Genomic DNA, 288,358 nt, shown 5'->3' on the forward strand with positions numbered 1-288,358 from the left:
GTGACATCTTGTGACACCAAGAAGGCATGTGGTCATGCAGCAACATGTGGTCATGCATTTTCTTGCTGAAAAATGGTGTCTGGGGTATTGTGCAAAAAGGGTACGGCTACAGATTGCAAGGTATCATTCACATAGGTCACGTTTGTCACTGTGCCCTGGACACACATCGGCTGTGATTTGTGGTTGTACTGAATAGCACCCCGCACCGTAAGGCCTGGAGTCGGTGCTGTATGTCTAGTGTCAATGCAGTCACTGTGATGCCGCTCACCCTGCCTGCGGTGAACCAAAATTTGGCCATCATTTTCAAACAAACAGAACCTGGATTTGTCTGAAAACACTATCTGATGCATTTTCTGTTCCCAGTGACATCATTCCACACACCATTGTCCTCTAGATTGTGGATGATGCATACATAACTCATGCCACAATAAGTGGCAACAGACTATCACCCTGATAGTGTCTGATGTGTTTCACTGTTCCACTGTTGTGCCAGAACCGAGTAGAATGCTGATCTGCCCTATAAATGTCAGTCATTTAAAGTGCTGATCCTTTGGGGGGAAGGGGGGGGGGGAGTACAGCCTTCCATGAACCGTTCAGCATACACCTGTTGCGCTAGCTAAACACCTCGCCCCATATGAGCAGCAATTTCTAAGATGGATGTATGACATTCTCTGATGCCAGTTATGTACCCTCCTTCAAACTCACTGATTTTATGGTACAGTTCATGCATTCATCTGTGAAGCATCCTGCACATATGTTCAAGTCACACTGATCCATTACTTTCGGTTTATGGTGACAAGAGCCACAGGCATAATTTACTGTGTTCCACATTGATATCAATATTGACCTTGAACCCACACACTGACATGATTCAAATGCTAATCATTTCTGCAGAAAATACTAATGTACATGTCCTGTGAATATGAATGTCCTATCTCGAGTCATTCAAGGTGTTCAGTTTATTTTATTTTATTTTTTTTTTTAACTTGAGTGTAATTACCATTTTTCACACTTTCTCAGAAGACAAGTAAAATAATGAAATATGTGTCTGCGTATTTACTATCAAACTAGTTCTCAATTAATGTCCAAAAATTGCTAATTAATTTCCTAACCAGTACTGACCATGTCAGAAAACATGTCTGTGCTCCATGACTACCGATCTTGAAAGTCTTTTTGTTGTGCCTGTCTGTGACTCAGCATCTCTGATATATGGTGAGCAGCAACATTCCTCCTCATAATATTGTTACATTCCATCATGTATTTTCCATTGTTTGATTATTGTCTTCATTAGTCTTTTATGAAGATATGAGAGGAGTGAAGATTACAATAAACTTTCTAGTTTACTTAGCTTATCATGTAGAGCTGGCTCCAGTTCTCCTTGTCTAGGTATCTGATTCTTGATGCTGAAAATGTCACATTTTAGGTCCTCATGGTTGAATTGATCTGAATAAATTTGAAGATCGTTGCTGCAGAATTTTGGTTTTACGTAAATATGTTTTCTCTCATTTTAGTATCTCACGCAGTCTTTTGGTTTTTTCTCATTAACAAAGCCAAAATTACATTATTTGCAAAAAATATAAAAATATGTCTGATCACATCAGAGGTATGCCTATGGCTCTCTCACTGTGTGGAAATAACCATATGCCAAAGAGTTACAAATGAATTTCTATTAATTTTGATTATTATGTCATAAACGAATACAGAAATAAATATAGTAACCAGTGCAGTATTGTGTAATTAATAACAGAAATTTTAAGTGTGCCAATAGTTCATAATTTCAAATGTTTAAAAAAAAATTAACTGTACATTCAGAACTAGTACTTATCAGTTATAATATCAAAACTAAAACATTTTATAAATTAATTCATTTTCATAAATTTTAGCTTGAAATATAACTTACTATGTATAAAATTGTATGAAAGTTTTCAGAAAAGCATCTGAGATAATATTCACTTGTCCAAAATTAGAAAAATAATACTGGTTTCGACAACTACTGTTGTTGTTGTGGTCTTCAGTCCTGAGACTGGTTTGATGCAGCTCTCCATGCTACTCTATCCTGTGCAAGCTTCTTCATCTCCCAGTACCTACTACAACCTACATCCTACTGAATCTGCTCAGTGTGTTCATCTCTTGGTCTCCCTCTACGATTTTTACCCTCCATGCTGCCCTCCAATACTAAATTGGTGATCCCTCGATGTCTCAGAACATGTCCTACCAACCGATCCCTTCTTCTAGTCAAGTTATGCCACAAGCTCCTCTTCTCCCCAATTCTATTCAATACCTCCTCATTAGTTATGTGATCTACCCATCTAATCTTCAGCACTCTTCTGTAGCACCACATTTCGAAAGCTTCTATTCTCTTCTTGCCCAAACTATTTATCGTCCATGTTTCACTTCCATACATGACTACACTCCATACAAATACTTTCAGAAATGACTTACTGACACTTAAATCTATACTCGCTGTTAACAAATTTCTCTTCTTCGGAAACGCTTTCCTTGCCATTGCCAGTCTACATTTTATATCCTCTCTACTTTGACCATCATCAGTTACCTTTCATAACACAACAAGTATCTCATCCGTAATAAATTTCCTACCAAATCATACAAAGCATGTCTTGATATATGGAGGCGCCTGCATGTGTTATCCATTGTCACAACTTGTCAATGTTTCCTGTAAGCAGAGGAACAAACACTCTGTTTTTGATTTAACCCTATAAGAAGTTAACTGGGATTAAATCAGGTGATCATGATAGGCAGGATATTGTTCCACCATCTCCAGTCCAAGTCAGCATGTTACTATGGAGATACACAACAGCTTCACAGTGATAATGTGGTGGTGTGCCACCTTGCTGGAAAATAAATTTTGCACCCAAGTCTTGTTGTAACTTAGGTAACTAAAGTTGCTTTACATAATGTTCAACTGTGTCCAGGTATGATATGCCAGTTACAATTGACTCACCAAAAATGAAAGGATTCTAAATCTTGTTTCAACTTACAGAGCGAGAAACATTTATCCTAGGCAAGTCCAGCACATGTTTGATTATTAACACAGTTTCTGCTCGTCCCATATCCAATAATTATGCTGATTCAGTTTACCATAGCTATGTAAGATGGCTTCATCACTGAATACAGTTTTATTAAGAAAATCACCTTAAGTGCATTTTGTTAAATAAACACAGAACTCAGCCTGTTTTTCTTTGTCATTTTCTCTTAAAGCTTGCAACAGTTCCAGTTTGTAGGGTTTTAATGACAGGAATTTCCATAATACCTTCCACACTGTAACCCTAAGCTGACTCTCATTGATTTACCCGGACTACTGATGTTGTTGTTGTTGTTGTGGTCTTCAGTCCTGAGACTGGTTTGATGCAGCTCTCCATGCTACTCTATCCTGTGCAAGCTTCTTCATCTCCCAGTACCTACTGCAACCTACATTCTTCTGAATCTGCTTAGTGTATTGATCTCTTGGTCTCCCTCTACGATTTTTACCCTCCACGCTGCCCTCCAATGCTAAATTTGTGATCCCTCGATGCCTCAGAACATGTCCTACCAACCGATCCCTTCTTCTAGTCAAGTTGTGCCACAAACTTCTCTTCTCCCCAATCCTATTCAATACCTCCTCATTAGTTACGTGATCTACCCACCTTATCTTCAGCATTCTTCTGTAGCACCACATTTCGAAAGCTTCTATTCTCTTCTTGTCCAAACTAGTTATCGTCCATGTCTCACTTCCATACATGGCTACACTCCATACAAATACTTTCAGAAACGACTTCCTGACACCTAAATCTATATTCGATGTTAACAAATTTCTCTTCTTGAGAAACGCTTTCCTTGCCATTGCCAGTCTACATTTTATATCCTCTCTACTTCGACCATCATCGGTTATTTTACTCCCTAAATAGCAAAACTCCTTTACTACTTTAAGTGTCTCATTTCCTAATCTAATTCCCTCAGCATCACCCGACTTAATTTGACTACATTCCATTATCCTCGTTTTGCTTTTGTTGATGTTCATCTTATATCCTCCTTTCAAGACTGCCAAACTTGTCCAATTGCTGCATCAGAGACAGCTGCCCGACACTGACCTGGTGCCCTATATGATACACTTCCAGTTTCAGTGACATGATTGTAACAATTAATAATAGTTTGTTTTTGAGGTGGTAGCTTGTGACGTTTGGTCCTGAATTTTCTCTCAACTATAGTAGTGGATTTGTGTTCATGAAACCATAAATAACACTGCTTATGCTGTGCACTGTTATATGACTCTGTGATGACTGTTGAAATAACTCATTCATGTATTCAGTCTAGCAGGAATGCCAGGAACTAACAGTGACAGGAGAGAATAAAATTGTAGATATATTGCATTCAGTGCTACATAAAACATTTCTGTAAGTTGTTTACACTTTTCCCCATTAAAGATTACTTTTGTATAACTAATTTATAAATCCCTGCATTTAATTATCCTTATACATTTCTGTTTATGTAATATATTTCACTTGTATGTTAACAAAGAAGTTTCTTTCACTACCTTACACTGTAGTAATAATGTTGTAAAACTATTGGATGGTAACCTGATGACGATGCACTGTCTGATGGCATCATGGGGTACAACACGAGCTATAATGACAAGACCTTCCTGTCCACTGTGCATCAACCTCTGTCTGGATTCTGACTACAGAGACAGGTCCCAAAGATGATTGATAATGCCACCTACAATGTCTCCTTTGGTCCGTCACTCACTGTCAGCCCAGCAAAACTACTGAACCATCACCACCATCCAGAATCCCCTGATTTTTACACGTACTGTAATGAAACACAAACCATAATTGTTATTTCACTGCACCTATCCAATGTTTCTATGTTGCTTGTATGATGCTATCTGCAAGAAACAATGGAAAAGAAAAAATAATAATGAGCAAAATTATCTATCTGTTTAATGTGTATATTTGTTGATTGCATCATATGAAAGTTTTTATGATGAATTTGAGACATACAAACTGAAACTGTAAAATATACTAAATGATAATTTTACTGAGCACTACATCTACATTATAATACTCTGTCTTATCAAGAACCATACTCAACAGAGTTAGTATCTACTCTGTACCGTTCTCACTGTTAAATGCTGCATTACATCTCTAACTCTGTAAAGTGTTAACATATGAAAGCACTGTCACAGCTTTTCCAGATTTACTGTTGACTACAAATATTCACCTAAACAGTCTTGAGCATTGCTGTAGCGTAAGGTTGTGTTAGTCGTACCACAACCCAAGTCACACTACAGTAATATCTGATCCCATATTTATAAATGTAACAGCAAGTAATCAGAAAGAAGTGAATAGACCACTGGCTGTCATGACAGAAAAATAATTACCAAGTATAATTTTTGGCTGTTTTTATTACGCTCTCTTACTCGATTGTACCATTTTCAGAGAAGAATATGATGATGAAGTAATTGCTTTATATCATATCTATTTTTGCGCTGCTCTGTGACTCATTTAAGCATAATCAGATGGTAGAAAACTTTGAAGTTATGATTGTAGTTCTGGTTTGAAATGGTAGAGGTTTCACTCCCTTAGTCATGCCCGTGATGCATTCATTAATCATACTGGTATGGCTTAGGCACTGGTGGAAATTACATACCAAATAAAAATTGTTTATTTCAGTTGATTACTGTGATAAGAGAGTCTACAAGTGGAATCAGGAATATATGGATGAAGCTTTACTGAAACATCGGATTGGTGAAATCGTTTTTAGTGAAGCACATAGAAGATATAATATACCAAAGCCTACACTGCATCATCATTTTAAGGGTTTGTACAACGTCAAAATTTGGAAGACCTAATGATATGACAGCCGAGATGGAAGACAAATGAGCATAGCATATAATAAATTTAGAATCTAGTTTCTTTTAAGTAACTATTACTGAATTAAGAAAACGTGTCTACCAATTCATTGAGAAATATCATGTACTGCATTGCTTCGATAAAGAAAGAAAGATAGCCAGTAAAATGTAGTTTTACAGGTCTATGAAAGATCATCCCACTTTGTCTTTGTGAGTTCCCAAAACAATATCGATGGCACAAAGGAAGGAGTTTAATAAAGAGCATGTTCATGAGGTTTTTGATAAATATGAAGAATTACTAGATGCCTGAAAAGGCAGACGCCAGGTGGGCACAATCACAAGTGGAGAAATGAGTCTTACAGAGACGTGGATCTGCAATGAATGTAGCAGGCAAATTCATACCTCTAATGTTAACATTGAAGTGCAGCGGAATGAATAATGTCTTAAAAAGGGTAGCTCCACCAAACACAGCATTCAGATGCTTAACAAATGGATGGATAACATCAGACGTGTTTGTCCAATGACTATCACATTTCATAAAATATACAAAAATAGAAAAACGGGATCAGAAACAAATTTTGCTGTTACTGGATGGACACAGCACATATACCCAAAATGTAGAGGCAATTCTGTTGACTTGCAATTATGGTAAATTTACCTATCATTTCCTGCTCACACGAATCGCCACCTGCATTCAGTCAGGGTAACTTTTACCACTTTATACCACTTACTACATTTGTTTCAAATAGCTTCAGCTCCATCTACTTGTATTATCTTGTACTGAAAGTAATTGTTTTATTACCCCTGTGATTTCCAGTTAGTATTTCAGCTGCCTTTCCAACTAGCTACAAGCTCTTAGGCTTATGATTATCCTTTAATTGAGTTGGTTGTGAAGAGAGCTTCTGATGACTGTGATTTAAGTTGAAAAATCACAGGTCGATAGAAATATCTTGATATTTCAAAGTAAACCTGCAGTACGAGTACTGAATTAACTCTGTTTGTTTTTACTTTTTACTCTCATCTGATTTCCTTCTGGCATCATCCAAATTTGCCCAGAGCATTAAAAACACGAAAAATTCTTTGTCTTTTAAGACGTTTAAAGTTATGCTGAAATGAAATTTTACTCTAACAGGTCATAATTAGTATACATTTTCACTTTTCCAAGCACTCAGTAACCAAAGATGTAAAATTTTACAATGTCTGCTGTGATGTTTAATTTATTTTGTGTCCCGTATTTTCAAAAAAAAAAAAAAAAAAAAAAAAAAAAAAAAAAAAAAAAAAAAAAAAAAAAAAAAAAAAAGATTAAAAAAATAGTACAAAGTTACTCCAACTGACTGTACAGCAATTGAGCATATCATCATTCAAAACACTAAAAACCAACTAAAATGAACCAACAAATCCTGGCAGCATCATAAAATAAACTAACACTGCAGAACTCCTGGGTTATGCGTAACCCACATCAGTCCGCACCACACAAACAAGGGAACATGCTTGTGGCCATGTATAGAAATGTTGTTGAAGAAGAGAATTTTGTAGCTACTACTGTTGATCAATTAGACCAAGAATTAGCAGATGGAATTGAAGCAACAACACTAAAATCTGGAAGGCCACCTAATGTTACAACACCACTCAATGATCAGTTTGGACCTTGTACAATGTCTCAGGGATTTGAATCTGATTAACAATATTGCAACAGTTGCCAAAATTAAAATTTATCTTGTATCCCACATATAACAACACTTATCAAGAAAAATATGAAACAACCTAAACCAACAATGGAATTATCATCAAGTCCTTATAGGAAGGAAACAGAAACCAAAGAAGAGGCTAATAAAAGAAGAAACCCATACACAAACCTATAAAAAAGTGACAGATAAATGTAAATTTCAATAAGAATAAAAAAATAAAGGACAGAGTGACTTGGTTATGGATGTCATCTCTGCAACGGAGGTCAGAAGAAGACATGATTCAGTGTATGAAATGTTAAGATTGGGTACATGACCTATGTGCTGGCATGGAAAGTAAAACTAAGAAATATTTCTGTGATATCTGTGTTCAACCAACTGATTTTCAATATTCCAATCTAAGCAGTTTAATTTGTTAAGAACTTAAATTATGTTTTCTATGTGTATTTATTTATTTGTAACTGTGGATGTAACATTATGTTTACTGTTTGCAATTTGTTATTGTGACATTTTGTTACATTATCCCATATATTTATTATGCTGTTGCTGACTTCATATCCCAATTGCAAATTAGGTTATAGGGAGTATGGATTAGAAACATTAGGCCCCTTAATGCTACCGAAGGGAAAGATTCAAAAAAAAAATGCTGAAAACCCATTTTGAGAAAAGAGTTTTATATTTTGTGTGGAAGCTGGCTGACAACTTAAAAATAAAGATTCAGTATACACAAAACAAAATGTTTTATTTAAATAACCCTATCAAATACTGTAACTCTCTCTTAAGGGATGTGATCTGAGCAAGCTTATCTTAATTCCTGACTTTAACACTAAGTCATGACATTTAATATTTCATTATCAAAACTTGAAGCAATCTGTTACGACCACCTTCCCTAAATGTCATGACACAAATCAGTTCTTTCATATTAATCAGCTGTAACTGCTTACTGTGAATCATTCTTTATCTCAAACAAACCACTATCTAGTGAATCTGTTTTATATTCAATTAACTGCAACTACACTATTTGATCAAAAGTATCCAGACACCCTTAGAAACATATGTTTTTCATATTAGGTGCATTGTGCTGCCACCTTCTGCGAGGTACTCCATATCAGTGACCTCAGTAGTCATTAGAAATCATGAGAGAGCAGAATAGGTTCACTCCACAGAACTCACGGACTTCGAACGTGGTCAGGTGATTGGGTGTCACTTGTGTCACACATCTGTATGCAAGAGATACACACTCCTAAACATCCCTAGGTCCACTGTTTCTAATCTGATAGTGAAGTGAAATGTGAAGGGACACATACAGCACAAAAGTGTACAGGCCGACCTCATCTTTTGACTGACAGAGACTGCCAATAGTTGAAGAGGGTCATAATATGTAATAGTCAGATATCTATCCAAATTGTAACACAGGAATTCCAAACTGCATCAGGATCCACTGCAAGTACTATGACAGTTAGGCAGGAGGTGAGAAAACTTGGATTTCATGGTCAAGTGGCTGCTCCTAAGCCACAAATCACACCGTTAAATGCCAAAGGACGCCTCACTTGGTGTTAGGAGCATAAACATTGGATGATTGAACAGGAGAAAAACGTTGTGTGGAGTGACAAATCATGATCCACACTGTGGCAATCCAATGGTGGGATGTGGGTATGGCAAATGCCAGGTGACCGTCATCTACCAGCTTGTGTAGTGCCAACAGTAAAATTTGCAGCAAGTGGTGTTATTGTGTAGTCATGTTTTTCATGGAAGAAGCTTGCTCCCCTTGTTGTTTTGTGTGGCACTATCACAGCACAGGCCTACATTGATGTTTTAAGCACCTTCTTGCTTCCCACTATTGAAGAGCAATTTGGGGATGGCGATTTCCTCTGTCAACATGATCAAGCACCTGTTCATAATGTACAGCCTGTGTCGGAGAGGTTACATGACAATAGCATCCCTGTAATGGACTGGCCCACACAGAGTCCTGACATGAATCCTATGGAACACCTTTGGAATGTTTTGGAATGCTGACTTCATGCCAGGCCTCACCAACTGACATTGATACCTCTCCTCAGTGCAGAATGGACTGCCATTCCCCAAGAAACCTTCCAGCATCTGGTTGAATGTAGGCCTGTGAGAGTGGAAGCTGTCATCAAGGCTAAAGGTGGGCCAGCACCATATGGAATTCCAGCATTACCGATGGAGAGCACCACGAACTTGTAAGTAATTTTCAGCCAGGTGTCCAGGCACTTTTGATCACACAGTGCATGTAATTTTTTATATTGTTACACTGAGTCAAACACTGAGCCCCTAAATGCTGTAATGTTGAATGGTGCTCCCAAAAACATTGTCTTTACTGTTCAAGGGGACAGTATAGTGAATCATTATATTTTGCTGCCTCAGAGATGACATGAACCAGAATTTATTTCCACATTATGAATTGATACCCTCTTCTGATGATTTTTTTTTTAAGAAAAATCAAAATTTAATAAGTCGTCTTCTTCTTGCTAACCCCTATTGTTCAGCCAAGCTATAAGGTTACGTATCTTCTATATGCAGTAATCTTACTTTAATACTATAAAATCTGAGCTTAACTATGTTTTTATTTTTTTAGTAATCTGAATGATTCTCTTAACTAATAATGCATAAAGCTTGCATTAATGTTTCAGCCTGTTAAATTCATTGGAAGTGGCTGGTTTGGTCATGCAATGATTTCTGTTGTTCATGCATTTTCATTTCTGCAAGTCGAACCTGCAATCTAATGCTCTTCATGAAATCTGATTATCACTGATATTATCAAGCAAATCATTTCATTGCTTTAAAGTCAGTACTGCCAATAGACCATTTTTTTTTTGTTTGTTTAAAGAAATATATTATGACTGTGGCCCCACACTATGAAAAAAAATCATTTCATTGCATTGAAACTAAACATTAATATGATCTTGTGTCACCAATTGTTTCAACTATTCAACAATGACTTCTGGATTTGATGAGTCATTTTCTTAAAGACAACAGGTATTTAATCAGTTCAAGGAATTGGATGAAGCATGAGAATTTGATTCTAGATCATTAACTCCAAAACTTGGGTTTTCATGACTTATCAATGTGATGTGGTCTTTTTTTGCAAACATTTCATTTCTAATTTCAAAACACTTCCTAAATTCCACACCAGTCAAAACAAATCTGGCATTACACATTCTCCCTTTTCTTGACACTCTGATGAAACATAAACCTGATGAAAAGCTGGAGCACAGTGTATTGAGAAAGTTTACATAGACTTGCCTGTATTAACATACCTCAAGTAGTCACATCAACTTCCAGTGTAAAGGCATTTTACCCACACTTGATCACTGGGTGGATTTTCATGTGCATCACAGACAGTCTTCCAACTGAACTGAAGCACACAGTGATAACATTCTTAAGATATGGGTATAGCAACAGGCAGATAAGACATGCATTTAGGCAAGTTATACATAGATAACAGCAGGAAGAAAAAGAGAAGCACAAATCATTAGCATACATCTCAATTGTAGGCAACACCTCCAGAGAAGTCAGTGCAGTAACACAATGTCAGATGTGTATTTTGCCCACAATATAAGATGTTGACTCTACTAGGTTAAGTAAGGCCTATGAAAACCAGGGGTTTATCAAATGCAAGCCATATATAGAGGAAACTGTAGTCGTGATAGAAGAGAGGTGTCAGTAGCAGAGACATCACACTGTATTATGCCAGGCTACCAAATCAGCAATGGCCAAACATAGAGAAAAAACTGGCTATGCTATAGACTGCAACAAGACTACAATTCATAGGCATTCTTCTCTCTCAGGAATGCTTGATTAAAGAGGCCACTGAAATTACAATCCAAGATGGCCCAATTAACAAAGATAGTGGCCTACAGCTGAGTCAGATGTGGAAAGCCAACTGAGCAGAAAAAAGGAAAAACATTTATGTGCAGTGAGATCTGCACCTGGTGGCCATTCCTGTATGGCCAGCTACAGAACAGCTATAGAACAAAGACTGAAGACCCCAATCTGCAACCAGGCTTTACCACCTTCACCACCCAACAAGGCAGCTGCAGAGGTAGTGACAGGAACGGAATGGTTGAGAGCATAACACCCAACATATATAGGACACTGACCCGGGTAGAACAGCAGTCATCAGGACCCACCTCGAAAGTGGTAACAAGTCTTTTTGCCAAAATGTCATGGAAAACTTAGTATGTGACCCTGTCAGGCACCTGAGGATTTTACAATTTTGTGTTAATACATTAAACTGATGCTTTGGTAATATCCACATCTGTCAGCAACTGCTTTCCTTGGAATTGGGATTATCATATTCTTCATGAGGGCTAAGGGCATTTCTTCTGCCTTATGTATCTTGCACACAAAGTGGAATAGTTTGGTTATCTAAAAGATATTAACAGTTCTGATTCAATGACATCTATTCCAGGTATTTTGTTTTGTGGTATACTGAGATACCATACAAGAAGAGATTCTGCCAGTTGGTATCATAAGTACCATGAACGTCTGTCTGCAGCAGGAACAATACTGCACGTTAACCAATAATGCTGTCCACAAGAACCACATCCCCTGGAGCAGCAGCACCACCAAGAAGAGAGATACAAGCTTAAGTAAACATGCACAAGCAGACATTGTCAGTCCAAGTCTTGCTATTGCTTTCCTGCAGAACATTCATTGTGTCTTCAAGTTGTAAAGTGAGACAGAAGCTGTGGCTGACAGGTAGACAGTAAAAACAGAACAGTTAACAGAATCATCATGTATGGACAGAGACTGCCTCCTTAGAGATTTAAGTGAGTACTGTTACATTTGTTTTGTAAATAAAAAATGCCTTCCTTTGCATCACTGCAGCAAAAAAAGGCATTTTTCTTTACAAAACAAATATTTCTGTGCTTGCTGTGGAGGATGGCCATACAAACAAACTTGTTGAGTACTGTTAGTTTGGAACAGTTCTTTGAACATTATATGAAGACAGAAGATTAGTTTTCTTCCAATTTTAGTTCAGAGAACATCATTTACTTGTGTTCATGGAACTGTAGTCAACACAGGATAGATGGGCTAAACTTGCATTCCACAACTGCTGTAACCAGAGTTACCAAAGTTGAGTAAAATATTCTATTATTCATTATTTTGCATTACTTTCATTGTGTGTGTGTGTGTGTGTGTGCACTGCCCTAGAACCCATGTTTCCATCCTACCAGGACAGTTTTAATAGTCTTTTTCAGCAGCAGCAAGATTTCCATCAAAGTCTATATCCTCAATCCACAAAATGTTTTGACTCATGTCTGCAGCACTCTGCCAAATTCCTCAAGAAGTATAACATTTCCTGTCTCGTCTTCATCAACATCTTCTTCCATTTCCATAATAATGTCAAGCTACCTTCTTTTGTACAACTCTCTTGCATGTTACTTGCACATTTCAGCATTCCCTTGTTTGCTTTGTACAGATGAGCCATCTGAGCTTTTGATTTTAATACAACTATTTCTATATTCTTCAAATGTTTCTTTAATTTTGCTATACACAGAACCTCTGTTTCTTATAGTCATGCAAGTCTCTACATCACTGCGCTTACCCTCTAGCCATTGACTCTTTCCAGTTTTGCTCATTCTGCCAAACTCATTTTTTAGATGTCTGCTTGAAACTATGCCGCATCATGTAAAACAGAAGGCAAATCAGAACAAACTGTTTTGTTACATTTTGTCATCATGATAGGAGACAGCCAGTTACAATATAGTATACAGTTTTTTGTAGTTCACTAGCCCACTACACACTTGTGAGGCCTGGAGTGGAAGGCATGAGTAATAGACTTCTGTCCTCCAAAGACATTTGACAAAATTATTTCATCTTGTTTCAGTGGCCAGAAGGAGAAACATCATGACTAGGTGATTGGTTTCCTTGATCATAGCTTGTAGTCCATCAACCTTATTGACTCTACCTCACACTAACACCTGATCCTGTCCCATGACAATGTGAAGACAGCACTTAATAGGACAAAAAATTATTCCACAGTGTTCCCCATCCATTTATATGGTTTTGCTTAATTGTAGAACAAGCAATGCAATGAAACTACAGTGAGCAAGGGGTTAACAATCATGATACTTTTTTCTTATTTGTGCCCATCAGAACTTTGGTAGTGACATCAAACAAATATTTATTTGTAGAGATGCCAATACAAAAATCAAACAGAGAAGCCAAACAAGTTACTACGTTCAGTCTTGATTAATACTTCCTCATTTTGCCTGAAAATCCTGGAAGGGATACAGTAAGTCCATAATTATAAATTATTTGTTTTTCTCTTCCTTTACAGTTAAGAAATTTTACTGCATGCTTCAGGTTTTCAAGAAATTAACCTTTAATAATTGATTAACTATAAATATACATGAAAATCTCAGTATTTTTCTGGATACATCTCTGGATTATCATATTTGGATAATCATGTCATTGACTGTATGGTTTTTGTAAGCTGTTCAGCAGCTGTCTTGTGATAAATGACTCTTAGTAGTGTATTGGTAATAACTTGAGTAAATATACAGGACATATACAGGGGTTATGATGGTTTTAGAAAAGTAATGAGGCTGGGAACAGTGTGCATGAACTGACAATGCTGTTGCCTTATTGCTCATATGATAGATAGGTTGCATTGAGCATTTGACTCAGTACAAATTTGAACTTCCTACAGAAGAAGATTCACATCTTGCAAGTGTGAGAAGCAAAATTATGTTCGTTAAATGTGTTGCTAACATGAATTGAACTGACAAAAATATGAAACACATTGTGTAATCAAATTTTGTGTAAATCTTGGTGATATTGCTGTTTGTGGAGAACATTCTCTATCCAGGATACAAGTTTTCAGACTGCATAAGTAATTTTTTGCAGACTGACAATTAATAGAAGACAAAGGTCATCTGGGAAGAAATTCAAATTCAATAACATATGGGTAGAGTGAAGTATTTTATGAGGTATTTATTGATGGTGAGAACAATCAGTAGTAAGTTAAATTTGAATGTGTTAAGTGTCCATCAATTTTCAGTACAGTATTTCGACATGCACAACGAGTGCACAAACATGGATCCAAAAAACATAATGACAGAGAGAAGAAAAGTTGGTAGAATGCATGTGTTCATCTTCAGACCACCTTCAGAGGGAGTCAGATTTCTTTAGTAGCATTGCCATGATATATGGTGGTACAGATTCTCAAATTCCAAAGTCAGATATGACACATGTACACTTTCCCTATCCCATGAAAATGAATGTGAAAGAACCTAAATTGAAATGGATTTTTTTACTTTCTTTTACAGTCATGGAATCATATTCAAATACTGCGACACCAGGATTCACACAAACAGTTTATCATAACATACTTGAAAGGCTCAGGAAAAAGGTAGCATGGGTGTGCCCACTGTCCAGGCATTGCATGTACTGGGGTGCTGCACCTCAACAATGCTCTTTGTAACACAACAATCCCTATTAATAATTAATAAATGAGTGACAAGGAATGTCATTCTTGGAGTTACTCAACACCTCCCTCCCACAGCTAATCATTGAATCTCAATCCCTGTTACTTCTCTTTATTCTCTAACTCAAAATAGTCTCAAAATGTCATCCCTTAAAAATGTTATGACAAAAGCCTGCTGGAACAGCTACACAGACAATGTCTTCAACACTGTAGAACTGGTGAGGGAAGCTATTTTGAAGGGGATAACCTTGATGCGTAAAAATAATTAAAAAACACTAGAAAATTAGTGAATTACTTTTCTAAAAGAACCTCCTTCATTTGACTGGCAGTTTTTTAAGAACCTAAAACTTCAGTCAGTGTTGGTAAGAAATCCAACCAATGAAAAATCCAGAATGGAATGTAACCATACTATGAAAAGGAAAATTGCTACTCACCATTTAGAGGAGATGCTGAGTCACAAATAGGCACAACAAAAAGACTGTCACAAATAAAGCTTTTAGCCAATAAGGCCTTTGTCAACAGTAGACGACACACACACACACACACACACACACACACACACACACACACACACACACACCCCTCACACACTCGACTGCAGTCTCAGGCAACTGAAACCACACTTAGTGTGTGTGTGTGTGTGTGTGTGTGTGTGTGTGTGTGTGTGTCTATTTGGTGCCTATTGTTGACAAAGGTCTTAATGTCCAAAAATTTTATTTGTGACAGTCTTTTTGTTGTGCCTATCTGCGACTCAGCATCTCTGCTATATGGTGATTAGCAACTTTCCTTTTCATAATATTGGTAAGAAATCACACACTTTGTGGCCAGTTATTTCAGTTTATATGTGTTATAACTAATATTAACATATTGCCCACTTGTCCCACAGTTATATATATATATATATATATAGTACCAGATAGGCACAACAAAAAGACTGTCACAAATAAAGTTTTTGAACATTAAGGCCTTTGTCAATATATATATATATATATATATATGCGGATATGCGGATGGATATGTGTGTGCGTGCGAGTGTATACCTGTCCTTTTTTCCCCCTAAGGTAAGTCTTTCCACTCCCAGGATTGGAATGACTCCTTACCCTCTCCCTTAAAACCCACATCCTTTCGTCTTTCCCTCTCCTTCCCTCTTTCCTGACGAAGCAACCGTTTGTTGCGAAAGCTTGAATTTTGTGTGTATGTTTGTGTTTGTTTGTGTGTCTATCGACCTGCCAGTGCTTTTGTTTGGTAAGTCTCATCATCTTTTTGTTAAAACCCACATCCTTTCGTCTTTCCCTCTCCTTCCCTCTTTCCTGACGAAGCAACCGCTGGTTGCGAAAGCTAGAATTTTGGGTGTATGTTTGTGTTTGTTTGTGTGTCTATTGACGTGCCTGCGCTTTCGTTTGGTAAGTCACATCATCTTTGTTTTTAGATATATTTTTCCCACGTGGAATGTTTCACTCTATTATATTCATATCATTAATTTGAACCCAACAATTACGTTTGTTATTGTCACTGTTGCATTTCGAAATCTTTTCTGTCGTCTTATTTTCTCTTTTTGTTTTTGCCAGTAGTTTCACTTTGTATTCACCTTCTCCTTTTTACCGTAATGTGCTATACAATTTTATCCCGCCTATATATACTCAATAATACGTCACCCACTTCCAAACCGTAACCAAAAAACTTTTTTTCCGCTTTCAACACTACCGCTGCTATAAAATCCACCGTTTCTAGTTCACAAACAGTTCCTTTCACCTATTAAACAACCATTTCGGCTAGTCCTGATAACTTTCGCTTTATTTCCATTTCCGTTTTTCTCACATCACTGATAATTTTTAGTCACTTCCCACAGGCTTTAACGTCATTATTTCTTCGCCAGACAATTGTTAGCCTCATTTTCATAATCTGCCGCCACAAAACCACTCTTTTTAATACATTTACACGCAGTTTTTTCGAAATTTTCCCGAATTTCTCCATCCTTTAACGTGTTTTGGCGGCAACACAACCACCTAACCTTTGTGCACATCGTTGCCTACCAACCCAAGTTCACCACAGGATCAACACAACCAACACTTTTTCACCTTTTATCACAACAGATCTCCAGTTACTTTCAGTTCACCTTTATCTCTCCCCATATATTTTTATTTTCATTTTCATTTCAACCTCATGTTACACTTTCCACCTTCTAACACCATGTCACCCTCACAACATCCCCACAACGACCCCATTAAGTTTTATTTACATTCCCTCCGCAAACATGCCTTCACCCTAGCCAGATTACGCTCGCATATTTTATTTTCTCAGGCTTGTCTGACATTTGGCATTACCCCCAAAGGCCTCACACTTGAAGTTCCCATCTCTGGCTGCAACCCTTCTTTCCATCATTCCCTATATCAGTTGCAAACTGAACAATCCATTGCCCTCACCCACCTAATCTTTCACCTACACATCAACTCAGCCAATGAACACACCCGTCAACTCCTATCCTTAATAAAAGTCCTCAATCTTTCCTCTCCCACATCCACACCGGCTGTTCAGAGCATCCTCCTACAGGCCAACCGCAAATTAGAACAGCATGCCACCCTTCACCTCAAAAAACTATCCAATCTCCTGGTTTCCCACCTCCAGAAAGGCAACTCACTCACCCTTCACAACCTTTCCAGCAAACCTCAACCTCCTCTCATTGCACACAAACCCAGTCTCTCCCATCTACTCAATCTCCCACTTCCAGCTCCACTCCCTCCAAAACCTCAAAATTCCAATCAACACAATCTGGAACCACAACACCCTAATTCAGTAGTTCCGAAACCTCTGTCCTATCCAAAGGCCTCACCTTCAGCCCCACTCCCAGATTCAACCAAACAGCCCTCGTCAAAGATTTACAGTCCTACACTCGTACTCTCTGCTGAAAATATCACTCTGCCACGAAGAAAAATCATCCTAATCCTACTCCTAATGATCCAGCTCCCCAAGACACTATCCAAATTGAACCCTGCCTGGAACAGTCCCATCCTCCGTCACAGCGGGACCCACCTCCTCTTCCTCAAAATCACCCTCTCCAAACCTTCCAGGAATTTCTGACTTCCAGTCTTGCCTCTCAATCCTTCTTAAAAAACCTTAATCCTACTCCCAACATCACCACTGCTGAAGCCCAGGCTATCCATGATCTGAAGGCTGACCGATCCATCGTCATCCTTCCGGCTGACAAGGGTTCCACGACTGTGGTACTTGATCGTCGGGAGTATGTGGCTGAGGGACTGCGTCAGCTTTCAGACAACACCACATACAAAGTTTGCCAAGGTAATCCCATTCCTGATGTCCAGGCGGAGCTTCAAGGAATCCTCAGAACCTTAGGCCCACTACAAAACCTTTCACCTGACTCCATCAACCTCCTGACCCCACCGACACCCCGCACCCCTACCTTCTACCTTCTTCCTAAAATTCACAAACCCAATCATCCCGGCCGCCCCATTGTAGCTGGTTACCAAGCCCCCACAGAACATATCTCTGCCTACATAGATCAACACCTTCAACCCATTACATGCAGTCTCCCATCCTTCATCAAAGACGCCAACCACTTTCTCGAACGCCTGGAATCCTTACCCAATCTGTTATCCCCGGAAACCATCCTTGTAACCATTGATGCCACTTCCTTATACACAAATATCCCGCACGTCCAGGGCCTTGTTGCAGTGGAGCACTTCCTTTCATGCCGATCACCTGCCACCCTACCTAAAACCTCTTTCCTCATTACCTTAGCCAGCTTCATCCTGACTCACAACTTCTTCACTTTCGAAGACCAGACATACCAACAATTAAAGGGAACAGCCATGGGTACCAGGATGGCCCCCTCATACGCCAACCTATTCATGGGTCACTTAAAGGAAGCCTTCTTGGTTACCCAGGCCTGCCAACCCAAAGTTTGGTACAGATTTATTGATGACATCTTCATGATCTGAATTCACAGTGAAGAAGAACTCCAGAATTTCCTCTCCAACCTCAACTCCTTTGGCTCCATCAGATTCACCTGGTCCTACTCCAAATCCCATGCCACTTTCCTTGATGTTGACCTCCACCTGTCCAATGGCCACCTTCACATGTCTGTCCACATCAAACCTACCAACAAGCAACAGTACCTCCATTATGACAACTGCCACCCATTCCACATCAAACAGTCCCTTCCCTACAGCCTAGGTCTTCGTGGCAAATGAATCTGTTCCAGTCCGGAATCCCTGAACCATTACACCAACAACCTGAAAACAGCTTTTGCATCCCGCAACTACCCTCCCGACCTGGTACAGAAGCAAATAACCAGAGCCACTTCCTCGTCCCTTCAAACCCAGAACCTCCCACAGAAGAGCCCCAAAAGTGCCCTACTTGTGACAGGATTCCTTCCGGGACTGGATCAGACTCTGAATGTGGCTCTCCAGCAGGGATACGACTTCCTCAAATCCTGCCCTGAAATGAGATCCATCCTTCACGAAATCCTCCCCACTCCACCAAGAGTGTCTTTCCGCCGTCCACCTAACCTTCGTAACCTCTTAGTTCATCCCTATGAAATCCCCAAACCACCTTCCCTACCCTCTGGCTCCTACCCTTGTAACCGCCCCCGGTGTAAAACCTGTCCCATGCACCCTCCCACCACCACCTACTCCAGTCCTGTAACCCGGAAGGTGTACACAATCAAAGGCAGAGCCACGTGTGAAAGCACCCACGTGATTTACCAACTGACCTGCCTACACTGTGATGCATTCTAAGTGGGAATGACCAGCAACAAACTGTCCATTCGCATGAATGGACACAGGCAGACAGTGTTTGTTGGTAATGAGGATCACCCTGTGGCTAAACATGCCTTGGTGCACGACCAGCACATCTTGGCGCAGTGTTACACCATCCGGGTTATCTGGATACTTCCTACTAACACCAACCTATCCGAACTCCGGAGATGGGAACTTGCTCTTCAATATATCCTCTCTTCCCATTATCCACCAGGCCTCAATCTCCGCTAATTTCAAATTTCCGCCACTCATACCTCACCTGTCATTCATCAACATCTTTGCCTCTGCACTTCTGCCTCGACTGACATCACTGCCCAAACTCTTTGTCTTTAAATATGTCTGCTTGTGTCTGTATATGTGTGGATGGATATGTGTGTGTGTGCGAGTGTATACCCGTCCTTTTTTCCCCCTAAGGTAAGTCTTTCCGCTCCCAGGACTGAAATGACTCCTTACCCTCTCCCTTAAAACCCACATCCTTTCGTCTTTCCCTCTGCTTCCCTCTTTCCTGATGAGGCAACAGTTTGTTGCGAAAGCTTGAATTTTGTGTGTATGTTTGTGTTCGTTTGTGTGTCTGTCAACCTGTCAAATTAATGATATGGTTATAATAGAAGGAAACATTCCATGAAGGAAAAATATACCTAAAAACAAAGATGATGTGACTTACCAAATGAAAGTGCTGGCAGGTCAACAGACACACAAACGAACACAAACATATACACAAAATTCAAGCTTTCGCAACAAACTGTTGACTCATCAGGAAAGAGGGAAGGAGAGGGAAAGACAAAAGGATGTGGGTTTTAAGGGAGAGGGTAAGGAGTCATTCCAGTCCCGGGAGCGGAAAGACTTACCTTATGGGGAAAAAAGGGCGGGTATACACTCGCACACACACACATATCCATCCACACATATACAGACACAAGCCAAAGGGGAAGGTGAATACAAAGTGAAACTACTGGTAAAAACAGAAAGAGAAAATAAAGAGAAAAAAGAGAAATAAGACGACAGGAAAGATTTCGAAATGCAAAGGCGACAATAACAAACGTTCTATTATAACCATATCATTAATTTGAACCCAACAATTATGTTTGTTATTGTCGCCTTTGCATTTCGAAATCTTTCCTGTCGTCTTATTTCTCTTTTTTCTCTTTATTTTCTCTTTCTGTTTTTACCAGTAGTTTCACTTTGTATTCACCTTCCCCTTTGGCTTGTGTCTGTATATGTGTGGATGGATATGTGTGTGTGTGCGAGTGTATACCCGTCCTTTTTTCCCCATAAGGTAAGTCTTTCCGCTCCCGGGACTGGAATGACTCCTTACCCTCTCCCTTAAAACCCACATCCTTTTGTCTTTCCCTCTCCTTCCCTCTTTCCTGATGAGGCAACAGTTTGTTGCGAAAGCTTGAATTTTGTGTGTATGTTTGTGTTCGCTTGTGTGTCTGTCGACCTGCCAGCACTTTCATTTGGTAAGTCACATCATCTTTGTTTTTAGGTATATGTTTCCTTCATGGAATGTTTCCTTCTATTATAACCATATCATTAATTTGAACCCAACAATTACGTTTGTTATTGTCGCCTTTGCATTTCGAAATCTTTCCTGTCGTCTTATTTCTCTTTTTTCTCTTTATTTTCTCTTTCTGTTTTTACCAGTAGTTTCACTTTGTATTCACCTTCCCCTTTGGCTTGTGTCTGTATATGTGTGGATGGATATGTGTGTGTGTGCGAGTGTATACCCGCCCTTTTTTCCCCATAAGGTAAGTCTTTCCGCTCCCGGGACTGGAATGACTCCTTACCCTCTCCCTTAAAACCCACATCCTTTTGTCTTTCCCTCTCCTTCCCTCTTTCCTGATGAGGCAACAGTTTGTTGCGAAAGATTGAATTTTGTGTGTATGTTTGTGTTCGTTTGTGTGTCTGTCGACCTGCCAGCACTTTCATTTGGTAAGTCACATCATCTTTGTTTTTAGGTATATTTTTCCTTCATGGAATGTTTCCTTCTATTATAACCATATCATTAATTTGAACCCAACAATTACGTTTGTTATTGTCGCCTTTGCATTTCGAAATCTTTCCTGTCGTCTCATTTCTCTTTTTTCTCTTTATTTTCTCTTTCTGTTTTTACCAGTAGTTTCACTTTGTATTCACCTTCCCCTTTGGCTTGTGTCTGTATATGTGTGGATGGATATGTGTGTGTGTGCGAGTGTATACCCGTCCTTTTTTCCCCATAAGGTAAGTCTTTCCGCTCCCGGGACTGGAATGACTCCTTACCCTCTCCCTTAAAACCCACATCCTTTTGTCTTTCCCTCTCCTTCCCTCTTTCCTGATGAGGCAACAGTTTGTTGCGAAAGCTTGAATTTTGTGTGTATGTTTGTGTTCGTTTGTGTGTCTGTCGACCTGCCAGCACTTTCATTTGGTAAGTCACATCATCTTTGTTTTTAGGTATATTTTTCCTTCATGGAATGTTTCCTTCTACTGTAACCATATCATTAATTTGAACCCAACAATTACGTTTGTTATTGTCGCCTTTGCATTTCGAAATCTTTCCTGTCGTCTTATTTCTCTTTTTTCTCTTTATTTTCTCTTTCTGTTTTTACCAGTAGTTTCACTTTGTATTCACCTTCCCCTTTGGCTTGTGTCTGTATATGTGTGGATGGATATGTGTGTGTGTGCGAGTGTATACCCGTCCTTTTTTCCCCATAAGGTAAGTCTTTCCGCTCCCGGGACTGGAATGACTCCTTACCCTCTCCCTTAAAACCCACATCCTTTTGTCTTTCCCTCTCCTTCCCTCTTTCCTGATGAGGCAACAGTTTGTTGCGAAAGCTTGAATTTTGTGTGTATGTTTGTGTTCGTTTGTGTGTCTGTCGACCTGCCAGCACTTTCATTTGGTAAGTCACATCATCTTTGTTTTTAGGTATATTTTTCCTTCATGGAATGTTTCCTTCTATTATAACCATATCATTAATTTGAACCCAACAATTACGTTTGTTATTGTCGCCTTTGCATTTCGAAATCTTTCCTGTCGTCTTATTTCTCTTTTTTCTCTTTATTTTCTCTTTCTGTTTTTACCAGTAGTTTCACTTTGTATCCACCTTCCCCTTTGGCTTGTGTCTGTATATGTGTGGATGTTTATGTGTGTGTGTGCGAGTGTATACCCGTCCTTTTTTCCCCATAAGGTAAGTCTTTCCGCTCCCGGGACTGGAATGACTCCTTACCCTCTCCCTTAAAACCCACATCCTTTTGTCTTTCCCTCTCCTTCCCTCTTTCCTGATGAGGCAACAGTTTGTTGCGAAAGCTTGAATTTTGTGTGTATGTTTGTGTTCGTTTGTGGGTCTGTCGACCTGCCAGCACTTTCATTTGGTAAGTCACATCATCTTTGTTTTTAGGTATATTTTTCCTTCATGGAATGTTTCCTTCTATTATGACCATATCATTAATTTGAACCCAACAATTACATTTGTTATTGTCGCCTTTGCATTTCGAAATCTTTCCTGTCGTCTTATTTCTCTCTTTTTTCTCTTTATTTTCTCTTTCTGTATTTACCAGTAGTTTCACTTTGTATTCACCTTCCCCTTTGGCTTGTGTCTGTATATGTGTGGATGGATATGTGTGTGTGTGCGAGGGTATACCCGTCCTTTTTTCCCCATAAGGTAAGTCTTTCCGCTCCCGGGACTGGAATGACTCCTTACCCTCTCCCTTAAAACCCACATCCTTTTGTCTTTCCCTCTCCTTCCCTCTTTCCTGATGAGGCAACAGTTTGTTGCGAAAGCTTGAATTTTGTGTGTATGTTTGTGTTCGTTTGTGTGTCTGTCGACCTGCCAGCACTTTCATTTGGTAAGTCACATCATCTTTGTTTTTAGGTATATTTTTCCTTCATGGAATGTTTCCTTCTATTATAACCATATCATTAATTTGAACCCGACAATTACGTTTGTTATTGTCGCCTTTGCATTTCGAAATCTTTCCTGTCGTCTTATTTCACTTTTTTCTCTTTATTTTCTCTTTCTGTTTTTACCAGTAGCTTCACTTTGTATTCACCTTCCCCTTTGGCTGGTGTCTGTATATGTGTGGATGGATATGTGTGTGTGTGCGAGTGTATACCTGTCCTTTTTTCCCCATAAGGTAAGTCTTTCCGCTCCCGGGACGGGAATGACTCCTGACCCTCTCCCTTAAAACCCACATCCTTTTGTCTTTCCCTCTCCTTCCCTCTTTCCTGATGAGGCAACAGTTTGTTGCGAAAGCTTGAATTTTGTGTGTATGTTTGTGTTCGTTTGTGTGTCTGTCGACCTGCCAGCACTTTCATTTGGTAAGTCACATCATCTTTGTTTTTAGGTATATTTTTCCTTCATGGAATGTTTCCTTCTATTATAACCATATCATTAATTTGAACCCAACAATTACGTTTGTTATTGTCGCCTTTGCATTTCGAAATCTTTCCTGTCGTCTTATTTCTCTTTTTTCTCTTTATTTTCTCTTTCTGTTTTTACCAGTAGTTTCACTTTGTATTCACCTTCCCCTTTGGCTTGTGTCTGTATATGTGTGGATGGATATGTGTGTGTGTGCGCGAGTGTATACCCGTCCTTTTTTCCCCATAAGGTAAGTCTTTCCGCTCCCGGGACTGGAATGACTCCTTACCCTCTCCCTTAAAACCCACATCCTTTTGTCTTTCCCTCTCCTTCCCTCTTTCCTGATGAGGCAACAGTTTGTTGCGAAAGCTTGAATTTTGTGTGTATGTTTGTGTTCGTTTGTGTGTCTGTCGACCTGCCAGCACTTTCATTTGGTAAGTCACATCATCTTTGTTTTTAGGTATATATATATATATATATATATATATATATATATATATATATATATATATATATATATATATATATATATATAGAGGGAAACATTCCACATGGGAAAAATATATCTAAAAAGAAAGATGATGAGACTTACCAAACAAAAGCGCATGCAGGTCGATAGACACACAAACATACACACAAAATTCAAGCTTTCGCAACAAATGGTTGCTTCGTCAGGAAAGAGGGAAGGAGAGGGAAAGACGAAAGGATGTGGGTTTTAAGGGAGAGGGTAAGGAGTCATTCCAATCCCGGGAACGGAAAGACTTACCTTTACAAATGTCTGCTTGCGTCTGTGTATATGCGGATGGATATGTGTGTGTGTACGAGTGTATACCTGTCCTTTTTTCCCCCAAGGTAAGTCTTTCCGTTCCCGGGACTGGAATGACTCCTTACCCTCTCCCTTAAAACCCACATCCTTTTGTCTTTCCCTCTGCTTCCCTCTTTCCTGACGAAGCAACAGTTTGTTGCAAAAGCTTGAATTTTGTGTGTATGTTTGTGTGTCTATCTACCTGCCAGCGCTATATACCTAAAAACAAAGATGATGTGACTTACCAAATGAAAGTGCTGGCAGGTCGACAGACACACAAACATACACACAAAATTCAAGCTTTCGCAACAAACTGTTGCCTCATCAGGAAAGAGGGAAGGAGAGGGAAAGACGAAAGGATGTGGGTTTTAAGGGAGAGGGTAAGGAGTCATTCCAGTCCCGGGAGCAGAAAGACTTACCTTAGGGGGAAAAAAGGACGGGTATACACTCGCATACACACACATATCCATCCACACATATACAGACACAAGCAGACATAAGACCAATATGTCTGCTTGTGTCTGTATATGTGTGGATGGATATGTGTGTGTGTGCGAGTGTATACCCGTCCTTTTTTCCCCCTAAGGTAAGTCTTTCCGCTCCTGGGACTGGGACTTGGTTATCAATGAATTTCAGACTCTTCTTTTTGTGTAATTGAATGAATTTTTACTTTAATCCACACCATGTTTGGCTTATTTATAATTTAAAGTCTCTCCAGTGGGAAGTTATACAGCTGCTACTTGGTTAATGTGTTTACGTGTTGCAATTAGCCACACCATACTGACTATGCTATGCTTCATACCAAGAGACACATAGAAATTACAGTTCTGTTCTCAAAATAATGGATTTGAAAATAAACCATTATGCAGTAATTACAAATTGTTGCTTTGTTTTTCATTTACTGACAGTGTCCTCCTCTGTCAAAAATTTACAGATGAATATTTTCATAATATGTACAACATGCATGTCCTTTCTTACTGAAAATTATAAGGCTACCATTATTAATTTCACAGTATGTTGCTGAAGAAATGGTATACAATCTGTTATATTTGTCATTGGAAGGGCATTATTTTTTAATTTAAATTGATGTCTTGTTTTTCAGACATTTTTATTCAAAACTCACACAAAAAAAATTCTTAAATAGTTTAAAGTGAAACAAACTGTTATTCAGTTTGGTCCCTTGATTTATTAAGAACCATGAGGTATATTAAACATCACAAAGGTTTAAATATGCCATCTTTTACATCTTTTATGTGAAAAAGAATGTTTGTTTCATAATAAGGAACAGCAAAATAAAATTAGCAAAGAAATCTTGTCACAAGATAGCAGCTGACTGAAACAACATGCAAATGTTGGAAGATACACCAGATTTCAGAACACTTCATTCCGTCATTACTATTAGAAAGAAAAAATATTGGGACAAAACCATTCTTAAGTATTAGGCAAGATAGGCACCAAAATCCTTAGGACAATGAAGACCAGACACTTGAGTTTTCTGTTCTTCAGATATGGAATTTGACAGAGGATTACTACAAAGTCATTTTAATTTCAGAGTTTCAGTTTACTGCAATCTCATTAATAGACATTTTATTTTTTATTTACATTTATTTTAATTTTTGGTTGTTCTTTACTTAATACAAAAACATTTAAAAATTACCCTAGAACAAAATTTCTTCAAAACTGAGTATCCAAAGAACACATAAATAATGTTTTGCACATCAAAAAACTATTTGTTGTCTAAGAGCTGACCACATTACTTGCTAGCACTTTTCTTCTTATTAGCAGAAAAGACCATAGTTACACGCATAAAAATGAAGTGGTACCTTGAACTTTACAGAGGATAAATGTGCTGAGATTTATAACTTTAATTTAAAAAAAGTCATTTATTAATTAAAAAACACAGAAAACTGTCAATAGGAGAAAAGTTCTTCAGTATGGAACAAGCTGAGGAACATATAAGCAATATTTGGCAAATCAAGAAAGTCATTTGGTTTTTATGAGCTGTCCACATTATTGGCAGAGCACTTTTCCACACGTACATGTCACACCTGTGTACCCTGCACTGCACAACTTGTTCTCCTTGTAGTTTCAGGGAAGAACTTCCAGTTAGGACGTTCCAATCTCTGTGCATCACTATGAGCTCGATCTGAAAACAAGAAAAGATATAGCACTCATTTTTTCTGCTTTTGTGGCATTGATCTACTATTTAATAAAATAAATAGTATTGTTGTTGAATTTTGTCACATTCAACCACAGCCTAACGTCCTTGTAGTGAAAATCAATAACAATGCGAATGTTAGTCATTAAAGGCAGAAGTTTGTTTGATAAAAAATATATTGTTTGTATTTAAAAATGCTAAAAATTAAGAGAGAAACATAGTAACGTAAAATAAAATTTATATGCATCAAGCTATTGTGGGAACTCTGCCACAGTGATAAATTTTATGGTTGAAGACAACTGTATTACAATGGAAATAAGGTAATGGTTGTAATCTTCAAGTATTTGTCACATAGAAAGCATTTATCATTTTCTTCAAACTTAATACATTGATTGTGCAGAATTGTACTGATCACAGTTTGCAACTACATTGGATGTACATTTACCTCTAAATTTCATCAGCTGTGGAGATTCCAAAATGTCAGAGTTACATTCTGTGGCAGTCCTTGTACGGTGAGGTAACTGAGTGTGCCTGAATGATGCTATTGATGTTAGTACTGAACGGGCACTGGAAACAGTCTGTGTTGGATTTCTTTCAGGGAGACGGAGTCTATCATGTGGTTCAGAACCTGTAAAATAGATAATGTATTATTAAATTTAATAGATATTGAAAATTTCCAAAGTAATTACTACTACAGAGGAAAATTCTGTAGTGCTTGTTTTAGCCATGTTAATTTTGTGTAAATTAAATTAGTCATGAGCTAAAAGTGACATAACCCTCTCTTTCCATTGAGAAGCATCATAAGTAAGGTATATCAGGTAAACAAAACAATGTCTGTAAGTGATGAGAACTTGTTGTGATGTAGTTTATAGCAATATCAATAAAGAAACTAAATCAGATATTCATATCTGAAAGTTAGAGAGATAGGACAATCCAAGAGCACAGAAGAGAAGACTGGAAAAGAAGAAGTCACTCAGAACACTGACAAGCAATCTAGACCTGATTCAAAGGCAGCAAACCCTTATCTTTTGTCTTCTTGTAAAGAGAAATATACACTGGTGTCCAAAATTAAAGCAACAAATGGAAATTTTGCAAGGTTGCATTTATTTTTCCACAAGACAGTATGAATAGGTGATAGTAAAGTAGAAACAATGTAAAGAATACAGAATGCAAACAAGTGCAACCTGTGTAATGTGTTCATTTTTTCCAACTTAATGGATTTGGTCACACATTCTGACAACTGGTTAATGTGCTCAGTATGGGATGTGACCACCTCTGGCAGCAGTACGGGCCTGACAACAATGGGGCATGTTGTAAATGATATCATCAGTCTTATGATGAAGCAATAATGCCCTTTCTTCCCGCAGAGCTGCTAGCTTCTTGGAGAGTGATTGGTGGATGCTGAGGTGATGCAAGATGTCTCCCTAGTGCATCCCAGACATGCTCTATGGGATTCAAATCGGGAGAGTGAACAGACCACGTCATGCTTGCAGTATCTTCTCTTTTCAAGAAAAGATCAACCACATGTGCTCTATGATGTCGAACGTAAATCGTAAGTCTAGGCCCACGGCACCTTGCAACAATGACAAATGAGGTCCCATGATCTCTTCACAATACCAGACAGCAGTTAAACCTTGCCAATTCACCTGTACAATTTTATGAAGAGGGACATGAGTGGTACACATAATCCCTGTCCACACTATTAGGGATCCTCCTTGATATCAGTCTCTTTCCACAACATTTGGGTCCCAAAATCATGTTCCCCATTCCCTCGAATGCGAATCCGTTGAGAACCACTCTCCAGACTAAATCAGGATTCATCAGTGAAAACAAGACTGACCTGCTGTTTGACCATCGCAGGTGGCATGTTGATGTGTCCATAGACAGTCCATTCAGTGTAGATATGTCAGGGTTAGACACACAGCAGGGCACTGCTGAAGCCTTCTGCACACCATTTGCCTCCATACAACACATCCAGTGGATGCTGCTAGCTCAAATGCTAGTAGCTATGCAATGCAAGGTGGTAGTGTCATGCCCTTAAACCAAATAATGGTCCTCTATTCTGAAATCAAACAAAGGGAAATCCAGAATGGAATGTAACAATATCAGAGAAGGAAAGTTGCAACTCACCATATAGAGGAGATGCTGAGACGCGATAGGCACAACAAAAAGATTCACACAATTATAGGTTTTGGCCATTAAGACCTTTGTCTGCAATAGACATACATACACATACACACACACACACACACTCACACAAACGCAACTTGCACACACATATGCAGTCTCAGACACCTGAAACCAGTAGTCTGAGACTGCAGACGTGTGTGCAAGTTGCATTTGTGTGAGTGTGTGTGTGCTTGTGTGTATGTGTGTCTATTGCTGACAAAGGCCTTAATGGCTGAAAGCCATAATTGTGTGAATCTTTTTGTTGTGCCTATCGCGACTCAGCATCTCCGCTATATGGTGAGTGGCAACTTTCCTTCTGTAATATTGTTACATGCCTCTCTTCTGAAGTCACATTTCAGCCCTACCCTGGTCTTCAGGATACAATTTCGGTCTGTGTAAACGATTGCCACATCTGAGAAGCAACAGAACAATTCACATTAAGCCATCAGGCCAAATCAGTTTGCGACTGTACGGCTTCTTTTCTTTCTATGGCCCTCCACTGTAGAGAGTCTGGTAGGTATCTTCTCTGTGCCATACTGCACCACATATGACTGTGTACACAGTGATTGTGGATGTCAGACTACCCGGCAAACACTCCTCATTTTGTAGATGCCCTGATGCCATTGTCAGCATGGTTGTCCACTGACTGGAATGCCATCTTCTGTGCAGAACATGATTGTACAGACAACTGGTTGACAGTTTGTATGATTATATTGTGAATTAGACACAAAATAGGGAAATAGCCAAATATTTGGACACCAATATAGTAAAAATCTTGAGCAGCTACCTTATTTTACATTTCTCATCGTGCTCCTGTATCATACAGGATTGTTTAAGATTTTTCTTTAAGAACTACCATCGCCTACATTGCATGTGACAGAATAATTATAAATGAAAAAGGCCTTCTGTAGCTTCTGCAGGCACATGCTGTATTTATTTTCTCCTTTATCTCTACAGTTTTATATCAGATGAGTTTACCATTTTTTACTCGATGCCAATGTCAAGGCCCTTCCACTTCTGGCCATATTAACAGATTTTAACACTTTTCACATACTTTGAAATGTATTGTATGCAATAAAATATATTTACCTGAAGACATGAAGAACACATCACTGTTGAGACGATAGCTTGTAGGTCTGCCCCTGAAGGTCGAAGCAACTGATGGAGGATTTTCCGATTGTATGTCACAGCTATTGATGTCAATATCTGTTAACACTGGAAAAAAAAATCTGGTTTTATTTGTGTGCAAGTAGCGTTACACATGTAATAAATTCTTGTTCCTGCATCTCAGACCTATATTTCATATGAATGTTTAAAACTGATGACTGTTTCAAATGACATGAAAGGGTACAGACAACTCATTGGAAAATTTAATGGTAGAGGATAATGCTCAAATCACTTACATGAAAGTCTATTTTCCCTGTCAAAGTGCTTACGTAGGAACCATCTTTCATCATCGTCTGTGTCTGCACACTCTGTTCTTCGGCGTTCTTCAGTTCGGAGATGCTGGTGACGATGATGTTGTGCCAGATCAGGAACACTGTCTGATAGCTGTTGCTGAAGGTGACCTGCACAAAAATTAATGTTTGAGTTAAAAATGTATACAGTAGTTTATTGTACCTACTTTATCCAGCATGTATTAATACAATTGATCTACAAGAACTGATTCATACTCAATATGAGAATACTTCCCAGAAGAAGATGTGATTTCATATGAGCTGTTTATTTTTTAGATTTCTTTAGTGTAAATCACTTTCAGCCTAGTGGCACTCAATCTGGAGATGGCAGATATAAACTCTACTGCTATAATATTTGCTCATCACCAGTATTTGAGGATCAAATACTCAAGAGACAGTTGGTTACAATTCTCGATCACAGGACTGCCCATCAAACCTCTCCACAAACTCTTGTGGAGGGAGAGCATGTGCTGTTGACAGCAATCTGTCTGATTAGAGCTGTAAACTTGGGACTAACTGAGAGGAGTAGGGTGTGTATTGATCCTGAGTTTCATCCTCTCCCTTCCTTTACTTCCATGCTAATCCACAACAACACGAACTCAGATCTATACTGTACATGCACTAAACAATCATCCACAGTGTTAAGAAATGCCTGTGAGATATGACCCTACAGAAAAGGATTGAAACCATATCTTAGTGTACATAAACCCTTCAGATGAATGGCTAGGTGGGTCAGCTGAGAAGGTTGTCCAAGTTGATTGTGAATCATTGTGTAGAAACCAGATTTGCCCTACCCCTCCAACTCAGTCCAAGACACAGTGGCTGTACAACTTCTCACTTTTAGGGGTTTAATGATGTAGCATGAATCTGAAGAAGTAACGACAATTATCTGTGCTTACCAGAGTTCCTGGTTAACAACCAGTCTTGCAAAGGTGTTCCACGGTGAGGAGTTGGCGATGGCCAGCCTGGGTTATGAGATCGTCGTAGAGCACGACGCCGCTCCTTGCTTGCCACTGTACATTCCTGAAATTACAGACAAACACCAGTCAGTTGGTTACATTGCAGTACTGTAAATGAATTGCCTGCAATAAATTAAAAACAGTGAGCACTCCTGAATTAAGGCACCTGTCTTCAGTTCTGACAGATTTGTCTGAGTTATCAAGGTTAGTCAGTGCTGTTACCTCACAACATTCTATCATATGATGGGAAGTATGTTTAAATATAAGCTTGTAAGCTTCTAAAATTGTATTTCATCACATCAATAACATTAAAAATTCAACTTATGTGAACACTAATGTCTACTTTCCTGTCAGTATAGAGGTCACTGGGGATACATTACAACCACACTCCAGAGTGAAAATTGCATAGTAAGGTACTGTGTTAAAGATCGTAAAGGATAAGTTCAAGTGCAATCTACTTCTGAATAGCCATTTTTGACCAACCCACTTGATCTTCCAACCTTGGTTATGTATCACACAGATCTGAGTCTGTTACTCCATTTCCAACTGAAGTACAATTGTGCAGGTTCCCCACAACGAATTTCTTTTGTTTATGTTACTATTGGGCGTTAATATGCGGAAATTTTCCAGGAATTCCACTTTGTTTGAATTGACATGAACGTGTTGGGGAGAGATGATTGAACAGTTGATGTGAATGTCAACTGTAATTTGAATGACTATAAAAAATCAAATAAAATCATACTGAGATTGGCATGTATACTATCTGATCAAAAGTATCCAACCACCTCAAGTAATGGGGAATCGACTTCTAGACGCCACAAGAGGCCAGTATAAAAGATATTTTACTTTGGCTGGGGGGGGGGGGGGGGTTACTGTGTCGTCAGCAGTGAAGCAAAGAGCAGAATGGGCTGGTCAGGAGAGATCAATGATTTAGAATGGGAACTGGTCATTGGATGTCACCTGAGCAACAAACTCATAAGAAGGACATTAAATTGGGCCCAAATTTGTAACGTTCAAGTCGATTGCTGGAGATGTGACTGTGGATTGGAAACACAAAGGAACAACCACAGCTAAACCAAGACCACACAGACCACAGAAATGGTGTATATAACTGTTAAATGGAATTGAACGAAATCAATCGAAAAGTTTGACAGAAAATTGTATCATGCTTCAAGTCTAAATATTTGTTAATCTTCGTGCATAGTTCAGTAGTTCTAATTGTCAAAGAGGTTTACTAAATTGTAATTTGCCATGACTAAACTCAGACCAGCAAACCATGAGTTTCTTCGCCCTCGATTTGTATATTATTAGCGTACTTGCTGCCTGGGAGCTGTTTAGGTTGCTGCGGCTCCCGTAGTAGCAGTCGATGCACGCTCCAGTTGTTGTGCAGTTGCGTGCAGCTCCTGCTGTTACGGCCTGATTCCGGCCCTACCCTAAATTGTTCCGCGGAAATTTGTTTCCAGTTAAAGATATTTGACGTTCAAACACACTATTCCTACGAAAAATAATAATTAACCGTAATCCTCTTAAAGTTATTTTCATCTCTTTTCGCTGCAAGTGTCTCCTGCCTGGTGTTTGGTTTCCTGTACAATAATAGGTCTACTAACGTTTGTCGTTACTCTCCAGCTTAATTAGACAGGTAGCACACAGGAAACGTTGTCTTGAAATGCTCGGTCTGTGCTGCAAACATCTCGTATTTATTTGTTTCTGCTACCGACGAGTGATTTTTTTATTTTTATTTTTTTATTTTATTTATTTATTTATTTATATATTTTTTTTCAATCTACCTTATGCTGTAACACTTTGCTTTTCGCTCAGGTCTTTGTCAAATGTGGGTTGGTCTGTGAGCGCGTGTAGATGGCTCAGCGTTATCGTGAAGCTGAAAGACCCGGATTCTATTCCCAGTCTGACACATACGTACTTATTATCCATTCCAGTACAAACGTGTCGGCATATGTGAAATAACCTACCTTTAACCGTTGCAAATTTGGCCCCAACTTAATGTCCTTCTACAGCGAAATACTGATAACGAGGACGTGGATGACAGACGAAATTTGACAGCACCTTTCTTTTTATTCTTGGTAAATGCTCATAGTTCCAATAGCGTGCTCAAAAGCTTCTAGTATGTCTACATGTGTGCGTCCAAAACGTTTGGGGCTCCAGTGATAGCGACTTTTGTTCATACTCTTATTTCCGATCCAAACAAAAGAATCTGAATGAGTCAGCAAAAATTTCTTATAATAACAAGCAGACTTCATTGAAGGTCACAGATAAACGTGATCGAAAACTATTAAATTAGCTCCATAAATATGACTGGAAAGATTTGCGTCCCAGCCAGAGGCTCCATGATAATATACCTACTTTCTACACCAGTGTTCTTAATGACACTTGCGTCAAATATGTATATATAGACGCCGAAAGCTCTTATAGACTTTGCTGATAACTAACCTACGTAATCCTGAGAGACATTTTTTGCCTCAGTAAACGTTCTCCTTCATGTGGAGTTTTCCTTTTAAGATTACGGAATAGATCGGGTGGGCTTCCTGTATGCTTCATAAATAAACAAAATGATTTTTGTCACTGATGGAGGCATTATATGATGCAGAGGATCGTTTAAAATGCTGGCAGGAAATACAATTTGAATATAATGCTTTCAATCCGCAGTCAAGCGCGTCATATTTCGTCTGTAAAGAAGACGTTATGTTCCAGGTCTCTATTCTTTCCTGCTCTTCGATGGATGATGTCTGCGTGTGTGATGTATCATAACGCTTTTGACCACGAACTTCAATTTACTTTTAATTAGTAATTTATTCCCTGGGTGTGAAGGTAGCTGAAAATACAGACCTGTTTACGACTGTTTACAGACAGCTGCAAACGACTATTACGCACGTCGCATCGGTAATTTATTGCCATCTTTTTTTCGAGGTGAAAACCGCGGTTTATAAAATTTTAATGCAAAGCACATAAATAGTCACACACGTTAATGCTAGCGTGTTTTCTAAGTAAATGCCGTATCCGACAGGGCCATAAATCTGCGACTTTCGCTAAATAAAGCTATCTGTAGTTTACGCTTTTAGATTCTGCTTTACGACATACACAGAACATGTTCCTTCCACTCGTTTCTGTTCTGTGAAATTTTCTTTGTTATAGGTTTCACATCTAATTTTGCTCTTATGTACACGTTCCTGATTTTATCTGCTCTGCTACACATTTTTACTGGTCTGAGTAGCATCGTTTCTAATGTTTCCGATTGTCTAAGACCCTTAATTCTTGGAGCGCAAGTCTGATCCATACAACGAGGTGGAAACTATCATTAGTTCATAAACTGTCTTCTGCTACTATCGGGGTTCTTGCAGTTGTCATTGCGTTCTTTTGAATGTTACACGGACAACGGTACATCATCGTACCAAACATTTGGCCCAACTAAGTGAAAATTCTGACTGATTAATGAACAGTGATGCTGTGTGCTAAATGCAATTGGGATACATATAGGTCATCGCCCTTGATTACGCAATACAAATTACAGTCATAACGAATCTTGTCCAACCAATCAACTTATACAATGAAAGACTCGTTTTACAGAGCTCATTGGTCTTGTGCGGGATAGATACTTACGTATAGTATCAGCCTCGTCACAGCAGCAAGTTTTTTATGGTTTTTTTATGATTTTTCATTCCACCTCTGAAGGAGATAGTGGGTTGCAGGAGAACAGAGCACTGTCAGCCAGTAGTTGTAATCTACGCTGTTGTGTCACCATTTACCTACGACAGTTGGGTGTTTATTTAATTTTTTTAGAATTTTTAATTGCATGCAGATGAGTAGTTGAGAGGAAGATGTTGCTCATTAAATTTCATTCATTCCAGATCCCTGAATTTGCCTTACAGCTGGGGGAAAAAATTCTAAGTCGAAAAACACTCCAGCTGGGATTGGTTGCATGTTGTTCAGCTTATATATTTTCATATTTTCTCAGTGATATTGATAATGTTATATCGTGATCTTGGAATTCTGTTGATGTAGAAAATTTCCGTTTAATTCTGTAAAAGATGACAAACTTGAAAATCTAGTCGATGTAGATAATATTGCCTTCTTCTACAAGAATTGATTGAAGTAATTTTCGTCAACAACTTGTTCTTTCTACACACTTGACAAAAGTTTAGAATATCGTAGAATTACTGCAATTACTTCTTACAGTACATCCTTTGAGATTTGTACAATACCTTATTGACAAAATAACGTAATTCCTCCTGAAAACAAAATCGATTTTGGTTAGCTATAAAAATCATTACAAAACAAAGCAGACTCTTTCCGAAATGTAAATCTTGAAAACAAAAACAGTGAAAATCCTTATCTCATGGTGGCGATTATCAGTGTTTGGTAGTGAGTATATCCTCCGCGCGCACGGATGAGTTCTTCAACTCCGCGAGCCATGCTCTGGACGAGACCCTCAAGTTTATCTTGGGTCATGAGGTCCACTGCTCTGTGGCAGCTTGAGCGAGGTCCCGAAGATTGTCTGGTGGATTCGGACGCTGCGCAATGGCCACCTTCAACAGGTCCCATGCATGCTCAGTTGCACTTACGTCAGGGGAGTGTGCTGGCCAACGCATTCGGTTGATGTCGCGTCTTTGAAGATACCGAGACACTGCTAGAGTATGGCGCGGTCTTGCACTGTCATCGACTAGCATGAATCACCGACTTCACAATATCTGTAGTAGCGCCTTACAATCGTTTGTAGAGCTTCTTGAATGTATCGGGGACCGGTCAAACTGCCATAAATGGGAATTAGAGGGCTCCGCCGTGCCACCATTATTGCCGCCCAGAACAATTACACTTCCACTTGCAAGCGGATGGATTTCCGGAACGTATCTGCGTTCCTGGTGTCGTATAGCACATTTTGAAACCCTAACACGCCTAGTGTCTGGTCGCAAACCAATCCTGGTCTCTTCAACAAACATGATATAACTCCATTCTGCAATGGTCCAACGTTGATGCGCAAGAGCCCAGGTCCTTCGACTGCGCCGTTTCCGTTGGTTCAGAGCAAAACTTCTCAATGGTCGTCTGGAATGAATAACACTCTGATGCAATCTTCTCTACACTATTTGGTCTGAGGTACGAATCCGTATTGCCCAGGAGAAGTCATATCCAATATTTCTGGCAGCTGATGTTGGATGTTGGGCACCTGCGAGCCGGCAGTTGGAGGAAATGATCCTGCATTGGTGTTGTCATACGAGGACGACCACTGCGAAGTCTGTCGTTTACATTCCCCGTCTCTCTGTACTTTATCCACACCTTAGATACACCACTATGGGTGACATGTAACCGATCGCTGCCATCTTGCTGTGTATGACCTACTGAATGTAAAGCCACTATCATGACTATCAAAGTGTTGCATGCCTCTACGTGGCATGTTACTGCAGTGCGGAACACAACCGAATGAGGTTGTTGTTGATACTGGACTGCTCTTGGTGTGCTGCTGTGGCAGTGGTATGTTTACATGACTGGGAAACGGCCACAAAGCATGCCGGCAGTAAACACCATCCAGTATATGGGCTCTAACTGGATAACGCATGAAGTGCCTTGGTCAATCAGACATCTAGTATCGTTGACTACTTTTTACGATAGTATTCCAAACTTTTGTTTATCAGTGTATATCAGGCTGCTGCATCATCCCAAATCCTTGTCAGAGTTCTTGGTCTGTTCACGGTTCATTGATTTCTTCGTTTTCCAGAGGATTCTGTTGGAGTGAATTCGATACTGCTTCAAGAACAGTGTACGGAGGAAATGAATATTTGAATTTCGGAAAATTAAACGTTGCTGCAAGAGTGATTTTGTAAGTCCATTGTTTTGTAGTCTGTTGGACCCGAATCTGGTGATTTATTCTGTTCTTCTGTATATCATGTTCTTGGTTTCAAGTGTTTTGTGAAGGGAGTTTGTTGGGAACTCATAGTGTAGATCTCTAGCTACTCGAAGCATCGTCCAGTCAGCAGGTAGAATTTGTTTCGTTTGGTTAGATGACACAATCGATGCTTGAGATCCACATTCGAGAATAGGTCGGACAAATATTTTATATGTACGAAGGGCAACTGGTTGCTCCACTCCACTTGTTAGTTATTTCATGAGATGTACTAAATTAAGTAGGCTTTCAGCTTCTTTAATAATTTCAAACATGTTTTTCTGCCAATTTAAGAGTTCATCTAGATATTTGAAGTTTGGCTGCGAAGTAATTTCTTGTCCCAGAAGTTTAATGTTGAGTTTGTGGGGTCCTGTTGTTGGTGATCAGTAAGGTTTCTATGCCTGAATAGTAAAAGTTGACTTTTGATTGGATTAGGTCAGATTCTCCATTTACTGAGCGAAGTTTCGAGTCTGATGATGTAGTTGTTGGCTTTGTTTGTATTAAGGTTTCTGGAGTAGTCGATGAAAGTTTTCTCTTGTGGTTATTGTTTTTGACAAGGGTAATAGCCGTTGTTTTTATGATAGTGGGCAGGTGGTCGCTGGAAACGCTATCCCATATTTCTACTTCTCTGCAGTTACTAGCAATTAGCGGCGTGCAAATAATGCGATCAACTATGGAGGTTCCAGTTGATTGATGAAAGTAGGTGAATTATTTTCTAAGAGGATCAGATTTCAGTTTAGCGTCGCAAATGGAAGATCGCCATTTTTATTGTTGATTTTGTCACCAAGAACAATGGATCTGGCATTAAGGTCCCCTAAGATGACTGCTGGGCCATGTGTAGAGATATAATCATAGAGATTTATTGGTAGTTCCTCAGTGGGAGGCACATATACAGTTGCGAAGAAGATCGGTTTCCTATATTTTCCTACTATTTTTAGGATAATAGCTTGATGGGTGTTCAGTTTTTCTGATAAATTAAGTCATATAGCGGCAAGTTGTTTTATATGAAAGATGGCGACCCCTCCTTGCGAACGTCTTTCTCTGCCTGTTTTGGGTTTGTCTAACCTGTGACTGAGAAGCCTTACATCTTTGCCGAAGCATTTGGTTTCGGCAATTCCAATACTTCTAATGCTTTCTTCTCTTTTGATACAGAAACCATTTTCGTTGACAAAACATATAGCTGCAGTGTCTTTTCTGGACGTGAGTGTGAGAAGACTGTCAGATTTGCAGAGCGTAGCAATAGATTAGGCTTGGAAATATGAGTCAAGTGGGTTGCTGATAAAGATGTGTTTTTTGTTCCGGGCGTGTGTAATTTCCATAGCCCGCCAGAGGAACTTTCTGGAAACCATTTTCATCGTTTCGGTAATAAGGGATCTAGGTACCGGAAGAATGAAGAGTAGTGCAGTGGTGAATGCATGCAGAAAGTTTAAGTTTGTGAACGTTCCTGCACTGAGTAAGTTGGTTCATCAATGCACTTGATCTTCTCCATTCTGTCGGCGGAGATGGGTTGCTTCGGTCTTTCTGAGCAATTTTAATCGGTATCGCTCCATTAAAGTGTTTCCTTTTTTAGAATATAAGAGGGTCACTCCAAAAGAAATGCACACTATTTTTTTTAAAATCCATCTTTTATTCTAAATGTTTGAAAGTTTTACAGTGTGTAGATACATCCTTCAGGAACAATATTTTCATTTCTCCACATAATTTCCATCCCTCTCAACTGCCTTACGCCATCTTGGAACCAGCGCCTGTATACCCGCATGGTAAAATTCTGGACAAGCCTGTTGGAGCCACTGTTTGGCAGTGTGCACAAGGGAGTTATCATCTTCAAACCTAGTTCCACAAAGAGTCTTTCAATTTCCCAAAGAGATAATAGTCACATGGAGCCAGGTCAGGACTGTAAGGCGGGTGTTTCAGTGTTGTCCATCTGAGTTTTGTGATCGCTTCCATGATTTTTTTTGACTGACATGTAGCCGTGCATTGTCGTGCAACAGCAAAACATCCTGCTTTTTCCGATGTGGTCGAACACAACTTAGTCGTGCTTGAAGTTTCTTCAGTGTCGGCACATATGCATCAGAATTTATGGTGGTTCCACTTGGCATGATGTCCACAAGTAAGAGGCCTTCGGAATCGAAAAACACCGTAGCCATAACTTTTCCAGCAGAAGGTGTGGTTTTGAGTTTTTTTTTTTTTTCTTGGGTGAATTTGCATGATGCCTCTCCACTGATTGCCTCTTTGTCTCTGGTGAAAAATGATGGAGCCATGTTTCATTACCTGTCACAATTCTTCCAAGAAATTCATCTCCACCATTCTCGTACTGTTCCAAAAGTTCGCTGCATACCGTTTTTCTTGTTTCTTTGTGAGCCACTGTCAATATCCTGGGAACCCACCTGGCACAAACCTTTTTTAACGCCAACACTTTCAGATTCTGCAAACACTTCCTTCCTCTATCCCAACGTAGCGTGACAGTTCGTTCACTGTGATGCGTCTGTCAGCAGTCACCAGTTCGTTAACTCTCTGCACATTGTCTGGAGTGTGTGCAGTACGAGGCCTGCCGCTGCAAGGACAATCTTCGCTTTCGTCACGTAACGTGCTTGCCCACCAACTAACTGTACTGCGATCGGCAGCAGCAGCTCCATACACCTTTTTCAACCTATTGTGGATGTTTCCCACTGTCTCGTTTTCACAGCACAGGAATTTTATGACAGCACGTTGCTCCTGACGAACGTCAAGTGTAGCAGCCATCTTGAAGACATGCTGTGATGGCGCCACTCACGGGAACAGGTTGAACTAAGTTTGAAAACAAGCGGGCAGGATGTATCTACACACTGTAAAACTTTCACACATGCAGAATGAAAACTGTATTTTTACAAAAATAGTGTGCATTTCTTTTGGAGTGACCCTCGTAGTTTGCAGCTGAAAATCAGTTTAGGTCCGCTACATTTCCATATTTGATTCTCCGCGACAGTTTTCGGAGGTAATCCGCTTCATACTTAAGATATTTTAATCGAGTAGCTCGCAACTGACATCAGGTACTCTATGAGCCTCAGGGAGCACCTGGTGAAGACTGCGAGTTACTCAATCGAAATATCGTGCAAGTACGACACGGAATATCGGCAGAAACCCGATTTTCAAAGATAGCAACACAATAACTCTTTTTCAGGCGATTTCAGTGTCACAACAATAATCTAAAACAGGCTTTAACTATCAGTACTTGTGGCCGGCGGCAGACTTGTCGCGCCATTACTACACCTGGTCTATTGGTGGCACATATCATACTAACTTATGTAGGCTACCAAATTATAACATCGGTACATACGCTACTGGCCATTAAAATTGCTACACCTCGAGGATGACGTGCTACAGACGCGACACCTACAACGTGCTGACATGAGGAAAGTTTCCAACCGATTTCACAAACACAAACAACAGTTGACAGGCGTTGCCTGGTGAAACGTTGTTGTGATGCCTCGTGTAAGGAGGAGAAATGCGTACCATCACGTTTCCCACTTTGATAAAAGTCGGATTGTAGCCGATCGCGATTGCGGCTTATCGTATCGCGACATTGCTGCTCGCGTTGGTCGAGATCCAATGACTGTTAGCAGAATATGGAATCGGTGGGTTCAGGAGGGTAATACGGTACGCCGTGCTGGATCCCAACGGCCTCTTATCACTAGCAGTCGAGATGACAGGCATCTTATCCGCATGGCTGTAACGGATCATGCAGCCACGTCTCGATCCCTGAGTCAACCATCTGCACGAACAGTTCGATGACGCTTGCAGCAGCATGGACTATCAGCTCGGAGACCATGGCTGCGGTTACCCTTGACGCTGCATCACAGACAGGAGCGCCTGCGATGGTGTACTCAACGACGAACCTGGGTGCACGAATGGTAAAACGTCATTTTTTCGGATGAATCAAGGTTGTGTTTACAACGTCATGATGGTCGCTTCCGTGTTTGGCGACAGCGCGGTGAACGCACATTGGAAGCGTGTATTCGCTATCGCCATACTGGCGTATCACCCGGCGTGATGGTATGGGGTGCCATTGGTTACACGTCTCTGTCACCTCTTGTTCGCACTGACGGCACTTTGAACAGTGGACGTTACATTTCAGATGTGTTACGACTTGTGGCTCTACCTTTCATTCGATCCCTGCGAAACCCTACATTTCAGCAGGATAATGCACTACCGCTTGTTGCAGGTCCTGTACGGGCCTTTCTGGATACAGAAAATGTTCGACTGCTGCCCTGCCAGCACATTCTCCAGATCTCTCACCAACTGAAAACGTCTGGTCAATGGTGGCCGAGCAACTGGCTCGTTGCAATACGCCAGTCACTACTCTTGATGAACTGTGGTATCGTGTTGAAGCTGCATGGGCAGCTGTACCTGTACATGCCATCCAAGCTCTGTTTGACTCAATGCCCGGGCGTATCAAGGCCGTTATTACGGTCAGAGGTGGTTGTTCTGGGTACTGATTTCTCAGGATCTATGCACCCAAATTGTGTGAAAATGCAAGCACATGTCAGTTCTAGTATAATATATTTGTCCAATGAATGCCCGTTTATCATCCGCATTTCTTCTTGGTGTAGCAATTTTAATGGCCAGTAGTGTATGTGGCCCGAGCTGCCGCCCCACAACGTAGTATTGTCTCTTGATGAAAAAAGCTTAGCGACCGCCGCCCTAGTCTGTTTCTGGCGCCCAGAGTGGTTTGATGGCAGGGAGCAGCAGGGTGATTAATCGCCGCGACGGCGGAAGCAGTGCGGCCCGGCGGCTCCACGCAGTCTGGCGCGCCGGCAGCGGCGGACGTCCGCCCGTCCACAGCCGAGATAGAGAAGCGCGACAGCTCAGCACGACGCGACACCGTTTGCGCAGGGGCGACCTCGTTCTCGCTTTGCGTGACAAACGGGACAGATCTGCAGCGGCCTTCGCCGCCGTCTCGGCGGTAGAGAAAAAGTCTTTGCAGCAGCAGCCGTCGGACAATCGGGGCACCATTCGAAGGTATCCTCCGCGTTGCCGATTTGTGCTGGTTGCTTTTTGTACAAAACGTACTTTCTCCAACTATTGTGTTTTTTTGGTTGGACAATACGAGCTTTAGAGTTGTAGCTTGTCACAAGGCTACAAATGACTGGGCAATTACTACAAATAATTCGACCTTCAGAAGCGGGAAGGGGTTCAAATATTACACAATCTTCTTCCGAAAATGGAGACTTGATAGAAATCTGAATTATATGTTTGCACATAGCCAACAGAATACCTGTTTTACTACTTCTAGGCCTGAAAATGATTCATAGGACCAAATTAACGAATAACTAAAATACTGAAATGGAAACTGTGGAAATTTTCAATAGAGTCAGAAAACCTATTGGGTCTGGGATGCTTTAGGTAACTGAAATTGTGGTTTCAAAAGTAAACTTCCGATAGGGCTCAAACAGACAGTTCACAGTTACTATACCTGGTGATCAAAAAGTCAGTATAAATTTGAAAACTGAATAAATCACGGAATAATGTCGAACCTGCGACCGTAGCGGCAGCCCGGTTCCAGACTGAAATGCCTAGAACCGCTCTGCCACTCCGGCCGGCTTGGATTAAAAGTTTCGTCTCATTGCCCCAAGCCGAAACTGGTGACATACCAGGTGATCAAAAAGTCAGTATAAATTTGAAAACTTAATAAACCACGGAATAATGTAGATAGAGAGGTACAAATTGACACACATGCTTGGAATGACATGGGGTTTTATTAGAACCAAAAAATGCAAAAGTTCAAAAAAGTCCGACAGATGGCGCTTCATCTGATCAGAATAGCAATAATTAGCATAACAAAGTAAGACAAAGCAAATATGGTATTCTTTACAGGAAATGCTCAAGATGTCCACCATCATTCCTCAACAATAGCTGTAGTCGAGGAATCATGTTGTGAACAGCACTGTAAAGCATGTCCGGAGTTATGGTGAGGCATTGGCGTAGGATGTTGTCTTTTAGCATCCCTAGAGATGTCGGTCGATCACGATACACTTGCGACTTCAGGTAACCCCAAAGCCAATAATAGCACGGACTGAGGTCTGGGGACCTGGGAGGCCAAGCATGACGAAAGGGCGGCTGAGCACACGATCATCACCAAACAACGCGCGCAAGAGATCTTTCACGCGTCTAGCAATACTTTTTTTTGTTCTAATAAAACCCCATGTCATTCCAAGCAGGTGTGTCAATTTGTACCTCTCTATCTACATTATTCCGTGGTTTATTAAGTTTTCAAATTTATACTGACTTTTTGATCACCCGGTATGTCACCAGTTTCGGCTTGGGGCAATGAGACGAAACTTTTAATCAAAACCGGCCGGAGTGGCAGAGCGGTTCCAGGTGCTACAGTCTGGAACCGCGCGACCGCTACGGTCGCAGATTCGAATCCTGCCTCGGGCATCGATGTGTGTGATGTCGTTAGGTTATTTAGGTTTAAGTAGTTCTAAGTTCTGGGGGACTGATGACCTCAGATGTTAAGTCCCATAGTGCTCACAGCCAATTAAACCATTTTTAATCCAAAAACAAAATGGTTAAAATGGCTCTGAGCACTATGGGACTTAACATCTGAGGTCATCAGTCCCCTAGAACATGGAACTACTTAAACCTAACTAACCTAAGGACATCACACACATCCAAGCCCGAGGCAGGATTCGAACGTGCGACCGTAGCGGACGCGCGGTTCCAGACTGAACCGCCTAGAAACGCTCGGCCACACCGGCCGACTTTGGACGGAATTACCTGACAATGTCAGCGGGATATCGATCTCTGAATTTGAATAATGTAATCTTCTTTCTAGTTTCGGGAAGTTAAACTACCATCTTCAGATCTTCTACATACATAGACCATTGTGGCACACGGTCATTTAGCCATTCATCAATGACTTGTTCCCAGGTATGTCCGTTACTAAATGACGGTGCACTACATAGAATGGCACAGTGATGTATGTACGTAGACGATCTGAAGATGCCAATTTAACTTGCCGAAAGTAGTTGGCTATATGTGTATCTGTTGCGATCTGGGCAAATAAACTTCTCTAGTTAGAAGATTACACTATTCAAATTTATGTTACAGGGACCTAGGATTTTTTCCGGCGACCTGACGAAGGATGAGTAGACAACAGTAGCAAACATCTAGTAGTAAGGTAGATGAGTCTAGCTGAAGACAGTAACTAGCAGCAGACTTGTCGTGAGCTATCGGTTCCGCAGAGGCCCTGAATGTCATCTCCTTAGGTTTATGATGTATTATACATGGGTGAGTTTGCTAAATGTGAACAAACTGTAGGACACGATCTCTGAGAGAAATAAGTAGCAAAACACACCATATGAACATGTCGCCAGAAATGCGTTCCACAGGAGGTATATCCATTTGAAGGTGCAGACAATAGAAAGCACACAGAGCAGACCAGGCAAGTGGGAATGTTCTGTCTGTACTAGCGTTTTAGTCCAGGCTCCATCGGGCAGAGTGCTGGAGCACCGTCATGTAGTGGCCACACTAACCTTCGCACCCACAAATCGGCCCCCCATAATCCCCAACCAAATACTGTGGCTGAAACGGTGTTGATGGTTTGTTGTAACTCTACCATGGGTATTATCCGTATCCCGCAAGTGGGTGTTGTGACGATTGGCAATCTCTGTGGAATCCTCCTGCATCATGGTGGACTATGTGACGAACCAGCGACAAAACAATAGCCGCTGAGTCAGGTCCTTAAGTAATGAGGCTTGCACGCCTTGCAGGTGATACGAATAGTGGCAGCTGTTCTGCTAAGTGTTCCACACGGTCGTCTGGCTTAACCCCCCCCCCCCCCCCCGGCCACCCGCGGGCCACCTGCCTTGTGCTGATACCGTAGTCACTGTTTTTATCTCTTTTTATCTCCAAATACAGGTCTGTGTACCTCCCATGAAACGCATTTCGGGCCATATATCCATATGACCGTTTTTGCTCACTATCCCCTTAGAGAACGTTCCATACATTTTGTTCCCATTCAAGAAAACCACCCTGCATAAGAGGCCTTTTTGTCACCCTTCCATCCTTCTCCTCCTTTATTCCTTCAAAGGAGGTAAGGTAGAATAGGTCTTAACGACAATAAGGTCATTAATAACAGAGGAAAAGGTCCGTGTCTTTTCCAAATGGAGCATCCCAGAGTTCGCCTTTATTTTAGTTAATTTTGCGTTGTAGTTTCGATGAGTACACGGCGAATTTTGCCTCATCTCCACTTTCAGTAATGAATGCTATGTCATCTTCAGATCTCGTTAATTGATACATTCATACAGGTCTTAACAAGTCCATTCTCAGAATACAAAAGATTCCATATCCGCATCTCCTGGGCCTTTATAGTAAATAGTTGTCAACTTCGGCATTCTTTTTTAAACCATTAGTGATAAAATTTGTTTTACGTTCCAGTATATGTTATTGCAAAATCGTGTTTCGTGAACAAGCTTCCAAGCTTTTTCTTCGTTTCCGCACGGATGGAAAAAACATCCGGCTTCGCACCTGATAGCTTTCATTTCGTAGTATCTGCAACCCCGCTGCGTATAACGAACAGGAACCGGACCGTAGTTTGCAAAACATCCGGGCCAGTACCTCAGCAGTGGCCGGGCACAGCTGACCCGCACGCGCGGCAGCGCCTGAAATCACGAATCGTACAGGAAGGTGCGGTAGGATGTGTGACGTAGAATTCCTGAGATAGTGAGTCACAGACTCGCACAGGAAAGAGCTTCTGGCAGCTTGATTCTTTCTACGGCTTTTCTATCTAACAGCACGCGAAAGGTTTTAGTTGGTCACACTTGATTTAGTCCCCTCCCACAAAAAAAATTAATTCTTCACCTTCAAGTAAACATGTTCTTCGAATGCATATTGCTGGTTAAGCGAGCGAATTTTTTGTGATCTTTTGGTCTTAAGCTCTCGAATTATGAGTTTTGCGCATAAGCTCTCGAATTGTGAAAGATAATCGAGTGAACATGCAAAGTTTCAGTTAAAATACGTACATATTATAAAAATGTGTGTGTGTGTGTGTGTGTGTGTGTGTGTGTGTGTGTGTGCGCTCCACTTCTCCTCCTAAACCACTGGACTGATTTCAGTCAAACTTGATACATATATGCTTTACTGTCAGCCAACAACGCGTGTGGGGGTAAGAAGAAACTACGTAACATAGTTCACGAGTTACGACGTCATAAAAATGAGATGCGCGAAAAATTGCCGCGTCATGCATAACGTTTAAATCTATTACTTCTGTGTTACTAACTATATTCTCAACAAATTTTGCAGACAGTATCCACACATCCCGGCAAATGCGGAAATGCACCTGCAGAAGTACGAGTATATCATCGTACCAGACAGTTCAGGAGATATGACGTCATAAACACCGAAATGCATCAAAAACTGCCGCATTATGCACGATGTTTAAATTTATTACTTCCTTTCTACCAAATCTATTCTCAAGACATTTTGCAGAGAGTATCCACATATGCCGCAGGATGTACCTACACAGTTATATCATTGTATGATACATAGATCAGGAGATATGATGTCATAAACACTGAGATGTGTGAACAACTATCGCATGATGTTGGGCGTATAAATTTGTTACTTCTCTGGAGACAGCATACACTTATGCCGCTGAGTGTACCTGCAGAAATGCATCATTGTAAGACACACAGTTCAAGAGATATGACGTTATAGACACTGAGATGCGCGAAAAATTGCCGCAGCGTGAGTGAAGCTTTAATCATTTGTTCTTTATTACTAAGACACTCGTGCAGTCGAGTCAAATTAAGGAAAATTCTTGACATCTGACACCTCTTTCGACACCTAGCGCCTGAAAGGAAGTGGTGGGAGAGGAGGCGAAGAGAAAAACATTAAAAGTGAAAATAAGATGTCGACATTATATGAATGACGAGATCATTATAGGCAGAGCGTACGCACGGAAAAAACCCGGGGAAGATAAGAAATCTGAACTGTCCTGGCATTGCCATTCGTGATATATGGAAACGATAGAAAATCTAAATTTGGACGCTTAGGCACAGATAACTCATTCTTAAAAAACGAAAAAATGTTTTGATTATGTGCACACAGCTGAAAATGGGAGTACGTAGAAAACTACAAGGTGTACAACTTTGCCTCCGCTGTTTGCCGACAGGTGGCGACAACGGTAAGTAGCGGTCGAAAGAAACAGATTGCAGACGCCAGGCAGTTAGTTTCGACCTCGGTCAACATAACCTCATTCAAACATTAGTCGATTTGTGTCTGCATCATAAAGTTGTTCTTGATTGAAAATGTTAGTTTACGAGCCCAATTCTCGTCATTTGCGGGAGGTGTTACCGTTTTGTTTCAATATGAAGAAAACAGCGGCTGAGTCTCATCGAACACTCTCAAGTACTTATGGTAAGGACGCTATTAGTGAAAGAACGTGTCGTGAGTGGTTTCAACGCTTCAAGAACGGTGATTTTAACACCGTAGACCGGCATAGTGGTGGAAGAGAGAATGTTTTCGAAGAAGCGGAATTGGAGACATTTCTGAGTGAAGACTCGCGTCAAACTCAAGAAGAATTGACACGATTAGTGGGAGTGATACAGCAAGCCATTTCAAAACGTCTCAAGGCTATGGGCATGATTCAGAAAGAAGGAACTTGGGTCCCGTGTGAGCTGAAACCAAGAGACATTGAACGGCGTTTGTGTGTTTGTGAACAGCTGCTTCAGAGGCAAAAACGGAAGTGATTTCTACATCGCATTGTGACCGGGGACGAAAAATGGTTCATTACGATAGCCCTAAACGAAAAAAATCATGGGGATATCCTGGCCATGCTACCACATCGACGGCCAAACAGAATACTCACGGCTCCAAGATCATGCTCTGCATTTGGTGGGACCAGCTCGGCGTCATGTACTATAAGGTGTTAAAATCAAGTGAAACAATCACAGGTGCTCGTTATCGAACGCAATTAACGCGTTTGAGTAGAGCATTAAAAGACGAACGGCCGCAATACAGCGAGAGGCACGATAAAGTGCTTTTGCAGCACGACCATACTCGACCCCACGTTGCAAAAGAGGTCAAAATGTACTTGGAAAGGTTAAAATGGGAAGTCCTACCCCACACGCCGTATTCTACAGACATTGCTCCTTCTCATTATCACATGTTTAGATCAATGGCGCATGACCTGGCTGACCAACACTTCCGATCTCATGAAGAAGTCACAAATGGCTCGATTCGTTGATCACTTGAAAAGATGAACAATTTTTTCGACGCGGGATTCGTACACTGCCCGAACGATGGGAAAAAGTAGTGGCCAGCGATGGAAACTACTTTGAATGATACATGTGTAACCAATTTGTTTCATTAAAGCCTTAAATGTTGAGGAAAAAACGGCGGAAGCAAAGTTGTACACCTCGTAAGAAAAATTTTTACTTAAAAATTTTGTCCTTCGGTGTCAGACCAAGTAGTTTCTTGATGACAAAAATGATTCTGGGTGTCGTACGGCGTCATTGTATAAAATACACTACTGGCCATTAAAATTGCTACACCTCGAAGATGACCTGCTACAGACGCGAAATTTAACCGACAGGAAGAAGATGCTGTGATATGCAAATGATTAGCTTTTCAGAGCATTCACACAAGGTTGGCGCCGGTGGCGACACTTACAACGTGCTGACATGAGGAAAGTTTCCAACCGATTTCACATATACAAACAACAGTTGACGGTGTTGCCTCGTGAAACGTTGTTGTGATGCCTCGTGTAAGGAGGAGAAAAGCGTACCATCACGTTCCAGACTTTGATAAAGGTCAGATTGTAGCCTATCGCGATTGCGGTTTATCGTATCCCGACATTGCTGCTCGCGTTGGTCGAGATCCAATGACTGTTAGCAGAATATGGAATCGGTGGGTTCAGGAGGGTAATAGGGAACGCCGTGCTGGATCCCAACGGCCTCTTATCACTAGCAGTCGAGATGACAGGCATCTTATCCGCATGGCAGCAAAGGATCGTGCAGCCACGTCTCGATCCCTGAGTCAACAGATGGGGACGTTTGCAAGACAACAACCATCTGCACGAACAGTTCGACGACGTTTTCAGCAGCATGGACTATCAGCTCGGAGACCATGGCTGCGGTTACCATTGACGCTGCATCACAGACAGGAGCGCCTGCGATGGTGTACTCAACGACAAACCTGGGTGCACGAATGGTAAAACGTCATTTTTTCGGATGAATCCAGATTGTGTTTATAGCTTCATGATGGTCGCATCAGTGTTTGGCTAGATCGCGGTGAACGCACATTGGAAGCGTGTACTCGTCATCGCCATACTTGCGTATCACCCGGCGTGATAGTATGGGGTACCATGGTTACAAGTCTTGGTCACCTCTTGTTCGCATTGACGGCACTTTGAACAGTGGACGTTACATTTCAGATGTGTTACGACCCGTGGCTCTACCCTTCATCCGATCCCTGCGGAACCCTATATTTCAGCAGGATAATGCACGACCGCATGTTACAGATCCTGTACGGGCCTTTCTGGATACAGAAAATGTTCGACTGCTGCCCTGGCCAGCACATTCTCCAGATCTCTCATTAATTGAAAACGTCTGGTCAATGGAGGCCGAGAAACAGACTCGTCACAATACGCCAGTCACTACTCTTGATGAACTGTGGTATCGTGTTGAAGCTGTATGGGCAGCAACCTGTACACGCCATCCAAGCTCTGTTTGACTCAATGCCCATCAAGACCGTTATTACGGCCAGAGGTGGTTGTTCTGGGTACTGATTTCTCAGGATCGATGTACCCAAATTGCGTGAAAATGTAATCACATGTCAGTTCTAGTATAATATATTTGTTCAATGAATACCCGTTTATCATCTGCATTTCTTCTTGGTGTAGCAATTTTAAGGGCCAGTAGTGTACTTTAATTATAAACTTAGCCTTATTGCAACAGCCTTCCTCTCTCCCTGAGGAAGGCCATTGCAATAAGGTCGAAACGTTGGTTTTAAGTTTACAATTAAAGTATTTTATACGATGACGTGGTACAACACCCAGAAGAATTTTAATCATCATGAGACCGGTCGCAGAAACCTATGTCGTTTTGACAAAAGAGCTTCTTGTTATGCACCTAGTTTCAGTGTGCAGACGTAGACGTAGCGTAACCTGGTGACAGAGCACCGGCAAGTAGGCAGCAGGGGCGGCGCGTCGCGCTCTGCTTACGTCACGAGGCCGACGAGGGCCAGTGCCCAGCCGGGCGCCACCTTCCCACCAGCAGCTCCCAGACAGACTCACCGTACACCGCCAGGTGTCGCGTGCTTGCTGACCAATAGTAATCACAAGCACAAGGTTACGCTTTCGCGGCTTATCATCCGTTCATAACTGTCTCAAAATGCTGCAGCTTTCTTGCATCGACTGAGAGTAGAGGGGAATTTCCAACCTCCTGAGGTAGTGATCACTATAACTAAGTTGTCATTCAAAAAGTCGAAACATTAATCGGGGTGCTAATAAAATCGGTAGTAGTTTACAGCCATGGCTACTTGACCGTAGATCTAGTTTAGCCCACAAATCGTGCCCAACAAGGGGCCAGAAAGCGGGCAGAAATTGAGTCGTCTGCTTAATGAAATGGAACGGGCGCTAGCTGATAGCTATAAACACACAAACAAAATGGACACTAAGGAAAAGGTACGTGCAGGAGGTAGACATGCAGGATGGCGAAATGTTGAACAGAAGAGTGTAGAAGAAGTGCATGGATTTCACCATCTGGAAGATAGAGTAATTAGGAAGGAAAAGTATAGTAACAAGGACTGCATGAGGAGAATGGGCTTTCAGAAAAAGAAACAGCTAACAACATCCAGACATATAAGCCCTGACAGCAGAAAAACATTTAAGAAAAGCTTAACTAGGAGCACAGCTCTATGTGATTGCGAAACATGGGCAATGCGGAAGGCGGTAATGAAAAGCTGAAGTTTTCAAAATATGGTGTTAAAGAAGACTAGTGAAGGTTCAATGGACTGATCCGGACGTCCTGCAACTAAAAAAAAATAATTATAAATAACATAATGATTCGAAGATAGAGATAGGCTGGACACAAAAAAAAAGGTTCAAATGGCTCTGAGCACTATGGGACTTAACATCTGTGATCATCAGTCCCCTAGAACTTAGAACTACTTAAACCTAACTAACCTAAGGACATCACACACATCCATGCCCGAGGCAGGATTCGAACCTGCGACCGTAGCAGTCCCGGTTCCGGACTGAGCGCCTAGAACCGCTAGACCACCGCGGCCGGCGGCTGGACACAAATTAAGATACGGACTGAGCGCCTAGAACCGCTAGACCACCGCGGCCGGCGGCTGGACACAAATTAAGATATGAGTCGTCACTGAAAACTGCAAATGAAGGGATTGTGGAAGGAAAGAACTGCAGCGGCAGGCCTATATGTGAGTTCGAACAGCAGATCGTCCATGATCTGGCATGCAGCAGTCACGTGAGAACGAAGAAGAGGAACGGGGAGCGACAGAAATGGAGAACTGAATCTAACCAATCTTAAACATCTGCGTTAAATATCAGACGTAGTTCAGGGAACGCTGTTTCTAGTTAACGATTCACCTCGCGGTAAAACTTCCAAGGAACTCGGTCGTTCTGAAAGCAAAGTCCTCGTCAGGTAGCGAAAGAAGCCTCTTCCAACAATAGACCAAAACAAATTCGAACTAATCGTAGGTCTTAGAAACTGTTTAGTACAAAACAGGCAGAATTAACTCACCACCTATCACAACGCACCATACATTTTTGGAACTTGGAGATGCACTGACAGCGCGGGATCAGCCGAACGGTCTAGGGCGCTGCAGTCATGGACTGTGCGGCTGGTCCCGGCGGAGGTTCGAGTCCTCCCTCGGGCATGAGTGTGTTTGTTTGTCCTTAGGGTAATTGAGGTTAAGTAGTGTGTAAGCTTAGGGACTGATGACCTTAGCAGTTAAGTCCCATAAGATCTCACACACATCTGAACATTTGAGATGCTCTGCAACAATAGTTTGTGGATTACTGCGGAATTGCAGAAGTGAATTAAGATGCTGCAGGTACTGGCGCAAACTAAAGCAATTTCAGCTGTCAAAAATACACTCCCCCCTCCCCCCCGCTCAAAAAAAAGGATGCACCACAGAGGAATTATCCTAATGGGGCGAAAATCGTTAGATGTGATGTACAAGTACAGAAAAACACATCACAATTTCAGAAAAAGTGGATAATTTAATCACGAGAAACAACTTCACAAACTGAACAAGTCAATAACGCGCTGGTTCACCTCTGGCCCCTGTGCAAGCAGCTATTCAGCTTGATACTGATTAGTAGAATTGTTGGATGTCCTCCTGAGGGCCATTGTGCCAAATTCTGTCCAACTGGAGCTTTCGACCGTCAAAGTTTCGAATTGGAGTGCCCTGTCTATAATGCTCCAAGCGGGGACCTTGCTGGCCAAGACAGGGTTTGGCAATAACAGAGACAAGCAGTAGAAACTCTCGTTGTGTGTGGGCGGACATTGCCTTGTTCAAATGTAGGCCCACGATGGCTTGTCTTGAAGGTCAACGAATCGGGGTGTAGAATATTGTCTACGTACTGCTGAGCTGTAAGGGTGCCGCGATGACAACCAAAGAGGTCCTGGTTCGAAATGAAATGGCAACCTGGACCATAACTTCTGGATGCGGGCCATACGGCGGGTGACAGTCATACTGGTATACCGCTGCCCTTCTTCGCTGGTCATTGGGGCTCAGTTTGAAGCGGGACTCATCACTGAAGACAACTCTACTCCGTTCAATGAGATTCCAGCCGAATGTGCGCGGCGCCACTGTAAACAGGCTTATTGGTGTACAGAGGTCAACGGTATCATGACAAGGGCCGCCATTATGTCAGCTACCTATCTTTGAGCCGCCTATTAATGGTCCCTGTGGTCACCTATGCACTAGTTGCACGCCGGATCAATCATAATGACGAATCTCAAGCTATGAGTGCCTCTCTGACGATTGCTCTGTCCTAGGTCGACCGCTTCCTTCTTGACGCCGTTTTCGGCCATGGTTCAAGAATTCCTGCCGACATCGTCGAATAGTGGCATGGCCCCTGTTCAAATGCGGAACGATTCACCGATTACTCCGACTGGCTTCTTTGAGCCCAACTATACGTCCTCTCCCGAATGCTGTGTATATTCTTCAAGTGTCTGTCTTCGACGCACAATTACTGTCCGAGTACACGGAATGAAATTAGCAGAGACTTTATGCTCCGGTTTCGACATGTCGTCTGTTCGCTATAAGTGTCAAATGATTCAAATGCGTCTGAGCACTATGAGACTTAACATCTGAGGTAATCAGTCCCCTAGAACTTAGAACTACTTGAACCTAACTAACCTAAAGATATCAGATACATCCATGTCTGAGGTAGGACTCGAACCTGCTACCGTAGCGGTCGCGCGGTTCCAGAGTGAAGCGCCTAGAACCGCTCGGCCACAGCGGTCGACCGCTATAAGTGTCAGCTGCGCTGTGAAATTTTCTTACAGCGCCACACGTTCATCCATCGGCCACCAAAGTTTACAGTTTTTCATTTTTCGGCGACACCTGTACGAATAGCAGTTTGCGATCAATTTGCATAATTCCTTCGTGGTGCGTCGTTCTCCGTATTAACATAAATAATAAGCAGTTAACGATAACCGATTCCAAAATAGGAATTATCTACGTTCATTTCGACTTGTACTTGGTGATAAAAACAAATGACTTTTCACTTGAAATCGTTATGGTACAATATTCACAAACATTAGCATGTCCCCTGTAAATGTGGTAAAATATTCACAAACATTAGCATGTCCCCTGTAAATGTAAGGTTGATTCGTACAGAAAAATACCGACGTGCCACTTGTTAATAACGTTGTTTATAAGGGACAAATAGCGGCGTTAGCAGTCTCAGGTTCACTATCAGACTGCTGTTGCTGTTGTCGTTTATTTTTACATTTAAATTACCCTGCACACGAAATGGCTGTTTTTTTTTTTATTCTGGTGAAAATTTCTAGCGGTAGTGGTGCTCTACAGCAACAACCCTATCAGAAAAAGGACTACTCTACTTTAACCAGTCCTAGTAATGAGCTGAAAGAAGAGGAATACTGTGCCTATAATAAAACCCAAGGCACTGGCTAGCGAAAAAAAAATAGTAAACTATAGTAGGGAGGCTGCTACGAAGCAGGACGTTACATATGGAATCTGGCAAGGACTTCCGAACGGGGCGTTAACGATCGTCAGTAGGAGATGTGGTAAACTCCCGACTGTACACAGAGCCTACGCGTCCCCAATTCGATTCTTTTGAAATGCAGCCGGACGGAAGCAGCTAGCTGAGGTGCAGGAACCACAGCTGCAGGGACCGTCGCTTTCATGTAAGGATAACCGCAGCGGAAGCCTGACTCACCAGAAGCGTTGGCGGACATTGCGGGAATCGTTGCACCACGACTATCCGCCGCGAAATCTGAACGGAAGACCTAGCCAGCTGCATTCCTAAGCTCACAGGTGGCAGCATTTCGTGGCTCGTCTCTCGAAAGCTTGCACTGAAGTTCGTCGAATGATGTACTCTAGTTACATAATTCGTATTCACCATGAGTGTGGTTCAAGTTCCCATTCGTCCATGATGACCTTTGTTTCCGTTTCACCAACTATCTTTAGGCGAATACTAGGACGGTTCTTCCGACAAAGTCACAGCCGGTTCTTCTCTCCGTTCTCGTGCCACTTAGCTTCTGCTTCATCTCTAAGATCTTCGATGTTAACAAGACGTTAATTTCTTAGTTTAATTTCATACTGCTCACTGCAGGCTTGTTTTTAACCCGCCACATCGTGTAATACGTAAATACAGCGCAAAAATCCGCGTTCTTATTCGACGAATGTTCCTGCGGCTGATACGTGAGCGCTGTGGTAATCCCCATCTTTGAAATTTTTGCTCCAGCTGAAAGCGCTAAACCTGAGCTATACCGTAAAGTGGTGTTGCTAGTGAGGAACGAATCTCCAAAGTATTCTTCGCGCAGACTGTAACGGTACGGATATCACAAGGCATATACAGAGTGTTTATTGACTAACATCACATCTTTTGACATTTTTCAGTAAACGTTACCCATAACTTGACAACCGCACTAGTCAACTATTACATAATTCAGCGCTGTGTCACTGCATACAGCTGTCACGTGATGTTCCAATATGGTGTGCTTCGTTTTACCTAGTTATAAAATTCTGTACAGTTACAATAAAAAAAATGGAATATTATCATCTTCGTAGAAGAATTTCATGTATCTGAATGCGATGCCAGGTACTAACTACAGTGTTACTTCGACTCGAAACACTAATAAAATTTTTCTTCGTAACAAAAATACAGTAGCAGTCCTTTCCAAAAGCTCCACGAATTTCTATTGTTAAATCCACATTAAAGAAGGAAAGAAAAGCGAATTCTGAAACGAGTTGTGAGAAAAATGGTGATATCGAAGGGTGTCAAGGACTGGGATCCACAAAAAAGCCAGCAGCAAGCTGTAAGTGTACTTGAACTCTCCATTTAAGTCGAATAATTGTTTTCAACTGATTTAAGGAGTAAAAAGAATATACGTCCGCTTTTAAAGTGTAGAGAAATTGGACAGGAAGAAGCTGCTGTGTTCAGTAGATAGCGCTCAAGCGAATGAAATGGTTCGGTGTGACACATGGTTAAGGTCCCGTCAACATCCTTACTGATCGTCTGAGTGAAAAACGCGACATCTAGGCTGGACAACAGAGGGAATCTCCACTTGTCTCTCTTCATTGACGAGAAGGGAAGAGACAAAGCGAGCGCTAAACCTATCGTTAAATCGCAGCTGATACTGTGGTTAACACCACCTGGATGACAGGTGTCAACATCGGTTATACAGCGAGTTGCATATGCCACAAACATATCGTCAACTAAATAAATAAAAAAAACAATATTTTAGCACCCATAACATCCAGAAATATTTCCTTGCTAAGTCGTACTGAATCCTCTTCCTCCAGTAGTAGTTTTACCAGCCGCACGTCACAGGTCATAGAAATTAGGACTGGTGCACGAATACCACTATTGAACACCAGACGCATGTAAGAAGGTCTCTTCGGCTGATGAGGTGAGTTACAATTTGGTACTCGCCCATGGGAGAATTCATTTCAGGCCGGTAATAACAGCTAGTTGTGGGGAATTCTTACGTTCTTCGTCTGTCATTGTCACTCCCTCAAAATTCATAAAAGGGTTCGTGGGCAAATATTTGTTAGCGCACATGGGCTCGGAAGAGACCTGCAGTTTCGATTCACATGGATATTATACGGCCTCATCGCTCCCATAGAGGGTCAGAATGGTTCAGTGAACATTATACGTGCCCCAAGAGCCATACTGAGCATCGATAACACACTTAATCTTCAAAGCTGCTGAAAACATGTCAGAGTAGCATGTGTCGCTGGAATCTTTCGAGTTCTGCTCAGTTCTGTCTCAATATGACTCTTCTACCACCTCAAAAAGATGGGATGAGGGGAGGTAAAGAGGGAGTGAGCGTCTAAATCAAGTTACTTATCTGAAATGACAGATTCTTGTCGTGAAGTGGAAAACAAGTATCGTAGTCACTGAGTTACACAGGGTAGTCAAAAATAGTCTGAAAAGCATGTAACTGTGTTGCAGGACAGGTTGTGCTCAGAAATAATTTTTTGAGAAACAAAGTTCGATACGTTGCGCCGTTTCCGAGTAATTTAGCATTGAAATTAGCCAATCAGATCGTCGCGCTCGTAAATTCACGCAACTGCACCCGCTAAAATGAGACCGTGCACAGACACTTTTTGGTCTGTGAGTTATCACTTGTTGAAATGCTCATTACCAGTTAAAACGTGCCTTTTTCGGGAGTGATAAATTTAAGCTAGGTGAGCAAAAGGTACATTTGTTCTGTTTGAGGAAACCAAAACAGGAACAATTTTGGGGGCACTGTCTCTGACAGGCTGCTTGAATTTCCACGCGCAACTACCTCACTAGCTAACTTCAATGATAAGCAAACCGGAAATGGCGCAACATACCAGTGTTTTTCTTAATAACAATTTCTCAGCAAAGCCTCGCCTGCAACGCCTTTACAAGCTTTTCAGACTGTTTCTGATCATCAACGGAGGAAGAGTAAGCTGTGTGTACGAGGCATAGAGTGCACAGTATCGCCGACTCCGAACTAGAGAGCAGCACGGAATACGTACCTCTAGGAGTTCGAACCAGTCCTCGAGTCCGTCGGGGGCCCGTAGCAGCAGACGGCCGTCCCTGGGACCCAACTCGAGGGCCACCGTGCTGTAACTCTTGCGGTTGATCCACTCCACGCGCTCCACGTCTACCAGCTTCAGCTGTAAAAAGAGATACGGCAGTAGATTATCACATATGTCACTTCGCCCATCTACAGTTTTATATATTTGCTAGAGGAGAAACCCGCCGTTGTGTAGGCATCTGTTTACAGCTGTGCTTTCACACCCTGCACCACGCAACGTCTGGCCTTGTGCTTAGTGTTTATAACGTCGTACCTACTGAATTATGTGTCGTACAATGATATAATTTTGTAGCTAGATTCAGCAGCATTTGTCGATACCGTTGCGAAATTTATTGTGAACACACTTAGCACCAAAGAAGTAGTAAACTTAAAGATCAGGCATGACGCAACAGTTTCCCGCATTTCATTGTTTATGACGTCATATCTCCTAAAGTATGCGTCGTAAAATGATATAATTTTCCATTTTCATTCAGTGGTTCATGTCCATACTGTTTTCAAAATATGTCGTAAATACAGTTAGCAGCCGATAATATAATTTTGTAGCTACATTCAGCAGCTTATTTCGATACCGTCGCGAAATTTATCGCGAACAGACTTAGCGCCAAAGAAGCAGTAAATTTAAACGTCATGCATGACGGCAGTTTTCGGGCATTTCATTGTTTATGATGTCATATCTCCTAAAGTATGTGCTGTATAATGATATAATTTTCCATTTACATTTAGTGGTATATGGCCATACTGTTTGCAAAATATGTCGTGAATACAGTTAGCAGCCGGCCGGGCACAAAAACGTGCAGTAAGAATTATATCTCGTGTGAACTCAAGAACATCTTGCAGAATCCTGTTTAGGGAACTAGGGGTACTAACTACTGCTTCCCAATATATTTATTCCTTAATGAAATTTGTCATTAAAAATATATCAGTTTTTCAAACCAACAGCTCAATTCATGGAAGCAATATTAGAAATGAGAATAATCCTCACAAGGATCTAAAGTCACTTAGTCTTGTACAAAAAGGTGTGCATTATTCACGAACACACATTTTCAATAACCTGCCAGCAGCCATAAAAAGCTTAATAATCAATGAAATTCAGTTTAAGACAAGGCTAAAGGATTTATTGGTGGCCAACTCCTCCTACTCAAAAATGGTTCAAATAGCTCTGAGCACTATGCGACTCAACTTCTGAGGTCATTAGTCGCCTAGAACTTAGAACTAATTAAACTTAACTAACCTAAGGACATCACACACATCCATGCCCGAGGCAGGATTCGAACCTGCGACCGTAGCGGTCGCTCGGCTCCAGACTGTAGCGCTCAGAACCGCACGGCCACTCCGGCCGGCTCCTCCTACTTCATTGATGAATTTCTCAGTAGAACCAACTGATATAACTTCTGCACAATTTCAGTGCAGTAATGTGTTCATTGTAAATAAGTGTGTGTGTACGTGTGTGTGTGTGTGTGTGTGTTTAAGTACAATCTAACTTCTGCAACAGTTCAGTGCAGTAATGTGTTCATTGTAAATAAGTATTTAGTAGATGTATTACGCGTTTATTACATTATAAATAAATAAAAAAACTTTTTTATTTTAAATTGAGTGCATTAGTATTTGTAAAATGATTCTTTCATATAGCTTTCATTAAAAAATGGCAACCATGCCACTTGGGACCTGTGGAATGGTACATTAGCTTATTTGTTTGAGTTGTAAATATTTGTCATGTATTGTTTTTCTGACATGTTCTACATCCTGGAGGACCTCCTCACTACGGATCAATTGGAATGAAAGTAAATCTCATCTACTCTAATCAAGGCAATACATGAACTTCAGACTGTGTGACTGGATTGAAGAGTTCCCAGCAGACAGACACAGCGTCTCATTCTCAATGGAGAGACGTCTTCAGACGTAAAAGTGACTTCGGGCGGACCCCAATGGAGTGTTCTAGGTTCATTGCTTTGCATGTATAAATGATATAATAGGAAGTTCCATGAGGCTTTGCGCGGATAAAGGTGTTGTATACAGAGAAGTCGCAATGCTGGAAAATTGTAGCGATATGCAAGAAGACCTGTAGAGGAGTGATACTCGGTGCAGAGAGTGGCAGTTGCCCCTCAGCATAAACAAATGAAAAGTATTGCGAATGTAAAGACAGAAAGACACATTACTGTATGACTACACGATTGCAGAATAATCACTGTACGCAGTTACTTCGATAAAATATCTAGGAGTATGCCTACGGGTCGGTTTAAAGTGGAATGACCATGCAAACCCTATTGCAGGAAAAGCAGTTCTTGGATGGGCAAGTTCTTTCGTGCGCTGTTGGCAAGCGGGGTGCACTCTGCTCGGGTCACGAAAACTGAAAACTCACAATGGCCGGGAGAGCGGTGTGCTGACCACATGCATATGGTAACGCCATCGGCGGAGGATGATGCGGCGGTCGGTCGGTACCATTTGGCCCTTCGAGGCCTGTTCGAACGGAGTTAGTTCTTCAGTTTTAGGTAGTGTAATTTAATCTGTAAACGCACGATTTCTCCAGACTAGGCGGTAGACAATTGACAGAAACTTAGTGTCACTAATAACACAACATTGTATGCTCTTCATATCACAGAAATAGTTCTGCTATGTCATTTTTTTCCCCTCGTTTGCTATGATGAACAAGTTCTTTCTGGTCACATTCGCATGGATCTGATTCCCGCCTGTTGACAATCGGTAGGCATCATGGCACTCGCGAGGTAAGAGGCTTGTGCTGGTTTCCAGGTAATGTCAGGGTTCTTTTGGTAAGACGACTATCGGCAATAGGTGCCTTCTAAGAGTGTGCACTTCCTCCGCCTTGAGTCATAGGGTGTCTGTCGTTTAGGACCTGTTGTTTAACGACTTAGCCGAGTGTTTGCCAGTGACGCAATTATTTACGACAAAGTGTTGTCACAGGAAAAATGTACGATGTCCGGCTTGCTGCTGATAAGATTGTGACCTGGGAGCGGCCGCTGGAGGCTCGCAGTTGACTCACAATTCTACTGATGTTGAGGCTTCGCAGTAACAACTTGATACGCCGTGCCTATGATTTAGTACGGAGTCGCACAGAAATGTAATCAGATAGCGACTTGCTTATCCCGAAACTGAAATTGGCACTATTTACTTACGAAGCATTGAAAAGCAATAGCATGTGATTAGTATTGATTAGTCGGCTATGAGATGAAGTGATCCTCTTGGGTCAGGCAGGTGGACGAAGCAGTGAAAGAAACTGAAAAAGGTGATATATACGAAACATATTCATAATAAAATATTGACGCGTCCTGTAATGAATATAGTCTTCTCAGAACTTTCATACTTCAGTTGAAATGTTCGATTCCGTATAAATTTAGACCTAACTTGAGTTAATTTTTATATTTAAATTATATATTCCACATCTAAAAATAATTCTTCATATATTGGATCACAAAAGCATCATTTTTCTGATAATATAATTTTATTTTTCGTATCGATCCATTTAGCAACATCGATCTTGAGCCATGAAAATTAGTTATCACAATTGTTAACTTAAGTGAGTCAAAAACTACATTACAGCGAAGCTAATATTTTTATGCTTTAGTTTTCATGCACATAAATTTCTGTTTTCAATTTTAATTTTACTAGTTTTATTATTGATAGTTCAATCAGCAATTATAGAAAGACAGGAAGCTGATACTTTTTATATATACTGCCACAATTTGCAACCTCCATTTTTATTAGGGGCATAAAGCTTTATGTAAATTATTATTTCCAGGAAACGTTATGTAAATTATACCTGTAAATTAATTTCAGTAAAGACAGATTCATTTGAAGTACGTCCTGTTCTATAAGGATCCGGAAACTAGGTATGTATTACTTATACAAATTTTAGGCTTCAAACACTCCATAATACAGTAGTTTCAATTGTCGAGATTCGTCAATGTAACTCTCAAGTTTTTTATGTTACGTTGAAATGCTGCACAATGCATGTGCTTAACAATTGGTGTTGTAGAAAGTGTCAAGAATTTATGAAAAAATACTGATAGTATCAAAAGGAACTATATTCCAGTGACTTTTACTGAAAGAAAAAACCTTGGACCTATTCGTTGGAAAGCATAAACAGAAACCGACATCCTAGACAACGAGACAGCCACAGATAAGTAACATTTACATAAGTAACATTTACCTGCTAAAAGAATGCTTCTACCCTTATGAAATTATATGAGCGTTGACAATGCTAGAATAGTTTGTCCGACGTAGGCTATTTACTTTATGTACATCTACGAACAGCCGGCCGGGGTGGCCGAGCGGTTCTAGGCGCTACAGTCTGGAACCGCGGGACCGCTACGGTCGCAGGCTCGAATCCTGCCTCGGGCATGGACGTGTGTGATGTCCTTAGATTAGTTAGGTTTAAGTAGGTCTAAGTTCTAGTGGACTGATGACCTCAGAAGTTAAGTCCCATAGTGCTCAGAGCCATTTGAACCATCTACGAACATTTTGATACGAGGGGATATGTAACATTAGAGCCCTATACTGCACGAGAATCCGAGGCAGCGCATCAGACCACACTGAGTACGACTGGCGTGAACTCTTCTCGACTGGTACAGGCTGCGTGAGAACGTTACAGTAACAAAGAACCGTACAAACTGACTGCTACAGTCGCTCACATGCAGCTTTCGTGGGAGTTGCGAAGAAATAACTGGATCAAGTTACATTGAGCGCCGAGGCACATCACCTGTTCCCGGGAGCAGTATATACGAGGGCGTGCTGAAAAGTAATGTCAACGAATTTTTTATGTGAAAACTCGAAATGGTTTTTAAATAAGACAAAACCTCATTAACGTTCCACATCTTTATTCTTCATTCCTACAGATTTGCTGCACTCTAGAGGGCTCCAAATGGTGGCCTGTTACATGCCGGCGTGTAACGCAACTACGTTGATGCTTGACGAACAGCATTCTGTATTCGAGTTTCGAATTCGAAAAGTTCGTCCACACATGGAACACCCATTCCTGCAGCACGACAATGCCAGACCACATACGACCGCTGTGACATATGCAACAATCTGACGCCTTCGGTTCACTGTCACGATCATCCTATATAGAGTTCCCATTTCGCCCATCCGATTTGCATCTGTTTCCAAAACTTAAAGAACACCTTCGGGCACATCAATTTGATAGCGATGGAGTACCGCATGCAGATATTGTGGCTCCACCAACAAAGTCAAACATTCTTCAGTGACGGTATCATCAAACTGGTCTGTTTAGAAACAGTTATGTAGACATGAAGAATAAAGGTGTTTTATTTCAAAAGTTTTAAGAGTTTTCCCATAAGAAGGCAGTACTTTTCAGCACGCCCTCGACTCTCCTATCAGGTACATGATAATCATTATCAAGTAAGTACAGATTCAAATTGCCCTGTAAAACTGATTTTACTGTTTATTGCGGAAGAAGTGGTACTGAAATCCCAAGCCTTTTGCGTTTAACATGGACTTATGAGAACTTCGGTACGGTTGTCGCAACGAGAACGACCGATTCCTCCGCCCACGCTTATCCTTCTGAAGTTCTCTGTGTGTAATAATTACATAAATAGTGCTCCATCTCCAGCGACCTCGCTACAGACCACACGTAAAATTACTTTCTTACAGTGGGGGTGATATCAACTAGACGTTCATTAGTGACGAAAGATGAATGCTGACAACAGAAGGATTCTGCAAATCAGTATTCCCGACCCAAGCAACTTTTAATGACATGGTTAACCACTGTGTAGTCCATTTCTCTCCCGTACTCCCCCTTCACCTGTCTCCAAAGCAAAGAGAGAGAAAAACGAATAGATACAGAAGACAATTTCAGTCTTTTTTTCTCTCGTTACTATTGTTCTACACTGTCCTCCGACACAAATACACGGTTGAATAGCTGCTCTAATTGTCTTGCTCTGGCGATGGCGAGTACCTGGTATCTCTATAGAGGCCTATTGATAAGAAGCAAGAAACGGCAGGGCATAAAGTCTCTTCGACAGCGACGTCATTAAGAGGCGGGGTAACATCTCGGGCGAGAGAATTGGCCGTGGCGTTATCGCAATAATTGTCCCGATATCCACCTCTACGGCATTAACGGGTGCGTCACAAAGTAGTATAGAGCCAGGAGGAGAGAGAAGGAAGGGAAAAGAAGAAGGATTAGGGCTTAACTTACCGTCGACGACGAGGTCGTTAGAGGTGGAGTACAGTTCAGATTAGATATAAAGGGGGACGGAAATCGGCAGTGTGCTTTCCTCAGTAGGTAAAGGTAGTGCCCACGGAAGGCAAGGTTCCGAGTTCCAGTCCCTGTCCGGCATACAGTTTTAATATGTCAAGAAGTTTCAAAATTTTCCTTTTATTTTTTTCAGCAAAGAAATATTCTTGCAGTTGCGTGTTTCGTCATCTTGGTGTGTACCAGTTGAAAGAATGGTTTCAGTGTATCATAGAAGTCGTAAAATTGATTCAACGACATACGAGAGAAATGGAAAAAATTTCTCGAGTTCTGGTGAAGCGTCTCGTGAGAGTAGTGGAAAACTCTTAAACGTAATCTATGACTAGTTGCTGAGAGGCATCGGTTCTTTGATTCTCGTATTTCGTGTTTCTTATTAACGATTATACTTGTAGCAATCACAACTAACTCCTCTGTCACAAGCATTTTTACTATCCCTCGGTAGCTGAATGGTCAGCGTGACGGATAGTCAATCATCTGGGCCCGGGTTCGATTCCCGGCTCGGTCGCCGGCAGCAGTGGCCGTGCGGTTCTAGGCGCTACAGTCTGGAACCGAGCGACCGCTACGGTCGCAAGTACAAATCTGCCTCGGGCATGGATGTGTGTGATGTCCTTAGGTTAGTTAGGTTTAATGAGTTCTAAGTTCTAGGCGACTGATGACCTCAGAAGTTAAGTCGCATAGTGCTCAGAGCCATTTTGAACCGGCTGGGTCGGGGAATTTTCTCCGCCCAGGGACTGGATGTTGTGCTGTCCTCGTCATCATCCTATCATCCTCAGGTTGCCGAAGTGGCGTCAAATTGAAAGACCGGCACCTGGCGAACGGTTTGCCCGACGGGGGACCCGAGCCATACAATTAAATAAATAAATTTTTACTATTCGACAAAGCGAACCGCAGACCCAGCCGTAACAAAAACTAACTTCATCACATGACTTGGTTTAGCCACGTCGCAGTTCAGAGTAGTGCACATTGTTACCTCGCAGTACGAGCGCGGAGGGAGGTCGCGGAAAATGTCTTTTGAGGCCGTCGCGACGGCTTGCTCTAAACTTCTTTAAACTTACTGATGATGGTCAAAAAGGAGTGACAGTACTGACCAGAAAAGATGACGGACGTGCAAGCAAACTGTGTAAGTTGAGTAAGTCGATAAGGAGCAAGTTACGGAAGGGGGAGAGGATGTCGAGTGAACTGGGATTCAAGTATGTACCACAAAAAAGGTGAAACAAGGCGAACACAATAAATACCCGATTGACGATAGGTATAAAGATGGCATTAGCAGCAGTTTCGGCGACATTATGAACGATACAAACGCTAACTTCGCGAACCGATGTAGTTTTAAAAGAGACATCGTACATGGGCTTTTCACGAAAAAAAAAAAAATAAAATCTGTGTGGGCACTGCGGTTCCGTGTCGTAGAGTTTTCTTGAAAGCGTCGGGATAAAATCGTAACATGTGTTTCGAATCAACGTATAATTTAGTTATCTATCTTTAGTACAAAGGTAACACACAATAGTTGTTTGTTGTGGTCTTCAGTCCTGAGACTGGTTTGATGCAGCTTTCCATGCTACTCTATCCTGTGCAAGCTTCATCTCCCAGTACCTACTGCAACCTACATCGTTCTGAATCTGCTTAGTGTATTCATCTCTTGGTCTCCCTCTACGATTTTTACCCTCCACGCTGCCCTCCAATACTAACCTGGTGATTCCTTGATGACTTAGAACATGTCCTACCAACCGATCCCTTCTTCTAGTCAAGTTGTGCCACAAACTTCTCTTCTCCCTAATCCTATTCAATACTTCCTCATTAGTTATGTGATCTACCCATCTAATCTTCAGCATTCTTCTGTAGCACCACATTTCGAAAGCTTCTATTCTCTTCTTGTCTAAACTATTTATCGTCCATGTTTCACTTCCATACATGGCTACACTCCATACAAATACTTTCAGAAACGACTTCCTGACACTTAAATCTATACTCGATGTTAACAAATTTTTCTTTTTCAGAAACGCTTTCCTTGCCATTGCCATTATATCCTCTCTACTTCGACCACCGTCAGTTATTTTGCTCCCCAAATAACAAAACTCTTTTACTACTTTAAGTCTCTCATTTCCTAATCTATTACCCTCAGCATCTCCCGACTTAATTCGACTACATTCCATTATCCTCGTTTTGCTTTTGTTGATGTTCATCTTGTACCCTCCTTTCAAAACACTGTCCATTCCGTTCAGCTGCTCTTCCAAGTCCTTTGCTGTCTCTGACAGAATTACAATGCCATCGGCGAACCTCAAAGTTTTTATTTCTTCTCCATGGATTTTAATACCTACTCCAAATTTTTCTTTTGTTTCCTTCACTGCTTGCTCAATATAGAGATTGAATAACATCGGGGAGAGGCTACAACCCTGACTCACTCCCTTCCCAACCACTGCTTCCCTTTCATGTCCCTCGACTCTTGTAACTGCCATCTGGTTTCTATACAAATTGTAAATAGCTTTTCGCTCCCTGTATTTTAACCCTGCCACCTTCAAAATTTGAAAGAGAGTATTCCAGTCTGAAAGAGAGTATTGCAGTACAATAGTATAACAGTAAAAAAGAATAGATAGATCACAAATTTTTCATGTGTGGGAAGGATCTGTGGGCTTATGAAGACAAACGAGTGTGTCGAGGGATGTTTTAAGGTGTGCGTAGTATCATAATAGAGGAAGTCAGCATGACAACGAGTGGCATATTTCATAAAATAGACAACGGCCTGAAGCAGATCAAACCCGTACGTCACGTGAGCTGCGATGAGCTCTATGTAATAATGTGAGTGATATGCTCGATGAGTCAGCTTTGCGCCGAGTTTTCATTTCCTTTTCGGCGCTGCCGTAGCTGCTGCATTCACCAGGCACTGCACTTTTTAGGCGTTTTGGATTCCTTTCGACTCGAACTTTTCTCTGACGTGGCGTTTCCGACTGTTTTGTAGCTGCCTCTTCACTCGCGACCAACCAGTTTTGCACCGAGGTATTTCCGACGAATGCCTCCCCCACTCTTTCGGCTTCCTTCGACGCGGCAACACAGACCTGTACCTTCATTGCTACTCGTTCCGTTAGCAGCTTGCCTGACCACACCTTCGGAAATAGCAAAATAATCGAAAACAAAGTCACGTAATTGAGACCAGCAAGAATATCATTATCAATAGTAAGATACGCTATAGTTGTAATATTTACTTATTTCTAATAAGGAAAGCACTACTTTGCTTCAGGAGATATGTTCCATCTTCAGGTGCATCTGCAAAATTTTTAAATCAGTAATAATACCTATCCTCTTCATTAAGATAATCAAAGCTAAATAGAACCAACAGTAATTCTTAGCAGAATAGTTACATTAAAATGTGAGTCCACAAAGGATGCATAGCTATGGTTAAAATAGGTTGAATATGTTAAAACAGTGCCTCCCTGGTACAGGACAAGCAAGAGAAATCCTCCTCTTCAATTCTAGGTCTGCCAGAGAACCTTTCGCAGAGGATGACCTACGTAAAAGGATAAAGGTCCTTGATTAGAAAAGCGAAAACCACCGTCAAATGAAATAAAACACATAAAAAATTAAAGTGCAAACATCCCTAATGCCCCATCACGAAACTTAAAACGGTCCAGGTTTAGGGGCGCGCCACACACGGATCTGCATTAGACAGAAGGGTAGTCTCCCGAACACTGAAACGACCAAAACAGGGATTACTACTCACATGCAGGTATGTGGGGAAACGAATGTAACCCCCCCAGCATGCGACTTACCAGTGCTTCAAAGATCAGTACGAAGCACAACCCCAAAGTTGAAATGCTGGTGGGAGCGGCTGTGTACCCGTGAAGTTAGCGAGAGGATTGCTCATGCCATCCGACGGTCAGAATTCACATTAATGTAGCCGCCAACGACAGGTCTAACAAACCACAAACTGTCATCCACTGCAGTGAAAGCTGCTCTCGTGTACCAACGAGGCACTAATTACAAGTTTACCGCGTCCGTACGTGAATACATTGCAAATCCACCAATAGAGTAACCTGAAGATGGGACATACGTCCTGAAACCGGGCAGTGTTTTCCTTTTTAGAAACAAATAATTTTACAACTGTAGCTGATTTTACCATTAATCATTTGCCGTGAAGGGAGACAATATCAATGTCACTGATCTTCGTTTCACTCTCAGCAATTTAAACTGTACTCTTAACGTTCCTGAAACACATCATCGGAAATCTAAACATATTCGGAGAAAAACAGCAAGAATACGAGTGCCAATTCTGCTGGTTTCATTCGCACGTATCTGGTTCCACTCGCAGAAATTCAATCTTCCATTTTTTACTCAGACTAAAAATTAAAAAATAAAAACATTTTATGTTTCTGATCTCGCTTTCCGTTCTTCTTCAGAGATTTGGATTGGTCCTTTGGTTTTCATTTTGACTTTGAACCTACCTTTCTTATCTTTACGTGTGTTTTTTTTAATTTTTGTCTATGAGCATTTTCTATGATTTGGAGTTCTCTTAAGTCATTTCCCGTTTCCTTAAACCAATTTGGTCGGGTCTTTTGTTGTGGAACTGACCAAACCTTTTTTGTTAATCTATTTGGGCTGATTCTGAGGAAGTGACCCTAAAAACTAATTCTCCTTTTCCTCATTGGATCTGAAAGTTTTTCGGTAGTTCGGTAAAGGGTTGCATTTTTTTATGTGAATTAGTTCGTTGTTGAGGAATCTGGAGCCAAGGATATTTCTTAATATCTTCCTTTCTTTGATCTTCAGTCTTTCAAAAGGACCATGGTTGGTGATGGACAATATTTCAATACAGTGTATTTTTTTCCTGCGTTTAATAACCAATTTACTTTATTTGCTTAAAGAAAGTGGCAACCTTAGTCTTGAGAACGACTAAAACGTGAACGGATGTTCTTATTGACAAAAGGACAGGAAACGCCACGGGTGAATATAAACCAGTTTTACAGTGATTGTGCTAAAGAACTTGCCCCCTTTCTATCAGCAATTTATCGTAGATCGCTGGAAGAACGTAAAGTACCTAGCGACTGGAAGAAAGCGCAGGTCGTTCCCATTTTCAAGAAGGGTCATAAATCAGATGCGAATAATTATAGGCCTATTTCGCTTACGTCAATCTGTTGTAGAATAATGGAACATGTTTTGTGTTCTCGTATTATGACGTTCTTAGATAATACAAATCTCCTTCATCATAACCAACATGGATTCCGCAAACAGAGATCATGTGAAACTCAGCTCGCCCTATTTGCCCAAGAAATTCACAGTGCCGTAGACACTGGCGAGCAGATTGATGCCGTATTCCTGGACTTCAGGAAGGCATTTGATACGGTTCCGCACTTACGTTTAATGAAAAAAAATACGAGCTTACGGAATATCGGACCAGGTTTGTGATTGGATTCAGGATTTCCTAGAAGAAAGAACTCAACATGTCATTCTTAACGGTTCAAAATCTGCAGATGTAGAGGTAATTTCGGGAGTACCGCAAGGAAGCGTGATAGGACCTTTATTGTTTACAATATACATAAATGACTTAGTTGACAACATCGGTAGCTCCGTGAGGCTATTTGCAGATGACACGGTTGTCTACAAGAAAGTAGCAACATCAGAAGACTCGTACGTACTCCAGGAAGACCTGCAGAGGATTAATGCATGGTGCGACAGCTGGCAGCTTTCCCTAAACGTAGATAAATGTAATATAATGCGCATACATAGGGGCAGAAATCCATTCCAGTACGATTATGCCATAGGTGGTAAATCATTGGAAGCGGTAACGACCGTAAAATACTTAGGAGTTACTATCCGGAGCGATCTGAAGTGGAATGATCACATAAAACAAATAGTGGGAAAAGCAGGCGCCAGGTTGAGATTCATAGGAAGAATTCTAAGAAAATGTGACTCATCGACGAAAGAAGTAGCTTACAAAACGCTTGTTCGTCCGATTCTTGAGTATTGCTCATCAGTATGGGACCCTTACCAGGTTGGATTAATAGAAGAGATAGACATGATCCAGCGAAAAGCAGCGCGATTCGTCATGGGGACATTTAGTCAGCGCGAGAGCGTTACGGAGATGCTGAACAAGCTCCAGTGGCGGACACTTCAAGAAAGGCGTTACGCAATACGGAGAGGTTTATTATCGAAATTACGAGAGAGCACATTCCGGGAAGAGATGGGCAACATATTACTACCGCCCACATATATCTCGCGTAATGATCACAACGAAAAGATCCGAGAAATTAGAGCAAATACGGAGACTTACAAGCAGTCGTTCTTCCCACGCACAATTCGTGAATGGAACAGGGAAGGGGGGATCAGATAGTGGTACAATAAGTACCCTCCGCCACACACCGTAAGGTGGCTCGCGGAGTATAGATGTAGATGTGTAGATGTTTACACAGTGGTATTTCAGATCAGAGTTCTCCGCCCCCCTCCCCTCCATCTACCCCCCCCCCCCCCACCCAAAACATTTACGGCTTGTTGGACTGTCGGAAAGGCCATGGCTAAAATATTTCTGGTCGGACACACCACGTTGACATCACGGGTCGCACAAGTCCACGACACCCAATGTTGTATAGACGTCTAGTGTGTGTCGGGGCAGCGCTCCACTTGAGTGTACGTTGTTACTAATACAGTGTCCCGCCCCCCGTTTTTCGAGCGTAAACACGACAGTGCTGCCACCCTGGTCAGGTCTTAAATTTACTTTGCCGGGTAATAACTGCCTAGTACTACAAACAACACACCGACAGGCGGCAGCTCGGCCGCCACGTGGCATCTAAACTACGGCGAGAGAGACTTCCGCTCTGTGTGCCGCAGACCGGCTGCTGTTAGTGGATCACACCATCCAGAAGCACGACCTGCCGTGTGAAAGGGGGCTTTGCCAGCCGGTGCCCCCCGGTGGGGTTTTGCGTATCACAGACCGCTGTGTGCGAACTCCTGCCTTCCGGTGCGGCGGAGCTAGCTCCGTCCCAGCTAACTGGAGCCCATTTCCTCTGTGAAAGTCCCATTCACCCCGAGCTCGCGCTGACTTAGCATTCGCAGCAGCCGTGAGCTCCCCTTCCTTCTCCTCTGGCGATGCCGCACTCGTTTGTACAGCAGTGATTCCAGATGCACACACTTTCTGGGACACCCGCAGCTCCGTTCTCATGCGGCAATATTCACTGTGACGACGTAACTCGCGGCATTGCGTCAACGTGCCACTAAGTACACAACCAGGTTTCTCAGGAGAAGAATTGTACAGTGCTCGTAGGTCTGTGGCCTCTGCGAGCTACGTTAACATTTATGAATGCTTCCGGTATAGGGGCGAAGGGTGTCTGCAGGGAGGGAAGAGGGCTTAGCGTTTAGCGACAGTTGCAGCCGATATGTCGTTGTTGTGGTCTTCAGTCCTGAGACTGGTTTGATGCAGCTCTCCAAGCTACTCTATCCTGTGCAAGCTTCTTCATCTCCCAGTACCTATTGTAACCTACATCCTTCTGAATCTGCTTAGTGTGTTCATCTCTTGGTTTCCCTCTACGATTTTTACCCTCCATGCTGCCCTCCAATACTAAATTGGTGATCCCTCGATGTCTCAGAACATGTCCTACCAACCGATCCCTTCTTCTAGTCAAGTTGTGCCACAAGCTCCTCTTCTCCCCAATTCTATTCAAAACCTCCTCATTAGTTATGTGATCTACCCATCTAATCTTCAGCATTCTTCTGTAGCACCACATTTCGAAAGCTTCTATTCTCTTCTTGTCTAAACTATTTATCGTCCATGTTTCACTTCCATACATGGCTACACTTCATACAAATACTTTCAGAAACGACTTCCTGACACTTAAATCTTAACAAATTTCTCTTCTTCAGAAACGCTTTCCTTGCCATTGCCAGTCTACATTTTATATCCTCTCTACTTCGACCATCGTCAGTTATTTTGCTCCCCAAATAGCAAAATGGTTCAAATGGCTCTGAGCACTATGGGACTTAACTTCTAAGGTCATCAGTCCCCTAGAACTTAGAACTACTTAAACCTAACTAACCTAAAGACATCACACACATCCATGCCCGAGGCAGGATTCGAACCTGCGACCGTAGCGGCCTCGCGGTTCCAGACTGTAGCGCCTTTAACCGCTTGGCCACCACGGCCGGCCCCCAAATAGCAAAACTCCTTTACTACTTTAAGTCTCTCATTTCCTAATCTAATACCCTCAGCATCTCCCGACTTAATTCGACTACATTCCATTATCCTCGTTTTGCTTTTGTTGATGTTCATCTTGTACCCTCCTTTCAAGACACTGTCCATTCCGTTCAACTGCTCTTCCAAGTCCTATGCTGTCTCTGACTGAATTACAATGTCATCGGCGAACCTCAAAGTTTTTATTTCTTCTCCATGGATTTTAATACCTACTCCGAACTTTTCTTTTGTTTCCTTTATTGCTTGCTCAATATAGAGATTGAATAACATCAGGGAGAGGCTACAACCCTGTCTCACTCCCTTCCCAACCACTGCTTCCCTTTCATACCCCTCGACTCTTATAACTGCCATCTGCTTTCTGTACAAATTGTAAATAGCCTTTCGCTCCCTGCAGCCGACATAGAAACTCAAAATTCGTTTCCTCTTGGTAAGCTCTACTCTTACAGATTAATAAATGTTTTTGGTGATGAAAGCATGAGAAATTTGACTAACTTTGTGTGCCGCATTTCATTAACTTCATATGAAATACTTTCTGCAAAAATTCCACATATACATGCTGCATCGCAATTAATAGCGAAAACTGTCTCGGGAGAAAGTACAGGGGTTTGACAAAACGTAGAAACACAGCGAGAAATCCATGCTTGAAGATAAACAGATGCTCGTCAAGCTTGTAAGCTGCGCTGTTGTATCTGACCAAGAATACGTCACCTCTGCAATATCCTCGATACGTTGCAAGTGTCTGCCGTGGTAAAAACAGTGTAGTTGTGTGTGCACTACATCGGAGATAAGTGAATTAGGATGTGAGAAAATTGTTCCATATTGAAGATTTATACAGCACACAGGGGAAGCGGAAAAAAAGAGCCATTAACCCACAATGCAGACAAAAGTGCGTGTTTCGTGATCCTGTTCCGGTCTCCGAAGAGAATCTTGCCGAAAAATAAGAGGACGACAGCTGCAAAGTCACTAAATGTTGCACTCGCGAACCTTATCAACTCCGAAACAGCAATGGAACTTCGTGGGCTGGGGATTGCAGAGCGAGGTGGAATTCCAAAACCACTCATCAATGATTCAAATGCTCGTATCAGGAAAACGTGGTGCCGAAACCATAAAACCTGGAGTATAGAACAATGGAAGAATGTCATTTGGTCCGATGAGTCTCGTTTAACACAGCTTCTGAGTTTTGGAAGAATTTACGTCCCAAGAGTGAAAATGGCGGGGGTTCAGTGATCTGGGCAACCATATTGTGGTATACCATGGGCATTCTGCAAAGTCGATCTACAGCCAAGGATTATGTGGCCATATTGGCTGATCAGGTCCATCCCATGGTACAAAGTTTGTCCCCAAGTGGTGATTCTGTGTTTCAAGGCGACAGGACCCCTGTTTACAGAGATCTCATTGTTCAGGACAGTTTTTTGAGCACGAGAATCAACTGTTGCATCATCGCGAGCCATCACAGTCGCCAGGTCTCATTATTATTGAGCCTTTGTAGACTACTTTGGAGAGTATCCACCAACATCATCATTACCTAAACTTGCCACTGTTTTGTCGGAGGAGCGGTATACGATGCCCTTGAAAACCAAACAAGGCCCGTATTTACTGACTGCAAGACGCCTGGAAACCCTTTTGAATATCAACGGTTTTCCTAGACCGTATTAGGCATGGTGATGTGTTCTTGGTGTTTCCATTTTTTGTCCATTTCCTGTGTACGATAATATGTATTAAAAATGGAAACTTCTCGATTAAGGCCCCATATAACTGGGGTCATGGTTGGCGAATGTTGTAGATGCGTATTGGGGCGCCTGATCATTTTCATGCTGATGTAAGACCACACGTAACACGCCAACTTTGCGCAAGATGGGTAGGGTGAGCCTTCAGCATCACCGGCATCAACCCACTCGATTTTTCTGTGATCATCTCAGAAGTAAAATTGGAAATTTGTGGTAATATCTTATGGGACCAAACTGCTAAGATCATCGGCCCCTAAGCTTACACACTACTTAATCTAACTTAAACTAATTTACACTAAGGACAACACACACACCAATGCCCGAGGGAGGACTCGAACCTCCGACGGAGGGAGCCGTGCGGACCGTGACAAGACGCCCTAGACCACGCGACCTTCTCAGAAGTAAAGTATACAGCAATCCCATTTATGTGATTGAAGGATTGCAACAGGGAACTGTACAGTCTTTTCAAGACTTTCGTCATGATTCAGGGATGTTTGAAAGAATTTTTGTCAGGGTTTCCGTGATGATCCAGGGATCTCACTCACTGCATGGGTGAGTGGAGTATCGCATACAATAGCGAGAAAGACAAGTCGAACGGCTCCTTCAACCGGCACGAGTATTCAGTACACTGCAGCGCTTAACACGATGAAGCAGTGTTGTATTTCTTGTTAAGGTAAGTAATGGGAGATGTTTCACACAAATTAGATGGGAACTTAATCGATAAGTCAACACACCAAATACTTTTGTACTACCTAGAACAATATGTCCTGCTGAAGTCAGTGATGCCTTCTAACTAAACATTCGTGATTATCTTGTTAATGTCACGTTCGCGGGTCTATGTTTACTGAAACGTTTTTGTTTCTATAATCGTAAACTTTCACCCGCGACTGTGTTCGGTATTCACTATGTACATCCTCTAGATACACAGTGTTAACTGCAACTGGAGGTATAGTAAGGATAATATGGTGTCCACCGTCGATTTTCATGCAGGCAAGTATTTAAAATACTGGGTGTACTGACTACAGCTTCACAAAACATTTACTCTCTTACGAAGTATATGTGTCGAAAATACGCAAGTACTCCAGTTATTGAGACGTGTTCAGCTCTTATATTATTGCTGGTTGCTTGTGAGAGAAGGTGGCACTTCTATACGCTACAACCATTTCGTTCCCGGAAACAGGGCAGCTACCTTTCGTCATCTAATATATCAGTGGTCTGTCTAAATAAATCAGTACAACCCGTTCAGAAAACACCATTATTTTTCAACATACGTCCTCAGCGAAGCCAGCGTCAGAGACGAGAAGCAAGACTGACGAGAAATGAGCGGTAAAACTGTATTTAACGTTGATACTCCAGCACGAGCAACGGACTGAAGCGAAAACAAGCTTGGTGTGGAAAAGCTAACCGCGCCTTCCGCTTATGTAGGCCCGCGTTGAGGATGTGTATTGTGGGTTGCCTGTTTCGCACGCAATGCTTTCAAGGGCAATCTTTTGAGAGGTCTGCAGCAGTTGGGCAGAGGCTTGGAATACGCATCCTAGAAACATGAAGTTAATAAAGGAATAAAAAGAAGGAAAAAGCTACACAAGCTACAGCAGCCCATTTTCTGGCTTATTTAAATATACTATTGTCCTTGTATTCTTGTTAATTCAGGGAACTATAATTAATCACAAGAATGCGAAAATGTGACGAAAAGTTATTTAACACTTCATTGCCAAATACAGATTATTGTTACTTGTCTCACTAAGAATTTTGTGTTAAAAATACAATAGGAGGATGGATCGCAGCTCGAAATAATTTGTTAACGAAACGAAGTGGTTGACTTGTAGGGGAAAAAAAGAAAAGCACGAAAAAATGTGTTACTGACTCGTAAATAACGCATTCAGTTTTCAACACGTGATTAATATTAAATTACGCATGTGTGTCAGCAATCAAAGAACCATATCATTCGTTTAGAAAATAATTTAAATTAGTTTTCACTGATGCTCTAGCTCGGAATCTCTTTCAATCTGGAAACGAGTCAAAATAACTAGACGCTAAATTCACTGACAAAGAAGCACTGTCTCTTCTAATTTAAGCTTCGCAAGGCCATCCGTGTTAGCGCTATTGCATTATTATTTCGTCGGCTTTCTCAACAAACTGTACACGTTGTTTCTTGTTTTACGTGTTTCAGTTTTCCCACAAATAAATTCTTAAATATTTTTTCCACCGTTTTCTTCGACTATAGAATCAATTTACTCTGTAAATCTTGTAATAGGTTTTACCCATCCTTAATGTCCCTAACTCCATCAGCTGAATACTGATCGTACTTTAGTTTTTAAAACTATGTTAAATGTCAAGTATTACAAGTATTAGCGTGATAAAGAGTTTTGTGGCTGTGACAGTTGTAACAGAAATAACTAACAAAAAGAAAATCGAACCATAGTTCGCATAAGGGGGGGGGGGCGGGGGGGGGGAAATACGCGAGACAACAGCAGGTGCTGTTCAATATATTGTTTTGTATTCTACTTGAGTTTTGCGACGCCGGCCGGAGTGGCCGTGCGGTTCTAGGCGCTACGGTCTGGAGCCGCGTGACCGCTACGGTCGCAGGTTCGAATCCTGCCTCGGGCATGGGTGTGTGTGATGTCCTTAGTTTGGTTAGGTTTAAGTAGTTCTAAGTTCTAGGGGACTGATGACCACAGCAGTTAAGTCCCATAGTGCTCAGAGCCATTTGAACCAAGTTTTGCGACGTTCTTCGATCAACACTGTGATACGTGTCATAAAAAGTCCGTCTATTTCGTCATAAGAATGTCACAATATGCTGCAGCTGCTGCTTCCGGCTGCACGCATCTATTCTCATCGCTTCTTCCTGTTTCCAGTCGTCGTCGTGTGCAAGAGTGTCGAGGCACTCGCAGCAGGGTATCACGGTACTGAATAGTGAGCTGTCATTTAGTGCTATGGCATATCCCATGTTTCAAGACTAATATCAAGTACCGAAAAAAGCAAATGTAAACGAAAATGGGGATTGTGACAGGTGTGATCCAGGCACTACTAATACATCTTTACGTTTGCCTAAGTGCCGTGTAACAAAACTTGCGTACATGTGAAATTATTAGTATATTATTATGACTTCTTCGTTACAAAATGTACCTGGGTTTTCTTTCTTCACTAAGGTCACTATATGCTATGTAGTTCTACAACTAACTGTGGTATAAACGTTCGATACCACACTCGTTAGGGGTTGAAGTTATCGACCGCGGTCCGTGTTAATGTCGTTGGACTCGCGAGTCGCGACCAGCGCCGCTCCGCGGCTTGTATCAGGTTTCTAGCGAGATCTCGTCCATCTTACTCGGGAAGTCAAGTAGTAAAGTAACATAGCCTTCAGCTGATAGGAAGCCACCTCTAACAAGGCTCTTAGTAACGTATGGCCTAAGTGAGGCCTCAATAGCTATCTATTTATAATTATATGTATGCCGCCAAGAACAATCCTGTACAACCAGTTAAGTACAATATATAATATTTTTTACCAACGACTTCTAATTATTTTAGTTGTTGCAGATTCAGACCATGCAGCCAGCACCTTATCGACGTTACTGACAAACCTGCTGTGATTTATATGTTTCTGTTTAGCATTGGCCACCAGCCAACATTGGCGACGACTCGTTCGTTGTCATCATAACAAAAATGGTTGGCTCTGAGCACTATGGGACTTAACTTCTGTGGTCATCAGTCCCATAGAACTTAGAACTACTTAAACCTAACTAACCTAAGGACATCACACACATCCATGCCCGAGGCAGAATTCGAACCTGCGACCGTAGCAGTAGCGCGGTTCCGGACTTAGCGCCTAGAACCGCTCGGCCACATCGGCCGGCGACCACAGCAACACAACAACCTTAATCTGGCGCATCTGTCTATAACGAGCGCTTCGAGAGCACGTATGAGGAGACGTTTTAGCCACTGTAGTATTCAATGCGGGTAACAAAGAGATTGCAACAAGTATTAGCTGCGCGATAATATTCTGACACAAAAATGTTTTCAAGAAAGGGGCAGAAACGGAACAGTATTCTGCGTCTCTCTCAGCGCAGAAAGCATCACGCATTCGCCTTCTGATTTGGTCACCACTGTACAGGGCGAAGCTAACGAAAGTAATAATCAACGATAAATGACTATCTACTGCTGAGATCCTCAGTCAGGAGCTTTAAAGACTCTGTTGACGAAATGAGCCTCTTTAAGTTGTAACGACCGCAGTTTTTCTTACGAATCTCCGCTACTGGAACACGTTCATTTTTATTTATTTTTTTAAACTATACGAGCGAACACTAGCAGACGGTGCCCAGGGAGTGAGTTGGCCACTTTCCGCCGGACCTTTCTCCCAGCGCTGCTAGTTCTGCTTGTTAATCAGGACGGACAGCTTTCGTTGGAGGATAGAAAAGCAAGTAAGAGGAGCTGTCTGGCAGCGGTAGAAGCAGCTTCCCCGTACAATTTGCTGGTATAGCTGAGACGTTCCGTCATCTCATTCTCTGTGATGCGTGGCGTCGCGCGAAGATGTGTCCCCGGCCAAAAGCCATGTAGTCAGAGACATGCAGGACAAACCATGCGACGTATTACACCACTGAACCGCAATGAAACCTTTATCGGCGGGCCCGGATCGATCATCGTCACTTCTACACTTGGCGCGCCAGCCTTGATGGAACCCGTGAGACAGGATTTAAACTGTAACAACTTCAACACTAATAAAAAAATTCCGGTAGTAATTTAACTCCTGCGGATCTCGGCGGTTAGCGTGTCTGGTTGCGGTGCGGAGCACCCGGATTCGATTCTTGATGGTGCCAAAGCGTTTTCGTTGGTGGGAGGACTGGAACAGGACAACTGATGAACTGCTTGTAAAAGAATGGCTCCAAGGTGCGAGAAGCTGACAACAGTGATATGCCGTATCAAAGTGTAGGGACGGTCAAAAGGCTTCCGTCTTTAGGGCGATGCTGTAACATGCATATATGCAACGTAGCGTGACTCCGATGCAGGTATACGAGCACCGATATGGAGGCAAGGGTTAGTGTGACATTCGTGTCTTTCCAATGCGTCTACGGTAAATAAGGCATCATGAACAAGGCGACGTTATTACCAATGTGTATGAAGATGGTATCTGAAACTTCCTGGCAGATTAAAACTGTGTGCCGGACCGAGACTCGAACTCGGGGAGACGAGGTAGTTGGTAGAGCACTTGTCCGCGAAAGGCAAAGGTTCCGCTATCGAGTCTCGGTCCGGCACACAGTTTTCATCTGCCAGGAAGTTTCATATCACCGCACACTCCGCTGCAGAGTGAAAATCTCAGGAAGAGGATGTGCAGCAGGCAGTTCCGGACTTCTTCAGGCAACAAGACATAGTGTTTTACCAAACGGGTATCTTCATACTAGTGCGACGATGGAATGATTGGCTCGATGATCACGGCATTTTGCCTGATTGGCAAGCCGATTCTGGACTGTACGCCATTCGAATGGTAACTTCGTGATCGTCCCTTAAAACACCATACGTCAGAAGATGACACGGAGGCAGAACCTTACCGAGGAGAATCTATACTGTTCTGGACAACACACATTGCCATCAACTAGATCGTTGCTACATTGATAGAACTGTTTACAGCGACTAAACAACACAGCAGTTTAAAACCATGTAGGTCGAGAGTCAGGTTGAAATCGAAACACTTGCAGTTTCCACGACAGCAAAAGGTTTTTATTAGCTTCAATGTATGCTCACCAATCATCTCTCTTATCATCAAGCACCACCTCCAGATCGCCATTGGCTCGATGTTTTTATGTGAAACTTGTTCTGATAAATCTCGTGTGGCCACACTAAGACGCAACGCTCGCTTATGAATTCGGAAATGACCGATCACAATTTCATGCCCAGAAAGGGGAACGCACGAGCAATCTGTTTTAAGCTCCCAGTACTAGCAGAATATCGTTACTGGTCATTGAGGATCACTAACTCCCAATTCAGCGGGACTTGCCTAGAGCTGCGCGCCGACTCACAAATCTTGCTTCAGCCATCTTGCAGAAACTGCATAAAAATTCAGCCCTACCAGCCAATCAGACATGAGGAGCAGAATACAGACATTCGGACTGGAGATCCCTTACTCCCACTTATAACACCGCTTTTGTGCGTTCCGCTGCCAAAACTTCTTGTAATATCGTTAATGATGCTCCTTGAGTACCTGGAGGTAACGGAAACCCAAGGAGAAGCCGGCTACCTCTAAGCTAGCCTAATAGTTCCCGGCCACAACAGTCAGCATATACTGCGTCCTCCCCTTCAGCATAATTTATATGAATTAGAGATACCCAACGCACAAGCTACGGGCCTCAGAGAGAGAGAGCTTTCTAGCTGATTAGGCTCGGGGGAAACTCCGTACAACGCCAGCCCTTGCACAATTAACAGTTAAGATCACGTTCTCCAGCCGCAGCAGTCCGTCGGGACAGATAAAAAACGTAGTTAAATCCCTGGTTGGAAGGTCATAGTGCGGTGTCTCTGATGTTGTAGAAACGGCACAGTATTTCAACGAGACAGCTTGTTCACCATCTTCAGGCGTCACTGTGCAGTAGGCTGCACAGTTACGCTCCTTAGGTTACTTAGGTTTAAGTAGTTCTAAGTCTAGGGGACTGATGACCACAGATGTTAAGTCCCATAGTGCTCAGAGCCATTTGAACTACACACCCAGATGGATACACAACATTCTCTCATGCCAATAATGCTCCTATCAAACTCACTGATCTGACGGTAAGGTTCGTGTGTACGTCGGCGAGGGATCCTGTACTTCTGCTCGAGTCACACTGATCCATTACGTTCTGTTTATAGCGACAAACGAGAGCCAAAGAGACATTTTACCGGTAGGCGGTGTTGCGCCGCAATATCGATGTTGACCTTGAACCCGCGGGCTTACATGGTTCAAACGCTAATCTGCTGAACATAGTAATGTATATGTCCCGCGAGTATGAACGTCCTATCTCTAGTCGTTCAAGTGTTATGTTTCTTCTAAAAATGAGTGTCTGTAGATGTAGATTTTTCTGCCTGTTAAAACACTGTGCAGCTCCCACTACAGCATCCGATGCAACCTGAGAACCCTCCAAGCAATTAGTACGTCGGAAATCTTCAAACACCGAAATAAAATCCATGCTCCAATTAAAATCTGAATCGGATAACTCTGCTTCCGAGTTCTTGTCCCATCCCGCTCCAGAATGATTTGTTTGTTGCAAAACGCTGACTGCGAAAGGGTGAAACGTCAGTATTCTTGCAACTCGAGACCACTGCTTTACTCGATCCAGAGAGGTGAAACGAACGATACAGCTACTGGCTACCTATAGCAAACAAAGAGTGTGTGCGAGCGGCGGACCCACCTTGAAGATGAACTGCCCCATGTCGGAGATGCGGCCCGGCGTGGAGGCCCTCTTGAAGCAGTGCAGGTAGTCCCTGGTGAGGACGAAGTAGCGCTCCTTCCAGCGCGAGAACAGCCGGTCCCGCTGCTGCCACAGCACGCCTCGCTTCAGCGCCGGCGAGTCGTAGCCGGAGCCCGCGATCAGCGACTGGAAACACACCAACAAGCACACAGAGTTAGTCATCAGTCAAGAGGGCACATTGCTAAACGTACATGACACCTCGAATGAAAGCTCTCTAAGTGCCTGAGGTGCGAGGTGCAGGGATGGAGAAGAGTTTGTACCTCTTTAATTCAGACGAATTTTGCATGAGAATGAGACATGCACTCGACCCCCTCCTTATCTACCAGCTAATTAATTATGAGCACAATGGTAACGGAAGGAAATGACGATGGACCCTGCTAGTTGGTAAAATAAGGAGTGCACAATCACAATAATTTATTAGAAATTGTAATCTACTCAAAAAAAGAGAACTTTATTGTGGTGTGCGTACTGTAAGACCTTCGGTACACACACCATCAGATTATTGGACTTGACGGTCTAACGAAGTAGGCGAGTGTCAGCAATATGTCTCGTGGTCTTATCGTGGCGTGTTTATCTTCTGCTGTAAGGTCAGACGATAGAAATGCCACTTGCACTCTTAGAGTAGCAGATTGACGGTGAGCCACTTTAAACAGAACTTGATTAAATTTCACACACATTTATGAAAATAATAAAAACAGATATTACGTAACTTGATTCTGGATGCTGTTTACAATTGACAATCTGAAGTTCCTTTGGTGTTGGTACGTTAATCTTATTCTCACATATCACTGATACTTGACAAAGTGTCTATTCATTTACCTTCATGGCTATGTACAGGAATATGGTAATCTTATTAGGTGCAGACTAATGCAGACTGACTAATCGGAGGTCTGTACACTCGTTATAATACCTCGCGCGTTCTGGTATCACTGCGCGAGTGTGATCCGCGAGGATAAAAGGTTCTACGTTACCAGCAATCTCATTGGCTGCGTTACATATTAATACGCGGATCGGCGGAAGCAGAATTTGGTCCGTCTCTAAGACAGCGCCATCTCGTAGTGCGGAGACGGACGAGCGCTGCGCCTGCACTCTATTGGGAAAGTTGTGTACGCGCTGACTACGCGGAACTATGTACACAACATTTATCATAATAAACAATAGGAACTGGGATTCTGCCTATATCTACGAAATGATATGCGGATTAAATATTACAATGAGATTTAAAATATACATCAGGACATAAATGCACATGATTGTCTACACACACAGTAAGTTAAAGGATAGGGTATACCAAATATTATGAGAATAAGAGTTGACTCGAGAACAAGGGGCTCCTACTCTGTGATGCAATAGATTCACGATAATGACTGGAGGTCCTAATGAATCAAATATTAATCTCCCGACTATATAGCAGTATCGCAATTGGCAGTGAGAGCTGAAATGGAATCACATGGAGAAACAAGCAAGGTGGCCTTGTAGCAAAGCGAGCGCGCGTGCTGCTGAGGGATTCAGTATGAAATTGATAAGGTCCTACAACGCTGGAGCCGCAAAATACTGAACTAGTACTGAAATCAGCTGCACGTCGTCGGTAGGCAGCGTCCTGATGATTAGGCGCCGACTTCTGCCGTGCAGCAACTCTGTGTCAGCCCCTGGCCACGAAGGCTGGCAGAGAATTCTAAGTTCTTCCGAAAAAGAGCGACCAAGTCGAAAGACCGTCCGACTCCGACTAAGATCAGATCCCGAATCTCCCTCTGCGATGCGATGCAAGCAGCGAAGCCAGCATTGCTCTACTCACTACTCTCCTCGAAAACTGCGCATCAGCATTCAGTTATGATTCCAAAATTCCCCCACACTGTCTCAGAACATCATTCGCGCCAATAGCGACCGTTCCCTCCAGTCTCGAGCAGGGCTTTAAGACGTCAACAAGCCTCAGTTTAAGTTGACCAATCATGCCTCTGCTATTCAGCTGAGGGCACTGAACTTGCCGTTTGACCGGCTAAGAAAACAACCTGCCTAGACCACCGGCCATCCGGTGCCAGACAGTCGCACTCAGCATGGCACAGTCCACAAGTTTTCTCCAAATCAAGAGGAACCTAAGGACATCACACACATCCATGCCCGAGGCAGGATTTGAACCTGCGACCGTAGCGGTCTCGCGGTTCCAGACTGCAGCGCCTAGAACCGCACGGCCACTTCGGCCGGCCAAGAAAGAAAAACAACATGTTTAGGAATCAAGTGAAAAGTATTTTTAAGCTCTCAGTACAAATACTCTCATTACAATAACCTTTTTTAGTCTGTTACTACCGTGCAATGACATAGAACATTAATAAAATTGGTGAAAATGAGAGGAGACATGCAAAAGAGGGCATGGAACCTCTCAGAGGTTTGCCGGCCATTGTCACCGTGCGGTTCTAGGCGCTTCAGTCTGGAACCGCGTGACCGCTACGGTCGCAGGTTCGAATCCTGCATCGGGCATGGATGTGTGTGATGTCCTTAGGTTAGTTAGGTTTAAGTAGTTCTAAGTTCTAGGGGACTGAAGACCTCAGAAGTTAAGTCCCATAGTGCTCAGAGCCATTTGAACCAAGATCCAGGAAAAGGTGGCTCGAAGATACGGAAGAGGACCTCAGAGCAAATGGGAATCAGGAATTGGCGAAAGAGAGAAAAGGACTGAGAAGAACGGAGGCACGTAAAAAAGGAGACCAAGATTCTACTCGGACTGTAGCGCCGACCATAAGCAAATATCTGCCGAAACCCAAGAGAACCTAGTTTAGCTCACGATGTGTCACCTTGTCTTTTCAGATAGCCGCGGGACTCATGTGAGGCTTCATTATTGTCTAAGTCAGTTTGTCAGCCAAAAGTAATGGAGGGATGATACTTGTTCCAGTATCACGTAGTCACGGACGTGAAGGATAGAGAGTGGTGTGGTGTGTCGTGTCGTCCTCTTGCGAGTTTCGTTAGAAGCACTGAGGGGAGGGGAGGTTGCAACTGAGCCACTGTATCTCGCAGCCCCCACCCCCCTCCCCTCGACAGTGGAGAGCTCTCGGCAAGTGTGGCAGCGCGCGTTCTCGCTGCAAGGGCACTCCCCAGACAGCTGACTACGCGCTTCTTCTACTCACGCGGGGCGAGACGCCAGGGCTCCGACAGTCAGCAGCTTCCGTACGAGTAGCGAGGGGGAGATATCGCTGGTGCGACAGGGGCGCAGGAAGCACCCGCTGCATGCTAGACTCGCTGCTCAACACACTTGGAAAAGTTGAGGCCCGGTACAAGTGGCATCTTTTACTTATGGCTGGGGATGTTCGCAGGCGCCTCAATAACCGTACTCCCATTGTGGCTACACAACTTCACTGCTGACCATTAAAACTGCAACAATGTAAAGGCGGCATGCGGCAGACTGGAACGCAGTGTGCTAAATGATTCGATATGTAAATGATTAGCAATCCGCTACCGTCGCACGAAGTAGGCAGCCGCTAGGCCATCTACCAGGTGGTTATAATGAAACTTTTCCTATTTAACACGTTATAACACGGAAACTAATTACCGTACGAGTACCAAATTCGGTAGCATTAATGTCCAGGACACGGGGAGGAGAAACACTGCAGAATCAATTCAACTGAAACACTTTAAATGTGCTGCTATGGTACATCATACCGTTACATACCGGAACCATTACTGCTACAAAAGGGGCTCAATAGGGCACCCATAGTAGCCAGAAGAGTCTAAAAGCGCAGGATTGCTTTCTGCACAGCAGAACGAAGCATGTCCGTAGGTATGCTGGCTACCTCTCTTGATATGCTGCGCTTCAGATCAGCACTTGTGTGAATGTTCCTCTGGTAAACCCTGTCCTTCACGTAGCCCCACAACCAGAAATCACAGGGAGTGAGATCAACTGATCGTGCTGCCCAAGCATTTGGAAACGATCGGCTGATAATTCGATCGTTTCCAAATGTGTTTCGGAGAAGCAAGTGAACATCACGAGTGATGTTGAGTTCAATGCGTCTCTCTCCTGCAGGGTTTGACACGCTGGTGAAGCATATCACAGTAACGACGGCCAGTCGCACTGCACGTCTTTGGTCCTTGAGTACCAACATGTCCCAAAAAGAATGGACCAATGATGAACGTAGAACGTAGCCGAGAAGCCACACCATACGATGACATGTTCACCATACAGAGGAACTCCATACACAGTGACTGGAGGTGAAGGTCGCCCCCCTCGGCAGTTCTGTGTGTCCACCTTACCGTCAGACAAAAATGAGCTTCGTCTGACCATAGGATGGTCCAGGCCCAACCCTAGTCAACTTCAATCCTTGCGAGAAAGTGGAGAGCGAAGTCAACACGTCGCTGTGCGTCCTGTGGTGCAGGCTGCTGTACGATATGGGTCTTGAACGGATACCATTTGAGAATGGTTCGAAGTACCTTCCGTACAGTGGACCACGGGATGCTCAACTGTCGCGACACAGCACGCGCACTGCCTGACAATTGGGAATTGCGCGCAGCGTTGTCTGTCGTAGCAAAAGAAACAATCTATGGTGTAACCGGTCGTCGGCCTCTTCCCGGAATTACGCCCAGTTCTCCAGTTGGTTCGAACTTCTTCATTGTGCTCCGTGCCGGCCGCGCTGGTCTCGCGGTTCTAGGCGCTCAGTCCGGAACCGCGCGACTGCTACGGTCGCAGGTTCGAATCCTGCCTCGGGAATGGATGTGTGTGATGTCCTTAGGTTAGTTAGGTTTAAGTATTTCTAAGTTCTAGGGGACTGATGACCACAGATGTTAAGTCCCATAGTGCTCAGAGCCATTTGAACCATTGTGCTCCGTGGAGAAATAGGACCCTTCCGTTATCCTTTCAGCCGGCGATATTCTCGGAGTGCAGTTGCAGCATTTCTGTTGTTTTGATATAGAGCTTCACCAGTAATTCCATGCTCCTTTTGTCCAGGCTCCTGTTGACATGTCAACGAGTGCACTGCCACTGCTCTGACGCGTGAGACTATGAATCACGATGACTGATCACGGCACCTGGTGGCCACTGTTGTAACTGAACGGTGGCAGCGTGACGTGTGGAAATCGTGCACCTCATGCTCTGGACATTAATGCTACCAAGTTAGGTACTCGTAAGGTAACTAGTTTCTGGGTTACAACGTGTTAATTACGGAAAGTTTAATTACAACCACCCACTATATTCTGTACAAAAGCAGAGAAACAGCGGATTTCTAATTTGGAAACCACGTTTCAATGACGATTACTTGCGCGAAGATCGTATTACGCCTCGTGGAAAAAGTTGTCGGAATTCTACAGCAGCAGGACTATGACCTATCGAGATGCGGTTTATCGTTCCGCTACAGTCGCTGCTTTTCGTTTGTCAGGATCCCACGACTATCAAACGAATATGGAATCGACGACGAAGGGCCGTCTCGGCGCCAAGCTGACTGTCTGTGGCGCCCACGACGGCAAACTTATTGTTCGCATGGGTGCAGGATCGTTTATCCACGTCAGCAAGTGGGCTCGTTTGCAACAAGAAAAATGCCTACGACGTGTGCAACACCTCGTCTCCAAGGCGACCGTTGTTGCGGCTTGCCGCTGAAAATATCTGGTCGTGGGTTATCGGAAGAAGCCGCCACTCGCCAGCCACTACGATTGATGAGCTACAGCACAGTCGTCGCAGCATGGAATGACGTACCCGTAATCAGTCATCCATGATCAGATGGATTCGACGCCCTGCCGCTGCCAGAGTTGGTAGCTCTTTGTGCTAAATTTCGCACCCCAGTACACACCTAAATCATCCAAACCTGTGTTAATGTGTTCTTCCTACTATACTGTATACGCACAGCAAGTAAAATTTCGTTACTATCTTTCCTGAGGTTGCAACTGTAATTTGTACTCAAATCTTTCTACAAGGACCTCCTGAAAAGTAATGCCTCCGAATTTTTGTGTGTGAAAACCCTTAAAACTTTTTAAATAAAACAAACGTTGTCAACATTCTACATCCTTATTATTCATGCCTACGTATTTGCATCGAATTGTAGCGTGTAACACGGCAGTGTGAAAATCGACGATGTCGGTGCGCAAGTAATAGCGTGATGTAATAGAATATCGAATTCGAAGAGTCCGTCCGCATGTGGAGCATCGTCTCCTTCAGCATGTCAATGCGAAACCACGCAAAGGCGCTGCAACGTCCCTAGCAGTCCGACGTCTTGTGTTCACCGTCATCGATCATCTTCCAAACAGTTCCGTCTTGGCTCCATCCGATTTTCACCTGTTACAAAAAAAAAAAAAAAAAAAAAAAAAATCGAGGACTTCACTTTGATAGAGATGAAGCAACGCAAGAAGTGACGTTGTCGTTGCATTCTGCAGTGACGGTATCAACAAACTGGTATCTCGTTGCGATAAATGTGTTCGTCGCTAGGGTGACTATGCTGAGAAATAAATATGTAGACATGAAGCATAAAGATGCCGAATTTTACTAGCGTTTGTTTTACATAAAAAGCTTTAAGAGTTCTTAAATAAAAATTGTAAAGCATTATTTTTCAGCGTGCCCTCGTACAATGAAAATATTCAATACAACCACTTTACTATTGACATAGACTGCTTCATATCACCGTGTTTGTCTCTGTTGCGATTTCATCCGTAGAAACAGATAGATAATGTACAGCATATCTATCCCGCTGACTGTTGTTAGAACATTCAACACAGAATTCCAGTTGTACGCCTAGTTCTGAATCTGCCCCACGTATTCTTTCGAGAACTGTCTTCTTTCTCCCTATGACGACAGCATGCAGAATCACAGGAGCATTGTCAGATACGCAGTATCAATATCATTTAGTACCGAAGTTTTTACTCTTTCAAATATATAAGCGAATCGTGGATTTGAGAAAACTGGAGAAGAAGAGAATCGAAGCGTTTCGGATGTAGAATTACACAAAGATGCTGAAAACTAAGGTGTCTCCGCATAATCTACCAGAAGAGGAATATGTGGAAAACAAAGACTAGAAAAAGGGATAGAATGTATTAAACTATCGGGGAATAACCTCCACGCTACTAGAGAGAGCTGCAGAGGGCAAAATCTGCAGCAGAAGACCGAGACTGGAATGCATCCAATGATTAACCGAGGACGTTGGACGTAAGTGCTACTCCGAGATGAAGAGGTTGGTACAAGAGAAGAAATCATGGCACACCGCATCAAACCAACGGAAGACTGATGAGAATTCAGGAGAGCGATTCAGAAATGATACAAATGTTTACTGAAATGGCTGACGTTAGCGAATATTTTATATCAGCAACCAGTTTTATAAACCTAGAATATTTCAAATAGAGGCATGTTACGATTGCATCTTTCTGAGAACCAAAGGTGATATTCACGTGATCCACTCTCGCAGAACAAAAGTAGATAAAAGACTATAGATGTGATCACCGATGAAATATGCTGTACTTCGATAAACAGTCATACGCACATGTTATGCATAGCTTATCACTGCACTGCAAGCGTCTACTAACAATAGACTTGGTTGATTCACTTCTGACCAAAAGATTTCCGCTGTGCTGTTAACCCAAAACTGAACTCATCGCTCCTTAACAATGGAGGAGGTCAAGTTAATCACCTTTTGTTTTAATGTTTGCGACGAAGAAAACAGTTATCTCTCATTGCAAAAGCGAATAAAATATCAAATTACCGATGCAAGATAACATGGAGGCTATCTGCTGCAGACGCAGCGTAGGTTTTGAATAGAGTGACAGATAATGAATGCAGACGGCAGTCACTGTCTCCGTTGACACAAGTGCTTTCCTCGTCACGTGGTAACTTACATAACCACAGAAAAGCAGGTCGTCTCTGACAGTCGATAAACGAGGCAGCTACACCTGTCGAAACATTTAGCGGCAGTAATCAACTCTCCACATACCAGGACGATAGAGTACACGGCACGGCCAGCCGCTGTGGCCGAGCGGTTCTGGGCGCTTGAGTCCGCAACCGCGCTGCTGCTACGGTCGCAGGTTCGAATCCTGCCTCGGGCATGGATGTGTGTGATGTCCTTAGGTTAGTTAGGTTTAAGTAATTCTAAGTCTAGGGGACTGATTACCTCAGATGTTAAGTCCCATAGTGCTCAGAGCCATTTGAACTACACGTCACGAAAACCGAGCTTGGCGCACTGTGTAAACGCCTCGCTCTCGAGAATAAGATTCAGAATGACTACGCCGTAGTGGGTATAAAGTTAGACTTTGCGTATCTTCAACTTCTCTTAGAATTTTGTCTCTGTTTTACAGCTTGCGTAACTGCGTGGAACGTAATTAACTTACAGCAATCCCTGCATTCGTAGTCTGCTGTTTATAGCGCGAATATGACACATGATTCGTCTGAGCTATGTGTCACTCCCGACGTGCAGCTTAATCCAGTGGTCATATCTCCTCGGATATTGCCACAGGTTCATTATTCTCTGCATGGACGACAAGGAGCTCGAATTTAGAAAATGTCAAGCTGCGCTTGGTTTTGCAAAATCTCACGAAAACATGAAAGAAGCTCACCAACTCTGAGCTATTTTTGGTGTAAGTGAATAACTACCTGTAACTGCAGATATAATACACATTGTCCTTCTGCATGTTTGCTGTACAAGCACTTTAGGACCGCAATAGGAAAAAAGGCTCTCGATTCTGCAGCAAAATCTGTCCCAAATTTCTCTGAGGGACTCTTGGAAGAGCTCTTGTGACATTGTTTACAGCGATCCGCCCGTTGGATGAAGCCTTTTAAATCCGGTCACCTCTTTCGTCCTTCACCTGCTCCGTTCCCCAGTGTCGCTATTTCCACATACTCTGTGGGAAAACATATGGAAGCGTGTTGGAAACGCAGGTTCGAATGCAAGTCATTCCATATTCATTACCTTGCTGGTCCTCCATATCTAAACGGTTTGCACTGATATTATTTGATGTCAATGGATCTTCATTAATTTCAATGCTTTTGATTCATTTCAAGCACATCCCATGCGGCAGGGTAAGACATGGCCCTCGATCAACTCCGTTTCGAACATAATTTGCGGAACAATCTCTGATAGCAGTTTCCGGAAATCATACATGGGGAACATCAATAACGGCGAAAGTTTTGAGTTAGGCTTGGAGACATGCTCTGATACCCTAATAGTTAAGGCGACTACTTGCGAAAAGCAATGAATTCGGGCGGAAGGCAGATCTGGCAGAACTGTTCAAATGTCACGACATACTCCTTCGTACAAAATTATTGAGACTTTCTTGGTCACTTGTTGGTGTATTGCCTCTTGGCTTCTAACTCGTGCTCCCCGGCCGACGTTTATAGTTCCATTAGCAATGGAGCAGAAACTCTGACAACGCTAGCCACTAATATTGGTGAAACTTCAGAAAAATCTTTAAACAAACGTTAGCCGAAGATCGCGACCAAAAGCACACAGGCAGTACGTCATATTCCTTCGTTCAACTACTCGATTCTGATTCAGGCCCTACACTTTATAAAACAGTAACAAAGTATATCGACTATGACGTTGCCTAGAACAGCCATACCGAATTCCCAATTTGACTCCCATGACCATTTAAGAAATGAGACATGGTGTCACATTTTATTTCAAAATAACAACTACCTTGTTACCGAACGATTTCGTCGCACTTCGTATTGCAGACTACAAAACGACAGCATAAATTAACGAATTATGACAGGCGAGCATAACATGATGACGCTGCTGCGTATCGAGGAGTCGGGTGTCTGCAAGTGAGAGAAAGCCGTCGCCAGCAGGTTCCGCGTCTCCTCGGCCGTCCGCGAACACCTCCCTGCTTTCTACCCCAAACGGGTGACGCAGAGACAGGCTTTTCAAGGGGGGACGTGCCAATCAGCTGGTTCTGAAAGCTGTCCGGCGCTTGCCCTTGGTCGACGATGTCCGATGGTATCGTCTACACTTTCAGACCACCCCACAGCGGAACGGCTCTATATTGACATTCAGATACCGTCGTCTGGAAGATTTCTGCTACGAGACATACTCATATAGGTTATCGCCAGCAAAAAACATATCATTATCTGACGAAATTCCGCGATTAAACTTCAATGGATTTATATATTAAAATCTGATATAGCAAACAGCTTACTCGAGGGACATTTAAAGATTACGATACCATGTTAGAACTGAGGATGGAACTATATATTCTAATGCAAATGTGTTCAGAGCCAGAAATTCTTAAATCCCACCAGTTCCAAGGAAAAGTAAAAACATGTCCGCTTAGCGAACCCACTAAAAGTCATTTGGTTGTCAATAGCGGAGGATTGAAAATACCTGTCAGTTACACGGTACGTAGCAATGCATTATTGCCACATAAACAGAACTCTTCTGTTAAAAAATGCATTTAGCTATTGCCTTCGAAAAACATCAGTGTTTTAGTGTACATATTAAGCTACCGGCAGGAGATAAATAGCTGAACAACTGAAGAAGCACCAGCATTTTTCCCAGTAATGGCCTTCCTCCCAATTTACTACGATTTATTTCGCTGGCGTGTGCACAAATAATATTAAGCTGCATAGTGATGTCCATTACTAATGTAGGGTACGGATTAATTTCCTAAGAGTTGTTTTTTTCTTAACGTATACCTTGATTCGTTCCACGACCCTGAAGTTTCTCCTTCCTGATGAGACCTACACAACATGATAAATGAATGAATACACTTGCTTTGAAACTTCCTGGCAGAGTAAGACTGTGTACCGGACCGGGACTCAAACCCGGGACCTTTCCCTTTCGCGGTCAAGTGTTCTACCAACACAGCGACCAAAGCACGACTCATGACCCGTCTTCGATACTTAAGTCGCGCTAGTGTGTCCTCTCCTACCTTCCAAACTGTCATGAACATCTCCCACCTTCCAAACTGTCATGAACATCTCCTACCTTCCAAACTGTCATGAACATCTCCCACCTTCCAAACTGTCATGAACATCTCCTACCTTCAAAACTGTCATGAATGGCCCAGTCGGTAGAGCACTTGCTCACGAGACACAAATGTCCCGGATCAACCTGCCAAGACGTTTCATATAAGGGCACACTTTGTTGCAGAGTGAAAAATTCATTCTGGACTGTGCTTTGTAATTCCACTAATATAGTTTATTATCATCCTGCTTGAAACGACACGAAAACGCACATGAATTTACTTTAAGTGACAACACATTCACCGCGAGAATTTAAGAGGAAGACAAAAGCAGTAAACAGTAACATCATAAAAACTACAGACTGAATGCTTCAAATGGTTCTGAGCACTATGGGACTTAACTTCTGAGGTCATCAGTCCCCTAGAACTATGAACTACTTAAACCTAACTAACCTACGGACATCACACACATCCATGCCCCAGGCAGGATTCGAACCTACGACCGTAGCAGTCGCGCGGTTCCAGACTGTAGCGCCTAGAACCGCTCGGCCACCCCAGCCGGCACTACAGACTGAGATGGAGATGAAGCACAGTTGTGAACCATGGCGAGAGGATTAATGCGAGCAAGTGGTAACTGCACATAATGAAGCAATTTGAACAGAGACGTAATTATTCAAAAAGGACTGCGAACACAGTACCAACATTAAATCTTTAATCGGTGTGTAGTAGAACCAGACGAATCTAACGTGGATACCGCGGGAAACTGGGGGTTTCAAACACTGTTACGGGTTACACGAACACGCACTGAAGAGATCTAAAATCTCACAATGATAAATCACGAAACAGCATCATATAATTCCATTTTACTTCAGGTAATCAATACCAATATGACACTGATAAATCAGGCGAAAAAATAACATCGATAATTTTTAAAGTGGAATCCAAAGTTCGTTTGACCTTACAACTACGACGTGTTTTCGAAAATTCAGCCGAGGTTTCTATCCATTATTCAATACGATATTTGGACACATTCGTCTAGTTCATGTTCTACGAACTTTGTTCTGACGCAGCGGGTGCGCATACTGACACGGAGAAGATAAATTTGTCAGTCATCGAAATATCGTGCAGAAAAATGGATTCAACAACTCGGCTGAACACGGAAAAAAACACAAATGATCAGTCACGCTGAGAAAACCTGAGAGATCATAACAGTCTACATTCTTTTTGCAACTGAGAAATGGGCGCGGAAAAGATAAGAAACGGTAGAAATCTTAACTCACCATAGGGAGCGAAAAAGATATTGTACGAAGTACAAAAATACACCCCAGGAAAGTATACAGGTTTTTTTTTTTTTTGTTCGTTATTGATCGTTGTGTTTGGTCGTTGCGGACGTCGCAAGACATCCTGTTCTAGTTCGGTGCTTGATCCTTCCACTCAGTTTTTTATTGCAGAGGCCAACCGGCTCTCTGACCGAACACGCTGAGCTACCGTGCCGGCTAAACTTGAACCAAGGACCTCTCAGATACTGCAGTGCAACAAACTTCTCTGTCGAACGTCAGCTGTGGCGTTACGTCAAAGAACTGAAACAGCACGATATTCTTCGATTTATCGACGCACGAAACTACTAACGCTTTTCGCAGTAGACAGTAGATACAGATAGAACATTCATGATCTCATGTCTGCCGTGTCAAGGTTTGAAACCAGCTTCCAAGTCACGTGAGGTAGGGTAAAAACCTGAGTTTTGTACGGTTTTTCGAAACTCCTTGTATTAATTCCCTTGTTGTCTTTTTACTTGTGGCCAAGTGAAAGGGTAACGATAATTTGAACATTGTGTTTTACAAGCGGCAGAATTACAGTTCTTCACTGAATTCCTTTGTTTGTTACATTGCGAGTTCACCGCTTTCACATGAATAAAAGACAAAATATCAGCTTGGCAGGAAGCACTTAGTTTTCTGACGATTCCTCAACAATAAGTGTGAAATGTTTAATTATGCTTTTATAGGAAATGACAGCTGTTTCTCTCCACAGTATGTTTCTCTCCACAGTAGTATCCAGTTTTTGTATGAAATAACCCCGTGTGTGTTTCACGACTTTTCCTAGAGACAGTACAAATACCTAAACACTATCAAGACAAGAAGCATAATATATTCGAAAACGTTGATTATAGAGATAAATCTGGTATTGAGTTAGATATTAACATTTTGCTGTCTCAAAATCTTCGTCATTCATCGAGATTTTCATGTGAGGACCAACGTACTTTCACAAGACTGATATACAGGGTGTCCCAGGAGGAATTGTCAATGCTCAGGGTATAACAGGAATGAACATTCGAAGAAAAGAGGTCTCCTAAAAATGGGCTCTATAATGCATATCTTAAAAGCTACAAGAACTTCGCTACTATGACACATATCTTTTCTGCCGAACAACTGCTCATAGTATTTAAGCCATGCGTTTTAGAGCCCATTGCTGCCACATAATTTTTTCTTGTTTTGGTAAATATCACCTCTTTTTAAAATATGGGAAGCAAAGAATTTGCAATAGAAAAATTTGTTTCACATTATCGAAGATGAACAAGTGCTCAAATCTCTTAAGGCATGCATTTTACAGCGCATTTCTACTAGACAGTTCTGCTTCGAATGGTCATTCCTGTCATATCCCTGAGTACTGACCATTCCTCCTCGACACCCTGTATAATAAACCTTATTATTCAATTCGTATTCTTTAGACAAAAATAAATACTCTCAAATAGAAGATCATACGCATCTGCTACGTAGTAATATCACTCCTGAACTTCAACTTCTAATATCACTGACTTAATAAGGAGAAATATGCTCGCAATTTTTTAATGTTGTGTTTACACAATAGTCATGCCCGTGAAACGAAATATTACTTCCTTTCACATGTCATTCAGTGCAGCCGAAAGCTGCCTGAGATTTCACTATTGTAACAAAGAAATTTTTACTGAAAATACTACGAATAAGATAAATTTAACTGTATGTCACAAGTCGTCTGGAAACGGATGCCACTGTTAGTCAGCTGGTCGAGATGTTGATTGCAATATAGACTAAGGAGTCATATGAGTCTATTTCATCTATGGCCTAAGATATCAGCATTAGACAAATACGACTTGCAAAAGTTGACATGTTCTTTCCAGTGCAAAGTATAGCAACCTCTTCCAAAGCTTTTCGCTCGCCTGGTCTTTTATCAGCGTTCCTAACTCACGAAGCTAATTTCCGTAGTGGACTTCAAGAAATCGTTGATAGCTGATGGACAGATGGAACCCAGATAGAAGAAGAAACGTTGAACTGTACTACAGGTTGGTTTTTGTGAGAAGTAGGCTCTGTTCCATTATTTCAGATTGGCTGTGGAAGACGACTGCAGATACAGTATGTCTCGGTGACGTTTCATTTCTGTAAATAATAGATTCCTCATCATAGTCACTTGCTGCTAAAGCAGTACATCGGTCATGTAAATTATCTAACGAGAGACCTTTCGAATTTATTGCCACATGAGCTTTGACTGTCCACCGCCAGGAAATGCCAGTGGTCTACGAGTAGTTCCCGCAGAGTGATCACTGTGGCGTCTCCAAAAATCAGGGTTCTCCTCTCTGGGGATGGGTACTTAAAGTACAGGAGTAAGAAATAAAAAAGAGCGTACAGAAGAAAACGTACGAGCATCTTCGGTTAGAAGCGTCACGTTTGATTTTGCTTCAATGACACGCAGTTGATATGCCGTTAATCTTTACAACAGAAGTGTCCTTGCGTAAAAACTGGCTCTTACCGCTGAACCTCGTTTCTGCAACGACGTGTCAGACCATTATCTCGCGTTTCGGGCAGCAATTTATAATGTTCCGCTTGGAGCGTTCCGCATTATCGCGGCACCTGTTCCGACTCGAATCGTTTCGCGTTTGCCGCTTGCGCCGCTGCTGACTAGGCGACGGCAGAGAAAGCGGGGGCGGCTAGGAGCGCCTTGTAGGTCGCTCCGGCGACGCCGCCTGTCAACACGTGAAGACCACGCCTCCCGGGCGCTCTGTCCAATCGATCGGTCGCGCCTATTACAAACTACTTCGCTTTTGGGCAGCTTCACAGGCGATTGTAAAAACCGCTGCCGCACTTTATTTGCTTTCCACATCAACTTCGTAAACGGCAGCTAGATCCAGATTCAGCCCGTACACCGGATTAGAATGAATTGTTATTATTATTATTATTATTATTATTTTGGACAGAATCTAATCCGTTTCATTACATCGATTCAGGTGCAAAGTATACACAGAAAATTCAGTACGGTAGTGCATAGAAAACAGAATTCGTGATACTCGCGCGTATGACGTCTTCATGAATTGGCAAGACGTGAAAGTAAGTGTCGCAGGGGGAGTTGTTTTCTCCAACAGGCTTCAGGCCTCCGTCCAGCGATTGCGATTTTCGTGTTTCGAGGATTACCGAAGCAGTGTCCGCCCCTGGTAGCTGAGTGGTTGGTGCGATGGAATGTCATACCTAACGGCCCGGGTTCGATTCTCGGCTGCGTCGGAGATTTTCCCCGCTCAGGGACTGGGTGTTGTGTTGTCCTTATCATCATCATTTCATCCCCATCGACACGCAGGTCGCCGCAATGGCGTCAACTCGAAAGACTTGCACCAGGCGAACGGTCTACCCGACGGGAGGTCCTAGACACACGGCATTTCCACCAAAGCATTTCAGGTGAACGTTGGTAGCCGATTTCTTTGGTAAGTGCAGTCCAAGTTAACTAGAGTTTTGATCATGACATGCAAAAACAAATACAAAAGAAGTGTGGAATTTTTTCTGGGTTATTCAACAGGTGTTCAATCACAAAAATCGGACAGTCCTTCTCTATCTGCCTAAAATGCGTACTTTTCACCTGCGACACGTGAGTGTTGTGCTGTCAGTATGAATGTTTAGCATGGGTAAGTGTGACGACACCGTGCAGAGTAAAGCGTCGTAAAATAAATGTCGTGTGACTAGGGCCTCCCGTCGGGTAGACCTTTCGCCAGGTGCAAATCTTTCGATTTGACGCCACTTCGGCGACTTGCGCGTCGATGGTGCTGAAATAATGATGATTAGGACAACACAACACTCAGGCCCTGAGCGGAGAAAATCTCCGACCCAGCCGAGAATCGAACTCGGGGCCTTACGATTGACATTCTGTCGCGCTGACCACTCAGCTACCAGAGGCGGACGTAAAGCGTCGTGTATATGTTTTTGACGACGATGATGGAAGAGGAAACAGAACTCAGAACTTCTACCGGCGTATAGTCTACTACTCTTGACTAACGTCGTGGGGCAACAGAGGTTAACTTCTCCTTTAGACGGACGGATTGACATTACCACCACCTGGTGCTCCCACGTCATGACATATCGCGGAGAGGTTTGAAATAAAACCAGAAAATTGGCGCAAAGTCTGGTGATCAGGAACTTTACTTGCCCCCTCCCCTCTCACTCTCTCCTCCCTTTCACTCAAGTCCCACTTCTTCTTTCCGTTGGTGAGCTAAATACAAGCACTGAAGGTCTCTTCCCCCAGCAGGTCTCGATTTCCCACCACCGGGATTCGAACCAGCTGACGTACAGCCGAGCGTCGCCAGACAAGCGTGCGTTACCGGCTTTGGCTACGGAGGGAAGCTCTCAGCAATTAAGTACTCTGTATTGGCGAGGCTCTTAACTCGGAACTTTTCTCGGTTTTCCCGAATATGTCAAGATGGCAACGACCGTCTAGTTAGGATGCTAAGTTTACTAGGTTAGGGGTAGATATAAACAAAGGCTGACGATGAAACTTGGGGATGGAATTAGCTTCATACGATCGACCCGTATGCCGCCTTAGATGAGTAGTCAGCGCAGATGGCTACCATGCCGGAGATCCACGTTCGACTCTCGGTACTCGCAGGGATTTTCCCTTGGTCCGAGGACTGGTACAGGCAGCGCTCAGCCCCGTGAGACCAACTGATGAGTTACTCGACCGATTATTAGACAAAATTATTTCAATAAAAGCAATCTTGATCGCTTTGCTGCGTTCTTCACCCATCTCTAGAATGAGTTGCTCCACGCCGCCGCCTCCTGCTGTTACAATACAGTAAAATGGTCCGATGATGAACCTATAAAAGATCGAAATCGGTCACCAACTGAAATAAACAACTTACGATCAAGACTGCTTTATTGAAACAACTTTACTGTAGTTTTACGATCGCTCTATTCTCCGCGGACGGTGGGCCACAAAATTCTCGATTAGTCGATGTTCCTAAGTCATAGCTAATTTTTTTTATTTATTTCTCAAATGAAGACCTACTGCCTGTGGTTTTATAGTAGGTCGTACATTGTATGGTTTTACATGTTACATAATACAAATTCAGTTTTATTACTGGTATATTTTCTTGTTGAAAATTTTACAAAGGGATTATATATACAAAAATGCATATACGCAATTTTGTTTAAACTTGTTGCTAACTTGGATAACGACGACAACAAATTATATATATATATATATATATATATATATATATATATATATATATATATATATATATATATATATATATATTAGGTTGTGGATGTATTTTAAATTAAAAGCGTGAGAGCGAAACTTTACTTTTTTGATCAACAGTTTGGGATTGCCTATTGCGTACTCCTTTGAAAATGGCCGTGAACATCAGACATACGCAGCTGATTGAAGACTTGAAATAAAAAAGGCTGTAAGTGCCATAATAAGGGACTTTGAGGTTTTGTGTGAAATGGGATCTGCAAGCCAAGTCCAATAACATATTAAAGGCTCCAACTGCCACGAACAAAAGTGTAGTACCAAACGCAATCAACAGATAGTATACGGTTTAACAGCCACTGCTGTTAATACATGAAAGTCTATGTTTCGCGCGCTTACTCCTTATTCTTAGACAAAATAGCGGAAGCAACAGATGTCTAACGTTTTGTGTGGGAAGAAACGACAAATTAAAGGAGAAGGTACTGTGGCAGCAATGAAGAAAAAGCTAAAACATGAATACATTAAGTTAAAGTAATAAATGTATTCCCGCAAAAGCTCGTCCTGCAAGGAGGCATGTCTCGCTGCTAAACGCTAACCTACACTACAACTGGACAGAATGTTCATTCTTCTTATTGCAGATGTATTATTCCAGAAGATGTAAAGGACAGGGGCAGCAATCAAGACAAAGGAATTTATCGTCAGTAACATGAATGCACCTGGCTTCTTAGATTTCAAGAAAGCTGCAGATTGTAGTATAAACACAGCAAATCTTAACGTATCTAAAGTACAGTGGCTATGGTTGGACAGACATAAGCCTCATGTAGTTAAGGCCAGGAAAAGCTTGAATGAAACTGAGGCCTGGGAAGATATCACTATTTCAAGAAAAGGTTTACGAGTACAGGACATGAAGAAAAGGTAACTACCTGCTTGGATGTTATAGTCCACATCTTCGAAGGAAAGAAGAAACATTTGATGGAAATGATGCAGTACCTGACAAATTATGATCACATACAGCTTTAAAAAGGCAGATGAACTTTTAGTATCTTTTTGTTGACTGTTGAACTATGGCTCAAAATGGTTCAAACGGCTCTGAGCACTATGGCACTTAACATCTGAGGTCATCAGTCCCCTAGAACTTAGAACTATTTAAACCTAACTAACCTAAGGACATGACACACATCCATGCCCGAGGCAGGGTTCGAACCAGCGACCGTAGCGGTCGCGCGGTTCCTGTCTGAAGCGCCTAGATCCGCTTTATATATATATATATATATATATATATATATATATATATATATATATATATATATATATATATATAGTTCGTTGAGTTTGGTGTAGGCGGACGTCACAAGACAACCGTTCAACTTGATCGTTGATTCCTTGACTCAATTTTTTTTTAGTACAAGAGCACGCATCCCTCCGACCGAACACGCTAAGCTACCGCGCCGGCTCTAATCGGGGCACATTTTTTAGTTCGTTGCATCTGCTCGGGGCGTCGGCTGAACTATGGCGCTCTCAGTAAGTGTTCCATATTATTTCAATAAAATGTTTGTAATTTCGTTTGTAAACTAGACCCATGTTATAGTTAACTTTCAAATAAAACACATTAATAGTGCAATTATGACGTTTTATTACCTTGTATACTGGAAACTCATCTTCCTCAAACTCGTGATTTTGGCACTTACAGCCTTTTTTATTTCAAGTTTTCAGTTAGAGAATGTGTCTTCCCTGCTATGCTAATCCACTATCCGCGTTGACACGTCACAGTACTTCACTCTTGCCATGCGCCACAGCGAAACAGCGACAAATACATCCGCCACGTCAGCAGGCGCCATTAGTCAGCACTATCTCAACTGGTTGCAAATAACACCGCTGTCTACAGGCCCATTAGCCCTCGAGGAAGAGTGGAATGGTAACACCCAGAAATTGTAAACTGAGGCGAGGAACAGAGTGGTGCTGAACACGAGGGCTGTGTCCGCAGCGGTGACCCTGTGACAATGAGAGGCGTGTCCGTGGTCTCGGACGAGCGCCGTTCTGGTCCCTGGTCGCCATGACACGCCACGCTGCCCCAGCTGGGCTGGAACGCTCGCTTCTTATTCCGCACGGCCCCCCCTGTTTGCTCGGCCTCTAAAATGGAGATATCAAAGCACTCGAGGAATTCCGCAGGCGAAGCGTTCTCGCTTTATGTAAGTGGGTCAGCAGGAGAGCATCGTCTCTTATCTCCACTGAAACAGTTGCCCTATTCGACTCTGCGAAACGAGACAGAACAAAATATCTGTAGATGCACCGCCTCGCTTGCTAGTAGCAAATGAACACTGGTTTGTTTTCATTACACGTGTTCATCCCGCATTCAGTGCATCAGATGAATGATTCTTCATAAACGGATATGCAGTAAGAAAAACGCCATGCGTCTCTGCCATGCGTGGAACTCTGTTCTGCGTGATCCCTTTTCGAGCTGCTGAAGGCAATAGAGCATTCTTCCGACGAGCTGCGCAGAACAGTGATAAACGGCAAACATGCTGACCAGTGTAGGTGGCTAATAACTATTTGACCCAGCGATGTTATTTAGTCTCAATATATCCTCCCTGTCTACCATTAGTATAACACGTACCTACGCGGTCACTGTCTGTTTACAGAGCGTTTTCTTGCCCAGCGTGAGTTCTAAGGTGCCACTACATACCAGTTTTAAATTCTGGATTTACCGTTATTTTAGTTCTGTGAAGAAATGACATTACCACTAAACAAGATGGGAAGGATAGTTGTATATGCCACCTGTTTGCGAATCGTGTAAATTTGGTTCACGGTTCTCTACCGCTAAGAATCTGGGCCCAACTGTACACAAACGTATCAAAATTTGAAAAAAAATCGGTACGTCAAGTATTTTACTTTATATAATTTTAATACAGTAAGAAAATGAATATGACTTACAACGTGCACTTTGCCAGTTGAATGGACTGTGTGAACAATACGACGCTTACATCTGAGAAAAAAAGGTAAAGTAATGACTTTCTGCTGAAAAGATCTGGACCGAAGCTAAATCATTGCGGAGAAAATGAATTTGGGACGCGTATTATTTTTCGCCTGTTTGGGCTGTTTAATGGGCCCAAAGATGAAGCTGTGCTCAACCCGACAGTTGTTTTGAACAACCGCAGAGCGTCCCTAGCCCCGAATTAGTTAGAAGTGGTACCCACTTAACTTACTCCGACTTTTGAACTGATTCGTCCAGGAATTTATTGGAGGACGTACAGCTTAGCACGGACTCCGAACCACGGTTGGGTTTTTTTTCAAAAAAATGGCTCTGAGCACTATGGGACTTAGCATCTGAGATCATCAGTCCCCTAGAACTTAGAACTACTTAAACCTAACTATCCTAAGGACATCACACACATCCATGCCCGAGGCAGGATTCGAACCTGCGACCGTAGCGGTCTCGCGGTTCCAGAGTGCAGCGCCTAGAACCGCTCGGCCACACGGCCGGCGGTTTTTTCACATTTCCACACCTTAACGCTACAGATCAGAAAGAGAGAAAGTGACATCCCAGAACCAATTGCAAATTGAAATCCCAAAGCTTTGTCTTTGTAAATTTACAACCACCCACCTAGCCACAGAGAGACAGCAGTAGAGTTCCAGATGTAAAACAGACTGTATGTGTAAGTACGTTTGGAATCGCCCGTAATAGGTCAAAGAAATAACATCAAACGGGGACCAAGAGTAGTTCAGGTAGCAAAAGAACTCGAGGAACAATATGAAGGGTGGAAATGAAATTTCTGGAAAGGACAACAGGCGCCTCCACAGCAGACCACGTACGAAATGAAATACGAGTAGTACGACGAGAACTAAAAGGGAACCAACTGAACGTAGCATACGAAAATTCCGCTACATCTGGTTCGAACTTGCACAGTTACTGAACAAAAAACGGCTACCCAAATTGGCTCTAGCTTATAAACGGGACGGTAGATGAGACCTAGGGAGAACTGAGAGTAGATGGGAAGACAATTTCTGAAGAATGGACTGCCTTAAAGCCTAATTCACGACGGAGAAGCGCCTGCCGACCACACTGGAGCTGTTCAGAAGAATAGATATTTGTATTTTTGTCTGAGGTACAGACGGAAACGAAAGAAATGATGAAGCTGTATTCGGATGCAAATCTTTCGCTGGGATCTCGACGCGTGTTCTTGCCCGCAGCGTACCCTGCTCCCCTTGTTCTCCGCTGCTTATTTTTCTGTATTGTTTCGCTGTGAAGGCAGCCGAGACAGATATTTGGAGTCGCTATTGCCAGATACCGCCGGAGTGAAAGACAGCGAAATGAAAGCAGAGCGCATTGTGGCGGCGGATAATGGCGGGACGTGTGCGCCCATCGACGAGTCCGGTGCTCCACCAAGGCAGCGTGCTTCATATCGCAGCAGAAACCTCTCCAGCAGAGCGGGATTCTGCCAATACAGGTACGGCGCAGAGGGAAATGAAAATTTCGCCTTTGAGCTGCAAGTAAATTTGATGTTATTTCTAACAGTGTGTTAGAAAAAAATCGACTATGAAGCGATTGATCAGTGAGTCTATATTTACTGACGTTTTGCAGTTTTCTTGTCTTCATTGTTTTATTATGCTTTGTTTTGTTGGTGAGTTGCTACGTAAGTACTAGTTGATTTTCCAGTGGAACCTTTTGCACGCTGTAGCCCCGTCCGTGTGCACACATTTTAAACAAATACTCGAATTGATATTTGTAGTGTAAGGGCCGGCCGGAGGGCTGTGCGGTTCTAGGCGCTACAGTCTGGAGCCGCGCGACCGCTACGGTCACAGGTTCGAATCCTGCCTCGGGCATGGATGTGTGTGACGTCCTTAGGTTAGTTAGGTTTAAGTAGTTCTAAGTTCTAGGGGGCTCAGGTGTTAAGTCCCAAAGTGCTCAGAGCCATTTGAACCATTTGTAGTGTAAGAAAATTAAAATTCTTTTGTCTCGTAGACCATGCCACACAAAACAGGGAGAAATCAAAATCTATAACGCATTTATTTGCAACTTCACTGTTGCAGGTATTCAATCGAATAAGGAGTACTCGCACTTATATGTCAAAATGAGACCTACCTTAGTCCAGTGATGTAAGATTAAACCAACATAACAGAAAGAGGTATGATCAAAGATCATTCTGTTTTAGATGATAATTAAATCGACACCCTACCTGCAAACAGGCGTTGATATACATCATTAGGGAGATGTTGAAAATGTGTATCCCGACCGGGACTCGAACCCGGGATTACAATGGTTCAAATGGCTCTGCGCACTATGGGACTTAACTTCTGAGGTGATCAGTCCCTTAGAACTTAGAACTACTTATACCTAGCTAAGCTAAGGACATCACACACATCCATGCCCGAGGCAGGATTCGAACCTTCGACCGTAGCGGTCGCGCGGTTCTAGACTGTAGCGCCTAGAACCGCTCGGCCACTCCGGCCGGCACCCTGGGATCTCCTGCTTACATGGCAGACGTTCTATCCATCAGAGCCACCTTTTTTTTATTATTCATTTTCTTCATTGTGTTTGGCCGGTGCGGACGTCACATGACACCCGGCCAAGTTCGTTTGTTGATCCTTTTTTTTTTTTTTTTCCCTTGCACGCTCCCCGTGAGACCCACATTCCCAACATGTCCACACCACCACATTCGTAGTACGCCTAATAGATGTTTTACTTCTTACAGTGACTTGTTAAAAATAAATAAAGGTATTAAGCGTATCTATGTGATCTAGTAATAGTTGCTGACCAACCAAGTTCACAAATTTACTAATTTAATGCAGTCGAAAACGTATTTGTAGATAGATATCGAGGTGGACAATTAAAACGCTCTTTTTCAATATTTTGTAAGTATTTACTTCGGAGATGAGACTTTCCAATAATACTTACAAATACTAGTCGAAAAACAAAGCTTCTGTCTAATTCTTTTAAAATGACTTTCTTGTCGTGGACTAGACATTAACTAAATAAGATCTTATTACAGACTACTATCCTCGGTAGGGAGTAAAACCTATGTGACAATCACTGGGTAAGCCAATTACAAAATTGTATGAAAACAACGGCAATTTGGGAAAAAGCATTTTTTTAATACATAATAACAATGTCTTACAAAAGTAAAGATTTCCGAGACGATAGATAATTCGAAGAAAAAAGTTTGTGTGGCACTAAAAGTTTGACATTTTCAGCGAAGCAGTAAAACTGCTGAACGCAAATCTTCGTACAGTAATACAAATTGCGGGTATTTCTTGAAGGAAAAGGACACAGATACACATTAAACTGCGTGGAGAAAGTAAACCAGGTGTATCAAGCAGTCCAGAATGATAATTAATTGCACACCGTGGGCTATAACTTATAGGTAGATACAGTAAGGCAGGAAACATGCTACACAAGTCACTACCGCAGCAACAGGAAGCATGTCGTTGCGAAATTATTACTTTGCAAATTTAATCACCAACAGATCCCGTTAGCATAGGTGTGGCCTCTGTTTCCGGTTACGTAATACTTTACAAATGTCCCTCTTCTTCAAATTATGTAAGAGTTGCAGGCCACAGAACTTGCAGTTGCATGCCGAAGTCTGTTTCGTGACGCAGGGCGCAGTCATGAAACGTGAAGCACTTCTAGTAATTTGTTTTTCTAGCTTATTTCTCATTACCTCGCAAGTTGCAATCGACCTAGATATTTCGAGTCTTTGGTCTCCTGCTTCACTGATGTCCACGACGCTAGTGGAATACGGTATTCGATGTCTGGAAACATATCGTAAAATGAGAATTTCAATGTAGTAACACTAAAGGATGTTGTAATTTACATATTGATTATGGACTTTAAAGTACAGTTCACAAAGTAAAGTTATTTAAAAGACACCAATAGAACCACATTACGAGTCTCATTGGTCCACCTAATTGCGTGTGAATTTAGTTACAAAGGCAGCAGTCTATATCTGAGATTCATAAATGTGATGGTGAGAAGAACTGTCGTCACTCGGGTGTAATTAAACCCATCTACTGCGTCTACCGCACGTCGTTTGTCTGGGCACCATCTGAGTCGACCGTACTTTATTGATTAAACAGCTTGCAACTTTATGCAGCGTTAGCATTTCAGGGTGACTTGAGAAATGATCCCTGCGGTGACTAGGAACATTCGCCTAGTGGTTGTCGATTGACGCAAGACCGAGAAGAGCTGCAACCAAAGGTTACATCATTTCGAGAGACATCTCTGCCGCACTGAACATGCCGAGTAATTAGTTTGCAGAAAAGGATAGACCATGAAACAAATTGTGATTTAACACGATAATCAACATAATTTCCATATAAATTGCTAATTAGCATTGAAAACGCTATTTTAATCGTTAGAATGTCTGTCCTTTCGCAGTCTACGACAAACGGAGAAAACAGGCAGACACAGTACTCTGCTAGTTACGAAGCAAGTTGTGTGTGCTTAGCTTTTATGTATGTTAACGAATGAAACGCCCCCCCCCCCCCCCCCTCCTGGTCTCGATCAATAATTTTTAGCTGTGGCTTTTCAGGGATGGGTTTTAATTCTTGGTTTTACGTTGCTTTTTCTGACGAAGAAGATTTCGGGCTCAAGGGTCAATGCACTATGGATTGTTGATAGACCGTGCGGTTCAGTCAGTATTATTTAAGTTTCGTCCATTGTGTATCTACAGCATAATAGGTAGAAGGTCACAATTTTCCTATTTGTGAATGTACAGAGGGTGGACCAATATATGGAAACACCAAAAACGTCATGCCTAACACATTTTAGGGAGACGTTTAAAACAGCTTCCAGGCGTCTGGTGATGGACAAATACAGGTTGATTGTTGATAGACCGTGCGGTACAGTCAGTATTATTTAAGTTTCGTCCATTGTGTATCTACAGCATACCGAAGCTTTCCTGCTAACCTTGCAGAACCAGCACTCTTGAAAGAAAGGATATTGCGGAGACATGGCTTAGCCACAGCCGGGGGAATGTTTCCAGAATGAGAAATATCCTTTCTTTCAGGAGTGCTAGTTCTGCAAGGTTCGCAGGAGAGCTTCTGTAAAGTTTGGAAGGTAGGGGACGAGGTACTGGCAGAAGTAAAGCTGTGAGGACGGGGCGTGAGTCGTGCTTGGGTAGCTCAATCAGTAGAGCACTTGTCCGCGAAAGGCAAAGGTCCCGAGTTCGAGTCTCGGTCCGGCACACAGTTTTAATCTGCCAGGAAGTTTCACACAGAATACTGCTATAACCACGACTTACACGTACAAAGTACTGACGAGATTGCACAGATGCCGTTCGTGGTCAAATGCAACAGCGAAACCTGAAGGTTTAGCTAGCAATCCGTATTTATATTCGAACATGCATTTGTCTCGGTGTTTCCATAATTTTGTCTAACCCCAATAAGACTGTTTCCCAATCTGAATACCAGAAACACCTGTCCTGAAGAGTTTTCTTCCGGGACGGTTGAGGAATGGAACTGCGACATTAGCCCTTCCGGCTGCATCTGCGGTGGCAACGCCAGCTGCGGTGTGAAGGCCTCGGGACAGGATGTCGTGAGTCAAGAGTGACTTAGCGGCGTTAGCGGATCTGCGGGGGCCCTACGGCAGCCCAGACTGCACAGGTGCGCAGCTGGTGGGCCGCAGCCCGCGCCCTCACCCAAATACGGCGGCAAAACACCGGCAGGGCGAGCCGAGGCGAGGCGAGGCACTTTCCCTCTCTGCGACCGCGATGCGTTGCGTCACTCCGCCTGCGGCAGCCGGGTTGACTGCCCCGGGCAGCCACTGACAACACTCGCGGACTGTTGTCGGTCGGTCACCACGTTTACGTGTTACTGTAGTTCCAAATGGTTCAAATGGCTCTGAGCACTATGGGACTTAACATCTGAGGTCATCAGTCCCCTAACACTTAGAACTAATTAAACCTAACTGACCTAAGGACATCACACACATCCATGCTCGAGGCAGGATTCGACCGTAGCGGTCGCGTGGTTCCAGACTGAAGCGCCTAGAACCGCTCGGCCAAGCCGGCCGCCACTATAGTTCCATCTTGTGGGTGAAATCTTATGGGTCTTAACAGCTAAGGTCATCAGTCCCTAAGCTTACACACTACTTAACTTAAATTATCGTAAGGACAAACACACACACCCATGCCCGAGGGAGAACTCGAACCTCCGCCGGGACCAGCCGGTAGTTCCATCTTGTATAAATAGAATGGGACTGTGGCCGGTCAAACACCTGCAGAAAATAAATACCGACAGCCGCAAGTTTATCAATTATTTTATTGGATTACCAGTTACAGCGCCTCAATGGCACCAGCTTCAAGCCCTTATACATATAGCTAGAAAAGTCATCCAAACGTCCACGCTATTAACGGGATCACTAGTTACAGATGGCTTCCGTAGATTTCTGGAACATCTTTGTACACGTCGTTAGAGATGGGGAGAGTCTACGTCTACAGAGAAGTTTCGGAAATCTACGAAGATAGTTGAAATTAGTGATGCTTGTAATAGTATGGACGTTTGGGTGACTTATCTAGTTACGTATACAGGGACCTGAAGATCCAATGAGGCGCAAAAATTGGTTGTCCAATAAAATTATTAATAAAATTACAGCTATCGGTATCTGTTTTCTTCAAACATTTACTTACGGAAGACGGAAAACAAATTCAAAATGGCTCTAAACATTATAGTTTGTCTGGTTTGCCCATTTTCAGACGGTGGTTACATACAGTATGTGCTTTTATAAGGACAGAAGTTTTGCATAAATTATTAAATGGTTCAAATGGCTCTGAGCACTATGGGACTTAACATCTGAGGTCATCAGTCCCCTAGACTTAGAACTACTTAAACCTAACTAACCTAAGAAAATCACACACATCCACGCCCGAGGCAGGATTCGAACCTGCGACCGTACTACCAGCCCGGTTCCGGACTGAAGCGCCTAGAACCGCTCTGCCACAGCGGCCGGCAAAATCCAATTTCCATCTGCCGTGTTTACAAGTCAGGCCTGAATTGAGATTGGTTGCTCGATCGTAACTTGGTTTTCCAGGAACGCTGTCTGTAAATCTTTTGAACCCAATTTCTTCAGTAGATGAAGTGAGATTAACTATCAGTACTTTCGCTGCATTGTTAGCAGAGAGGGAGAGAACGATTTTCATATACTCGTACTACACAAGTTCCTGCTTCAGTCACGATTAACAGCAGTATGTACTTTACTATGAGGGGGATGACTTGTTTGATGACGTGATAGAACAAGCAATAGGAGTCGACAGGGAAGAGATGGGCGATCCCGTAAGAGTCAGATGGTTCAAATGGCTCATCACTACGGGACTTAACATCTGAGGTCAGACATGAAAAACAAACGAATGGATGAGCCGGCAGACTGGCGAGGAATGCATAATGGTGACGATGAGTAAAACGTAATGGAAGTGGTCCGGACATATAAGTATTATATCTGTGGGTATTCCAGCTCCCTTGCTGCAGTGTAAACATCACAGACTGGAAAGAAGGAGAGGCACACAGCAATCAGGCTCAATCCTATTAGTTTTTATTACTCCTGCATACCTAGATTTTGGCTATAAAAAGCTGTGTTCAGTGCAGTTGAGTTACAGACCAACAAACTCGGGGCAGTTCATGTCACCATATGATTTTACTGGTGTTTCCTTCTGTCTATACACTAGTAAGTTCGTATGGTCACATGAACTGCTCCGGCCGGCCGAAGTGGCCGTGCGGTTAAAGGCGCTGCAGTCTGGAACCGCAAGACCGCTACGGTCGCAGGTTCGAATCCTGCCTCGGGCATGGATGTTTGTGATGTCCTTAGGTTAGTTAGGTTTAACTTGTTCTAAGTTCTAGGGGACTAATGACCTCAGCAGTTGAGTCCCATAGTGCTCAGAACCATTTGAACCATTTTTGAACTGCTCCGAGTTTGTTGGACTGTAACTCAAATGCACTAAAGGCGGCTATTTATAGCTGAAATCTACATAGGAAAGAGTAATAAAAGCTAATGAGGTTGCAGCTCATTGCTGTGTGTCTCTGCTTCCTTATTCTCCACGATGTGCACAACAGTTTCTTATGGAATCAAAGTTAATCACAGACGGGGCCCTCAATTCATGCTCCTATCTAGAACGTCACCATCACGAAGTCACAAGCCACGCCCTCTCTTATCAGTGGCGTCATTGTCATCAAATGACGTCATTTCACCCATTCTCCCAGCCCTCCTATGCCCTTTCCTTCCCTTCCCTCTCCAGCCAACCACAGCGTAGTATGTCAGCGGTCACTGAAATGAAACCGTTAGTCAAAGCGTAATATTTTTGTAGCTATTAAAAATAAACAGTATTTTAGCTTTTTAATAAAAAAATTTCTGGGTTTGTGACCGCATTGTCAATATATAAAACTACCGACGTTTCGGTCCCTGTTGTGACTCTTCAGGGTGTTTTTGTTCAAACAAAAACACCCTGAAGAAGGCCACTTGCAACAGGGACCGAAACGTCGGTACTTTTATATATTGACAATGCGGTCACAAACGCAGAAAAGTTTTATTGAATGTGACAGAGGCCGCGGAAGCCTACGTTTATAGCATTTTAGCTATCCAAAAATTTGAACAGCCGATGTAGCTGTCATATTACGTAAGCTTCACTCGAATTGCGTAAAACTGGCGTTATGTTAAAAAAGAAGAAATATTGCCAACACAATCGGACAGCTATTCCCGTAAAGCTTCGCTACTCAGTTTAGAGCGACTCTGTGGTGTTTTTCCCACGGACGTAGTACAGGATATGACAGTGGCGACGTCAGAGTGGCTGGTGGCGCCTGGAGCAGCAGAGGGCTACGACCCGCGCGTGGATGCGCCCGGAGGCGTCGTCCGTGGGCGGCGGCAATGCTGACCCCTGCACCCGCCGCGCCAAGCCTCGTTAAGCAATTAGTACGCCGCGACACGTCGCGTCGGACCCCTGCAGATATCCGTCCCACCGGATTCACTGTGAAATCTGCCGACTACGTACCACAACTTTCGCTCTTTTTCAATAAATTACGTGACGTCTTGGTTAGACGCAGTCTTCATCAGACCTTGATAAGTGCACACGCGTGCTGTAACAGAACATACAAAGTGACTGAAGGGATTGCACGGATTCGCTATATTATTTGACATGCTGTCCCGGGCTTAGCACATCTACATCTACATCCATACTCCCCAAGCTACCTGATGGTGTATGGCGGAGGGTGCCTTGAGTACCTCTATCGGTTCTCCCTTCTACTCCAGTCTCGTACTGTTCGTGGAAAGAAAGATTGTCGGTATGCCTCTGTGTGGGCTCTGATCTCTCCAATTTTATCCTCATGGTCTCTTCGCGAGATATACATAGGTGGGAGCAATATACTGCTTGACTTCTCGGTAAAGGTATGTTCTCGAAACTTCAACAAAAGCCCGTACCGAGCTACTGAGCGTCTCTCTTGCAGAGTCTCCCACTGGAGTTTATCTATCATCTCTGTAACGCTTTCGCGATTACTAGATGATCCTGTAACGAAGCGCGCTGCTCGCCGTTGGATCCTCTCTATCTCTTCTATCAAGCCCATCTGACACTGATCCCACACCGGTGAGCAGTACGCAAGCAGTGGGCGAACAAGTGTACTGTAACCTACTTCCTTTGGTTTCGGACTGCATTTCCTTAGGATTCTTCCAATGAATCTTAGTCAGGTACCTGCTTTAATTTTATATGGTCATTTCATTTTAAATCACTCCTAATGCCTACTCCCAGATAATTTATGGAATTAACTGCTTCCAGTTGCTGACCTGCTACATTGTAGCTAAATAATAAAGGATCTTTCTTTCTGTGTATTCGCAGCACGTTACACTTGTCTACATTGATATTCAATTGCCATTCCCAGCACCATGCGTCAATTCGTTGCAGATCCTCCTGCATTTCAGTACAATTTTCCACTGTTACAACCTCTCCCTCATCCGCAAAAAGCCTCAGTGAACTTCCGATGGCCGGCCGGGGTGGACGAGCGGTTCTAGGCGCTATAGTCTGGAACCGCACGACCGCTACGGTCGCAGATTCGAATCCTGCCTCGGGCATGGAAGTGTGTGCTGTCCTTAGGTTAGTTAGGTTTAAGTAGTTTTAAGTTCTAGGGGACTGACGACCTCAGAAGTTAAGTCCCTAGTGCTCAGACCCAATTGAACCATTTGAACTTCCGATGATATCCACAAGGTCATTTATGTATATTGTGAACAGCAACGGTCCTACGACACTCCCCTGCGGCACACCTGAAATCACTCTTACTTCGGAAGACTTCTCTCCATTGAGAATGACATGCTGCGTTCTGTTATGTAGGAACTCTTCAATCCAATCACACAATTGGTCTGATAGTCCATACGCTCTTATTTTGTTCATTAAACGACTGTAGGGAACTGTATCGAACGCCTTGCGGAAACACGGCATGTACCTGGGAAACCGTGTCTATGGCCCTCTGAGTCTCGTGGACGAAGAGCGCGAGCTGGGTTTCACACGACCGTCTTTTTCGAAACCCATGCTGATTCCCACAGAGTAGATTTCTAGTCTCCAGAAAAGTCATTATACTCGAACATAATACGTGTTCCATACATAGGAAAACATAAAATTTTTGTTTTTATAAATTACAAGTGCTCCATATGTGCCCCCCACCCTCCCGACTGATTCTGCTGGTATCAAGGAGATAATGAAGTTGAAGCTTTCGAGTTTTCAGGCGAAAACATCAGTCAGCCATCGGCACCGCCCTTCCCTACCGAATTCTCCGCTTATTCCGTTCTCTTGGAGGTATTAATCTTTCAACGCTATGTGAGAACGACAGCAGATTTTGAATGGGAAGGGGAGGAGGCCGTACGAACTGGAAGCATTGGTGCGGCAGGAGAAGCGTGCCCGGATGCCGTGATTTGTAGTACACTGCAAGTAAAATTCAGGGATTCTGGTTTGAATCCCTATCCAGCACATACCCTAGCTGATCAATAACATCCGGACATCCCCATATAGTGCGGAACTGACCACTGGATGTCGCGAAAGAAAGACTCTCCAGTATAAAAAGAGACGGAAAGCAGAAACAGCAGCACGGGTAGGTCAAGAGAACTCAGTGTACTGGAACGTGTAACATTCATTCGATGTCAGCTGAGTAACAAATCCATCAAACATATTTGAATTCTTCTAAAGCTGCCCAGGTGTTCATGATGTGATTATGAAGTGGAAACGCAAAGAAACAACCGCAGCTAAACGAAGACTATGCAGATCTCGTGTACTGACGGACGCGGACTGTGAGCATTGCGGAGGGTGTTTGTAAGAAATCGCACGAAATGAGCGGAAGCGTTCGTGTTCAACCTACTTTTTATTTAACAACGAATATTTTGAGCAGACTGACGGTGTTGCCCAGGGCAGTCCTCTCTCGCCTTTGATAGCAAACTTTTTTATGGAAGACTTTGAGGAAAGCACACTAGACTCGGCAGAACTTAAACCGAAAGTTTTCTGGCGATATGTAGATGACACTTTTGTAGTGTGGCCCCATGGTGAAGAAGAACTGTCACGGTTCTTGCAACATCTGAATGCTCGGGAGTTCCAAAGTGCTAGTAGTCTAGCTAACGCAATGGCTGTGCGTAGGGAGTTAAAAAGAATATGGTGCCTACTCGAGCAACTCCTCTTAAGTCACACACATGTGTAGTCAGTGCTAAGCAACGCTTGACGTGGTGCAACAGCAACACCACTGGACAATGGCTGACTGGGAACGACTGATTTGGACACTATAACCTCTGGAAATCCTGCGAAAGAGTATTGGTTTGCTGAACGCCTAGGGAACGTTACCTGCCGTCTTTGAAGTACGGAGGAGGTGGTTTCCGATATTGTGGTGTCATTGTGTACTGCGTACAGTAGAGGAACATTCCGGAGATGATGATCGTTCGCTTCAGCATGACGATGCTCTCTCTCATAAAGCTGCGTCTGTGAGATAACGGCCTGTAGACAATAACATTCCTGAAACGAACTGGCCTGCCCCGGGACCTTTTGTGGGGAAGTGCGTGCATCATGTTCGCAACTCGGCTGACTTTATCAATAGACTGAAGTCACTTCAACTCAGTGAAACTGACTTACTAGTCAGCTTTGATGTCATCTCACTTTTCACTAAGGTTCTTCTTTGTCGCTCATCAGCAATGAGTTCACGGCCGACATAATAGCACTTTTCCATCACGTCCTTTCCTCAACCTACTTTTTATTTAACAACGAATATTTTGAGCAGACTGACGGTGTTGCCCAGGGCAGTCCTCTCTCGCCTTTGGTAGCAAACTTTTTTATGGAAGACTTTGAGGAAAGCACACTAGACTCGGCAGAACTTAAACCGAAAGTTTTCTGGCGATATGTAGATGACACTTTTATAGTGTGGCCCCATGGTGAAGAAGAACTGTCACGGTTCTTGCAACATCTGAATGCAATCCACAAGAACATCCACTTTACGACGGAAATAGAGAAGGATGGTTGCTTGCCGATTTTGGACGTCTCGGTTACTAGGAGATTGGATGGGTCATTAGGGCATTCTATCTACCTTAAGCCAACACATACGGACCTTTACCTGCAAGCGTCGAGTTGTCATCATCCTGCACAAACTACCGGCGTCCTTAGAAAGTTGGTGAACCGGGCTCATGTTGTTTCTGATGGAGACAGCCTTACAAAGGAGCTGGAACATTTAGAGTCGGTGTTCAGAGGTAATGGTTACTCTCCACATCAGATTAGAACAGCGCTAATAAGGAAGAAACGCGACCACCTACAAAATCAAGAAGATAAGGAGCTATTCAAGTCCAGGGCGTTTCTTCCATACGTCGGCAACCTTTCATCTAAAATAGGCAGGATTCTAAGGAAACATCAAATTAAAGTAATCTTCCGGCCACCGGCGAAGATCAGTGCCATTTCGGTTCAGTAAAGGACGATCTGGGTCTGCGGAAGGCCGGGATCTATAAAATTCCTTGCCAGTGTGGCAAAGCTTACATCGGTCAGACGACACGCACAGTACATGAAAGGTGCGTTGAACACGAACGCCACACTCGCCTTTCGCAGCCCAGTAAGTCGGCCGTAGCTGAGCACTGTATTACCACAGGACACGCTATGGATTTTTCTGCCACGAAAACCTTGGCCCCAGCGAATACTTTCTGGGATTCAGTAATTAAAGGATCTGTGGAGATACGCCTATCGCACAATTTTATAAATCGTGATGGCGGTTTTCAACTGGACAAGGCTTGGGACCCGGTGATCTCTCTAATTTCCTCTGAGAGAAAACATTTTATTCATAACGACACGCCTGGCGACATCTGACGTCCATTTTTTGCGACGCGGGCGCGCATTCCGACAGAGGGCGGACATGTAGTTTTCACCATTACGCATGCGCCTGCGCGCCACAGATTGAACAGTAGCTCCAGAGGGCGCGAATTTCGATAGAGGACGCTCCTGTGACGGAGGCCAATGCGCATGCGTTTTCGCGCCAATTTTTTGTTATAAAGTTGACTCCGGGAGCTTGCAGTCTCCAATGACGGACGGACACTCACCCGAAGATGGCTGGACGATTGCCAGCCTAAATATCGTGGCAAGCAGTCAACATGATCCGGCTGCAGTCCCGAAATCGCATCGAACATTCAATACGCCCGGAAAACTTCAAGAATCAGAGACCTCATTGAAAGTGTCGCCAGCAGAGTTGAAGCGGCCGTAAAGGCGAAGCGTGGACACATCGTGTATTCATGGTGTCTTGATACTCTGACGAGATGGTGTAGTTGTAGCAATAAACTCGAAGAAAGTTGGATAGCTGTTGTAGCGCCTGAACTATGAACAGAGGTCGATGTCCGACCAAGTAAGGGGTTAGGGTGAGTGCAAGAGGTCATCGAACGCCATTCTCGTGTTTCCGAACGCAGCGATAAGCGCTAAAAGCACTCAGCTCGCCGCCACCTGCGTGACGGGAGCCGGCGAGCCTCCGTGCCAGCTGTCGTGCTACACGCATCCAGTCCGGCCGCCCTGGCCACCCGCTCTCCGAACGGGAGCTGGCGCCCGAGAGGCATGGGAGGAGGAAACTGTGGGATGACAGCCAGCAGCCTCGTGAGCTGGCAGCCGCTAGAGATCCGGCCAGCGTTGTCTGGGTAACGCGACTTCAGCTCGCGTTTCAGCACTGATGTTGTCGTGGTCTTCCTATCGAAGACTACTTTGACGCAGCTCTCCGCCGTAGCCCATCCCGTGAGAGTCTCTTCATCTGTGCACAAGTACTGCAACCCACTTTAATCTGTTTCGTATATTCGTGCCTTGTTCTCTGTGATTTCCGTAAGACAGTTACGGCTGATGCAGTCATGCATCGTCTCTACTGCCTGAAAACACTTGAAAGTGCTACTAAGATTGGCAGCTTACTTTAAATCTTCAGAAATGTAAAACTATGCTTTTCACAAAACAAGCGAAAAAAAGCAGTACTCTGTGGTTCTACGATTACAGTATCAACGAGTTACAGCTGGAATCGATCAGTTCATCGAAACAGGTGGGTGTGACACGTTGTGGGGGTATGAAATGGAACGATCACATAGGCTCAGCCGTAATTATAATACACTACTGGCCATTAAAATTGCTACACCACGAAGATGACGTGCTACAGACGCGAAATTTAACCGACAGGAAGAAGATGCTGTGATATGCAAATGATTAGCTTTTTAGGGCATTCAGACAAGGTTGGCGCCGTTGGCAGTCGAGATGACAGGCATCTTATCCGCATGGCTGTAACGGATCGTGTAGCCACGTCTCGATCCCTGAGTCAACACATGGGGACGCTTGCAAGACAACAACCATCTGCACGAACAGTTCGACGACGTTTGCAGCAGCATGGACTATCAGCTCGGAGACCACGGCTGCGGTTACCCTTGACGCTGCATCACAGACAGGAGCACCGGCGATGGTGTACTCAACGACGAACCTGGGTGCACGAATGGCAAAACGTCATTTTTTCGGATGAATCCAGGATCTGTTTACAGCATCATGATGGTCGCATCCGTGTTTGGCGACATCGCGGTGAACGCACATTGGAATCGTGTATTCATCTACATACTGGCGTATCATCCGGCGTGATGGTATGGGGTGCCATTGGTTACAGGTCTCGGTCACCTCTTGTTCGCATTGACGGCACTTTGAACAGTGGACGTTACATTTCAGATGTGTTACGACCCGTGGCTCTACCCTTCATTCGATCTCTGCAAAACCCTACCTTTCAGCAGGATAATGCACGACCGCATGTTGCAGGTCTTGTACGGGCCTTTCTGGATACAGAAAATGTTCTACTGCTGCCCTGGCCGGCACATTTTCCAGATCTCTCATCAATTCAGAACGTCTGGTCAGTGGTGGCCGAGCAACTGGCTCGTTACAATACGCCAGTCACTACTTTTGATGAACTGTGGTATCGTGTTGAATCTGCATGGGCAGCTGTACCTGTACACGCCATCCAAGCTCTGTTTGAACCAATGCCCAGGCGCATCAAGGCCGTTATTACGGCCAGAGGTGGTTATTCTGAGTACTGATTTCTCAGGATCTATGCACCCAAATTGCGTGAAAATGTAATTACATGTCAGTTCTACTATAATATATTTGTCCAATGAATACCCGTTTATCATCTGCTTTTCTTCTTGGTGTAGCAATTTTAATGGCCAGTAGTGTATATGGAAGAGGGCAGCACGAGCGGTCACAGGTTTGTTTGAGCCGTGGGAGAGTGTCACAAAGATTAATAGATAATCAACTGGCAGACCTTGAAGATGGAAACAAATTATCCCGAGATATTATATGAATGTGTGGTATCTGAGAAATTATATGAATGTACGACATGTGCGAAAGAATAGACATTACGCATTCATATAATTGGTTCGCCTCACTGATCAATGAATGTATTACCTTCAGTGCAGATGCACAACTGCGTTCGACCTCCTGAGGGAATCTCAGAGTAGAGAGAATAGATGACATGGGGGGAGACTGCGGATAGGTGGCACTAGGTGGGAATGTGGATCGCCTGAGAGGCGTTCCGAGATAGTATGCGCATTTGCGATAAACACTCTGTCCTGGTGGCGCAGCGCTTAACGAAATGGCCTAGAAAGCATGAGAGCCCGGCTTCGAAATCCGGTCTGGCACACATTTTCACTCGTCGCCGCTGATTCAGCATAAAGTTCCGATGTAGCTGATATCATTACTTCCCTCCCTTTCCTTTCTACACCCTCCAACTTCAGTTTACATATTATCACGATAAAGCCTACTTACAAAGTTTCGAGAACCGGCTTTAAATAATAACTATTGAGGTATACTACAACCTACTACTTATAGATCGGGAGGACAAGATTAAATTGATTACAGCGTGCACAAAGACATTTAAACAACCGTTCTCTCCAAGCTTCATACATGAACAGAATGTGAAGAAGCCCTCTGCCATGCGCTTCGGGACGGTTTGCAGGGTATATTGATGCAGAAGTAGATGAACTACAATGGCACTATAGACCCGAACTCCCGCCTTTTTCTTACAAGCATTAGTCTCCCTATTACCGGATTCCTTATTGTCTCAGGATGCGTCTCGTTACCTAGTCCCCGGCCGTAACACACGCATGTTATTCTCCCAGTTCGTTTCAGTACCTCTTATTAATTATGAACACCCATTCTGTAGTAGTGTTTATCCTGTAATGAAACAGTTTTAATCTGTAAGGGAGCAAGTCTGGGACCTCTACAGCATTCACGGTAAATGCCTCGGTGATGACTGGATGATGCAACGGCTGTCATTTCCCAGCTATATTCAATCGCTGTCGACAAGGCTATGTGTTGCAGTCTTTCCATCTCCACAGCGTCTCCGAGCTGCTAAAGCTTTCTTTTATTTCCGTCATTCCTTCTTCGATGTACAGATTGAACAGTAGTGCATCCCTGAAACCCTTTTAATCATCGCATTTGAAGAAGACGTAACTGTGGAATGCTGTTAACAGCAGCTGTACGAGGTGCATTCAAGTTCTAAGGCCTCCGATTTTTTTTTCTCCGGACTGGAAAGAGATAGAAACATGCGCATTGTTTTAAAATGAGGCCGCGTTCATTGTCAATACGTCCCAGAGATGGCAGCACCGTACGGCAGATGAAAATTTACCGCCAGCGGCGAGAATGAGAACTGTTTTAAATACATAAAATGGCGACGTTTTCCTTACTTGAACAGCGTGCAATCATTCGTTTTCTGAATTTGCGTGGTGTAAAACCAATTGAAATTCATCGACAGTTGAAGGAGACATGTGGTGATGGAGTTATGGATGTGTCGAAAGTGCGTTCGTGGGTGTGACCGTTTAATGAAGGCAGAACATCGTGTGACAACAAACCTTAACAACCTCGGGCTCGCACAAGCCGGTCTGACATGATCGAGAAAGTGGAGAGAATTGTTTTGGGGGATCGCCGAATGACTGTTGAACAGATCGCCTCCAGAGTTGGCATTTCTGTGGGTTCTGTGCACACAATCCTGCATGACAACCTGAAAATGCGAAAATTGTCATCCAGGTGGGTGCCACGAATGCTGACGGACGACCACACGGCTGCCCGTGTGGCATGTTGCCAAGCAATGTTGACGCGCAACGACAGCACGAATGGGACTTTCTTTTCGACGGTTGTGACAATGGATGAGACGTGGATGCCATTTTTCAATCCAGAAACAAAGCGCCAGTCAGCTCAATGGAAGCACACAGATTCACCGCCACCAAAAATATTTCGGGTAACCGCCAGTGCTGAAAAAATGATGGTGTCCATGTTCTGGGACAGCGAGGGCGTAATCCTTACCCATTGCGTTCCAAAGGGCACTACGGTAACAGGTGCATCCTACGAAAATGTTTTGAAGAACAAATTCCTTCCTGCACTGCAACAAAAACGTCCGGGAAGGGCTGCGCGTGTACTGTTTCACCAAGACAAGGCACCCGCACATCGAGCTAACGTTACGCAACAGTTTCTTCGTGATAACAACTTTGAAGTGATTCCTCATGCTCCCTACTCACCTGACCTGGCTCCTAGTGACTTTTGGCTTTTTCCAACAATGAAAGACACTCTCCGTGGCCGCACATTCACCAGCCGTGCTGCTATTGCCTCAGCGATTTTCCAGTGGTCAAAACAGACTCCTAAAGAAGCCTTCGCCGCTTCCATGGAATCATGGCGTCAGCGTTGTGAAAAATGTGTACGTCTGCAGGGCGATTACGTCGAGAAGTAACGCCAGTTTCATCGATTTCGGGTGAGTAGTTAATTAGAAAAAAAATCGGAGGCCTTAGAACTTGAATGCACCTCGTACCTCAACGTGCAAGAACCCGTAACGAGCCTAATATATTGCACTTTTTGGAGGTGAAGCGATGTTTGCCGGGACTGATCAGTGAACGCGCGTGACCGCTGCCCTTGGATAATGGATTCCGGCGGGAATTCCGTTGGCGCGGTACGTAGGTCGGGATCGGCGCGGAATGCTGTCCCCTCTGCATCAGCTACTAACCTGTCCCAGCCGGCACGAGCCAACAGCGGGCGCAAGGGCGCAGCTCCCACGAGGTTACTCCTGACCGCTCGCAATGCGTGACAATTACCATCGGTGACCCACCAGAGGGGCACAAAAAGCGCTGTCATATTGGTCGCCGATGACTCTGATGTCAACAGGGAAGCATTTTCGTTGGTTTTCCGGAAAGCGTTCGACACGGTGCCACACTGCAAACCTGTGGTCCTCAAACTTTTTTGCACAAGAACCAATACTGACGTCATGGGGCGGCACCTCTGGCCGTATATTTACCGACCTTATTATTCACTGGTAACCTACATAAATAATTAAATCATTTCCGAGTATGCTGATGCATTAGCTCCATACTTAACTATCATATACAACCGTTCGCTCGACGAAAGATCCGTACCCAAAGCCTGGAAAGTTGCATAAGTCCCACAAATATTCAAGAAAGGTAGTAGGAGTAATCCACTAAATTACAGGCCCATATCGTTAACGTTGATATTCATCAGGAGTTTAGAACGGAAACGGTCTATTGACACACAGTCAACGTGGGTTTAGAAAACATCATGCCTGTGAAACACAACTAGCTCTTTATTCACATGAAGTGCCGAGTGCTATTGACCAGGGATTTCAGATAGAACCCCGTATTCCTGGATTTCCGGAAGGCTTTTGAAACTGTACCACACAAGCGGCTCGTAGTGAAATTGCGTGCTTATGGAATATCGTCTCAGTTATGTGACTGAATTTGCGATTTCCTGTCGGGGAGGTCACAGTTCGTAGAAATTGACGGAAAGTCAAACAGAAGTGATTTCAGCCGTTCCCCAAGGTAGTGTTATAGGCCCTTTCCTGTTCCTTATCTATATCAACGATTTGGGAGACAATCCGAGCACCCGTCTTCGGTTGTTTGCAGATGACGCTGCCATTTATCGACTAATAAAGTTATGAGAAGAGCAAAACAAACTGCAAAACGATTTAGAAAAAATATCTGAACATTGCGAAAAGTGGTAGTTGATCCTGAATAACGAAAACTGTGAGGTCATCCACATGAATGTTAAAGGAACTCGTTACACTTCGGTTACACGATAAATCAGTCTAATCTAAAAGCCGTACATTCAACTAAATACCTAGGTATTACAATTACAAACAACTTAAATTGGAAAGAACACATAGAAAATGTTGTGGAGAAGGCAAACCAAAGATTGCGTTTGATTGGCAGGACACTTTGAAAATGTAACAGACCTACTAAGGAGACTGCCTACACTACTCTTGTCCGTCCTCTTTTAGAATACTGCTGCGCAGTGTGGGTTCCTTACCAGATAGGACTAACGGAGTACATCGAAAAAGTTCAAAGAAAGGCAGCACGTTTTGTATTATCGCGAAATATGGGAGAGAGTGTCACAGAAATGATACAGGATTTGGGCTCGAAATCATTAAAAGAAAGGCGTTTTTCTTTGCGAGGGAACCTTCTCATGAAATTCCAATCACCAACTTTCTCCTACGAATGCGAAAATATTTTGTTGACACCGACCTACATAGGGAGGAACGATCACCACGATAAAATAAGGGAAATCAGAGCTCATACGGAAAGATACAGGTGTTCGTTCTTTCCGCGCGCTATACGAGATTGGAATAATAGAGAATTGTGAAAGTGGTTTGATGAACCCTCTGCCAGATACTTAAATGTGATTTGCAGAGTACCCATGTAGATTTAGATGTAGATGAGCCCTCAGCAGGCTAGCTGTAGGAATGGCGCGGGAAGCTGGCCGCCAGTCCTCAAGTGTTCTCTGTTTCAGATTGCTGCAATCTTCAGCATACAAGTGCGACCAGTTCTATAATTCCAGCGATTCGAGTTCTGGCAAATAGCATCAGAACCGACATGGCATCCTCATCATACAACTTCTACCACTTCTATTGCTCCAGCGATTCGAGTCGTTGTCAAATAGAATAAGATCCGGCATGGAAGGAATTGACAGACGCTCTCATAGATCGGTATAGCCCTCACGAAAGTGAAACAAAAATGCTCAGGGAACTTAATCGGGGTTCTTTGCTAGGCAGCTCACGTGCAGCCAGACAGCATTTTCGCACCAAGCAGAAATTTTGTAAAGAGCTGACTAACAGATGCCGCAAATTTTGCATTTAAAGTTCATAATAGGTGTAGATGTCTTCTACAAAAATGCTACAATTGAATTAATATTTTCCGCCACGTCACTGATTCATGATGTCGCTAGCTGTGGTATAACGCAACTGTGAGACACTCTTTAGTCAGTATAGGTAAACCTACATCGGCAACAACTTTGTGCCAGAAACTCTTTCTAATAGGTCACAAAAACGACTGGATATCTCATAGCAACACGTGGAATCCTCAGCATACAAGTGCGACCAATTCTGTTACTCCAGCGATTCGAGACCTTGCCAAATAGCGTAAGAACCGACATGGAACGAATTCACAAAGGCTCTGCTAGGTCGGTGGTATGGCAGCTACTGAATGGTAGCTCATCAAGAACGTTGTGGAAAAAAAAAACCTGAACTCGTAGCCGATGAATCTAATCTACATCGGTCGAGCGAGGTGGTACAGTGGGTACTATGAACTGGCGTATGAAAGAAGCAATCCTAGTCTAGAGTTTCTGCTCTATCACACCTAGTGATCTAATGGTGAAGTGAGCGCATAAAAACCGAGAGAGAGTGGGATCTAAATCCGCTCGGACCAGAGAAATTTTGTCTGTCTCTAAAAAACCGTAAATTCAGCTAATTACCTAGGTATTACAATTACGAACAACTTAAATTGGAAGGAACACATAGAAAATGTTGTGGGGAAGGCTAACCAAAGACTGCGTTTTATTGCCAGGACACTTAGAAAATGTAACAGACCTACTACGGAGACTGCCTACACTACGTTTGTCTGGCCTCTTTTAGAACACTGCTGTGCGATTTGGGTTCCTTACAAAATAGGACTGACAGAGTACATCGAAAAAGTCAAAGAAAGGCAGCACGTTTTGTGTTATCGCGAAATATGGGAGAGAGTGTCACAGAAATGATACAGGATTTGGGCCGGAAATCATTAAAAGAAAGGCGTTTTTCGTTGCGACGAAATCTTCTCACGAAATTCCAATCACCAAGTGTCTCCTCTGAATGCGAAAATATTTGGTCACACCGACCTACATAGGGAGGAACGATCACCACAATAAAATAAGGAAATCAGAGCTCATACGGAAAGATACAGGTGTTCGTTCTTTCCGCACGCTATACGAGATTGGAATAATAGAGAATTGTGAAAGTGGTTTGATGAACCCTCTGCCAAATACTTAAATGTGATTTGCTGAGTATCCATGTAGATGCAGATGTAGATGTAATCTAGCCTTCGCGTCTCAGCGATGCGAGGAGTCATTAGGAACGACAAGTGGTCCACATTCCATATTAAACTGTAGGCCCATTTTCCACGGGTGTAGATTAGCGACACACAAGTTGTCGAACTGGTATCAAATTGAAGGGCCTTTACCAGGCCATTACGCCACGTGAAATTGTTTCTGTACATCTAGTCAGGGTGAAACATTAAAAAAGTGTCAGCCACAATCTCTGTAAGCGCAGAACGTAATCAGTGATCACAAGGCCGTTGCAGCATCCCTGAATATGGAAGTAAATGGGAATATAAAAAAAGGGAGGAAGGTTTATCTGTTTAGCAAGAGTAATAGAAGGCAGATTTCAGACTACCTAACAGATCAAAACGAAAATTTCTGTTCCGACACTGACAATATTGAGTGTTTATGGAAAAAGTTCAAGGCGATCGTAAAATGCGTTTTAGACAGGTACGTGCCGAGTAAAACTGTGAGGGACGGGAAAAACCCACCGTGGTTCAACAACAAAGTTAGGAAACTACTGCGAAAGCATAGAGAGCTTCACTGCAAGTTTAAACCAAGCCAAAACCTCTCAGACAAACAGAAGCTAAACGATGTCAAAGTTAACGTAAGGAGGGCTATGCGTGAAGCGTTCAGTGAATTCGAAAGTAAAAGTCTATGTACCGACTTGACAGAAAATCCTAGGAAGTTCTGGTCTTACGTTAAATCAGTAAGTGGCTCTAAACAGCATATCCAGACACTCCGAGATGATGACGGCATTGAACTGAAATACTAAACACCTTTTCCCAAAGCTCTTTCACAGAGGAAGACCGCACTGCAGTTCCTTCTCTAAATCCTCGCGCCAACGAAAAAATGGCTGACATCGGAATAAGTGTCCAAGGAAGAATAGAAAAGCAACTGGAATCACTCAACAGAGGAAAGTTCACTGGAGCTGACGGGATACCAATTCGATTCTACACAAAGTACGCGAAAGAATTGGCCCCCCCCCCCTTCTAAAAGCCGTGTACCGCAAGTCTCTAGAGGAACGGAAGGTTCCAAATGATTGGAAAAGAGCACAGGTAGTCCCAGTCTTCAAGAAAGGTCGTCGAGCAGATGCGCAAAACTATAGATCTATATCTCTGACGTCGATCTGTTGCAGAATCTTAGAACATGTTTTTTGCTCACGTATCATGTCGTTTCTGGAAACCCAGAATCTGATCTGTAGGAATCAACATGGATTCCGGAAACAGCGATCGTGTGAGACCCAACTCGCTTTATTTGTTCATGAGACCCAGAAAATCTTAGATACAGGCTACCAGGTAGATGCTATTTTCCTTGACTTCCGGAAAGCGTTCGATACAGTCCCGCACTGTCGCCTGATAAACAAAGTAAGAGCCTACGGAATATCAGACCAGCTGTGTGGCTGGATTGAAGAGTTTTTAGCAAACAGAACACAGCATGTTGTTCTCAACGTCTACAGACGTTAAAGTAACCTCTGGCGTGCCACGGGGGAGTGTTATGGGACCATTGCTTTTCACAATATATATAAATGACCTAGTAGATAGTGTCGGAAGTTCCATGCGGCTTTTCGCGGATGATGCTGTAGTATACAGAGAAGTTGCAGCATTAGAAAATTGTAGCGAAATGCAGGAAGATCTGCAGCTGATAGGCACTTGGTGCAGGGAGTGGCAACTGACCCTTAACATAGAAAGAAGGATCCTTTATTGTATGATTATATGATAGCGGAACAAACACTGGTAGCAGTTATTTCTGTAAAATACCTGGGAGTATGCGTACGGAACGGTTTGAAGTGGAATGATCATATAAAATTAATTGTTGGTAAGGCGGGTACCAGGTTGAGATTCATTGGGAGAGTCCTTAGAAAATGTAGTCCATCAACAAAGGAGGTGGCTTACAAAACACTCGTTCGACCTATACTTGAGTATTGCTCATCAGTGTGGGATTGACAGAGGAGATAGAGGAGATCCAAAGAAGAGCGGCGCGTTCCGTTACAGGGTTATTTGGTACGCGTGACAGCGTTACGGAGATGTTTAGCAAACTCAAGTGGCAGAGGGGCGAAAGGCAAAGGACCCGAGTTCGTGTCTCGGTCGGACACACAGTTTTAATCTGCCAGGAAGTTTCAAGTGGCAGACTCTGCAAGAGAAGCGCTCTGCATCGCGGTGTAGCTTGCTGTCCAGGTTTCGAGAGGGTGCGTTTCTGGATAAGGTATCGAATATATTGCTTCCCCCTGCATTACCTCCCGAAGAGATCACGAATGTAAAATTAGAGAGATTCGAGCGCGCACGGAGGCTTTCCGGCAGTCGTTCTTCCCGCGAACCATACGCGACTGGGACCGGAAAGGGAGCTAATGACAGTGGCATGTAAAGTGCCCCACGCCAACCACAGTTGGGTGGCTTGCGGAGTATAAATGTAGATGTAGATGCAGAATCTCCTCCACTCCTTTATCCAAGCCACAGTCCTCTTTGAAACGAGAAGTGCAGCTGCAACCTTTGCTTGCTTACTTCATCCAGTCCGATGACCGTGGCATCCTACAGACGTCGAGGTCATTACAGAGGGGCGTCAATCCGCCAAAAGTTTACGCCGTCAGCAAATCGTTCTTGCAGTACTTGGCAAGAGCAGTCAGTGCTACAGCTACTGAGCCTGGGAGGCATCATCAGGGGTGTCCAGCGGTGAGCGGAAGGCGTGACGGCGATGGGTGACGCGGCGTGACGGAGGCGGTGGCCGTGGGCCAGTGCGCCGCCCGGCTATTTGCGTGCCGGCCTCGCGTCACACGCAGCCCCACTGACGTCCGCTCGCGCCGCGGCGTTTCGTACACAATCGGGAAAAAACGCTGGCTCTGGTCTCCCTCATTTTCACCGTCGCTTACACCCACAGGCAAGTATTTCTCCACCGGCTGGCACTTTGCTGAGAGAGGTGGCTATCTGGGACTCGGTAAAAGAACATCTACTGCAGCTTACCTGTACTGCACGGCAAAGACGCAAGCAGGTTAGCTTTCAAGAAAGCAAGTTACAAGCGAGTAAAATCGGTGACTCCATGGGATAGCTTCTCGGATTCTAACAGGGCGCCAGTTGGTGATCTAGAAACAGCGGAACTTCTGCAGATTATATTAAAAACACGCATACAATGGGGGGCACCGCGACCGGCAATGAAATGATGAGGGTCACAGAGATACCGAAACAACTAAACTGACAGACCTTTGAAGACAGGCGCAAACTATACCACGAAAATCCGCTCACAAAGTTCAAAATCAGCTTTAAGCGAAGAATATACGAAGGCGAAAGGCAAGAGAATACCACCTAAAACATGACTATACCTAGTACGACACCACTGTATTCAATCCAACATCTGAGTTGATCGCAGTTTACCTATTAATTGCCGGCCGGGGTGGCCGAGCGGTTCTAGGCGCTACAGTCTGGAACTGCGCGACCGCTACGTTCGAAGGTTCGAATCCTGCCTCGGGCACGGGTGTGTGTGATGTCCTTAGGTTACTTAGGTTTAAGTAGTTCTAAGTTCTAGGGGACTGATGACCTCAGAAGTTAAGTCCCATAGTGCTCAGTCATTTGAACCTATTAATTATCCCTGCAGTGTGGTTGATGAAACGTAAACGTAAGCGCCACTCAGAGATTGTCTTAGACCTGTTCCGACTGGCCGACTACTGGCCTACCAGCGATCTACGAGTATGATCGTGGCCCATACTTATCAGCAGGAAGCCAATCGCCATAGCCGTTATTGCGAATAGATGAATCGGTGCCGCTGTTTCTTCATTCAAGTATCTCCTCATTTGGCCTCACTAGGCTAAGCAGACCCCGTTCCAAATGTAATTATCCTTGGAAACAATCTGAGGAGGTACTGTGAAACGAACTCAAGTCCTTCCACAGGGAAGGCAGAGACGCCAGCCCTTGGGCTACGGGGGCGATCAGTGTGGCTGACAATAAGGTAAACCTGTCTTCAATCTTACGCCGGTTTGAACACCGTAGTGTTTTACTAGGCGAGATGCAATGCCCCTCTGTTCGAAAGAGCTGGCGCAGTTGTTAGCACACTCCACTCATATTAGGGAGGACAACGGTTCAAATCACAGTCTGGCCATCCGGATTTAAGTCTTCTGCGACTTCTCTAAATCTCCCCAGACAAATGTCAGAGTGGTTCCTTTGAAAAGGCACTGCCAATTTTTTTCCTAATCCTTTCGTTATCCGAGCTTGAGCTCCAGTGCCCACGCTGTCGACGGAGCGTTAAATTCTAAATATCCTTTCTTTGTCTTTCTCCGATCTTTGACCTGACTCAGCCATCCGTGGTGAGAGGGGGGAGGGGGGGGGCTCCTTTTCAACGCGGCCTCCAAATCACAGTGTAACACGCAATTTATTGATACCTGAATAATTACCAAAGCTAAAAGAAGCGATAAGGCATCTGGAACCGACTGGGGGTGAAACCGTTAGCCTTCGTTTTGTTGTATGACACTTAGCTACTTAGCCACCAGTTACTGAAAATAAATTTATGTAGAAGAACGTAAGGAAGACAGGACTGTAACACCTTGTTGAAATCTGCGACGATAGAGACAAGATAATAGCTTAGGTTGCCGACAGAGGCGGCCCTATTTTTCATGGGGGTACGCGGTTTCAGCATTCAGAACAGAAGCCCACTGACTTACACTACATCATCGTGCTTGTTGATGATGATAACCGTAGTTTGATCCACTGCATCCATTGTCCCTCGCGACCTTGGCGTACCTCCAACTCCGTTCCAACGTCCGCCGTTAAATTCCAAACCGTTCGGCATTGTCTTTTGGAGTGAGGACACAAGACACTGTTGATTGTCGCCCTTTCATCGGGAAAGGACGATGAGCTCGTCCCCTCCGCCACCACCACCATCCCCGCTGCCCCCCCCCCCCCCCACACACACACACAATGAGGCGCGTTCGCGCGCTCTCGCACGCACGCACACACGCACACACACGTCCTCTTTGTTACGAGTTGGCTACCCGCTGGCACGAAGCCTATTTTCTTTCTTTACTGACACTCTTTCATGACGAAACGGACGCTGTCATTACACCCTATAATCAAACATTATATCTTATAACGGTACGCCAAAGTCCTCCCAGAAAACTGAAAATATTGCGTTCAGTTGAAAGCTCTGCACCATGCTGTAATCCACACATTCATAGCCGTTAGCGGCGTGTTGTTTATCGTTACAAAGAATCCACAACTGTCTTCATCAAAATTAATATCAGTACTAGGAATTTCACAAAACGTGAATTCCCCTAATATTTTACACAAGTTTCAAGAATCCGAAACACGTTTTTCTACGAGTGATAGCCCGCGAGGAGGCAAATATTGTACTGTGTGGTCAATATTACCAACTTTTATGTCAACAAAGGCCACGAATCCATTTTTTTCCTACTGAACAATATAAATTTTAACCCCGATTGAAACCTGACAAAGCGACACTTTGTTTGTAAATATTTGGAATGAGAGTCTTCGCAATAACTGATCGAATATGCCCTTAATCTGAAGTACCTATCTGACAACGCTGTTCCATTAAAGAAACCAAGTAAACGCAGGATAATGAATTGGAAAATGCAGTACATCGGCAAACTTGCTCTTCGAGTCCAGCAAAATTCAATTCTCTGTTAGTGAAAATTTCACTGTGAACATCAGAAAAATGTTACATCAGGACAAATCTTGTTTCGAGAGCTACCGAAACCACTGAACAGGAACAACAATCTACTGAAAGAGAAGAAGGCTATAGTTACATTAATATTTTTTTCAGATTAATAAAGGTTACGAAACTTGACCGTATAGTAAAATCCTTGCGTTGCTGACGTTTCACAGACCTTGTATGTGCACTGACTTCAAATAAAAGTGTCGTTGGGGTTGAAATCAATGAAGATCCAGTAACATTCATTGAAATCAATGCAAACTGTTCAGATGTGCTGAATCTACAATGAATCTCGAGCGGTAGCCTTCTGAAATCACAGACAGAAATATCAGAGACGAGAGTTTTGAGTCACGCCTTGGTATGCGCTGATACCCTAACGGTTTAGGAGACTCCTCGTGATTTGAAAGAACTTCAGGTTCGAATTCCCGTCCGGCACAGATATTCAACGATCACTACACATTCAAATCCTATATTTTCAGCTGAAAGCACTCGTGAAATAATTGAAGCATCCACGACACGCGAAGACTCACAGACCAAGCGCCAATAAGAAACTCAGTTCATTTATAAATATAAAGGGATGATCCACAAGGCCCCGGGAGTAGAGAACATTCCATTAGAACTACTGACAGCCTTGGGAGAGCCAGTCCTGACAAAACTCTACCGAGAGCAAGATGTATGAGACAGGCGAAATACCCTCAGACTACAAGAAGAATATAATAATTCCAGTCCCAAAGAAAGCAGGTGCTGACAGATGTGAAAATTACGGAACTATCAGTTTAATAAGTCACGGCTGCAAAATACTAACGCGAATTCTTTACAGACGAATGGAAAAACTGATAGAAGCCGACCTCGGGGAAGATCAGTTTGGATTCCGTAAAAATAATGGAACACGTGAGGCAGTACTGGCACTACGACTTATCTTAGAAGCTAGATTAAGGAAAGGCAAACCAACATTTCTAGCAGTTGTAGACTTAGAGAAAGCTTTTGACAATGTTGACTGGAATACTCTCTTTCAAATTCTGAAGGTGGCAGGAGTAAAATACAGGGAGCGAAAGGCTATTTACAATTTGTACAGAAACCGAATGGCAGTTATAAGAGCCGAGGGGTATGAAAGGGAAGCAGTGGTTGGGAAGGGAGTGAGACAGGGTTGTAGCCTATCCCCGATGTTATTCAATCTGTATACTGAGCAAGAAATAAAGGAAACAAAAGAAAAGTTCGGAGTAGCTATTAAAATCCATGGAAAAGAAATAAAAATTTTGAGGTTCGCCGATGACATTGTAATTCTGTCAGAGACAGCAAAGGACTTGGAAGAGCAGTTGAACGGAATGGACAGTGTCTTGAAAGGAGGGTATAAGATGAACATCAACAAAAGCAAAACGAGGATAATGGAATGTAGTCGAATTAAGTCGGGTGATGCTGAGGGAATTAGATTAGGAAATGAGACGCTTAAAGTAGTAAAGGAGTACAGATATAAGTGTCAGGAAGTCGTTTCTAGAAGTATTTGTATGGAGTGTAGCCATGTATGGAAGTGAAACATGGACGATAAATAGTTTGGACAAGAAGAGAATAAAAGCTTTCGAAATGTGGTGCTACTGAAGAATGCTGAAGATTAGATGGGTAGATCACATAACTAATGAGGAGGTACTGAATAGAATTGGGGAGAAGTTTGTGCCACAACTTGACAAGAAGAAGGGACCGGTTGGTAGGACATGTTCTGAGGCGTCAAGGGATCACCAATTAAGTATTGGAGGGCAGCGTGGAGGGTAAAAATCGTAGAGGGAGACCAAGAGATGAATACACTAAGCAGATCAGAAGGATGTAGGCTGCAGTAGGTACTGGGAGATGAAGAAGCTTGCACAGGATAGAGTAGCAGGGAGAGCTGCATCAAACCAGTCTCAGGACTGAAGACCACAACAACAACAACAACAGCAACAACAACGATGTTTATAATCGTCACAAAAGCAATGTGTTCCAATTTAGTGCCTTTTTTTTTTTTTTTTTTCAAAGTGAGAAAGCTGAAATTTTGGTAGTGTGTATTCTACCAGCACGATAATTGGCGACCTCACGAGTTACACAGTAAACAGCGGATAGGCAGGCCTTGGAGCGAGTAATGAAAGGACAAAGCGCGACTGCTGCCCGGAGGAGAGAGACACCGGTGTGTCCAAAGGCTGTCGCGAGCGTGAATCAGGTGTGAGTCAGGCGCCGCGTTATGCAAACGCTGCATTCCTGCTGGGGGTCAGCCACCGGGGCTGGCGCGGCAGGACGCGACCAGTGTCACGGCGAAGATCGCCTCTCTATCGAGCCGTGATTCACTCCACACTGCACTACGCCACAAAGAAAACGTCCGTGAGGACAGTGTTTCACAAACAAAGCTAGCAGCATAGACGAAGGGCGGCCAGGAGGAGTAAATAAAGAAAGGCGTGGAGGTTTAGGGTTTAACGTCCCGTCGACGACGACGTCGTTAGAGACGGAACAAGAGATCGAATTGAGGAAGGAAGGGGAGGGATGTTGGTCATTTCCAAAGCAGCAACACCGGCATCTGCCTTAAGCAATTTATGGAAACCACGGAAAAGTCGAATTTGGGTAGCAAATCGCCGAGCTGCCAAATGCATGTCTGGCGGCTTCTCCAATGCGCTACCTCACTCCCATGAGGAGTTCAGGTAATATTTGGCAAAGCGTGAGACCAAAAAGCTACTGGAACAAAGGGCAGTCTACAACATTCGAGCCGGCTGCTGTGGCCGAGCGGTTCTCGGTGCTTCAGTCCGGAACCGCGCTGCTGCTACGATCGGAAGTTCGCAGGTTCGAATCCTGCCTCGGGCAAGGATGTGTGTGATGTCCTTAGGTTAGTTAGGTTTAAGTAGTTCTAAGTCTAGGGGATAGACGACCTCAGATGTTAAGTCCCATACTGCTTAGAGCCATTTGAACCAACATTCGAGCAAACCAAGCAGGAGTAATAAAAATGTAAAATCGGGAGAGACAAGAATCTCGTTCAGCTATTTAACTTCTTCACCTAAAAAGGCAGCAGAAGAAGTGAAACGTAATTTCAGTACAGGAGTGAATTTGGCAAATACGGAAGATAAATATCGTTGACGGTACAGCATTTTAGTTGGAGGAGCACTCCGACTTCAGGCCACGAGTGGCCTACCGGGACCATCCGACCGCCGTGTCATCCTCATGGAGGATGCGGATAGGAGGGGCGTGGGGTCAGCACACCGCTCTCCCGGTCGTTATGATGGTATTCTTGACCGAAGCCGCTACTATTCGGTCGAGTAGCTCCTCAATTGGCATCACGAGGCTGAGTGCACCCCGAAAAATGGCAACAGCGCATGGCAGCCTGGATGGTCTCCCATCCAAGTGCTGACCACGCCGACAGCGCGTAACTTCGGTTATCTCACGGGAACCGCTGCGGCAGTTGAAGGAGCGGGAGGTGTTTTTGTAGTAGACGCTCTACATAATTTGGCTTTTTAAGGGTAAACAAAGCACAAATGAAATTAAATCAAAGCGTTGGCGAAGGATATAGCGGCTTATCAAACAAAAAACTTGGAGAGATGTAGACGAAGTGTTTGAACAAGTTTGTAACCTGTGATGCAAGATTACACAAGACAATGAAATTGAGGAAAATGTCAGCAGATTACAGCAGGCAAAAGAATCTCTCATTGAAAGTGTAGTGTTAAATATAGATACATAAGTGTGAATACTAGGAAAATCAGTGCACATCACAGTGAAGCGTTCGTGAATACTTGAAGGGGCGTAGTGATCTGAAAAGAGAATACAGGGCAGTATTCGACGTAGGAGTGTGCGAAACTAGCTGCAGTCGAGTGGCGTTTTGAATTTACATGGAATGGGCAAACTGGCGGATTTTATATTAGAACAAATAAGCCCTCGGTCACAAATATTAAGTCAAAATTGACCAGGTTTCGACGCTACTATGAGCGTCGTCTTTAGAATTAGGCTAACTGTTCTAAAACATATTAGGTATATAATGCATTAATAAAATTAAAGTTTGTACTGACTGGAAAAGATGCAGTACTTACAAGTCACATATTAAAAAAGATCTAAGCCGGAAGGGCGACGTCATGAATAGTGATGAGATGGGATCCGCTAAGGGCTGCTCGTACTGTGAACAAGGGTTGCAACAAGACTGGCGGATTTTAAGTGAATAACTGATTGCCTCAGCCACCAAGAACCTCGTAATTGGGAGGGCCACAACATATCCACAAGCATTCTTTCTTTCCAGACGTATTTATAGTACTTGCGATTCTTCTGCCGTCTTTTGTGTACCTGCTGTGTGATGTCCATTCGGAATTTACACCACAGCACAGCATTGCATTTTAAACGTGCTTTTCTTTCTTTACTATTTCTTGCGTCTTCTTTTTTCATGCGCAGTTTACGTTTTTCCCCAAGAGACTCTGTTATTGTTGACACAAACGGCATCGAATGAGCTGAACCTAACTCCCAAGCTGGCCAACACTGCTAGTGGGTCACGCGCTTACAAAGGAGATGAGCTCAAGTACGCGTATAAACAGAGTGCACAGAGCGGACGTATCTGCAAATACCGCTGCCGCGGTCACGTGGAGAAGTTTGCGAATAACTGTGCGGGGCGGCGTGGCGCGGCGCGCCGCGACCGGCAACCGCCCACCGCACAACAGGTTGCAGCGAGCCCGGAGCCCGCTATCGGTGACCTTTATCTCCACAAGCCGTCCATGCGCTCGAAAGGCCACTCCCAGCACCTGCGCCCATACGAGAAAATGCCTGTCCGCTCCACGACACGAGCAACAAATGAACCGCGAATTTAAGCCAGGTGACCCCGTGTCTTCCCACGTTCACAACGACAATCCCTTTCATTGGAAATTCCCAGCGAGAGGGTAACACTGCACTGGTCCTAGAACCGCTTGGCCACTCTGTCCGGCAAATATGGAGGGGCATGGGGTCAGCACAAGGCTCTCCCGACCATTGTCGGATTTCTTGACCTCGTAACCGCTACTTCTCACTGAAGTAACTCCTCAGCTGACATCACGAGGCTGAATACACCCCGTTCCAGTTCTCACATCACGAAAAAAGTCCCTGACGGTACCGGAAAACGAACCCGGATCCTCCGCATACCAGCCATACACGCTGACCACTGGGCCTCTCAGACAGTAAATGGGCAGCATAGTCATTGTTTGTGGCGCCAGAAGCTGCCAGTACTGTTACGTTCACAATAACGTTCTGCATTTCACTACTAACTACCATCTATATTTAAGTTCCGCGAGCCATCTTTTCGCGATGCAATATGTTGGTTGTGTCTTTTGACAATGTATGCTCTCGGAATGTTAACAGTAAACTATACCGTGATAAACAATGCCTATCCTGTATCATCTGCCACAGGATTTCGACGAGCATCAATATGACGCGTTCGCGCTTGTTAACTGAAAAGTGTGGGGAAACGTGCTGCTCTCCTTTGGATTTTCTCTGTTTCCTCTAACACTCCAATCTGGTAAGAATCCCAAATTGACGAGCAATACAGGTCCACCGGACGTTTTGTAAGCTATCTCCTACACATTTTGAGCTGGGCTGCCAAAGTGTTCAGTTTTTTACCGAACTGTTCGCTATTTCATCCCGTGTTCGGTATCGAAGTAGGAGGGGTTCGGTACTTTAAGTATTCCATTCATATCAGTGATTTAGATAGTTTGTACTCAGCAATCTGTATTCTAAATATTACTTGGGAACAATCACAAAGTCAAGCATCTACATCCACGTGAATCATTTATGGCCTGACGCTGGAAACAAAATGCTTGTCGTTAGGGTAAAAGCTGAATTATGCAGTCGGTGTAATTTGAAGTTTGCTGCATGCAAAAAATTATAGGTGACAAAAATTTCTGAAAGCTGTATCTAGCAATAACAAATATAATTTTTACTATTTACTAAGTGTTTTATTATGTTCTCCATCAGGTCAGCAAAACCTTTCGCCACGAAAAGTTCGGTAATTTAGTCTATTTAATCTGGTAAGCCTGATTCTGAGCATCCTTCCAGTGAATGTCAGTCTGTTATCTACGTTTCCTGTGACTATTTTTTGGGTAGTTGTTTGACTTTAAATCGCTCCTCACATTTGCTCATACATATATCGCGTGTGTATTTTGTTATAGCCCAGAACACAAGCTTCGGTTACGCTCGAAGTCACTTTTACGTCTGATACGCTCAGTCCGGAACCGCGCGACAGCTACGGTCGCAGGTTCGAATCCTGCCTCGGGCATGGATGTTTGTGATGTCCTTCGGTTAGTTAGGTTTAAGTGGTTCTGAGTTCTAGGGGACTGATGACCACAGATGTTAAGTCCCGTAGTGCTTAGAACCATTTGAACCATTTTTACGTCTGATAAAATTTCGCCATTAAGTACGAAAGGAATGATGAATAAAATACTGTGTTCCATTTGCTATGAAATCATCAATCGGTCACAGGTTTAATGTGCTACAGTCAGAATGGCTACATTACATCGAAGTAATTCAGTCATTCGTTCCTTTGTTTTCGAATGACTAATAACAACGCAATAGAATACTTATCAGAGCAATACAAATGCCTAACAAACCCGTCTATCGAAAGTCTTTTGAGTTAATTCCGAGCGCTGAAAAAAGGCGTACTTATCAGAGCAATACAAATGCCTAACAAACCCGTCTATCGAAAGTCTTTTGAGTTAATTCCGAGCGCTGAAAAAAGGCGTACTTATCAGAGCAATACAAATGCCTAACAAACCCGTCTATCGAAAGTCTTTTGAGTTAATTCCGAGCGCTGAAGAAAGGCGTGATAGACAGCAACGGTTCACCGTACACAGTAAACAAAGGCATTGTTTCTCGAGCGTGTGTGTGCCCCGTGAGTCAAACGAGTGGTGGTTTATTTTTATATCGATACGGTAGATGTAGCACCTCTCAGATCCTTGCCCTCTGTTTTTGAAGGTGCACTTAGGGCTGCTTTATCTGTCACTGGCTGTATCAATAACCTCGTATCACGCGTACGTGCGTGCGCGCATCCTGTGTTATTTAGAAAACTCCTCCGCAACGGTCCTGGGTGGTGACTGGTTATACTTACGGAATGGAAAAGACACTTCTAACGGGGTAGTACTTACAATCTAATGTAACGGCACAGTCTCGACGTTAGTAGAATCGATCTCAATGTCCACCTTATGTTGCAAGGTAGGTTTGACGTACGTCCATCATAAAAAAGAGAATAGTGCATATAAAAAGAGGACATAACTTTTCGATACATTTTTGCAGTTTATAATTTAAAAATAAACAATGTAGAACTACCCTAAACTAAAACAATGACTTTCCGCGGCTATTTTAAGACTAAATATGCAGAACCTAGACAATTTATTCGTCATCAGTAAACTCAATTATCTCATTATTGTGTTTTTCACTATTATGCCACGATTATTTGTAGGATGAATACATCTTCCTTAACACTTTTTTGACGTTCGAGACAATCACAAAAAATGTGCAGGCACTGTAGGAGCAGGATGAAGCCAGTCTGCCAAATCGTAGTTTTCTCACAACAGTATACTAATACACACAAAAATAGCTACCTGATGCGCTTTCATAATTAACGTTTCCAAGTCGTGTGGAGTAGCAGCAAGAGCAACCGTCAAAGGTGGTTTCTTAGATATGTTCTCACTCGGAGACAACGTGCAAGCCAAAAAGAGCACGAAAGAGCTGATTTTCTTTTGAATATTTGTTTCTTGATTATCGCATGTACAACGCAGGTCTTCGTGCTATAATAGTAAGGTTATCTACAACACAAAAGGTGAATAACTAAAAACTCGAGAAATTTTGTCAACAGCGAATTACTGAATTCATACAAATGCGCAGAAAGACATCTGGCACGTTTTCTAATACTTCTTTTTTAGTCATCAATCTTCTAACAGATTTGACGCGGCCCGCCACGTATTCCTCTCCTGTGCCAACCTTTTCATCTCAGCTACGTCCTCAATTATTTGCTGGATGTATTCCAATCTCTGTCTTCCTCTACAGTTTTTACTCTCTACAGCTCCTTCTAGTACCATGGAAGTTGTTCCCTGATGTCTAATCATTCTAATACCACAAAGTACTAAATAATTGCCAAAAAGATTTTTCAGTACAAAGTTGGGTCGAGGTCAAGAAGGATATAAATGTAACCAACTCTTAAATAATTTTTAAAAAATCATAAATACTTCACTCAACTCAAATATTTAAATTCCTCCTTGTATTTCAAAATCGCATAGGTTACATATAATTGTGAGCGGCTCAGTGGTCACTTCGGCGACTCGCCTGCCCCTGGTCTTCCCGTTATCTAACTGGGGAAAGGGGACCTATAGTTTAAAAAGAAAAGCGAACCACATGTCGTTCCTGGGCTCAAATCGTTGAGAGCTTTAGACTAGCTTAAGCGCAGACTAAAATTTTCGTGATCCGATCGGGATTCGACCCCACGACCTCTCGGTTTCCACGGACGTGCTTTATCGATAGACCGCCAGGCTCGACATCACCCAGGCTGCAAATCAGAATATGAGACGGCTGACAGCGGAGAAAACGGGAGAGGTAGAAAGAAACATACGGCCACGGCTCTGCCCAAACATTGATCCTAGTCATGCATTAGATGAGATGATGGAAATACCCGCACAGAGATTTTGTCCAATTATGTCCATAACTACATGCAATTTATAACTAAAGCTATTCTCAGCTCTGAGGTTAATTTAAACGGGGCGACGTGACCCTAGGCACAGTCCTGTTCGAGGTGGGATACTTTTAGCTAAATCTGACCATCGAACTAACTTAGTCAGGCAGTTATAGAGGGACCTACAACTACGGAACGCGATGTAACTCGATATTTGCACGTAAACAAATCACGGGATATCGAACCGCAGAGCCCAAGATTAATGATGTGAGACCCATTTTTTTTCACGTTATTTCTCTACTCCCGAACCTTGCCTTTCTCAGGAAATGCTCTTACTGACTGAGCTACCACTCCTTTTGAGCCGTGGAAAGAATTGCTGTTTTGAAGAGCGCGCCGCAGCGCATTGTGTGAAGCAGTCGCCTTCCGTCTCTGGCGGTGGCGCCGCTGTGGCAATCGCAGCTTTGGTGTCTCCCTCTGGTGGAAAATGGGAAAGGTTGTCTGTTCACGTGCATTTAAGGGGCGCTATGAGCTCACGAAGGAGGAGTCTGGTCAGTTGGTCAGCCGGGTCAGTGTGGGGCAGTCAGTGTCTGTCTGTCGTCCGGAGTGCTAGGATGTGTTAGGCCGCCAGTCTGCTCGAGTTTGTTCAGGTGATGGTTGGATCGATCGGTTTGTCGGTCGCGCACTGGGATGACTTGTCCGACTTGAGCGTCGGCGCATGTGAGGTCGCCACGTGAGTCCGGTGGGCCGCGCCGTATAGCGGGAGGTAGTGGCTTCGCGGCCGACACGAGAGCAGCAGGAGTCAACCCACGACATCGGTCTGGCGGTGCGAGCTGCGGCGCCGTGAGACGGGAGATCGGCACGCCTTCCTGCGTCCGTTGAAGCGGCTGGCAGCGGACGGTTCGGGAGAGTGTTTTGGGGGTGCTGCTCCAGGTCTTCGCCAGACATCGCAGTTATTTAGAAGTTAAGTGATTCGTGATATGTTGTTTCATTTACTTGTTAAATTCTACTACCTTCCTTGGTCAGTCTCTCGTCCCCAGCTTGCTCGTCTGTCTTCCGTCCGAATTTGTTAGGCAGTTAGTGTCTGTCTGTCTGTCTGTCTGCCATACGTTAATAGCTGCCTCTGTCATGTTTGTCGGATTCGGTATTAACGAATTTATTCCTTGAAGTGTAACGGCCGAATTCCTGAAATATGTTTTTATCTTGCCTATCATCTTGAGAGGCGGTATATGTGTAATGTAGAGCATGTTTGTATATTTTATGTAAGACTGCATTTCATGGGTTTTTATTTAAATGGTGATTTTAGTATATAAAGCTGCCACCCTTCCACCGTAAGAGTTTTTTAAAAAAAAAAACAAGTTGCACTTTCGGTGGCAAGTAATTTTTTTAATGTGAGTGTTTTGTACCATTTCCATCCCTCCTACGGGGTGCATAGCTTATGTGTTTGTGTAAGTTGTTAAAATTTTTAGTTTGAAGTAATCCGTTGTGTTGCAGATTTGCACCAGTGTAGTCTTTCAGAACTTGTCGTGAGCGGTTGTGACTACGGCCGTGTTAAAAGGGAGAAGCAAGCTTCTTAGCCCGAAAGCTCAAACTGTAAAAAAAAAAAGTTTTTTCTGTCTCTGAATAAATTGTAACTTGATATTTAGAGGGTGCTTTCCGAGTATAATTTTTAAATCTTTTTTTTAAAAAAAAACCTTTTTAAGAATAAAATTTCCATTTGTTGAAATTTAATTTGTTTTCATCAGTTACCCACTGGCAACTACTTCCACGCTCACATAGTGTGATTAAATGTGTTAATGTTCTTCATGAATCGTTAGTAAATAAAGTAAATTCTTATGAAATGGTTTTGAAAGTAAAAATCACGGTTCACTTTTTTATTGTTATTTTCTACTTCTCGCCATCCCCTGAACCATCAAGCCATTAGAAATTTTCAGTGGTGTTAAGAGCGAGCTATACGGATATTTAATCTGAGGAGAGGTGGTCCACTGCAGGTAGATATACAGTACTCCCCTGGACACCCACTGACGGCAGACTTTCTCCGCGGTTTTGCCGGCGACCGACAGGTGCCCGGCGCTACGCGGCGCTTTATGACTTCCGCGGACCCGCCAGTGAAAGCAGACCGACGACATGCGGCGCCGTGGCTTCCTGCAAGCACGGCACGTGTCCTCTTGTACAGCTACGTACGTCACCCGTATGCACAACATGGTGACGCGAAGGGCGCTGTTACCTCATACTGACTTCACGCCGTGTTTGTATAGTGAGCGGACGCTTTCGCTAGATTCAGTACCCACAATACCTGCTCACGCTTGGATGAAGTGGAATGTAGGAAGGAATATTACGGTTTAACATCCCGTCGACGACGTGGTCATTATGGACGGAACACTTGCTCGCATTGGGAAGGGTGTGAAAGATAAGACGGCTGTGTCACTTACAAAAGAATCTTTGCAGCATTTCCCTTAAGGGGGGTAGGACGTCAAACGGGCCGACTTGGAGCAGGAGAGGCACCACAGGACATTTTATTTTCTACTGTCTATACTTTCACAAACAAATTCATAAAACTTTGTCAGAATGACCAGGAAGGATTCAGGATTCACACTCGTAGCAGTGGAAGTGCAAAAACATAACAAAATAATTTTTTTTTAGATATGAAATTTCATCTTTTTTTCACATACTGTTGGCTGCATTTGTTGCTATAGGTACATTTTTCTTCACAAGTAAGAGAGATTCTTTGATGAATTTTACACAGCATACAAACCATACTTACAGGTGTATAAAACTCTAGAATTTTCTAAATCTATAAAAACTGTGGTAAAAATTGAGATAATTAACTAAAAAATTTGATTTTTTTTCTAAACATAAAGTTTAAAACGTAACAGCTCATTCATTTATTCATAAATTAAATAGATTCTAGAGTTTCAGACACCTGTATGTATGGTTCGTATGCTGTGCAAAATTCATCGAACCGTCTCTGTTACTTATGAAGAAAAGTGTACCTATAGCAACAAATGCAGCCAATAGTAAGTGAAAAAATTATGAAATTTCACAAGTAATAAAAATTATTTTGTTATGTTTTTGAACTTCCGCTGCTACAAGTGTGAATCCTGAATCCTTCCTGGTCATGCTGACAAAGTTTTATGAATTTACTTGTAAAAGTATAGACAGTGGAAATTAAAATGTCCTGTGGTGCCTCTCCTACTTCAAGTCGGCCCGTTTGACGTCCTACCCCCCTTAAGAAATGTAGTGAATCCACCAAAAAATCTAAATCTGGAAGGACGGACGAGTTTGTGAACCGTAGTTCCGAATGTGTGTACTGTGTGTTAATGCTGTGCCACCTTACTAGAAGGGTGGAACTGAGGAGACGGCAAAAATACAGTGTGGTCTACGAAACGCGGACACCGTGAAATTTCCACATACCGAAAAATAATTTCATTAACCTACAGCAGGTACGGGGGCATTTTTTTGTTGTACGGCTAACACTTGTGATGTTTTCATTGACCGAAATATAAAACTATTTTGATTGCAGGGATTATTTTTTTTAGCGTCACTCGACATCTCACGAAAAGATGAATACGCTGATCCATTTGGCAACGCTCATAATTAAATTATTCACAAAAATAAAATACTTGCAAATATTCAAATGTGTGTGAAATCTTATGGGACTTAATTGCTAAGGTCATCAGTCCCTAAGCTTACACACTACTTAACCTAAATTATCGTGAGGACAAACACACACACCCATGCCCGAGGGTGGACCGAACCTCCGCCGGGACCAGCCGCACAGTCCATGAGTGCAGCGCCTGAGACCGCTCGGCTAATCCCGCGCGGCAAATACTGGCAATTGAGCTAAACACTGAGAAATACACTGATGCGGCTCAGTTTTTTTAGTCGTATTAAGAGAAGTAGAAATGAACAGCTTCACATTCAGGATATCTTCCAGATTTTTGTTTTTGCGAGAAGAGTATTATCATGTGCTATACCACTATACTCGTATTAACATGTGCTATACCACTATACTCCTCTCTTCGTGAGCTATGCATTGCCACTGAAAAATACTGAGCTCTATTAAAACTACTACATTTACTCCTATATTTTAGTAAATAATAGCATTTCAAATGCTAACCGTGCAGCGAACTACTTGCCACCTCTTTACATGCTACTATTTGGCGGAAACCGTACTCCGATATCTGCAGCCGTCGCGGGAATTTTCAGGTATGCGCTTTACAGGAGCGTATGTTCCATGGATGAGATGGAATCGCCAAATCCGAAGGAAGCCTGATGTAATATCACGAGTTTGTCGTTCTTGGAGAAGAAGGGCTGAAGGTTGTGTCCGTATGGGTGGTAACCGATTGAACACTTGCTGCATTGTCAACATATAGATGCATATCACAGGACAGAATGGCCATATCTAAAAAAGATTTGGCTCAGAACATGTACAAGGTGTCCCACCTAACACTGCCACCTCACGTATTTCCGAAAAAAAAGTTAAATACAATTGGCCAGGGATGGACCCATGTAAGAGACTTACACAATGAGCAGATATGCGCAATACATAAACCTAGACAAACATCAGCTTCAAGCACAAAGTTACGCTTTTTTTTTTAATGACATGTGAATGTTTTTTCTACGGAAATGAAAACCAGATATATAATTAGTGACGGAAGACTTGTTTTCATTGTTCTAAACCTCATACGTCTGCAATATGTAGAATTTACAGCAGGGGTGTCCAACCTGGGGGCCGCATGTGGCGCAAAAGAAGTATCAATGAGGTGCAAGAAGCGAGAACCCATTACGTGATCGTAAAAAAATTCCATAAAATTTCGTTTATGTTAAGTTACGATAAACAGAATATTTTCAATCTTAAACTCCCGTCTCTCGATGCATTCTGTCATTTGTCCACTCCGGTAATTTTCTACCCCTCAGTGGTTATTGTAAGTGTTTGGTATATTACGTGCGACCCAGAAGTACTCGTCTTCTTGAAAAGTGACCCAGATGAGCTGAAAGGTTGGACAACCCTGTTTTAAAAGCTGACAACGCTGCCACAGTTTCTGCAGTATTGCGCGGAGCAAGGGTTGCCTACAGCAGGCTTGATGACAGTGTAGGCAACACGCATTACGGAATAACAGGATTACGGCAGAACCGTTTCCATTATTTAGTCTTCAGTATTCCAGAAGACATAAGACTTAGAGCAGTGAAACCAAGTCTATCATCACTAATTGCACGTCTAGTTTTTATTTCGGTAGAAAAAATATACATGTGCCCTTATGCCATTTAAAACAAAAGGTAACTTAGTGTTGGAAGTGATGTTTGTTTACTTGTAGGGATTGTGCAATCCTGCCCATTGTGTTAGCACCTGACATACGTGGACACCTGGCCAATTGCATTTTTCACATTTTGTTTCATTTCGTAAATATATGAGGTAACAAAGTTAGGTGGGGCACTGTGTATGTAAGAAGGTATTTTTAGTTTCGTTAAATACCGTAGCTTGCAAGAAAGTGGGTCAATTCTTTTGAACACGTTTGCATTTGAGACGTTTGAAATTTGCGTAAGTAGCGACAGTCACAGTATGTGAACATGCAGCGCTGAGGCGCATCGTTCCTGACCAGTGAAAGCAGCAGGAAAAATTAGCGAAAGCGCTTGAGCACCGTGGTGGAACAGAGCGTTAGGAATGAGGAAAATAAACCGATTAACTCTTGTGGGGATGCGCGCCTCCGACTCTCTCATTTATTACGTGCCGGAGGCTCGTTAAGAAGCTAGACACGCGTCCCGCTCAGGGGAGAGGATCCCTAGACGGAGATTTCCAGTGACAGATTACGGCAACGCCACTGGCGCCGAGAGCAGACATCTTTATGGCGGGGATAGAATTTCTACTGTGCTTTGTCCTCTCTGCTCCCTCACCGGTGCGGCGACAAAGTATTACAAGAGATATCCGGTCTCCTCATACTATCAGGTTGGTGCGTAGGTTCGTTGCGTTTTTCATTATCTACATCTACACGGATACTCTGCAAATCACATTTAAGTGCCTGGGAGGGGATTCATCGAACCACCTTCACAATTCTCTGTCATTACAATCTCGTACAGCGCCGAAAGAATGAACGCCTATATCTTTCCGTAGGAGCTCTGATTTCCCTTATTTTATCGTGGTGATCGTTTCTCCCTATGTAGGTCGGTGTCAACAAAATATTTTCGCATTCGGAGGAGAAAGTTGGTGATTGGAATTTCGTGAGAAGATTCCGTCGCAACGAATAACGCCTTTCTTTTAATGATTTCCAGCCCAAGTCCTGTATCATTTCTGTGACACTCTCTCCCATATCTCGCGATAATACAAAACGTGCTGCCTTTCTTTGAACTTTTTCGATGTACTCCGTTAGTCCTATCTGGTAAGGAACCCACACTGCGCAGCAGTATTCTAAAAGAGGACGGACAAGCATAGTGTAGGCAGTCTCCTTAGTAGGTCTGTTACATTTTCTAAGTGTCCTGCCAATCAAACGCAATCTTTGGTTTGACTTCTCCACAACATTTTCTATGTGTTCTTTCCAATTTCAGTTGTTCGTAATTGTAATACTAGGTATTTAGTTGAATGTACGGCTTTTAGATTAGACTGGTTTATGGTGTAACCGAAGTTTAACGCGATCCTTTCAGCACTCTTGTGGATGACCTCACACTTTTCGTTATTTAGGGTCAACTGCCACTTTCCGCACCATTCAGATATTTTTTCTAAATCTTTTTGCAGTTTGTTTTGATCTTTTGATGACTTTATTAGTCGATAAACGACAGCGTCATCTGCAAACAACCGAAGACGGCTGCTCAGATTGTCTCCCAAATCGTTCAAAGGAACAGCAAAGGGCCTATAACACCACCTTGGTGAACGCCAGGAATCACTTCTGTTTTACTCGATGACTTTCCGTCAATTACTACGAACTGTGATTTCTCTGACAGGAAATCACAAATCCAGTCACATAACTGAGACGATATTCCATAAGCACGCAATTTCACTACGAGCCGCTTGTGTGGTACAGTGTTAAAAGCCTTCCGGAAATCCAGAAATACGGAATCGATCTGAAATTACTCGTCAATAGCACTCAACGTTTCATGTGAATAAAGAGCTAGTTGTGTTTCACAGGCACGATGTTTTCTGAACCCATGTTGTCTGTGTGTCAACAGACAGTTTTCTTCGAGGTAATTCATGTTGTTCGAACACAATATATGTTCTAAAATCCTGCTGCATATCGACGTTAACGATATGGGCCTGTAATTTAGTGGATTACTCCTACTACCTTTCTTGAATATTGGTGTGACCTGTGCAACTTTCCAGTCTTTGGGTACGGATCTTTCGTCGAACGAACGGTTCTATATGATTGTTAAGTATGGAACTAATGAATCAGTATACTCCGAAAGGAACCTACTTGGTATACAGTCTGGACCAGAAGACTTGCTTTTATTAAGTGATTTAAGTTGCTTCACTACTCCGAGGATATTTTCTTCTACGTTACTCATGTTGGCAGCTGTTTATGTTAAAAAAAAAACACAACAGATACAGATAACAGTGACTTTCGTCATAAATAATGTGTTATCATTCACTATTTCCAACAGCCTGTCAACGCCGGGGTAGCTTTTCGAGTCCGTGACTGTAGAAGTCACTTGGTTTTGAGACGAAGAGCTCGTCAAACTATGGTCGGAGCGCACTTCCATCCGGAAAGGGAGTACCTTTAAAGTATTCCACAGAGAGCGGAAAAAGTGAAAACCTGAGGGCGCAAGGTCAGGCGAATAAGATGGGTACAGAATTACTTCCCAATCCAACTCCTCTATAGTGTTTCTTGTGAGTGCAGCAGAATGAGGGCGGGAGTTGCCGTGGAGTAGCATCACTTCACGCAGTCTTCCAGGTCGTTGTTCTTGGATTGCGTCTGCAAGATGTCTCAGTTGTTGACAATAAGTATCAGTAGCGAAGGTCACACCTCGGAGAAGCAATTCGTAGTACTCCACACAGTGCTGCTGCTCCTTTATGACTTTCCTCACTGTGAGGACGTTCGAGTGGAAGTTTGTGGCCTGTTCGCCTTTACTCCCCTGGGAATCTTGTTGAATCTTCTTTCTGGACTGTTGGTTATATCTGGACTGGCAAGGAGTGCCGATGATCTATTTCTTGTGCTTCTCGATGTGGCGATTTTTCTTTTTCTTCTTACTCGTTGCTGAGGTCTCTTCCTCGGGGGGGGGGGGGGGGGGGAGGGATATCGTGCGTAACGTATCCTGCTTTATCATGTTCTCCGTTAACCAGAGAAATGATTATACAGCGCATCTGCCATTCTGTGAAGACAGGGTAGGAATCAATCAGATTGAAATCCTCCCTGGAATGACCAATAAGGCCTTCTGGATTGGATAGCCAAGTGGTCGATGTGGGAGTGAAGGTTTAGGATGGTTTGGTGGAACGAAAGGATAGGGGTTCTCGTAGTGGGGGTATGTACCATCGCGAAGCAAGCCAGCGATCTTCTTCGTTACAGCACTTGCGCTGTACATGTCTGGAAGCGGGAGGAATGGGACTTCTTCCCATTCTTCTTCTTCTGCAGCTGCTTCGGTGTCCTTGTTCTTGTGCTGTGTCGCCTCCCCTTCGGCAGGCTCGTCAGTCTGCGTGGCCATCGTCGCGAACTCCTTTTCTCGTGCAGGAGTCGTCTGGGTGGCTGTTCCACCAAATGCATTACATTATATTTTGTGGATGCGCGCAGGCCTTTGTATCGGAGTGGCTGTTACGTTTGGGCTCAATCATTGTTTTCTTTTCCTTATGTAAAGACACAATTTCTCGTCATCGGTAACAATACAATATATGAACGCTCGCTGTTGTTCGTGAGCCAGACGAGGAGTAGAGATGAACTTATGGCCGCCAGCTGATTTTTGCGATTTTGGCTTCAAATATGAGGTACTCATTCACCCTATCTTAGAACCTTCTCCTTTGCATGCAAATGTCGCACTATGGTGGAATGACCACAGTTTAGCACATTTATCATTTCTCGAGTAGAGTGAAGTGAATCATTGTGGATTAATGCATTTAAACGATGTTCATCAAACCCCGAAGGTTTCCCTGAACGTCGAGAGTCACTAATGTCAAAACGACCCTCCTTAAAACGAGGAAAACATTTTCTTGCCGTGTCCTGTCCAGTGGTGTTACCCCCGTAGACGCCGCAAATGTTTGTGGCTATCTCCGCTGCTGTCACCCCTCCATTGAACTCAAACAGAAGAATATGTTGGAAATGATCCGGTTCCTCCACTTGTCACTCCATAGAGCCGGCCGTTGTGACCGAGCTGTTCTAGGCGCTTCAGTCCGGAGCCGCGCTGCTGCTACGGTCGCAGGTTAGAATCCTGCCTCGGGCATGGATGTGTGTGATGTCCTTAGGTTAGTTAGTTTTAAGTAGTTCTAAGTCTAGGGGAGTGATGAACTCAGACGTTAAGTCCCATAGTGCTCAGAGCCCATTTGTCACTCCATAGTGTCCACAGCTCCACTCACTACCTCCAAATGACAAAATGACAATATGCAAACTCAAGTAGCAACATTGAACTATAAATAAAAACGGCAATCGATATATAAACCCATAGCGTCGGAATACCAATATGCAAAACAAAAACGTTACGAACTTATGCACCAACCTATTAAATAAGACAAGAGATTCTTATCGCTGACAAGTGCCAGTGTATCTGAACATGTCGAGGAAAAAATTGGAAATTTTGCAGTAAGATCTTATGGGACCAAACTGCTGAGGTCATAGGTCCCTAAGCTTACATACTACTAAATCTAACTTAAACTAACTTAACGCTGAGGACAACACACAGTCCATGCTCGAGGTAGGACTCGAAACTCCGACGGGGGCATCAGCGCGACCGTGACAAGACGCCTTAGACTGCGCGGCTATCCCTCGCGGCACGTGTCGAGGAAATATATACAGTATGTGATGGCGAATCAATCGAGAGTCCGTAAATAGGCTGGTCAAAACAATTAAATCGGTCAACGCATGCTGACGTATACAGGTGAAAATGTGTCTGGGTGAATTGAATACAATCGTAGGAAGAGATGAGAGGTCGACCTCTCACCTGGCCACGTCATAACAAGTGGCACATTGTTCGCGTGTAGGATCCCCAGAATTGTCTGTAGGTGGCGACTGCGTTAAATCGATGCGAGTAAAGTTTCTGCAACGTCTCGACAATCAGTTTACAGGAAAATGTGGCGCGCCATTTGTAGTACGCATGTGTGATGTAGCAGATCACACAAACAGGAAAGAAGAGGTGGCAGAGTTTTAACTCTCCATCGAAGTTTGGTTGGTAGCACAAGCTCAAATAAAAAAGTAAGAAGCAGGGATTCACCCGCCATCTGTCGTAGGTTTTTATGAATGTCCATCCCAAAATTTGCTTAGAGTGATTTAAATAAACCGTGGCGTACAATAATTAGAATGGCAACTGGGATTTTAATCCCGTTCGTCCCGTATACGACAGCAGTCTAAAAACTGTCTCTATTGCAACGTGAATATCGGACAACGCAGCGAGAACAAGGCGGCGTAGTTAACCTTGCCGAATACAACTCCTAACTTTATTTTGTAATGTTTTATTAGTTACATTATTTACATCTAAGTCTGTACTACATACGTTCTTCGGGGAGGATAAACCATTGTACAAGAATAGTTGCCCTTTCCTTCTTGCCGCGCGGGGTAGCCGTGCGGTCTGAGGCGCCATGCCACTGTCTGCGAGGATCCCCCCGTCGGAGGTTCGAGTCCTCCCTCGGGCATGGGTGTGCGTGTTGTCCCTAGCGTAAGTTAGTTTAAGTTAGATTAATTAGTGTGTAAACCTAGGGACCGATGACCTCAGCAGTCTGGTCCCACAGGGACTTACCACTTTTCCTTCTCCCTTTTCTTGTTTAGTTCGCGGCAAGAAAGATAGTTGAACTGATACCAGCCATATTACAGTTTCTCTAATATAACGATTGTTCCATTTCTGTGTTCATTTTGCCGAAGTGCTCTCGAGCGCCATTAAAATCGTAGGAAGTTCCATTTTAAGGAACTGTAGGTCCTTCAAGATTTCGTACATAATTACTAACAAATACGAACAGTACACAAAAATATCCGGCTCTTTACGTAAAATCATTGGCCGAAATATTTATTTATCTATATCCATACGTTCAAGGAGTGACGGAGGTATCTGCGTTACTTGAAACTCCCTGTATGCGCAGGTGTAGTAAATTTAGTGGGTGTATATGACGTGCTTCAGGATATTTCTCATTTAGTTGTCGCTTCTTTTATTCGTGCAGTGATTTGTATACTGGGAGTCCCATTTACCTTGCCTACCCAAGATAACCTTTTGTACAGTTGTACAGAAACGAAATAAAAAATGTATGAAACAACTGTTGTTTAGCTGCCAGAGGGACATTAACCGTCATAACCTCTTGAGCTTTTGTTCGTTACGGTGTGAAAGACAGTACCTCTTTTTCAAATAGCAAACTATATTTATTTGTTCGGTAATCCACTGTGTCTCCTGAAGATCTGCTCAAGAATATATGGCGCCAGCGGTAAACTAACTTGTCCAGTTGCTGGGGTTGATAGTAAACAAACGGAAATTATTGCAGTTACAGTTCCGCTAACTTAGATTCTCTATAGATGAGTAGTTACGCTGCGTAACTTCAGTTTGTGCTAGTACATGAGAATCGAAGTCACTTTAGCCTTACGTTGTAAATAATGTCATGCTTAGGTGACTGGTGCTACGTTCTTGGGCGGGCGTTCAGAAGACGAACTGGATTACTGTATGAAAAATACAGGGTGCTATTTCAAAAAGACATACGGCTATTCAAGTCTTCGTAATGAACAACGTTAAAAGAAAGGCAATCAGTCTTATAACATTTTTTATTTTGCCTCTGGGCAAAAAGCTATTTGTACCGGCCGCTGTGGCCAAGGAGTCCAGGGCGCTTCAGGCCGGAGCCGCGCTGCTGCTACGGTCGCAGGTTCGAATCCTGCCTCGGGCATGGATGTTTGTGATGTCCTTAGGTAAGTTAGGTTTAAGTAGTTCTAAGTTCTAGGGGACTGATGACCTCAGACGTTAAGTCCCATAGTGCTCAGAGCCATCTAAACCAATATTTGCAATTCACATTTAAGTGCTTGCTAGGGGATTCATCGAATTACTATCAGATTATTTCTCTACTGTTGCAGTCTCGAACAGCACGATTTGTGGAATCCGCGGAGCGCTTGTTTACAGGTGCAGAGCGCTGATGACGCTGGGAGAGAGGCCGACCCCTGGCCGTGCAGACGGCGGCAGAGTGTGCAGGCTTTCGCCAGCGCCGCTGCCGGCTTTCCCGAGACACGCCCCCGCTGACCTTCCAGCCTGGCGGCAACAGGTGGCGTCTCCAAGCCACCTACTAACTGCAGCTCTGCCATCTCATCTCCATGTCTTCAATACCGAGGTGTCCTGGCGGAATCCCTGTAGAAATCATCGCTAGAGGGCAAATGTGGACTACGCATAACGTAACCTTAGAACAGGCAAACCTCAAAGCTTCAGAACAGTACAACGAAAACACTGTCCTGCAGCCGCCATTTAATGATGTTGCCATGAGCATAAACTAGACTTTCTATAAGCGATAGTCAAATTAAAACGAAACGGATGGAAAAACGTAACGCTGCTGTGTCACCGGCTGTACTTAGATGGCCTACGGTAAATCGGGAATTGTCACGACATCAAGTACCGATCAAATGTGAAATACGGTCGCAGTAAGCCTGCTGGAAATACGTCACAAAGACTCGTATTACTTTTTTTGGCTCAATGCAGAGAACCTATAAGGGACAGTCAAATGACAAAGCGCTTCAGTATTCTCAAAGCGTCAACGTACCTCAGTGTATTAATTGTGGAGCCGTGTTCGAAAAAGTCAATGAGCAAGGGATCCTTGTAGTTAAAGAAAAAGGTCATTATGACTTTCCTGGAGCTGCAGAAGTTTCGCTGGGAAGCCCTTCACATTCTTGCACACTCCCGTGTTCTCTCTATGGAATATCCATATTTTTGGAGCCCCAAAGGAAGACATTCACGGCTGACGATTTGCTTCGGGCGAAGATGGGCTCGCCTGGGTACAATCAGGCGACCGCAAACATTTTTCCCTGAAGACATTGACCAACTTGACTGACACTGGGATAAATATATTAACAGTATTGGCGGTTGCTTTCCAAATAATAAATGGTTTACTATTCTCCCGTCAGTCTCGTCTACGTGTGAGTGCCCGTTACACGTTCCACTGCGCGAAATCGAAGAAATAATACGAGTCTTTGTGACGTGTTTCCAGCAGAGTTACAGAGTTACTACGACCGTATTTCACGTTTGGTCGCTACTCGATTTATCGTAGGCCATCTAAGTACAGTCGTCGACACCGCAGGAAAGCAAGTAACCCCTGGAAATAGTCCCCCCCACCCCCCTTGTTGCATTACCGACTGTACTTCATGGCATGGTACTTCAGACAGTGGTCTTCCATTCGGGAGATGCGACGGTCTGAGAATTCCGGTTTAGGATTTCTCTGGCATTTCCCTAAATTAGAATTTCCCTGAAGTAAGCCGGCCAGGGTGGCCGAGCAGTTCTAGGGGCTACAGTCTGGAACCGAGCGACCGCTATGGTCGCAGGTTCGAATCCTGCCTCGGGCATGGATGTGTGTGATGTCCTTATGTTAGTTAGGTTTAAGTAGTTCTAAGTTCTAGGGGACTGATGACCTTCGAAGTTAAGTCCCATTGTGCTCAGAGCCATTTGAACCATTTTTGACCCCTGAAGTAAGGTGTAGTACACTCCTTCGATTTTTTGTGGATTTTTTGGGGCCACGGACAGCTAAAGCAACTTCTATTAATCGACTGCACGACAAGTCTACAAGTTTGGTAACCCCTTTGTCTGGTCCTAGTCTAGGAAGGTGGTCCAGTGAGAAGACATTGGACTCGCTTTCGGGAGGAGCTGTTTTTCCTTTCGTCCATCTTCTATTAAGATGGTTCCTGGATGGTTCCTTTGAGCCAATGCGGCTTATTTCCTTTCTCGTCCTTCTGGTGCTTCTTCTGTAAGGATTTCGTCTTCGATGGGGTGTTAAATCCTAATCTTCCTTCATTTCCTCATGCCATGTGCGTATTCATGTATTTTGTCCAAGCTCTGTAGCGGAACTACACTAATGTAATCCAGAATGAACAGAAGGTGGCCTAGCCAGTATTGTCAGTATAAGATTTTTGAATTATCTATTCACTGTCTGGTTTGGTGTTACGGCGCGTACCTAACAGAAGGGGTGCAGAAACGAATCCCTTTTGGGATTAAAATTTCATTGTGTCTGTAACTTAGCCTTCAGCTCTCAACGCTGAGTAGATCCGTCAAGGACGACACGTGGTTCGAATTCCACGTTAAACTGTTGGTAGGAGGCCGTTGGACCACAATGAATTATTATTATGTGGCCATAATTATGTTGTTTGAGACTAATATGCGTTTAATATAGTCCATATTTATCGAAGACATTTCTCGAAGTTACGCGTTAATAGAAAAGATCGTAGATCACTGACCTTAAAATTAAGGCAACTGATGCACCGAATTATATAACACTGTCGCTAACGTAAGTACGTTGCATAATGCTGTTGCATTTTTCATGAGCGCAAATTAGCTTACCTGACAGAATCAGCACGAATGCGGGAAAACTGCTTAGATGATGTATAGCGTGTTTTGAAGCCTAACACCAGGACCACATAGGCGATGATTCCATGGAGATGTTCAAATGTTCAAATGTATGTGAAATCTTATGGGACTTAACTGCTAAGGTCATCAGTCCCTAAGCTTACACACTACTTAACCTAAATTATCCTAAGGACAAACACACACACACACCCATGCCCGAGGGAGGACTCGAACCTCCGCCGGGACCAGCCGCACAGTCCATGGAGATGAATGCAGTTCTGACAACTTCACTGTCGGAAAAAAACTCAAAAAATAATTAATGAAGAGTAATCAAATTTCGGGAATACGCTCCTCTAGGTAACATATTTCAGTGAATAACATTACAGCCGGCCACTGTGGCCGAGCGGTTCTAAACACTTCAGTTCGGAACCGCGGGACTACCACGATCGCAGGTTCGAATCCTGCGTCGGGCATGGATATGTTGATGTCCTTAGGTTAGTTAGGTTTAAGTAGTTCTAAGTTCTAGGGGACTTATGACCACAGCAGTTGAGTCCCATAGTGCTCAGAGCTATTTGAACCATTTTGAACCGAGTCCAGGAAGCAGCGCATTAGCGCTCTCGGTTAACCTGGCGGGTTATGGGTGAGCGTTATCCTGTTGGAAAATACGCTCTGGAATGCTGTTCATGAACGGCAGCACTACAGGTCGAATCGCGAGACTGAAATACAATTTTGCAGTTAGGGTGCGTGGGACATCCACGAGAGCTCTTCTGCTGTAATACGAAATCGCACACTGGACCATGGCTCCAGGTGTACGCCCAGCGTGTCTGTTACACAGACAGGTTAGTTGCAGGCTGTCAAAAGGCTTCATTCTGACCAACACAGGCCAGCACTTTCACTGAGGCAGAACCAGCTTTCATCAGAAAACAGAAGAGACCCGCACCTCTACCTGCAGTAGGCTGTCGCTTGATACCACTGAAGTCGCAAATGGTGGTGATTTCGGGTCAGTACAAAGCACGCTACAGGGCCTCCGGCTAGGAGCTTTCCTTAAAGTAGCCGATTTGTAACATTTCGTTGGGTCGCCATGGTGCTGTTGCTCAGACTGGTGCGGCAGATGCAGTACAATGCGCAAAAGCTATATGCTCTTCGGAGTGTGACATGGCCGTCCGGAGCTCGGTCGTCTTTCGACCGTAAGTTCTCGTGACCACCGCTACCAGCAGTCTTGTACAGTGATTACATTCTTGCCAAGTCATTCAGTAATTTCGCAGTCCAATTACGCGATCTTGTTCAAACTCTGTGAGATATTGATAATGTCTTTGTCGCCTTAAAGGCATTCTTTACTAAAATTAACTCACCACATCCAATTTCAAAGATACACTACTGGCCATTGAAATCGCTGCACCACGAAGATGACGTGCTACAGACGCAAAATGTAACCGACAGGAAGAAGATGCTGTGATATGCAAATGATTAGCTTTTCAGAGCATTCACACAAGGCTGGCGACAATGGCGACACCTACAACGTTCTCACATGAGGGAAGTTTCCTACAGATTTCTCATACAAAAACTGCAGTTGAACGGCGTTGCCTGTTGAAATGTTGTTGTGATGCCTCGTGTAAGGAGGAGAAATGCGTACCATCATGTTTCCGACTTTGATAAATGTCCGATTGTAGCCTATCGTGATAACGGTTTATCGTATCGCGACATTGCGGCTCGCGTTGGTCGAGATCTAATGACTATTAGCAGAATATGGAATCGGTGGGTTCATGAGGGTAATACGGAACGCCGTGCTGGATCCCAATGGCCTCGTATAACTAGCAGTCGAGATGACAGGCATCTTATCCGCATCGCTGTAACGGATCGTGCAGCCACGTCTCGATCCCTGAGTCAACAGATGGATACGTTTGCGAGACAACAACCATCTGCACGAACAGTTCTATGACGTTTGCAGTAGCATGGACTATCAGCTCGGAGACCATAGCTGCAGTTACCCTTAGCGCTGCATCAGAGACAGGAGCGCCTGCGATGGTGTACTCAACGACGCACCTGGGTGCACGAATAGCAAAACATCATTTTTTTCGGATGAATGCAGGTTCTGTTTACAGCATCATGATGGTCGCATCCGTGTTTGGCGACAACGCTGTGAACGCACACTGGAAGCGTGTATTCGTCACCGCCATACAGGCGTATCAGCCGGCGTGATGGTATGGGGTGCCATTGGTTACACGTCTCGGTCACCTCTGACGGCACTTTGAACAGTGGACGTTACATTTCAGATGTGTTACGACTCGTGGATCTATCCTTCATTCGATCCCTGCGAAACCTTACATTTCCGCAGGATAATGCACGACCGCATGTTGCAGGTCCTGTACGGGCCTTTCTGGTTACAGAAAATGTTCGACTGCTGTCCTGGCCAGCACATTCTCCAGATCTCTCACCAATTGATAACGTCTGGTCAATGGTGGCCGAACAACTGGCTCATCACAATACGCCAGTCACTACTCTTGATGAACTGTGGTGTCGTGTTGAAGGTGCATGGGCAGCTGTACCTGTACACGCCATCCAAGCTCTGTTTGACTCAATGCCCAGGCGTATCAAGGCCGTTATTACGTCCAGAGGTGGTTGTTCTGGGTACTGATTTCTCAGTATCTGTGCACCTAAACTGTGTGAAAATGTAATCACATGTCATTTCTAGTATAATATATTTGTCCAATGAATACCCGTTTATCATTGCATTTCTTCATGGTGTAGCAATTTTAATGGCCAGTAGTGTAATTAATGCTCAGGGCCGTAATAGCGTGTATTTAAAGCAAACGTGATCTGCATCCTCCTAGTGGAGCAGAATTTGAGTAGACATCGTTTTCTGAGGTGTAGAAAGACGCCTACCAACTTTCGTTTACGTCGCACAACTTTTTCTTGGTGCTGTGACTTTTTCCGTTAGTGTGTATAACGCATTGACCGGAAGACATGGAAACATACAGGAACGCGGGGGTGCGTAATCGTGGATGTCAAGCTCAGCGCTGACGCTACACGCGGCTGTTTAACCAGCAGCGACGACAGCAATGTCTCCATTGCAGGCAAATCGGACAAGAGGCCACTAGTGATTGTCGACACGGCACGGGCCCGCCGGCGGAATGCTGAGTGGTGGCGCCACAGGATACTGCAGGCGGGACGCATCCTGAGCCACCAAACAAAGGGCGAGTCTTTGGTCAGCGGCCAAAGCGGTATGCCGCGCAGACCGTCGTCGCGCTGAATTCAACGCGCGTCCGCAGTTCAGCGGCGACCCCGCGGCGTGAGGGACCGTGACTCACCGGGACTGGGGATCAGCAGCAGCTCTTTTTAACGGCTTACGCACGCAGCTGATTCACTGGCAGCTAGTGTTTGGAGGATCGCGTTTCGAATATCACTGTAACCAATTAGTTACATTACCCTGTTAGTGACCTATGTCCTACAAGCAGAGAGAATTAGCCTATGACGAAGATCGTGCATTATTAGGTACAATACTACAAAGGGCGTTTTTCTGAAAGCACTTAGGTTTTAATCGGGATTCCTATACACCATATTATTCCCCACTCTTTTGGCAATAAAACCCCATGTCTCAACATTATCTCCGATCAGTGCGACGGCCTTTCTCCAGTTTACTAGGTGGGCACGTATGCCTGCAAGGTAACACTCTGCAGGCCATCTTCGGTGCCAACGTCTTGCTGCATCAATAAAATGGTTCAAATGGTTCTGAGCACTATGGGACTTAAACATCGGAGGTCATCAGTCCCCTAGAACTTAGAACTACTTAAACCTAACTAACCTAAGGACAGCACACACATCCATATCCGAGGCAGGATTCGAACCTGCGTCCGTAGCAGTCGCGCAGTTCCAGACAGAAGCGCCTAGAACCGCTCGGCCAGCCCGGCCGGCGCTGCATCAATAACCTTCCCATCATCTACGTACTGCTTCCCGCAGGGTGCATCCTTCAGTGAACCAAACAGATGGAAGTCGAAAGGTGCGAGATCCGTGCTGTAGGACTGATGAGGAAGAACGGTCTAATGAGGTTTTGTGAGCACCTTTCGGGTGCGGAGACGTGTGTGAGACCTTGCGTAGTCCTGGAGAAAGAGGTTCGTTTGTATTGTTGTGGCGACGAACACGCAGAAGTTATTTCTTCAATTTCCTGAGAATAGCAAAATACTCTTCCCATTTGATCAAAGTGGTTCAAATGGCTCTAAGCACTATGGGACTTAACATCTGAGGTCATCAGTTCCTAGTCTTAGAACTACTTAAACCTAACTAATCTAAGGACATCACACACATCCATGCCCGAGGCAGGATTCGAACCTGCTACCGTAGCAGCAGCGTGGTTCTGGAGTGAAGCTCCTAGAACCGCTCGGCTACAACGGCCGGCTCCCTTTTGATCGTTGCGCCATGATGGATCAAACAGAATAACCCCTCCAGTGCATCGGAAGTTTGTTTTGACGGACAACTATAGCATCGGTGATATTCATAGGCGCTTGCCGAATGTCTACATAGCTCTGGCAGCTAACAAAAGCACGGTGAGTCGCTGGGCGTGTGTCATCATAGCAACAAGGTCGCTCAAACCTGTCCGATCTGCCGCGTGCCGACTGGTCCCACAGAGAGATATCTCCGGCGACTTGAAACTTGCGGACTTATTGACTGAGGGTGCGGCTTGGAACTTTTCGTTCGGAGGAGAGATTGTGTGGCGCCACTACATTTACTGCCGTTTTGTTTACGGTTCGAAGTGGTGAACCCACGTTTCGTCGTCTGTGACGATGTTCGACATCCACATGTGTGCCCACCAGGCACACATTTTTGAGTATGCCAACCAGTGGAAGAGTGTGACACCCCTGGCAACAGACACATCCCGTCGAGCAACGAGGTGTTTGACTGTGATCCGTGTATCACTTCTACTGAGACTGACCGTACGTTTCAACATTGCAGGAGTCACAGCTGTGTGCGACCGGTCGGCACGCGGCAGCTCGGACAGGTTTGCGCGACCTTGCTGCTATGGTGACAGACGTCTCGTCCAGTGACTCACCGTGCTTTTGTTCGCTGCCAGAGCTATGTAGACATTCGGCAAGCGCCTATGCGTATCTGCGATGCTCTAGTTTTCCGCCAAAACAAACTCAATGACATCTCACTGCTCGGAACACACCTCCGCTACAGACGCCATTTTAAAGGCTACGTACAGTGCTGCTACCTATCGGGAACTTCATGAAACTATAGAGCCTGAAACGGGGATACTCCACAACGTCCCACAACAACTCCAGCGCTTTTCCATCGAAATCGGTTGAGAAAAATATGTGTTTCATTACTTACTGAACATCCCCGTAGTAAAAAACTAGGCAAACATAAAGAGACGACATACGTAAATATCTGAAAGCAAATCTTCATACAGGGTGACAATTATTGAACTACGTAAAAAAATAGCGTAAATTAGTTACAAACTACTGCGTGCACACACTTTATTCAACTGTAAACGTCACTACAGATATTCGGATTTAGGTTATCATACGTACGATATGCCTGCCATCATTGGCGATGATGTGTCGCAGCCGGATAGCGAAATTCTGCATGACCCGCTGAAGTGTCGGAACATCGACCGGTCGATGAACTCCTAAATGGCTGTTTTCAGTTCAGCAAGGGTTTTGGGGTTATTGGTGTACACCTTATCTTTAAATAGCCCCACAAAAAGGAGTCGCACGTGTTCAGATCCGGAGAATATTGCGGCCAATCGAGGCCCCTGCCAGTGTCCTCTGGGTACCTCAGAGCCAGAATGCGGTCCTCAAAGTGCTCCTACAGGACATCAAACACTCTCCTGCTTCGATGCGGTCGAGCTCCGTCTTGCATGAACCACATCTTGTCGAAATCAGGGTTCTTTGGATAATGAGGATGAAATCATCTTCCAAAACCTTCACGTATCGTTCGATAGCCACCTTGCCATCAAGGAATATCGCAAAGATTATTCCGTGACTGGATACTGAGCACTACACAGTCATCCGTTGAGGGTGAAGATACTTCTCGATCGGGAAGTGCGGTTTCTTAGTCCCCCAAATGCGCCAATTTTGCTTATTGACGAAACCATCCAAGTGAAAGTGGGCTTCGTCTCTAAACCAAACCAACGCATGCACATACCAATTGCCAACCGAGCAGTTTGAACGTCCTAACGCAAATCGTTCAGAAGTTATGTCGATTTTATTTCATATAGTTCAAAAATTGTCACCCTGAATAAACGCAATCTGGCTGAATTCCTATTAGGTGGAAAAACCGTCACTGTATGGCGGCTGGGCCCCACCACTCTACTCACTGACACGTCAATCACAGAGTTATTTTAGTCGAAGTGTAGCTAACGCTGTGAACAGGTCGTCCCATCGCGGCTTCTGCATGATGCGGCCTCCCACTGTCCACGCGATTTCTGTCACATTTCCAGGCCAACAGCGAACTCTCGCGTTGTTTTATTAGACTGTACGCAAGGAACACCTTTCTAGCTGCCCTTATCTGGCTCACGCATTTAGCAGAAAGACCGCACTGCCACGTCTTTCGTATGCGGAAACCACACATCCTTATCGCGACCTCGGATTCTTGCTAGAGAAAACCCTCCCGACGAACTATCTCGCCTGCTCAACTTACAGTGCTACCGCTTGCGTACGTTTTCTACGATCCCTATTATTTGGCTGAATATTTCTCAGTTTGTATTTGTTTGAAAGCCTCATTAGATATAATCTATTCAGTTACGTATGGGAAGGTCAGGTAGTATTCGAACGAGAGCTGTTTCTACACTCTAGTGCTAGTGTCAGCAGCTGTCATGGTACTGCAGTGTGAACTATCCAAAACCAAGGCCATTCAGTTCTGAATCAAGACAATAGTCTGTTGAGAAATAGCAACAAGTAATCTATTCCCAGTGAGTTTTTCGACGTAGTATTTTGTTGGAAGTAATATTACATTTTTCCCGTATATTTACGTACAACAGTTATTATGCTCTGTATCAGGGGTAGTCAACCTTTTTTACCTACCACCCACTTTTGTATCTTTGTTAGTGTTCAGAAATGATCAAATGGGTGTGAAATCTTATGGGACTTAACTGCTAAGGTCATCAGTACCCAAGCTTACACACTACTTAACCTAAATTATCCTAAGGACAAACACACACACCCATGCCTGAGGGACGACTCGAACCTCCACCGGGACCAGCCACACAGTCCATGACTGCAGTGTCCCAGACCGCTCGGCTAATCCCGCGCGGCGTATTTTTGTTAGTAATATTTTCTAACTGCCCATCGGTTCCACAGTAATGCTGATTTATAAATAAGGGCAGTAACTTTATTTTAAAAATGTATAAAGCAGAGTTACAACAGTTAAAACATATAACAATAATTACTTATCAATATGCAGTGTCAGCCGGCCGTTGTGGCCGAGCGGTTCTAAGCGCTTCAGTTTGGAACCACGTGACCACTACGGTCGCAGGTTCGAATCCTGCCTCGGGCATGGATGTGTGTGACGTCCTTAGGTTAGTTAGGTTTAAGTAGTTCTAAGTTCTAGGGGACTGATGACCACAGATGCTAAGTCCCATAGTGCTCAAAGCCATTTGAACCATTTTTTTTATCATGTTACACTTAGATAACCAGTAGAAAAGATTTGTTTCGCGGTATAGAGGATGAACAAGTGCTCTTAACTCTTAACGGTATACATTTTAGATGCCGTGTTTACTGAACTGTTTTGCTTCGGCCTAGGACACCCTCTATTCTCATGACATCGGATTTTGTAATTTGTTAAGTAACGTATCGCAATATTTTTTAGTGCGAATAATGTAGCAATACAGTCTTCAGAAAACATTACAATTTCGAAACAGCTAGGAATGCGATACTAACTGACCCTTTCCTTGTAACATTACAGCACTGTTACGGGACACTTCATACGATAAAAACTGTTAAAATGAAAATCTCCATAATGCAGTCTTAAAGACATGTGGCAGTTTCATTAGTTCCGGTAATAATTTCCTACACACCTGACAACGCCTCTTGGTTGCTTTCGCACGAGCGGTACTCGTGAATGAGCTCCCTCCGCTTGGTTCGTCAAACAAGTTGTCGACATCTGAGCGATTCCATGTAGCCGAATGCGCGATATGTCTCTTTCACAGCCGTACTCCACGCAAGCTAATCTCTTTTGAAAACCGCTACAGTTAAGTGGATTCTCTGCGTTCCAGTGAGATTTACAATCGTACCATTCCTTCGCCTAACGTAACTGGCCGACACCACCTGTCGTGACGCCAACTGCAGCGCAATGTCGTGTACTCAAAACCTTGGTTTCGGGTCCATACTCATTACTTGATTTGCTGCTGATTAAAATCAGCGAATTTTCTTAATCTTCAATTTTTAAGTGTGTGGACGCACTGATTACCGAATTTAATGGCGAGACTCAGAACGACCAGATTTATTTCTTTTTTTCTCTGCTATCTGAAATATTGCAGCACTTTTAATTTACAATAAGGGAAAAAATCAAGTGTTAATACGTGGGAGCAAATAGTTCTGGAGCAGTTCCGAGGTTGCAAAGTCGCATGGCCCCACTGAGGCATCGTCGCTTGTGGTGCCAATAATACAGGCGTACCTTCGCATGTCTGTAGGTCAGTGAACATCATCACGTCCGCCGGCGCACAACGTAACAGGCGTCATTCCATGGCTGAGTAACCACGGTACGGCAAAATACCAAGGGGCAGCAGCGAGCAGCAGGCTATATGTCAACATATATGAGCTCGCGCTTCCTTCGTACATCAGACATTGATTAAACATAAGTTAACATTACTGTCCACTGACAGTGGCTCGGTTTCAGGGTGATGCGGCTTATGCGTCGCTTGTTTGAACCTGTACCAAAGCCTCATTTCTTCTGAGATTACATTGTCCAGCGCGTCACTGTGTTCATTGCCGGTACGCGATATGCGTTTCGCGACCCTTTCCCACGGGCGAAATCTATTTATAGGCGCATCGGCTGGCACTCGGCGACTGCGCAGGAAGCGCGTGGCTGCGGGTGCGTTGCTCCTGGCAGGGCAGGAAGCGAGCTGTGCGTGGCGTGTGCGGCGCGCCCACAACTCGAGGCCGCTACCTGTTGCAGTCGATTTACACTCCAGGGAACGCCGTCGCTTCCTTCACTATCTGCGACGACGGCTACGTGGACCTTCCGGTCCTGGCGTTTCCGACCCTACTGTAGGTGTAACAGATACCGTTTCACTTTCGACCAACCAATCTTGCACAATACACGTCAACATTGGAAGCACATATTTTATTTTCTTTATATATATGAATATCTCTTTCCCAGATTGAAAAATAAAACGCTTGGATCTTCCGCCAGTATCTCGTCTCCTACCTTCCAAACTTCACAGAAGCTCTCCTGCGATACTATTAGAACTAACACTCCTGGAAGAAAGGATATTGCAGAGACATGAGACTTTGCCACAGCCTGAGGGATGTTCCCAGAATGGAATTTTCACTCTGCAGAGGAGTGTGCGCTGATATTAAACTCCCTGGCGGATCGGGACTCGAACTCAGGACCTTTTCCTTTCACAGGAAGTGTTCTATCAACTTTTTTTTTAATCTTATTTTTTTGATAGTTCTCGTTGCATTTATTCGGCGCGGACGTCCCTTGACAACCGTTCAAGTTTGTCGATGATCCATTCACTCAGTTTTTTTTATTGCAGAGAGTAGATAACCTTCTGACTGAACACCCTGAGCTACCGTCCCGGCACCAACTGAGCTACCCAAAAGCACGACTCACGACTCGTCCCCACAGCTTCACTCCCGCCGGGAGAGCTTCTGTGAAGTTTGGAAGGTAGGAGACGAGGTACTGTCCGAAGTAAATCTGTGGGGAGGAGTCGTGAGTCGTGCTTGGACAGCTCAGTTGGCGGAGCATTTGCCCGTGAAAGGTTAAGGTCACGAGATCAATTCTCGGTCCGGCACACAGTTTTAATCTGCCAGGAAGTTTCATATCAGCGCACACTCCACTGCAGACTGAAAATTTCATTCAAGATGCTTGGCTGTTCACCGAAAACTGAAGTGTTAGGCTTTGAAATGGCTACGATTAAAGCTTTGAAAACGGTGTTCCTCGAAACAGTCATTTCCAGTTGCAATTCTCATTTCTACCAATGTCTGTGGGAGAAAATACGAGAAGTGTGATTAACAGAGGAATACAGGGACAGGGAAGTAGCTCGACTGTTTTGCCGCATGTGTGCTGCAGTGGCACATCGTCCACTAGAGCTTGGAGGATAAAAATGGAGGAAATGCCCAGTGGAGAGAAGGTCACGCAATTCACGGGCTATGTCGCTAATCAATGGATGGAAAACTGTAGTATAACAATTGAAATGTGGTATGTTCTTAACCAGCAGCACAGAATCTTAACTGCCGTCGAAGGATGGCTTAGAAAACTAAAGGCCTCAATAAATCAAAAATATTCTAGCGTTTACATACTGATAAATAAGCTGAAGGTGGAAGCATTAAATGCTATATTTGAAATTTAAAAAAAAAGTTTCCACTGACCCGCCTCTTTAAAAAGAAAAAAGGATAAACAGATACGTAAAATTTTACAAAAGGTTAAAAGACATTATAAAAACTTATGACCAACGATATTTAAAAAGACGTTTAAAATGTCTGACTTTGTTAGAAAAAATTGAGTCAGAAATTAAATTTCATAAAATAAGACAGAAAGTTTAATTATTTCCTACAGTAATGTTGTACTAAGAAAAAAAATGAAAAAGACATATCGATGAGTCTGTGTAGTATGTGCGTAGCTGATACTAAGCCTGGGAGAAATCTGAAGGTATGTTCTTGTTACTAAAACGGTCGGAAAATCTACTGCTAAAATACTTGTGGTCGGAAACACCACGCTGACTTCAGGGGTCGCGAAAGCCACGGTCAGAAAGTACTGTACATTCGACTTACAGGAGTCAAGATAAAGAGTGGACAATGCAGCACTTATTCATGAGTGGGACCAGGCTGTAAGTTGGTGCGGTCTCTCGTCTGACATCGAAAGGGACACTCTCGTATGTATGGCCTGTAGGACCACTGAGAGTATGGCACACGGGGCGTATGTTCTCGACGCCTTTTCCACGGTAGCAGTTCTGTGAAGGGCGGAGAAAATGTCGAAGGGCAAAAGAAAGGGGAAGACGGAGATTGAAGTACAAGGCGGGGGAAGAAGGAGTGATAGTAGCATGAGACGAAAAAAATAAGAAGTAGATAACGGATTGGAGGCTACTTAAAGGGTGAAAGTGTTTGAAAGGAAGTAATGAGAAGATTCAGGATGGGCTGAATGATGAGCAACAGAACCATTGATAGAGAGAGATATGTTTGTTGTTCTCTCTTTCCAGATGAAGATACCGACTGTGCCAACGGAAAGATACCGTACAGAGTACACTTCACCTTTGTTATTTTCTTTGATACGGCTTTGGATTGGTCGTTAATGAAACAACGGAAAAAGATTGACGTCATTATTCGAAACGATGCGACTCTGAACTGTGCTTTGTTGCTTGATTCAGATAGTATCGTGCAAAAAATGTTATTGTAATGTACAGCTTCTATTTCACTGTAAAGTTGTCCTGATCTCAGTAAATGAATAGCCTGGGTAATAAGCGACGAGGAATAAACAAAAAAATAATGGCGACATGTCGGCAAGGAGGAGGGGCAAAAAGCTGAATTTTGTCCGGAGTGCCAGTTGCCCTAGTTACACACACACACAGCGAGAGAAGGGGGGGGGGGCGGGTAGAAGGGGGGGGGGGAGATTAGATCAAAAAGTTACAATGTATTTAGTATTTATGAAGTGTAATTTAGCATTTATGAAGTGTAATCCAAGTAAAACGCAGCTCATGTGGAAGTTAGGAAGAAAAATTAGGATTCAACGCACCATCGACGCCGCCATTAGAAACCGAGCACACGCTCGGAATAGCGAAGCAAATTCAGCTGAACAATTAGGGACTATTCCTGTTTTTTTTCTTTTTTTTTCAGGCAGCTCTGGATAATCTAAATTTGGATGACCAGAAACGGATTTGAAACGCCGTCCTCCCGGATGCGAGTCCATTGTCTTACCACTACGCCACCTCACTCGGTGCTTAGCATAACCACGGAATGGTGCACACGATTGGAGTATTATGCAATAATTGTACTATGCTTGCTTCGGTTTTGCAACCGGCAGTGAAATGAAAAATTATATAGGAGTTGTAAGAGTATCTGTATTTACTGTCACGTATGGATAAAGCAGTATGTCTTTCACAGGAGTGCTTTTTCCTGATTATTTTCTGAGAGTAACTTCTCTGCCGCCAAAAATACCTTAATGTTGGAGCCAGAAATATGTTCCAGGATCTTGCCATAGAGGGAAGTGTGTTCGTTATCAACCCTTTTTGTAAACTGGATCAGTGTTGGCGAAACTGTCATGCGAGACATATCGTTAACACGAGCTAGGAAATGGGCTAATTCCACTGTGAACTGTTATTAATGCAGAACAATCGCGGATCCGGTCCTGAGAACAGGTTTTTTTCAGCTTTCCCGGTAAGCTTTTGCAAGAAGTGTGTCGGCTTGCTCTACCAGTTCAGACAATTCATGCCGTTTTTGTATTTACGCGCACAATACACTCAGTTCAACATGATACAAAACCCACACTTGGGCAATTTTCTAATTAATGTCGCACAAGTAACAGTTCATCTCTTTCGAACAGAAACTGATCTTTCCTAGTATACCGTCTGTTAATCGGAATGTGGCCAGTTGCTTTGCCCACTTATCAGGGTGATATTTCCGCTTCACACTCACACGTACTGACATTTCCAGGTATTTGTGTGACAAAGCGGAATCTGTTTGTGGGCTCTTCGGGGTAATACAGTAGTTAGCATGCTAGTTTGTTATTCTACAAGCAAAGGGACTGATTCCCCATCCGAAATACTGAGGACTCCTGTATTGGCTTTTGTCTCCTGAAGTAGGCTGAGGTCTTCTGAATTACTCCAGGCGCCTAGGGGGTTTATTGAGCAAGACCACTGCAGATATCTTTCCACGAGTAGTTACAAGGAGAAGGTAACGAGAGGTTTGTCTCTGATAACATCTATAGTAACTATGTCATTCCTAGCTTATTTTTTGTGGTGCGGAACACTCCACTTTTTCTTTTGCATTTAAATTTTCCGGTCTTTGCACCTGACTGAGGTTTGTTTAGTAGCATTAACATTCTATGTATGGATTGGAAGAGGTAAGTTTAAAGGACGCAATTTTCCGCTTAACCTCTATAAAGCCACGGCTCTGCCAGCGATGCTATTAAGGCCGCACAACCGGCAAATCGCTTCAGACACGTATCTAAAATTACAGGCAGCACAGATATATTGTAAAGTAGATTCTGAAAGCCACTCCGAGGGAACGACAGAAATCCGTGAAGTCACGCAAGTGGGACAAATGAAGATCATCATACAGAATTCAGCAGATAAGGCATTAATTAAAATCAACGTCTTTCATCGCCCAACACCAGACATGTACGAGTTATATTACAAATATAAATAATAAAACATCATGATGGTTTCATATTCCACCACGACTAATAACGAGGAATTGACGGATGCGGGAATTAATGAGAAAATACGTTTGTTTTTGTGTCTTTTTATACAATGAAGTGTCAAGAAACAGGTATAGGCATGCGTATTCAAATACAGAGATATGTAAATAGGCAGAATACGGCACTACGGTCTGCAACGCCTATATAAGACAACAAGTGTCTGTCGCAGCTTTTAGATCGGCTACTGCTGCTACAATGGCAGGTTATTAAGATTTAAGTGAGTTTTAACGTGATGTTACGGTAGGCGCACGAGCAATGGGTCACAGCGGCATCGTGGTAGCGATGAAGTGGGGATTTTCCTGTAAGATCGTTTTACGAGTGTACCGTAAATATCAGGAATCCGGTAAAACATAAAACCTCCAACATCGCTGTGGCCGGAAAAGATCCTGCAAGAACGGGACTAATGACGACTGAAGACAATAGTTCAACGTGACAGAAGTGCAACCGTTCCGCAAATTGCTGCATATTTCAGTGCTGGCCATTAATAAGTGTTAGCGAGCGAACCATTCAACGAAACAACATCGATATGAACTTTTGGAGCTCGTGTTATCTTGATGACTGCAGGATACAAAGTTTTACGCCTCGCCTGGGCCCCTCCAACACTGACATTGGACTGTTGATGACTGGATATATGTTGCCCGGTCGGACGAGTCTCGTTTCAAAGTGTATCGAGCGGATGGACGTGTACGGGTATGGATACAACCTCATGATTCCATGTACCCTGAATCTCAGCATGGACTGTTCAAGCTGGTGGAGGCTCTGTAATGATGTAGGTGCGTGCGGGTGGAGTGATACGGAACTCCTGATACGTCTAGACACGACTCTGACAGGTGACACGTAAGCATCCTGTCTGATTACCTGCGTCTTTTCATGTCCATTGTGCATTCCGACGGACTTGGGCAATTCCAGCAGGACAATGCGATACCCTACACGTCCAGAATTGCCACAGAGTGGCTCCAGGAACACTCTTCTGATTTTGAACGCTTCCGCTGGCCACCAATCTCCCCACACATGAACGTTATTAAGCATATCTGGGATGCTTTGCAACGTTCTGTTCAGAAGAGATCTCCACCCCCTTTGGACTTTCACGAATTTATGGACAGCCCTGCAGGATTCATGGTGTCAATTCCCTCCAGCACAATTTCATCGAGTCCTTGCCATGTCGTGTTGCGGCACTTCTCCGCTCTCACGATGTTAGGTAGGCGTACCAGTTTCTTTGGCTCTTCCGTGTATTACTGTATGTTCGTATCTTTACCTTGTATGGAGGTATAACCTGTTCCAGACGAAACTAAGAAGTGAACTACAACGACATAAGGAAGAAAACATCGCCCCGTTCAAAACGATAAATAAAGTAGTGCATAAAAAAACGAACTACGGCAACAGTCGTGGCAGATCGTAATGGCGAAGGACGTGCAGAACACAAAACATGAGGGATAAAAATGAAATACTTTAATAGGCTCCCTCTGTCAGCGATACTGGATACTGCGGCTCTGGGAAACACATTGCGCGGGACACTACAGAACCGGTTACTAGGCAACGCATATACTGTAAAAAGTGCGGTAAAACAAAGACAGTCAACAACTTAGTCGTTTGTGGGCGGTCGAAAGTTGCCAGTCTTGTGATGGCGGCGGCAAACGCTTTGTGTAGCAACAGAGTGTGTAACAACTTCATAGATTGCGCCACTTTGAGTTGCCGGCCGTTCCACTGTAGCCACTAACGTGCGTCAGATCTCAACAAACAAAGTAGCAAAGGCAAGTCAAACAGCGGTGCTACGCGTAAAGCAGTAGTACGTGACAGTACGGTCAAGAAGCATCATACTAGCTTGAATGAACAGGCGACATTCAGAGCTCAGAAACGAGACACCAAAACGATCAAATACGACTCCCTACAGCAGGAATGGCTGAAATTCTCACTTATTTTAACTTACAATACACGACAAATTTACACTTTTCCGCAGGTCTGTTTTTAAACAAAACCGTATTTGAAATAAATAATCAGTTATTTTTCAACAACTACTGGTTGGAATCCTTCTTGACATACTCCAGTCTTAAACTTCACGCATCCAACTACATCCCACCGGCTTTCCGTCGTCTGTCCATCTTTCTTCCGTTTCATTCTTATCACAAGGAATCCAGCAAAGAAATTTCTCCTACAGTCAGTTCTTTTGACTTTATACCCTTATAAACGAAAATAACTATATTCGATTTTTTAAAATTACTTTTATAAAAAATAAACACCGAGCGAAGTGGCGCAGTGGTTAGCACACTGGGCTGGCATTCGGTAGGACGACGGTTGAAACCCGCCTCCGGCCATCCTGATTCAAGTTTTCCGTTATTTCCCTAAATCGATTCCGGCAAAGCTGGGATGGTTCATTTGAAAGGCCACGGCCGACTTCCTTCCCCATCCTTCCTTGGTTGCTTTGGAAGGGCACGGCCGACTTCCTTCCTCATCCTTCCCTTATGCGATGGGACCGATGACCTAACTGTTTGCCCCCCCCCCCCCCCCCCCCCAAAAAAAAATCAACCAACCAATCGAGAAATAAACCACGCTGTTACGCACACAAAATTTCACCACTTGTTCTTCTAAAGGATCTTTGTTCTAAATTCATTCGTCATATTCACCATTTTATACTCGCTGTTACAACTTTACTTTTCATAACTTATCAAGTTTCGCTACTCTAGTGCCCTCAGGTCTTCGAAAAATTGTTTCCTTATTTCCAACAGCTTTATCCAGTAGTTTTCCTTCACAGACGTTTATTATTGGTCTGTTAGGGCTCGTTGTATGGTCAATAAAGTTTAACTTTCTTCTTCTGTTTCGTCAACTGATTTTTGCGTGCCTGAACCGATATCGTTTCGGCAACTCTCGTCTACATCCACATTCCACTCACTTATAGCTATTGCTCTTTTGTCTTCGTTGCCTATTACTCACTTCCACAGTCACAAAGCAGCACATTTCAGAATAAAAATATTTATCAAGAGCCCGTTTTCTATCGATGTTCCAAGATTTGCTTGAAAACAAAGTTGTCTTGACACAGGTGATTCTCTTGCAAGTGTTACCCGCTTTCCGATTTCTGTAATGACTAGAACTCCTCATAAATAATTTTCCCTAAATAATGAAATTGTTTTATCGTTCCCCGCCGTTTTTTGTTCTATAGAATGGAGCACGGCGGCTGACACCAAGAAGGTATATATAACTTAAAACCCCTAGTGCAATATACAATTTCCGACTTAATCCACTCCAAGGAACCTAATTCACTAAGAACCAGGGATCTCATACATCACTGAAATCTAAATCTACCTACATGCTCCGCAAACCGCCATACAGTGGATGGCAGAGGGTGTCTTGTACTACCGCTAGTCATTTTCTTTCCTGATCCACTTCTCCGAGCGGAGCAAAGTCTCCGAGCCGACCGGGAATGGAAAGCGGGCCCTTTTGGGTAGCAAACCGCAGCGTTGACCGCGCAGCTACCGAGGCAGACCTTATTTCAGTTCACGAGCCGCGCGGGATTAGCCGAGCGGTCTGAGGCGCTGCAGTCATGGACTGTGGGGCTGCTCCCGGCGGAGGTTCGAGTCCTCCCTCGGGCATGGGTGTGTGTGTGTGTGTATTTGCCCTTAGGATAATTTAGGTTAAGTAGTGTGTAAGCTTAGGGACTGATGACCTTAGCAGTTAAGTCCCATAAGATTTCACACAGATTTGAACATTTTTTTCAGTTCACGAAACGCATGTTGATAGATTCGATTACAAATCTAGCAGCACGCCTCTGAACTGCATTTCCAAAATTATTGTAACAAATAAGAAACTTCGTAGCAATCTCCTATTGTATGAATAGAACAAAATATTTGTAACTTCGGCTATAAATATCACAATCTCACTACACTGAGATAATTAACTTTTCTTTGTTCGATAGTGCAGACGATGGCGCACACAACACAAAAACCGCTCCTGGAACCGTGGTTAGCCGCCTCTGACAAACACATTGCGGAATAAAAGGCATAGAGATATTCTACTGGCCCTTCAGAAGAATCTGGCTTTCAGACCCAAGCATGAAAACAGTAGTGCTGTCTCAGTTTCAAGATGCCGAATGGACCCAGTTCAAGTCCTTCAAAGAGCGGAAAGCTTTGGCAGTAACGAGGTTCAGCCCAGAGTCATCTGGGAAATACGCGCAGTGCACGCTCTGTCACGACAGGAAGATGGCGACCGTCTGGCTTTGTTACAGTTACTTCTGGCGCCAATTGGACGAAATGGGTTTCTTGGCGGACAGCTGCCAGTGCCTTGCCGCTGCCGCCATCCGAACTCAAAGAGGGAAGGGCTTTGTAACGCCGACAGGAAGAAGCTCGCCAGATAAGGCCCAGATAGCTGCCACAGCCGCAGAAGCGGTAGCTGTATTTGTATGGGGCCGTGCCGGTGGCAGGGCCGAGAAAGTGTTACGAGCACACACACCACGCCGCGACTGGCTGTTGGCGACTCGCGCTCAGCAAGCTCAGGTATCTGCAGCTAGTCCAACACAGTCGTGAAGGCTCAATTGCAACATGAAGATGATTGGAACCCTAAATAATAATACAGATGGGTAGCAGAAATATCCGTGCAATATTCATACTGTACTGGCTGATTCAGCTACATCTGTCAAATATCTATGCCTAACGTTACGAAACAGAGTTAGAAGGAACACATAAATTGGAAGAGTTCTGTGAAACTGTAGTTCGCGAGTGCTTCTACCTCTACATACAATACTCCAAGCCACCCCGCGGTGCATGGTGGACGGTACCTTGCAGCACTACTATGCATTCCTTTGTTACTTCCACCTATCAATGGAGCGAGGGAAAAACGACATGCTCTTGTCTATCCTTCTCTTTGCGACCCTTACATGTAATGCAACTTCAAATGCTCTAATCAGTAGCGATTTGCGAAAAGAACGTCCTCTTATCTCCATGGATTCCCATTTCCGTAATACTCGCGTGCTGACCAAACCTACCGGTAAACAAACCTAGCAGTACCCACCGCATTGCTTCGATGTCTTACTTTAATCCGACCTGGCGGGGATCCCAAACACTCGAATAGTACTCAAAAATGGGTCACACTACTTGTTTCGTAAATCAGCAAATCGTAAGTAATTACTTTTTTACAAAAAATCGCGACGTGAACTGTTTAATAATCTAAAACTAACAAAATTGTATCGTTGTAGATCCCACTGATGATGCCTTAGAAAAGGAAAAGGCGAAACGCGTATGGGATAAATAAAGTAACTAGCAGCAGGAAAAGGCAGTTTTATTTACAAAACAAATATGTATATGCTAGCTGCGGAGGATGGCCACACAAGCAAACTTTTGGGTCACACTACTATTCTATACGGGGTCTCTTTATGTAACGGAAAGTCAAATAAAAATGAGAAATATGGAAAAAGCTAAGCAAACCGTTAATTATTTCAAAAGATATCAAATGGTTCTAAGCACTATGGGACTTAACATCTGAGGTCATCAGTCCTCTAGACTTAGAACTACTTAAACCTAACCAACCTAAGGACATCACACACATCCATGCCCGAGGCAGGATTCGAACCTGCTACCGTACCAGCCGCGTGGTTCCGGACTGAAGCGCCTAGAACCGCTGGACCACAGCGGCCAGCAAAAGATATCACCATAACTGTTAATACTTTTATCTCACTGTGAGACAAGACGGTCAGTGCCTTCACGGAAAAAAACGATGGAGGTTGCCTACGGGATTACCCGGGCCCACACGTTGCCAAAGCTATTTCGTCTACATTGCAGTAGCTTCGCTGAGAAGCAAGCCCTTATACATCCTCCATACAGTTCCAATCCCTGCCCATGTGATGATCTTATTTTTGGAACCGTGAAGAAAGATATTCGTGGTCGTCCGATTTGCTTCGGATTGAGAGCTACATGCATGTGTTCAGACATGGTTCCGTAAGCAACCGCAAACAAATTTCCACAAGAAAATGACCGTCTTGTCACACAGTGGGATAAATTTATTAACAGTTATGTAAATTGTATTTGAAATAATGAACAGTTCACTTACTTTTTTCCACTTGTATCGTTATCTTTTGACTAACCGTTATACATCGAATATAAATTTAGCTTGTGATTTTTAACTTATGTTCCTTGATCTTTACTAATACTTCACCTGTTTCTAAATTCGAAATTAGTTTTCACTGTAGGGCATGACGACATTGTAAACACTCCACAACTCTCATTACCCGTCTTGCAATGCAGATAATCTTAATACGAACAGGATGTTCAAAAAAACCATGGTAAGAAACTACATAATTAATTAAAAGCTGCACCAGCTGCTGCTGAAAGCTTCACTGGGTCCAGTAATGGTTTTCAGCCTTCATATTAAGCCGTTTCCAAATAGATCTGAAAACTGACATAAATATGACACATATACAGGGCGTCCCATGAGGAAAGGCCAATATTCAGTAACATGTCAGGAATGACCGTTAGAGGCAAAAAAAGTCTAGTAAACATAGGCTCTAAAATGCATTCCTTAAATAGCTGTGACCACTTGTTCACCTTAGATATTGTGAAACAAGTCTCTTCTACAGCAAGCTCTTTGCTTTCAATATTTTCGGAAGAGGTAGTGTGTACCAAAACAAGAAAAAATTGCCCGGTAAACATGGGCTCTAAAATGCATACCTTAAGGTCTATGAGCACTTGTTCAATAGAAGAGATGTGTTTGACAACTACGAAGATGAACAAGTGCTCATAGCTCATAAGGTTTGCACTTTAGAGTTAATGTTTATTAGACCTTTTTTTTGTCCATGCTCCAATCTCTTCAAGTATGGAGTACAAAGAGCTTGCACTAGAAAAGATTTGTTCCACATTATCGAAGATGACGTGCTCATGGCTCTTGTGTCTGTTACACGTTTTTTCTTCGAATGATCGTTCCTGTGATACCCCGGACGACTGACCATTCTTCATGGGAAACCCTGTACAAACATCGTATAGGATAGATGAAAAAAGAAGGCTTACATTATGTATATATTATGTATGTAACTACGGTATAAAATTTACAGTAGGCTGTACAGAAACCACGTCCAAACGATAAAAATGCAAGTGGGGTGGATTTAAAATGTTTCTTGCCCAATGATTTCATGAGAAACATAGGCTGTGTAATTCAGTACGTTGTAAATATCCTTTGGGATGGGTTTAAGAAGATTTATGCTTTGGCATATTCAATAATTCCAAATTGTATGTAGTACGAATAAGGCGCTAAAAATTGTATTAAATTTCATAACAGGGTAAAAAGTTCCAGTTGACGGAGTCAAATATAGAATTATGTCCTTCGGCGAGGGAAAGTTGAACATCACGAAACTGCAAAGGTCTTTAGCGTAGCTTGGATAGATTGTGGTTCAAATGGCTCTGAGCACTATGGGACTCAACTGCTGAAGTCATTAGTCCCCTAGAACTTAGAACTAGTTAAACCTAACTAACCTAAGGACATCACAAACATCCACGCCCGAGGCAGGATTCGAACCTGCGACCGTAGCGGTCTTGCGGTACCAGACTGCAGCGCCTTTAACCGCACGGCCACTTCGGCCGGCGGATAGATTGTGGACAGCTTACAGAATGGACTCAGTATAGTCCTCAACAGCAAATGGGAACTGTTTTCTATTAAATAAACAGACAGTTCCGGAATCAACACATGGAGAAATAAACAACAAAATGTTTTAAAAATATGTCATCCATTAAGTCGTTTGGAAATGCTACAATCGGGTGTTTTACCATACATCCTATGAATATGCAAAATGTTAACTAGACCTACTGCCAAAAAGGTTTGGTACTTTGGCACGAGCACATTGAAGATATGAGACACGCAAGCCCTTGGCCGTACGAATAGATAAATAAAAAACTGAACTCTAGTACGTTAATGAGTACATTAATGTATAAGATAAAAATCGGACGAAAACTAACGAAATAAGCGGTTGTAAAATTCTTCGCCTGAGTAGAATTTCTTAGGTTGGAGGTCACAAGCTTGTATTAACCAATGTCAGTTATTAGCTATTCTTTGTCGACTGGCTTAATAAACTTTTGTTATTATGGTAACCATAAAATGTAACGGCAGCTCTGATTTGTATGAAGTATCCATAATCAGTTTCAACGTTACGTTAATGCCACGTTTTATAGAAAAATACGCAACAGCAACGCCACACGTGTGAAAGCGCACAAGTAAGTTTGCTCAAAGAATTTCGGGGCTAGCCTGAACATGTACTGGACTAACTCGGGCCACGAGTAAGATTGCAAGACATTTACAAACCGAGAGGGGTAGCGCAGTGGTTATCACACTGGATTCTCATTCGGGAGGACGACGGTTCAAACCCGCATCTGGCCATCTTGATTTAGGTTCTCCGCGATTTCCCTAAATTGCTTGAGGCAAATGGTTCCTTCGAAGGGGCACTATAGCTTTCCTTCTCCATCTTTCCCCAAACCGAACTTCTGCTCCGTCCCTAATGACCTTGTTGTCTACGGGAGGTTAAACACTGATCTCCTCCTCCTCCTCCTCCTACATTTCAGGCTGAAGCTGTGAACTTCTCTAGCGAGTGGGAGACCTCACATTACGTTCATGGAGCGTGGTGGCGACTACTTGGAGAGAGTAGCCCTTGAATGTAGGAGCGAGTACCTTCTCGTATCGTATGGATGAGGGCGCAGAGTCACGGACTAAGCTTTCGAGAGAGGGCACTGGCCACTCTCGCGTGTCCTGAGCAGACTTTCCCTGCGTCTCCGAGACTCGTTAGCTTGCTCTGCACACTGCGCTTTGCGCGTTTTCTCTGTTTCTGCACTTTGCAAGGCAACGAAATTACCTGTGGTGCCTTAGTATATGCAGAGACAAGAAATGGAGACTTTTGTATCCTGAGAGTACTACAGTTACTGTTACACATTTGTTTGTGCGACTTCGTTCTACAATCAGCTGTGAGATGCTTGACAGACAACGTTTTTCATATACTGGAGCAACAAATTTTTAAACCACTGTAGAAACCGTGGGTGGTCCGTATCCTCATGATAGCCACCGGTTTTTTTTCCGATCGAAAAATTAGAGGTCCTTCAGGCACAAAGCCGTTTGAAGATCCTGCATGGGCCACAATTAATCGTGATCTTCTTCCTGTTGGCTAATGACCGCTGCTGTTCGGAGTATCATCTGTCCAGCATTTCTCAACTGATTCTCCAGCGTTGACCCAGGTTTCGTCCAACCATATGACTGGGTGTATGTCCTTTCCTACAATTTTGTGTAAGAAAATGGTACGAGCTGCAACGACATGAGATTTTTCTAGTAACAGTTTTCGTCCATCTAACTTTTTAAAACGGAAGCCCATACTTTTTAGTATCATCTTAAGTGACGTTTTCCCCCCTCAGAAAAGTTCACTTTCTTTTAAAGAAATTAGCAACTTCACTATTGTGGGGTATTCTTTCCTTTTATAGTATTTATATGTGCCGACGAATTGCATCGGATTGGAAAGAATCAATATCTGTAATAGGACGAGGCTGCTTCTTTTTCTTGCCCGGAGTACCTAAAAACACACTGTTTCTTCCACAGGGGCTTCCTTCCACACTATTTATTTCACTGTCTAATAAGTCTTGAAGTAGCACCCCTTTCCTTATAACTGTTCTTTCACTGAGTCCTAGAGTTTTCGAGGCACGCTCTAAAACTTTATCAGCACGAATCGACACATGCCCATGAACAGAAACAAATTCTTTTTCGTGCTCGTAAAACTCAAGCGTCCTCCGTAGTAATTCGACGCCGGAACCGGCTTTTGTTCGGTGCTGTTATTGGCTCAGTAGACGCGGCGCTTCCCGTTCCTCACTTGTTAGTTATACTACCAACTCTACGGCGCTTGGGGAGTGACCTTGAAGTGACATGTTTCAACGGCCTGGCGATAGCATTGTATTTTAAAGTCTCTGTTCCGAGCACTCCTCGCGTATATAGTGGAAATACTCGGTCCATATTTGCCTCTTTATTGTCGGTTAAATGCTTACTCCAAATGCAAGCCTGATTTATTAGCCCAGCAGCACCATGGACTAATAAATCCTATCTTTGGCAGATGAAGAGAAACTGTTTAAAAAAAAAGCTAAAACTAGCCTTTATACAAGTAGCTAGGTTATAAAGCAAGTGTCTCTGAATGCAACTGAATGTATTGCCTTAAACTAGGCAAATAGTTGCTCGTTGAAGTGTAACGAAAAGAGACACTGAATCTGCACGACGTATTTAATATAGACTACGAAAACGAGACTTACGTAAGAAAATCCAAACAAGAAACATTCCGAGATAGAAAAGATCAGACATACAACGTTCAATTATATATATCATGTCTATAGTCGTATAAAACTATGGGAAGTGACCCAAGGACTAAAAATATTTCTAATTTAAAGGAAAAAAACAACAATTATCTTTTGAGTACTGTAGAGTTTATCAATTCCCGCGCTTACGAAGGGAATCTGGAGAAAACCCCTTCATTATGCACGCTATGCATATTTGTTATTCCTAAACATATTTCTGCTATTTTTGTGTGTTATCGTCAATGGTTTATTTTTTACTACTCCATTTCACATAACGGTACCAGTTATTTTGTACTGATAGTGTCAATGTAATATAATTTTGTAGCTTGTCACAGTTTTTGGTGCTGCCGTTTTCTTTACACTAGCGACATTTTACTTATTACACAGACATTGTATTCTATATTATCACGAATACTCAACGTGACAATATGATGCACATTTATTGAGATATTTTAGACTTCGTGAAGTTCAGAGTGCCTACAGTAACCATTATATATACGGGCAATAATTTTAGGTTGATTTTAATGACACCTAAAGATGGCAACTTGGTTCCGAAACAGGTAATGTGAATATTACATATTTTTAAGTGATCGTAACGTAATAAATTCTCATAAAAACAGTATTGCGACTGTTGTCAGCACAGCTGTTCCAAGCGTCATCATTATCTGCCAGATGGTGCATTATATGGAGACGGCCTACTACTAGCGGCCGAAACCGGCTATACTTGGAATAAACGAATCTGCATTTTTTTTTACTAATTTTATTTATGAAGTCGCATACTTCCTTTTGACAGTTTATCAATTTCTAAAAATACATAAAATGGCTGCAATTAGCTCGTGTGTTACTGTAGCGTTATATGAAGCAGGATAATAAAAAAGTCCACGGAAGATAAAACACGAAATTTTGTATCATGTTTGGGTAAAAGAAAAGTAGACACTTCATTTTGTGCCAGCGATAAAAAATGTCGAGCTGTGCCAAGTTTACGAGACGGATTGATAATGAATAGGCAGCTAATAGTAGCTAGACATACCATATAAATTGTGTTGACGTTATGTTCGCTGTGTGGCCAAATCTGGTGTTCCTGACATGTTCTACAGCATTCACGTGGACTCATTATCATAGGATACTAATGCAAGTTGCAAGTCGTGTGATCAGGGCCTCCCGTCGGGTAAACCGTTCGCCGGGTGCAAGTCTCGATTTGACGCCACTCCGGCGACTTGCGCGTCGATGGGGATGAAATGATGATTAGGACAACACAACACCCAGTCCCTGATCGGAGAAAATCTCCGACCCAGCCGGGAATCGAACCGGGGCCATTACGATCGGCATTCCGTGCGCTGACCACTCAGCTACCGGGGGCGGACATAGGATACTAATGATTCGAAATTGCCACATCACACGAGGAAAGTGTTAGAGCTACCATTTAGATAGTAGTAAATAAATCGATTCTTGGGTCAAGTAGAAACTCTCTCCAATTTTTCAAAAAAAAAATGTGATAAAATAGCGAAACGACAAAGAGACGCACATGAGCGAATCGTCTTTACAGAGGTTTGGGATTTTTGAGGTGGGCAACTACCAATTTGTGAATAATGGTTACGTGAACTACGTGCTAAAAACACAGCGAGCTGATAAAAGAGGAATCTGAACATTCTTCGTGAAGCCAAATAAAATTTATCAGTCGAAGAAAATAGACACCAACAGCCGTCATTTTATTTAATAATTTGGCAATGTTAATGTTGTAATTTAACTGTATTTTATATTTTTAATTTGCCAAGGTTAGTTGTGGTCCTCCAGCCCTGGAAACATGTTCTCAGAGTTTCCTTCAAGTCCGAACACTGCCGCCTTCTGCTCTTTTTTTTTTTTTTTTTTTTTTTGGTTGTGGTTTTAGGGCGCAAAACTGCTATGGTCATTAGCGCCCAGTCTTTTGCTCTTGAAAGGTTATTGTAATTTCCTCTGAAAGATTTTGCAAGTTATTGTGGGCCTTCCGCCGTTGGTGTTCCAAAACGAAATTTTTAAACTTAATGGTAATTTTATTTAATAATTTTATTTAAAAAGAAAATGTTCAAATGTGTGTGAAATTTTATGGGACTTAACTGATAAGGTCGTCAGTCCCTAAGCTCACATACTACTTAACCTAAATTATCCTAAGGACAAACACACACATCCATGCCCGAGGGAGGACTCGAACCTCCGCCGGGACCAGCCGCACAGTCCATGACTGCAGCGCCTCAGACCGCTCGTCTAGTACCGCGCAGCAATAATTTTATTTAACTGCCAGTTCCGTACTACATTAGCACCATGTTCAGGTCCCTACACACGAAGCCACGTAAGTCATCTAAGCGGTTGTAGTGTCATAGTGGACCCTTCGCACCTCTAACGACAATATAAGCCTATGAGGCGCCGGAACTGCTAATTACATAAAATTATGGCTGTTGGTATCTATTTTCTTCAAGTCTTCGACTAGTCGCAGTATCATTCCATTTATACAAGAGGGATTTATCGCCGTCCCAATGGGCCTGATTAGCGATTTGAAAATAAAATAGAAGTAACAAAAACAGTTCGAGTGCCTTTATGAGGACATGATTTCTTCTTGTTGTTTCCGATGACTGCAGCGCAGAGGGGGAAGGAGTAGCAACCAGGAGTGACGCAGAGGGCGGCGTCGATTGCCTGGTGGTTATCGACGTCCGCTTCCGCTTCCTTGACGGGGCGGCGGTGGCGGCGGCAGTGGCGACGCGGCGGCGAGCTGTCCCTTGTGGCTTGCGCCATGCCCAAAAGCAGCAGCGAGACTTTTCCGGTCATATCTGCCGCAGAGCCGTGCGGGCATTGACTGCGGCTAGGCGGGCAGTGCCACCTCTACTGCCCGCCAAGTCCTGTCCGAGACCCTTAGCAGGCATGCTGCTAGCTGTGACTTAACAAGCGATGCGTTACTCCCAACGATGGTCTGATGCAACCCGCCACGGCTTCCTTACCGTACCACAGTAGGCATCCAAACTCGTCTACTTACTGGATATGTTCCAGCCTCTGTCTTCCGCTGTAGTTTTTAAGCACTAAAGCTCCCTCTCGACCGTGAAAGTTATTTCCTGACGCCTTAACACTTGCTCTCTCATACTGTCTCTACCTCTTGTCAGCGTTTCACTCCTCGTCGATTCTGTGGAGAAGCTCCCAATTTCTTATCAATCTACCTAATTTCCAAGAATAATATACAGAAGAAGGGAAAAGAAAACTGAGGATCTCTTACATGACGGTCAGTTTGGCTTTACGAAAGGTAAAGGCACCCGAGAGGCAATTCTGACGTTGCGGTTGATAATGAAAGCAAGACACAAGAAAAATCAAGACACGGTCATATGATTTGTCACCTTGGAGAAAGCGTTCGGCAATGTAAAATGGTGCAAGATGTTCGAAATCCGGAGAAAAATAGGGGTAAGCTACAGGGAAAAACGTATAACATACAATACGTACAAGGACAAGATGGGACAATAAGAATGGAAGACCAAGAACGAAGAGCTCGGGTTAAAAAGGGCGTAAGACAGATATGTAGTCTTTCGTTCGTACGCTTCAGTCTACACAGCGAAGAAGTAATGACAGAAATAAAAAAAAGGTCCAACAGTGAGATTAAAATTTGAGGTGAAAGGATAACAGTATTAAGATTCGCTGATGACATTGGTATCCTCCATGAAGTGAAGAAGAATTACAGAATCTGTTGAGTGGAATGAACAGTGTAATCAGTGGAGAATATGGACTGAGAGTAAATCGAAGAAAGACGAAAGTAACGATAAGTAGCAGAAATGAGAACAGCGAGAAGCTTAACATCAGATTTGAGAATCACGAAATGGATGAAGTTACGGAATTGTGCTACCTAGGCAGCAAAATTACCCATAGCGGACGGAGCGAGGAGAACATCAAAAGCAGACTAGCTCTGGCAAGGCTTGTTTTAAACATAAGTCTTAATTTGAGGACGAAATTTGTACGTTTGGAGCACAGCGTTATATGGTAGTGAAACATGGACTGTGGGAAAACCGGAAAAGAAGATACGACAAGCACCTGAGATGTTCTACTACAGAGAAATGTTGAAAATTAAGTGGACTTATAAGGCAAGGAACGAGGAGGTTATCCGCAGAGTCGGTGAGGAAATGGCTATATGGCAAACACTGACAATAAGAAGGGACAAAATAATAGGACATCTGCTAAGACACCATGGGGTAACTTCCATGGTACTAGAGGGAGCTGTAGAGGGTGAAAACTGTACAGGAAGACAGAGATTGGAATTTTGTCCTCCTTGCTTCGTCGTTTTGTTATTTTGCTTCTGTGGCGTAGAACTCCTTCACTTCGTCTACTCCGTCGTCCCCAATTTTATTTTTAAGTTTATCGCTGATCTCATTTCTGATATTTCTCGTCACTTTGAAGTAACGAATACTGCGCTTCGGAACGATTAGTGAGAAATCGAGATTCAAAGTTTTACGGAGCTTGTTCCATACCATACCAGAGCGCCAGGCGCCGAAGAGCAGCGTTAGCGTAACCGGCCAAGGTGGAAGACTAGCAGGTAGTTTGCCCTTAACTGCGGTCGAGTACCATATTGTTCTGTTTCCCTAGTTTGCCCCGAAACAGCCGGGTAATGAGTCTTCAGTCGTCAATGTCCTGGTAACGGCTCCATTTCAAAAACATGTACCGAAACGTATGAGTGTTCTGTGCGCTTGTGAAATGTTGATTAACAACTCTCCGGTGGAGGTTCGAGTCCTCCCTCGGGCATGGGTGTGTGTGTGTTTGTCCTTAGGGTAATTTAATTAAAGTAGCGTGTAAGCTTAGGGACTGATGACCTTAGCAGTTAAGTCCCATAAGATTTCACACACATTTGAACATTTTTAACAACTCGAGCACTGTGATTAGTATTATTCTGGGTGTTGTATTGCGACGTTGCATAAAATACTTTAATTATAAACTGTAAAATCAACGTTTCGACAATATTACAAGGGGCTTCCTCGAGGGCGAGACTGTGAGTCTTTTCCTGAGGAAAGCCGTTGGCACACAGTTTGTAATTAAAGTATTTAATACAATGATGTGGTACAACACTCAGAAGAGTTTTAATCATCATGACACCGCCTCGGAAGCCTATGTAGTTAAGTCTATCACTTCTGATATCGAAATGAGGCGGCGTGCTAGACATGGGGTAGGAAAGAAGGCAACCCTGTACATTCTACGAACAGAGGACACAACTGTTACACGGTACTGCAGCTCCAAAAGCAAAACAAATACAATGTATATTATTCATAGTAGGTACAGCTAGGGGTCGTCTTCACTGCAATACGCGCGGGAATGTGTCGATAAGTAAATGTTCATTTCATCACGTTTCCTTACTGTACATCATTGCACGCCGCCTCTAACGTACCACAATGATGACGCGCTCTCACACGGTACTCATGTTCAACACAGACCGTTTTCTTTCTCGGTTGCGGTCAACACGTGTTCCATCGCGTGGCAGAATTCCTTATCAGATATTGAGAATAGCCCAGACAAATAAATCGGTTTCATTGAAGTATCCAAAGGTAAATAAGCAGTGTGGACTGTAGATGCTAATCCACGACAGCTACACAAACACGAAAACCGCCAAAAACATATAAGTGAACGAACAGTACAATCATTTTGGGAATAACAAAAAGCGACGGAAAGGCGAATTGTAGGCAACAGAAAATGAGGTGAGGATCTCATAGTGACTGTTGGGAGTGGATTCCTCAAATCATTTCCAGCTACTCGAAGGATGGTTCATTCAGCAAGACGACACGCTATTTCATTCGTTTTACATTGCGCAGAAGGTAATGGAGTTTCTGTCAATAGAAATTTTCAGAAGAGCTCAAATCCTTTGTATATTTTTGTGTTGATAGAACTTCGGGGGTAGTAGCACTTTAAAAAAAAAAAAAAAAAAAAAACATTGCTTTGCCCGGGGGGAAAGAAAAGTTTTCTTTCTTCCTAGCTGTAAGATAAGACGGTGTTCGTAATGCTCAGATTATAATCAGTGTATCGTCTTCTCCTCTATCGTATTTGTTTAAGTAGACTTCCCAATGGTTTCATGACACGTTTGATAGTTAAATATCGGTTACCCACACAGGTGACTAATGCCGCTTTATCGGTTCGTACTAAGTCGTAATTCTTTGTTACAAATAAATAACTCGATGACGACAGTGTGAATGGCGAGTAGTGGGCATCGCGTATGATTACAACCTTATCAGAAACCTCACACTGCCTCCGCACAGAATGGGCTCTTTTATCTGCTATTAGCTTTATCACAACGTGGTCAAAATTCCAAGAGCAACAGATTTTCGCTGTAGCACTACAGGGTTTTTTACTTAATACCTAAAATCAGTTCACATATACAGAGTACAGTTTTCATGAAAAACTTATCATAGATTAAAATCCAGTGTGGTGAGGCAACTTCTATGTTCGCCGATATTGCAGCACTCGATACGAGAGTGATACATACCAACTACTTTTTGTTATCAAAAACAAGTCATACAAGTGACATCATGGTATAACGAATGAGTTGAAGCTCTGTAATAGAGTACAGTCTGACATTTAAGTACCTAATAACTACGCCATAGCGCAATTTTATAGAATTTTGTATTCATAGAAAAAAAAATGGTTCAAATGGCTCTGAGCACATGGGACTTAACATCTGAGGTCATCAGTCCCCTAGAAGTTAGAACTATTTAAACCAACTAACCTAAGGACATCACACACATCCATGCCCGAGGCAGGATTCGAACCTGCGACCGTAGCGGTAGCGCGGTTCCAGACTGAAGCGCCTAGAACCGCTCGGCCACACTGGCCGGCTGTATTCATAGAAAGATAATTTGCTACGTAGTGCAGATTTGGATACCATCGTCCATGATATTACGTGATGCGTGATCTCGGCAATCTTAAGACGAAACCGGAAATGGAAATATTGCTTTAAATTGAGTAGAAAATTAAGACATTATCGCTTGTTGTTTTCCTTGTTAACAAATATTGTAGGAAACTGTACCCTCGAAGCGTAAATCGGCGACAGGGTTTATGATAAATAGTGTTAACGCTTTATCCCTTTGATTTCTTTTTTCATTTGATTTAGCTTTAAGACACTCGGCAGTGACCTTGGTGGCCTACTGGGTAGATCGCTAGACTCTGGTTCTAGAGAACACAGGTCCAGTCCAGGGCAGGGGCGGGTATTTTTCCTCGTACCAGTACCTCCAAGACGGCTCCAGGTCCAGCTATCAAACTGAATGCCGGGGATCCTCCCGGGGATAAAAGCCTGCCGGTGCGATGGACCCACAACCCTTCCCCAACTAGTGCCACGCCGACGAAAGGCTGCATTCTACTTACAGTCACGCCAGAAGCACTACGGACTTTACTTTCTCTCTCAGGTCACTCGACCTTACAGGCAGCACACCTGTACTGACATCTCCGTCATTTTTGAACATATGGTATGTACCTACAAAAATTCACTTCAGTTCTTCAATTGAGTCCTTTACCTGACATAAAGCTCGAAAGAGAAGAGGAAAGATTAAGACCTAACGTCGGATTTCAAACGAACGAGGAAGGAAACATGCCATGACCTTTACAAAGAAAAGATTCCAGGGACTTAGGGAAACAGCGCAAGATCTAGACGTGTATGTCTAGACGGTGAACCCCAGTCTTCCTGAAAGCGAGTTTGTTGTCATTATCGCCTTGATTGCTATGAAACCGGAAACCACACAGACTGCCAATTATGTTCTGTTGCATAATTTACCTGAATTTCTGAAAGGTAGCGTCAGATGCTCCATTTCTTGTGATCACTAGGTTCCCCAACTTCTGCCTACGACGTAACCTCGTAACGTATCCAACGTAAGGCCAATAACGATTATTTTTGTTATCATATTACATGTCTGTGTCTAAAATAATAAATTACGTGGGGTCTCCCTGTACGGGTGCAAGTGTTTCAGCTGTAAGCCAGTTCGGCGACTTCCATGTCCCTTACCTATCCCATTTATCCTACTGGGAAAAGGAGACATACTGTTTAACGTGGAGCCCGAACACGAGTCGTCCCAGGCAACTTGGTGAAGGATAGATTACAGGCACGTAAAATTTTTGCCGTCCGACGGGGATTACATCCAGCGACTTCTCGGTTTCCAGGCACACATTTCACCACTGTTTTTTCTTTTTTCCCCGTTTTGTCAGTTATTGTTCGTTGCATTAGGTCGTGACGGACGTCACATGACACCCATTGAAGTTAATCGTTTGTCCCTTCACTCAGTTTATTTTATTTTATTTTGTTTTTTAATTACAGAGAGCAGCCAGATCTGACCGAACACGCTGAGTTACCGTGCCGGCACCACTAGATCACCAAGCCCGACTTTCTAGAGTAAAATGAAAAGTAATGATGCATGAGTAATTCTTTTCTATAGCTCACATCTGGTTTTTCTACAAGAAAGGTCACTCGATACATAGTAAAGTAAAGCTGTCGTCAAGCCGATGTTTGGAACACCGTATAGGAATTCTGCAAGGCATCGTCCTTTAGGAGGATCCTGCATTCTTCCGACCTCTGAACTTACTACCTCAGCAACTTACAGTGTTTAATTGTGAGCCGTGGAGCAACTGCAAAAGTGGCTACTAGACTTGAAATGGGTGACAACTGAGAGAAGAAGACCGTAGGATCGATTTCAGATCGAGCCCAAGACCATTACCAATTGAGCCACTGAGTCATATGTGAGCACAATGGGACTGATAGTAGCTAATACGCTGTATGGTAACACGCTAAATGGCTTGGGGAGTAACTTTGTAGCTGCGTATATAAACAGTGCATACACAGAATGGCACACTTAAAGCCTACGTCCACTACAGAGGTGAGATCTCTGGTCTGCGAATCTGCAGTTTTAACCCAGGATGAGGGAGCCCGCCTACATAGCAGTATTTCAGGCTGTATAAATAAATTACGAGGGTCTTTAGGTAAGTAATGTCCCACATTTTTTTAAAAATCCATTAATATACATAGACAAACGTCCTTGTTGGTGCTTCACATTTGATGTCTGTTCTGTGGGGCGGTGAAGTTTCGAACTGTTCTGGTAGATGGCAGCGCCGTAGTACAGCGTCAAAATGTTACGACTCACGTTACAAGCAGCGGGCTGTTATTGAATTCTTGTGTGCAGAAAAAGAAACCGTGGTGAACATCCATAAACGTCTGTGTGTAGTGTATGGCGATGCTGCAGTTGACAGGAGTACAGCTGGGCAATGGGTAAAGAAAGTTACAGCCTCAGGAAAGCTCCATGATCAGCCACGCTCGGGACGTCCTGTCACAGCCACTGCTCCAGACATACTGAATCGTCTGGATGCCGTAATTCGTGCCGACCGGCGCATCACAATTCGACAATTGGCTCTACAGTTCGGTCAGCATTGGAAGTCTGTAATGATGGAGACTCTTGGATATTCAAAGGGGTGCTCACGATGGGTTCCACGAATGCTCACAGCGGACCACAAGATTCAAAGAAAGGCTATTTCACCTGAATTGTTCGAGCTTAAAAATTCTCTACGGGGGAACACACTTCGAAGATGACGAGTGAGCCTTTACCAGCAGGGAACATATGCTCTTCCACAACGTTGGCGTACGGTCATATATATATAAAACTCTGACTCTTAACAACAAATTTGTTCTGAGAAAAAAAATGTGGGGCATTACTAATTGAACGACCCTCGTAAATGAAGTGAAATGGCGCAGTTGGAGCTGATTAGGGCGGCGCCTACTTGCGCGCCTAAAGCACTCCGAGCTACGCGAGCGCCTGGTGTGGTTTCCACGTCAGACTTAGTGGCGAGAGGACGCGGTGATTTGCTTTCACTGGGAGAGCCTATTAGGGCGCGCGGTTTCCACGGGAGACGCCGCCTGTAATTGGCTGTTAGTCACGCGCCACAGCCGACACGTCTTCTCGCGAAAATCCAGTCCCGTGGCGGCGGACGGCAGCGGTGGTCCGGTTGCCGCCCGTACATTAGCTAGTCACAATAGTCACTCAGCCATCGGGGAAACACTGTCGGGGAAAGACGACAACTTCGTCTACCGGGCAAAACTCGGAGCTCCACTTGGATTTTACAGCGAATTTCACGGTTTTCAGACTGAAGACAAGTCTGGTGCAGCTCTCCACGCTAAGTCTATCCTGTACAAGCCTCTTCATCTCTGAACGACTACTTCAATCTACATCCATTCCAGCCTGCTTACGGCATTCAAGTTTTTGTCTCGCTCTACAATTTATACCCTTCCCTCGCTTCCCTCTTTTACTAACACGGATTCAAAAATGTACTTTCTTATGAAACAGGTTAATAATTATAGCTGTGTCCCCCTTCGTAGTGCAGCGATAGGGTTACCGCCTACCACGCAAGGGGACCCGGGTTCAATTCCCGGCAGGAATTACTACGCATAATGCACTATAAGCTTATATCGTGTAGTTTTATGTATTTTTTGTTTTTGTTGTTTCTTCATTTTAACTGTAAACCACTAAATTGAAATTGTGAACGGCCGGGCTATTGGTCTCGAGTTCTTCTCTCCGTCAATAGATGGCAGCACTTTTGCCACTCTGGTTTACCAATTTGCCTCCTCGTTCGCATCCGCTACTCCCTATTCTGCGCTCATAGGCAGCACACCGCTCCAACGCGCAGGATTAGCCGAGCGGTCTCAGGCGCCGCACTCATGGACTGTGCGGCTGGTCCGGAAGAGGTTCGAATCCTCCCTCGGGCATGGGTGTTTGTGATTAGGATAATTTAGGCTAAGTAATGTGTAAGCTTAGGGACTGATAACCTTAGGAGTGAAGTCCCAGAATAAAAAAAAAGAAAAAAAAAGCACACCGCTCCTGGTACACGCGGCGCTCGGGGACCTCAGCACAGCGTTAAGTGTCGTCATATCATTTGTATATATTCCCTACCCAGGCAGTCGTCCGTAATAATGTCTGGTGCCACTTGCGCATTGACATGGGTTTCATAACACTTAGCCCGACCGGCGGTTTCGAAATGTTTTTTAAATGTTTTTTTAAACTTTCCAGATAAAAATTGATGTTTTGTTTTTTATGTGTGTTGCGGCGTGTAAAAATTATCTCCCGTCTTTTACTATTTCCAGTACGACACCTGAGGATGGGCTTATAACAGTCCGAAACCGTTCGTGCGAAAATAAAGTAATTTACAAATAAAGCGGTATTTTCAACCTCTGCTCCCGGCGGTGTTGTGTGTTGTCCTTCATCATCATTGACACGCAGGTCGCCGAAGTCGCGTATACTAAAAAGACTTGCAATATGGCGGCCGAACCCCGAAGGGGATATCTCGTCGAATAAATGCCACACGATCATTTTCATTATAGCTGTTAGGAGCTTTAGGCCGGTTAGTAGCTCCAATTACATGTGGAAAGAGCAAGTTATTAATACAGGGTTATTACAAATGATTGAAGCGATTTCACAGCTCTACAATAACTTTATTATTTGAGATATTTTCACAATGGTTTGCACACACATACAAAAACTCAAAAAGTTTTTTTAGGCATTCACAAATGTTCGATATGTGCCCCTTTAGTGATTCGGCAGACATCAAGCCGATAATCAAGTTCTTCCCACACTCGGCGCAGCATGTCCCCATCAATGAGTTCGAAAGCATCGTTGATGCGAGCTCGCACTTCTGGCACGTTTCTTGGTAGAGGAGTTTTAAACACTGAATCTTTCACATAACCCCACAGAAAGAAATCGCATGGGGTTAACTCGGGAGAGCGTGGAGGCCATGACATGAATTGCTGATCATGATCTCCACCACGACCGATCCATCGGTTTTCCAATCTCCTGTTTAAGAAATGCCGAACATCATGATGGAAGTGCGGTGGAGCACCATCCTGTTGAAAGACGAAGTCGGCGCTGTCGGTCTCCAGTTGTGGCATGAGCCAATTTTCCAGCATGTCCAGATACACGTGTCCTGTAACGTTTTTTTCGCAGAAGAAAAAGGGGCCGTAAACTTTAAACCGTGAGATTGCACAAAACACGTTAACTTTTGGTGAATTGCGAATTTGCTACACGAATGCGTGAGAATTCTCAACCGCCCAGATTCGCACATTGTGTCTGTTCACTTCACCATTAAGAAAAAATGTTGCTTCATCACTGAAAACAAGTTTCGCACTGAACGCATCCTCTTCCATGAGCTGTTGCAACCGCGCCGAAAATTCAAAGCGTTTGACTTTGTCATCGGGTGTCAGGGCTTGTAGCAACTGTAAACGGTAAGGCTTCTGCTTTAGCCTTTTCCGTAAGACTTTCCAAACCGTCGGCTGTGGTACGTTTAGCTCCCTGCTGCTTTATTCGTCGACTTCCGCGGGCTACGCGTGAAACTTGCCCGCACGCGTTCAACCGTTTCTTCGCTCACTGCAGGCCGACCCGTTGATTCCCCCTTACAGAGGCATCCAGAAGCTTTAAACTGCGCATACCATCGCCTAATGGAGTTAGCAGTTGGTGGATCTTTGTTGAACTTCGTCCTGAAGTGTCGTTGCACTGTTATGACTGACTGATTTGAGTGCGTTTCAAGCACGACATACGCTTTCTCGGCTCCTGTCGCCATTTTGTCTCACTGCGCTCTCGAGAGCTCTGGCGGCAGAAACCTGAAGTGCGGCTTCAGCCGAACAAAACTTTATGAGTTTTTCTACGTATCTGTAGTGTGTCGTGACCATATGTCAATGAATGGAGCTACAGTGAATTTATGATATCGCTTCAATCATTTGTAATAGCATTGTACTTATTTTCTCTTGGGCAGCAGGCTAAATATTGAAGAGTGGACGCATGTACAAAAAACGATTAGTCTATACTGACCGCTGTAGTCCATATAGTGGTACAGTTACGATCGTGCAGAAAATACCAGGTAGTAAGTTATACGTCGTGTTTGCGGCAAGACCGCTGAACGCACAACAAAAAACAACGAGCACACTGGAGTCGTACACATTAAGGTACGACGGCGAGTCAAATGAAAACCTTAAATATTTTTTTAAATATTATTTATTGTGCACAAGTGGTACAAAGCTCTATCACTTTTCAACGTAATCTATACCACGCTCAATGCGAGCTCAAATGGTTCAAATGGCTCTGAGCACTATGGGACTTAACATTTATGGTCATCAGTCCCCTAGAACTTAGAACTACTTAAACCTAACTAACCTAAGGACATCACACAACACCCAGTCATCACGAGGCTCAATGCGAGTCCTCCAGCGCTTACAAAGTGCATAAATTCCTTTAGAAAAAAATTCTTTTGGTAGTCCGCGCAACCACTCATGCACCGCGTGGGGTACTTCTTCATCAGAACGGAACGACTTTCCTCCCATTGCGTCTTTGAGTGGTCCAAACATACGGAAATCACTTGGGGCAAGGTGTGGTGAGTAGGGTGGATGAGGAAGACACTCACAATGCATGTCTGTGATTGTTGCAACTGTTGTACGGGCAGTGTGGGGTCTTGCATTGTCATGTTGCAAAAGGACACCTGCTGCCAGCAATCCACGTCGCTTTGATTTGATTGCAGACCGCAGATGATTTTTTATGGGATCTGTGTATGATGCACTGGTGATAGTGGTCCCTCTAGGCATGTAATGCTCCAAAATGACGCCTTTTTCGTCCCAAAAGAGAGTCTGCATAACCTTCCCTGCTGATGGTTCTGTTCAAAACTTCTTTGGTTTTGATGATGAGAAATGGCGCCATTCCTTGCTCGCTCTCTTCGTTTCCGGTTGGTGGAAGTGAACGCAGGTTTCGTCCCCAGTAACGATTCTTGCAAGGAAGCCATCACCTCATCGTTCAAAGCGCCGAAGAAGTTCTTCACAAGCATCAACACGTCGTTCTCTCATTTCAGGAGTGAGCTGTCGTGGCAACCATCTTGCAGACACTTTATGAAACTGGAGCACAGCATGCACAACGTGGTGTGCCGACCCATGACTAATCTGTAAATATGCTGCAATGTCATTCAGTGTCACTCGGCGGTTTTCCTTCACTATGGCTTCAACTGCTGCAATGTTCTGTGGAGTCACAACTCGTTGTGCCTGACCTGGACTAGGAGCATCTTCCACTGAAGTCACACCATTTGCGAACTTACTACTCCATCCGTAGACTTGCTACTGTGACAAACATGCATCACCGTACTGAACCTTAATTCGTCGATGAATTTCAATAGATTTCACACCTTCATTACGCAAAAACCGAATAACAGAACGCTGTTCTTCCCCGGTGCAAGTCGCAAGTGGGGCGACCATCTTTATACTGATACTGCGACGGTATGTGTGCACCTGCACTATGCTGCCACCTACAGGCCATTCTGCACGCTGTTTGTGGCACGCTTACCAACTTACAGGATAACGGCGAGAAATTTCGATTTGTTATTACTAATTTAAGGTTTTCATTTGACTCACCCTCGTACAAATGATCACAATATCTGCACTTATACCTCTAACATCCTGTATATGCAAAATTTGTTGCAAGAAGTGTAATGAGAATCAGTGTCATGTATACTCGCTCTTTAAAGGGAAACAAGAAAACTGAAGCAGCCAAGTGGGATACAGTTTAAAAACTTCAGCCAACCAACCAGAGAGGGACTCAGGCAACGAAATGACAAGTAACCACGTTATTCGATAGTAACTGACTTTTGAAGCAACACAGTTGCCAACCCGTGGCCTTGAGATAGCGGGCTGCAAAGCGACCGAAGGAGGCCAGTGTTATTCTGCGGCGGATGTGGCGAGGGGCGCAGCAGGAACTGACCGGGGCGTTGAGCAAGCTGGGTGCTTGGCTTGTGAAAGGGCCGGCGCCGCCATCCGTCCGTCTCGTGTTGCTGGCCGCCGGGGCGGGCGCGTTAGCTGCCCTCGCCAAGCAAGTGGCAGCCATCCAAATACAGAGGGGTCCAAAAAAAGTATTCGCTGTTTAAAAGTCCGCAACTTGCAAACTAATTGACGGAGTAGTCTCATTTTTGGTGAAAGTGTAGCTTAAAGTCCAACTTAAAGATATCACTGTAGGTGTTCGAAATGGCCACCATTAACATTAAGATGAACATCAACAAAAGCAAAACGAGGATAATGGAATGTAGTCGAATTAAGTCGGGTGATGCTGAGGTAATTAGATTAGGAAATGAGACACTTCAAGTAGTAAAGGAGTTTTGCTATTTGGGGAGCAAAATAGCTGATGATGGTCGTAGTAGAGAGGATATAAAATATAGACTGGCAATGGCAAGAAAAGCGTTTCTGAAGAAGAGAAATTTGTTAACATCGAGTATAGATTTAAGTGTCAGGAAGTCTTTTCTGAAAGTATTTGTATGGAGTGTAGCCATGTATGGAAGTGAAATAACTGTGCGGCTAGTCCCGGTGGAGGTTCGAGTCCTCCCTCGGGCATGGGTATGTGTGTTTGTCCTTAGGATAATTTAGGATAAGTAGTGTGTAAGCTTAGGGACTGATGAACTTAGCAGTTAAGTCCCATAAGAGTTCACACACATTTGAACGTTTTTTTTTTTTAAGTAAAACATGGACGATCAATAGTTTGGACAAGAAGAGAATAGAAGCTTTCGAAATGTGGTGCTACAGAAGAATGCTGAAGATTAGATGGGTAGATCACATATCTAATGAGGAGGTATTGAACAGAATTGGGGAGAAGAGGAGTTTGTGGCACAACTTGACAAGAAGAAGGGACCGGTTGGTAGGACATGATCTGAGGCATCAAGGGATCACAAATTTAGCATTGGAGGGCAGCGTGGAGGGTAAAAATCGTAGAGGGAGACCAAGAGATGAATACACTAAGCAGATTCAGAAGGATGTAGGTTGCAGTAGGTACTGGGAGATGAAGAAGCGTGCACGGGATAGAGTAGCACGGAGAGCTGCATCAAACCAGTCTCAGGACTGAAGACCACAACAACACTAAGCAACACCGTTCATTTAATCACTAGCTATACTCCACGAACAGAATTACTCTTTGTCCTGGGCGAAATCACTAAACGAGCGTATCATTCGAAACTGAGGTGTCTGCTTATAATTATGCACCTTTCCATCGCCAGAAAATTGATCAGAAAGGAAGTGAGATACGGTGTTGCACCCCATAGGCCACGTTCATCCCACAACGTTACGTGTAATGATGTCGTAAGTAGTCTTGGTGCTATCTGATTTGAGGATTTTTTTTTTTTTAATTTTAGCTCGTTTGTCTCAGATGCACTGGTATGCAATTTTTGCTACAGTTGTAACTAGGTTCGGGCTGACACGCCCATACTCAAACCACACACCTTGTTATTAATCGTAATTAGTCATACGGTATGGTAAGACTAGTTACAGTTTATGAAAGGTATGTGGTTTGAGATGCAATTGAGGCGAACGAAATAAAAAAAGGGATATGCAATTTCAACAGTACTGAACAGTTTCGGATCTACCATACCGTGCCAACTTGCCTCGAATCAGCAAGGTGATCGATTTCTCTGATGGTGACTTGCGTTTTGGTGCCTGCTGGAAGTGATATGACTCGACACGGAATTTTATTCTGTCTTTCACTATCATCAGACGCTCACCCATAACAAGACAAACACCACAGTACCCTGTACAAGCAACGACGAACACAGTTACATAGGTGGCGCTTCAGTCCGGAACCACGCGGCTCCTACTGTCGCAGGTTCGAATCCTGCCTCGGGCATGGATGTGTGTGATGCCCCTAGGTTAGTTAGGTTTACTTAGTTCTAAGTCTAGGGGATTGATAATCTCAGATGTTAAGTCCCATAGTGCTTAGAGCCATTTTTTAACAGTTATATACCGAGCGAGGTGGCGCAGCTGTTAGCACACTGGACTCGCATTCGGGAGGACGACGGTTCAATCCCGTCTCCGGCCATCCTGATTTAGGTTTTCCGTGATTTCCCTAAATCGCTTCAGGCAAATGCCGGGATGATTCCTTTGAAAGGGCACGGCCGATTTCCTTCCCCATCCTTCCCCCACCCGAGCTTGTGCTCCATCTCTAATGACCTTGTTGTCGACGGGACGTTAAACACTAATCTCCTCCTTAACAGTTACATAATTCCCGTATCATCTGCAAATACATTGAATGCAGTAGTTACGTAGTTCTCTAAGGACTTACTACATTAACAATACCTCATCCGCATATTACATACCAATGCCCTTACCTACCAAAGAGCTCTCCGTCTTTCCCACAAATCTCGAGTATTTACGAGCCTGTCTGTCTCTCAAAGTTTTTCTCTATCGCAAAAAACATACAAACTGTTCGCAATAGTTTGCACTGGAAATAAAAAGAAGTGATTACCGAATTTGTATATAGCTCTTAATGCCTATTACGTCCGTCTCCGTAGCTGAGTGCCCAACATGGCGACTGCCATGCAGAGAACCGAGGTTCTATTCCCGGCAATTTTTCCTTGCTGGGAAGACTGAACAGGAGCGCACTCACCCTCTTTATGCCAGGTGAGAACCTACTTGAGTGAGAAGTAGCCGCTTCGATTGCTGCAAAGATGACAACGGCCGGGAGAGCGGTGTGGTGGCCCTTCGGCCCAGCGATTAGCATCCAAATGACGTCATTGGCTGGCGATGACACGGCGGCCGGTCGGTCCCGGTAGGCCCGTCTGAAGCCTAAACCATTCATGAAATGTATTCGCTGTTGCGGATATGGACAATCATCTGCTAAATGGAATGGCGGGTACCAGGTTGAGATTCATTGGGAGAGTCCTTAGAAAATGTAGTCCATCAACAAAGGAGGTGGCTTACAAAACACTCGTTCGACCTATACTTGAGTATTGCTCATCAGTGTGGGATCCGTACCAGATCGGGTTGACCGAGGAGATAGAGAAGATCCAAATAAGAGCGGCGCGTTTCGTCACAGGGTTATTTGGTAACCGTGATAGCGTTACGGAGATGTTTAACAAACTCAAGTGGCAGACTCTGCAAGAGAGGCGCTCTGCATCGCGGTGTAGCTTGCTCGCCAGGTTTCGAGAGGGTGCGTTTCTGGATGAGGTATCGAATATTTTGCTTCCCCCTACTTATACCTCCCGAGGAGATCACGAATGTAAAATTAGAGAGATTAGAGCGCGCACGGAGGCTTTCAGACAGTCGTTCTTCCCGCGAACCATACGCGACTGGAACAGGAAAGGGAGGTAATGACAGTGGCACGTAAAGTGCCCTCCGCCACACACCGTTGGGTGGCTTCCGGAGTATAAATGTAGGTAGATGTAGAATGAAAATTTGTGCCGGACCAGGTCTCGAACTTGGATTTCCCGCTTATTGAATGCATGTCCGAAGGAACCTTGGATCGTAATTCGGAATGACACAGGCGCTGCAATATCGTACGTTCTCTATTATCTCGTTGCAACTATTACATTAAATTTCTTACACGCCCATATTAAGCGCCACTTTCTGCAACATTTTCCCGCACAGGAATGTGTTCGTTTAATTAAGGCATGTTGCCTAGAAAATAATAAAAGGGAAAAACAGTTGCTGATACTAGGTAAAAATGATGTAGTTGAAAAAGAAATTCATTCTATGAGGACTTTATTAATAACATGTTCTGACCGCATCAAAGCGGTTTCACGAAAAGCGGTGCGAACCTTATCAAGCTTTACCGGAAAGAAGCGATGTAAGTGACGCGATGCTACGTACAATATTAACTCGCATTCGAGAGGACGATGGGTCGAATCCCTGTTCGGTCGAATAGATTTAACCTGTTCCTGGTTTCCTTAACCACTTAAGGCTAATAACAGGATGATTCTTTCGAAAAGAAGATTTTCTTGCCCGTGTTAGATTGTGTCCAATCTCAATGACGTAGCCGTCTCCAGGACTTTATATTCTAATCTTTCTTCTTTTATCGAAAAGAGGTCATTTCCTTAATATTTACTGTCACTGACAAACCAAAGTTCCTGTTACATAAAGCAGGTCGCATAATACGTCTACCTTCCTCCTTCACGATATGACCGTTTCCATATTTGGGATTAATTCATTATATGAAGCGGAAACAAGCAAAAAACAGATATAACCTTATTGTCAAATATAAAGCCAGAATTCACAGATGTTAAATTAATTGTACAGCTAAACACAAATGCCGTCCGTTTCTGTGCCAACCCCGGGAGAACTCTGCATAAAGGACACTGTTTAGGATTCCTCACACACTAAAACAGGACTACGGCGCTTAGCGTCACTTTACATAGGTGACTGTTGTTGGAAACTTAAAGTGAATTATCCGGATCTGTAAAGAATGGAAAGTGGGTACACTGAAGGCCAATACCTAATGGCTCAGCAAAGCAAACGTAAAATGCTGTAACCTATTGCGAGGACACCTGTGTAAGAAGTGCATAAACTTACACCTGAAAATATGATTTTTTTTTTTTGAAGCGCACGGCGTAGTGTACATGGCTACCAGGCTGAGCAAGTGCTCCCTCTCTGACGATCAGTCATAATGGGGCGACAAAATTCTAATTCTTGCAGCCTAAAGTCAAATATTTGCGAAAGTCCTCAGTTCAGTTTCACGGCATTAGTGATGAATGACATCAACAACTAAGAGCCGAGTAATAGAATAGAATCGAGAGGCCGGAAGTTCCCGGTGCTATTTCCAAGGCGAGTGAAAGTTCGTTTTCAGCCGGGACGCCTTGACTCGTTATCACGCGGGCGTTATCTTTGAACAGAGCCCGTGTATTCAACGCTAGGGCTTGGCAGTTGACCAGTCGACCTTGCCGCTCCCCCGTCATAGCCTCTGTGTGTTGTCGCGCCGGTGGCAACGTATTTGCAGAGAAACTACAAGGTAAAGCGCAACAGGGTTAAACACACAAACGATGGTCACGGTTCTTCGCCGTGAAGCGCTAGCTAAAATGCATCTCGTGCCACCCAATCAGGTCAAACCAGTGAATCAGCGTAGCACTGTGTGAGAGAGGGTGCAGCATCAAACAACTTTCTTCCACGAAACGTTATAGAATATTCTATTTTGTGTAATGTTTCTCTTCATCGTTTCATTTCAGTAGCAGTTAAAGCATAACAAGCAGAATTTAAGAAATAATGGTATAATTAACTAAATATGAATGTGATGAAAGTTATCAACCAAATACAAGGACTTGCTACGAATGGGATACATCAGATGCTCGTACGGCATACAAAGTGTTCCTATGAGATGCCACATTGGAGTTAACAATGTCCTAGAGGCATTTGCTTTTTACGAAATGCTCTGATTTGTCCCAAGAGTGCTTCGACTTCATATACCACCACAAATTCTGCCCGACACAGTTTCAGTAATATCTCCCCTTTTTTCCAATGTTATTTTCATTAATGTGGTAACATCAGTTCTAGTCAGATCACCGAAGTTAAGCGCTGTCGGATTTGGCTAGCAAGTGGATGTGTGGCAATATGGGTCTGCTGAGCGCTCTTAGCAAGCAGGATGCACTAAGCCCTTATGAGGGCATTAAGGAGCTACTTGATTTAGATGTAACGGCTCCTGTTACGAAAACTGGCAATGGCCGCGAGAGTGTTGTGCTGACCACCTGCCCCTCCATATCAGCATCCAGTGACGCCTTAGAATGAGGAAGACACGGCGGTCGTCGGTGGTCGGTACCATTGGGACTTCAAGGTCTATTCGGACAGAGTTCTTGTTATTGTTGCGTACATGATACTATGGATGAGGACATCAATGACGATGCGCTCACGCTTTTCCAAAGGAGCAGGCTATGTGCTTAAACGCCGGCCGAGGTGGCCGAGCGGTTCTAGGCGCTTCAGTCCGGAACCGCGCGACTGCTACAGTCACAGGTTCGAATCCTGTCTCGGGCATGAATGTGTGTGATGCCATTAGGTTAGATAGGTTTAATTAGTTTTAAGTTCTAGGGGGCTGATGATCTCAGATGTTAAGTCCCATAGTGCTCAGAGCCATTTGAACGATTTTTTTTTTTTTTTTTTGTGTGCCTAAACTGAATTTCACCCGTCATTGTCAACAACACAAACTACACCCTACACCTATTCCTCAGTTATCTTTTCTAAATACTTACAGATAAGACGCTACAGTCACTCTTCGTGGAGGACAGACACGTGCACAATATGTGCCTTTCCAATTAGCCAGCTGAACATATCGCTCAGCGCCATTCCAGCCACAAGTGACATGCGGCTGTTCCCCAGTTCCTCTTCACTGTGAACTCAAATAGCATTCTACTACGTTGCTTCATTCCCAGTCTGAAACATTTACGGTAAGCTGTGGAACGGAAGAGTGAAAGTTCACACGAGGTATACTTGTAGGAGCGTTTTTTTATCTGGTATTTCGTACGACAGCAAATGTAACCTTAAATGTTTCAGACTGCGAATGAAGCAACGTAGTAGAATGCCATTTGAGTTCACAGTGAAGAAGAACTAGGGAACAGCCGCACGTCATTTGTGGCTGGAACTACTGCAATGTCTCAGCCTCATTTTTGCTCGGAGAATAGATAAGTACGATTTCTACAGAAACAATTTCGATAGGTCATTCCACGAAGCTTTTCAGCTACGTTTCATTGTAAACACCTATCTCGAGATTTAGGCAGGCGCATAATTTCGTTGAAATGTCTGAAACAATGTGATAAATTTTCGGCTTTACCTCTTCCGCAAGAGTTTCGCGCTCAGTTTGCTTTGGCAATAACTTCACGGTGGGTTTTTTTCCTGTATTTTCTCACTGTTGAAAAAATCTCGAAACTTAATCAATGATTCAACGATATAGTGCAGAGATAATTTATTGAACTAGTTCGGAAGGAGGGCGGTGCAAGTCCCCATGCCGCAGTCTACATACTGGCTTGATGATTCCGATGGGATTCCAACTCCCCCCCACCTTCCGTGTTAATGATTAGAAATATCGGAAAGCACGCTCTTCAAAAATGTACAAATGTATGTGACATCTTATGGGACTTAACTGCTAAAGTCATGAGCCCCTAAGCTTACACACTACTTAACCTAGATTATCCAAAGGACAAACACACGCACCCATGTCCGATGGAGGATCGAGCCTCCGCCGGGATCAGCCGTACAGTCCATGACTGCAGCGCCTGAGACCGCTCGGCTAATCCCGCGCGGCAACGCACGCTCTACATAAAGTCCGAATTTAATGTTAGAAACAGTGAGTATGACCTTCTGGCGTTTCTGCATTTAGAACACCTTAAAGGTTAAAACCTACGGTGTTATCCGTTTTATTGCGACGTGTACGTTAATGAAAGGCACGAATGGTACTCCGTCGTGAATAGAATTTCAGTACACGCTCAGTACGTCGTAAATCTTATGCACTTATACAAGCAGATATATGTTAAGCACATAACGACTACAGATGTTGCTCTTGACAGTACCAGATGGCGAAGCAACGAACAGCCGTGTATGGTTTGACAGGGAATGGAAAAAAGATGGAAAACTGTAGTAATGTGCTTTAGACATTAGATGTGTCATACCATGAGACTTTCGCATTAATTCATGTATTAATCTAGGATTAAGAGGGGGTAGGACACCACATCACTAGTCTTACGACTTCTTGGATTTTTTTCTATTTCAGAGCAACTAAGAAAGGCAGCATATACATGCACTTTAATTAAGAATTTATAAATGCAATTATTGTCTACTCCTGAAGAACAAAACCTTTTGTTATGTCCTTCATCTCCGTATGAGACAATCTGCCGAAACTCTGAAAAATCTATGGTTTCAATGGCTCTAAGCACTATAGGACTTAACATCTGAGGACATCAGTTCCCTAGACTTAGAACTACTTAAACCTAACTAACCTAAGGACATCACACACATCCATGCCCGAGGCGGGATTCGAACCTGCTACCGTAGCGCTTAGAACCGCTCGGCCGCAGCGGCCGGCCTCTGAAAAATCTGTTTCAGCATTAAAATAAAAATGTGCCCTATATTCTTAACTTCAATTCAAAATCCTCAGGAAATTTTGTCTTAGTTGTAAGTTAGCTACCAAAAGAGAAAGTCATTTTCGCATTATTTGCCGCTGAGATCCCAGCTCTTGTTTTCTCGCTTTTGCCAGATTGCCCCCACTACTTCGGCTTTTAAATGAAAAATGGAAATGACAAATACTTAAAACCCTATGTGTTGTCCTAAAACTCCACGCTGAACAGTCACTGAAAGCGGTCACATTCGTTGCATATCTTGGAGTAAGCGTACTGAGTGATTTAAAATGGGACGACGACGAGAAACTAATCGTAGACATGGAAGACACCAGACCGAGATTCATTGGAAGACTCCTTAGGATGTGTATTCCATCCACGAAAGAGGTAGAGTACAAAATATTCATTCGACAGATATGGTTGTGAGTCTGGCAGCCTTATAAGACAGGATTAACAGATGAGATGGATATGATCGCCGCCCGTGGTGGCCGAGCGGTTCTAGGCGCTACAGTCTGGAACCGCGCGACCGCTACGGTCGCAGGTTCGAATCCTGCCTCGGGCATGGATGTGTGTGATGTCCTTAGGTTCGTTAGGTTTAAGTAGTTCTAAGTTCTAGGGGACTGATGACCTCAGAAGTTAAGTCTCATAGTGCTCAGAGCCATTTTTTTGGATATGATCCAAACAGGAAAAACTGGATTCGCCACGCTTCCGTTTACTTAGCGCGAAAGCGCCACTGAGATACTCGGCCATCTCTAGTGGCAGACACTACAAATAAGGCGATGTGGGTCACTAAGCAGTTTATGTTAAAATTATGAGAACAACGCCGGCCGAAGTGGCCGTGCGGTTAAAGGCGCTGCAGTCTGGAACCGCAAGACCGCTACGGTCGCAGGTTCGAATCCTGCCTCGGGCATGGATGTTTGTGATGTCCTTAGGTTAGTTAGGTTTAACTAGTTCTAAGTTCTAGGGGACTAATGACCTCAGCAGTTGAGTCCCATAGTGCTCAGAGCCATTTTTTTTAATGAGAACAACCCTTTTTAGGAGAGTCAACCAATATACCATGAAGACAAAACTAGATTCAAGATCGTACGGAGGTTCACCAGCCACCAATTGTTCTTTTTTCGGCATCATCCGTGTTGGGAAGTGGAAAGGGGGAAGGGGGTTGGGGTTACAGTGGTATAGGAAGCATCACCCGGCAGACGTCACAGCGTGGCTTGCGGGGAATCGCATCCAGCTGCAGCTTCGCTTGAGCGCGGCGCCCGATGCAGTGGATTCTACGAACAGCTGATGGAGCTCCCGTTTCCCACATCCCGACCAGCCTGCGGGCCGTTCTGTGAAGCGTGTGATTATTAAATGTCGCGGTGGGACAAAGGGCGACCCGATGGCGCAGGCCAGCTGGCCGGCGTGGCGCGGACGGCAGCGGCGGGCTGTAACAACATCCTGGCAGGAAGCGCGATGCTCCGCCATCCGCAGATAACGCTTCCTGCGGCCACCGGCCACTCCGCTCCTGTCCTGCCGTCCCACCAGCACTGGGTCCTGTGTTGACACCAGCCGTCACTACCGAGCAACAACGCGAGGCAGTCTGACAATGCGTACAACACAATATCAGCATCCTAGACACGCCTCACTCATTTCCTGAGATGTGAAACGACTGACATCGTTTGTCCATTGTACTTAAGTAGAGCTGGTATATCTGACGTTCTTCCTAAGTTACAGTAATAGAAGAAATACACAAGATCAAATTAAGGTAGTCTGGTCCCTTCAACCCCCACCAACCAACCAACCAACCAACCATCAAATGAATAGCAGCACAGTTCGGTATGTAATTGTTCAATCAGCACAAGGCCATAACAGACGTACTCAGCAAACTTCACTGGCAGCTGCTACAAGAGGTCTTCTGCATCCTAGTGACTTTATTGTCTCTATTCCTGCGATGTGCATTCCAAGAAGAGTCGGGCAACATATTACTATTCCCTCCCTCCCCCTCCCCCCCCCCCTCTCTCTCTCTCTCTCTCTCTCTCTCTCTATATATATATATATATATATATATATATATATATATATATATATATATATCGCGATAGATGACCACAATACCACACCCATAACAAGCTTGCTGGCAGCTCAGTCACCACTTCCATGGCTGCCACAGTACATCAGAAAATCTATAATCTAATGGTGAATGGCGTAGGGCGCTTCTAGTACCGCTGTCTTTTTCATTATTTCCCTGCTGTTCTGAAGCTGTTCTGAATTTGGCTACTTGGAAGTATAGAAAATGTTTGCTTTGTTTCATGTAGCTGGAGCTTTAGTCAGTTGTCGGCGACCCACAGGAGACGGAAACAAAGTCTATATATATATATATATATATATATATATATATATATGAGAGAGAGAAATATATCAAGCAGAATGTATGTGTATGTGTGTGTGTGTGTGTGTGTGTGTGTGTGTGTGTGTGTGTCTGATATCTCCTCCCAAGCCCATGGATCTATTTCTACCAAATCTGGGACACAACCAAAAGGCCTAAAGAATATGAGCACTGTGGGGTTTATAATCTCATAGCTTAAACAGAAGTGGAGATAAGGACAAAAACTTATTTCCATACCTGGCGTATAGGCTGCCCTGCATGGAAGGCATTTAGTAGTAGTAGTAGTAGTATTATCCTGGATGGAGAGATCGATAGAGAGAGGATGGGGGGGGGGTGAAAAGAGAGAAGGGGAAGAAGGGGAAAGGAGGGTATGGATGGAGACTATGGTAGGATGAATAGGACAGAGGTTGGAGGAGGAGGAAACAGAGTGTATGGAGGAGGACCAGGTGGATCCCAAGGAGAGGGGGAGGAGGAGATAGGAGGAAATGTACAGAGAGGAAGGGAGAAGGAGATGTACAGAGAGAGAGGGGGGGAGACGAGATATGGGGGAGGAGTGTATGGACAGAGAGAGGGGAGGATATGGTCAGAAAGATGGGGAGGAGGAGAGAGAGAGAGGAGGCAGGCGGAGATGAAGAGGCAGAAAGAGTGGGGAGAAGGAGATGGAGGTGGAAGGATGAGGTGGAGAGAGTGAAGGACGAAAAGGGAGAGGATGTGTGGGCAGTATTTTGTCGAATGCATATGCGGGCGAAGGCGAGGGGAAAAGGTTAGTAAAATAGCGACACTTTTGGATCAACCACACAACATTTGTGATAAGATTACGGGTCACTCGACGTGACTGGAGAGCAGGTTTTCAACTTATTCTAATATATAAAAGAATCTTGTACCTTCCACCACAAAATGAGCTCCCACTCTCGTACGCGATGTTGATTTGTGACCTTGTCACACATTTTATGTGGCTGAGCCAAAATTATGATACTATGCTAATATATTACAATGGTAACTTCACATACAGCTTATACGAAAAATTACATATTACTTACTCCTTCGCTCAATTCACGCCAAGAACCACCCCGAGAAAACGTGACAAATTAGGTTTATCGGTTTTCACTTTTTTTCAGGCAACATTCTAGAACAGCACAGGGAAATAATGAAGAAGACAGCGGTACTAGAAGCGCCCTCCGCCATTCACCATTTGATTATAGATTTTCTGATGTACTGTGGCAGCCATGGAAGTGACTGAGCTGCCAGCAAGCTTGGTATGGGTGTGGTATTGTGGTCATCTATCGCGATGTTGCGCCATTGACGTTGTTTCCGTCTCCTGTGGGTCGCCGACAACTGACTAAAGCTCCAGCTACATGAAACAAAGCAAACATTTTCTACACTTCCAAGTAGCTAAATTCAGATTCTGCCGATATGTGCCTGGAATATCAAAACAATTATATTTTCTCTTCACTAGACTTCTCCCGACAGTACAGTAATAGTGTAAACATGAATGATGATGGAAAGTTGAATAATTGATAAACTATGTATCAAACAAAACACAGTTATCTTGCCGAATGAAGTTACGCAGTGGTTAAGGCTCTGGAAACGCATTCTGGAAGAACGAATTCGAAATCTACGTCCTACCATCCACATTTACGTTCCCCGTTATTTGTCGTAATCGATTAAGACGAAAGACAGTATGGTTGCTTTCAAAAGGACACAGTACACTTCCTTCCGCATCCGTATCCCATACGATCTTGCGTCCTTCCACTAGTGACCTCATCGTCGTCGATGACGTTAAAACCTAATCTTTCTTTCTTGCAACTGTCTTAGCAGGAAAAGTATTGACGGAGGCATTGTTCGCCAATGCAGAAACAGCATAACCAAGACACCCAAAAACAAAGAATTTTGATAAACAAATCAGCAGAATTAGTCATTCTTGGGTAAAACTGCTCAAGCTAATGTAAAAAAAATGGCATGTCACCGATGACGGTTAACAAAAAATGGAAATTTACCAGTAAGCGCACCCCCGATTTCTTATAGAATCCAACAAAGTACGTATAAAATAGCTTCGAACTACTGAGTACTTTACGAATGAGTTAATGTTAAATATTTTACGTCAAGCATGTAAAACGTTTATGGTTCAAGACGCAAAATCTAATCATGTAAGTTTTCTTAGTTTCAGATTGTTTCCCATAGGGCCGACCGGAGTGGCCGAGCGGTTATAGGCGCTTCAGTCTGGAACCGCGCGACCGCTACGGTCGCAGGTTCGAATCCTACCTCGGGTATGGATGTGTATGATGTCCTTAGGTTAGTTAGGTTTAAGTAGTTCTAAGTTCTAGGGGACTGATGACCTCCGATGTTAAGTCCCATAGTGCTCAGAGCCATTTGAACCATTTTCCCATAGGACTAATGAAGTTTTACTGCACGAAGAGCGAAAAGGTTGTAGACATAGACGGAGCAAGGAGGACATAAAAAACACACTAGCACTGGCAGAAAGGAGCATTCCTGGCTAAGAGAAGTCTACAAGTATTAAACATAAATCTCAATTTGAGGAAGAAATTTCTGAGAATGTACATTTGGAGCACAGCATTTTATGGCAGCGAGACATGGGCTATGGGAAAACCGGAATACTAGAGAATAGAAGCATTTGAGATGTGGTACTACAGAAGAATGTTGAAAATTAGGTGGACTGATAAGTTAAGGAATGAGGAGGTTCTCCGGAGAATCGACGAGGAAACGAATGTATGAAAAACACTGACAAAAAGAAGGGACAGGATGACAGGACATCTGATAAGAAATCAGGTATTAACTTCCGTGGTACTAGAGGGAGCGGTAGAGGGCAAAAAATGTGAGGAAGGCAGAGATTGGGCTACATCCAGCAAATAATTGAGGACTTGGGTTGCAAGTGTTACTCTGAGATGAAAAGGTTCGTACAGCAGAGGAGTTCGTGGCGGGCCGAATCAAAGCTAGCCAGAAGATTGGAAATTAGGAAAGGTTTGGAGTTTACACATCGAATAAATAGATGACCTCATTAACCAGTTCATTGTATATGGTAGCTGTTCTACGTGCGCCAGTGTTTGGATGTCTCCATTCGATTTTTGCATACAGGCCTGAATATGACGTTAATGAAGGGTCGAATTGGCTGACTAAATTAAAAAAATTTTAGGAAAAGTTACGGCAGTTGGTGTCATTCTGTGACAAATACGGTAAGAGTGGTTACTGGGAACAGGCCAAATGGTTAACGACAGAGAATGGAGTGCGTGACCTGCCGAATGCATTTTTCTTATGTCTTGTAGATGGAACACTCATGGCTATACAAATTAATTGACCTACGACCGATCTAAATTAACGAACCGTTACAACATATCGCGCCACGTCAATCACTCGATTGCAAAATATTGCGCGCAGAGCTCCTTTGGCAGACTAGATGAAAGCAGTGCTAACTCCTGTCTGCTGGTATCTCTCTAACTACGCATTAGGCGTGTTTCGAGATTGACTCTGGGTCGAAAGATATTAAAGTGCGTCTTTTTAGGGGCGTTGCGAGTATACCGACGATGTGGAAATTCGGCGAAGTGCGCTGAAAGGGAACTGTTGCATTTGATAAGCGTCTGGCGCCGCGGTACATTCCCGGAACGAGACTGCCGCCATCCACGGAAGGCGCGACGTCAGAGACACCTGGCAGCAGCGATAGCAGACAAGGCGAACCCCGCCCCCGCCCACGCCCACAGCCAGCACGCGCTCATCGCAGATGCGGCCGCGCGAGCGCGGGCGTGCATTCCCGTCGCGTGTCCGAGCCGCGGCGCCACCACGCAGCCGCCAGTTTCCGCTCGCTGCCGCCTCCTGCTGCCCAGTGCTTGGCATTAGCGCTCCCGCAGGGGAAGAACCACACAGCGTTCACTGATTTTCCTCATCTTTTGCACGGAGTATCGCATACTTAAGGACTGCATAAGCGAGCGATAGATCGCTTGCGACACCGCCTGCAATTTATCAATTGTAATTTCGAATACCTTCTCATGAAGGTTTGCTGTGTCCACCACTTAAAAAAAATAAAAATAAACTTATTTCGAAACTCCCCAGCGGCTTACAGCTTTTTAATATAAATATTGTCGACTAAATAATTATGCTTTCTCTTGTGTTTTTGGATGGAAAGAACTATTGTGATTTACGCAGTCTGTGATTATCTTTCACAGGAATATGTTCAGTGAGTGTGTTGCTCTATCTTGTGGATTTCGAGGTCTAGAAATGTATTCGGTTATGTTGATCGTGCTCCACTGTACACGTGATGTTATTTGTAAGTTATTTCATTGTGAGTCGAATGTGTCTATTTCCTTTTCTTTTTTTTTTTTTTCAAATAAAATTAGGTGAGTTGTCTACATATCTGCGGTAATAAAGAAGCTTATTAGCCAATTGAGGATGGTTTTGAAAAAAAGATTATTACTATTGTTTAGGGGAATATTAGCTAGTGAACGAACAATTCAATTTCCCATTGATAAATTGTGTCCTTGTACACACGGTTTCTGAAAGTGAAATAGTTCTGTGAGACTGTTAATTTTAGTATAGTACCTATCTCTTTCACTCCGTTTACTACCTGTTCCCCAGTTGAGACGTTAAGTTCCCGGCTACTCTGTTTTGTGCTACTCCTCAATACTTTTGTACCGGACAGCTCTACCCCTCGTTGTTTATCTGGGATGTCACCCAACAGAATCAAAAGTTCAGCATCGACCCCGTAAATAAACCCGAATCCCTGCTGTGAACTACAGTAGGCTAAGAACAATAAATTGGACAACTGCAACAATGAAATCCACTTAAGATGTCGTCATATATCAAAAAAATTAGGCACTTCAGATATTTGTTGGAATTCCGCTTGTACGATAATGAAGATAACAGCATTCTTAGGCTGCAACTTGGCATTGTCGCATGGGGATTATATTTTTTTTGTTTTTGATACCCTACCAGCCTTTTTACCTCTTGCAGTCTCATTTGAACGCTCGTATCCAGAAGCACCACAATGCTCCAGTCTACTGAAACGTGGAGCAACTTATCAATTTCAGGCTATTACACACACAGATACATACAAACAAACGCAGTACGCATTCGAAGTTTTCTCTGGAATATAGTCCCATAAATAAAGTAGTTCCTTTCCTCCAGGTCTGGTCAAAGGTTTCGTCAGGTTCCCATTGGTGGTAGAGCGAACGCCCATCTCAGTAAAACAGTGATATTTTGAAACCAACCTTTGAATCAAAGACTTTTCATCTTTACGTCATAATTCTTCCAACCTGTTTGATTCGCCGCCTCCCACGCAATCTGGTTTTCCATGACCTCCACTGCTAGCTTGCTGGTCTACAACTTATCTTCTCTAACATTTAAAAGTCTTGTATGGGGTCCCCCTTTTCAAGAATTGGCAAATATTATTTTATTTAACTTTGTGGCCGAATGTCCTTCCTTGCCGCCACAGTCGTCGAGATAACCGATGGGAGCGAAGTCCCGTGTGCCATTTGTGTACGAATCACGTGAAGTTGGTCTGTGTGTTATAATAGACTGTCCAGTCACAATGTGACCACCGCCTACGTTCATCGTCAACTTGCAATTACCACTCATAGAGGACAGTTGGCAGAACTAGCAGTGAATATGTATACACACCAATGACTTCTGCTGTTCATTGGTGACGAAGGTAGGAATCTGCACACCAATGCCGGCCGCCGTGGCCGAGCGGTTCTAGGCGCTTCAGTCTGGAACCGCGCGACCGCTACGGTCGCAGGTTCAAATCCTACCTCGGGCATGGATGTGTGTGATGTCCTTAGGTTAGTTAGGTTTAAGTAGTTCTAAGTTCTACGGGACTGATGACCTCAGATGTTAAGTCCCATAGTGCTCAGAGCCATTTGAACCCTTTTTTTCCCACACCAATACTGCGACTGGACGTCCATCATCGAGTGGCGACAGATGGCTCACGTCTTATACTCCATCGGACAGACGGCCTTTGGGGATACGGCGTGAACCGTCAGAAAACTAACATCCTGAAACGATCGTCGGAAGGTTCCCGGCGGGAGGAGGGAGCGTTATGGCCCGGGGGATGTTTTCGTTGCATTCCCTTGGTGATCTTGTCATTCTGTAAGGCACGATGGATAAACACAAGTATGCTCGTATTCTTGGGAACCATGTCCACCCCTACACGCAGTTTGTTCTTCCTCGACATGGTGACTTCTACCAGCAGGACAATGCAACGTGTCACGCAGCTCAAAGCTCAGGTGCGTGATTCGAAGAGCACCAGGATGACTTTCCCGTACTCCCCTCGTCACCAAACTCTCCGGATTGCAGCACAATGGAGAATCTGTGGCACGACCTAGATTGGACTTTACGCGCCGTGGATCGTCACCCGAGAAACCTAGCGCAGCAGGCCAAGCCACTAGATTTGGCATGATTTCACATCCTATGTCCGCCCCGATAGTTGAGTGGTCAGCGCGGCGGTCCGTCACGCCAAGGCTCAAATGGTTCAAATGGCTCTGAGCGCTATGGGACTTAACATCTGTGATCATCAGTCCCCTAGAACTTAGGACCACTTAAACCTAACTAACCTAAGGACATCACACACATCCATGCTCGAGGCAGGATTCGAACCTGCGACCGAGCAGTCGAGAGGTCCCGGACTGAGCTCTCGGCCACTGCGGTTGGCTGTCACTCCAAGAGGCCTGGGCTCGATTCCCGGCTGGGTCGGAGATTTTCCCCACTCAGGGACTGGGTGTTGTGTTGTCCTCATTATCATTTCATCATCAGTGGAAGGCAACGGGAAACCATCACTGGAATCACTTCCCTACACGCTCATGCGGTGGACCTCTCTGACGAAATTTCCCCCATGACAAGACCTGCCGTATTGGAGAACACAAAGTTTTTTCCACAGCCCACCGGCATCTTACAGAATCTTATTCAGTCTCTTGCTGCACGTCTCGCAGTAGTCCGCTCTGCAAAAGGTCAACATTCTGGCTTAGCGTCTCTGGGTAGTGTGCTTAAGCTTAAGCAGTTCGCGTGCCTTTATTCTCTGAGACGGAATTTGGGGCCCAGCTTAGCATTTTTCTAAATGAGGGAGGCAAATTACCTTAGGCTGGCCGGTGTAGCTGCTCTCGTTAAACCGTGGCGCGGATTCGATCCGGGTCCCGTAAGCTAGCGCATAAGCTATGTGAGCAGGTCACTAGCTTGCCTGGTGTCTAACTGAAAAGATACTGAGTCTGCAAAGGGCCAGTACTCGAACAGACCGCTTTACCTAAAGTGTTCAAATGTGTGTGAAATCTTATGGGACTTAACTGCTAAGGTCATCAGTCCCTAAGCTTACACACTACTTAACCTAAATTATCCTAAGGACAAACACACACACAGACCCATGCCCGAGGGAGGACTCGAACCTCCGCCGGGACCAGCCGCACAGTCCATGACTGCAGCGCCTTAGACCGCTCGGCCCGCTTTACCATTAGGAGTAATGAAGAGTAGTAAAAGAAAAGGATTCCAAGGTAGATTTAGGTGCCCTAATAACCGTCAAGGCGAATCGGATCTCAAGAATAGGTCACCTTAAACAGGGTCAGTGTGGCGCTGTAGTCACTCTCGTGTTCTGTAATGGAAACAATGGTCTCACACGGGGCTGAGGCGAGTGAACGTTGAGAGGTCGGCTGTGGAACGTGGAATGCGTCGCCGTCCTCTCACACGGCCGGTGTGGCTGGCTGGTCGGAGGCTGGGCCAGCCGTGGCGTTCCCAGGGCTCGCGGGCGGCAGATCGCGTTTCGCGCCGAGCCAGGTGGGGAGCTGGCTCGCCGCTCGGACGGCCTGCCCGCGATCAGCTGCTGCCTCCGCCGCACCAACTACTTGCCCACGAGCGCGGAATTCTTTGTCCTTGGCCGATTTCTTCTATAGGCCCACATTTGTAACTGGATTCAGAAATCGACAGATATAAAAGTCGATCTTTCTTTTTTTTTTTTCACGTGGGATACCACAGCCCTTTTTGAATCACAAGGTAATGGTTCTACCTCAGCTCTTGATTGCCCGTATTTACTTCATTTAGTTTCGCACGATTGGCCCATTTCGGCTTCACAGGCCACTCTCCTGTGCTGTAGGTGCCGAAGTGTCTTAATATATCCCACTATTTAGCAACAGACTCGGCAGCTCCGAGAGCGAGCACATACAGATGCAAGCGTCAGATTTAAATTAGAATGCTTAGTGAATACAGTAATTACTTGCTTCAAGTACACAACGTCGACGTATTTTCTGAATGAAATGCATTGTGATGAGCCGGTCGGAGTGGTCAAGCGGTTCTAGGCGCTACAGTCTGGAACCGTCGAACCCCTACAGTTGCAGGTTCGAATCCTGCCTCGGGCATGGATGTGTGTGATGTCCATAGGTTAGTTAGGTTTAAGTAGTTCTAAGTTCTAGGAGACTGATGACTTCAGAAGTTAAGTCCCATAGTGCTCAGACCCATTTGAACCGTTTTGCATTGTGATGTTAGTCCACCAGAGCTGCTTCTATATTTATTACTAACAGTTTCGAGCATGGGTCATTTTCAAGCGATACCTAAATATAATCAAGCTATTATCAGAATATATATATATATATATGATCAAAAGTATCCGGACACTTCCAAAAACATACGTTTTTCGTATTAGGTGCATTGTGCTGCCAGCTACTGCCTAGAGCAGAATGAGGCGCTCCGCGGAACTCACGGATTTCCGACGTCGTCAGGTGATTGGGTATCACTTGTGCCATACGTCTGAACGTGAGAGTTCCACACTCCTAAACATCCCTAGGTTCACTGTTTGCGATGTGGTAGTGAAGTGGAAACGTGAAGGGACACGTACAGCACAAAAGCGTGCAGGATTTCATGGTCGAGCGGCTGCTCATAAGCCACACATCACGCCGGTAAATGCCAAACGACGCCTCGCTTGGTGTAAGGACCATAAGCACTGGACGATTGAACAGTGGAAAAACGTTGTGTGAAATGACAAATCAAGGTACACAATGTCCCGATCCGATGGCAGGGTGTGGGTATGGCGAATGCCCGGTGAAATTCATCTGCCAGCCAGCGTGTGTAGTGCCAACAGGAAACTTCGGAGACGGTGATGTTATGGCGTGGTCGTGTTTTTCATGGAGGGGGCCTGCACCACTTGTTGTTTTGCGTGGCACTATCACAGTACAGGTCTACATTGACGTTTTAAGCATCTTATTGCTTCCCACTGTTGAAGAGCAATTCGGGGATGGCGATCGCATTTTTCACCATGATCGAGTATCCTTGTAATGGACTGGCCTCCTCCGAGAGGTTTCTTCAAACAGACTGCACGCTACGATAGATGTCTCAATGTCGGTGACGACTACGTCAAAAAATAGTGCAAGGTGTATAGTTCACGATACCATGGCGTATTTCTTTTGGCAGTAAAGTTCCTGTGTAAAAAACAATGACGGAACATACTTTCGGAAGGTTCCTCGTACCCCTAAGCAACAACCGAGGCTGAACCATTAAAATGTCCTTCAAAGGTATAAAAGTGGCTTCGGGAATATCATAAGGGAGTGTTGTAAGGCCGTTAAAGTTTGAAATGAAAATAAATGATCTAGAGGACAATGACGGAAGCCGTTCCCAGACGATGTTGTTGTGTGTAGGTAGTCTGTAATGGAAGTATACTGCAGCGAAATTCTGGAATACCTGCAGAAGACCGACGTTTGGTGCAGGTAGTCGCAGTTGATCCTGAACGTGATTAAATGTAACGTATCAAGCGTAAATAAGCAAAGAGCTCCACTAGTTTTCGATGAGGTGGTTCATAGTAAATCACCGGACGATGTAAAAAACCTAAGAGCAACTCTTTGGAGTAACAAGTAGTGACATTACCGAATACTTGTAAAAATAATGGTAGGAAAATCAGGTACCAGGCTTACATTCATTGCAAGATGTTAAGGGAATGTTACTCGCTTACGAGAGAATTGGCTTACAAAACACTCGTTCGAACAATTCTTGGATATTGCTCATTGGTCTGGGACGCCATCAGATATGATAACAAGAAGAGACAGTGACCCAAAGAAGAGTGGCGCTTTTCGCCCCGGGTTCGTTTAAAAAGCGCGACAGCGTTAAGGAGATTCTCACCGAACTACTGTGGCAGACTCTACAAGAGAAGCGTTGTGTAATCCGGAGAAGTTTACTGTAAAAATTCGCACGTTCTAAGAAGACACAAGAAAACCGGAGAGAGCAAAGTTCAGAAGGAGGCTTACCGACAATCCTTCCTTCCACGCATCGTCTCCAAGTATACTGCTTCCACAGTAATATCGCAGTACAATCTACTTCATTCCTTTCTATACGATTGATGTTTCTTCATTACTAGTTGGTTACATTCATAGAGAAACAAACTCTAAGTTGCAAGTTTTCTTCACTTCCCTTTTTATGATAATAGACTCGAAACGACAAATACCTCCTTTCTGTATTCAATCAATGCAAGATACTGCTGTTTACTGATACTGAGAAATCATATGTGGCGCGCGGTCTGCGGCGTCTTGTCCCGCTCCGCGCGGCTGCCCCCGTTGGAGGTTCAACTCCTTCCTCGGGCATGGGTGTGTGTGTGTCGTCCAGTTAGTTAAAGTTGCGTTAAGTAGTGTGTAAGATTAGGGACCGATGACCTCAGCAGTTTGGTCCCATAAGCCCTTAGCACAAAGTTCCAAAATCATTTGCGCCAAATTAATATGCAAAAAATTTGAAAGACATTGACGCATGTTTTACCTAAACTAGAGACAAATATGTGACTGCGACTACCATTCAACGACAGCAAGAATACGCTTAAAATGCTTAACTCTCTATAATAGCTTATCTTTCTCTTAGTAGTGCGATTACAACGTTATTTTAATTGGTGAGATAGGAAGTCCGCTCCACTATATATAAATCTACCGTTCGCGTTATGCTTACTGTTAAGCGTGAAGTCGCTGTCGCAAACAGAGGCACGTGCTTCTCTCTGGTTCGCCAGGTGTGTCGCCAGCGATCTGAGGAATGTCGCCACGCACTCAGCCACTACCGAGAACACGACATATCGCGGGCGGGCTTACCCAGTGAGCTGGGGCTGACGGCACCGAATAACGGAGGGTCCGGATGTGCCATGTAAGCTTACGCTTTACGGCAAGCAAATTCATATCTTGCTCGAGTTTTCACGTGAGTGCCAGCAACAAAGCCGACGAATACTCACTTGTCCGTTTGTGGAATCTGTTGGAATCGATTCACAGAAACTGCGGTGTAAATGCACTATTTGAGAAAAACCATCTGGACACCCCTGTGTAATGCGGAATTGAGCACCAGATATCAGGACCCGCAAATATCAAAGGAGGCGAGGAGGACTGTCTTGTTAGCACAGAAGCTGTAAGGTCAGTGGCTTCGAGCGCAGGCTAGTCAATCGATGTACTCGGAGTAACAAATCCACTTGGAGGGCGGGGGGGGGGGCCTTCTGTAGCTGTCCAACCCTATAGCTGGTGAAGCCATTGTGAAGTGGATGCGAGAGGAACAACCATAGCTAAACCAAGACCAGGTAAAGCTCACGCAGTGATTGACAAGGACCGTTGTGCATCGCTGCGGATAGTTGTAAAATATCGCATGAAATAAGCGCAAGCAATCACTCGTGGGTTCCAGAAGTACCACTAAGTAGAACAGTTAGCACAATGACTGTGCGTAGACTGTTAAAAAGGGATGGGCCGGCCTCAGTGGCCGAGCGGTTCTAGGCGCTTCAGTCTGGAACTGCGCGACCGCTACGGTCGCAGGTTCGAATCCTGCCTCGGGCATGGATGTGTGTGATGTCCTTAGGTTAGTTAGGTTTAAGTAGCTCTAAGTTCTAGGGAACTGATGACCACAGATGTTTAGTCCCATAGTGCTCAGAGCCATTTGAACCATTTTGAAAAAGAATGGATTATTATGGTCAAGCAACTGCTCACAAGCCACGCATACCTATCTGTGGTAATCCATCAAGGAAAGTGGGACTACAGCCAGACAGGAAGTAATTGAATAATGTTAAAAAAACAGCGGCTGTATTTGAATCCAGCATCGTTTATTCTTTTTAACACATGCTAACAGTTTCGACACCCCATAGTGTCGAAACTGGTAGCATTTGTTAGAAAGAATAAACGACGTTGGGTTCGAATACAGCTGCTGGTTTTGTTAACATTATTCAAGTACACACTTCTGTAGTCAGTGGTAAGCGATGTTTGAGGTGCGGCAAAGAGTGACACAACTGGACAGTGAAAGGGCACTTTGGAGTAAAGGGCGATTTGGAGTTACGACTCACGCTTGTACCCTACGGCAATCCAATAGAAGTGTTTGGGTCTGGCGAATGCCTGGGGAATCTTAACCTGCCATGGTCTGCTGTGGCAACAGTGAAGTACGGAGGAAGAAGTCTTATTTTTGGACAACATGGTTGTGGAGATGAAGCAGCGATTAGAATGATTAATCAATTATTCAAAAACAGTCTTACTCGCATTTATTATTATTATACCGCCAAGCGGTTTCAACCCGACGTAGGGGTCATCTTCTGGGTGTTTACACCATTGGTCGACTGATGGTGGTGTCACTCCTGTCTATACAGGGTGTTACAAAAAGGTACGACCAAAGTTTCAGGAAACATTCCTCACACACAAGGAGAGAAAATATGTTATGTGGACATGTGTCCGGAAACGCTTACTTTCCATGTTAGAGCTCATTTTATTACTTCTCTTCAAATCACATTAATCATGGAATGGAAACACACAGCAACAGTACGTACCGGCGTGACTTCAAACACTTTGTTACAGGAAATGTTCAAAACGTCCTCCGTTAGCGAGGATACACGCATCCACCCTCCGTCGCATGGAATCCCTGATGCGCTGATGCAGCCCTGGAGAATGGCGTATTGTATCACAGCCGTCCACAATACGAGCACGAAGAGTCTCTACATTTGGTACCGTGGTTGCGTAGACAAGAGCTTTCAAATGCCCCCATAAATGAAAGTCAAGAGAGTTGAGGTCAGGAGAGCGTGGAGGCCACGAAATTGGTCCGCCTCTACCAATCCATCGGTCACCGAATCTACTGTCGAGAAGCGTACGAACACCTCAACTGAAATGTGCAGGAGCTCCATCGTGCATGAACCACATGTTGTGTCGTACTTGTAAAGACACATGTTCTAGCAGCACAGGTAGAGTATCCCGTATGAAATCATGATAACGTGCTCCATTGAGCGTAGGTGGAAGAACATGGGGCCCAATCAAGACATCACCAACAATGCCTGCCCAAACGTACACAGAAAATCTGTGTTGATGACGTGATTGCACAATTGCGTGCGGATTCTCGTCAGCTCACACATGTTGATTGTGAAAATTTACAATTTGATCACGTTGGAATGAAGACTCATCCGTAAAGAGAACATTGGCACTGAAATGAGGATTGACACATCGTTGGGTGAACCATTCGCAGAAGTGTACCCGTGGAGGCCAATCAGCTGCTGATAGTGCCTGCACACGCTGTACACGGTACGGAAACAACTGGTTCTGCCGTAGCACTCTCTATACAGTGACAGGGTCAACGTTACCTTGTACAGCAGCAACTTCTCTCACGCTACCATTAGGGTTATCGTCAACTGCACGAAGAATTGCCTCGTCCATTGCAGGTGTCCTCGTCGTTCTAGGTCTTCCCCAGCCGCGAGTCATAGGCTGGAATGTTCCGTGCTCCCTAAGACGCCGATCAATTGCTTCGAACGTCTTCCTGTCGGGACACCTTCGTTCTGGAAATCTGTCTCGATACAAACGTACCGCGCCACGGCTATTGCCCCGTACTAATCCATACATCAAATGGGCATCTGCCAACTGCGCATTTGTAAACATTGCACTGACTGCAAAACCATCTTTTCGTTATTTGTGTGTGAGGAATGTTTCCTGAAAGTTTGGCCGTACCTTTTTGTAATAACCTGTATAACAGCAGGAAACTTATGTAGACAGGAGTGACACCACCAGCTGTCGACCAATGGTGTAAACGCCCAGAAGATGACCCCTACGTCGGGTTGAACCGGTTGGCGGTATAATAATAATAAATGCGATTAAGACTGTTTTTGAATAATAGATAGTATTATGGTATGGAAGGACTGTTTTCGGCGGTCGGTGTGTGGTCTCGTTCTGCGCTTGGGAAAACGCCAATTGCAGAAGGATATGAACATATTTTTACAGCATTCTGTGCAGCGTACAGTAGAGGAATAGTTCAGAGACGATGATTGTATCAGCATGGCTGTGAACCCTGTCATAAAACGGCATCTGTGGGGCAATGGTTTGTGGACGTGAGTTAGAACGTGGACTTCCCTCCAAACCCCAGCGTTCTGTGTTTTCGACTTTTGAGGAAGGATGGACTGCCATTCTTCTACCAGACACATCAGTGATAGCATCCGCACCAGAGTTCACGACGTGATAATGGCGATTGGTTGACACACCGCATATTAATGTCAAATGGTTAAAATGGCTCTGAGCTCTATAGGACTTAAGTGCTGAGGTCATCAGTCCCCTAGAACTTAGAACTACTTAAACCTAACTAACTTAAGGACATCACACACATCCATGCCCGAGGCAGGATTCGAACATGCGGCCGCAGCGGTCACGCGGTTCCAGACTGTAGCGTCTAGAACCGTTCGGCCACTCCGGCCGGCGCATATTAATGTCCACTAGTAGTAGTCCAGATACCTTTGATCAGATAGTGAGCATCAGGACAACGCCACTAGGAATTTTAGCCTCTCGTCCTGTGGATTAATGTGGGATCTTAACAAATGCACCACCTCACTTGCTATCGAAGACAGAAAGTGAGATAAACACGTTTGTTATCCAGTTGTGGTCTGCATGAGTGCGGGTGCTAGTGGCAAAGAAACGAGACGCGGTGACATCGACCGGCGCCATGCGGCTGGACCTGACAAGAGATGCCTGGGATGCGGGCCATCGGCAGTGTGTCGTGGTGTCAGTGACGCGTTGATCAACGCCGACATCTGTAAGTGGGAGGGTCATGGGCTCGCCGCTTGAGTCAGCTGACGACGTCACGCGAGACGCAACTGCGTGCTGATTCATTCATTCGCTGCTCGACCTCCCAGACGACACCGCCTCCTCTGACTGCGCCCACGCGGGAAAGTCGCTAAGTCGCATTCCCGCATAAAATACGCTTCCGGGGGAAAAGCTATCCTCAAGAATGTCTTCTTCATAAGAACGACGCCATCAGACGAAACATTCTTCATTTTGATTCAAGGGCGGTGATATTTCAGACCCACACTCATATTGTGAACCACTTCTGGCTAAATATTAAAGCACTTGTACCGTGTGTTTCAATCGTTTTTCCCTAAATTTTAAGTATAGAGAACAATTAAATGAAAACCGAACACCCGCTACAACGGGACCAGGGAATGGTTCCATTCGAAAATAGTCACTACAGGCATTAATACATTTATTCCACTGCGAGACGAGACGATCATATGGGATTGGTTCCCAAGTATGTGAGTGGCTCGAAGACTTCTTAAGTAATTGAACCCAGTACGTTGTCCTCGATGGTGGGTGTTCATCGGAGGTGAGGGTATCATGTGGAGTTCCCCAGTGATAGGTCCGCTGTTGTTTCCTATCTACATAAATGATCTTTTGGATAGGGTGGATAGCAATGTGCGGCTGTTTGCTGATGATGCTGTGGTGTACGGGAAGGTGTCGTCGTTGAGCGACTGCAGGAGGATACAAGATGACTTGGACAGCATTTGTGATTGGTGTAAAGAATGGCAGGTAACTCTAAATATAGATAAATGTAAATTAAAGCAGATGAATAGGAAAAAGAATCCCGTAATGTTTGAATACTCCATTAGTAGTGTAGCGCTTGACACAGTCACGTCGATTAAATATTTGGGCGTAACATTGCAGAGTGATACGAGGTGGGACAAGCATGTAATGGCAGTTGTGGGGAAGGTGGATAGTCGTCTTCGGTTCATTGGTAGAATTTTGGAAAGATGTGGTTCATCTGTAAAGGAGACCGCTTATAAAACACTAATACGACCTATTCTTGAGTACTGCTCGAGCGTTTGGGATCACTATCAAGTCGGATTGAGGGAGGACATAGAAGCAATTTAGAGGCGGGCTGCTAGATTTGTTACTGGTAGGTTTGATCAACACGCGAGTGTTACGGAAATGCTTCAGGAACTCGTGTGGGAGTCCCTAGAGGAAAGGAGGCTTTCTTTTCGTGAATCGCTACTGAGGAAATTTAGAGAACCAGCATTTGAGGCTAACTACAGTACAATTTTACTGCCGCCAACTTACATTTCGCGGAAAGATCACAAAGATAAGATAATAGAGATTAGGGCTCGTACAGAGGCATATAGGCAGTCATTTTTCCCTCGTTCTGTTTGGGAGTGGGACAGGGAGAGAAGATGCTAGTTGTGGTACGAGGTACCCTCTGCCACGCACCGTATGGTGGATTGCGGAGTATGTATGTAGATGTAGATCAATTCCTGTCTCGTAGAACGCGGTCGGCCGCTGACGAATCCACAGCCGCACCCACTCTTGAACTTCCTCTCCGAAAAGAAACCAAGGTCCACGCAAGTCTATCTTCAGGTCGCCAGACATGTAAAAATCGCACGGTGAAAGTTGCGGGCTGTATGGGGGATGTTGCAGTGTTTCCCAATCAAAACGCTGAAGAGTGGCCTTCGTCCGATTGGGAGTATCGGGGTGGGCGTTATATTGCAACAGGATGATTCCGTCTGACAACATTCCTAGGCGTTTTGACTTTAGGACGCGTCGTGGTTTATGCAAACTCACTTCAGAGCGCTACGCACTGATTGTGGTTCCAAGCCCAAGGAAGTGGAAGAGAAGAAGGGACTGTGCAGTGGAAGAAAGAGATCACGACCTTACCGAAACTTATGTGAACAGCTTTGGATTTCTCTATCGGGGGGAGATGTGGGATGTGTCCACTGTTCGCTTTGCCGTTTACCCTCGGTCTGTCGGAATGCTGTCGGCGGAACCATCCTGTTCCACGATAACACCCACCCCCCACACTGTCAATCGGACAAAGGCTACGGTTCAGCGATTTGGTTGCTATTCACTGCAAACATCCCGGCTCTTTCACCGCGTGGTTTTCACATCTTTAGCAACCTGACGAAAGACGTACTTGGTCGTCGGTTTCAGTCGGACGAGGAAGAGCAAGAGCGTGTGCGGATGTGGATCCGTTAGCGGCCAACAGCGTTTTACGAAACAGAAATTTATCGTCTCTTCCCCCAGTGGGATAAAGATTTTAGCACGTGTGGCGATTACGTTGGAACGGAACCATTCCTTGTGCCCGTTGGCGGGTGTCCGGTTTTCATTTGACTGCCGCTCACACATACAATGGACCAGATATAAGATTGAGAACATCTGTTTTAAACATTTCAGCAACAAGAAGCGGTTGCAATAAATGAGCTTCAGTTATGACGGATTAGATGGTCTTTTTGCCGGTGATTGTACATGCTGAAATAATGTGAAAATCAAATGGGTGGAAAGGGACAGTAACACCAACAAACAGAAGTTCGTTAACTGTAAGAATTTGTTTGAACCGGCATTTATCAAACAAGCGAGAGCGTGTGCGTGGATTGTTTGTGTTTGGTGTGTGTTACGGTGCGCCCTTACACACATTAAAAGCCGGCCGCTGTGGCTGAGCAGTTCTAGGCGCTTCAGTCCGGAACCACGCGGCTGCTACGGTCGCAGGTTCGAATCCTGCCTCGGGCATGGATGTGTGTGATGTCTTTAGGTTAGTTAGGTTTAAGTACTTCTAAGTTTAGGGGACCTCAGATGTTAAGTCCCATAGTGCTTAGAGCCATTTGAACACAAATTAAAAGAAACGAATGAGTAAAATGTGCTCATACACGCAAAGACAGCGAGAAAGAATTTTGGAGATTTGTGCTAAAATCTTATGGGAACACTACTGAGATCATCGGTCCCTAAGCTTACACACTACTTAAACTAACTTACGCTAAGGACAACACACACACACGCACACACACACACACACACACACACACACACACACACACACACAAATATTCAAATGTTTGTGAAATCTTATGGGACTTAACTGCTAAGGTAATAAGTCCCTAAGCTTACACTCTACTTAACCTAAATTATCCTAAGTACAAACACACACACCCATGCCCGAGGGAGGACTCGAACCTCCGCCGGGATCACCTGCACAGTCCATGACTGCAGCGCCTCAGACCTCTCGGCTAATCCCGCGCGGCACAAACACACATACCCACGCCCGAGGGAGGACTCGAACTTCCGACGGGGGCAGCCGCGCAGACCGTGACAAGGCGCCTTAGAGAGCGCGGCTAGCCCGCGCAGCGAGAAAGAATTAAAGATGCTATACATGAGAATAAAACACAAGTAAAACGAGAAAGGAGCTAAAGGAATGCACAGGAAAATGTGACTGGTTGGCCACTTACTTCAAATATGGGCGAGCCAGTCACCCTGTGAACAAATTAAAATCTTCTCCCTAAACGTAAAGCCGGCCGGTGTGGCCGAGCGGTTCTAGCCGCTTCAGTCTGAAACCGCGTGACCGCTACAGTCGCAGGTTCGAATCCTGCCTCGGGCATGGATGTGTGTGATGTCCTTAGGTTAGTTAGGTTTAAGTAGTTCTAAGTTCTAGAGGACTGATGACCTCATATGTTTAGTCCCATAGTACTCAGAGCCATTTGAACCTAAACGTAAAAACGTTGGACAATTCACAAAACTTTAAAACTCTAGCCAGATTCGTTTGATTATTGTCTGAAATAGATTGCAGAACCGCCAGAAAATCCGCCGCGGACCACTGGTCGTAAAATAAAACGCTGTCCAACAAAAGGTGGCGCATAGTGATCTGCACGCTACAAGCATCATACATTGGAGGGTCCTCTCGTCGGAGTAAGAATCCACGCGTCATAGGGCTGTGACCTATGCGACGAAGAGTAAGGACCTCGTACCATCAACATTGCTGGAAGGAAGTTCGCCACGGCCGAGTTGTGGGCTTTACCACACGGCGCTTGTTGTCCGTCACTTCCAGTCGGTCGTCTTCCCATCGACGCATAACTGTACCTCAACAGCGAGGTGATAGCATGCATGGGGGTTTTCAGCACATATCTATTTTCGTTAAATTTTTGAAAACATTAAATGTTTTAATAACAGCTGTGGTGACAACAAAACCAGGCCTTGACATATTGAGAATTGAATTAATTGTTTGCCGTGCGTAAAATTTATTACGGTATCAGATGTGAGAGAGGTGACACACTTTGAAATTTAAAATTTTCCCGGCGAACTGAATCTTCGAAAAGATTACTTGATTTTGCCGGTCGTCGTAAACTTCACACCACGGTATTTCAACTGGACCCCTGCCAGTCCTCTTCAGGTGAGTCATCGAAGATTTCAGCCGTCAGTCTTCCATGGCTCACCTGAGGATGACTGGCCAGTGTCCAGTTGAAATACCGTGGAGTGACGTTTACGACGACCGGCTGCAGTCGAGAAATCTATTCGAACAGGTGACATACTCCTTAATGAAAATTAGTAATTTGACAACATTGCAGTGAAACATTAAGGGAAAAATATCGCAAATCTGTTGTTACGGACTTTAGTACAAATATTGGTTTGATGCAGACTGTTATTTTGTTTTCTGTCCGTTTCATAACTACGGCAACCTAATATGGTTACAGCAGGAAAAAAGAAAAGCAGCGAAACTGCAGCCATACAATCCTGCAATCGACCCTACTTTAGAGAATAAAACACCAAAGTTTTCTGGCACAACTTTACGGAGACAAATTGAAAGATACTGAATGAACCAAACGCGCTGATGACAGACGTTACAGAATATATCCGCCGAACACCGCGGCTGCGTATAAGCGTCGCTTTTGCACAGGAAGGAAGAGCAGTTTTCGCCAAGGATATGGCACATGCGATCTGTCGCAAACCTGAACCGTGTGCGACAAATCGAAAAGATACGGGCTCATGTGTCGGGCATCACGTGTTTTCATTTAATGGTGTATTGATTCTCCTTACTAATGACCAAATGAGATGAAACAGATCATCTTTGACAATAAAAGCGCCCATTCTGTTGTAGTGAAACTAAAAACTGCGATTTATTTAGTTGCCCATGCGACCAATCGATAGGAACTACAAACTGGGTGGAGCTCCTGAAGAGATCTCCACAAGCGACCACTGTGCTTTGAAAATAGTTGACTGCCTATAGTTTATCAAACTGAAGGTGTATTTCTCAAAACTGATACGTGAAAGACGGAAATAGCGCCAGCAACGGTGTAGCTACATACTGGAAAGAGCTAGCTGGTGAATCACGCCAATTGCAGGGAGAGCATAAACTGTTATCACGTTAGCGACTAACGCTACACTGATTCAGCGTTCTAAGAAATTAAACAACCGTACTCGATAGCTTCGGATCAAGCCGTCATTCTTGCTCTTCCTGGCTACATTCAGATCATTACGAAAACATTATTGAATTAAGCTTCTACATTGACAGTTTTGTTTCCAAGCTGCTGCATCAGATACTCACCAGATAACATACGTTGTTAAATACCCTAGTAACTATGCGGCAACATTTTCTATTAAAGTCCACGGATTCTCAAAATGTTTCAAGAGAGAAATCATTACCATCCATTTTGACCGAGGGTCTTCCAGTAGACATGGACATTAAATACATAAATTCCTTCTTACCCAAAGGCCGCATCCTCTCCTTTCGTTTGAGTTTTCTATTCGTGGTTAACAACTTCCTGCAGATCGTACCAGTTATCGGGTTAGAATCCCTGGTTTTCACAGGGAACACCTAATTCTTAACGATTGAGTAATATATCCTCTGCCTCACAGCTTCAAATGTACCACTACCTGTCTCTACTTCCCAAAATTCACAGAACCTCTCTTCTATATTGTGCTGGATTAGCACACAATGAAAAAAGAATATCAGAGGGAAATGCCGTAGCAACAAACCTAGGCATTATTTCTAAAATGAAAGCCAGGTGGATCTGAGTGACGGTCCGGTACACAGCTTTAATGTATGTGTAGCAGAATGGGCATAAAGAATTGCGAAAATAAACCTGGGGAGCCAAAACCGGCTACTTGAAAGAGGCTTACCTCCCATATACTCAGAACGAACGAGGTAGTACACGTACGTTAACAAGAACTGGCCCGAAAAGTGTTTCCAGAATCTCGTCACAACAAAACCCAAGCAGCAAAGAGATAGTTTCAATGTCTGAACAACGGACATTTTCATCATCATCGCATCTTCCGGGGCAGTGCTCTACTAGCTCTTCTGCCTTTCAATCCACCCGCTTCTATATGCGACTTCAGGAACAACTATACGTAGTGCGTAGACATGTCTTAGTAGGCTACGTCGACACTACAGAGTCAGCTGATAAGTCTCACATCCTACATCGAAAACTGCCCAAGTGTGTGTGTGTGTGTGTGTGTGTGTGTGTGTGTGTGTGTGTGCGTGCGTGTGTGGAATACCTGGTTAGACTGACAGGGGTCATAGCGTGTATGAAAGCAGAGACTGCGCTAATGGTTCCAGCAGATGTCCAACTGGAGCAAGAACTAGCACTCAGACAAAGACGCCGAACATCTTCCGGAAACTTATTAGGAAATTCCAAGAAACTATTTTCAGGACGAAAACAATATTCTTCAACACCCGACGAAGCTCTAAGGATAAAATTTGGATGATAACGTCTCGCATAGCGATTTATAACGAGTTACTATTCCCGTGCCTCACACTTGAATAGAAGGGGAAGAAGCCTTCATTTAATGTATGGGTGATCGGTGAATAAGTGCTAATTCCCTTGTCGGTCCTTAGATTTCTTCCTTACGAATTGTCAGTGGTGTTCCCCTTCGCGCCGGTTTGTTAAAGTGAAAAATGGAGAGTTGCATCGTCCTGAGGAGTCAGCGTTAAATTCTAGGAACCCTTGAAGAGCCGTTAAGTTGGTTCAAACGCTGAAGTGTGAATTCCCTAGTAATCAAGTGGAAAGATCAGAAGAAGATAACGGCTCACCACTGCCATTACGACCATATCTAGTGAACTAATGTTGTGTTCACACCAAGTTACAGGTAGAGAAACGTCGTAACTTTACCTACCAAGCCACCTGACCTGTACCTAACCTCAACGTTGCTCAGTGAAAAGGGATTCCACTAGATTCTGGTTTCTACTAAAATATACTATACAGCGGATTTCTGTTCCGATCGCACATGTGCATCTTTTGACGTGCTACCACCGCCACTATATTCGGACCTAGGTTGCACTTCATCAGGCCTCAAGCTAACAGACTGAAAGTGTAAAAATTGACTATACGTGTGATCCACGGTAACATATCTTGGAATAACGCAATACATCACCGACTACTCTTTTTATTACATCTTACGGCGTTTTTCGAAGCAAGAGGCAGAGAAAAACACTTTGCTGCAGCCATCTAGTAGTTACGAATACGGTCGCTTCTGGGATGACTGTTACAACGCACAAAATTATGTAGCCTGTATAGCAAATACAATGATTATGTCAAAGTACGAGAAGTGAAAGCGGCGAAAACCTGTATGTATACGACATAGAGTATACAGATACCGACTGTTAGTCCATTCCTGCGATTTGTGAATCGGACACACTTGCACAGAATCTTGGAGCTTAGAATTGAGTGCCAAGGCATAACAAAGGCCTATAATACCTCCTAAACGGTGAAAAGCTCGATATCTGCTGTATTACGACAGGCACTAGATGAACGGTGGTTAGCGTCCGCTACCGGCGCAGGAAGGGAGTCGGCAACAGGTAGCTTGCCCGGGGGCCGGGAAGGGCTCTGCTATTAACACACCCCACATTCCTCGCCAGCCGCCTCCAGGCACCCACAGAATAGTTAAGGCGGGAAGTCTGGTGTCAAAGGCCGACTTCTCTGAAACGAAGCCGCGGTACTTTGTCGCCGTGGTACAGACTGTTGTCGACAATTGTACTCACGTGTCTGCAGCCATCAATACAGAAGTTACGAGTATGATCGCTTCCATATTGATTGTTAAAAATAAAATCATCTTACGGAGTCAGTTATTTATTTCTAGCTCGAGGAACGCATTCTGTTAAAGTCGGCTTATTACTAGCAGTGACTTGTCAGTAGTCGGTACAGGATTTGATTCCGCAATGGATTCAGTCCTGTTCCTGCGAGAAGTGTAGCGTCGCTGCCAGCATAAAGATGAAAAGTTCAAAAATGTAGAAGGAATGTCAGTTCATCCAGCGCGGAAACAAGTAACTCCATATAACCTGCCCACATCTCGTGGTCGTGCGGTAGCGTTCTCGCTTCCCACGCCCGGGTTCCCGGGTTAGATTCCCGGCGGGGTCAGAGATTTTCTCTGCCTCGTGATGGCTGGGTGTTGTGTGCTGTCCTTAGGTTAGTTAGGTTTAAGTAGTTCTAAGTTCTTGGGGACTGATGACCATAGATGTTAAGTCCCATAGTGCTCAGAGCCATATAACCAAAGACTATCCAAGCTCGAAAATAACCTGACTTACTATTCTTGGAAAATATGAAGTGAAGTCAGAAATTAGAAAACGATGTGGACTCAGAAAATAATATTGGTTTAAAGTATGTGCTCAGGTGAAGCGACAGCTCGAAAACGGTCCTGATAATAAAAACAAATATTATATGACATCGTGGATGCGATTTGCTCAAGTCGGATAATTACGCTACACATTTTTTCGTTATTGCACAATGACTTTAAGTAAACCAATATCATAACAAATTGAAACAAGGAGAACATTAAGAATGAGGGCTGTTTCGCGATTTTAGACCTCTCTGTCTTCATGCAGGTCTCATCGGTTGCTCTTTGCATAAATTGTAAAGTTTAAGTGCTATATATTCGCTGTAACACAAGAAACAAGTACTCATACAAGGATGAAACATACCTTCTATGCGTATTATAACCGAGCAAGTTAGAAACTCCAACATCACTGGAATGGCACATTCCTGATACACATTCATTGTGCCGACCCCGTTGAAAAATGTATCCGCAAACGGCAACAACCAGGAAGATGTTGCAGGCAAGAGTAGTTGATGAGATTGCCAGCTAGCAGGCCAGCTTTCATTGTCCTTCTTGAAAGATGGTGTTGTATATTTAGCAGATTTAAAAAGACATTTGTAGAGAAACTACACCGACGTCGTATAATTTTGGAACACTGATAAAATACGTCCTTGAGTAATTTATTTGCTCGGTATGAAATTATCATTCATAACGCATCCAAATGGGCAATTTACTAATCCTTACACAGTTTAATATACTTATGAATTGTATCCATTCGTAACATCGTTACTTGGGAGGCGTGCAACAAATTTGAAAATATACAAATAAAATAGGAAATTGTGTTTCGTTTTTCCGTCTCTGTCGATCTGAGAAACATGAAATCCTAAGAATAAGTAAAATTTACCGTTTCCCTTTCCCGAAAAAAAAGTACACTGAGTCACCACCTTAGAACAGTTTACTCAAAACTTTCCGAATAGCGAAAGGAATGTGACAATACGCTAACGCTGGAAATAGCTACAAATACAAACGTTCACAAAACAGCGCCAACAATTACGCGTTATGCACACTGTATTTCCTAGCGTAAACACATGCTCTCGCTATTTGCTGGTATTCCTCAGTCATAAATACAAAATATATAGTCACAGAATTAGTAGAAATACTGTTAGTGCAAACTTGCACAGAAAAAAAAATGTTTCACCAAGAGATTTATAAAGGCCCTGCTACATAACTGTCGAAAATCCAACTAGTATTATAAAACCATCGTCGAATTTGTATCATCGTACAGATTAACAACGTTCCAACAGCCAGTCAATACATTCGACTAAGATTTCCATTTCGTGTAATTAATTATAGCATTGAAGAAACAAGCGTTAAATGTTTGTGAGAAATACCTGGCAGCATGCGGAACGCGTTGCGGTGCCTTCCTGACGCATGCGCGCTCGTTCGACGCGCGCCAGTGTTGGGGAGTCCAGCAAGAGCTGCGGCGTCTTCGGTTCCGTCACCAGCATCGCGATAGCCCGTTGCTGTCGCTACCGCGTCTGAAGCAAAACTGACTCTTGAGTGGCCACTGTTGCTCCACGCCCCACGCGCAGGCTGCGGCGCGCCGGCTGCTCGCAGCGCTCCTAGCGGATGCTCGCTCAACCTCTCTGAACGCGCCGGCACTTCCGATTGTTGGGATACGGGTATTTGCAGACACGCGAAGAAACTGCGTCTCACGAAAGCATGAATCACGCAACGGGGCTACTTCATAGATCTGATCCAGTTATTTGAATTTAACTTGAACTTCTAACAGACTACAGATAACAGTGGGAACACGATAATCACCTGTCAAATCTTAACAACTAACTTGGCCATATGGACTCGAATGGATGTTCATCTACGGAGAGGGGTACTTTTTCTTTCTCAAGTGGTTCCCAGAATAATTATTCTCAATCAGCTTCTTAAACTGTACTCTCACTGCGTAACTTACAGTGCGTTTGCTCCTCGCGCACATATTAAAAATCGATGAATAAATGTCATTGTTCTGGAGAGGCTGTATTTCTGTTCTGTGGAACAGTTACTTTCTCTAACCATTTTAAGAGGGCCTTCCAGCATGAAAAAATATTAAAAATCGTTCGTCCTTGATTTATCTAGATAATTGGTGGTATGGTTCTCCCATATCCGCTTCTAAACCCCAACACAAAAATCAATATCTCACGATAGTCCACATAACGCACTTAAAGGCTTTATGTACAAGTGACGAGCACAACTTTCTCTTGCCTCTTGTGGTCCACGATATGTTAAGAGGGAGAACATCCAACCGCATAATTACAATTAATGCTAAGTCATAGATGTGTCAGCAAGTATCCCGCAAAACTGAGTAACCTTTGCTTTTTCCTCGGATTAGGTTCCTTCTGAAATGTTTCTGATATACGTTCAGATGTGCTAACAAAACTAACGGGGTTCCATTTAAAAAAACGTAGGTTCGTGTTAAAAAACATACTTCCGTGCATTTTTTTATGGTTTGTATGAACCAATTACACTAGCCCCTCTCCTCACGTTCGGTCTGTGGAATCGGTTCGTCAATATTTGATGTGGTTTACGAAATATATCCAGCGGTAACGTTAGGTGACTCACCCTGTATATTCGCTCGGCTTATTACACTCCTGCCACTTCCTTGTTATTCATGATTCGGTCAGGTTACCTTTTTCCAGGCAACGACAGTGACTCGAGTTCTTGAATTCTTGGTACGTTATGGAATATTCTCTGTTATGTGTTGTGAAACTAATTGGAAATTTGTGGTAAGTTTCTATGGAACCAAACTGCTGAGGTCATCGGTCTCTAGGCTTACACTCTAATTAATCTAACTTAAACTAACTTGCGGTAAGGACAATACACACACCCATGACCGAGGAAGATCTCGAACCTCCGACGGGGGCGCGAACAGTGGCAAGGTGCCATTAGACCGCGCGGCTACCCATCTCCGCGGAAAGTAATTCATCCTATTGTTATCGAATGTATTCCGCTAATGATCTAGTGTGTTTTTTTTTCTTAAAATAAATTTCAAATTTTCCTATATACGTGTAAAAAAAATTGGCTAGGTAGTAGCAGGACTGGGTATTCCGCATAAACTTAATTATGTCTACAGACACTTCATTCACCCCGGGAATCGAGGATACCGACGATTTTTGCCTGTTATCGGCATTGATACTGGCAAGACATCAGTCCCAGGGATTCTAAGACTTTCGAGAATGTTTGAGTCGGGTAACAGATGATGGAAGAAATATTTATTTCCTTGAGATATAATTAAACATTAACAATTTTCGGATTTTTTTCCTTTGGTTATAGTGTAAGACCTTGTTTGTCGCCAAATCTCCTGATTCTAGGTGCACGGGGAGTAACCCGTAGGTTTTGATGAGTGAATTTGCGAGTGTCAAAATGTGTGACATAAATCGCCTTATCTTCTGAATGCATTGACTTAGAAGCTTACATTTATTACACTGCGAAACGTCTATAGACCTTAGTATGACATCAGTTGAAATTGATATGTGTGCCCGTTCCAGAGAAAAAGGGGGCGTAACAAAAGGACGAACCGACAGACAGACGAACAAAAAAGGTGATCCTATAAGTGTTCCATTTTTACCGACTGATGTACGCGTCCCTAAAAGTATAAACAATTATGCGTCTGTTATTTTATTTTATGGAGCTTAGGTACAGTTTTTGTGAAACATTGGAACTACAATTTTTCAGCTAAATCCAAACAGCGTTTGAAAATTGTAGGATTTCGTAATCTATGAAATACTTTCCTTCCATTGTTGTTCGTAAATACTTCCTCTGTATCTTTTCATAATTTTCCTTCTCAAGTGATAAGTGGACTTCAGTTTCATGTTAAAGAACATCATTTAGTTACAGAATAGGAAAAGACTATATTTCAAATTTCATACCGCACAGTTTCTCCAGTAATTAGGACAAGTCGTAGAACTCTACTTTTAGTTTTCTTCGAGTACGCTAGAGCACAATGTAATCTGGAAATCTCCCTGACAATTATTTAACGTAAAATACCACCTATCGTCTTAACTATTCATTTTGCTTATACAATACCGCCATAGGATTCAAGAACACCAAGGGCAGTGAAGCAAGGTAGCCTTGCTACAGTATTCATCGCTCTTCACAGATCGAAGTGTCATTCACAGCAGTTTGCTTCTAATAGTAATTGTATGTTGTTCTCGGCATTTCAGATTCTCAGCATACATTGCGTAACACCGAGTAGTTCTGTGGCAATTTATTTCACTTCCATATATTCCTGAGATTATTTTGCTGTCGTTCTTTAGCACGTATGATGGTCTTTCCTGTGTGGCACATTTCTCAGTACTGAGGTAACAACAAAGCATATACGGAAATAAGTTTAGCATATCTTGAAAGAAAGGACAAAATAGATTGAAAACGATTACGAAAATTAGTGTTGATGTAACTTCTTTCTAAAATCTTATTCATTACTATCACAAAACACTTAGCGAAAATTTACGTAAACTTAGTTGTATGGTACGTGAAGAAGAAATGAATGAATTTTTCTCGACACTTCTACTTATTTTAATGGAAGTAACTGTGAGGGAACCAAGCAATGGTTCAGAATGTTCAGTCTCTCAGATTGTAGAGAGAAGTTAGACGCCGAGCCACTGTGCAACTTGAGGAGTGTGTTACTGATAAGATCAGGAACTCGTTAGCCTGGTAATGGTCTCTAATGTCACAAAGTTACCGAACAGAAAATTTGTTGTCTGCGTAATATCAAATAATTGTAGCGTACGTATTAAGTTCTGCAGTTGTAATATTCAAAGTATCACATATATACCTGTGGAAACTAAGAGTACTTTCTTCAATCAACGGTGAGGAAATCTCATATAATAAATATATAATGGGAGATGCTACATGCCTCTGATTTTCAAACTGTGCTCAAATTTTAAACAGGTGCAAATTACAAAGATGTGTAATGGAACACATAGGTAATCCCACTATCGGCCAACTCAGAAGGCAGTGTAGTCAATACAGCGCAGATGTTTCTCTAAGGAAACAGTACAGGCTGGTGCTAATAAAAGTGGCCAGAGAACAAAGTTCCAGGGTACAAAGAAACACAGCAGAGGGAAGGAAATGAAGTACTAAACTGACTGTATCAAGTGTTGAAAGTGACTACCATTCAACTCTTGGCACTTTTGGGCCCTGGTCAGCAAGCTGCGGATCGGAGCTGGACTACTGGAATATTTCGAATGAGATTGCAGACTATGAGGGTTGTTGCGATACACCTTAGAACTGAGAGTCACCCACACAAAGTAATGGCACACTGCAGATTGGATGACCTGGGTGGCCAGCGAGGGGGTCGAATAGATTGACCTCTGCTAACAATTCTGCCAGGCGTGAAGATTGTGTAAGTATGCTCCAAGGCTCGGCCGGCTGTATGGACAGCTGCTCCGTCCTGTTGTAAATAACTGTAGGTCATTTCTTCCTCCGTTAATGCAGCCACAAATAGTTTCAAAGTTTTGGCAATACAACGCGCCGAAGTCTGGGCCACTAATTTGCCCCACCCTGTAAAATGAAAGTGATGGCTTTGGTAGTCAAGTATTTGTTCTCAAAATAATGCGAAGAAATCTCTAATCTTCTGTCATATCTCAGTTTCATCCAATCAACGTGCGATGGGCAAACGTCCTAACACTACATGCAATATGTAAGTAATATCCCCTCCGTGATCCACGGAGCGCCTTTCTCCGTAAGTGGTTTTCAGAGTAGTGACCGTATCACTCGGCACAAGGATATCCGTTGCAGCAGGCGGACTCCGCAGAAGAGATTACTGATGATAACGCTTTCAGAACGGAATATTCTACATTGACGTATACTCTGCATGTCAAGGAGTAGAGCACGAAAGATACTTCGCACTACATATGGGACAAGGAGTAAGAGTTCGTAAGGTTCTTATGCGCAACACACGATGGTAATAGGTCTTACAGTCTGTGGCGAGGACATCGATTTAAGTGAATAGTATTTCGAGCCAAATCCTCGTCAGCTGCCTTTCTGCAATGAAACTAATTTCTCCAATGACATTATACATAGAAAACAACGATTTCATCACCGACGTCTTCTAGATATTAGACTGTAATTTTCCTTCTCGAAGTCGAAGTTTCCTACGTTTACCTAGCAGTCATTCGATTAGGAAAATCGAGCCATCAAAGAAAGGATAACGTAATGTCGACACTATGGACGTAAAAGACGGAGCGCAAAGGCAATCGAGGTATGGCGAAGAAATGAACTGAGCAAAACATATGTAAATAAAAAAATAAATTAAAAACGACTCACAGGTGACTGAAATTTTTTGCAGAAAATTCAGAATCGATGATCAACCAGGATTTAATCATGATCTTCCTATAAGGCTTACAACCACATATTTTTTAAGTTTTTAATGTAAAGTCACGACTTAATTTTTGACTTATCTTCAGTTTACGTGGCATAATTATTTACGTTGACTGCATTTTGAATGCTTCAGATGCCCTGTGTGGAATAATAATTTCTTTGCCTACTAAGTTTTTTCAGTTGTATTAACTTCCTGTATTTTCGTATTGAAAGTGTTATTATTAGAGTTAGATATTCAACTTGGAAAAATGTAGATGCTGAATTACTTATTATTTTACACAGGGCAGCAACAGCAGCATCGAAAATGCGATTGACCTGAACATTATGATAACATATAGACAAGGTGTCTCTCCTATGAGTCGTCAGGCAATTTTCTTTGGTGCTTCAGCAGATATCTGCAGTTGTGTAGCTGGAGTCAGCCCAAACAGTGTTCATCACGTCTTTTATGTGAGTCCCAAAATCGATGGAAAGCGTCGGTTTGGTTCCTGTTACAGACAAAATGATTTCTGAAGCGGAATTTTACGTGCCCATTCGATGGATGCGATCCGAGATTAGTTTGGTGCGATGATCGTTTCATCGATATGTATTAACAGGGACAGCAGACGTCGATGCTCTCCAACAGCGACACAACTGACTGCTGCAACCAACCATGTAGCACTACCGACAAGGGAACCTCCCCGTCGCACTCCCCTCAGATTTAGTGATAAGACGTCCCGGTCAAAAACTGAACAAGGATCAAGCAAGAAAACAAGAACAAGATGTACTGATCTATGAAAAAAAGCAATGTGGAAACAGTGAGCGGTTTAAACTTAAGTACTTCAAGGTTGGGTGCTAACCTGTGGTTAAGTGGTCTGGTATTTTCTGCGTCAAATTTTGGCTCTCTTTTTACGGATGTCGCCCTCTTATGTCGATTCCGGTATTCTCCTCTATCCGGACGCTGTTTATTACCCGAGGACGAAACACTACGCTGTCACGTGGATCAGAGGTCACGCGATTCATTATTTATTTGGAGGTGGTATCATAGAAATAATTGATTTTTGGAATTGCTTAAACGACTGTCGCTGTGCTGTTGTGAAGAACCCTAAGTACAGTCATTACTTTTCAAACTTATTGCGGAGCATCACCGACCATCCGCCACGCTGGATTATTCATCGCAGGAGATAAATTTGATACATTCACACAAGGAGATGAACAGATAATGTACCCTCACGACATTACAAGAAGACATGCTACGAAATTGGGGAGGCGGCGTCTGTGGAGTTTCGACGCCGCATGTGCGTGTTACAGAAGTGTAGCTTTGTGTTTATTCTTCTTTCTTTTAGAGACAAGTCATGGAAAACGCGGATTATTTTTTATCAATAAATAAATGAATATTCTCCTGTGGCCATTCACCCCTTCCATATGTTCCTGAGCCGGCCGGAATGGCCGAGCCGTTCTAGGCGCTACGGTCTGGAACCGCGCGACCGCTACGTCGCAGGTTCGAATCCTACCTCGGGCATGGATGTGTGTGATCTCCTTAGGTTAGTTAGGTATAAGTAGTTCTAAGTCTATGGGACTGATGAACTCAGATGTTACGTCCCATAGTGCTCAGAACCATATGTTCCTGTTTGGCGACTTAGGCATCGTGGACAGCCCTCGAACAATGACCCTGCCCACTTTGCCCCCGACAGCATTCCTTACTTCCTAGACCCTATAAAAAAAAGAGCGGTTAAGGAGTAAAAAGCCTGCGATGCGGGGGAACCGGATTCGAAACTCCATCGAGCCACTTTTATTTTTTATTTTTTTCACAACATTGTGAAATGTCCGGTCATAGAAATTTTGTTCTCTTTCTGTAGTCTTGCCAGTTGTCATAATATACATTCCTGGAAATTGAAATAAGAACACCGTGAATTCATTGTCCCAGGAAGGGGAAACTTTATTGACACATTCCTGGGGTCAGATACATCACATGATCACACTGACAGAACCACAGGCACATAGACACAGGCAACAGAGCATGCACAATGTCGGCACTAGTACAGTGTATATCCACCTTTCGCAGCAATGCAGGCTGCTATTCTCCCATGGAGACGATCGTAGAGATGCTGGATGTAGTCCTGTGGAACGGCTTGCCATGCCATTTCCACCTGGCACCTCAGTTGGACCAGCGTTCGTGCTGGACGTGCAGACCGCGTGAGACGACGCTTCATCCAGGCCCAAACATGCTCAATGGGGGACAGATCCGGAGATCTTGCTGGCCAGGGTAGTTGACTTACACCTTCTAGAGCACATTGGGTGGCACGGGATACATGCGGACGTGCAATGTCCTGTTGGAACAGCAAGTTCCCTTGCCGGTCTAGGAATGGTAGAACGATGGGTTCGATGACGGTTTGGATGTACCGTGCACTATTCAGTGTCCCCTCGACGATCACCAGTGGTGTACGGCCAGTGTAGGAGATCGCTCCCCACACCATGATGCCGGGTGTTGGCCCTGTGTGCCTCGGTCGTATGCAGTCCTGATTGTGGCGCTCACCTGCACGGCGCCAAACACGCATACGACCATCATTGGCACCAAGGCAGAAGCGACTCTCATCGCTGAAGACGACACGTCTCCATTCGTCCCTCCATTCACGCCTGTCGCGACACCACTGGAGGCGGGCTGCACGATGTTGGGGCGTGAGCGGAAGACGGCCTAACGGTGTGCGGGACCGTAGCCCAGCTTCATGGAGACGGTTGCGAATGGTCCTCGCCGATACCCCAGGAGCAACAGTGTCCCTAATTTGCCGGGAAGTGGCGGTGCGGTCCCCTACGGCACTGCGTAGGATCCTACGGTCTTGGCGTGCATCCGTGCGTCGCTGCGGTCCGGTCCCAGGTCGACGGGCACGTGCACCTTCCGCCGACCACTGGCGACAACATCGATGTACTGTGGAGACCTCACGCCCCACGTGTTGAGCAATTCGGCGGTACGTCCACCCGGCCTCCCGCATGCCCACTATACGCCCTCGCTCAAAGTCCGTCAACTGCACATACGGTTCACGTCCACGCTGTCGCGGCATGCTACCAGTGTTAAAGACTGCGATGGAGCTCCATATGCCACGGCAAACTGGCTGACACTGACGGCGGCGGTGCACAAATGCTGCGCAGCTAGCGCCATTCGACGGCCAACACCGCGGTTCCTGGTGTGTCCGCTGTGCCGTGCGTGTGATCATTGCTTGTACAGCCCTCTCGCAGTGTCCGGAGCAAGTATGGTGGGTCTGACACACCGGTGTTAATGTGTTCTTTTTTCCATTTCCAGGAGTGTACATTGCTTACAGAATATAAGTCATGTGGTAAGGATACATTACCGTTTCAAGTAAATGTGATGACTGGTGAGAGCAGGCGAGATACCACATAGACGCCTCACAGAAACGAAAACAACAAATTAACAGATGTGAACTATGTTACAACCGAGGAATTCAAGAGTCAAAAGTTCCAGAACGGAACGCAACTTCAAAAACGTTAAAAACATACGTTCTGACATAGCACATGGGAACTGTGTGATAGTGAAACTGTTGCGTTCATTGCAGCTTATGCGACAGACTACTATGTTTTCATCATTTCCGTGGAAGTGATCACATTCACATTCATACATACACTTAAATCGGGCAAGGAGGCATGTCTGACTCATTCATCGTAGGTCCTATCATGTAACACACGTACTGTCACTAATGCCGAGTATGACACACCAGGCCGTTGTGGCCCAGCGATTCTAGGCGCTTCAGTCCGGAACCGCACTGCTGCTACGGTCGCAAGTTCGAATCTTGCCTCGGGCATGGACGTGTGTGATGTCCTTAGGTGAGTTAGGTTTAAATTGTTCTAAGGCTAGGGGCTGTTGACCTCAGATCTTAAAGTCCCATAGTGGTCAGAGCCATTTGAACCATTTGAATGACACACCAGAAGTGTTTTATGGTGGATGACTCGATTGAATTGTCACCGTATCATCAAAAGTTTGCAGTTCCCATTCACCAAAGCTAATTGTTTTCGGCTAATAATAGAGTAGTTGTGCAGAATCAACTTTCATAATAGATCCCTTCCTTACTTCCGTACACCTCGCTGTTGTAAACGGCCGGCCGAAGTGGTCGTGCGGTTCTAGGCGCTACAGTCTGGAACCGAGCGACCGCTACGGTCGTAGGTTCGAATCCTGCCTCGGGCATGGATGTGTGTAATGTCCTTAGGTTAGTTAGGTTTAATTAGCTCTAAGTTCTAGGCGACTGATGACCTCAGAACAGGCGCTACAGTCTGGAACCGAGCGACCGCTACGGTCGTAGGTTCGAATCCTGCCTCGGGCATGGATGTGTGTAATGTCCTTAGGTTAGTTAGGTTTAATTAGCTCTAAGTTCTAGGCGACTGATGACCTCAGAAGTTAAGTCGCTCAGAGCCATTTGAACCATTTTTTGTTGTAAACTGGCGTTACACCACAACACAGACACAAATTTGAATACAGCGAACAGCGAAAAAAAATCGTTATAATAAATTTAAAAAAAAAGACACGAGGGAGTTGTGAACATAGTTCGGCCACCTTAGAGGCCAACGCCGTGACCTCTTAACCACGACGACGGTGCTTGTGCTGTACTCTCAATGTTTCACTTGTTAAACTTGGAACGTTCACTGCTTCTATTTTGCTTTTCTTCATTCTTCAGTACGCGTTCTCCCCGTTTTTATGCTTTGACGGGCCCTCTTACCATTAAGTCTGAGGGGAAGCTATAGGCAGTTTCCCTTGTGAGTCTCTCTTCGTGTTTTGCCGTCTCTCTTCATACACATCGATAGTACGAATATCGGACGAGACTAATTTGGGAGCGCTCCATACAAAGTGGGCAACGGCCTCGCCACAGTGGATACACCGGTTCCCGTCAGATCACCGAAGTTAAGCGCTGTCTGGCGTGGCCGGCACTTGAATGGGTGACCATCCGGGCCACCATGCGCTGTTACCACTTTTCGGGGTGCACTCAGCCTCGTGATGCCAATTGAGGAGCTACTCGATCGAATAGTAGCGGCTCCGGTCAAAGAAAACCATCATAACGACTGGGAGAGCGGTGTGCCGACCACACGCCCCTCCTATCCGCATCCTCAGTGAGGATGACACGGCTGTCGGATAGTCCCGAGGGGCAACTTGTGGCCTGAAGACGGAGTGCCATACTAAGTGCACATAAAATTCAGCTTCAAAAACCATTTTGTTTGTAACGGGGAAGAAATAAACGACTTCGGTCTGTAATGGGCATCGCATAAAAGACGTGACGACCAGTCATTTTTTGAGATGATTCCGGCTACTCAATGCGTAAACGAATTTGCAGGTATCTTCCGAAGCACTAGAGAAAATGTTGCTGACGACTCTTGCAAGAGAGACCTGGTATAACTGTATATCACCTGAAGATGGGTCAAAACCCAAAAGGTGTATTCCAATTTGTGGTGTCACCGCCAGACACCACACTTGCTAGGTGGTAGCTTTTAAATCGGCCGCGGTCCGCTAGTATACGACGGACCCGCGTGTCGCCACTGTCAGTAATTGCAGACCGAGCGCCACCACACGGCAGGTCTAGAGAGACGTACTAGCACTCGCCCCAGTTGTACAGCCGACGTTGCTAGCCATGGTTCACTGGGAAATACGCTCTCATTTGCCGAGACGATAGTTAGCATAGCCTTCAGCTACAGTTGCTATGACCTAGCAAGGCGCCATTACCAGTATAGATATTGCGATTCTATTAATGTATCATCAAGAACGATGTTCTACAAATGTTGATTAAAGTTAAGTATTCCAGAAGCTACGTACTTTTCTTTATAGCATTCATTACGTATCCTGTTTCAGACCTCACACCAGCCTGCGTGAGCTTATAGCGTGCATTTCGGTCTCCTCCAACAAAACAGTGTTGGCACGTCTGCCGACACTTCACAATTAATGGAGATTTTCTTTTAAAAAAGAAGCTTGTAGGTGTCTTTATTCAAGAAATTTAATCCACAACCACGGAGTCAAACTAGGTTATTTGATACAATTCTAGATACATATTTCCGAGTTGCTTTGTTTAGTCCTTTCGGTGCTAATGCTTGTCTAGGTAGACGCAAGAACAGTTTAACAATTTGAAAAATCGAAATTTAGTTCAGTAACTCAGGGTAATTTATTAAAAATACAGACAATTGTTTAAGGAGCCTCCAGACGTTCAATAATACTGCCAAACCGTCTATATATTAACTGTCTGAAGATGCGATTGTCAACACCTGAAATACTAACGAGCAGCACTGACGGCCGCCAAAATATTCTCGGTGTTGCCAATATGTACTGAGTGTCTGAGGTCAGTATTGACGGCTTGATAATATTCCACACTCAGATGTTGAATTTCATGAACAAGTATAATCTACCACACTTCCCCTGGCTGCGATATAACTCTTTGGGTTTAACTTTGTGGTGTCAGATATCTTTCTCGTCGTTGTTTTTAGGGTTGAGTTTTCCTTATTATCGATCAGGCGCTCACTCGGGCAGACTTCATCCCTCATGCTGCTCTCATTTTCACTTCTCTCAAAAGAAACGTAGAACGACAGATCTAGAGAGCGATGCGCTCATGTTTTTGTACCATATATACAAATAATAATCGGGTAGTGTAATACGAGGTGCATTCATGTTCTAAGGCCTCCGACTTTTTTTTTCTAATGAACTACTCACCCGAAATCGATGAAACTGGCGTTACTTCTCGACGTAATCGCCCTGCAGACGTACACATTTTTCACAACGCTGACGCCATGATTCCATGGCAGCGGCGAAGGCTTCTTTAGGAGTCTGTTTTGACCACTGGAAAATCGCTGAGGCAATAGCAGCACGGCTGGTGAATGTGCGGCCACGGAGAGTGTCTTTCATTGTTGGAAAAAGCCAAAAGTCACTAGGAGCCAGGTCACGTGAGTAGGGAGCATGAGGAATCACTTCAAAGTTGTTATCACGAAGAAACTGTTGCGTAACGTTAGCTCGATGTGCGGGTGCGTTGTCTTGGTGAAACAGCACACGCGCAGCCCTTCCCGGACGTTTATGTTGCAGTGCAGGAAGGAATTTGTTCTTCAAAACATTTTCGTAGGATGCACCTGTTACTGTAGTGCCCTTTGGAACGCAATGGGTAAGGATTACGCCCTCGCTGTCCCAGAACATGGACACCATCATTTTTTCAGCACTGGCGGTTACCCGAAATTTTTTTGGTGGCGGTGAATCTGTGTGCTTCCATTGAGCTGACTGGCGCTTTGTTTCTGGATTGAAAAATGGCATCCTCGTCTCATCCATTGTCACAACCGACGAAAAGAAAGTCCCATTCGTGCTGTCGTTGCGCGTCAACATTGCTTGGCAACATGCCACACGGGCAGCCATGTGGTCGTCCGTCAGCATTCGTGGCAGCCACCTGGATGACACTTTTCGCATTTTCAGGTCGTCATGCAGGATTGTGTGCACAGAACCCACAGAAATGTCAACTCTGGAGGGGATCTGTTCAACAGTCATTCGGCGATCCCCCAAAACAATTCTCTCCACTTTCTCGATCATGTCATCAGACCGGCTTGTGTGAGCCTGAGGTTGTTTCGATTTGTTGTCACACGATGAACTAAACTGTCGCACCCACGAATGCACTTTCGACACATCCATAACTCCATCACCACGTCTCCTTCAACTGTCGATGAATTTCAATTGGTTTCACACCACGCAAATTCAGAAAACGAATGATTGCACGCTGTTTAAGTAAGGAAAACGTCGCCATTTTAAGTATTTAAAACAGTTCTCATTCTCGCCGCTGGCGGTAAAATTCCATCTGCCGTACGGTGCTGCCATCGCTGGGACGTATTGACAGTGAACGCGGCCTCATTTTAAAACAATGCGCATGTTTCTATCTCTTTCCAGTCCGGAGAAAAAAAATCGGAGGCCTTAGAACTTGAATGCACCTCGTAAAACAATGGTGTGAACTACACTGACGGGAAAAAAGGAGTTGTCCAACATAAACGAAAGCTGGTAGGCGTGTACTGTATCAAAAAGTTGATGTTTATTCACGTTTCGCGCCAGTTGCATAAGAGTGGCACTAGTAGCGCCACTATGAGGATGAAAATCAGGTTTGTTTTTACTTGTTTTGAGTACACGCTGTAACGGCTGTGGGCATTAGTAATCTTTGAGACTGGACGTGGTGAGATGCTGTTAGTGAAGAATGCCTTTAAGGCGACAAAGACGGCATTATCAACACCTCACTGTGTTTGAACGAGTTCGTGTTATAAGGATACAAGACGCTGGACGTTCCCACTGCGGTATTGCAGAAAGACTTCGCAGGAATGTAGACGCTGTAGATGATTGCTGGCAGCGGTGGTCACGAGAATGTACGATCATAAGAAGACCGGGCCTCGGACGGCCATGTGGCACTACCGAGAGGAAAGACCATCGTGTTCGGCAAATGGCCGTAGCGCATCGTACTGCATCTGTAGCAGCAATGTGAGCAGTAGTTAGCACCACAATAGCACAATAAGTATCACAAATCGGTTAGTTCAAGGACAGCTCCGAGCCAGGCGCTCTATAGCGTGCGTTCAATGACCCCAAATGGTTCAAATGGCTCTGAGCACTATGGGACTTAACTTCTGAGGTCATCAGTCCCCTAGAACTTAGAACTACTTAAACCTAACTAACCTAAGGACATCACACACATCCATGCCCGAGGCAGGATTCGAACCTGCGACGTAGCGGTCGCGCGGTTCCAGACTGTAGCTCCTAGAACCGCTCGGCCACCCCGGCCGGCTACTGACCCCAAACCACCGCCATCTGTGACTTCAGTGGAGCCAAGCGAAAACTCTAGGAAGGACAGGGTGGAGGTCTGTTGTTTTATCTGATGACAGGTGCTTCTGCCTCGATGTTAATGACGGCCGTGTGTTACTTATAAGGAGGTAAGTTGAGGGCCAGCAACCAACCTGTCTGCGTTCTAGACACACTGGACCTACACCTGGAGTTATGGTCTGCGATGCGGTTTCTTAAGAACAGCAGCAGCTCTCGTGGTTATCCCACGCACCCTCACTGCAAATTTGTAAGTCTATCTGGTGTTTCGACCCGTTGTGCTGCTTGCCATCCATTGACAGCTTTCCAGAGGGGTGTTTTCCGACAGGATAACGCTCGCCCAGATACAGCTGTTGTTCAAAATGATTCAAATCGCTCTGAGCACTATGGGACTCAACTTCTGAGGTCATTAGTTCCCTAGAACTTAGACTTGTTAAACCTAACTAACCTAAGGACACCACACATATCCATGCCAGAGGCAGGATTCGAACCTGCGACCGTAGCGGTCTCGCGGTTCCAGACTGCAGCGTCTAGAACCGCACGGCCACTTCGGCCGGCACAGCTGTTGTACTCGTAAGTTAACATTCTCTACAGAGTATCGACATGTTGTCTTGGCCTGCTAGATCACCAGATCTATCTCCCATCGAGCACATATCGGACATCATCGGACGGCAACTCCAGTGTCATACACAAAAGCATTAGCCGCCCTATATTGACCAACCAAGTGCAACAGTCATGGAATTCCATCCCACAAACTGGCATCCGGCACCTGTACAACAAAATGAATGGGCTTTTGCATGCTTACATTCAACATTCTGCCGGTTACACCGAGTATTAATGTAGCATAATTTCACATTTTCAGTGTCATATATCGCGCTTATATAAAGCTGTGATCTTAGAATGTTAATAACATAAATATGTTACGTAGACGAATGTATTCCCGAAATTTCATTACTCTACATCAATTAGGGCCTGTTTTGGGTGTTGCGATTTTTTTCCTCCAATGTATATTACTTTATTAAAACTAGTAATCACTTTACATTTTATTACAGAGGAATCGTATTGGAGGCATGCCCAAAAAGAGATTTTTGTGAATTGTCTATTGTTCGACCGAAACTGATACTTTTAGTAAAGTGTGATACAGCTGTTGTACGAAATGATTATTTTTCAAAAGTATTTCGAAACTGTAAATTACGGCTTCCATAAAATAAGCTGCATATATAAGAGCGTTATATTTAGCCACACCGTCACACAAACCAAAGATAATGTCCATAAGGAAGGAAAGTTGTCTGGTCGGGTTTAGAACGAACTCGTTAAAGTGAAACTCTGCTGATAGCTAGGTACTGCCACCAATTACCGCCACTAATCGCAGTGTATACAACCTAAACTGAAACAAGTAGAGCGGCGGTACGTATGAACATATATCGGCTGTGAAGTAGTTTCATGAGCTCTTACACTTCCCGGAAATAGGCCAACAGGCGTTATTTTCTGTCTTGGAACTGTAATGAACCAGGAGGCATCTTACAGTAATGTCGATAACCTGAAATAAAAAACTCTTTATTGTCTTGATTTTTATCTTTTAATACGTGATTAGTATCAGTCCGAAGTCGCTGGTAATGGTGCGCAGATTACTGGTAAATCTCTTGACTGAATCCCTTTCTTCGAATGTTTACAATTTTGATAGACAAATCTTAGTCATTCACTTTTTTTGAATGGACAGTAACTAGCGTTTTTATCTTTCGGTGTATCTGTTTTAACGTTTTAAATTTCAGTTTCATAAAAACTTAAATTGGACAGAACACATAGGAAATATTGTGCAGAAGGCAAACCGAAGACTGCATTTTATTGGCAGAACACTTAGAAAATGTAACAGATCTGCTAAAAAGCCTGCCTACACTACGCTTGTTCGTTCTCTTTTGGAGCATCGTTGCGCGGTCTGGCATCCTTACCAGATATGATTAACGGAGTACATCGAGAAAGTTCAAAGAAGAGCAGCACGTTTTGTATTATCGCAAAATAGGGGAGAGAGTGTCACTGAAATGATACAGGATTTGGGGTGGACATCATTAAAACAAAGGCGTTTTTCGTTGCGGAGGAATCTTCTCACGAAATTTCAATCAATAACTTTCTTCTCCGAATGCGAAAATATGTTACTGACGCTAACCTACATCGCGAGAAACTATCATTATAGTAAGATAAGGGAAATCAGAGCTTCCACGGAAAGATATAGGTGTTCATTTCTTCCCAGCGCTGTTCAAGAGCGGAGTAATAGAGAACCATTGTGAAGATGGTTCGATGAACCCTCTGCCAGGCACTTAAATGTGATTTGCGGAGCTTCCATGTAGACGCAGATGTAATTTAAGTGAAAGGTAATGTAACAGGATCTATTCCAGCTGAGGGTAGCATGCAAGTTACGGAAGTTCCGTTGACTTAAGGAGCAAAAGAAATTTTAACAGTTTAATTTACAGTTGTAGCGTAGAGAGACAATGAAGCAACAGTTAATATATATAGTTCCCAAGCAACAGTTAATATATCTAGTTCCCTAGTTTTATCTCTTCAGTATTATACACTCCTGGAAATTGAAATAAGAACACCGTGAATTCATTGTCCCAGGAAGGGGAAACTTTATTGACACATTCCTGGGGTCAGATACATCACATGATCACACTGACAGAACCACAGGCACACAGACACAGGCAACAGAGCATGCACAATGTCGGCACTAGTACAGTGTATATCCACCTTTCGCAGCAATGCAGGCTGCTATTCTCCCATGGAGACGATCGTAGAGATGCTGGATGTAGTCCTGTGGAACGGCTTGCCATGCCATTTCCACCTGGCGCCTCAGTTGGACCAGCGTTCGTGCTGGACGTGCAGACCACGTGAGACGACGCTTCATCCAGTCCCAAACATGCTCAATGGGGGACAGATCCGGAGATCTTGCTGGCCAGGGTAGTTGACTTACACCTTCTAGAGCACGTTGGGTGGCACGGGATACATGCGGACGTGCAATGTCCTGTTGGAACAGCAAGTTCCCTTGCCGGTCTAGGAATGGTAGAACGATGGGTTCGATGACGGTTTGGATGTACCGTGCACTATTCAGTGTCCCCTCGACGATCACCAGTGGTGTACGGCCAGTGTAGGAGATCGCTCCCCACACCATGATGCCGGGTGTTGGCCCTGTGTGCCTCGGTCGTATGCAGTCCTGATTGTGGCGCTCACCTGCACGGCGCCAAACACGCATACGACCATCATTGGCACCAAGGCAGAAGCGACTCTCATCGCTGAAGACGACACGTCTCCATTCGTCCCTCCATTCACGCCTGTCGCGACACCACTGGAGGCGGGCTGCACGATGTTGGGGCGTGAGCGGAAGACGGCCTAACGGTGTGCGGGACCGTAGCCCAGCTTCATGGAGACGGTTGCGAATGGTCCTCGCCGATACCCCAGGAGCAACAGTGTCCCTAATTTGCTGGGAAGTGGCGGTGCGGTCCCCTACGGCACTGCGTAGGATCCTACGGTCTTGGCGTGCATCCGTGCGTCGCTGCGGTCCGGTCCCAGGTCGACGGGCACGTGCACCTTCCGCCGACCACTGGCGACAACATCGATGTACTGTGGAGACCTCACACCCCACGTGTTGAGCAATTCGGCGGTACGTCCACCCGGCCTCCCGCATGCCCACTATACGCCCTCGCTCAAAGTCCGTCAACTGCACATACGGTTCACGTCCACGCTGTCGCGGCATGCTACCAGTGTTAAAGACTGCGATGGAGCCCCGTATGCCACGGCAAACTGGCTGACACTGACGGCGGCGGTGCACAAATGCTGCGCAGCTAGCGCCATTTGACGGCCAACACCGCGGTTCCTGGTGTGTCCGCTGTGCCGTGCGTGTGATCATTGCTTGTACAGCCCTCTCGCAGTGTCCGGAGCAAGTATGGTGGGTCTGACACACCGGTGTCAAAGTGTTCTTTTTTCCATTTCCAGGAGTGTATTAAGAGCGAGTTCGTAATGCATCTGACAACTTCTCCATCAGCCCCTACTTCTTTACGTATAAATGGGATGAATTTCTTCATATTATACAATAAGGTGAGTATAGATAGATTACGCTGTAGTAAACTGTTAAAAGTAAATCTAAATGTGACGTCAGCAAAATATCCCACATTACGAATACTTTGACATTTATTATGGACCAAAATTTATTGACATAAATTTTACATGTCATGTTCCTGTTAGTCATAATATCCATGGATTTATAGTTCTCTAACTCTGTTAGAATTGAATCTCCAAGGCTGAGAGAGATATTTAGCTGCACTTTCCTTTCTGTGTGTATCTTTGTATGTATTTTCTTGTTTGCAAGCAGCAACAATTATTCTCACAGAGATTTTTACCAAACTCTGCACGTTGGAGAAACTCAGGTCTGGAAGTGAATAGCTTGAGGCAACCTCAGGGAATGTACTAAATCCTTGCTGTATTGATTATGGCGAACGGAATGAGCCGCACTCTTAAAATCCGAACGTTATCCATGGGTTTAGTTTTTGACACTTGTGCAGACTTAGTGAGATACGTGCGGGGATGGAATGTGTCGACATTTCTGCGGCGCCAAAGACACTTCAGGTAGTGAACCTCTAACAGGCTGGTCCAGAAGTAAGATACACCCCCTTGTTCGTCGATCCTTGCGAAGTGTTACTGGGCAAGGCCGCTTCATAATTATTATCAGCTAGAAGTTTGTTTACTGAAACAGAGGTTACGGGTTGCAATTATCATTTTAATCAATGTTTGTGGAAGCAAGTTCAGTGTTGCGATCTTGTTCTTGCCTAAAAGGAAAACGAAGAAACACGCTGTTACGTAACAATGTGATCAGTTCTAATACGTTTTCCTTTGGAAATTTTGGATAACGGTTGGCTGTGTATTCAGCACGTCTGCAAACCAAAGTTTCAGTACTTCTACGACTATTTTGTTGGTCAGTTGTTCGATAACAAGCTTACGCCAAGCGATACGTTGAACTGTAGTGGAAGGCGCCGTCGCACTAACAGCGCCTCTGAAGGATGGATCGAAGGATAAATACATTAATATCAAAAGTTCTTCCAAATGCTTATCCATTGATGGAAAAAAAAATCTTCGGGGATACGTAGAGTACTGCGATCACCGGTTTGTCCTATTAATTTTAAATTTCGGTGGGAAATGAAGAACGAAGTCAGTAATTAAGATTGACGAGACTATTTCAAAGGCTTTAAAACCACTCAAAATTTAGGGAGACTTAAAATCATCGCTGGATTGGGTGTCCTATGCACGGAAATTCACGGTGAAGAAGGAAACGTCACAATCGTTGGAAATTATACAAATATCGAAAATAAGTTAAATGCGCGTGATACTAATCAGCAATCCTGTAAATATTGCAAGTAAATTTAATGGAGAACGAAAAGAGACTCTCTACTTGTGGCTTTCTCTGAAGCGAAACAGAGTTCGATAAATGACTTGTATTTTGTAAAATATTTGCTAATGAACACCGACAAGAGTCTTTCAAAAGCTGTGCCTTTCCTGCAGAATCATAGTGGCATTCTCCTTGAGAGATTTATACAATCAAAAATCTGTATGGATAAGCACCGAATACAAAATCGTTGCAGCGGGAACGCAGGAAAATGACATGTGACTACATCCTTCATTCTCCCGCTCGTAAATACATCTTCATTTAACAAATAAAACATGTACATTAAACTTATTTCATCCATATTGGATGTTAGAACTTCGTCACTGTTGATATAATGGAAGATTGAAGGAACTGCGGCCAATGACTTTTTTAAGATAATTTGCCGTTGTCTTCATGAAATCGTTACTATCTTGGAAGTAATAATTTATGGCCGGCCGCTGTGGCTGAGCGGTTGTAGGCGCTTCAGTCTGGAACCGCGCGACCGCTAAGGTTGCAGGTTCGAATCCTGCCTCGGGCAGGATGTGATGTCCTTAGGTTAGTTAGATTTAAGTAGTTCTAAGTTATAGGGGACTGATGATCTCAGATGTTAAGTCCCATAGTGCTCAGAGCCATTTGAACCATTTATTTGATCCAACTTTCTGCTTTGAATGCGATGGTATTTTGTTGGCGCTCGCTTACAAAGGGAGAAATGATCATTGTAAAAAAAAAAAATCAGAGCTCGCGTGGCAAGATTTAATTGCCCGTTTTGCCCGCGCGCTGTTCGAGAGTGGAACGTTAGAGAAATACGAGGTGCATTCAAGTTCTAAGGCCTCTGATTTTTTTACTCTGGACTGGAAAGAGATAGAAACATGCGCATTGTTTTAAAATGAGGTCGCGTTCATTGTCAATACGTCCCAGAGATGGCAGCACCATACGGCAGATGGAACTTTACCGCCAGCGGCGAGAATGAGAACTGTTTTAAATACTTAAAATGGCGATGTTTTCCTTACTTGAACAGCGTGCAATCATTCGTTTTCTGGATTTGCGTGGTGTGAAACCAATTGAAATTCATCGACAGTTGAAGGAGACATGTGGTAATGGAGTTATGGATGTGTAGAAAGTGCGTTCATGGGTGCGACAGTTTAATGAAGGCAGAACATCGTGTGACAACAAACTGAAACAACCTCGGGCTCGCACAAGCTGGTCTGACAACATGATCGAGAAGCTGGAGACAATTGTTTTGGGGGATCGCCGAATGACTGTTGAACAGATCCCCTCCAGAGTTGGCATTTCTGTGGGTTCTGTGCACACAATCCTGCATGACGACCTGAAAATGCGAAAAGTGTCATACATGTGGGTGCCACGAATGCTGACAACGGCCACATGGCTGCCCGTGTGGCATGTTGCCAAGCAATGTTGACGCGCAATGACAGCACGGATGGGACTTTCTTTTCGTCGGTTGTGACAATGGATGAGACGTGGATGCCATTTTTCAATCCAGAAACAAAGCGCCAGTCAGCTCAATGGAAGCACACAGATTCACCGCCACCAAAAAAATTTCGGGTAACCGCCAGTGCTGAAAAAATGATGGTGTCCATGTTCTGGGACAGCGAGGGCGTAGTCCTCACCCATTGCGTTCCAAAGGGCACTACGGTAACAGGTGCATCCTACGAAAATGTTTTTAAGACCAAATTCCTTCCTGCACTGCAACAAAAACGTCCGGGAAGGGCTGCGCGTGTGCTGTTTCAACAAGACAACGCACCCGCACATCGAGCTAACGTTACGCAACAGTTTCTTCGTGATAACAACTTTGAAGTGATTCCTCATGCTCCCTACTCACCTGACCTGGTTCCTAGTGACTTTTGGCTTTTTCCAACAATGAAAGACACTCTCCGTGGCCGCACATTCACCAGCCGTGCTGCTATTGCCTCAGCGATTTTCCAGTGGTCAAAACAGACTCCTAAAGAAGCCTTCGCCGCTGCCATGGAATCATGGCGTCAACGTTGTGAAAAATGTGTACGTCTGCATGGCGATTACGTCGAGAAGTAACGCCAGTTTCATCGATTTCGGGTGAGTAGTTCATTAGAAAAAAAATCGGAGGCCTTAGAACTTGAATGCACCTCGTAGCTTGAAGATGGCTCGGTGAACCCCCTGCCAGGCAGTTAATTGTGAATTGCAGAGTAGTCATGTAGAAGTGTATGCAGATGAAAAGTGTCGTAGACTACAGCACGCTATGCAATGCTGCTAGCCAAGGAACAAATTCTTTGCCTGTACGCCACCTGCGAATAGCCGCTTGCCTCAACAACAGCCCCAGACTCCGCAGGAAAGTCTCATCGCACAAGTGTTCCAACCCCCATGACTCGGCCAGACCAAATACGTTTCAGCCAAACGATACGTCAGAGTTTTCAGCAGCACGGCACAAAATGTCAAGGCCAAATGCAGTACAAATCATTAATTACAAAGTGTCCTGAATTAAGACAGAGCAGGGCATTTTGGAAATGGCAGCGACATTCTGAGAGGAAAGTCACCGTCAATTCTAACGTTGAGCTGCACTCCATCGTCCTTACTGTGCGCGGTATATTCCTCCGAAATGTGAACGGGCGCAGAAAGCGACGTATACTGGGACATTACATTTGATTTGGAATGGGACCCACGCCCATAAATGGCGAAACTGACTCATAGTGAGTACATATAGCATGGTCTGTTTCACTTTTGTGCTACCAAGGCACGCCATCATCAAACCGTATCCAGAACAAAGCTACAGGTAACTTGTAAGGATTCCTTCAATAGGTGATACGAAGTTAAGATAGTTTATTGTTTCATCTCAGTTGCCCGTTTTTTAATTAGATTACTTGTGTCGATCACTCTGGATTATCCTCAGATCTAAGTAGTTGCGTCAGCAACGCATCTTTTCTACTCAGAACCACATGTCAGAATCCACATATCAGGACTCTGATCTGTGGTTATGAGCAGACAAAACGAATAAACAAGACGGGTTTCTGACGCTACTTCTTAGATCTGAAGATGATCCAGAGTGGTAGAAACAAGTAATCTAATTAAAAAATATGCAACTTAAATAGAACAATAAATGAGAAATATCTTGAGTATCTAAACGGCCTTGCCGCAGTGGTAACACCGGCTCCCGTCAGATCACCGAAGGTATGCGCTTTTGGGCTGGGCTAGCACTTGGATGGGTGACCATCCGCTCTGCCGAGCGCTGTTTACAAGCGGGTTGCAATCAGCCCTTGTGAGGCAAACTGAGTATCAACTTGATTGAGAAGTAGCGGCTCCGGTCTCGTAAACTGACATACGGCCGGGAGAGCGGTGTGCTGACCACATGCACTCCATATCCACATCCAGTGACGTTTGTGGGTGAGGACGACACGGCGGCCGGTCGGTACCGCTGGGCCCTCATTCGGCCGGAGCTCTTTTTTTTTTTCAATTATCCAAACAGTTTCTGAATCTCACAGGACTATTATTCGACTATAGTGCAGTTATGAAGTAGCAGCCTTTCGGTAGAAAGCAAGAAAGGTACGCCAGTATCTGTACAGCATGACTCATCATACGAAGGCGTTACGATAAGTGTTGCTAACGGTTCTGCTCACCTCTTCAACATTCCATTACCCAAATGAAACTAATGCAGAGGTAACATAGCTCTGTCAGTGATAAGATCCGTTACCTTAACGACTGTACATTGCAGGTAGAGTTCAAAGCTCACCAACTGTCGTTTGCAGCTGATCATAGCAGCCCTTCTGGTTGGGAAGCGACGAAGGTAGCGCAATGAACATATTGCTACAATACCAACGTTGTAGTTGTTACTCAACGTTCAAGAACAATTTGAGTCAAGGCCTTACGTGGCAGTATCTCTGAAAAACTGATCTCCGCCGTTTCCCTCTTTCCTCTGTTTTTTTTTCTTTTTTTGTTGAAAAATAACTTTTGGTTTACTATCATATTCGTGGTATTATGTCTCTTCTTCAGTCCTGTTCTTCCAAAGCAAAACGGGAGAAAATATCCTCCTTATGCCAAACACAATTCGTTTATTATTCATTTACCCATATAAGTTTCAACACTTCATGTGGTTTCTGCAATGTTTTTTTATCATTTCATCTAACATAATATCATCCATTATTTTGCGCTAATAGTGTCGTAAGTGTTCTCCGTACAGTTAGTTATAGTTTCTGTTATTGTCGTTATTTAGACTGCTGTCTGTTTAACAATTTGTAAGTGCTCTCCTAAGATGGTGACGTAATAAGGTCAGTCAATGAAGACCAAATGAGATCGAATGTGGCAAACAATTTTTGCAGTCGCAAATTTTTGTTCAGTTGTACGAGGGAGTGCCACGAACAATGTACTAGAAATCCTGACCGGTGGGGCTGAGTGTGGATGTGGGGGTGCGTTTGAAGGTCGCTTTTGTGCTTTTTCTTGAATAATTAAAAAATTATGGCTTCTAGCGGAAACATACCCCAGTACAAAATTTGACTATATTAAGTTTCCTACGAAAGGTCCTATTCACTTTTTATATAGGGCTAACAGCTTGCGCTTACAGAGCGTGAGAATATAAAAATCTCACGTGTGGTTTTTGAAGGCCAGATATAACATTTCAGGTTTCATAAAATGACGTCGGCAAGAGCAGCTGAATCGCCCTCTATAAATGAGAAATGGATAGAATTTTGATGACAGTTGGACATCAAGATAATGGAGGATGGATCACAACTGCGATTTGTGCAGATTGTCGAGAAGAACAGATGTGAATTGTTTCAGTAAACATGCCTATAACCGACAGTAGAACTTCCGATTTCAGTGTTTTGCAAAATAGTTTTCGAAGAATCCACCTGATGCGGGGACCTAATATTTGTTTTCACTTTATCCTTAATGTTTCCGCATTTTACATGCTATCGTCAGTGGGTTTCAGCCCCAACCCGCAAAGCTCAGAAGTGTATATGTGTTTCTTTAATCGCATAAAATTTGATGAAGAAGCTATTTTTTCAAAATTGTTTTTATTTTTCCTTCGACACCCATTTTTGCGATATCTCTACAGTGTTAATTCTGTTTCATTTTTACTAAAATAAGGGACAAAGAGATATTTTTAGTGTTAACGAAAGGGCATGTCAGGGAACTGTTGCGTTATTCTCCTATTTATAAAAAAATAATGCAACACGTACGAGCAAAATAGTAACATACACTACTGGCCTTTAAAATTGCTACACCACGAAGATGACGTGCTACAGACGCGAAATTTAACCGACAGGAAGAAGATGCTGTGGTAGTTTCCAACCAATTTCTCATACACAAACAGCAGTTGACCGGCGTTTCCTGGTGAAACGTTGTTGTGATGCCTCGTGTAAGGAGGAGAAATGCGTACCGTCACGTTTCCGTCTTTGATAAAGGTCGGATTGTAGCCTATCGTGATTGCGGTTTATCGTATCGCGACATTACTGCTTCCGTTGGTCGAGATCCAAATACTGTTACCAGAATATGGAATCGGTGGGTTCATGAGGGTAATACGGAACGCCGTGCTGGATCCCAACGGCCTCGTATCACTAGCAGTCGAGATGACAGGCATCTTATCAGCATGGCTGTAACGGATTGTCCAGCAACGTCGCGATCCCTGAGTCAACAGATGGGGACGTTTGCAAGACAACAACCATCTGCACGAACAGTTCCACCACGTTTGCAGCAGCATGGACTATCAGCTCGGAGATCCCGGCTACGGTTACCATTGACGCTGCATCACAGACAGGGGCGCCTGCGATGGTGTACTCAACGACGAACCTGGGTGCACGAATGGCAAAACGTCATTTTTTCGGATGAATCCAGGTTCTGTTTACAGCATCATGATGGTCGCATCCGTGTTTGGCGACATCGTGGTGAACGCACATTGGAAGTGTGTATTCGTCATCGCCATTCTGGCGTAACATCCGGCGTGATGGTGTGGGGTGCCATTGGTTACACGTCTCAGTCACCACTTGTTCGCACTGACGGCACTTTGAACAGTGGACGTTAAGTTTCAGATGTGTTACGACCCGTGGCTCTACCCTTCATTCGATCGCTGCGAAACCCTACATTTCAGCAGGATAAGGCACGACCGCGTGTTGCAGGTCCTGTACGGACCTTTCTGGATACAGAAAATGTTCGACTGCTGCCCTAGCCAGCACATTCTCCAGATCTCTCACCAACTGAAAACGTCTGGTCGATGGTGGCCGAGCAACTGGCTCGTCACAATACGCCAGTCACTACTCTTGAACTGTGGTATCGTGTTGAAGCTGTATGGGCAGCTGTACCTGTACACGCCACCCAAGCTCTGTTTGACTCAATGCCCAGGCGTATCAAGGCCGTTATTACGGCCAGAGGTGGTTGTTCTGGGTACTGATTTCTCAGGATCTATGCACCCAAATTGCTTGAAGATGTAATCACATGTCAGTTCTAGTATAATATATTTGTCCGTTTATCATCTGCGTTTCTTCTTGGTGTAGCAATATTAATGGCCAGTAGTGTATAAGTGGGTCTTGTATAATATGGAATCTCCAACCAAACCCCAAACGTTCTAACATTCACCGGAACTGATTTACAGAAACCAGGATAACTAACTTCAATGTAGCCAGATATGGGTTTGAACCGTACTGCTCTTGTATGTGATTTCACTGCGCTATTTTACTCTGTGCTGGCCGATTTAGTCGATTCGAACGCACAAGAAAATGTTTGGCGAACTTTCCCTAGAGGAACAGGCATTTTCTCTTTCGAAATGCTGTTGATTTAACTGAGTTAATGCGTGTTCTAGAAAAAAAATGGTTCAGATGGCTCTGAGCACTATGGGACTTAACTTCTGAGGTCATCAGTCCCCTAGAAATTAGAACTACTTAAACCTAACTAACCTAAGGACTTCACACACATCCATTCCCGAGGCAGGATTCGAACCTGCGACCGGAGCGGTCACGCGGTTCCAGACTGAAGCGCCTAGACCGCACGGCCACACCGGCCGGCTGTGTTCTAGAAAGACAGCAATATAATTCAGTTTCTCTAAAGTACGCGTTTCTTAAGACATTTCAGAAGCAAATCAGAGATTAGAGGTCGTATATGGAGGAACACAGACAGACGATTTTTGCTGAAATTTTGAGCAAGTGAAACAAGTAAGGGGACAATTAATAAAGGCACGAACACGCTCTGCCACACAAAATTCATTTGTTTAAACAATACGTTTGTACGAGTATGACAATGGCCTGGCCACACCGGATACACCGGTTCTCGTCAGATCACCGAAGTTAAGTGCTGTCGGGCGTGACCGGCACTTGGATGGGTGACCATCTGGGCAGCCATGCGCTGTTGCCATTTTTCGGGGTGCACTCAGCCTCGTGATGCCAATTGAGGAGCTACTCGACCGAATAATAGCGGCTTCGGTCAAAGAAAACCATTACTACTACCGGAGAGCGGTGTGCTGACCACACGCCCCTCCTATCCGCATCCTCATAAGAGGATGACACGGCGGTTGGATGGTCGCGATGGGCCACTTGTGGCTTGAAGATGAAGTGTTTTTGCTTTTTTTGTACAAGTAGATGTAAAGTCGAAAAATATCGTAGAGGGCCTAAATACAAAGATATGGTAATGGCAAACCGAAAACGAATAAAGCCATTATTACGTTACTTTTACATTGTTACTAAACGATGTACAGTAACAACTGTGCAACCTCAAAATAAGTCGCACTATGCCAAGCGTTAACCGCACTTTTAAAAGCGGCGGTCTGGGCTTTCACTTTTCCGTTATACGGTAGAGAACTTGCGATTAACAAGGTGGAACTGGCAAGGTCACCAATGACTCAGGATCCGAGTGTTCGTCACCAAACGCTTACATCATCTGTTTTAACACCGACACGGTTCAGAATTTGCACAAAGAAAAATACGAAAAACAAATACAACGAAACGCACCCATATTTCAGAATCCACAAATGCACTGCAGTGTCATTCGGGTCTGAAGCTTTCGACGGTATCATGGACACGAAAAGTACGCGATGAACCTGTTTTCACGCACGAGTTTCATTCCACACCATGTCAAGGGAGATTATCTATCTAGTCGACTCGATCTGAGACAATAACAAAAATACAATAATAGAAAGAAGGAACTTTGGGGTTCAAAAATGGTTCAAATCGCTCTGAGCACTATGGGACTCAACTTCTGAGGTCATCAGTCCCCTAGAACTTAGAACTACTTAAACCTAACTAACCTAAGGACGTCACACACATCCATGCCGGAGGCAGGATTCGAACCTCCGACCGTAGCGGTCGCGCGGTTCCAGACTGTAGCGCCTAGAACCGCTCGGCCACCCTGGCCGGCTGAACTTCAGGGTCTTCCCTATGTTTGCACTGGTATCTTCTGCCAAAACTGCACATAAAGTGCTTGTATCATAACTAAAAAGACATATAGCTTGAACCGTTGTGCGGTAGATAGATTGTACCACGAAGTCCAGTAGAATATATTTGTATTAGGAGATCGGAATCTGGCGGCAAGGCGGGTAGGGTGCCGGAAGTTGATGGCTAGTACTAGTTCGGCAGTTAACTGTCACCGGTTCTGAGCGTATCAGCGAAACACGGGCAGGTTTCTGGACTGCGAACCATTATTATACCTCGGCTGCGGCCGGCTGCAAAACCTTTGGACACGTGGGGCGCCTACCAAGGGAAGGAGGGTGTTGTGTGCTTCAGCGCCCGACCGGGCATGGAGACGGCCGCTGGACCGCAACTGTGTTCAAGTTTTGTGTCGGCTCCACATTGACCTTCCTGGATAGTTGTACTGATATGTCTGGTGAGCTTCTGATTTGGTTTATCGGATGCGAGTGAGTCCAGCATCGGCAGTAGCCATTACCATTTCCTGTATCAGTACTGTGACTGTTTAGTTCCGTAGTTTGATGACTGTTTGTTCGAGGTTCACGGCGGGTTCCATATCAGACGTCTGGTTACTAGACCCGCCTCTGTCTTTATACTATTTAATTTGTTTATTTAACGCTCCAACATGAGTGTTGTTTGAGGAATTCGGTCTCAGATTCCTAGTTGGCTGCTGTAAGGTGTCAGATTTGTGACACTTGGTGTGTTCATGTGCCACGCCCCGCATATCCTATTGCTGGAGCACACAATTTCATTTATTGTCTTCTAGGGTATTTATACTATCATGTTTGACTGTGCTTTTTTAATTGTTTGTAAGAGTGGGGACTCTTTGTCTTAATTATTTTAGTCTGTCCCAGTGAGGACTTTATTTTGCGCATGTTACTATCATATACGTGACTGTAATGTTTTTCGAAAGGTTATGTTGTACATACTGTTAGTCATGAGCTCGCCGGCTGGTGTGTGCGGTTCTAGGCGCTACAGTCTGGAACCGCGTGACCGCTACGGCGCAGGTTGGAATCCTGCTTCGGGCATGGATGTGTGTGATGTCCTTAGGTTAGTTAGGTTTAAGAAGTTCTAAGTTCTAGGGGACTGATGACAACAGATGTTAAGTCCCATAGTGCTCAGAGCCACTTGAACCAAGTCATGAGTTCATCAGCCAGCCGAAGGCGTTTGCTTGGGTTTAGTGCTCCTCACCGTGAGGCGGTTACTTGTTTTACACCTCGCCCATGTGGGGCGAGTTTGGTACAGTTTGTGGTTGGCAGTCGAACTTCCTGCTCGGCAACTGTATTTGTAACTGTGTTTAGATTTTTTACTGCCTTAAAAGTTTCATTGAATTGCCTCCGATAACTCATCGAAAAGCCGGCCGCGATGGCCAAGCGGTTCTAGGCGCGTCAGTCCGGAAGCACGCGACCGCTACGGGCGCAGGTTCGAATCCTGCCTCGAGCATGGATGTGTGTTATGTCCTTAGGTCAGTTAGGTTTAAATAGTTCTAAGTCCAGAGGACTGATGACCTCAGATGTCAAGTCCCATAGTGTTAGCAGACGCCTGGCCCAGTTCCTGTGCTAAATCCTGTATTCCTCTGTTAATTAGCTACCTTTTGCGTTTCTTTCGGTGGGACTTGGGTGAAATGCGCCTGGTTGATAGAACAATAGCAGCTTCCGAAAGCGGAGCAAAGTCCGCGTTCGACCGAACGGCCAGCCGGGTGCAGGCTGTTCGCACCACTTCGTCCTTCAGAGCCCACTATCCCTTGCCTTGTCTTAATCATCACGCGCCTACTGCAGCTCTCCTTTTAAATTTCCCTTTTATTTCTAGCTCCTGTAAACTGTTGAATTGTTAACCGGCTACTTTGCCAATTGAGTAATTACTATATTTATATACTTAAATGTGTTTATGCAAGTGTGGCTCGGCCAACTGAATAGTTATTAATCCTGCTTTTTGTATGAACTGTTGGTTTTTGAGCTGGCCAGACACTAGCAGATTTAAGATCTACTTATTTCGTGAAGGTTCTCACCGACTACTTGTACTATTCAGGAAAACTATTTAACACCATTTTGTCTGGATATTTCTACTGCGTGCCTTGCCCACCTCCGCTATCCGGCGGTAGAGTAACTGTCTTGTATGTTGCTTACTTGCGGAGTATACTTCTATTTTGGATTGTAAGTTTCTTTCGAGAAAGAATTTTTAGCTCTCTTATTTTATTTCTACAGTTTTTATTATTGTATTTAATCTGTTTGTTATTAATCAATCTGGTAAAGTTTTATGATTGTAAATTATTCTGTTTCTTACTAGTCAATACAATGGACGTGTCTTTCCAGTAGATGTTTGATAAATCTAACTCAGTGCGTTTTGTTAAAATAAAGAGAAAGTTCACAACACGAATGATGTTCAGTCTCCCTTTGGCCCTGACTTTCTTACCACAGGCAGCGTGATGCGGGCATAGCGTGCCATAGTAGCTATCTCACAAAATATCTGTTCATCTTGCAACCACTGTCTACATATAGAGAGCACATTCACTCCTGGAAATTGAAATAAGAACACCGTGAATTCATTGTCCCAGGAAGGGGAAACTTTATTGACACATTCCCGGGGTCAGATACATCACATGATCACACTGACAGAACCACAGGCACATAGACACAGGCAACAGAGCATGCACAATGGCGGCACTAGTACAGTGTATATCCACCTTTCGCAGCAATGCAGGCTGCTATTCTCCCATGGAGACGATCGTAGAGATGCTGGATGTAGTCCTGTGGAACGGCTTGCCATGCCATTTCCACCTGGCGCCTCAGTTGGACCAGCGTTCGTGCTGGACGTGCAGACCGCGTGAGACGACGCTTCATCCAGTCCCAAACATGCTCAATGGGGGACAGATCCGGAGATCTTGCTGGCCAGGGTAGTTGACTTACACCTTCTAGAGCACGTTGGGTGGCACGGGATACATGCGGACGTGCATTGTCCTGTTGGAACAGCAAGTTCCCTTGCCGGTCTAGGAATGGTAGAACGATGGGTTCGATGACGGTTTGGATGTACCGTGCACTATTCAGTATCCCCTCGACGATCACCAGTGGTGTACGGCCAGTGTAGGAGATCGCTCCCCACACCATGATGCCGGGTGTTGGCCCTGTGTGCCTCGGTCGTATGCAGTCCTGATTGTGGCGCTCACCTGCACGGCGCCAAACACGCATACGACCATCATTGGCACCAAGGCAGAAGCGACTCTCATCGCTGAAGACGACACGTCTCCATTCGTCCCTCCATTCACGCCTGTCGCGACACCACTGGAGATGGGCTGCACGATGTTGGGGCGTGAGCGGAAGACGGCCTAACGGTGTGCGGGACCGTAGCCCAGCTTCATGGAGACGGTTGCGAATGGTCCTCGCCGATACCCCAGGAGCAACAGTGTCCCTAATTTGCTGGGAAGTGGGGGTGCGGTCCCCTACGGCACTGCGTAGGATCCTACGGCCTTGGCGTGCATCCGTGCGTCGCTGCGGTCCGGTCCCAGGTCGACGGGCACGTGCACCTTCCGCCGACCACTGGCGACAACATCGATGTACTGTGGAGACCTCACGCCCCACGTGTTGAGCAATTCGGCGGTACGTCCACCCGGCCTCCCGCATGCCCACTATACGCCCTCGCTCAAAGTCCGTCAACTGCACATACGGTTCACGTCCACGCTGTCGCGGCATGCTACCAGTGTTAAAGACTGCGATGGAGCTCCGTATGCCACGGCAAACTGGCTGACACTGACGGCGGCGGTGCACAAATGCTGCGCAGCTAGCGCCATTCGACGGCCAACACCGCGGTTCCTGGTGTGTCCGCTGTGCCGTGCGTGTGATCATTGCTTGTACAGCCCTCTCGCAGTGTCCGGAGCAAGTATGGTGGGTCTGACACACCGGTGTCAATGTGTTCTTTTTTCCATTTCCAGGAGTGTATATAAGTGGTTGAACATCACATATAGTACATATCTCATTTTTTGGTTGACAGCTAGACTGCAACCGATGCTGGCAGTGAACCTCTGCCCTGAACGATGCTCAGAAACTAATCTTGTTACGCAAAGTTTTAAACATGGTTCAAAATGATTCAAATGGCTCTGAGCATTATGGGACTTAACTTCTAAGGTCATCAGTCCCCTAGAACTTAGAACTACTTAAACCTAACTAACCTAAGGACATCACACACATCCATGCCCGAGGCAGGATTCGAACCTACGATTGTAGCGGTCGCGCGGTTAGACTGAAGCGCCTAGAACCGCTCGGCCACCCCGGCCGGCTTTTAAACATGGCTGTTTGGTTCAGTGACCGTTTGTAAATTAAAATTGAAACAAATGAGCCCTCGGACACAATTTTTATTCTTTCTTACCAGGTTCCAATACTTCTAAGAGCGCCTACATCAGAATTTAAACGTTTAAAGTGACCTGTAACAAACTGCAATTTTATTGGAAAAGATTTTTTTTAAAGGTATATGTACTGACTAACAGTACAAGACAGAGACAGTACTTCCATGTCACGCATAAAATAAATAACAGGCCAGGAGGGCATTAGTCACAAAATTCCTTAAAAAGAATCCACGAAGGCGAGCCACTATGGCTGTACAGCCACAGGGTGTACTTTACTATCCGTGGGATAGACCAGGTGGGCGCCAAGTTTTGCACAGTGCACGTACACGCGTACATTAAGGCAAGACACACGGCAACCGGGACAATATTGTCTCAGGAATGTTGTACCATTTCTTATGCCATGCTTTTGTACTTCGTTTCTGTCGGCATTGTAATTAAAATAGTACTGATCGCTTTTCCCTTTTTACACAGTAACGTAATATTTCAAACCAACACAAATTTTTCGAATGAAAATAACTTCTTTTGTAAAAAAAAAAAGTATTTTTAACAAACGAAAAATTTTAGCACTACTGCAATGGGCAATTACGATTTCGGTTTTTTACTCAGTTTTTAGTAAAAAACAAGACACTTGTTATCACCGAAATAAAAGAAATACCGAAAATAACAATTATTCAGAACTAAAATACCAGTACCGGTTTTAAACGGTGGGTTTTCCCTATTCCTAGTACGACCGCATGCCGCAGAAGCTAAACCATCGCTTGAAAACCGTTCTTATGAGTCCCCGAAAGTAATGGCTTCTTCCCCTTTTCATGCCGCCTGCTGCTTACCAACTGGCCTCTGGTTATTCCCCCAGCGCTGCTGACAAGGGAACACCCCATCGCACCCTCCTCAGATTTAGTTACAAGTTGGTACAGTGGATAGGCCTTGAAAAACTGAACACAAATCAATCGAGAAAACAGGAAGAAGTTATGTGGAACTATGAAAAAATAAACAAAATACGCAAACTGAGTAATCCATGAGCAACATATGCAACATCAAGGAAACTGTACATCCGGAGCGCCGTGGTCCCGTGGTTAGCGTGAGCAGCTGCGCAACGAAAGGTCCTTGGTTCAAGTCTGCCCTCGAGTGAAAAGTTTCCTTTTTTATTTTCACAAAGTTATGATCTGTCCGTTCGTTCATTGACGTCTCTGTTCACTGTAATAAGTTTAGTGTCTGTGTTTTGCGACCGCACCGCAAAACCGTGCGATTAGTAGACGAAAGGACGTGCCTCTCCAATAGGAACCGAAAACATTTGATCGCAAGGTCATAGGTCAACCGATTCCTCCACAGGAAAACACGTCTGATATATTCTATACGACACTGGTGACGGCATGTGCCTCACATGACAGGAATATGTTGTCGACCCACCTAACCTGTACACTTGGCGAATGGGTAAAAAGATTCTTCTACCTTGCCCGATTTAGGTTTTCTTGTGGATGTGATAATCACTCCCAAAAAATGATGAAAACTTAAGAGTTTGTCACATAAACTGCAACAAATGAATGCAACAGTTTCACAGTCGCACAGTTTTCCCTGTGCTCTGTCAAAACATGTTTTTAACGTTTTCAAGTTTTTCCGAGTGTAGACCGCCAAATCCTGCATATGTCCAAGCAAATCTGAACATGTCCTGGAATTTCGGAGAGCGAAGTTGATTATGTGTGAGTGCCTGAACTTTGATAATTGTTTTAAAATAAAAAATAAAACTTTTCAGTCGAGGGAAGACTTGAACCAAGGACTTCTCGTTCCGCAGCTGCTCACGCTAACCACGGGACCACGGCGCTCCTGATGTACAGTTTCCTTGATGTTGCATATGTTGCAAATGGACTACCCAGTTTGTATATTTTGCTTATTTTTTTCATAGTTCCACACAACTTCTTCCTGTTTTCTCGATTGGTCTATGTTCAGTTTTTCAAGGCCTATCCACTGAGCCAACTAATAACTAAATGTGAGGGGGGTGCGATGGGGAGGTTCTCTTGTGAGCACCACCGACAGTAAGACTCGCGACCGCATATAGGTCCCCGCCAGTGGGCTACAATCTGTCTCCCTACCAACCTACAGTCTTTCTTAAATCTAATGCTTAATAAAATAGAATGCTTAATATAATGGGCCACCACGTTTTGTCTTATACCATAAAGGGCACTAGGAAAGTTTTGCGATACAGCTTCATTTATTTAATTTTTTCGAAGTAATTTCCGCCCTATTTGAATACACCTGTTCATCCTCCGAAACCAATTCCCAAACCAGTTTTCCCAAATTGATGTAGGGGGTAAGCATTCAGGTGGTCCTTGCCACTTGAAAACTGCACTCCTTTCAGCTTTATTTTCACATGAGGGAACAGTACAAAGTCACAAGGAGCAAGGTCTGGACTGTAAGGAGTGTGCTCGAGTAATTTCAGTCATGTATCTCGCAAATATTAGGTGCATGCTTTGGCGCTGTGAGCTGGAGACTTGTCGTGGTGGATGAACCAAGTGTCTATTATTGACTTCGGTTGCAGGTTCTTCAAAGATTGGATAACTTTGGACAGGCACTGCTCAGTGTCCCACTTAGGTGTGACTATCTTCTGTGTTTCCAAAATAACGCGCTCCACATGTTACAGTAAAGTATTTACATTATATAAAAATTCATTTCGTTTTGTTTCGAACGGTACCAGCGACAAAAAATAATTATGTATTTCCACACTCCACGATATTAAAGAACTAACTAACAACTAGAACGCTTGGATGACTGATGATGAAAGTATCATGCTGCAATCACTGATTGTGTTCATGAGGAGGACACGATGATCTGATTGTGGTGTGAACTAAATATATGTTATTACTTAATATTAGACTGATTTTGGCTGTGTAGCATCACGACCGATAGCTAGAGTGCAAAGGTCGGTCTGATACAATGTCCATGAAAAACATGCTCAGTGCTTACTCGTCATTAAACTTTATATAATCCTCAGTTGATATTCTTGCTTTCAGGAGCTAACTTAGGTATTATTAGAGACATCACAGATACCAATATTTCAGTAGAGGTGTTGTTGCTGATTTTGACGCACTCATATTCGTTTTCGTTAAGCAGTTGCAGTACTATTGGGTTTTTAATATTTGGATACTCATTCACTTGTAAAAGTAACAGGTATCAGTGCTTTTGCGCTGGCCAACCATCCTGTCCATCGTTGTTCCCTTGGCGAGCACGGAATTGCAAACCTTGTACCTGCGTTGACCAGTCCTTTGTTTGGACATACTCAGATTCGGCAACTTTTAAGGGTCACAAGAAGCGTTTTGGAAAAGGGTCAGGTAATCCCTCACTCGAATTCGGCAACTCAGCACTCAGGTAGCAGAACGGCTGGATCCTCTGAATGAGTCACCAGGGATGGGATTTCTAGCTGTGAACATACCTCGTCAGTTCTGTGGTATCTTTGCGGGCTTATGTAATGTTTCATTGTGTTCTTCACGTTAAGGTTATCGAAGGGAAGAATTGTCAAACTGACATATTTTGCGACCTGTTCAAAAAATGGTTCAAATTGCTCTGAGCGCTATGGAACTTAACATCTGAGGTCATAAGTCCCCTAGAACTTAGAACTACTTAAACCTAACTAACCTAAGGACATTACACACATCCATGCCCGAGCCAGGATTCGAACCTGCGACCGTCACGCGGTTCCAGACTGTAGTGCCTAGAACCGCACGGCCACTCCGGCCGGCTTGCGACCTGTTACTAGTAATTGTGGTGATGTACATTCAGCTTGCAGTGGCTATAAACTCAAACCTTATAGAAGCGTTTTAGGATCTGAAGAATGTGGATGGCGTTGCCGTATTGTAGCAACTCGCGGTGGTCTGTGAAATGGTTCAGTATAGGCAGCGAAAACGTATTATCATGATTGGAAGGCCAACATGAGCTCACACACCAGTTCCAGAAAACTTGCTAAACAAAAGAATGTTATCAAATTCTATTAAAAGAAAAGGCGAAGCTTTATACGAAAGACCAGCAAAGCTTATTCGTGAAGAAACAGGTGACAATCCATAAACAGTAAACACTTTAACTAGAAACGATTAGGGTACACACACAACATTACACACGCTCGACTGAAGAGTATGTAGAAACTGCCAAAATCTATAGCGGAAGTTCAGAGTGCCTTATCCCAGATGGAGGTGACAACTACAAAAGGCGAAATTTTATCCTCAATAATGACACAAAAAATGGCTATGTTATTTTTTTTTGCCGACTCAAATCTCGAAATTCCACGTTAGTTGGAAACTATATTGACGGATGGTATTTTTCAGCATGCAGCAAAATACTTTCTTCAACTCTTTCCAATACACTGTTACTTTGAAGATTCTTAAGTACCACTAATATTCAGCCTTATGGAAGATAAGGAGAGGAAACCTATAAGAAGATTCTTGAAATGTATTCGTGATGAATGCGGGAGGAGACAACTGTCTTTTAAACCAAAATAACGTTGGTCATTGACTTCGAACACTCCACCGATGAGAACGTGAAGAATGCTTTCCCTTCAGTCAAGATTGTTGGTTGTCGGTTTCATTTAGCTCAAGCATGGTAAGCACAATTGCAGGTGTTGTTTTATGAAAGATATATTTTTGTTGAACAATAAACTGCCATAAATTATACAGAATGTTTATGGAATCTTCCTTCCGTACTTGGAAAAACATAGACATTTTACGAATTGAAATACACAGCATTGATGTTCATGGAATAATAATACCATGTATTTCAATTGATAATATTGAGCTTATTCGCCATTTTTAACTCCCGACGTAAAAACAAGGGGTGTTGCAAGTCTGACGCGTCTATGTGTCTGTCTGGTATCTGAGCTCGCAAACTAACGGAGCGATTTTAGTGCAGCTTGAAGACTGGTTTCATCGGGATGGCTCTTACTATATTTTCTACATTCTACATAGATACTCCGCAAGTCACCGTAGGTGCGAGGCAAAGGCTACTCTGTACCAATACTAGTGATTTCCTTTCCTGTTCCACAGGCAAATACAGCGAGGGAAAAACGACTCTCTATATGCCTCCGTATGAGCCTTAATTTCTCGCATGTTATCTTCGTGGTCTTTACGCGCAATGTGTGTTGGCGGCATTTGAGTTCCAGAAGTATCACCGCTTACTTGTTGTTCGAACCTACCCGTAACAAGTTTACCAGCGCACCTATGAATTACTTAGATTTCTTCCTTGAATTCGACCTGGTACGGATCCCAATCACCCGAACAGTACTCAACACTTGGTCGCACCAGCGTCCTATACGCGGTCTCCTTTACAGTTGAACCACTCTTTCCTAAAATTCTACCATTAAACTAGAGTCGACCATTCGCCTTTCCTACCACTGTTCACACACGCTCGTTCCCTCTCATATCGCATTGCAACGTTACTCCCAGATATTTAAACGACCTAACTGTGTCAAGCAGGACACTAGCAATACAGTATTCGAACATTACAGGCTTGTTCTTCCTACTCATCCGCATTAACGTACATTTTTCCACGTTTAGGGATAGCTGCCACTCATCACACCAATCGGAAATTTTGTCTAAGTCGTCTTGTATCTTCCTATAGTCACACAACTTCGACACCTTACCGTACAAGATGGCATCATCAGCAAACAAATGCAGACTGCTGCCCACCCTGTCCGCCAAATCAGTTATGTACGAGTGACGGTACCCCTGTCTCTGACAAACACTCGCCGTTGAGGGCAACATACCGGGTTTTGTTATTTAAGAAGTATTCGAGCCACTCACACATCTGCCAAAGTATTCCGTATGCTCGTACCTTCGTTAACAGCCTGCATTGAGGAACCGTGTCAAATGCTTTCCGGGATCTAGAAATGTGGAATCTGCTTGTTGCCCTTCATCCATAGTGCGCAGTACGTTGTAAGGTGTCAGGCAAATCCAACACCTATGATGAAAACCCTGACATGATAAGCAAAAAATGGTTCAAATGGCTCTGAGCACTATGGGACTTAACTTCTAAGGTCATCAGTCCCCTAGAACTTAGAACTACTTAAACCTAACTAACCTAAGGACATCACACACATCCATGTCCGAGGCAGCATTCGAACCTGCGACCGTAGCGGTCATGCGGTTCCAGACTGTAGCGCCTTTAACCGCTTGGCCACACCGGCCGGCCATGATAAGCAAATCCAGTAGTATGTCACATAGCTCCGAATAAATCGTGACATTAAACTAACCAAAGTAATACGAGTAACGAGTGAGCAAATGGAATACCACAGACTAACACAAGAATGCCTAAATGCATGTCATACCTTCCCACCGTGAGACAGACGCAGTTGCGAGGGGAGAAACGAGAACAGAAGCTGAGAGCAGAACCGTGTTAAACTGGAAGGCCCTACGATAAGGGACAGACGGACACCCACGTCGCCAGCTAACCGCTAGGACCGCACCACCCGCAAGTTTTAGCGTGAGACTTTTTCGCGTCTCTGTTACGTTAGGACCACCCCCCAGCCCGTGTTAAAAAATAGAGCCCTCCAGAAGAACAGTATAGATCTTACGATAACGCTAAAAGGACCACACCAGCTGCAAGTTTTAGCGTGAGACTTTTTCGCTTTTCTGTTACGCTGCAAACTTTAAAAACATTGCCCCACCACGAAAAGTATAACGTTTCTCATTGGATAGATATAATTTTTGTAGGCGGAGCTTAAGGTTAACATTGAGACCCTGATTGGTCAGATGAAAACACAGCTAGATAGTTTTTTTTTTTAACCAACTTCGGTAAATTGTAGTAAGGAGAAGTTAAGAGGGAGTTGCTTCCGAGAGGGCGAGCTGGACGGAGCTGCGCCGGCCGCCGCCCCCTGACGAACACCGACAAGGTAATGAACGCACGCGATGCCGCATTTTTGAGCGCATAAGGCTTCACTCAGAACTGCAGAAGTCTCATCTGTTACATCCCCTTTACGTAATACTAGTGTCGATCGTCAATTAAAGCTCATGGTGTTCACATTTGCCACTTGAAGTAAAAATCTGAAACGCGATGATTTTTCTTTTATATAGTTATTGAGAAGCCACATCAGCCACTGTAATTTACGACAAGTTAGATAAGTAATTAAAGATAATTGAGGGTCACTGTAGACCATTTTGATAGTTTTCTCTTTTGTGAAACTTAATTTAAACCTAGATTATAGATATGATATGGCATAGGTCATCCTTCGATCCATTGTAGAACTTGGAAACCCATTCAGGGAATATTCGTTCACATTTTTGTTGAACGCAGTTGGTTTTTACCATCCTGTATTAAAACATTTCCTTTTATCAATAGTGCAATTTATAAACGATGCTTTGTGAGTAGAATAAAATTTCCAATGGTAAACTAAACTGCTTTTTCGACGTTATTTTACCAGCTAACTAAAAATAGGAAAGCCTTGAACCCCTTCCACTAAATTTAGTTAGTATTAAGATTCTTTTACAGGGAGTGCAGTGGAGCTGACGCTGAAATCATTAAGTATTTGGTTATATCATCGCTAGTCTCACTGAACTCTTCTGAATTCTACATGTCATGTGTGGTCTGGCGTCTCCTTACCAGCAACAGGTCCCAGGTTCAAACTAGTCAATTCCCTAAAAAATACGCTCAGAGGGTCGTTGCGCGAAAGTGGTAGGGAGACACGATATAGAACAAACAGACACCACGCAGAATGTGAGAAAAGGGTAAGCTGTGTTTCGCACGAGCGATGCTTTCTAAAACCATGCTGATTCGTGGACATAAGCTTCTCATTCTCAAATGGTTCAAATGGTTCTAAGTACCATGGGACTTAACAGCTGAGGTCATCAGTCCCCTGGACTTAGAACTACTTAAACCTAACTAACCTAAGGACATCACACACATCCATTCCGCGAGGCAGGATTCGAACCTCCGACCGTAGCGGCAGCGCAGTTCCGAACTGAAGCGCCTACAACCGCTCGGCCACAACGGCCGGCTTCTCACTCTCAAGAAATTTCATTGTATTCCAAATGTGAACATATTCAAGGATTCTGCAGCAGACTAAAGTTACAAATATTGGTCCGTAATTTTTTGTATCAGTTCTTTTACCTGTCTTATACACTGGAGTCACCTGCGCCTTTTTCCAGTCGCTTGGGACTTTGTGCTGAGCGATAGATACACGATAAATGCAAGCTGGGTAACGGGTCAACGCCGTACTCTTTGTAAAGTCGAACAGGGATTCCATCCGGATCTGTTGATTTATTTACTTTCAAATCTTTCAGTTGTTTCTCTACGCCAGGGGTGCTTATTACTATGTCGTCCATACGGAAGTATGTACGGCTGTCAAATGATGGTACGTTTGTGCGATTCTGCTGCGTGAACGATTTCTTAAACGTGAAATTTAAAACTTCGGCTTTCGTTTTGCTATCTTCAGCTACCACACCAGATTGGTCAACAAGGGACTGAATGGAAGCCGTAGACCAACTTAGCTATTTTACATAAGACCAGAATTTCCTTGGATTCTCTGTCAGATATTTTGCTAAAGTGTGACGGTGGTAGCTGTTGTATGCCTCGCCCATAAATCTTTTCACAGACGCCCGAATCTCTGCTTACCTTCGCTTGTCATCATCTGTGCGTTCCCTTTACAACCTAGAATGCACCATCCTCTGCTTCCTCAGTATCCTCCGAATTTCGTTATTGACCCATGGTTCGTCTTTCCCATCCTTTACCCACTTACTAGGCACATAACTCTCCAGACCACAATTTACAATCTGCTTAAACTTTGCTCATAATTCCTTTACATCAAGTTTGGTCCCTTCCCCTACCCCCTCCCCCTTTAAACCAACCAACTAATAATTGCTTATTTATTATGTCTAGCAAAAACACTGCCCTAGCCTTCTTGACTGGTTTATTAACTTTCGTAATCATAGTTGCTATAATGACATCATGATCGCTAATCCCCTTTTCTATACTGACATTGTCGATGAGGTCCAGCATATTTGTTAACTACAAGGTATAAGATATTTTCATGGTGTGTGGACTGCCACGCTGGCTGCTAAAGGCCTCAAAAAACGCGTTCAAAACTGTTTTGCATGAATGTCTGTCTGTACCCCCCGCAACGAACCCCCCGCAACGAATCCATAGACATCCCAGTCTATACTCTGTAGGTTAAAGTCGCCTCCAACTAGTATTGCATGATCCCGGTATTTACGCGCTGTTGACCCTAGACCTTCTTTGAATGACTCACAGCAGAGTCAGGTTGCCGGTAAAAACATCAAACAATTAACTAGGTTTCACCTACACCTGTTATAAGCGACCAGATAACTTCACTGTCACACTCAACTTCGACGTCACTAGAGATAATGTTTTTGTCAACTGCAGTGAACAGTCCCCCTCCTATTGGTCTCCAACCTGTCTTTCCGATACACATTTCACGGCTCACTAAATATCTCAGAGCTTTCCACTTTGGGTTACATCCAGCTCTCGGTCCCAATAATAATTTGAGAAAGAGAACTTTATTGGAGGGCAGTGAATTCGAGAACTTTATTACGAATACTGATGAAATTACAACAGTCGAAGTGCCTTTACTCTAGACGTCGTTCGACTTACCTTCCTCCGTATGGACCGACGAGTGTTCATCAGAGCACTGCCTAGTCAAAAAAACCATCATTAGCACTCTACAAGTACTCTGCTAGTCGAGTAGCTGTTTCCTTTGTGTAGTGCAACCCTGATCTATCAATGGGAGTCCTACAAATCCCCACACGATAACGCAGGTTTAGAAATCTGTAGCCTAGATCGTCACAGAGTCGAGACCCTCCACTTGAATCCAAACCAAAGGACCCCGATCAACTCTAGGAACAATGGTACAAATTGCAAGCTCTCCTTGCGCCAGGCACGCGAGGCCAGCAGTCTTCACCATCTCCGTTAGCCGACTGTACGATCTGAGGATCGCCTTAGAACCCATGCGACAGGTGTCGTTGGTGCTGACGGGCCACACCTTGCAGACGACTGCAGCCTGCGAGCTCCATAGCCGTAGGCAAGGCCGCCTCCACATTTCGAACGTGGCTCCCGGCAGACATACCGAGCGCACCCTGGTTTTCTTTCCAGCCCTGAACGCTGTCTGCCTAAGGAGGTCCACAACGCGCCTGACATTGGAGCTTCCAATAACTAGCAAATCCCTGATCGTAGCCAACAGCGCATTCAGCTGCTCGCGAACTGCGGCCACCTCCTCCTGCGTCCGCACAAAGCACGCACACATCCTAGCCATCCTAGCAACACTAACTGAAGAAGTATAAAAGTAGTCAGAAGTCTAGCTATGCTACTTGCTTCCGTCCTGATGTGTCAACAATGGACGCTAATGCGTTAATGAGGTATGTAGCTGGCTGTTGAGTGACTCACTACTGTGCTACACACTGAATGAATTTACACTTACAAGAACACGAGACGAAACCTCTTAAACAGAAAACACGTTCGAAATTTGATAAATGTACTACGACGAAAACACAGAAAAAGATCAACAACTTGCCGCGCTGCAATTGTATATCAGCTGAGAGCTGGGGCCTGACTGGCTTACTAAACGAATTGACGATTGCTTTCACAACAAAACAGACTGAATGAATTTACACTTACAAAAACACGAGGTAACATCTGAAACAGAAAAACAGGCACGAAATTTAATATACTACGACGAAAACACAGAAAACGATTAACACTTAACTTGCCGCTCTGTAGTATATTATTTGAGAGCTGGAGCCTACGTATTCCTGATCTTATGACAGTCTCTTCACCCGTTTGATGACAATAAACTATATAAAGTAAAAAAGTATGCTGGCAGTACGCTCTCTTCCAATACCATGCCTAAATAACGAGAGATTCACCAAATGGTGTAGTGTCGAATTGTAATTCTGAGAACTAGCTGAATAAATGTAAGGAAGTGCACATGTCCAACTCCTATGGTTGAATCACAGTCATTATTAATCTTTTTTTGTAGTTTCGCACCAGTCAACTTCAAAAGACGAAAATGGTTATTGTAAGTCCACGTCAGTCTTGCTAACTTTTGCATAGATTTTTCGAATTCTGCGGTCTGGTTGTATGTAATCTGATGTTACACTTATAATATAGGGAGTAATTGCAAGAAAGAGCACTGGCGAAAAACTTACCGGCGTGATTCACTCTTATTGTCACGCATATTCCTAATTTTGCGAGTTTGGGGAAATATATAGCTATACCTAGCAAGAGAATATATCTATGAAGTAAAAAAAAAAAAATATTTAAAACGGACCAATGAGCCTAGAGTACGACTGTTCGTATACCCGGTTCTGAATTCTCTCATCACAAATGTTCTTCGTCACATACGCAGAAACAACTGAAAGTTGGTGTCCCCATCAGACTTCACGTAGCCTATGTTACTTTCTTTTTTGAGTTTTAAACAAATTTCTGTTTTTATTCCTAAAATTATCTAAAACTACGCGAGTTTGGCGGCCTTTCTGCTCAGCGCTACCAGGGATAGCGAAAATAACGTACGTGATAGACCTCACTTAAGAAGCAACTTTTGTCTTTTAAATTTGCAGAAATGATACTTTATACTAACCGTTTCAGGCGGTGAAAATTACAAAAACTTGGTTTATCGTCGTTGTACAAAGATCTGAAGAGTAAAAAAGGACAGGTGTTGCTCTACACTTTTGGACTTATTTACTTAATCCCCCCAAGATGTTCCTGATGTTTTTGGCGACGTGGTCACCATACAGCCCCAAGACAAAAAAAACTCTTGAAATTTGCAGATTAAATTGCGAAAATTATATCGATGAGGAAGAACATGCATTGTTTCCTCCATGCATTTGGGCAGCGGATCCTGCATCCTTCTGGCGTACTACTAACGCTTGTGAGAGTTCTCATTCTCGATTCAATGCTTCGTGTGAGACCATTCACCCAAATATCTTCAAATTTTTGAGAAGTTTGAAAGCCGCACAAATCAACAGGTAAATAAAAATTAATTCTACAAAAATTGCCACATCAGCACAACGGACACAAATGCCTAAAAGAGGCAAGCTTTCGTATAGCAAAAATTAGTTACAAAAAAGTGGTGAACTTAGCAAAATAGATTTTGTAATGTGCGTATCATAAAAAGCAGCCGCAAGTTGAGCATGAGCATATGAAATAAATTCAGTTGTTTTCATGAAATATTCTAGTAAGTGTAACATTATATAAAATTTTTGTTTTGTATATACATTTTGTTTTCATTTATATCTCTTTCATTGTACCGCTGTTTCCAATGCTGTTTGAAACCATTGCAGATAATGACGGAGAACTTGCTGGATTCATGAGAGCCGGGCTCGGCCAGGTAGAAGTTGCTGAATTCGTGTTTTCCGTTCGGGAACTGACGTAAGAGAGTTGACGATTTCGAGTGTTTGGTTTCCCAGCAGCAACTAGAAGTTGGCAGATTTGTGTGAGCCGCTTTGTACCACCTGGCTAGCCGCCGCTGGGTTAGGAATTCCCCGTTGCCGCTCAAGCTGACTGTCGCTGCCAAGGTCGAAGAACACTTCCGTGGTCCCAAGATTTTAACTGGCTGGGCCTTCTCCAGCATATGTGTTATGTTACTGGTTCTCATGGCCTCCTTCGTTGCTCAAATCGCATAACAGATTCCCTAGATCATATTCGGAAGAGACGGGTTGCTGTGGGTTATCCGCATGAGCATAATCGTTGTTATTACTCACTTGCTTCTTTTAATTTAGTAGTTGATGGATATTAAACGATTTTTGGTTCAGGCTGCATTCAGCATGCCGACTGGAGTAAAATTTTGGTGGAGAAATCATTCAATTTCAAATTCATTATTGAGAGTAGTTGTATGTAGTTTAATCGCAATGCGGAAGACAGTCGTAGTGTATAAGACGGTTACCACAGAGGGATCCCTGACAAGTCGTCCCGAACGGCATGGGAGCTGTGGCATTCCCTTTGGTAGCAGTCTTATGATAATGGTGAATTTTTTCCAAATCCGAACATAGTGTAGCAATCGAAAAGACACCCACTGTAAGAAGCATTCACAGGTGTTCCCATCTTTTTTCTGGTCGTTAGTTTGCCAAATTTGATAACTATTTTGATATTATTAGCTGTGGAATGGGCTAAACCAGTAAATATCCCCGAAGATGAGAAATAAGCCAATTATTCTACAGAAATAGCGCTGGTAAGCTAAGAAGTCTACCACTGTGGTGGCTTTCTGTCTATCTTGATTGTAATAATCTGTTTCCTTGCTCGTTATTAGGCTCAATGCTGCACTACCCATATTTCATTTGGTGCTAATAACCATGCTCTCATCTGATCATAAACTAGTGCGAGTTTTTTCTTTGTAGAAATGGAATTTTAAGGAATTATTGGTGTGAGCACCAGGTTTCGAAATCACAATGCGAAAATGTGTACACTGTGATGATATTTTTGTTGCTAAAGATTGAAAGACCTGAACTCAAGGTGAAATAAGAACTTTTCGTATAGCAGCTGTCAGTGGTCTATTCACTATATTTCATACAGTATATGTCAGTGCATATTGGTTTAGAGCAAAAGTGTTGTCACTGTTTAAAAAATGGAGATTGCAGAAAAACTACAAATTATAAAGGTGTCAGTACGCTAAACAATGTCTGCAAAGTATAATCAGATGTATTAAATAACTGATTAAAGATTGTTACAGGATTGCCACTTCTAGAAAAACCAATTAGTTTCATAATAGTAAGGCCATGTAGCGATAATATATTTACTATGCGACAAATAACACAGAAAATAAGAGAATTTACGTAGATACCTACCTGGCTTTCATAGATTGTGAAAACGCATTTGACAGGACGGACAGAGAGAAACTGTGGGAAAATGAGACGAGACGTGGTTAGCCAGATACTTAATAAACTGCACGTAGAGTCTATGTAATGGAACTTATATTTGTCGTCCCCAATTACACAAGGGAAATATTTTAATAAATCAAGGTGTGACATAAGGGTGCAATTTATCGCGTACTCTTTTTAATACTAATGCAGACTGTGCCATCCACAAAGTTAAAAAAAGGCACCAGTTAGGACCAATACAAACAAGAATAACGAGATTACCATAGTATTACATGCTAATGACGTTGTATTAATGGTAGATTCTGTAGACTAACTACAAAAATCCATCAGTCTTTTAAACTTAGTTCGAAAGGCTTTAATTGTAAGACAGCAGTAAAGAAAACTAAGGCAATGGCATTCCATGGAAATACGTAGTTCTGAACAAAATTGTAATCAAATTTTAGAACAAGTACAGTACTGCAGTTACCTAGGGAGCATCCTCACTTTTAACGAAAATAGGGATGTAGATATTACACTACAGAGATATTAGAGTATATATGGTACTACAAGCAGAACATGGAAAAATACACCAAGAGACAGAAAAATGACATTTCATAAGGCAATGGCTCTACCTGACAATAAAGCCTGGATTAGGAAGAGAAAAGATTCCAATCATGTTCAGATGGTTGAAATGAAATTTTTACAAACAATCCAAGGTTACACTAAACCGGACAGAACTCCTAATGAAAACATTAGAGAAGAACTGTGTATTTTGGCAGCAAATGAAAAAATAGAACTTACAAAAACTGGAACCAACATCTTGAACGAATGGAAGAAATAAGGATTCCAAAGATGACCTTTACAATATAAACCAGAAAGACGGACGGATATAGGATGGCGAGCAAAAAGATGGAACATGCCAAAACAACTCTATAGGCCTAATATATGAAAGGCAGAAGAAGAAGAAATGTCAGATACGTACCGCCATTCAGCAAATATATTTCTTGCCAACGTATTTCAGTATTCCTAGTACATCTAACTCCGATCTCTCAATTTATTTTTTAAAGTTCTCTAACCAACACAACTGTAGAACACTAGGTTATTCGTTCTGATGATACCATTTTCCTGAGTAGTTCTCGATCTGAAGTCCGAATTAGGCACTTCTCCTAATCTGTAATATTTTACGCAGCAGGACGCCATTGTAATTAAACCATACAGTACAGTTGGATGTCTTCTGTAAGTGTAATGCCATGATGTCTATTATTACAAGATCAGATCAGTCAGTTTTCCAAACTGTTGATGTTACACTTCAGGTTCTATATGTTAGTTTGGCCTCTCCACAAATACCGTTCCGGTGGGACTGCGCCTAGTGTACGACCCATCGAGACAGGGTCCATATGTTCATGGAAGAAAAAGCCTAAATGCTTAACAAATTTCGGAAGCTTCTTTTCAAAGAAATTTCGCTTCTGATGAAGGCAAAAGCAGTAGGATCTGGTCGCAGAATTTGAGCGGTAGAATTAGGTATGCAGACGAACATTATGGTGTTAGCACAGGTGCGAAAGCTTTTAAGGCACCCATATTACTGTAAGGACAGTAGAGCGGCAGTTGTGACTTTCATAGTAGGTGAGTTAAACCGAGCTGGTAGTAATATTTGGCGCCACTCTTGTGTACAATCATGGAACTAGTAACTAGCGCGAGGAAGTGCTGGTCGAAGAAAAGGACTTGCTGAGGCTTATTGGAAGAAACCAAACTATTTCCGATAGTACCGGAATGAAACTTCCTGGCAGATTAAAACTGTGTGTGGACCGAGACTCTAACTCCCGAGTTCGAGTCTCGGTCCGCACACAGTTTTAATCTGCCAGGAAGTTTCATATCAGCGCACACTCCGCTGCAGAGTGAAAACCTCATTCTGGAGTACCGGAATGTTTGATTTTAATAGGACTCTCTGACTTTAATGTCCTTGGGTTGTTATCCAGAGACCTTCTTTCTGTTCTGTGAGTGTCGAGGACTGAGAAGAGCCTGTCGGAGATCCTTAGCATTGCCGGATTCCAGTAAAGTACTTAGACCTTGGAAGTTTTCTGAGTGCAGTCAGACTGCTACGGGACAACTACTAGTAGCGTCTAAATTGTGACTTTTTGACCTTCTCTCGAACGTTCAGGTGATGCTTGCGACCCTTAATTCTATCAATTTTTCTAATATTGCTGTGCGTAGAGTTGACAGTGGTCCGTTTCTTGCAGTGTAATTACGCCACGATATCTGGATCGCGTGTGTCGCGAAGACCTGTAGCGTGTGGGCTGTAGCAAAGACATTACTACGTCGTCCTCTTTAGAAGAGCACATGTGGACTAATGTAAGCTATGGGTGTAAAGATTTTGACGCCGAACAGAATTCACCTGCTAACGAGATAAAATTAAAGCATTACGAATAAAATATGGTAATCAATAGCAATTTGTAAGGTACGTTTTTATAGGCTACGTAAAAAGTAAATTTTTATAATATTCATCCATTTCATTTTGACTTTTCAGGCTTAGGGTGGAACAGGAGGTCCCAGTTTCACCGACTACCTATACTCACACTTTCTTCCTGAATTGCTGCAATTTAGGCTTTGGTTGAAAGTCGTAGTCTTTGAGATTTCCAGAACATGTTCTTTCCTCAATTATAAAATTTGTTCTATCCAATTTTCAGCTATTATCGCCTTGCCCTTACACAGTCATTTGCTGCAACTTATTATCGATCCAATGAGCTACATGTCAGTTTGTATTTTATTACTTTCTTTCCTAAGAAGACAGTGGTCTCATTTATTCATAAACAGGAGGGTTATAGTTGGGATCTTTATCCTCGCTTGCACTTTCATAATCATGGCTTATGTCGTCTAGCACGTATTAATCTTACTCTTTATATCTTTGTCCTTGTCCTTCATTCTTATTCTTTCCAGGAAAGGGAAATTACGTCTTAGACTTCTTTCTGTTTGAAGATGTTTGGGTATCATATTGATGTCGGGCTGTCATTAACTTTTGCCAACGGTATGATACAACACTTATCCAAACCAGATATATATTATGGATTTTGTTCTGTGAGTGTAAATCATTTGATATTTACAAACATTTATTTCTACTGTAAAACAGACCATAATGGTAACAGTGGGATGAGGCTAATGTATAGGACTTGTTGATGCCGAAAGGATAACGAAGCCGAACAGCACATGATCTAAATCCACATCTGGTGTGTGTTCTACAAGCTATAATAGGGCATCCATTTTGTACACACATGTCCGACAAGTAAGTTGCGAAATGGAGCAATTATTATTATTATTATTATTCACGTTTGGGCCCTACTGGACCACGCGAAGTACAATCACGGGGCATTCAGTTATTTTCTTTTAGACTTTCTCTCTGCCCAAATTGTTTTCATTCTCTCGGAATGAGCTCTTTTCCTTTCATCAGACCATGTGGTTCCAGTTTTCTTTGGTTTTTCAGCTTGACCAACTACCCAGTCATGAATTTTTTGCCTAAATAATTTTCTGTCTTGAATTTCATCTTGTTTTATATCTGCCTCTTTCATGTCCTCTTTTATAGCAGCAATCCATTTTATTGTCTCAAATTTAGCTTTACTTCGATTTTCGTAGAATTCCACTACTTGTTTGGTTAGTCTGGTAGCATCCATTCTTTTAATATGCCCATAAAATTTTAATCTGCGTTTTTTCATATCCGAATATATGCTGGTGTATTGTTGAATTTCACTATTTGCTCTTAGCCTGTATGTTCCTTCTTCAGTATATTTTGGACCTAGAATTTTTCTGATTACTTTTCTTTCTCTTTTTTGGATTTCTTGAATGTCCTTTTTTCTGTTTAAAATTAGCGTTACAGTCCCATAAAGGCACTCTGGTTTTATGACCGTGTTGTAGTGTCTCAATTTAGAGTACCTCGAGAGACATTTTTTGTTGTAGATGTCTTTTGTAAGTCTAAAAGCTGTCTCCATCTTTTGACAACGAATTTCATTTCCAATTTTTTCTAGACCAGTCTCTGAGATTGTTTCACCTAAATATTTGAATTGCGAAACTCTTTTGATTTTTCCATACTTAGTTTCCAAAAGTTTGGGTGCCAGTTTGTTGCTAGTCATATACTGTGTTTTTTCAAATAAGATTTGGAGACCTACTCTTTCTGCTGTTTCTTTAAGAATTTCTATTTGTTTCTGAGCAATTTGGATGTCCTGCGTTAGAATAACCAAGTCGTCTGCAAAGGCCAAACAGTCTATTCGAATATTTGTTCGTCCTTATTATTATTTAATTAAAAACTTCTTAATATAACACGTTTTTAAAATGTACTAAAAGGTGTAAAATGAGTCTTCAGTCCCGCTACCAGCGAAGTGACCAGCGAAGACATTCTGGGGAAACCCCAGACAGCGACGGGATACCAGCGTGACTGTCACCCGCCATACGGCCCGACAACAGGGAGTGATTATATACTTATATGAAGATGGTATCTGACACCATCTCCGTATAAGTATACAGGGTGAGTCACCTAACATTACCGCTGGATATATTTCGTAAACCACATCAAATACTGACGAATAGATTCCACAGACCGAACGTGAGGAGAGAGGCTAGTGTAATTGGTTAATACAAACCACAAAAAAATACACGGAAGTATGTTTTTTAACACAAACCTACGTTTTTTTAAATGGAACCCCGTTAGTTTTTTTAGCACATCTGAACGTATAAACAAATACGTAATCAGTGCCGTTTGTTGCACTGTAAAATGTTAATTACATCCGGATAAATTGTAACCTAAAGTTGACGCATGAGTACCACTCCTCCGCTGTTCGATCGTGTGTATCGGAGAGCACCGAATTACGTAGGGATCCAAAAGGAACGGTGATGGACCTTAGGTACAGAAGAGACTGGAACAGTACATTACGTCCACATGCTAACACCTTTTTATTGGTCTTTTTCACTGACGCACATGTACATTACCATGAGGGGTGAGGTACACGTACACACGTGGTTTCCGTTTTCAATTACGGAGTGGAATAGAGTGTGTCCCGACATGTCAGGCCAATAGATGTTCAATGTGGTGGCCATCATTTGCTGCACACAATTGCAATCTCTGGCGTAATGAATGTCGTACACGCCGCAGTACATCTGGTGTAATGTCGCCGCAGGCTGCCACAATACGTTGTTTCATATCCTCTGGGGTTGTAGGCACATCACGGTACACATTCTCCTTTAACGTACCCCACAGAAAGAAGTCCAGAGGTGTAAGATCAGGAGAATGGGTTGGCCAATTTGTGCGTCCTCCACGTCCTATGAAACGCCCGTCGAACATCCTGTCAAGGATCAGCCTAGTGTTAATTGCGGAATGTGCAGGTGCACCATCATGCTGATACCACACACGTCGACGCGTTTCCAGTGGGACATTTTCGAGCAACGTTGGCAGATCATTCTGTAGAAACGCGATATATGTTGCAGCTGTTTGGGCCCCTGCAATGAAGTGAGGACCAATGAGGTGGTCGCCCATGATTCCGCACCATACATTTACAGTCCACTGTCGCTGTCGCTCTACCTGTCTGAGCCAGCGAGGATTGTCCACGGACCAGTAATGCATGTTCCGTAGATTCACTGCCCCGTGGTTTGTGAAACCCGCTTCATCGGTAAACAGGTAGAACTGCAACGCATTCTCCGTTAATGCCCATTGACAGAATTGCACTCGATGATTAAAGTCATCACCATGTAATTGCTGATGTAGCGACACATGAAACGGATGAAAGCGGTGACGATGCAGTATGCGCATGACACTACTTTGACTCAGTCCACCGGCTCTCGCAATGTACCGTGTACTCATGTGTGGGTTCATGGCAACAGTAGCTAACACACCAACTGCGTCCGCTTCTCCTGTGACGGGCCTGTTACGGACCCGTTTGCGTGCTACGACCATACCTGTTGCATACAGTTGGCTGTAGATGTTTTGCAATGTGCGGGACGTTGGATGCTCTCTGTCCGTGTACCGTTCTGCATACACCCTGTAGGCTTCAGCTGCATTTCGTCGACACTCGCCATAGATGAGTATCATCTCCGCCTTTTCAGAGTTCGAATACACCATGGTCACAGATCCTACAACACTACACTATCACAGACGTCTGGTACCACGGTGTACTACAGTTGGTCTGCGTGCGGGGACGAATGCAGAATAACAATAGCAGCAAGCGCTACATGCGGACACTGCGACAGCTAGACCAAACCACAACAGTGCACTACAGCCGCACTCGTAAACACGGTCGTCATCGTAAACATGTCCCTGCAGATGCTGCTCGCCGACCGTAGCCCGTGTTTGTTACAACACGCAACTGAACGTCGGAGGTTTCAAGCGTCAACTTTAGGTTACAATATCTCCGGATGTAATTAACATTTTACAATGCAACAAACGGCACTGATTACGTATTTGTTTATATGTTCAGATGTGCTAAAAAAACTAACGGGGTTCCATTTAAAAAAACGTAGGTTTGTGTTAAAAAACATACTTCCGTGCATTTTTGTATGGTTTGTATTAAACAATTACACTAGCCCCTCTCCTCACGTTCGGTCTGTGGAATCGGTTCGTCAGTATTTGATGTAGTTTACGAAATATATCCAGCGGTAACGTTAGGTGACTCACCCTGTGTAGTTTCAGCAATATCGGCCATGACCTTCTTCTGTGCGAACTCTTACGGGACTTGGTAAGAATGTCTTAGACGAGTAATGAGTGTGTTGGGGTGGGAAACTAAGAATGTAATGTGTGGATATACAAGGTGAGAATGTGGATCCAGTGGGGGGCGTGCGCAAGATAGTCCCTGCAGTCGAAATATCATCTGTGCCCTCGGTGGCTCAGTTGGATAGAGCGTCTGCCATGTAAGCAGGAGATCCCAGGTTCGAGTCACGGTCGGGGCTCACATATTCACCTGCCACCGTTGATATATATCAACACCCGTCGGCAGCTGAAGGTATTAATATAATTCTAAACAGGGAGTGGTTGTCAGGGGATGATGATGATGATGTTTGGTTTGTGGGGCGCTCAACTGCGTGGTTATCAGCGCCCGTACAATTTCCCAACCTTTGCTCAGTCCAATTTCGCCACTTTCCTGGATGATGATGAAATGATGAGGACAACACAAACACCCAGTCATCTCGAGGCAGGTGAAAATCCCTGACCCCGCCGGGAATCGAACCCGGGACCCCGTGCTCGGGAAGCGAGAACGCTACCGCGAGACCACGAGTGGCGGACGTTGTTGTTGTCGTTGTTGTTGTTGTTGTTGTTGTTGTCGTTGTTGTTGTCAGGGGAGCCATTTTATTTCATATCACGACCCCTTTGGTCGTCATCTGCAGCACCTTTATAGCAATGTGGTAGTTTGACGATATTCTACGCTCCGTTTTGCTGTCCTTCATGGCAAGCCATTCTGGGCTTACCTTTCAGCTAAATAATGCCCGGCGTTATAAGAGTTTCTACTGCCTGCCTTCGTACTTTCGAAACCCCATCTTGGTCAGCAAGGCCGCTGGATTCTCTCCCCGATTGAGAACGTTTTGAGCATTATGGGCACAGTTTTCCAACCATCTCGGGATTTTGACGATCTAACGCCCCAGTTGGACAGAATTTGGTAAGATATCTCTCAGGAAGATATCCAAAACTCTGTCAATCAATGCCCAGCCGAATAATTTCTTGCATAAAGGCCAAATATGGACCAAAGCGTTATTGCCATGCTCAGTTTCTGAAGGTCTTTCTCTCGAATAAATCATCCAATTTTTCTGAAATTGTAATCATTTATTTGACTGTACATGCACGTCACATCTACCTATTTCCGTCCCATTAGATAATTCCTTCCTGATGCTCCGTTCCTTTTTTCATTTTTTTGTTGTTTGTGTCTTTTTTTAGTCTTAGATAGTTTTTTAACGATACTGCTTTTTGATATAAGGTAGAATTAATAATCGTTATTTTCGAATGTCCGAATTTGACAAACTCGCCATAACAGTTTAGTCTCCATGATATGTACATTTAGACCGCCTATAAAACATCCGTTTTTAGTTGTTAGATTGTGATCTGATGAAGAGCATTCTAGGTGTAAATCTAATTGAGCCATAGAACATGAAAATTTAGACGTTTGTTCAAAACCGAAATTCGCTCCCTAACAGAAAGAGCACAGGCGACTATAAGGCAAACCAGAACTGCTGAACTCCGTTTTGAAATGTAAGTGTACAAAGGAAGATCCAGAAGTATAGCCTAGTTTCTACTCTCGCACCGCTGCCAAGATGAGTATAATGGTGTTTACCAGTAAAGAAATGGCTCCAAACACTCTGGGACTCAACATCTGAGGTCATCAGCCTCCTAGACTTCGAACTACTTAAATCGAACTAACCTGAGGACATCACACACTTCCATGCCCGAGGCAGGATTCGAACCTGCGGCCGTAGCAGCAGCGCGGTTCCGGACTGAAGCGCCTAGAACCGCTCTGCCACAGTTGCCGGCGTTTACCAGTAAACATCTGGTTCTTTACAGAATGGAACTCCCATGTCTAACACAGCTTCAAATATGTGATTACTTCCTAATGTATTAAATACTTGAAATTAAGCACCAATGCGGAAACAAGTTTAGAAAAGGTTTGAAATTATGTGCAAAGTTCGTTAGAAGCCGCTAAGTTTTCTCACGATCAAGCAGTGGATGAATATATTTGGGTAATTTGCGCTCCGTTTTAAGCAAAAGTTAGTTTTTCACGAATCTCAATGTTTATGACGTCATATCTCTTGAAGTATGTGTCGTACAGTGATACAATTTTGCAAATGCATTTAATGATATATGTGGATACTGTATGCAAAACGTGTAGCGAACAGAGTTAGTATTCAAGAAGTAATAAATTAAGATGTCATACTTGATGCGTCAGTTTCGCTGATTAACACTTCAAGATTGCTCGTCAGTCTGGGATCAGTACCATACAGGATTAATGGAGGAAATAGAGACGATCCAAAGAAGAGCAATACATTTCATTACAGCTTCATCTAGTAAGCGTGAAAGCGTCTCGAAAATGCTCAGTCAACTCCACTGGCAAACGCTGCAAGAGAGGTGTTCTGCATCATTGTGTAGTCTACTGTTAAAATTTCAAGAGCGCATGCTCCTAGGAGAGTCAACCAATGTAATGCTTCCTCCTATCTACACTATTGGCCATTAAAATTGGTACACTAAGAAGAAATGCAGATGATAAACGGGTATTCATTGGACAAATATATTATACTAGAACTGACATGTGATTACCTTTTCACGCAATTTGGGTGTATAGATCCTGAGAAATCAGTACCCTGAAAAACCACCTCTGGCCGTAATAATGGCCTTGATACGCCTGGGCATTGAGTCAAACAGAGCTTGGATGGCGTGTACAGGTACAGCTGCCCATGCAGCTTCAACACGATACCACAGTTCATCAAGAGTAGTGACTGGCGTATTGTGACGAGCCAGTTGCTCGGCCACCATTGACCAGACGTTTTCAGTTGGTGAAAGATTAAGAGAATGTGCTGGCCATGGCAGCAGTTGAACATTTTCTGTATCCAGAAAGGCCCATACAGGACCTGCAACATGCGGTCGAGCATTATCCTGCTGAAATGTAGGGTTTCGCAAGGATTGAATGAAGAGTAGTGCCACGGGTCGTAACACATCTGAAATGTAACGTCCCCTGTTCAGAGTGCCGTCAGTGCGAACAAGAGGTGACCGAGACGTGTAACCAATGGTACCCCATACCATCACGCCGGGTGATACGCCAGTACGGCGATGACGAATACATGTTTACAATGTGCGTTCACCGCGATGTCGCCAAACACGAAAGCGACCATCATGATGCAGTAAACAGAACCTGGATTCATCCGAAAAAAAATGACGTTTTGCCGTTCGTGCACCCAGGTTCGTCGTTGAGTACACCGTCACAGGCGCTCCTGTCTGTGATGCAGCGTCAAGGGTAACCGCAGCCATGGTCTCCGAGCTGATACTCCATGCTGCTGCAAACGTCGTCGAACTGTTCGGGCAGATGCTTCTTGTCTTGCAAACGTCCCCATCTGTTGACTCAGGAATCGAGACGTGGCTGCACGATCCGTTACAGCCATGCGGATAAGATGCCTGTCATCTCGACTACTAGTGATACGAGGCCGTTGGGATCCAGCACGGCGTTCCGTATTACCCTCCTGAACCCACCGATTCCATATTCTGCTAACAGTCATTGGATCTCGACCAACGCTAGCTGCAATGTCGCGATACGATAAACCGCAATCGCGATAGGCTACAATCCGACCTTCATCAAAGTCGGAAACGCGATGGTACGCACTTCTCCTCCTTACGCGAGACATCACAACAACGTTTCACCAGGCAACGCCGGTCAACTGCTGTTTGTGTATGAGAAATCGGTTGGAAACTTTCCTCATGTCAGCACGTTGTAGGTGTCGCCACCGGCGCCAACCTTGAGTGAATGCTCTGAAAAGCTAATCATTTGCATATCACAGCATCTTCTTCCTGTCGGTAAAATTTCGCGTCTGTAGCTCGTCATCTTCGTGGTGTAGCAATTTTAATGGCCAGTAGTGTATATCTCGCAAAAGACCATGAAAATAAAATTAGTGATTTTCGAGTCCAACGGAGGCTTACAGCAATCGTTCTTCCCACGAACCATACGTGACTGGAACACGTAAAGGGGATTTGACACTGGTACACATAGTACCCTCTACCACACGCGGTATTCCTGCGGTGGGTGGAGGAGTATAGATGTAGATGTAGACGTACTGCATGAACAGCAAAAATCAAATAAACGAAAAACTTTCTTCCTATCACCATTTTGTGGCGGTGCCCTCGAGAAAAAGTTTCGGAAAGGTTTGAAATCGTGTGTAAAGTTTATTGGAAGTCACTAAATGCTCTTATCCTCAAATACCGGATGAATATAGTCTGATTATTTGTGCGCAGTCAGTTACGCTCCCTCGAGACGTACACAAAGTTTCTAACTGTAAGATCTGTCTTACTGAGTTAGAGTTTTTGCATAAGACCAATATCTCTTAATGAGTAAATTACGACAGCGTTTTAAATTTTTAAAACTTGAAAATAATTACATGATATAAGAGAATCAAATTGTTGCTGCTGATGGGGGCTGTTATATTTGCGACTTGCAATTGAGACCAACTACCGCACACCGTCGTTCAATAATCTAGATGTCTGTGGGATTGAAACACAGCTGAAATCGCTAAAACTAAACAGGGTCCCAGCAGCTGCCAGATTCTAATATAATTACCAGATGTAAGCCCTTCTCTAAATGTAATACATCGTAGACCCCTCGAATATTAAACAAGTCCCATTAATTGGGAGAATGCACAGGTAACAATCGTCTATAAGATGGGTGGCAGAAGTGATCTACCGTCCAATATCATTGACACGTATTGTTGCAGAATCTTAGGACATATACTTAGCATAAAGATAATGAGGTACCTCGATCAGAATGTAAGTTTGCTGTTTATGTTTTTATGTAAGTAGGCTGTTTATGTTTTCTTTATGTAAGTTTGCTGTTTATGTTTTTTTATTGGCCTATGTAAGTTTGCTGTTTATGTTTTTATGTAAGTAGGCTGTTTATGTTTTCTTTATGTAAGTTTGCTGTTTATGTTTTTTTATTGGCAACGTTACGTAGCACTCTCTATATGAAAAGTTTGAATTGTTGTCTGCCATTGTTGTCATGAACTGCTATAGCTGGATGCGAACAGCGCGTAGCGCTGGGCAGTTGGAGGTGAGCCGCCAGCAGTGGTGGATGTGAGGAGAGAGATGGCGGAGTTTTGAAAAATGTCATGAACTGCTGTATATATTATGAATCTTGAGGTAAATACATTGTTTGTTCTCTATTAGAATCTTTCATTTGCTAAGACTATCAGTAGTTAGTACCTTCAGTAGTTTGAATCTTTTATTTAGCTGGCAGTAGTGGCGCTCGCTGTATTGCAGTAGTTCCAGCAACGAAGATTTTTGTGAGGTAAGTGATTTGTGAAAGGTATAGTTTAATGTTTGTCAGGGCCATTCTTTTGTAGGGGTTATTGAAAGTCAGATTGCGTTGCGCTAAAAATTATTGTGTGCCAGGTTAAGCACAGTCTTGTACAATTGTTCTAAGGGGACGTTTCATATGGCGACCCTGCCAGGATTCGAACCTGGAATCTTCTGATTTTTTTCTTGTAGTTTGTGTATTTAGTGTAGCTTTTGTTTATTGCTAGCGCGTAATTATAGAGAGAATTTCCTTTGTAGTTGCAGTATTTCATTGTTGTACAGTAAAACAGGTGTGGCACGCATGTAGATTTGCACCAAGTATTTCGCAGCTGCAATTAACTAGATATTATTTTCAGTGCTATGTTAATGTGTTCTCTTATTTTTGCTCTTCAAATTGTGTTTTCGTGTGTTATCGTGTGAAATATTGTCTCAATAATGGCGTGTGAAAAACGTAACACTCGGCTCCAAAGTAAACTAAGAAACGACAGTGAAGACGAAAGCAATGTGTTAGCGCCACTGTGTAATGAGTTAACTAATGTTCAAAGTAGAAATTTGGTAACTGTGCATAGGGAAATGGAGCGGGCGTCAAACAATGGCGTAGACAGTCAAACAGGTAGTGAACAGGGAAGCATTATCGATCGATCGGTCGGCAACAGCTCGCCTCAGGAATCCGAAATGATAGGACACAATTTTGCAAATACTGTAGATTCAGGTTTTGGGTCCTCACCTTTTTCTCAAATGAGTCAAGACACATTTTCTGCTTGTCAAAATGTGAATGTTGCCGGTCAAAATGCACTGCTAAAAAGCATAGAGAAACAGATTCCAGACACTAATACATTATTATTGCAATTAATGCAACAAATGGAACAAAATCAGAGACAGATGGGACAAAATCTTCAAAAGTTAGACACAATGGAACAAAATCTTAAAAAGTTAGACACAGTGGAACAAAATCTTCAAAAGTTAGACACAATGGAACAAAATCTTAAAAAGTTAGACACAGTGGAACAAAATCTTCAAAAGTTAGACACAATGGAACAACACCAGAGACAAACACAGCAAAAGTTAGACACAATGGAACAAAATCTTCGGAAGTTAGACACCACACTTGAACAAACACGTGAAGATTTAACTACTGAATTACATAACATTGAATCGAAATGTCAAAAAGTCTGTAATGACGTAAAAACACAAATTTGTGAGCATTTTCAGCCTATTTTTTCGCGGCATGAAAATGCATTACAGAATCACGAAGCAGCCATAAAAGAGCTGCAAACCATTGTTCATGAAAATCATGAGACCTTGTGGGCTAAAATTGACTCAGTTGCATCTACCGATTCGGTTACGCAACTGGCAAAAACTCAGGACAACTTAAAGAACACAGTAGATTCGATTGCAACACAAATGGACACTCTGAAACTTGGTTCAGAAAAACACACTGAGGAAATGTGTTCACTATCGGAGAAAGTAGCTGAACTTTCGGATCAGGTCACTAACTTATCTACAAAGGTAGATGATGATCTGAATGACACAAGACCCGTAGCCTTCACGGACACAGAAGAGTATGAACAAATAAGAAAATTCAAACAAAATCAGAATCAAATTAATACGCAATACAAAAGAGAAATGCGGGAAGTACAAGATCAGCTGACACAGGTAATACAAGAATTACGTATTTCAGAGGACACTCGCGCCCCAATAAGGGAAGAGGGACATATAAATACGGAAAAGCCACAAAATAATAACACAGAGCATTTCGGTAATTATGAAAGGAACTGGCAAGGTGCACCGAATTTTGAGATGGAACCGCCGACACGACGTAACAATGACCGATATGCTACTCGCCGACACGATGATTTTGATTATAAGCTGTTCATTACTACACGTAAATTCAAAACATTTAAGAATTCTGGCAACGACATTCATCCACAAGCATGGCTCCATCAATTCTCTCATTGTTTTCCTCCCAACTGGTCATTAGAACACAGATTAGAATTTATGTGTGGCTATTTGGAGAATGAACCAGCTGTAAGAATGCGATCGGTCATTCACGATTGCCACAGTGAAGGAGAATTTTACCATGCCTTCCTCTCAGCATATTGGTCTCAAGCCACACAAGACCGCGTAAAACATAGCATCATGATGATGAAACACTTTGAACAATCTGAATTTTCCAGTCTTGTCAAATATTTTGAAGACATGTTGCACAAGAATCAATACCTGTCAAACCCATACAGCTCCTCAGAACTCATCCGCATTTGCTTAATCAAACTGCCTGAACATTTGAGACATATTATTTTAGCAGGACGTTGCAAAGATGACATTGAAGCTTTTCAGGGACTGTTACAAGAACTGGAAATTGACACAGACAGTCGCGGAATGCGAAAACAGGAAAACAATCACTACAGGTCACATCCGTCTCAATTCCGTGACGACAGAAACAATAAATGGCCACGACAAACCTATTCTTACAACGTAAATCGTGACCAAAACAGACACCACCCATATGATAACCACTGGCAGAGTAATAGTTACAGGGAAAGATCACCTTTCCGCGATAATGACTATCACAGAGACAATCAGAGAAACAGACAATATGGGAACCAAAATAACTATTATCAAGGGAGACAGAATAACTTTAGACGCAACGGTCCAGCGCGTAGTTACGATTCAAGGAGAAATTCTCCACCATGTGACCGACAAGAAAGAAACTATGGAAACTACCGACATGACGACAGACGATATGATCGTAACGACAGACCTGAATTGCATCAGAACTGGCGAGATTTAAACAGAGCAGAGCACTCTCGTCACGATGAATTTGTAGAAGTTAGGTCTCCAAATCCCAATAACGACGCGCGCCAACAAAGAGACAATAGGCGATGACTCACACCACTGGCAGCCACAAGACGTACTTATGAAACTGATGACGCAGCTGCCGTAGCTAGTAATTACGTAAAAATGGAAGACATTAGGGACATCTTACTCCAGGAACACGACGTAACATATAACACCATTGCATATCCTGTGATTCACATTACTGTACATGACGTAAAATTTACGGCAGTACTTGACTCTGGCAGTCCCATTTCAGTAATTAGCGAAACAGCTTTTAGCAAATGCAACAAAGCGAACGATTGCCCCACACTTCCGTTACGTAAGATTAAATTACAAGGTGCAATCTTTGGAAAAAGTGTAGATGTACGCCAACAAACCAATTTAGAATTCTTTTGTCAAAGCCACAGCTTCTCTATGAACTTCCTTATTGTTCCATTATTGTCGACGGAAATTATACTGGGAGTAGACTTTTTGAATGAATACAAAGCAATCTTAAGCTTTCACGATGCTGAAATAAGTTTAGAGAAAGAAGGTAAGTCAATAGCTTTGAAATTTGAAGACTGGCTCTCAAACCATGATGAGGAAATTAATCGGCTTTACGTTCTGTTAGACAACAGTTCGGAATTTTCTACGGAACTAGACACCAACAATCACTCTGCAAGTACTGACAGGGATGACATCGACGGCATATTTGAAATTAATGAGTTAATTCAGAATAAAATTCAGACAATTGAGAATTGTAATGACACTGATAGGCAGGACCTTTTTGAGATTTTACAAGCACATTCCACAGTTTTTACTCACAAAACAGGAACAATCAAGGGATTTCAATACCAATTTCGTGTTCGTGAGCATACTAAATTTTGTGTTAGACCTTACGTAATTCCGGCGCATTATAGGGACCGTGTTAGAACAGAAATACAATCTATGCTTGTCGAGGGCATTATTGAGCCTGCAGTAAGCTCATACAACAACCCATTACATGTTGTTGAGAAGAAGAATGGATCGATCAGGCTTGTTTTAGATTCGAGACAAATCAATACTATCATCATTCCTGAAACAGACAGGCCGCAGACGATGGAAGAACTTCTTCAAAATTTTAATGGTGTAAAAGTGTTATCTTCCATTGATCTCAGATCCAGCTTTTATCAGATCGAACTTCATCCAGAATGCAGAAAATACACAGCTTTCCTTTGTTTCGGCGTTTGTTATCAGTTTCGGAAACTTCCTTTTGGTTTGAACATTTCTTCAGCGGCATTCATTCGGGGGCTAAATTCCATATTACCTGAGTTCTTAAAACGTCACATCACTTTATATGTGGACGATATTCTAATAGCAGAAGCTTCATGGGAACAACATAACCGCATCCTCAACAGTTTGTTACGTATTTTTGCAGAATCTGGAATTACAGTTAACTTGGAAAAGTCAGAATTCGGTAGGTCAAAGGTGAAGTTTTTGGGACATATTATTTCTTCTGAAGGCATTCAGCCGGATCCAGAAAAGT

The 288,358-nt window shown here is 43.6% G+C and overlaps 1 protein-coding gene and 1 pseudogene across 1 annotated transcript; one reads left to right on the forward strand and one right to left on the reverse strand.

Moving 5' to 3' along the window:
• Window positions 1-26,056: 26,056 nt before the first annotated feature.
• LOC126187613 (uncharacterized) lies at window positions 26,057-226,490 on the reverse strand. The gene is made up of 8 exons (XM_049928805.1): window positions 226,345-226,490; window positions 81,303-81,488; window positions 57,754-57,894; window positions 31,590-31,713; window positions 30,637-30,801; window positions 30,323-30,448; window positions 27,510-27,692; window positions 26,057-27,052 (listed from the first exon to the last, which is right to left on the reverse strand). The coding sequence occupies exons 1-8, from the start codon at window positions 226,459-226,461 to the stop codon at window positions 26,949-26,951; spliced, it is 1,146 nt and encodes a 381-aa protein (XP_049784762.1). The 5' UTR covers window positions 226,462-226,490; the 3' UTR covers window positions 26,057-26,948.
• Window positions 226,491-236,159: 9,669 nt separating this feature from the next.
• On the forward strand, window positions 236,160-236,277 carry LOC126189378 (5S ribosomal RNA; annotated as a pseudogene).
• Window positions 236,278-288,358: the final 52,081 nt, after the last annotated feature.

The sequence above is a fragment of the Schistocerca cancellata genome, chromosome 5 (genome assembly GCF_023864275.1).
Source record: "Schistocerca cancellata isolate TAMUIC-IGC-003103 chromosome 5, iqSchCanc2.1, whole genome shotgun sequence".
NCBI classification, from domain to species: domain Eukaryota; kingdom Metazoa; phylum Arthropoda; class Insecta; order Orthoptera; family Acrididae; genus Schistocerca; species Schistocerca cancellata.

What these genes read in the sequence shown, in the direction of transcription:
- LOC126187613 (XM_049928805.1), bottom strand. Translation starts at nt 226,461, where the DNA reads ATGCTGGTGACGGAACCGAAGACGCCGCAGCTCTTGCTGGACTCCCCA. An exon ending in CGCGTTCCGCATGCTGCCAG is followed by an intron (nt 81,489 to 226,344) that starts GTATTTCTCACA and finishes GTGTGTTTCCAG; the next exon opens with TCGCTGATCGCGGGCTCCGG. An exon ending in ACAGCTGATGAAATTTAGAG is followed by an intron (nt 27,053 to 27,509) that starts GTAAATGTACAT and finishes TCTTGTTTTCAG; the next exon opens with ATCGAGCTCATAGTGATGCA.